The sequence below is a fragment of the Solea solea genome, chromosome 8, assembly GCF_958295425.1.
Source record: "Solea solea chromosome 8, fSolSol10.1, whole genome shotgun sequence".
Taxonomy (NCBI): domain Eukaryota; kingdom Metazoa; phylum Chordata; class Actinopteri; order Pleuronectiformes; family Soleidae; genus Solea; species Solea solea.
Genome location: NC_081141.1, coordinates 25,450,445 through 25,687,454, shown reverse-complemented (window position 1 = coordinate 25,687,454; position 237,010 = coordinate 25,450,445). Strand labels below are relative to the sequence as shown.

The following is a 237,010-nucleotide window of genomic DNA, read 5'->3' as shown; positions in this document are numbered from 1 at the left end:
ACTCCCCAGATGTCCTGCAGAGGTTTGACAGGAAAGAGTCAAAGCTAAACAAGCACGGGTTACCCCCAGTGTTTCTCGTTCACACTGAGCAACACGTGCTCCTCATTAACTGCACCAGAACATCACGTGCAAGACGATGATGTGGGCATAATGCAACTGTTGGCTCCCGGTAATGATGAGGTGATGACACACGTAACTGAGAAGGTGAGGGTGTGATGAAGAAGCAGATCTGCTCAATGTGAACATGCGTTAGCGGAGCAGCTGTGACGCCACTAGGGCGGAGTGTCATCATCGACTCATTATGTTATTATCAGCCCGGGGAGAAATTAAACCATTAAACATATCTGTGTATTTTGTAATGAATACTCTCTGTTATTAGATACTGATCTTGCAGGCCTCCACTCCACCCATAAGGACCTCGGCTCAATTTCTTTGGTCGACCCTCGTGCAATGACCGAACGGTGGCCGCGGGGGGAAAGCAGAGCTGTGTTTGGATGTTGAGACGTTTCATCCATCTGATGACAGTGAAAGACAAAACCACAGCACAGCAGCGAGAAAAATGCCACCAGGAGGTTGAAATGATTTTTTTCACCAAGTGCCAAGTGAGTCAAACATGAAAAAGAAAAACAAGAAATGTTATATAACTTTTTTTTTTATCTAAGTCATGATTGATGTACCTTTTTTTTTTTTTTACCCATTTCTGTTGACTTACCATTACCAAACCTGAGTGTCATTAATGTCACCAGTGTTCCAATGTCATATAATGTCAAGATAAAATTTACTTTTAGCACATTAGAGGCAAAATGCATTTAAATGTAATAAGAATAGAAACTTTAATGACATTTAATGACACTAACATATGGTATAAATAAGATAAAAATATATAACAGAAATGTCACGCACATTAACAGCCCAAATTAAACAGTATAAGGTGACCGTATGTCCAGTTCTTCATTATCAAGAGCATTTGTGTTTCGTTTCTCTTGTCTTGGGGCGTTGTGGGTGTGTGTGTGTAACTCCATGTTACCAACAGCTGCACACATGTGTGGGAGTGTCGCTACAGTAACGCAACATAAACAAATCACACCGGTTACGTCAGCTCGCAATATAAATCATGTCGTCATGGCTCCACCACTCACTGGGTGCCTGGATATTGGGGATTATACAACAGCAGCCTTGACGAAGTCTCCCAGCTGGAGAGAAATAACTAACTATGGAGTCATATTTCATCAGTAAAATCACTTTCTGTTTTCTTTCTGTTAAGATTACCGATGAATTATAAAAGTAAAACCTTCCTTTAACATATCCTGACTACACCCTGACCGTGACTCAGAGCGGCATCATACATTAGATGTACATCTGAGTCATGTGGTCTGTGATAGTAGTGATGTATATCTGGAAAGGTAAAAGGATATAGTTCACGCCGTGTTTCTGGACACCTAATGGAGTCTCGGTAGCCATAACAAAGTGAGCAACACATGGAGACGGAGCAAAACTGTACCTTTATGCAGAGATATTATGTTGGGAGTGAGCAATAGACTTTTTTCCTGTGTCCCTGAATATGATATCATCTTTACTCCTACTGGATAAACATGCTTTTTTCTTAGTGTGGTAGAGATGATGGATAAAGTGGTACAACGAGTCGCCTTTCAACAATTTGGGCAAGACAATTTGTGTGAATGGGCAAGAAAAACATGTGATTAAAAAAAGGCCCTGCACTCTATGAATGTGTGAGTGAATGCACAGTATAACTTTAGACCATTTATATGAATATATTATATTAGAAATATATTATATATAAAAAAAAACAAAAAACAAAGCTGGGCTCTTAAAATACATTTAAATGATAGTTTTAGTGTGAATGAATTGTTACTAAATCAAGTTCCTTACTTTTTTGAAACAAAAGAGAAACTGATCTGTGGTAAAAAGCTGTTTATAAGCCACACTAAAGCCTTAAACATGTCTGTCTGGACTTTAATATGCTTATTTTAACCATACAAAATGGCCAGAAAATCCGAATCAGAATAGCAGAATAAAACACCATGAACAACAGCGTTTGAACGTTACATGAATCTCCGCGAGTGGTTGGCCGATTTAGAACCAATAGAATGACGCTGTTATCCCCAGAATGAGATTGACAGCACTGTCAGCCAATCAGAATCAGCAGAACGCCAGCGGACAGGTACTGCTTCCCCCAAGGTCCTAATGTGCTTTATAGACGCCCGGAAGGATTTGAGTGTAACACACAAAGTCCGTCTGACTACATCCGGCGTTGTTTTTGCTGAAATATCAACTTTTCACGGAGAAACATCAAAGGTAAGAGTCATTTTGCAGTAGTTGTTCGGTAAAGCGTTGTCTGTTGTCTTTATTTTTTGGCTTTTACCTCTGTGGTGCTTTGAGTAGATATCCTCAGAAACCGCGCAGTCTCTGCTTCATTCAAGGTCTATGTTGTGTGTTCTGGATAATATGTCATAGTGTTAGATCCAGAAAAGTTGCCGTGTGAAGTTTGATATGTAGTAATTCATTTAGTCGTTATTTGAGCCGTGTTTGCCACATTAAATGTGTCACTGTTTAAATTGATGTGCAAAATCACTATATTCTTTCACGTTTAGTGGAGTATTCCACTATTATTCACTAAGTGCTTATCTGGGTCTCCCAGTTGGGGGAAGTTGGGGTTTAAAGGAGTAGTCTACATAGCTCCTGATGGCTGTGCCGGCTGTGTGTGTGCATGGCTATGACAGATGTGTGATACAAAATGCAGTGCACGTAAATGAAAGTGTGAGTGAATAAGTGGTAGGCAGCTTTGAGTGGTCATCAAGCCTAGAAAAGTGCAACATAAATACAGACCATAATAGCAAAGAAAAGGGCTTCCTATCTATTAATGGCTTCCTACTGTATACTGTCAGCTATTTTATCATTACAGTACGTTAAATATAATTTCCTGCTCAACATCTGTACTTGAAACAAGGGCATTAGACTGGTGTGGAAGCTTTGTGAGTGGCAGAGAAGTACAGTTGTTATGTATGTGTATATATATATATATATATGTACAGTGTGTAGATTAAAAACAAACCTTTACATCATGTTCTATAAAATATTAATTTCAAGTTTCTGTATGCAGTTTCCTCTTATCCCTGTGAAATCATAATCATCCAACATATTACATTTGAAGATATCAAAATAGTTATTGTTGAATTAAGAGAATCATTAACACTTTTTGTTGACAAACTTCAAGGAGGAAAAAAAAGAGAGAGATATTGAGTGCTGGTAGGGAGATCGTTTGGTTAGATCTATGTAAACTTGCTGTAGTTTTACATATTTAAGTAAAAAGTTCCTGATAGATATATGGTGCTGTAAAATGACATTTAATCCATGCAGAGTACTGACCAATTCGTATTCGTAAGGCGAACAGAAACTTAGATTTCTAAAGCATAGCCTCTAGATTTCACTTTTAACTAGCAGCATTATTATTATGCTCCTTTTGTGAAAGTGAGTCGACCAGCACAGCAGGGAGTTATCTGTTTCCAATTAAAAAAAAGTGGGCTCTTACCATTTATTGCAGAATGGAAAACAGATGTTGTCCAAACTCGGGCTGCACGATCCACAAAATAAAAAAAAATTGAAATAATGGTGATCGGCAAGCTGGTAGATGTTTATGGTAAATGTGACAAAAAGTGCGGAAATCACACACTTTGTGCAACATGAGAAACTGCTTCAAGATGAACTGTATGACTTGTTTCAAGGCCTGTGTTTAACAGAGAACACAAATTAGTCACAGAGCAGAGTTTCCTCGTTTATAATCAAAAGACATAAAACCCATTTAGCAAGCCAAACACAGTGGAAAGACTGATGAGGCCCCAGCATTCTGATGAAAACTGCCTCTGCAGATGTTTAGAGAAGTCTCTCACTTAAGCAAACACAAATCACATTAAACAAAAATAAATGCCAACATACAAAAGCCACCAGGCAGCATAGCACCAGGAATAATCAATAAAAAGCACATTGTTCAATTATCTGTTAATAAAACTGGACAAACTATTATTACTTAAGGATACTAGAGGATCATGTTAACAATGTTCCACATCTTAAGACAATGCATGCTTAGGCTGGAAAATTAAGTTTATGAAACAGCAACGCTCTGTTCTGGGTGTATCCTCATGAGTTACTGCACAGGCTGTCATCACTCTAGCAGTGGAGTCAAGATAAAGTTGAATTGGGAGTATCTCCTGACATTTGCACTGTTAATACTGTACAATGATGTACGTCACATTAGTTGTTCTTATATACTTTCCATATGCTTTTGCACATTGTGGCCAAAAAGGTGTCATGAACTTCATTTCTCTTTGTTACAAAGAATGTTGCTGTGAAATCGGAAAATGTCAGCGATTTATGACGAAGTAGCCGGAAGCGAAGAATTCTTCCTAAATGTCAAGAAAACAAGTGGTCAAATAAGTGCCGTTGTATTTACATTTCATTACAATCAGCTCTATGTCTAGTTCGTTCAGTATCAGCCGTTTATCGCAGATCGTCTGATGCATATTCAGCTTTAATTGATCTCTATGGGACCAACACAGGATAGGTTTTTTTCCCCCACTGTGGTGAGTGAGACACTGATTGGATAAATGCAGCAAAATCATCACTTCCAGGGTGTTTTTTATGATACAAACAGCGGTGTCTTTGCATTAAGGGCCGGTGGGGCCGTGCACCACCAGAGGGTGCTGTTGTGCAGGGGAGGATTATAAGCTTTTATGTTTTCCTGTGTCAAAAATGTCGTGGAGCACAAGTTAATAATTAATTCAACGTTGTCCCCAAAGAAATTTTCATTTGATGAGCGCAATTTCCACTGTAGACACATCGTGTAGTTGTTTGTGAATAGTTGCTTGTGCCGGATGCTGTGGTGTTGTGTATTACTGAACTGTTGTGCGTGCATGCGCGTGTACAGCGCACGCTTCTGTTTCGGCAGTGGGGCCAGAAGTTCAGGGACCCAGAGCGCTTCTCATTGGTTGATTTGAAGCAAGGGCAGCACTGGTTTGCGCACATGAAGGGCCGCAGAGCGTCATTCCTCTTCAAGAAGTAAGCGGTCAGTCTAATTTATTTTTATTCTAACTTGTAATTGATAATGTAGTTTACATATTGTTTGAATTATAGTGGAATTTCTATAATGCGTAACTAGCGATAGTGTGTGGTGGCTTTGTATACGAGGTGTGCGCCTTTCATGCCATGGGTCGTGCATTGTTGTTATTGTTGTCACATTGTTTTTTCGATCTTGAGATTTTGAACTCTGCCATTTGGTGGTGCTATTGATATGATATTATATGTCATCAGATTGGCATTGTTTGTGTGATGGCATTGTTCAGCTGCAATTTTGTGTCAAATGTGCTGTGGTCCCCTCTCTCACTTGCTACTGTGTTTTTGATGTGGGGGTATGAGAGTAATATGTGCTATTTCTGGATTGCATTATAAGAAACGCCACTGGATACAAATAAGAATTTATGTGGGTCTGAAATTAGCTTCCGCTGAATTTCGATGACTGATGTCAGCCTATGCTAATTTCCAAGATACCTTCTCTTAAAGATGAACATTTTATAATCATTTGCCATCGGATATTTAAAATTATTTGTCATTTTATTCTCGTAATTTTGTGTAATCTTACAAGTCAAAGCCTCAGTGAAAACCGTCACACATCTGCAACAACACATTAATGGTGATAAATGTTTGCAGTTCACTCTCTTGTGTTTCGGGGGGGGGGGGGGGGGGGGGTTCCGAGTACCCTCCCCCACACTCACCCCCTCACCCCCTTACCCCCTCACCCCGTCTGCCACACACAATCTCTTCTCACAGAGGATTCTTTGTGTAACAGGAAGCAGCGTGAAAAGAGGGAAGAAACAGCAGAGGAATGAGTTTGTTCCATTTTTCCTCTCTCTCTCTCTCTCTCTCTCTCTCTCGTCGATCCTGCCGAAACAGAAAATAATCCTTGGATGGAGAGCGATGTTTGTAAACCGTCTATTAATCCCTCAACATTACAGTCCATGTCTCTGTTTGTCTCTCCACCTCTTAGTCAGATTTTGATTTACCTTCTCATGCAACACAACCCCTGGGTTCTTTTTCAGAAGGAAAGAAAACATGACATTTTGAAGACTTATTAGCAATTATCCAGATTTACAGCAGTCACTCTTTCACTCGACACAATGTTGGCATTTATTTTCTTGTTTTCTATTCCGCGGTTGTTATTGACTCTCTTCCCTCTTGCTGTTTTTTACTCCACAATATCTGTGTCTCAGTGCTGGTTTTATAGAAAAGCTGGGTCTTTTCCCAGCTGCTTGGGAGGCGCACGGCCTGCAGTGATGTACTGAGAGCAGAGAGTGAGTGGCTGTGATCGCACTCCAAGGTTAAGTGTGATGGTTTAAGGCCAATGAGTCATAGACTCTGAAGTACATTACACATCGTGACAGACTATAAAGTGTTTATAAACACTTGTGAAGTATTAACATTTAACAGAGAAAAGTCATTTGACTTTTACAAGGATTCTTTTTTTTTTTTTTTGACCACACCTAAACCACAAAATGACTCAGCAGGACCAGGGAATTATTATGTAATGATTATTTTATTTTATTTTGTGGATATCATGCTACGTGTCCACAGCTTAATTAATAACAGTCACAGTACCACTCTATGGCTCCATCCACACTGTTTAAAGATAAATTCTGCTCCAGATACGACCACCGACCTTCTTACCCCTGCGTTACATCTGTTTAGAATCTGACAAATTGAGAAGTTTAAACAAACCGTTGACTCTGTTATTGTTTGAAAGATGACCTTTGCTAATCATGTCACAGCTAACCGCATCCATTTCCTGATTGGTTATCATTGACCTCTATGATAAAAAGTTTTATGGAATTAGATTTGTGTCAACAACACTTACACCATTACAACACAGCAAATAAAATATATATATATATATGTATTTTTTTTTGTATAACTTATTTTTTATTAATTTCATAAAATATTGTTTTAATCATTCAAAATAACATATTTTATTATTTGAAAATGCAATATTTTTTCCGCTCCCTCACTCGTTCTTTGCGCTCCCTCACTTGATGTATGCGCTCCCTCACTTGTTCTTTGCGCTCCCTCACTTTATGTTTGCGCTCCCTCACTTGATGTTTGCGCTCCCTCACCTGTTGTTTGCGCTCCCTCATTTGTTCTATATACAGTGACGCTATACAAATAAAATTGAATTGAATTGTTCTCTGTGCTCCCTGATTTGTTCTTTGCGGCGTGGTTTTTTGTTTGTGGGTGGGCCTTAGGAAGCTGCCTGCCTATTGGCTACTGAATTTTGGAGCGACAGCTCAATGGACCGTACATCGTCACGGGCTTGGAGTCGCTGTCCGTCTAGAACTCGTTCCCCGTCGACATCAGAAATTTCTTTTTTTGGTATCTATCGTTTATAATCTGACAAACTTTAGCTATTTAGAAGTACTTTGTCGGATGTTGTTGGGGAAATCTTTTGCTTCTTAAAAAGTGTTGTTTGCTTTGTGAGTAGTCTAATTCCATACAGTTTCACCTCATTGTTGGTCTCATACAGAAATCCTCTTACTGTTCACTATTGTTGTTTTTTGTCAGTAGTACTTACTTAAAGTAAGCAAACCGCGTCAGTGAAAATCTGCTTCCTAAGTGCATGCCCAGTAGAAATGCAAAAGCATGATTGTAGGCTGCACAGTGCCCATTTCTCCCTTCTTTCAACTTGAAAGGACTACAGTTGTTGCTGTTGATGCTTGTCTCTGTGTGAAACACATTAAACTGGCATTGTTTAAGTGTGTAATCGAATATAAAGCACAGCAGCTCTGATCCAGGATTTGTTCTGTGATCCGATCCTGTGTGGCTTTTTCAGATTTCAGCCATCACCGTCCAACACCAACATGTTCTGGGCAAAGTAACTGCTCTCTCTTTTATATAGCTGGACTGTAGAATACTCTCTTCATGCCCATTTCCTTTCATTCTCCTCACAGTTTCCCTTACACTGATACCCTAGCACTGAGACCAGACCAAGTGATGCCAGGCTACCTCACAGTCTCGTTTTTTCTATTCCACTAAGCCTGACACTGATCTTCCTAAGTAATTCATCTATAGGACTCGCAAGATGGATGAAAATTTGACATACTGTACATCTTGTCATCTTGAATACGATTGTTTTTCGTTCACTCATCACTCTTCTACCCACTGTTCTTGTCCTTGAAACCATTTTACAGTTTTTCTTTTCTTCTAATGTATCCCTGTTCTGAATCAGCCCGGCTGACCGCGCTGTCATTGCAACCATTTCTACAGTGATGACTTTGGCTGCTTTGTTGTTCAGGAACATATATGCTGCATCGTGAGAATGGCTTCCACATGTTGTACATAGGAGGACAAAGAAGAACAATGGAGGGGGAAAATCAGTTCCCAAATCTTACATTTTAATGCTATGGATTTATGACATTGTAACTGCAGAGGATGAACTGTCTCCAACTTAACGATTTCACTGGCAGCGCTTAACAATTTTTTTCTGTCCTTGGATATGCACGCACTGAGACAGCTGCTTCTGTTGTCTGAGTGCACTGTAGTCACACCTCATGCGATATGTGGTAATTATTTACGCGGTAAATATCACGTCAACACTGTATCATCAGGAAATGAGGCCAAATATAAGGTCACTTTAGCCCCTTTTCCACCTATGGTCCCAGCTCGCCTCGCCTCATAGTATAGTATGCATAGTATTGCTCACTTGGAACCTCGCCAGAGCAGGTACTTTGCTAGTGGACACACAAATTAATCGTGCTGTGCCGAGGCTAGTCAAGCCGGTGGAAACACGATATTTGTTTCATTCATTCTGTAACGTTCACAAACTAAATATATCATTATCATTTCAGTGGCTTTAACTGTGATACTTTGTGACACACCGCTGTATTTTCGTGTTTTATTATAATTTTATTCAATTAAATGTAATATTTACACATACAGCTAAACCAAATATAATATACACATAGCTACAGTAAAATACTGACTTTTACAGGAAAAATGCTGCTAAGGAACTTGGATTTACAACAAACGACTACCAATTTACAGTGATACAGAAGCCTGCTAAGAAAGTAAAATATCCAGGACACAGTGATTTACAGGGAATAATATAGACACAGCAATTTGCGGTGAAAGTAATGCCACTACTAGCCAGTATCTTACTGTCAAATATGTTACAGTGTGTAGTGTAATTTACAGGCACAATCACATCATAAATAAAAGGAATTCACTTGGAACCCCAGTGTGCCTGTTTTTCTTACAGCAGTGATTCAGCAACACCTTTTTCTTCTTACCCATTATTTTAATGCATGGAGGAAAAAAGAACAAACAAAAAAGCTGGCAGGCACTGAGGTGTAAACCTCTATATGTATGTATGTGCCGCTGGATGGAATATGTATTTATGCCAGGGCTATACTTCAAAGAATCTCAGGGGAATCGTAATTTTTTTTTAACATGTAACGACATGTGGAGTTTGCCTTGGTGCACGCACATTTCATATGATGAGAAAAAACAGCTTTCATGTTCTGTATGAAGGCGATCCAGATGCTGGAACCAAAACAATTTATACTGAACTGTCAACAGAGGCTGGTAAAGTTACTAGACCTCAAAGTGTTCTTGACAAAAAAAGGTTAGCCTCTATTTTACTGTGGCTAATGATGACCCTTTTAAATGAATCCATGATAAGGAGTCGATACTTGACGGGACGTAAATCCTCCGAACTGGACCGTGTTCATGTCATTTCCCCTTTGGGCAATAAAGTGCGTTGGCTACTGAACTTTAAGCTGTTTCTAATCTATTCTTTTGCCTTTCCCATGAGCAAGCAGTGCTGTGAAAACACTTGAGTCACTAGTCATGAAAGCCTGTGCATGCTCAAAGTCGATTACAGATGTTTTTTTAAGTAAGACGTCAACTCTTGAAAGATACATGGAGACAGGCAAAGACAAAGGACTGGTGATGTCATGTGCCTTTATTTATTATACCCCATACCCACAGGTCCAAATGCTTGTTTTGTTTTCACTCATTCACTCCCGAAGTGCCCTAGTAGTCCAGAATAAACCTGGGGTTAAAGCGGTCTAGGCTAGATTATACCCCGAGTATATTGTAGCCTAGGCCGCTTTAACCCCAGAGTATAAATTAGCCTTGGCCAGACTATTCCTCTCTCGTGTAAAGAGGTCTTGATTGTATTTACACGAGAATGACTAATTTGAAAAGTGAATTGGAAGCTAAGTGACTAAAATCTTGAAATAAGACCACAACCCTGAACACATAGACTTTACAAGCGGACAATCCACCACATCCATATCATTGGTTAGTAATTAGAGACTTGTTTTGGATAAATGCATGCAAAGTAGTTGATGACTTCTATATATCCTACATTTTGACTCTGGCCTAGAGTGGTATAGTCTGGTATCGTTTGTCCTAGGACATGTTCCTGTTTTTGTTTGTTAGTATACAGCCATTAACATTAATCTGACCCCATGGTTCTCAAACTTTGCTATGTGCAGCACCAGTGGTACATGAGTTTCCTCTGTTGGTAATTGGAGGAAAATCAGAAATACTGTTTGCATGTTCTCCCTGTGTGTGCATAGGTTTTCTCCGGGTTCTCCGGCTTCCTCCCACTGTACAAAAACATGCAATATGGGGATTAGGTAAATTGGACACTCTAAATTGACCATAGGTGTGAATGTGACCCTCCGGTAGAGGATAAAGCAGTAGATAATGGATGGATGACTTGACTGAGGAATTTTGACTGGAGTGTATAAGAAAGTAAAACAAAAATAAGTAATAAATAAGTAAAATTGAACAATACTAATAATTAAATTACATCTTAATCTAATTTCACTATACCAGTGTGTGAAGTGTCTGTGAGGAAGAGGTGGAAATGTACCTTAAACTACTGGAATCTCAGTGCATCAATCAAAACAACGTGCACCCGTGAGTCACTGTTTTCACTGCATTTACTGTTTGTAGAAATTATGTTTTCCTCTAATTTTCATCACCACTCAAGTCGTAATTCTTTCTGACTTTTTTCCACATTCAAGTGTAATGCAGGGCTGATTTGACATAATGAATGTTAAGCAGAATGATGTTTGACTGCATGACACAGCCAAAGCAGTTAACATGTCACAAACAGTAAGAAGTGCGAAATTAGTAAACAGTGAAAAGTCATTTCTGCCTTAAGGGAAATATATGCTAAGTGGCTCTGGTTATTGCACGGTCAGATTTAATTATTCTGAAGCCTTGAGGCAGTTTAAGTTCAACCCTTACACTTTTCAAAAGTGTACAGTCATATATCTGGTTTGTATTTGCAAATTTATGCCAGAAAAAAAACACATCACCACCAAGAGCTCACATTAACAATTCCTCTCCAAACGCAGGGAACTCTGGAAAACAGCCAGTCGCAATGTTGGCTGCTTTCCGATGTTGGATTATTCCACTATACTATACTTCACATACAGTATTCCCCTTTGAATGTAAAGAAACAGTGACTCAGCTGTGGTTAAATCGAAGTAAAACCCTACACTTTGACCACATGGGACATTTTGATTGATTTCCCACAGAGAGGGGGAGCCTTGCTCAGCAAGAGGTTGCAGGAGCTGGATCATGGTATCCGATCTGTAGCATAAGGCTGATTCAGCAGTGACTCAGGTCACGGCTGTTTAAGTCTTTTCTGATTCATTTTCTCTGAATTAACTCAGAGAGACTTGCTTTCATTACATAGATTACATAACTTAGAAGTCCCGCCGTTTAGTTCACCGCCTGAGCTGTGATGTCTGGACTTGTATAAGTAACATATGAAGATACATATATATATATATATATAACCCTCTTTGTGTTAACTACTGGAAAAGTAAGACCATATTACACTTACCGGCCACTTTATTAGGTACACGTTCAACTTCTCCTCAGGCGTCAATTTAATTCACTACCATCTTAAGTCATTAAGGACAAACATGTCCACTTCCCAAAAAACTGTTCTAAAACATTTCCGATTAATGTTTTTTTCCTGCATACATCTCTTAAACAACTTCAGCCCTGCTCTAAACTACCAAACATTCAGTCATTTTGAGGATTTTAACCCTTGAAATGCCACTTTGATTACTTGATGTCACTGTTGAACCTCATTATTTTGAGTTTCTTTGTGGCATTTAAAGGGTTAAAATCCAGAGACCAAGGGTTCACACAAATCATCCAAACACAGCAGCAAGTGCAGTGCCTTTAGATAGCGTGAATAGAACCTATACTGACAGAATGGTGAAGAATAGTGATTAAAGTGGCTTTAATGTTGATGCCAGCAGAGAATGACCAGACTGATAGAAAGACAACAGTATCACCGAATAACCACTATAACACAGATGGGCCACAGCATCAGAAGATGTCACCAGGTGCCACTCCTTTCACTTTAGACATACTAAATAAAATGTTATGGCAGACAGATATTCAGTCATGGCAACAACAGACAGAAGGTCTATGTTGATGTCAAATCCGTAATACATTTAATATGGAATCAATCAATGCAAACAAAAGAAAACGAAACCTGCACACAAGGGCGTCATTTTTCTTCTGTATAATTTGTCTCTTCCTTCTCTTATGAAGTGTCCTAAAAGTCCTTTGATGCCAACTAATGGATGATGGGTGGAGATTTTTAGTTTTTTAAGACTTGTTGGCGAAAACTGCGGTTTTCTAAACAAACGCTTCTCTGTTGCTCTGCTGCAAATGATTCCACTCAACACTGACCCAATTGTTGGACAGACCGGAGAGGGGGGGGCACATTTGGTACCACTTATTTTTGAGGGGTTCCATATGCTTCCTCAATCGTTTTAGGGCTTCAAGGGAGGACACCTGAGATTTGTCTTCATCTGATAATGTTCTGTGGGAACACTTATGTGATCGGCTTCAAGAACAGAGGAGCTCAAAGCAAACCTTTTTTTTACCAATACAGTCAAATCCATTGCTGCTGCGGTTGTGATGTGTGCAAACAAATAAAATTCACCAACCGCCAACAGGTCCTCGAGGTCTGTCCCTTCCCACTAATGGCCTCAGTCCGTCACCAAGGCAACTACACACTGTTAGTTTTGTAATGCAATGACAGATAAATAGTTTGGTCAGTTCTTTCTGTTGCCCACTTTTATTGTTGTGGTTTGCTCACATCCTGTGCGTTCTCGCTCTTTTTCAGATTCTCATGCAAGCTCACGACCCGCACGCTGGAGCTTGGACGTTACAAAGAGACTTGGCACGGTGAGATTTCTAAACATGAAGAGTCCCAGTCATCCGGGGCATCCTTTTTTTGCATATGACACAAACAGACAAACAAAAACTCAACTCTCTGCAGAAGTGGCACTAATCTGAAGGTTGATGTGAGTCATTGTGACGCAGAAACCAGGACAAATACTCATTACAATACTTACTCTTGTTGTTCTGGCGGGTTTGCTGAAAATACAGGAACATAGAATAGAAATGGATGATGGCCAAATGTAGTGGTTTAATGGAAAAGTAAAAAAAAGAAGAGAAGAAAGAACCAAAGCTATTAGCTGTACAGGGTCACAGGTAAGAGGTACAACCTGGACAGAGTAGACAGAAATATCTTAATTTAGACTTTCCAGTTTACCCTAACACAACATCTATGCATACGTAAATGAGATATAAAGCGCAAGGCATTGTGGGTACAACGCAACCAAAACAAATGCACATGTAGAACGACAGCCGGGAGAAACGATAGGATTTAATGCAGCTCCATGTTTTGCTCTTATGTGGAGGAAACAGAAGTTGTTTTGCATTAACCAACAGTTGAGGGAGTTTTCTTGTTCATTGTTTGTCTCGTCTTCTCCTTCGGTCATTCTTGATGCAGCGCTGCCTCAGGCGAGGAGGGGAATACGTTATTCAAAAGGTTCGGTTCGTTTCACTGAAGTGCGAAAGTGTGAAAGCAAACTCGGACCGGCTGAATGTTGCAACCCCCAATTGAAGTTAGGTGTGAAAAGGACTTTAAAATGCCATCCATCCTGTTTAAAATTATAAAATTGGAGTTTGTGAGAAAAGGGGGTTTCCTCGAGTTACATTTTAATGTAAAGCTTTGACTTGAATAATAAATAACCTCGGCACATATTGTCACACAAGTCAGTTTGAGGACATGTCCTCACTTCTTGCACTAAATATGCCCTGAAATTGCAATAATAATATGTGCAACTCCAAACCGCCTTTCTCTGAGGTTTCCTTACACGTTTTGCAGAGCCCCAGATGGCTCATTGTGTGCAGAATTATTTATTTAGTGTCACTACTGTGTGGCTCTTCGAGTGGTCCGCTCGGTCTCTAGCGGTCAAGTCAACAAGAGTGCGAGAACAGGAAACACATCGTTCATCATTAGAGGACTCGCTCTCTTACAGAGCATGGTCTGACCAAGGATGATAATTATTATAATGATAAAATGATACCATGATTCGCACAGTTGAGTATCACTAACTGTTCATTTCATACTCGTTCTTGCTCTGAGTAATAACTGACTGCATGTGAATGATGGGAAGTGAAGGCCAGTACCATACAATTAACCACACTGATGAATGCACACTCACATGAGGATACTGTAAACCAGAGATCTCAAAGTCAAGGCTGCACCTCGATTTTACACAGCTTATTATTGAGTTAAAATGAAAACTCACCTCCTCTTCCCAGAATAATTGTTCAGTGTTATTTTTTTTTAGTTGGTACGCAAGCTTCCCCTGGTGGTACTTAAGTTTTGTGTTTGTTAGTACCGTCATTAGCATTAATGTTTGTAATGGTGCTACTTTTAAAAACTTAGGACAGTGTCCTTTATTGCAACAATCTGATCATCTAACCCTGTGGTTTTCAATCTATGGTACGTGTACCACCAGGCGGGCCTTAGGCAGCTGCCTGCTGATTGGCTACCGTCTGTATGTATGTAACTTTTGTCAGATTATAAAAGTTGGATACCTACACTTATTTTGTCAGATGTCAACGGGGAAAACTTGGGGGAACAAGTTCTAGACGGACAACGACAGTGCTCCAAAACTCAGAAACCAAATTGTCATTTGCAATTTGTGTATTTTGATTTTGGGGTTCATTTCTGTTCATTCAATTCATAACGTTTTGCTTGCTCCGTGAAAAGTGTTGACACAAGTCTAATTCCATAGGTACTGGTAGTACCACTGGAATATTCAATATATTACTTTTAAATGTTGTGAAATATCATAAATAGTGACACTTCTATCACCAACAGCTACTGAATAGTTGTTTTTCCTGTTGTTCCACTTGACCAGACCATACATTCATCCGTCTCCAGGTCATTTGAGTTTGAGACACATGGTGTAAGTTATATATTATGACACATAAGTGTAGAATGTAACACCATTAATGCAATCGGTGTCATGTTAATCGATTAGAACGCTGTGAACTCGGCTGTCTGGAAACATACGTGAAAACAAATCCCCGCCGTGGGATTGACAATGTACATGGGATCAGGGAAATGATGACAAATGATGTGGGAATATAAAATGTGCAGCACCATGTGTTCTCAGCCCATGGTCCCACAGTATATGGTGTCATCTAAGATTCATTGCAAACACCATACGAGCATACTGTATACATTATATACTTGGCATGCAGCTGTACTCTTTATCAATGTCTTCCTCTGTTCTGTGCCTGTGTGTTTTGCCAACAATGTACTTTGCAAAACTCTGTGTGCTCGTAGCTTGTTGTCCTTATCCACTAGAAACATCTCTGGACGTATAATGAAATAGAATATTGGCTGATATTGAATTCATAAACACATTGTAAAAAGCCACATGAAAAGTACATCGTTTTATTACCTTTGTATTATCTTATAACTGCCCCAGTGGCATTTTTAGTGTTCCTGTGGAGCAGGACTTGACTCAGACATATTTCTCTCAGAGTGAAGTTGCAGTTTAGGAAAAAGGAAGTTATGTGAAACATATGGCAAGACTATTGGCCCTTCACTCACTGGAGAATGTTGTTTTTTGTGGTTAAACGAGAGAGGAAATTATTGTTATATATCTTTCTTTCTCAGCTCGTCTTCTCTTCTTTCGTCTGTTCAAATTGTGGCATTGTGGTGATTTCCTCCTCTGTTTGGTCTTTGTGAATGGAAACAGTGCAGCATTATTTGTATTCGATGTCCTGAATCTGAAAACAGGACAGGCAATACTATCACACCTAACAGAGGGAGTGTTTGTGTGTATACAGCAGCAGCAGTGCGGGGGCAGGCGGGTGGGGGGAAGAAGTTTTTATCCTTTATTAACTGTTGACTGTAAACTGCAAATCAGACTCTCAGTGACCCTGACAAATACAGGATCATCTCATGGAATATGGCACTTTTATCAGTCCGATTTGTGATCAAATCACAGTGTCATTGCTTTTGTAAAGTGTCCACGAAACACGAGGCTAATCGACAAACAAAAGATGGATTTGGAGAGTGATGGCAGGAAAATACTCCCCCACAGATAAGGTCAGCGCATCAGCTACATGACTGCAATAGCAGGGTGCAACACAGACACAGAGAGTGGGAAAGAGAAAGAGAAATAACATTTTTATTTAATATTTTTATGTTTTTTTTTATTTTACAGGACACTAGCAATCGAACCGTAGTCGCTGCATGCAGCTGCAACAATCAAAGGCCTTTCATCATCATCTTAAGTGTGAGTATACATTTCTTAAAAGGTTTTTATAAGAGGGTACGTGCAACCCCGACTACTCTCTACAAGACACAGAGGGGGAAGTGCAAGAGAAAAACGTGCAAATACTCCCATAATCTCACATCACATGGATAAGGGAGGAGTTTCGCTCCCGCAAAATCATGAGGGACTGCAATGTGATTCCCTCACTGTTTCATACATACATAGCATGTACAGTACATGTACAGTGTTTTACAAGCCTGTGTGGACACAGCTGAGGCCTCGGCTCAGAGCAGGAGGCAGTTTTATTAGTGATGTGAGAGTTTGACTGAACATGTCAAACATGTGCATTCAGTTACCTTTGTACAGAGTTGTACAAAGAGTCGTTAAACTCTAAATAATTAACTTCAAACCTTGTTTAAACAATTTAATTTTAACAGAAATACAGTGTATATCATGTATAATGTGATCGAATCTAGCAAAGTGCTGTAAAAGTAGAATTAGACAACATAAAAACATTTACTCCAGGTACCAATTTGTCATGACGTATCCACGTAATCCAAAATAATCTGAAATAAGCGTCATCTCTGTCCATGAAAAACATTTAAATGCACACAAGTAACGTCCAATTAAATTAAAATGGGTATATTTGACATCCCCAAAACACCAGAATAATAAGCCAGATAAATGTTCGTCTAGAGTGACATTTTGGTCACATCACACTCAAATTCACAAGCCTCCAGTTTGGGGGAAAGTGGGTGAGACATGTTCACATTAAATACCAAATGTTACCCCGAGGAAGTGACTCAGTCACGGTAATTGGAAGCAAACTTCAAAACAAATGCGCAGAGTTCAAAAAGAGAACCTCCCCTGCTTCCTCTGTGGATGTAACAACTCCTTCACACTCCTCAGGCGCAATGTGACTTTCATCCCAATCACACTCCATCTGACATGAAACATGAAAACGCAGTGTTTCTTTTCTTTTCTTTTCTTTTCTTTTCTTTTCTTTTCTTTTCTTTTCTTTTCTTTTCTTTTCTTTTCTTTTCTTTTCTTTTCCTGCTTTATGCTCCATTGAATACCTATTCTAATATCTATGTTACAAAATAACACAGTGTCATATTGTACTGCTGTGACCAACAGGAAAACATTGTTCTTACAAAGGGAAAATAATCAGTGAGTACTTCACTGTCTTTTCCCACGGAAGAGTTTTAGTGCCACATGTAAAAAATAGTCAGAATTCTGACTTTCTTTAATCTCAGAATGCCGACTTTAATCTCAGAATTCTCTCTTTAATCTTAGAATCTCACTTTTTCCTCAGAATTCTCACTTTTTCCTTTAATCTCAGAAATGTTATTTTAATCTCTAAATTCTGACTTTTTCTTTAATCTCAGAATTCTCACTTTAGTCTCATAATTCTGAATTTTTTCTCATAATTCTGAATTTTTTTTCTCATAATTCTGAATTTTTTCTCATAATTCTGACTTTAATCCCAGAATTCGGACTTTCATCTCGTGCTGTTTTTTTTTTTTTTTTTTTTTTTTTTTTTTTTTTTTTTAACATGTGGCCCTAACACTTTCATATCTTCCTACTAAGGGGAAAGAAAGGGGATAAAGTACTGTAAAGAAAGTTGAAAGTTGCAAACCGATGATATTCACAGACACATAAAGTGTTGGTGGAAGTGAAAGCAACAACAAGGATCCACCAAAAACAGAGGAGAAAAAAAAGAATATTCTCTAGAGGATACAAGACTGTCTCTCAACATGACCAAAAACAGCATCTGCAACAACAGTTTAAAGCATGTCGAGGGGGGAAAAAGACATTTCTGTAAGGTTTGCCTGTGTCGTGCAGTGGCGTCGTGACAAATGAGGGGACACTGAGAGGAATCCAGGTGACATTGTTTGGCTGACTGCCTTTTCTCTGCCCACCCAGGGGAGTAATTTCACACTGTTGAGAGGCTCCTGCACACATTTTTCAAACACAGAGAGGAAGCAGCTGGAGTGGATGGAAGAATTTGATTTCCCATGTGTGCAGCTGATGATAGGTCCGGTTTTTGAAAAGTTTTCATGGATTCCAGAAGTGGAGAGTTTTCTGGGAGTAAAAAAAAAAAAAAAGAAAAAAGCTTCACAAGGTGAAATGAACTCTCTCTGGGTAAAAAAGCTGACAAAAGTTTGCCGTGTTAGTCTAAAAATGGATCGCAAAAGAACTTGTCTTTTGATTGTATCCATTTGTGTTGCTCTTCTACTCCTGTTCTCTTTACTCAGACAATGTGAGGAGAGCGGGGAGGGATGAGAAAACACACAGGCAAAAAAAAGAGAAAGAGTCTCTGATATAAGGACGACACAGACCGTGCCTTTTTCTTAGCTCAAGTCTCATATGGATTATCTATAGTTGCGCTTCCATTTTTTGACAGGTCAATTGAGCAGCACTACCTTGTTTTCCACCCTAAGATAGACCACAAAGCAACGGGAAAATAGTTTGTCTGTTATCATCCGAGGCTGCGATAATCTACTGTGCTCAAATATAAAGAACTACTGTCACAGGGAAACAAAGACACAGCATGAGGACAAGAGGCAATCACAAGAATATAAAGCAGCTTTGAAAAAAAGAAAGAAAACCAGTTTTATAAACCAGTGAAAATCAAGCATGGGAGCAGGCATTTCCCACAATTGCATGTAATCCATAATAATCTGAAATGAGCATCATCTGTGTCCAATCATACAGTATTGTTTTAATTGTCAATAATTATTTTTAGCTACCTTGACACTGTTGCTCCCACGCTCATTTATATGTGTCACTATGTGAGGCAACACAGCAGAAGATGATGGTGGAGTAGCTTTAGTAAATGACTTCATTCTGTTCACCAGGGTCAAAGGTCAAACTCATGGTTTGACATAATCATAATGACTGAGGGGTAATTGGGGTCATTTTACTCTCAATAAACATGTCACATGTAGAATAGTGTGCTATCAATACTACTTTGAATTAACTGCGTTGCGTGTTTTAACTTAAAATGTAGACTTAAAATGTTTGTAAAGGAGGTTACATTACATTATTTATGTCTTATTTGTATGTTTTTGAACGTGGGTTCTGTCAAGCAATACTATCAGACCTGACTGAGGGAGTGTTTTAACATTTATCCCATCAAACTTTACTTACTTTACACAGGTGCTTCTTTTGGCTTGTTTCCACCGGCAACAATTACCAAGGAAATGTCTAAATTATCAATATTTAACAGAGGAGTCTGATGTATTTCAGTCCAGTGACTGTGTCAGACGTGCAGCTGCGCCCACATTGAGTAGGTACTATTTCTGTAGTGGAAAACCAACCTAAACCATGGCGTGCTCTGGCGAGTTAAGCAGGGACCATAGTGGAAAAGGGCCATTTGTGTTTGCAGCCGTCTTGGTTTACTTGACCTATATTGCTATTGCCTTCATCCTGACATGAAATTAATTACTTCCTGTGTGCAGTGTGGGAATGTGACACGAGATCTTAACACCGCTACACTGTGAAACTCAGATTATATTATATGCAGAATAAGTGCATGAAGCAAACGATCACATTTTTTGCTTATGGAGGAAAATAAAAACACTCCTGCAGACTAAAATTGCCTGGCATTTTCCTAGACTGGCTCCGTCTTTCGTCATCGTCTGCTTTTGTAATAATTTTATTGCGTCTGTCGTGCAATCCAGTCAAACACACACAGACAGACGGAACACACAAGAAAGTTTAAAGCCTGCTGTGAGCAAAGTTTGCTCCCAGTAAAACAAAATACGAGGCAGGTCAAAAGTCAAAGGCAGTCGGTATCATTCAGTGAAGGCGAAAGAGTGGGAGACTCGGGTCAATATTGACTTTATTCGTGTTTCTTACATTCCTCTGACTTGGTGACCTGAGAAAGACAATGCCAGAACTGCAGAGTCCCCTGGACCTTTTATGTTCCTGTATACACCGTCAACAGTATTTATGAGTAGAGGAAAGACTCGGGAGAGTTCTGTTAAAAAAAAAAAAGGTCAATATACGCTCCTAGAAAAAATATACACACATGCATACTTGTGTATATATATACGGAGGAGTATTAGGGCCAAAAATAAAATAAAACGGCATGAATTCTGCCTTTAATCTTAGAATTCTGACTTCCATCCATCCCTTTTGTACCACTTTATTCTCCAAAGGAGGGTTGTGGGGGGTGCTGTGCCAATCTCACCTGACATAGGCCAATAGGTGGATAATTCTGACTTTAATTTCCGAATTCTAACTTCTATCTCAGACTTTAATCTCAAAATTCAGATTTTAATCTCAGAATTCTGCCTTTTTCTTTAATCTAAGAATTCTGACTTTTTTCTCAGACTTCAATCTCAGAATTCTGACTTTAATCTAAGAATTCTAACTTTTTTTCCTCAGAATTCTGACTTTAATCTCAGAATTTATGCTTTTTTTTTTTTACATGTGGCGCTCGCTTCCATATATATTTGTATTTGTACACACAGAAACGTGTGTTTTTTTTTTCACCCATGCACAGCAACAGGCTTGAGTCATGCTTATCGAAACAGGGCCTTATTGAGCTATGATTGGCTGGTCACATTGACCACAGCACATCATCAATCACTGCCGACTCCAGGTGCCCCAGTTTTTTCCCCCCTCTGCTTATTAGTCTGTGAAGGGCCAATGCCATGATAGATATCACCATAGGGAGATCGTTTATCTGTGCAGGGGGGAGGGAGGCAGGCGCCACCCCACAATTTTAGTAGTAAGATGTAAAAAAACAACAAGGAGGTTTAGAATAACAGTACATGTTATACACTGGGGACTGTTGCCTTGCACTGAGAGTAAGATTGAGTTCATTGCATGAGAAACACACCATTCCACACTAAAGATTATTGGATCCAGCTCCTTTATGACCCATGAAAAGGACACTGCATTTAAAGACCCCTAAAGGAAGATAGATGCAGCGGAGTCATTCAGGACGAGATATCTCCTCTGCCTCATTTGTTGTTCAGCATGCAAGCGTACAGCAGCAGCTGCTGCTGTGGGTAATTAATAAAGTCTAAACACTAGGTGGAGCTGTCTGTACAGTTAATGGACTGACGACAGGGGCTATTTTTCTTAAAACTGCAGTGACAAGTGCATGTTTGAATAGATTACACCCTCCTTCTAAACTTAAACATTTTTAAACAACACGTTTTTATTTATTTATAGTATGAAATTAAAAATGACATATAAAGGCAACAAGCCATATGTAGGAATTAGACCATGGGGGAAAAAATAGTGTATAGAATTTCAACCCTGGAAAAATAAACGTATAAATGCCATTGCAGGACGTTACATTGCATATAAGAAAAATAGATCCTTGCCGTAACTCTGTCACTCAGGTTGTAGGTTAAATACTTCTTTTCAGAGCGTCTCTGCTGCCTTGTGCTTTTCTAAAAGCCCAGCTGCAGAATGTAATTAGGTGCAGTGTAAGGCAGAGAACAGCAGATAGCACCATTGGTCTCATCATAATCACTTGTGTGGCTTCGCCCTCGTCTGCATACAAATGGGATTTGAGCAGAGAGGCGGGTTGAAAAGGGTAGATACATGTGATCACTCTCTTCTCTGACCTCTTACACTTACAATATTGAATCTCCTGTTTCATATTTGCATATCTTTTTAGATAATACACAATTTGATACCTGTTTTCTTACAGGGATACAATTTAGAGCACATCAAAGACAGTCAAAAAATCAAAGTGGGCTCAGTGAATGACATCTGACTGAGGAAACACCCACTGTGCCTTTGCTTTGCATTGCATAGTGTTACACTGTGGTGACTCATTACATAAACACACGTGTGTTGTAACAATGTTGCAAGAAAGTCAGCGTGTGGCTGGTGGTTTTACATAAAAGATGCATAACCAACAGACCCCCCCCCCCCCCACATCACTTTTTTATCCACTGAGTTCAACAGAGTTTTGTCAGACATTTATGGCAAATAGCACAAACCGCTGCAAAATGTGCTCCCACAAACCTGTCGTCCGCGATGCGCTCGGTGTCAAAGGGTTAAATTAAAATTATTCAATATTTTTACCTTAATTACTCTCATGGTTGGAACCTTGACTTTATGGCAAAGTTATGTCTTTCCACATGTTTCAGTGAAATATCACCAAATGTGGCGCTATTTTTTATTGTTGCATTGATCATTTTAGATATTCTTTGGGCACAGACTTGGGAGTGAAATATTCTCTCTTGTTCATTCTGCAGTCCTGAAAAGTGTTACAGTTCTGTCAAGGACTATATCCTTGCTTTTATGTCGTCTCTCAGGTGAACGCACAACAGAGGATACAATTAATGAGCTTAGTTGAAAAGGGAGAAAAAAAAAAGTTGAAATGGACATCAATGAATAGGAAAGAGGGCATGAATAGCATCTTTAGATAGCAGTCGTTTATGTTTGAAAGTGGAAATCCTCTTCCAGTGGAGCTTGCAAATTGAACTGTGGACACAGAGAAAGGAGTGGATTCAAACATTTAAAGTATGGAAATTTTCCTCTCATGTGTCCAATAAATGTCCTGAGGTGCCTCGTCTTCTTCAAACCAAGCCATTTAAGAGAGTTTACAGGAAAGTAAAAGTTGACGACGATTTTTAGGAACAAACTTTGGCACCAGGCGGATTTCGGAATTTTTTTTGTTATCATTATTTTTAATCAGGCTGAATTAATTGCAGCCCTCACCACTGAAACAACCAAAAATAGAAATTAAACTATTAACCCCCCCCCCCCCTTTTTTTTTTTGAATGTGAAATATCATAAAAGACCTTGAATGATTTTAATACTCACTGGTAAAAAAGTGCCCAGAATATGAATCTGGATTGTTTTGTGATGTTAATTTGAACAACCTTCAATACCAGATTAATTTATACATCCTCATTTGTGGTAAAGTCTATAAGTCTACATTTATCGTACGATTAACCCTTTAACACAGAGCGCATCACTTACGACACAAGTACACTTTGCTTTACCATATAACGGTTTCTGAAAGCAGAGAAATTGCAAGTCAAAGCCAACATGTAGTTATTAAGGTAACTTTACTCACGCCGTTGCAGGAAACCACTGTACATAAGTTTCCATTTTTTGGCCTGTTTTGGACATTGAGACAAAGACTCAAACAAATTATTATTTTAAATATGTTTTATACTGTTCACATTTAAAATGTAATGCGCAAAATCTGATGTTCGTGTACAACTACTGTGTTTTTCTAAATAAAATGTTATAATTTTAAATTGTTAATACACTATATTAACATGCAGTAAATTATGAATAAATGCCAGATATTGAAAGTTATTCTGGAAAAATGGGCAAAAGCAACTAACTCACAGGACATTTTCTGGCCCTTTTATCATTAAAATAAGCAACAAATCCAGGTTTTAAATGTTTTTTTTGCACATTCCTCTTGCTTTGATCTTGAAGACTCTCTCTAAAACACACTTGTGGTTATTGACGTCATCATTTTTTCCTTTTCAATTTCTCGATACTTTCCACAAGACGCTTTTGTCTTGAGTTGAAGAGCTCCCTTTTCCTGTCTGATTCCTTCACCTTTTGCTGTGTTTGCTGAGGAAGGAGTGAAGTGATATTGAGGGAAGGCTCTTAACTCCTGCACCCTCCTCCTCCTCCTCCACCATCACCCCCTCCTCTGCTGCTGCTGCTGCTGCTGCTGCTTTCTGGCCCCTGCATTATTGAACATGCTGCAGCACGGCCACAGGGCAAGACTCCAGGTCACAACCACGGTCGTAGTGGACAAGCTATATTTAAAACAGGGTCAGGGCTTTTCTGAGACGAGCATGCAGCACACATTACATTACCATTTTATTCAAATAGTTTTTGAATAGATCCTCAATGCCTTTTGGATCCATTGATGTCAAAGGGTTCACAGGGGCCCTAATCCCCATCAACAAGAGTTAATGGGAAAACAAATTGCAACACACACACAGATTAATGATGTAGTGCACTTGTTTTTGTTTCTCTCTTGAGTCAGACGTCTGGACAAAGCCGTCACTTTTCCTTTTCCAACAAGAAACATGACTCCAATGATTCTGTTGATCTCTCTTTGTCTTGTATTTTGAGACATTCAACCCCAGAAACAAAACACCTGTTTTATCAGTGCTGCTGCAGGTCTAAACCATAGGCCCCTACAAGATGTGGATCATCAAGCATTTCCCCCTCTAAAGCCCCCCGAGGCATCGCTATCTTTCACACATGAGCAGACAAACCAATTCAATATCCTGCATTGTGCGGAGATCTCAAATATCTCAGCGAGACAATGTCATCGCGTTGCTCTTCCTCATGTGTGTGTGTGATCTCTCTCGCACCTCTGTCTTCCATCTGGTTGTTTTATCCAGCGAGGGATTTCAGTCTTTCCACACCATGACTTTCCAGTTGTGATGTGTGTGACGCCCCATAATTAAAGAACCTTAAGGTTGCTGAGGGATCACCAGGAATGCCAAGGCGATTAATCCCATACCTTCTCTAGGTCACAGGGAGAAAACAAGGGCAAGAATTTCTTCACTTCTAAAAAAGTGGCCTGAGATATTAGAAACAATTGTATCAGGGAACTTTTTTGTCAAAACTACAGACCTACATCAAGATTGGCAGGGCTCATTCCAAGGGGTAGGATTAACGGTTGTCTTTCAAATTGTGTCCTCTGCACGCAATAGGATAGCGATAGCGGCGTGTTGTGGAAAAGTTTGATGGAGAGATTCCTGTGTAAGCCAGCAGATGTTGCGGTAATGGAGCCCAAATACTGTTGACTGTTTTTGCACAAAGGCTATTGAGAGGATATATGAGAATTGCGGGCGTGCTTGTAAGCAAGGATCTTCCAAAAACAGAAGAAACCCCACAGTATTGCCGAGAGATTATTGCTGGAGTGTTGGAATTATATGTTGGAGTGGCGGTAGATAAATGGGTGGAGGATGAAAAGAACGAGGAATTCCACAGTAGGAACCACGACAGGTCGTTGAGATAAACGAGACCTTGAGCCTACTCCGTCAAAGGCACCCAGGGCCTTGAAAAAGTTCTGCCAAAACCCTGCAAGTCCTGGAAGAGCTAATATCCGACGCAGCATCACTGAGGTTAAGGCTCGTTGGTTCTGGCACAAATAGCCTTCGCGTGAGTTTGTTTACGGTGGATTGCAGGTTGCGAGTATGAGGCCCACGCACTTTGGGCACCTGCCTTCTCCAGCGACACCATTGGGGATGGAAACCTGCTGGTTCTGGTTGGGGTGCTTGCAGTGAGCTGCCGGAAGACTTGATTACAGTCAAGGTCCGCTTTAAACCACGCCAGCCTGCCTGGCACTGCTCTCATCCGCCAGTTGCAAGACAACTGCCGTTGAAGACTTGAAGGTTCCAAACCCTAGTAAGCCTGCTCAGTTTTGTGGCGCAGAGTTTGGATTTTGTAGCTCGCGAGCTAGCGAGGAGTTTCTAGACGGAAACCCTGTCTGCAAATTAAATTTGCTACCACTAGGGTGTGTCTAGATTTCTAGGCTAGAGAGACACACATTGAAAGTCTATAAAAGACTTAAGGGGGAGATCCAAGATGAGGACATTGAGCAGCAACAGCAGGAAAAGGACCACGATTAGAGTGATAAAGGATGAAGAATGATGGGTCAGATGAGACCGTGAAGACTTGGTCGTAATAATAATGAGGTGGACGGTGCAAGAAGGAAAGCAGGAAGACAGCATTATGAATAAAAAGGCTACAACATGATGATGATTGACTGAGGAGTTTGGTGCACTGCAGTGTCAACCAAGTAAGTGACAGCCAGAGAAATGAAGTGCGTGAATAAAACTATGATCCAAAGTGTGCAACAGAACAGTCTTCCTGACCAAATTTATGCAAGAGCTTCATATTATATATTTTACTTTAATTTTTCATTTAGAATTTGGATGATGCAAATGAAAACCTCCAATTACACCAGGTCCTTGTGTGTGTGTGACATTTGTGGAATGAAGACAAATGAATGTGCCATCTGCACAACCTGGATGACTGCAGGCACAACAGGTTTGTATTGTGTTCTGTCCTGGAAATGCTGGCTCTGAGACGACAGTGGGCTCACTTCTTTAGTATAGGAGAGCATATATATATAATGCATCTATATATGAGTCATTATCTCATCACTGCCACACACAGCTGCACAAAATGACGAGGGGTTGAGGAGGATGGTGCACTGGGAAACACTGAGCTGGAGAGTGCAGCTATTGAGTGAGATAAGTGAGTGGGTGTGTGTTTTTTGTGTGTGTGATGATAGCTGCTGCAGTGACTGAGCTGTTCACTGTGTCTTGATGACCAGCTGGACTCAGAGTTTAGATTCTATCTCTTCCCTTCCACATGTGCACACTCTGACATCTGTTTTACCTTCTGGTTTTGCATATCCTGTCTCCCATAAGTGAGGAAAAGGGAGCTCTTAAACTACCACATATTTATGCTGTTTATGTGTATATAACTGTCAGATTAGGAGGTTGGCAAAAGGTGTTAAAAAAAATTAAATAAAATGAACGATTTAAGTCTGAAGAACTTGGTAGCGCTTGATTACCCAAAATATCGGGATTTCAGGATCACAGATGCCGCGATGAGGCAGTGTCTTCAGAGTCTCGTTTGTTGACAAACAGTATTCATGTCTGGAGGCTAAGAGAATTTACCAATTATCAACACTGTTCTTTTCCTCTGCAGCACCGACCAAACAACAGAGCCCAGACAATGACGTCTTTGCTGCGGGTATAGTACTATGAAGCAGTGTGTGTGAGTGACAACACCAGCGTCACAAACTGCGGTGATATTAACGGTGTTTAAATACCATTTTTTTCAGATTCTTGGTCGACCCTTTAGCAGGAACACAGTTGATTTTTAAGAAATACGATAATATATAATAAGTAATATGAATATTTTGATCAAGTATAGGTCTTTCAAAAAAAGACAAACCACAGCCAAAGATGCAACATTTGCAACTTACGTGAGACAGAGACTCAATGATAGATAGATAAATATCAATATTGAAACGTTAACAGACAAAAACAATCATGTTTAACTATCCACAAATGTAGTTTGCAATTTGTTGTGTTTTATTCATTTATTCAGTTAGGAGTTAATATTACTATGATCACAGCACTGCGGTGCTCAATTTGATTTCAACACATGACTTGAGGATATTTGAGTCGACGCTTGTCACCGACAACCAAATATTTAAACATGTATTCAACATTTGCTGTGAGCAGCTCGATAATAGAGTGAAACATGAAGTGATGGCAGTTCACAACACACATACTGTATATAATTAGCAACTATATCACAGCATTAAACATGATGACAGAACATACAGTGAATACACAATAAGCATGTGAAATATATATAATATGGCAGAAGTGAAAACTGTTGGCAATAATTAGCAGCTGCTAACTATATTGTCTTCTGTGAATGTATATTATGCTCAATCATTGCATTGAAGTTTATGTGTCAATATAGAACTAATACTAGTGGAATTCCTAGGGGAGATTAACGGAGCCGGGGAGTGTGAAAAATGGGCCGCAACATTGATTTGGATCCTTTTTTTTTGCAAAGTCAGGTTGTAAATATGTTATCCAAATCCAAAAACACACACTTCTTTTTCTTAGCATTTAGAAAGTTGAAATAACTATAATCATAGCTGCCACTATAATACTTCCTGAAGAAAGGGAACCTTACTGAGAAAGGAAGACTTGAATCATAGCTGCAGTTTTTCCAGTATCCACAACTCACCATTATAAAAGGCTATACATTATAATTATAAATAAATGTCCTTTACATTCAAGCCACTGCCAAATGACTTTCAGAAGGAATTCTTCTGCTGAATAAAAACAACATATATATGGGGTAAATGCTTATTGCAAGTGGGTAGCAGAGTGGTGACGGTGGGGGACGTATAGACTGAGTAAATTGTTATTTACTCAGAATTCCTCCGTGTGGCAGAGGATCTACAGCGGAGCTTGAAGTTCCGTATCTGACACTGTGCTGTTGTGCTTTCATTCACTGATTGTGAGATGGCATGTTTTCACTCGGTACAAGCTGAGATACCGTTTTATCTACTTGTCTTTCTCTCTCTCGCTCTCTCTGTTTAGACTCATTGCCATGTTGTTGTTGTAGTTTCAGATTCAATTTGAGATTTCCATGAATTATTGGTATTGATGGCTTGTGCATGCTCAGAGATGAAGTTGTGCTGCCGGCTGTTTAGTTATGTGATGCTCACTTTCTGTACGTGGTGTGTTTATTCACTCACGCAGTTATCTGTGTATGTATGAAAATGAAGTTCACCTTGCAGCTTCTTGTGTTGGTTGTTTTCAATCTATTACCTTGAAGATTACAGCCTACGCAGCGTGATGATTTGAAAACTGATTCTGTCAAAGACATGTTTTCCCTTTGGTGGTTTTGGTTGACTGAATTTGAAGAATACCTTGCTGAAATTTTGTTATATTTCTCTCATATCAAGATGCTGACCATAATCAATAATATTGAGCAACTTCCGAGTTGTGAAGGTTATGCACTGAGATTCCTTGAACTATATGGATTCCTTTTTCTTTTAAGAATAAAAAAGACAAACAGTTATGTTTTATATCATCATAAAACAAATGATATCAGTATATTGTATATTAAGTGAGCAGAGAATGTACTCCACCTTTGTACAGCAGGTAGTATTTGGCACACATGTGAGAACGACTCGGGCTTACACAGCCCGGGGAGTGGTAATGCATATTAAAGAGTGAAGTAAACTGAACCGAAAATGTCTCAATAAAAAAAAAAAAAAGAGCTGCAGCAAGCATATAGAGGGACAGTGAATACCGACTGAAGCATGAAATAAAAATAGAAATTGCTCTAAAAAGAAGGACACGGGGAGGGAGGGGGGGCATCAAAAATACGACCGTGTAAGCATCCGTGGGTCTTTGTTTGTGTACCCGCGTGTCTGCGCCACCGCTTTAGAAGTAGAAATCTCCTGCAGGTCAGAAAACGCTTTGATACAGAAAGAATTAGTCGCTCATATGGAGCACAGGTGACAGATATGCATTATGCATGGGCGGGGAAGGGAAGGGAAGGCAGGATATAAAAAGAACACTAAGATATTCACAGTTACACACACGGTTGAACAGAACCGCACTGTAATGCAACTTTACTACACAAAACTGAGATGCATTAACATAAAAGAATGCATTAGAATACGCCGCATACATCACACTACATATACCGTGTGCATATAAAGGATTCACGGATATTTATAGAAGCTTTTGTGCGTGTGTGTGTGTGTGTGTACAGTACAGTCATCTCTCAAACTAACTCCTCCACACCTGACTTTGTGCTCCGGCATCAGAGGCAGAGTGAGAGATAAAGAGAGAGAGAATGTCCGGTGGCAGAGAACAGCTTTTCAAAAGCAACGTCTCACGTCTCCTCATCTGCTACAGTAAAAAAAATCTGCCTCAGTGATCAAAAATGATACACCTGATGTCAGCAGCAGTATGTCCGCTGCTTCTGTTTCCCAGAATCCCACAGAGAACTCATCGCAGGTTCACGTTTGTCCTCTTTTCTTTGGTGATTGATGGAGCAGGTACCCAGCGTTAGTTATCGTCACTTGGCACGAGTGTCGGTGATGTCTTTAATTAGCCGCGGAAGATTAATGATGCAGATTAAATGCCATTAGGAATATAAATGTACCACTTGGAATTATGCTAATTTTATGGAAATGGGGGTGATTTGGTCACTTGTTTGCTTATGTAACGCCATGTGTTTGATATAAAAACGATCAGACTACTTAACTTTGAGTGCAGCAAACTTCTCTGCCTGTTCTGTTCAGGACTTATCTTGAAATATCTTGTATTAATATGACTGATTACTGTTGTGCAGACCCACACAGAAGATTGAATGGCCATTTTCATCTTATATTTAAAACACTTAAGTCCCTTTTCCACCTGTGGTCCCAGCTCGCATCGCCACGCCACGGCACGGCACGGTACGGTTTAGGTTTGGGTTTAATTAAAACTATTTATTCAGTACTTCCTCCATGACCGGAACACATTTGAATAGAAATGAAAAAGTTTCCAAGTTCCACTTCTGTCTCCCCCTGCGTCAGTGGCTCATTTATCCAAATACTGTATGTGACAAAAATCATTGTAAGAGTCCTTTTCACATCAAAACCTCTTCTCTCTGGCAGTGAAATCGTTTCAATTATCTCGCTCTTTTATAGAGAAACGCAGACTGCCATTTTCGGGTCATTGTAAAGCAATATGGAAAGAAATAGGATTAGATGGGCGTTTATCGAGCAAAAACTCGCAGCGATTTCATTTTCCAAACACTGTTGCTGCAGTCGACGTCTGTGGTCGTAACAGAATGGCTCAATTCACTCAGTATCCATCTCTCCGATTGCATTTCAACGATCATATCACAGTGCCTGTGTGTGAGTCCGATCCACATTTTAGTGGTCTAATCAAATGTGGAGGATTTGATAAAAGTCCCTCTTGTAACTATACACACAAAGCAAATATTCAGTTTAAGTGAAGTGAGGAGCTCTACGAGAGACAGAGAGAGAGAGATGCGGGAACTTAACTGGTACTTAGAGTTCAAAGTGAGTGGCGTCGTGTGGGAAAATGTGTCAAAAAATCGAGCTTTACTACCGAAGAACTGGGGAGGCAGAGTTTGTCAAATGTGACAAATAAATTATCTTAATTACACGCATATATTTATCTTTATCTTGAGTGAATATCACGTTACTAAAGCAGATTTCACACTCAAAAAAAAAAGAGAAAAGTCAAGTACAAAGTTGAACTAAGAGGAAGCTGTCACTTCAGTCGTAGATGTTGCCATGCACTATGAGTGAGAACTGCCATAACAGATTTGTTTTTGTCTTTTTGCTAAGCCTTAACATTATCGACATGGACCAGCAGGGCAGCAAAGTCAAAAAAGCAGCGGAGCAGAGTTTCCATTTTTTTGACCTATCACCCGCTTCACTACGCTGAGTGAACTCACAAATGTGTTGTTTTTCTGTTCTAGTTGAAAACCCATGCAAAAGGCACAAGTGTGGAATCACGTTTACAAGAAACCACATGCAAAAACACTACAATCTGTAATAAACCCGAAAGTCAATCTATTAAATTAGATTTGAATCTATAAAATATTTAAAAAAAAAACAACCTTATACGTATGTGATGTGAATTTTTTAGTTTGGAGGTCAGGTCACGGATGGGTGAACATAATACAAGGGAGTGACACTGAAAACCACAGTTTTCATACTGTTAGTCGACCGTTTTATACCACCTATAAAACAAGCCTTTATTTAAGCTCCAGTGTGTAACTTCTGTCACCAAAACACTGCCACTTTCCTCCATCAACTGTGATGTAAAGATGCAGAAACACAGCTTTAAATAATGGCTACTGTCTAAAGCCATTGAGGGTGTATTTATATTGTTTTCATATTGGCAGCTATAATAATGAATGTCCGATTTGACGAACAATGTCTATAGGTGTTCTTTCATGAGATGCACCTATGTGTCATATTAGATGTTGGAGACAATAACAAACAACCTGAATGTCAGTATTAGTGCTTGTTACCATATCAACTTTATGTTGCTACTACATGTCAGTGTTGTGTTAATATAACCGCTCCTGACAGGTTTTTAAACTAAGGTTTAAAGGTTTTAAAGGCTTGTATCGCACATATATGTTAGTTATGGAGGTCTACTTACATATATTAACTTGTTTTCATGGTTAAAAACCTCCCAGTCGCTGCAAACGAGCCGATCAAAATATCTCCTCACTGACGCTCTCGTCAGCCGCGCTGTTTCAGACCAAAACCACACCCCCAGAACGTAGACTGTGTTGTGATTGGCCAGCCAACAAGAGCTTTCCCACTGTCCTGTGATTGGCCAGGTACCTGGAAGTGACGTAATTGGTAGGCCAGCTCTCAGATACACAGCTCCCCCTCTGGCACGGTGGATGCTCTGCATCTCAGCAGCTACAACGAGAGTAGTTCTTCTTCTTCTGCGGTTGAATGTACGCAACCGGATGTGCCCGCACCAGGAGGCGCTACGGTGGTGAGAGTAGTGGTGAGGATTTCTGATGACATCATCAGCATAGGGAAGTGCCAATCCGCTTCGCAGAGCCCAGGAAAACAATACAACACTATTTTCTCAGCAGTGGCTGAACTGTTTGTTCTGAAACGTTAGGGTTTCATAAACAAGGTAATGACGCAGATACCCACACAAACGCAGCGTTAATTGGAGCTTCCGGTCTATGTCGCCTTTAAACTTTTTAATCAAATGCAGGAAGTGGACTCCACCCCTGGCAGGTTGTACTCAATTCCCTTGTAAGTCGTTTTGGATATTGGAAATGGTTGAGCCCATTGTTGCAGTGTATGTGTGTAGAATGTTCAAAAAAACCCCAAAGGTTTTGAAAGTGTGGAAGCAAACTGGGACTGGCTGAATGTTGCAAACCCCCAATTGAAACGAGTCCCCAATCATATTAGAAAACGACCATAGATAGTGACTGGATAGTGGCCTGACAGCTATATGTAATATAGTCTATATATAATATACTGTCTCTAGTTCAGGTTGAGAGGAGTTACTGTGTGAACGCTGGCAGAGTGGAAATAGCTGACATGTGAAACCTATGAAGAAAGAGGCTTAGCTAATACTCGGAGGACTCTGCACAGATGAAAAAAAGACAACGCGCACACACACACACACACAGGCACACACAAACACACACAAATGAGTGGGCTTTTGTGAGTTGCTGCAGAAGTTAGCAAGTGCCTCCAAGTGCCTCATAATTAGCCTTTCAACAGGCCGGACATTGTTAATCTTAATCTGCCCGTTATCTGTAGTTCCAGATGAGAGGAATTAGTGGCCCTCACCCCGCCACTTGGCTTCTCTTCAGGCCTCGGCCATTCCTCCCCATTACGGCGTCTCAGGACCATGTGGCCTGGCGCGATACCGCGGCAGAGCGCGGCTAACTCATCAGCCCCTGTTGTCACTCCGCCTGATGAACGATACGCACCCTCAGTGGCACCAGCGACACTGATTTCGCTTCCTTTAAAAGGTTTGTTTAATCACATATGAATTTTAATGGAGTGTTTTTGTGATCTTCAAGTGTACATGGGCTTGAATGTTTTCTCACGCACACACACGAGGAAAAAAAAAGAGATCAGACATTACATTACACATTTACTCCAATTAAAATGACGCCCTCTGGGGGGGAAACAAGTGTTTTTGCATCACCAAACATTAAAACTGCTTTGTGATTCCCTGCGAGAACACAATGGTTACTTTTAAGGTCACACACAGACCTACAGACACACTCTGAATCAGCGCGCTGAAGCTCGGCCGTCGGTGAAATCTTTCATGAGATAGTTACATAGCAACGCATAGACATTCGCTTCACAGCACAGTGTAATCCCAGAACAGGCTCTGCCAAAAAACAAGAGATAAATAAGTAATGACGATGTGAGTGGAGAGAAAAACACAAGAATGGAAGACAATATGAGTGGGGAAAAAAAGAAGAAGAAGATGAAAGCACTTGTGCATCTCACTGATAAAAGGATTCATCCTCCTTTCTCTTTTCAATTAAAGATATTGCCCTGGTCTTGTCTCAGGAGGACAACATTTCAGCATGCCCCTACACTATCTGATTGTTATCTCACTAATGTTATTTTTATGCAAATGAAGTCCTTTCCTCATCTGCTTTTTCATGTCCTAATGAAATGTCGGGTATTGCTGCCGGTGTTGCCGTCGCTGGCTCAGAGCAGGAGGAGACACGTGTTGTACACTGGTGATGTCTCTTTAGACTCGTGAGGGAGCGAGTCGTCACCTCTGCAGAGCAGGGAGTTTCAAACTCAGGCACAGCAGAGGCCAACATTTCAAATCGGGTCCCAACTCAGTCAATATTTAGTGAGGAGCAGCAGTTTTATGACAAATGAATCACACAGAAATATGAATCTTGTCTTTTGTCTTTGCCGACAAAGAGCTGGTGCATTACTCAACATGACAAACATGGGCCAAAGGTCTCAGACTCAATCTCAAACCTTCACCTGTAGCTAGGATCATAGACAGAATATCATACTATTTATGATTGCTAGCTATTGTCATGAACAGTAAGCAATTTTTTTTTTTAAATGACCTATTATGGTTGAATGAATCACACTTTTAAAGGTATTTAACGTAAAATGATATATATACAGTATGTATTAGCAAGCATGTTTAGTGTTTTTATTACAGTGTTGACGTGTTGTTATTTAATTTTTGATTTCAATTTGCATCATAAACGTGTTTTTTTTTTATTATTGTGAACTGAAATTCTGTGAAATATTATCATTGATAGCATCATTGTGTTTTCATAATGGAATATTTTTCACACAACTGGCCCCCCATGACCAGACACTAGACACTCATTGGTTGAGAACCCTGCCATAGACTATATATATATAAAAATGGACGTAATCTTCCAATTACAATATGAGCGCGTCCATAATTTACAAACTTGACATCATATAACACCACACCTTTCACCCTATGTCAGCTGGGATTGGCACCAGCAACTCCCCTGACATGGAGGACATCATGTACCAGTGAAGAAAGCCTGAAACTAGTCCATAAACTAGATTAGACTAGAAATCCTTTACTGACATTATAAAGCAATAAAGAAGTAGACTCATCTACCCATAGACTTCCATTCAAATGAGTGAATTTGCAACCAGCAGAGTCGCCCCCTGGTGGCTAACTGCTACTTCTACCATACTTCCTTGGCTTAACATTTCAAACCAGAAGACTATGTCCATTTGTATGTGACTATGCACCTGCTATTGCAATGCAATGCAAAGCAATCTGGGAATTATAGTCCCAGTGGTGCACATACTCTACAGCAGACATAAGATATTATCATGTGGGCTGAATACCATTAGGCTTAAATTTGAGATATATGGAGCGGAGGATACATTTAAGGTAACGCTGTTTCCTTTTACATATTATATATAAAGAAAACAATAAGGGAATTGATTGTATGCCAAGCTCCATACATTTTGAACAGATGGTTTTATATTCAGAGATGCTGCCGTACAGTAAAGGGGTCTGGTCTTGCCACTAATCCTGAGATGGCCATTCTAAGCCGGTCACAGCAGCTGGATACACTCAGTCATAGTAAAACCTGCATTGATCCAATCATCCTTAAGGTCTGGAACAAAGAGAAATCACCTTGTTTTGAGACCTGGCTTGCAGAGTTTTCTAAGAATGTATTTATAGAGATTAGACATGAGATGATTGGAAAAGGGAGCAGGATTATGGCAAAACCTCCTTGAGTGTGTCATTGTGCTACAAAGGAATCCTCCAGATACCTTAATGACCTAGTTTTTACTGTGATAATGTGCTGTTTTAACATGCTTTCTGATTATGCACACGGTGGATCTATTCATTTTATTTCATTCTTATTTATTTTTTATTTTTTTCATATATATATAGATATATATATATATCTATATATATATATATGTATATATATATATATATATATATATATATATATATATATATATATAGTTTCTTGTTTGTTGACGTTGTTGCTGATCATTTTGTCAGCGGAGGTCAGGGAGTAGAGGCCACAGATACAGTTTTTGTTCTGTCTGAAAATACAAATACACAAATGATTGAAGAAGGGAAAGAAAGCACATAGCAATTCTATGCCACCATAAAATGTTTCTGGTTAATTCAATTCAGGAAAAGAATTCACACACACACAAACACCCCCCCCCCAAATCCTGCCCAACAATAAACGAGAGTGACATTTTGTGAATTTCACAACACCATTCACACATTGCCGGCACAGCTGCTGCAGGAAGCACTTTTGGATTGTTGTCATGTCCAAGGACACTTGAGCACACAGAAGCATGGGAATTGAGTTCCCAACCATCTTCTGTCCTTGCACTTACCCTACACCCCCCCGCTCTTCTTCTACACTCTTATCCACCTCAGCACTCTCACCCCTCTATCAGTCCACTGTTCCTATCTAGTAGAGTTCTTTCTAAGACTACTTCTATGTAGCTTATTCCTCTCTTGTAAGTCTGCTTAAATGCTAAAATGTAAATGTAAAGCTCACTTACTGTGGCAATTATTCCATTTTCTGTCATTTCCCTGAATGCTATTCTTCAGGAACACCTTGAGGAAGTTGCTCTAGATTTGTGAGGTTGAAGCCAATCCCAGCAGACAGTGAGCAAGAGGCAGGGTGCAGCCTGGACAGGTCATCACCCTATTACTTGGCCGACATACAGACACGGAACAACCATCGCATTCACACTCGCAGGCAATTAGATTCTAACCCCAGCCTCGGCCGGAGAGCACCTTCTTGTTGTGAAGCGACAGCGCTGACCACTGCACTGCTGTGTCGACTGAGGTTGCTACTTCATTTTAAACACAGCCTGACAACACCTCCAGCGCGGCACGGCGATAGATTTGTTAGCCACGAGAACAGATTCTCGCAGTCAACCCTGTCAGCGACATAATTGGATTCCTTCTTAATAATTCAGCTGATGTATTTGCTCTGAGCGCGTGCAATAAAAACAAAGCCATTAGACAAATACTTTCTTGCAAATATTAACTTACAGGAAATTAGTCATTTGTTTGGTACTATACTCGGCGAGGACTCCACAAGGACTCCATATTATTGTATGAACAAGTGTATAAACTTGTCCATACAAACTGTTAAAAAGAGCGCATTCATTGTTAATGTAAATGACAAAAAAAGAGGTCAGCAATGGAATAAATATTCAAAAATATGACGTTATAGTTGCTGCATGAAGACATTGCCTATTTACTTAGATGTAAGGACACAAACAACAATCGTGCGGTGACGCTTCTCTGTGGATATTTCTGAAAAACATACTTTTGTTCTTATTTCATTTGTGGCAGTGTGAGGGAGGGAGGGAGGGAGGGAGGGAAAGTCTGAACTGCAAACATGTTTTGCTCAAATGAGAGATTTGGGAAGGCGGCAATGTGTCGACGGCGTGAAGTCACACAGTGGCGTGTGAAACCAAGTGAGATGGGAAACGGAATGAGAGACGATAATTACAGTGGACTGACAAGGATAATTTTCCTAAATGAAAATGTATTTATTCATTGTTCTCTTTATTCTGTCTTAACCCTTTAACACCTAACCCTCAAAATGTCTGTCTGGACTTGCTTCTTTTTCCAGAATAACTTCCATTATCTGGCATTTATTTACAATTTACCGCATGTTCAACTAGTGTATTAACAATTTAAAATGTAGAAAAAGAAAAGATTGACAGATTTTTTCGTGTTTTGAACAGTATAAAACATATTTACAATAATAATAATAATAATGACGTTTAATGTGCAACTCCTCAGCTTTCAGAAACAGTTACGCTCGGTGTTAAACGATTATTAACGGCAAACTTTTTCCCTTTGATTGACATCACTATGCTGCTTTGTTGCACCTGACTGTACAGTGTTGTGTTTTATAGGACAGCGGGGCAGTAAAGATAAGGCAAAACCACTGTAAGCATCATTAAATGTTCCTTTAGTGTCCGTGTTATAAAACAAGAGAAATAATCTAAATGTCTCTGTAATTAAAATGTCATTAATGTGTAGACTTTCTTATCAGACCTCGCAGAAAGCTGTTAGTGCAGATCTACAGACAACACAGTACTGGTATGTTACCAGACTGCGCCATACGCTGCGCCCGCTCATACATCACTGATGTACTGTATGTGGCCACAGCACATAATTAGCCAATCCATTTGTGCACGATGGAGAAACGGCCTTGTGGAAATAGTTTTCTTGTGCAAATATCTCGTTAAAAAAAAGTAAATTAGGTTTCATGACCGGTGGCTTTGATAATTCATAACCCGTTCGCACCATATCACAGACATGTGGGTGTCGTGGGTGTGAGTGTGTGCTAGGCGAACACACAAACATGTGGGAATGCACATGCTAATGTGTCTTATCTCGAGACGCGTTCACTGGCATACTAATTATCAGTGTCACAAATGGAAATGCAGCCTGTCTTGTTATTTTCTGTGTATACATTTGCACATTAACAGATCTCCTGTTATCTCACTTTCCCAGGGATCCAGTTCACGACAGAACGTGCGGTCTAGAAATATTCTAGCGAGGAAGTTTATGACGTGTACTGTATCTGTGCGCTGTGATTGATTTGTGATTTGTCAATCACAGGCGCAGACACTCGGACACGAGCGACCGCTCAATTCTCACATTCACACTTACGGCAAATTCAGAGTAGCATGATGAGAGTATCCAGAGAAAACCCATAGTCACATGAGGAGAACATTGGTCAAACCGGCTTGTGAACCTGGATCTTTACGCTGTAGGGAAACAGTGCCAGCCACTACTCCGCCGTGTGGCCCCACTTGCAGACTTTGTATACGTAAATTCCTGAAGGACATTATTGTCACGTTGGAATTAGATTTGTGTCAATATTTTCAAGCAACACTTTTCACGTAGCAAGACACTTGTTCGTGGAGCCCATTGCCCAAGTTTTCCCCGTCAACATCTGACAAAATATTTGTGAATATTTAACGTTTGTCAGATTATAAACATTAGATATTTACAGTTATTTTTGTCGGATGTTGACAAGGAACGAGTTCCAGACAGACAGCGACTCCAAGCCTGTGTCGACTTCTGGTCCATTGAGCTGTTGCTCCAAAACTCAGTAGCCAATCAGCAGGCAGCTTCTTAAGGCCCGCCCACAAACCATGGCACAAAGAACAAATAAGGGAGCACAGAAAACAAGTGTATTTTCAAACAATAAAATACTGTACATGAATGATTAAATAAAAAAAAAAGTTGCTTCTTAAAAAGTTTTGACACAAATCGTTATTATATAGAACCTTTCATTCAGAGTAACTTAAAAGGACAGTAAATAAATAAATATTTTTTAAAAGCACAAAGGTGTTTGACAAATCTAGCAGAAGAAACAGAAATGAGTAATGATAAATAATTATTAATTACTGGCAACTAAAAATACTTATTAGTAATATAGTATACAGAACAACATTGCAGCAATGAAAGAAGATAAATTAAATTAATAGATAAGAAGGACAAATAATATGAGACAAGATGCTTATAGAAAAAGAAAACAACAGTTTGATTAAGAGTCAGAAAGCGCGAGCTAAAGCGATCAAATCATAACATAAAACCTAAAAATAAGAAATGCTTAAATGGTCAAATAAATAGACAGGGAAGAAAAGTCATGTGACGAATGTCCTTTCTGTTTGGCCTCTGTAAGGTCTAAGCTGATCATGCCAACAACCAGCGCTGACTGCAGGGCAGAGGTGGCTGAATGTGCGCAGCTACACCTGGGACTCGTGAGGTAAACAAGGGGCTGAGCAATGACTTGACAAAGCCACGGCCACTTCACCTGTACTCGTGTAGCCGAACAACTGGCTGCATCAGTCCTGAGGTTGTTGTTTGAGCCCCTAAGCCACGTAGGAGAGTTTGTGGTCAATGGTCTGACCCGAGCAGATAAGAACACAAGCGAGGACAGCTGCCAGGGACAGATGCCGCCATTTGGAGAGCAATAGTGAGTTCAAACCGCCCGTGTTATTGCGCTGAGTTGTCGAGGCAGCCCTCTCTGTTGGGATTCACAGCTCAGGAATCCACCATATACTGTTTTCATGCTCAAACAATGCACACTCACATACTTGCTGTACCCCAACAGGCTCCTTTATTAAAACACTATCTATTCCACACTATTTTTGACAAGTGTTGTGTTGTTCCTGTCAGTGCTTTCCCTCGTCTTGTGCTTATTCAACAGAGACTGTTTCCCCCAAAAAAAACAGACGCCATGTTGGTTCTATAACACACAAACGCCATCACGTCATGTCATCATGTAATGACTGTAAAACTGTCTTTGCATTAATAATGATGACATAACAATAGAATGTTATGTCACAACAGGCAGCGTTTTACATTAAAGACAAACAGGTTGTTACGAAACACATCAGAATGCACCGCGTGTGCTCTGTACTTTTATTATGCTCCTTCTTCCCGCCCGTCTGCCTCGTTCCGCTGCTCGGCTCTGCTATCATTCCTGCAGGAGTAATATTTTTACTTTTTTCCAAAATAACCCTTCAAATCAGAGTGACTCTGCAGTTGGCTCTGGCGGAGCGCCGCGCAGACCCTGCGAATGTTCCTTCCAGAGCTGATTTAACTGTCATATCACATCTGCATCAGCAGCATCGGTGCTGAATCTGATGTTGAAACCCCTCATTAGTGTATCAGTGCGCTCTGCTTGCTGATTGACCAAATTGATATTGCAGGCATCAGAACTATTTCCTCTTCCGAGTCACATCCTAGTCCCATATTCCCCTCTGCCATTCCCAGTTCATCTAGCTTTAAGGTTTAGGTTTTTGGTTCGGGTCGGATCTGATTGCTCGTGATTTGTGGCTGCTTTTGTATAGACCTTAAAACTTAAAGTGAAATTTAACCAAAAAATAATTCCAAAACAGCCAAGGATCAAATTTTCCTTTAAGATTGTACAAAAAACTGAGAAGGAAGCCTGAATTTGCTCAATTCACTCGTAAAAATAACAGCTTAATAAAGATCTCCACTTAATAGTGCTTTGAGATTATACTGGAGCTCTCTGACATTGCTTAAATAGCAAACATTGAGTACTTTTCTCATATTATATTCTCTATTTAATGTCAAATTTAGAATCTACGGAAATGCTCCCTGCATCCGAATTAAGTCAGATTCACCAATCAGTATTTTCTGTGAAATTAAAACTGCAGAGATGAGGTCATGTCTTTTTTCCCTCCGTCTTGATGAAGATTTTAAGTCACACTATGGAGCCACTTCCTGTGTTTTGGCATTCACTTTTAATGACATGCAGCATTCACTGGCAGAGATGAGAGAGCGGATTGGTTTGAAAGGCTCTCTGAAGTGTAGCGTGGCACCCGAATGCCTCATTGGGCTTTCATGCCAACTTAGTATGATCTGTGCCAACTCAAAATGTAAATCAAGAAGCTTATGCAAATAGGGAAGACTTCATATGTCTGTACAGACTAAACTTTTTTTATTTTATTTACTCATATGACTCTCATGGGAGGATGACTGCGTGAATATGCAGATTGTGTTGACACACTTTTGTATTTGATGATCTATCTATCTGTCTGTCTGTCTGTCTGTCTGTCTGTCTGTCTGTCTGTCTGTCTATCTCTATAACAGCTAGCTAACTACAAAGGTAGCTAAATATAGCATCTATTTATCTGGAAAAACATGAATATGCAGATTGTGTTGACACTTGTATTTGATGACAACTTTGCTATCTATCTATCTATTTATCTATCTATCTATCTATCTATCTATCTATCTATCTATCTATCTATCTATCTATCTATCTATCTATCTATCTATCTGATAACAGCTAGCTAACTACAAAGCTAGCTTAATATAGCATCTATTTATCTGGAAAAACATGAATATGCAGATTGTGTTGACACTTGTATTTGATGACAACTTTGCTATCTATTTATCTATCTATCTATCTATCTATCTATCTATCTGATAACAGCTAGCTAACTACAAAGCTAGCTTAATATAGCATCTATTTATCTGGAAAAACATGAATATGCAGATTGTGTTGACACACTTGTATTTGACGACAAGTTTGCTATCTATCTATCTATCTATCTATCTATCTATCTATCTATCTATCTATCTATCTGATAACAGCTAGCTAAGTACAAAGCTAGCTAAATATAGCATCTATCTGTCTGTCTATCTGATAGCAGCTAGCTAACAACAAATCTATCAATCACATGCATACTTGTTCTGTTACAGACTATTCTTCTTTTTTTGTTGAAGATTCATTTTGCAAAAACAGAAAAATCATTAAAAAAAAATTCTTCCTGTTTATACTGTTTATAAGGAGTGTGTGAATGGGCATGAAAGATATGTGACGTGTGAAAAACGTGCTACAAATAGATGCATTATACTGTTTAAATGTGTGAGTGAATGAATGGCAGTGTAAGTGTCGTGTAAAGCAGCTATATACTGTAAATACAGACCATTTGTTTACTGTACTGAATGAAATCTGCATTTTCTGCCCACAACATTGATGTTTAATAAGAAAATATAACCAGTTGTGGGTTAATAAGGGAGCAGATTTGTCCTATTTTATTTCAGTTTAAATGATGCATGGCCACGTAAGTGTTACAGAATATGCAGTATGCAATAAAAAAAAAAGCTAAGGCTACAGTCCTATCCCCATATCACCACAAATACAAATCACCAAACCACACACTATGAAAACCTGGAGGGATTTTGTTTGTGTTACCTTCTAATTGGGTCCACAGAGAGTCTACACAGAGCAGCCGTATATGATAAAGATGTAAACTAAATAACACAAGAGTGGCCATAAAATATTACCAAACTTGTCACATTTTATTAAAAAACTCTAAACCTCAATTCAAAACTCACTGGATCAACCTGTGTGGCCTTGAGAGTATTGTTTTTCTTCCCCCCGTCAGAGTGACAGGAAGACGGCAAGATGCGAGGAAAATAATGAGGCAGATTTTTTCCCACACATCTCTCAATACCGAGCTGCCAGTCCTCTACAGTTAAGAAAAAAAGAAAATCACAGGCAGAGGTCACCAAAATCTTTATTTTCCTGCTTTACACACCGACCATTACATCACAGCTCTACTGTATATCTTTAATACTGTCAAAATGTTATTTCTTTTATCTGAAGGACCAAAATAAAGTAATATAAATTGACTGTTACAAGTTGATGGAGCCATGAGAAATGTTAAAAAAGTGGCGCTGGACCCTCGAGGGACTTTTTGCCCCCGATTTGGAAGCTGTCACTGTGATCTCAGCGCTGCGGCCATTACTCACTGCATAGGTTAGAGCATATTTCTGCTTAAGCTCCGTGCGAGTCATTAAAGAGGTGACATTTCCGAGCCCCGGCTCCCACACCTCCTCTTGATGTGGCCTGCAGGCTCACAGGAACTTGGCTCATGTATCTTTCATAGTCTCTGCAGCAAAGTTCTGTACACCTCCATCATGGAGTCGCATTATCTCCGAGGGACTGGGACCTCGTCTCCAGGGTTCTCGTCCGTCTCATTCCATCTTGAAAGCAAGGAGACCTCCCTCTCCTCCCTCGTTCTGCCAGTCGTCATCTCCTTCAAAACTTTTGAAAACTTTGATTTCCCGACCTCTGGATTCTGTTCTTCACTTCAACATTGTAAAGGCAAACTTTGTGTGGCAGCTGATTGTTGCTGAGCTTGTCGGAAACTAAAGGTGAATGAATGATGAGGACAGGTGAATGACGAGGACAGGTGAGTGAATGATGACAGGTGAATGAATGATGAAGAAAGGTAAATGATAAGGACAGGTGAATGAGTGATGAGGACAGGTGATTGGCGATGACAGGTGAATTAATGTTGTGGACAGGTGAATGAATGATGAGGACAGGTGAATGAATGATGAGGACATGTGAATGACGAGGACAGGTGAATGAATGACGAGGACAGGTGAATGAATGATGAAGATAGGTAAATGATAAGGACAGGTGAATGAGTGATGAGGACAGGTGAATGACGATGACAGGTGAATTAATGTTGTGGACAGGTGAATGAATGATAAGGACAGGTGATTGACGAGGACAGGTGAGTGAATGATGACAGGTGAATGAATGGCGAGGACAGGTGAATGAATGATGAAGACAGGTAAAAGATAAGGACAGATGAATGTATTACGAGGACAGGTGAGTGATGAGGACAGGTGAATGAATGATGAGGACAGATGAATGAATTACGAGGACAGGTGAATGATGAGGACAGGTGAGTGATGAGGACAGGTGAATTGGCATTAATTAAGGTCCCGATTGAGTGAGAAAGTTAAAGCATTTAACCCATTTTCACCCATTTTGACTGATATTTTGATTTTGTCAGCACTTTAATTTGTAAAGGTTTGCCTTTAGTAACTGAGTAACTTTTACTCTGAGTACATTTAAAACAAGATAAATTTTTTTACTTTAACTTGAGTCCATATTCAGATCAGAACTTTTACTTGTACTTAAGTCCCATTTTATCAAAATAGTGATCATTTTACTTGAGTAGAATATTTCAGGACTCTTTCCACCTCAACAACAAGCTAATTACATTTATCCCGATTATCAGGTCTTTGTGTTTGTTTACAGGTTGATTATGTGTTATGATGATGACGCACATGGAGTGGCTGATGTTTCTTTGTAAGTGCAGCTGCACTGGGTTCCCTGATCTCGGAGATTGCATGTTTTTTTTACCGCTTTACTAGACTCTTTTGCGAATACTTGCGTCGCCAGTTCATTTGGCTAAAATTGGACTGATTAGTCACTATGGCTAAGCAGTCACACATTCTATCTCACAAAAAAAGAACCAAAAATACTATTAAGACTTTGCAAATTACTGGTTTACAATTACGTTCGAGGGACATTCAAGGTTTTTATGCAAAAAATCGAAAACTCTGAGGCTGAATAAAGCAGCACTTATTGACCAACTATTGAATAATAGATTATTTATCTTCTGATTAAATATTACCTCATTTTAAATAATCTGTAAATCCAAATTTAAAACAAATCACAACAACCAACTCCACAAGATAAGGTGGGGAAAATGTCGTCTAAATTGACTTGCACTATATGCACATTATATAAAATTATATGTAAATTCACCATCTAATCTAAAGTGCCTCTGAAGTGACCTTGTGATATTTATTCAAACATTATCATGTTTTTTTGTTCTTTTGTTCTCAGAATACAGAGTTGTTATTTTATCACTGTATTGAGACTCGCACAGGCTGCTGCTGCTGCTTGTGTGTGTGTGTGTGTGTGTGTGGGGAAGCATCCACGCTGACCTCAATACCAAATGACAAGAGTTACTTTAAGGCTTTTATGAGCTTTTTACTGGTAATTTCTGTCCCACTTAATGCTCTGCAGGTAGCATAACTGAACCCAAAATAACATAAGCATCACTCTCATTACAGGGGTGAACGGTGCACAAAAGGACTGGCCCAATTCTGCCACAAAAACTCCCCGAGGACCACACAAACAAGATAACAAGAGAGAGATATCACAGGACACGTGAGTCTCACTTTGCCCTCCATCGTCAAACGCAGCAGCGTGCGGACAAATTTAGTCCGTATGATCAGTGAGAAACAGGGGATGTTGCTGTAATGTTGAGGACATAGAATGCTCAGACTGATGCCGCGATTCCTCGCCTCAGCTATTTTGCGCTTCCACGATAGTACACGATAGCTCTGGCGAGGTGATACAATGCGTGACATCGCAAGACTGCCGGCCACTGATTGGTCAGAGAACCGTCACAGGAAGAGACAAACAATGCCGAACTGTAGATCAGTTAAAAAGACTTAACAATCCTAAAAATGTGAGTTAATCTCCAACAATTACCAGGGAAATGTCTAAAATCTCAATATATACAGTAACTGTTACCTCTTAGACACACAACACTGGATACATACTGTCCGTTTATGTAATTTGTTGTCATGTTCTAATTATTATTCAATCATTCAAATGTATACTTTTCTGTGGGACTATCTGATTGGGCTTTCCTTTCTTTGGGGTTCTTAATTTCTGTATCGTCTTAGGTGGAAAAGGGGCTTGAGACATAGTTAATGAGGTTAAGAGTAAAACATCTTTCGTAAATATCTTTGTGTGAAGTGGTGTCCCTGCAGTTGTGTGAGTGACCTGCTGGCAAAACAAAAGTATCTGACTTTGACAGTGTTGTTAACGTCCGTCTCTTTAATCACGGTGACCTTCTCGTCCCACTGTTAGGGGACGGCCATCAGCGCAGCACATGGCCGATCGCTGCGTGATGCCACTCCCTGTAGTGCGATTTCTCACACAGTAAAGAATTTATAATCTGTGACTAATGGCTTTATTAATGGCTGACTAATTATTTACTAATGGTTCCTGAGCTAATTGTTTGTAATGACGTTATATACAGAGCCACGTATCCATGGAGGACGGTGGAGCGGTTCCCTGTCAGAATTGTTACCGAATCAATTAATCAGAAGAATTCCGATGTGTGCACGCGAGTTATTGGTTTAACAAAGACACAAAGAGTGACGGTGGCTCCCTGTGTTCGTTTAGTAAAGTGCCTTTTTTCTCTTTTTCTAACGTGCTGGTCAGTGATGTGAGGCTGGGATTAAAATAGCTGCTTTAACCAAGTAAGCTGTTTCAGTATAAGACAGTCAAATTAGTTCCACTCGTGCTAAAATGAGCTCCGCTCACACCGAGCAGGAACCCGTAATCACTGGATTTACAAATGACAGTAAAACTATTATAGGATCAGTGACATGTTGTCCAGCACCTATCACTGATCACAGCTGAGCTTATCCATCCCTGACAATACATGAATCACTGCAGCTTGGATTAACAATCTCCACATTGAAATATAACGACATGGGAAACACAAATATTGGCCTGAAGTCCTTTTTATTCGGATTATTAATTTCAATGACACAAGAGGAATTTGCATGAGCTCCTTTTCTTGATGTTTTACAAAATATCAGCTCTTTATTTGGTATTTTTAGTCTGAAGCACTTTTGTTGCCACATTTTTATTTATTTATTTATCCATTCATGCACTTCATTCTCTTTTATGTCATTACATTTGATCTGTGCTATATAAATAAAAGTATCATCTATCATCATATTACCACACAGATCTTTATCATACTGAGGTTATCTCTCCACTTATGTATTAATATTCCTATATTAACTTGTTCAGAATAAGATTAGGTCAGAATATGAAGGAAACGTTAACCCTTTAACCCCTGCAGGAAGCCGGAGAATCTGCGTCTTTGTCGTTGTTTTATACTGTTAACAACGCAAAATGTGGTGGTCCGTGTACAACTACGGTGTTTTTCTAATTAAAACTTGAATTAAATTGTTAATACACTATTTTAACATGCAGTAAAAGTTATTCTGGAAAAAATGGGCAAAAGCACTTAACTCACAGGACATTTTTTTGTCCCTTTTACAGTTAAAATAAGGTGGTGTTAAAGGGTTAAGGTAATTTGAGCACATATTGCATATATCTCATATCTTCCTCACAGCAAATAAACAGCACGTGTATCATTTGAGAACAGGAGCTATTTACAAACTATTATTACACCTCGGCTTTTTCCCTTCACTGTGGGAGGAAGTGGCCTCCTACGGTTCCACTTCTATCCTGTCAGTCAGCGACATATTGGAAGCGCAGAGGATGATTTAATATGATCCAAGCCCCCGTCATTCCGGGTCACTTGATAGCGTTTTACAGCAGAGCGGGTGGATATGCTCCTGATGGGAACAAGATCTCTAATCTCGACATGTTTCTCCTAATAGCTTTTTGTGCATTCTATAAACGGGGCCCAGTCATGGGGGGATTCAGGATTATGTCGCTCTCTCTGTGAACATATTTTTTTTATCCTCGCTCTTTCGGAGCATAATTATAACACATGTGGTAATTATGATATACGTCAGGCTTATGCAACATGACGCTTGAAAGTTAAAATGATAAGAATGTGTTTGAAATGGATGCTGCTGAGACCAGGTACACAATTTTGTACTTTCTTTACCGCCGGGATAACAAAGCATAATCGTGTCTCATGCGAAAAAAAACAAGAAATCACACACAATTTTCTTTGAAACCGCCACCTTTTATTCTTTTATTGTTCTTTATCTTGCTGAAAGTCTCTCTCTTCAAGGCCTGTCGTCAAAGAACGTGTCACAGTGGTCCTCCGCCTAAGTATCAATGCTCTTTCAATCACAAAAGCTTCACACAAGAAAAAATATAAAAAGGAGAGAAACTGGAGAGAGAATACAGAGGTCAAGCAATAGAGAGAGAGAAGTCCAAACAGTTGAAAGACGTGTTGAAATGAGGATGCACAAACAGTGTGACTGCTGTTACACAAACACAACAACAGTTCCTTACTTACGACCAAATAAGGAAGCCAGGAAATGTTGTACATACAGTACATTTGACAGGATTGATGCTGCAGCTGTATACACACAAATGCTCCCTCAGTGAGGTTTGATAGTATATGCAGCACACAAATATTACATTCAACCAACTATTGCTACTGAAAGTCTCCTCTGTCTGTGCTTTTACATTCGTGTTAAAAGACTAAGGCAATAATTTGGTTTTCTTAATGTCGTGTTAAAAGTCCAATTTTAGTCAGACTAAGGCAATAATTTGGTTTTCTTAATGTCGTGTTAAAAGTCCAATTTTAGTTAGACTAAGGCAAAAATTTGGTTTTCTTAAGTCGTATTAAAAGTCCAATTTTAGTCAGACTCAGGCAATAATTTGGTTTTCTTTATGTCGTCTTAAAAGTCATATTTTAGTCAGACTCAGGCAATAATTTGGTTTTCTTTATGTCGTCTTAAAAGTCATATTTTAGTCAGACTAAGGCAATAATTTGGTTTTCTTAATGTCGTGTTAAAAGTCCAATTTTAGTCGGACTAAGGGAAACATTTGGTTTTCTTAATGTCGTGTTCAAAGTCCAATTTTAGTCAGACTAAAGCAATACTTTGGTTTTCTTAATGTCGTGTTAAAAGTCCAATTTTAGTCAGACTAAGGCAATAATTTGTTTTTCTTAATGTCGTGTTAAAAGTCAAATTTTAGTCAGGCTAAGGCAATAATTTTGTTTTCTTAATGTCGTGTTAAAAGTCCAATTTTAGTCAGACTAAGGCAATAATTTGGTTTTCTTAATGTCGATAAGATGAGGGACACTTTTTGCAATATATAATATAAACAGTACATACAATGTGTATTTCCTTTCGGAACAGAAAACAAAGCCCCCGTGTCATTTTTCACAGATGTTTTTATTTGTCAAACTGAAAGAGCTTTTGTCTTTTTTTAGACTGTACACTGTTTCTCCTCCTGCTCCTCCTCCTCCTCCTCCTCCTCAGGCCTCACCATCACAATAGGTACATTTTCTAGATAGTGATTGACACGCAGACTGTGGAGGTTAGAAATAATGAATGAATAAGTGAACCACAGACACAGAAGATACAAAGACGGGATGCGTTTCGCCACTTTGCGCCTCTTTTTAAACTGTGACATGAAAGTTTTATCATCCGTAAACACAACTGACTATATCTATTTAAGCAGACGTTACCGAGAGTGTTCAGTGAGTTGTTTTCCCTTAAGCAACGACTCGTCGGAAGTTAAGGCTTCTATTAAGCGGAGGTTGGAAGTGACGCTCCGTGCATTTAATCCAATGATGTTGAGGAAACAAATCAAAGGCTATTAGATCTTTTATGATGTTTAGCGCATAATGTGCCTGTGGACATCTTTGTACTGTTCGGTACTTTACGTTAAAACTCAAACGTCATGCAAACCTCCTCAAAGCTTTGTCGCAGGTGTGGACGAGTTAGTGCTGAAAACAAATAATCTCCGATTAGGGTGTTGATGCTTATTCTGTGTCCATTAAACGGTGGAATGACAGTGATTTTACACCAAAAAACAAGGTTCACATATCGGTAATCTACAGCAAAGTCTTTCCGTGTAATTTAATTTGCCAAACCAGAGTGCCATTGGCTAAGCTCAGTTATCCAGATACCACATTTTGTTTTCAGACTTCATGTTTACTTGTCAAGTACAACAACAACCATGTTGACGGCATGACAGCTGACAATGCCCCTGGATCACAACAATACAAACAAAACAAAAATTTGGACAGTGACACATTTTAAAAAAATTGCTTTCTGGCTGTGCTTGTCGTCAAGTCCGTCCCAAACGTCTGAACACATTTCTAATGAATAAATACAAAGAGAGGATGACAAAAACAAACGTGACACGCTTGCATTTCCAATCACGGTCAATTCTTTTCCTTTCTGTTAAATATCTTACATTTTCTTAAAGACTGCGCTGCAGTTTCCTCCCCACAATATGAAATGATTTGCTAAGTTAACCGACTGAAAGCCGACACTCGTGAAACATGAAGCGTAGCCGTAGACATTGGCTCCTTTCAGCTGTTATTGTAGCACTTGAAAGGTTTTTTTTTGGGGGGGGGGGGAGAACCCACTAGTCTAAGCCAGGCCTATTTTTTGAGGGTTTTAACTGCTGCGTTACCTCAGGTACTTGTTTACTTCCATTTACTGACGCAGCCAAGCATCGCTGTTCAATTTACTGCAGGAACAATGAGAGCAGCGTTATACAAAACTGTATTAAAATAACATTTTAACATGATTGGAATAATCCCCCGTTATCTATATATCTCTAAAATCTGTTAGCACCTTGAAACCATTTTGACTACATGTGAAAATACTCTATTTCACATGAAATTACATTATTATTTCAATCCAATTATAAAGATTAAACCCCCTGACCTAAAGAAAATGTGATCATGGAATAATGACACATATTATTTTACTGTATTAATCTTGGACATATGCTCTCTTTCATATATTAATAAATGTATTACGTGAAAGGGATTAAAGGAATTAAAAGACTTTTCAATATGTGAATTATATCCATATTTGTGTCATTAAATAAGCCATATCTATGGAAGAGTATTAGGGCCACATGTAAAAGAATTCAACAGAAAGAATAATGAATTCTGAATTCAGAATTCTGACTTTAATCTCTGACTCTTTTCTCTTTTTTTCTAGGAGTTATGACGTAATTTTAATCTAATAATTAATGCTATTTTTTTTCTTTCTTTCATTATTTATTTTTATTTTTTTTACATGTGGCCCTAATACTCTTCCATACATATCTATCTTAAAATAGATGTCAACAGGGTTACTGTGAGTGACACCTATCCTGATTCATCTTACATCTTCAAGAACAAAAAGTAGGACATCAAAAACACATTTGTTACCATCTGACAGCCGAGACAACAAAGTCTAAAAATTTAAATAAATACAAAAAGGAACGAGCAGAAACCATGAATCTTAACACAGAAAAGCAAAGTGAACGCAAAGCAAAAAAAAGGAGCGTAAAGACATTTTAACTAGAGACAGTTTATAAGCCTTAGAGTCAGTGCTGCAGTGCTGTGTCTTCCATGATCAGTCGTCTTCACTAAGCTTTTTTTGCAGTGTGTGTTAATGTTTCAGAACTATTTAGATATGCAGATAAAAATAGGTCCTCCCCCTCCCTCCCCCCCCAATTAAAGTCATTTGCTCTCAGGGCTAAGGGTTTTTGAATGATTTGTCATAATATACATGTATAATTCACGCACCATGCAATTTTCGTCCTTTTTCTTTTACATATAATACAGGAGCATTAATAGAGTTTTTGATTGATGTGATAATGCCAGTGTTCATTAGAGTAAAAGCATGGCTTCAGCAAAAATTAATTAATCCCAGTAAAAATATATTTGATTATGTGATAGTGTGTGTGTGTGTGTGTGTGTATGTGTGTGTGTGTATGTGTGTGTGTTCTCTACGTTGTGTTTTAAACAGTTCAGTTATGGTATGGCGTTGGTTAATTGTGTCCATTAAATCATGGCAGACAGATTTCACATCTTTTGTTAAAAAGTGACACTGTACAGTAGTTTCCATGGCAACAAGTTAAAACCACAATGAGACCTCCTTTTTCTGACTCCTTCTCCACCCCGCCCCCCGACCCCCAACCCTGCCATAGATATATATATTTTACAGAAGTTCATTCCAAACAGGATGGTGAATCTTCCAAAAATAAAAAATAAAAGTCAAAGATCACATTTTTAGAGTGGAAAATAAAAAGACAAAAGTGGATTAAGGGGCAGGTTTTTAAATCATTGTACAAAAGAAACAAACATCAACCCACCCACAACTGAACACTTATTCTTGAAAAATCCATTGGAAATTGATTTCTTTTTACAGGTTGCACAGTTTATTTTTAAAATACTGGGTGAGATTCTCCAGTATGGCAAGGGGACAGGGAACGATGGCAAATAAAGACGGGGAGGATAGGGACGTCACTCCTCCTCTGTGCATCCAAGTATTTCTGCACGCATGGTGATCCTGCCGTACCACGACCAGGGGAGGATCCGGACGAGCCGAGCGTAGATGGGCGGGTCTATCACATTCTTTCTGTGCGTGTCGTTGTCGAAGTTGCCCTGGAACACCTGCGAAAACACAACACCGGGGAGGGTTTTTTTTCTGGAAGCAAGATTCAAGCTCTTTACAGACCAAATACCAAATGAAACAAGGCAGAGATGGAAAACTTCAGCCCATTCATGCAACAAGCCTCTGTCTATGAACTGTGACTTTTTGGTCAAATTTTCGACTACATACTATACTATGACTTTTTTGACCCATTTTGGACGACATGACTTTATTGACCCATTTTGGATGACATACTATACTGTGACGTGTCATTTAGGAAAACATCTTAAGCCATGGATCTATGTGGTTAGTGTAGTGGTTAGCACTCATGCCTTCAGAACAAGAAACTCATGGTTTGATCCCTGGTGGGAACATTTCTGCATGAATTATACTATGACTTTTTTTCCCCATTTTGGACGAGTTGCTATACTATGACTTTTTTGAGTGATTTTGGACGACATACTAAACTATGACGTTTTTGACCGATTTTGGACGACGTCCTATACTATGACTTTTTTGACATATTTTGGACGACATGCTATACTATGACTTTTTTAACCCATTTTGGACGACATGCTATACTATGACTTTTTTGACCGATTTTTGACGACATACTATACTATGACTTTTTTGACCGATTTTGGACGAAGTGCTATACTATGACTTTTTTGACCAATTTTTGACGACATGCTATACTATGACTTTTTTAAACGATTTTGGAAGACATGCTATACTATGACTTTTTTGACCAATTTTCAACGACATGCTATACTATGACTTTTTTGACCGATTTTGAACGACATACTATACTATGACTTTTTTGACCGATTTTCAACTACATGCTATACTATGACTTTTTGACCGATTTTCAGCAACATGCTATACTATGACTTCTTTGACAGATTTTGAACGACATGCTATACTATGACTTTTTTGACCGATTTTCAACAACATGCTATACTATGACTTTTTTGACCGATTTTTGATGACATACTATACTGTGACGTGTTGGTGTTATTTAGGAAAACATCTTAAGAAGTGGTTTTATAAGGTTAGTGTAGTGGTTAGCACTCACGCCTTTTGAACAAGAAACTCACGGTTCGATCCCTTGTTGGAACATTTTTGCATGCACTTTGGACGACATGCTATACGATGACTTTTTTGAGCGATTTTGGACGACATACTATACTATGACTTTTTTGACCAATTTTGAACGACATGCTATACTATGACTTTTTTGACCAATTTTTGACGAAATGCTATACTATGACTTTTTTGACCGATTTTGAACAACATACTATACTATGACTTTTTGACCAATTTTGAACGACATACTATACTATGACTTTTTTGACAAATTTTCGACGACATGCTATACAATGACTTTTTTGACCGATTTTAGACGACATGCTATACTATGACTTTTTTGACCGATTTTGAACGACATGCTATACTATGACTTTTTTGACCAATTTTTGACGAAATGCTATACTATGACTTTTTTGACCGTTTTTTAACGACATGCTATACTATGACTTTTTTGACCGATTTTGGACGACATGCTATACTATGACTTTTTTGACCGATTTTGGACGACATGCTATACTATGACTTTTTTGACCGATTTTGAACGACATACTATACTATGAATTTTTGACCAATTTTGAACGACATGCTATACTATGACTTTTTTGACCGATTTTGAACGACATGCTATACTATGACTTTTTTGACCAATTTTTGACGAAATGCTATACTATGACTTTTTTAACCCATTTTGGACGACATGCTATACTATGACTTTTTTGACCGATTTTGGACGACATGCTATACTATGACTTTTTTGACCGATTTTGAACGACATGCTATACTATGACTTTTTTGACCAATTTTTGACGAAATGCTATACTATGACTTTTTTGACCGTTTTTTACCGACATGCTATACTATGACTTTTTTGACCGATTTTGGACGACATGCTATACTATGACTTTTTTGACCGATTTTGAACGACATACTATACTATGACTTTTTTGACAAATTTTCGACGACATGCTATACAATGACTTTTTTGACCGATTTTAGACGACATGCTATACTATGACTTTTTTGACCGATTTTGAACGACATGCTATACTATGACTTTTTTGACCAATTTTTGACGAAATGCTATACTATGACTTTTTTGACCGTTTTTTAACGACATGCTATACTATGACTTTTTTGACCGATTTTGGACGACATGCTATACTATGACTTTTTTGACCGATTTTGGACGACATGCTATACTATGACTTTTTTGACCGATTTTGAACGACATACTATACTATGAATTTTTGACCAATTTTGAACGACATGCTATACTATGACTTTTTTGACCGATTTTGAACGACATGCTATACTATGACTTTTTTGACCAATTTTTGACGAAATGCTATACTATGACTTTTTTGACCGTTTTTTAACGACATGCTATACTATGACTTTTTTAACCCATTTTGGACGACATGCTATACTATGACTTTTTTGACCGATTTTGGACGACATGCTATACTATGACTTTTTTGACCGATTTTCAACGACATGCTATACTATGACTTTTTTGACCAATTTTTGACGAAATGCTATACTATGACTTTTTTGACCGTTTTTTACCGACATGCTATACTATGACTTTTTTGACCGATTTTGGACGACATGCTATACTATGACTTTTTTGACCGATTTTGAACGACATACTATACTATGACTTTTTTGACAAATTTTCGACGACATGCTATACAATGACTTTTTTGACCGATTTTAGACGACATGCTATACTATGACTTTTTTGACCGATTTTGAACGACATGCTATACTATGACTTTTTTGACCAATTTTTGACGAAATGCTATACTATGACTTTTTTTGACCGATTTTGGACGACATGCTATACTATGACTTTTTTGACCGATTTTGGACGACATGCTATACTATGACTTTTTTGACCGATTTTGAACGACATACTATACTATGAATTGTTGACCAATTTTGAACGACATACTATACTATGACTTTTTTGACCGATTTTAGACGACATGCTATACTATGACTTTTTTGACCGATTTTGAACGACATACTATACTATGAATTTTTGACCAATTTTGAACGACATACTATACTATGACTTTTTTGACCGATTTTCAACAACATGCTATACTATGACTTTTTTGACCGATTTTTGATGACATACTATACTGTGACGTGTTGGTGTCATTTAGGAAAACCTCTTAAGACATGGGTCTATAAGGTTAGTGTAGTGGTTAGCACTCATTCCTTCTGAACAAGAAACTCACGGTTCGATCCCTTGTTGGAACATTTTTGCATGCACTTTGGACGACATGCTATACGATGACTTTTTTGAGCGATTTTGGACGACATACTATACTATGACTTTTTTGACCAATTTTGAACGACATGCTATACTATGACTTTTTTGACCAATTTTTGACGAAATGCTATACTATGACTTTTTTGACCGATTTTGAACGACATACTATACTATGACTTTTTGACCAATTTTGAACGACATACTATACTATGACTTTTTTGACAAATTTTCGACGACATGCTATACAATGACTTTTTTGACCGATTTTAGACGACATGCTATACTATGACTTTTTTGACCGATTTTGAACGACATGCTATACTATGACTTTTTTGACCAATTTTTGACGAAATGCTATACTATGACTTTTTTGACCGTTTTTTAACGACATGCTATACTATGACTTTTTTGACCGATTTTGGACGACATGCTATACTATGACTTTTTTGACCGATTTTGGACGACATGCTATACTATGACTTTTTTGACCGATTTTGAACGACATACTATACTATGAATTTTTGACCAATTTTGAACGACATACTATACTATGACTTTTTTGACCGATTTTAGACGACATGCTATACTATGACTTTTTTGACCGATTTTGAACGACATGCTATACTATGACTTTTTTGACCAATTTTTGACGAAATGCTATACTATGACTTTTTTGACCGTTTTCTACCGACATGCTATACTATGACTTTTTTGACCGATTTTGGACGACATGCTATACTATGACTTTTTTGACCGATTTTGAACGACATACTATACTATGATTTTTTGACAAATTTTCGACGACATGCTATACAATGACTTTTTTGACCGATTTTAGACGACATGCTATACTATGACTTTTTTGACCGATTTTGAACGACATGCTATACTATGACTTTTTTGACCAATTTTTGACGACATGCTATACTATGACTTTGCCGATTTTCAACGACATGCTATACTATAACTTTTTTGACCAATTTCTTACGAAATGCTATACTATGACTTTTTTGACCGATTTTCAACGACATGCTATACTATGACTTTTTTGACCGATTTTGGACGACATACTATACTGTGACGTGTTGGTGTCATTTAGGAAAACATCTTAAGCCATGGGTCTATAAGGTTAGTGTAGTGGTTAGGACTCACGCCTTCTGAACAAGAAACTCACGGTTCAATCCCTTGTTGGAACATTTTTGCATGCACTTTGGACGACATGCTATACTATGACTTTTTTGACCGATTTTAGACGACATGCTATACTATGACTTTTTTGACCGATTTTGAACGACATGCTATACTATGACTTTTTTGACCGTTTTTTAACGACATGCTATACTATGACTTTTTTGACCGATTTTGAACGACATGCTATACTATGACTTTTTTGACCGTTTTTTACCGACATGCTATACTATGACTTTTTTGACCGATTTTGGACGACATGCTATACTATGACTTTTTTGACCGATTTTGAACGACATACTACACTATGACTTTTTTGACCAATTTTCGACGACATGCAAAACTATGACTTTTTTGACATATTTTGGAAAACATGCTATACTATGACGTTTTTGACCCATTTTGGACGACATGCTATACTATGACTTTTTTGACTGATTTTGGACAACATGCTATACTATGACTTTTGACCGATTTTGGACGACATGCTATACTATGACTTTTTTGACTGATTTTAAACGACATCCTATACTATGACTTTTTTAAACGATTTTGGAAGACATGCTATACTATGACTTTTTTGACCGATTTTCAACGACATGCTATACTATGACTTTTTTGACCGATTTTGGACGACATGCTATACTATGACTTTTTTGACCGATTTTCAACGACATGCTATACTATGACTTTTTTGACGATTTTCAACGACATGCTATACTATGACTTTTTTGACCGATTTTGGACGACATGCTATACTATGACTTTTTTGACCATTTTTGGACGACATACTATACTATGACTTTTTTGACCAATTTTGGACGACATACTAAACTATGACTTTTTTGACCGATTTTGGACGACATGCTATACTATGACTTTTTTGACCGATTTTCAACGACATGCTATACTATGACTTTTTTGACCGATTTTGGACGACATGCTATGCCATGACTTTTTTGACCGATTTTCAACGACATGCTATACTATGACTTTTTTGACCAATTTTGGACGACATACTAAACTATGACTTTTTTGACCAATTTTCAACGACATGCTATACTATGACTTTTTTGACAATTTTTGGACGACATACTATACTATGACTTTTTTGACCGATTTTGGACGACATGCTATACTATGACTTTGCCGATTTTCAACGACATGCTATACTATAACTTTTTTGACCAATTTCTTACGAAATGCTATACTATGACTTTTTTGACCGATTTTCAACGACATGCTATACTATGACTTTTTTGACCGATTTTGGACGACATACTATACTGTGACGTGTTGGTGTCATTTAGGAGAACATCTTAAGCCATGGGTCTATAAGGTTAGTGTAGTGGTTAGGACTCACGCCTTCTGAACAAGAAACTCACGGTTCAATCCCTTGTTGGAACATTTTTGCATGCACTTTGGACGACATGCTATACTATGACTTTTTTGACCGATTTTAGACGACATGCTATACTATGACTTTTTTGACCGATTTTGAACGACATGCTATACTATGACTTTTTTGACCGTTTTTTAACGACATGCTATACTATGACTTTTGTGACCATTTTTGGACGACATACTATACTATGACTTTTTTGACCGTTTTTTAACGACATGCTATACTATGACTTTTGTGACCATTTTTGGACGACATACTATACTATGACTTTTTTGACCGATTTTCAACAACATGCTATACTATGACTTTTTTGACCGATTTTTGATGACATACTATACTGTGACGTGTTGGTGTCATTTAGGAAAACCTCTTAAGACATGGGTCTATAAGGTTAGTGTAGTGGTTAGCACTCACGCCTTCTGAACAAGAAACTCACGGTTCGATCCCTTGTTGGAACGTTTTTGCATGCACCTTGGACGACATGCTATACTATGACTTTTTTGACCGATTTTCGACGACATGCTATACTATGACTTTTTTGACCGATTTTGAACGACATACTATACTATGAATTTTTGACCAATTTTGAACGACATACTACACTATGACTTTTTTGACCAATTTTCGACGACATGCAAAACTATGACTTTTTTGACATATTTTGGACAACATGCTATACTATGACGTTTTTGACCCATTTTGGACGACATGCTATACTATGACTTTTTTGACTGATTTTGGACAACATGCTATACTATGACTTTTGACCGATTTTGGACGACATGCTATACTATGACTTTTTTGACTGATTTTAAACGACATCCTATACTATGACTTTTTTAAACGATTTTGGAAGACATGCTATACTATGACTTTTTTGACCGATTTTCAACGACATGCTATACTATGACTTATTTGACCGATCTTCAACGACATGCTATACTATGACTTTTTTGACAATTTTTGGACGACATACTATACTATGACTTTTTTGACCGATTTTGGACGACATGCTATACTATGACTTTGCCGATTTTCAACGACATGCTATACTATAACTTTTTTGACCAATTTTTTACGAAATGCTATACTATGACTTTTTTGACCGATTTTCAACGACATGCTATACTATGACTTTTTTGACCGATTTTGGACGACATACTATACTGTGACGTGTTGGTGTCATTTAGGAGAACATCTTAAGCCATGGGTCTATAAGGTTAGTGTAGTGGTTAGGACTCACGCCTTCTGAACAAGAAACTCACGGTTCAATCCCTTGTTGGAACATTTTTGCATGCACTTTGGACGACATGCTATACTATGACTTTTTTGACCGATTTTAGACGACATGCTATACTATGACTTTTTTGACCGATTTTGAACGACATGCTATACTATGACTTTTTTGACCGTTTTTTAACGACATGCTATACTATGACTTTTGTGACCATTTTTGGACGACATACTATACTATGACTTTTTTGACCGTTTTTTAACGACATGCTATACTATGACTTTTGTGACCATTTTTGGACGACATACTATACTATGACTTTTTTGACCGATTTTCAACAACATGCTATACTATGACTTTTTTGACCGATTTTTGATGACATACTATACTGTGACGTGTTGGTGTCATTTAGGAAAACCTCTTAAGACATGGGTCTATAAGGTTAGTGTAGTGGTTAGCACTCACGCCTTCTGAACAAGAAACTCACTGTTCGATCCCTTGTTGGAACGTTTTTGCATGCACCTTGGACGACATGCTATACTATGACTTTTTTGAGCGAGTTTAGACGACATGCTATACTATGACTTTTTTGACCGATTTTCGACGACATGCTATACTATGACTTTTTTGACCGATTTTGAACGACATACTATACTATGAATTTTTGACCAATTTTGAACGACATACTACACTATGACTTTTTTGACCAATTTTCGACGACATGCAAAACTATGACTTTTTTGACATATTTTGGACAACATGCTATACTATGACGTTTTTGACCCATTTTGGACGACATGCTATACTATGACTTTTTTGACTGATTTTGGACAACATGCTATACTATGACTTTTGACCGATTTTGGACGACATGCTATACTATGACTTTTTTGACTGATTTTAAACGACATCCTATACTATGACTTTTTTAAACGATTTTGGAAGACATGCTATACTATGACTTTTTTGACCGATTTTCAACGACATGCTATACTATGACTTTTTTGACCAATTTTGGACGACATGCTATACTATGACTTTTTTGACAATTTTTGGACGACATACTATACTATGACTTTTTTGACCGATTTTCAACGACATGCTATACTATGACTTTTTTGACAATTTTTGGACGACATACTATACTATGACTTTTTTGACCGATTTTGGACGACATACTATACTATGACTTTTTTGACCGTTTTTTAACGACATGCTATACTATGACTTTTGTGACCATTTTTGGACGACATACTATACTATGACTTTTTTGACCGATTTTCAACAACATGCTATACTATGACTTTTTTGACCGATTTTTGATGACATACTATACTGTGACGTGTTGGTGTCATTTAGGAAAACCTCTTAAGACATGGGTCTATAAGGTTAGTGTAGTGGTTAGCACTCACGCCTTCTGAACAAGAAACTCACGGTTCGATCCCTTGTTGGAACGTTTTTGCATGCACCTTGGACGACATGCTATACTATGACTTTTTTGAGCGAGTTTAGACGACATGCTATACTATGACTTTTTTGACCGATTTTCGACGACATGCTATACTATGACTTTTTTGACCGATTTTGAACGACATACTATACTATGAATTTTTGACCAATTTTGAACGACATACTACACTATGACTTTTTTGACCAATTTTCGACGACATGCAAAACTATGACTTTTTTGACATATTTTGGACAACATGCTATACTATGACGTTTTTGACCCATTTTGGACGACATGCTATACTATGACTTTTTTGACTGATTTTGGACAACATGCTATACTATGACTTTTGACCGATTTTGGACGACATGCTATACTATGACTTTTTTGACTGATTTTAAACGACATCCTATACTATGACTTTTTTAAACGATTTTGGAAGACATGCTATACTATGACTTTTTTGACCGATTTTCAACGACATGCTATACTATGACTTTTTTGACCGATTTTGGACGACATGCTATACTATGACTTTTTTGACAATTTTTGGACGACATACTATACTATGACTTTTTTGACCGATTTTGAACGACATGCTATACTATGACTTTTTTGACGATTTTCAACGACATGCTATACTATGACTTTTTTGACCGATTTTGGACGACATGCTATACTATGACTTTTTTGACCATTTTTGGACGACATACTATACTATGACTTTTTTGACCAATTTTGGACGACATACTAAACTATGACTTTTTTGACCGATTTTGGACGACATGCTATACTATGACTTTTTTGACCGATTTTCAACGACATGCTATACTATGACTTTTTTGACCGATTTTGGACGACATGCTATGCCATGACTTTTTTGACCGATTTTCAACGACATGCTATACTATGACTTTTTTGACCAATTTTGGACGACATACTAAACTATGACTTTTTTGACCGATTTTCGACGACATGCTATACTATGACTTTTTTGACCGATTTTGAACGACATACTATACTATGAATTTTTGACCAATTTTGAACGACATACTACACTATGACTTTTTTGACCAATTTTCGAAGACATGCAAAACTATGACTTTTTTGACATATTTTGGACAACATGCTATACTATGACGTTTTTGACCCATTTTGGACGACATGCTATACTATGACTTTTTTGACTGATTTTGGACAACATGCTATACTATGACTTTTGACCATTTTTGGACGACATACTATACTATGACTTTTTTGACCGATTTTCAACAACATGCTATACTATGACTTTTTTGACCGATTTTTGATGACATACTATACTGTGACGTGTTGGTGTCATTAAGGAAAACCTCTTAAGACATGGGTCTATAAGGTTAGTGTAGTGGTTAGCACTCACGCCTTCTGAACAAGAAACTCACGGTTCGATCCCTTGTTGGAACATTTTTGCATGCACTTTGGATTTTCAACGACATACTATACTATGACTTTCTTGACCAAATTTTGGACAACAAGCTATACTATGACTTTTTTGACAGATTTTGAACGACATGCTATACTATGACTTTTTTGACCAATTTTGAACGACATACTTTACTATGACTTTTTTGACCGATTTTGGACGACATGCTATGCTATGACTTTTTTGACCGATTTTGAAAGACATGCTATACTATGACTTTTTTGACCAATTTTAGACGACATACTATACTATGACTTTTTTGACCGATTTTCAACGACATGCTATAATATGACTTTTTTAAACAATTTTGGAAGACATGCTATACTATGACTTTTTTGCCGATTTTCAACGACATGCTAAACTATGACTTTTTTGACCGATTTTGAACGGCATGTTTATACCTTGACTTTTTTGCCGATTTTCAACGACATGCTATACTATGACTATTTTGACCAATTTTGGACGACATACTATACTATGACTTTTTTGACCGATTTTAGACGACATGCTATACTATGACTTTTTTGACCGATTTTGGACGACATGCTATACTATGACTTTTTTGACCGATTTTGGACGACATGCTATACTATGACTTTTTTGACATATTTTTGACAACATGCTATACTATGACGTTTTTGCCCCATTTTGGACGACATGCTATACTATGACTTTTTTGACCGATTTTGAACGACATGCTATAATATGACTTTTTTAAACAATTTTGGAAGACATGCTATACTATGACTTTTTTGCCGATTTTCAACGACATGCTAAACTATGACTTTTTTGACCAATTTTGAACGGCATGTTTATACCTTGACTTTTTTGCTGATTTTCAACGACATGCTATACTATGACTATTTTGACCAATTTTGGACGACATACTATACTATGACTTTTTTGACCGATTTTAGACGACATGCTATACTATGACTTTTTTGACCGATTTTGGACGACATGCTATACTATGACTTTTTTGACCGATTTTGGACGACATGCTATACTATGACTTTTTTGACATATTTTCAACGACATGCTATACTATGACTTTTTTGACCAATTTTCGACGACGTGCTATACTATGACTTTTTTGACATATTTTGGACAACATGCTATACTATGACGTTTTTGCCCCATTTTGGACGACATGCTATACTATGACTTTTTTGACCGATTTTGGACGACATGCTATGCCATGACTTTTTTGACCGATTTTCAACGTCATGCTATACTATGACTTTTTTGACCAATTTTGGACGACATACTAAACTATGACTTTTTTGACCGATTTTGGACGACATGCTATACTATGACTTTTTTGACAATTTTTGGACGACATACAATACTGTGACGTGTTGGTGTCATTTAGGAAAACATCTTAAGACATGGGTCTATAAGGTTAGTGTAGTGGTTAGCACTCACGCCTTCTGAACAAGAAACTCACGGTTCGATCCCTTGTTGGAACGTTTTTGCATGCACCTTGGACGACATGCTATACTATGACTTTTTTGAGCGAGTTTAGACGACATGCTATACTATGACTTTTTTGACCGATTTTCGACGACATGCTATACTATGACTTTTTTGACCGATTTTGAACGACATACTATACTATGAATTTTTGACCAATTTTGAACGACATACTACACTATGACTTTTTTGACCAATTTTCGACGACATGCAATACTATGACTTTTTTGACATATTTTGGAAAACATGCTATACTATGACGTTTTTGACCCATTTTGGACGACATGCTATACTATGACTTTTTTGACTGATTTTGGACAACATGCTATACTATGACTTTTGACCGATTTTGGACGACATGCTATACTATGACTTTTTTGACTGATTTTAAACGACATCCTATACTATGACTTTTTTAAACGATTTTGGAAGACATGCTATACTATGACTTTTTTGACCGATTTTCAACGACATGCTATACTATGACTTTTTTGACCGATTTTGGACGACATGCTATACTATGACTTTTTTGACAATTTTTGGACGACATACTATACTATGACTTTTTTGACCGATTTTGAACGACATGCTATACTATGACTTTTTTGACGATTTTCAACGACATGCTATACTATGACTTTTTTGACCGATTTTGGACGACATGCTATACTATGACTTTTTTGACCATTTTTGGACGACATACTATACTATGACTTTTTTGACCAATTTTGGACGACATACTAAACTATGACTTTTTTGACCGATTTTGGACGACATGCTATACTATGACTTTTTTGACCGATTTTCAACGACATGCTATACTATGACTTTTTTGACCGATTTTGGACGACATGCTATGCCATGACTTTTTTGACCGATTTTCAACGACATGCTATACTATGACTTTTTTGACCAATTTTGGACGACATACTAAACTATGACTTTTTTGACCGATTTTCGACGACATGCTATACTATGACTTTTTTGACCGATTTTGAACGACATACTATACTATGAATTTTTGACCAATTTTGAACGACATACTACACTATGACTTTTTTGACCAATTTTCGAAGACATGCAAAACTATGACTTTTTTGACATATTTTGGACAACATGCTATACTATGACGTTTTTGACCCATTTTGGACGACATGCTATACTATGACTTTTTTGACTGATTTTGGACAACATGCTATACTATGACTTTTGACCATTTTTGGACGACATACTATACTATGACTTTTTTGACCGATTTTCAACAACATGCTATACTATGACTTTTTTGACCGATTTTTGATGACATACTATACTGTGACGTGTTGGTGTCATTAAGGAAAACCTCTTAAGACATGGGTCTATAAGGTTAGTGTAGTGGTTAGCACTCACGCCTTCTGAACAAGAAACTCACGGTTCGATCCCTTGTTGGAACATTTTTGCATGCACTTTGGATTTTCAACGACATACTATACTATGACTTTCTTGACCAAATTTTGGACAACAAGCTATACTATGACTTTTTTGACAGATTTTGAACGACATGCTATACTATGACTTTTTTGACCAATTTTGAACGACATACTTTACTATGACTTTTTTGACCGATTTTGGACGACATGCTATGCTATGACTTTTTTGACCGATTTTGAAAGACATGCTATACTATGACTTTTTTGACCAATTTTAGACGACATACTATACTATGACTTTTTTGACCGATTTTCAACGACATGCTATAATATGACTTTTTTAAACAATTTTGGAAGACATGCTATACTATGACTTTTTTGCCGATTTTCAACGACATGCTAAACTATGACTTTTTTGACCGATTTTGAACGGCATGTTTATACCTTGACTTTTTTGCCGATTTTCAACGACATGCTATACTATGACTATTTTGACCAATTTTGGACGACATACTATACTATGACTTTTTTGACCGATTTTAGACGACATGCTATACTATGACTTTTTTGACCGATTTTGGACGACATGCTATACTATGACTTTTTTGACCGATTTTGGACGACATGCTATACTATGACTTTTTTGACATATTTTTGACAACATGCTATACTATGACGTTTTTGCCCCATTTTGGACGACATGCTATACTATGACTTTTTTGACCGATTTTGAACGACATGCTATAATATGACTTTTTTAAACAATTTTGGAAGACATGCTATACTATGACTTTTTTGCCGATTTTCAACGACATGCTAAACCATGACTTTTTTGACCAATTTTGAACGGCATGTTTATACCTTGACTTTTTTGCTGATTTTCAACGACATGCTATACTATGACTATTTTGACCAATTTTGGACGACATACTATACTATGACTTTTTTGACCGATTTTAGACGACATGCTATACTATGACTTTTTTGACCGATTTTGGACGACATGCTATACTATGACTTTTTTGACCGATTTTGGACGACATGCTATACTATGACTTTTTTGACATATTTTCAACGACATGCTATACTATGACTTTTTTGACCAATTTTCGACGACGTGCTATACTATGACTTTTTTGACATATTTTGGACAACATGCTATACTATGACGTTTTTGCCCCATTTTGGACGACATGCTATACTATGACTTTTTTGACCGATTTTGAACGACATGCTATACTATGACTTTTTTGACCGATTTTCAACGACATGCTATACTATGACTTTTTTGACCGATTTTCAACGACATGCTATACTATGACTTTTTTGACCAATTTTGGACGACATACTATACTATGACTTTTTTGAGCGATTTTAGACGACATGCTATACTATGACTTTTTTGACAAATTTTTTTAAGACATGCTATACTATGACTTTTTTGACCGATTTTGAACGACATACTATACTATGAATTTTTGACCAATTTTGAACGACATACTATACTATGACTTTTTTGACCACTTTTCGACGACATGCTATACTATGACTTTTTTGACATATTTTGGACAACATGCTATACTATGACGTTTTTGACCCATTTTGGATGACATGCTATACTATGACTTTTTTGACTGATTTTGAACGACATCCTATACTATGACTTTTTTAAACGATTTTGGAAGACATGCTATACTATGACTTTTTTAACAGATTTTCAACGACATGCTATACTATGACTTTTTTGACCGATTTTGGACGACATGCTATGCCATGACTTTTTTGACCGATTTTCAACGTCATGCTATACTATGACTTTTTTGACCAATTTTGGACGACATACTAAACTATGACTTTTTTGACCGATTTTGGACGACATGCTATACTATGACTTTTTTGACAATTTTTGGACGACATACAATACTGTGACGTGTTGGTGTCATTTAGGAAAACATCTTAAGACATGGGTCTATAAGGTTAGTGTAGTGGTTAGCACTCACGCCTTCTGAACAAGAAACTCACGGTTCAATCCCTTGTTGGAACATTTTTGCATACACTTTGGATTTTCAACGACATATGACTTTTTTGACCAATTTTTGGACAACAAGCTATACTATGACTTTTTTGACAGATTTTGAACGACATGCTATACTATGACTTTTTTGACCAATTTTGAACGACACACTAACATGACTTTTTTGACCGATTTTGGACGACATGCTATGCTATGACTTTTTTGACCGATTTTGAACGACATGCTATACTATGACTTTTTTGACCAATTTTAGACGACATACTATACTATGACTTTTTTGACCGATTTTCAACGACATGCTATACTATGACTTTTTTGACCGATTTTGAACGACATGCTATAATATGACTTTTTTAAACGATTTTGGAAGACATGCTATACTATGACTTTTTTGCCGATTTTCAACGACATGCTTAACTATGACTTTTTTGACCGATTTTGAACGGCATGCTATACCTTGACTTTTTTGCCGATTTTCAACAACATGCTATACTATGACTATTTTGACCAATTTTGGACGACATACTATACTATGACTTTTTTGACCGATTTTAGACGACATGCTATACTATGACTTTTTTGCCGATTTTGAACGACATGCTAAACTATGACTTTTTTGACCGATTTTGGACGACATGCTATACTATGACTTTTTTGACCGATTTTCAACGACATGCTATACTATGACTTTTTTGACCATTTTTGGACGACATACTATACTATGACTTTTTTGACCGATTTTGAACGACATGCTATACTATGACTTTTTTGACGATTTTCAACGACATGCTATACTATGATTTTTTTGACCAATTTTCGACGACATGCTATACTATGACTTTTTTGACCCATTTTGGATATATATATATACATATATGTATGTATACATTTTTGACCGATTTTGGACAACATGCTATACTATGACTTTTTTGTCAGATTTTGGACAACGTACTATACTATGACTTTTTTGACAGATTTTCAACGACATGCCATAATATAGTATGTCGTCCAAAATCGGTCAAAAATGTATACATACATATATGTATATATATATATATATATATATATATACATACATATATATGTATATATATATATATACATATACTATATGTATACATACATATATATATATATATATATATATATATATATATGTATACATATATATGTCTTTTCCTGTGACGGCACTCTGACCAATCAGTGGCCAGCAGTCTGGTGACGTCATGCATAGTTATGGCCTCAGCTTGCTTGGGACCTCGCCAGAAAAAAAAGCACCTGGTACCAGGTACTATGCTAGTGGAAACACAACTTAACCGTGCCATGCTGAGGTGGAAACATGCCACCTTCACAATTAGCAAAAGAAATTACTGCTCCTTTCTTTTTTGCTCATCGAGTGCCGTTAGGGCCATTGCAATCGTTACAAAACAAAAAAAGGCAGAAATAAAAGCCTGTAAGCCCATGTGTTATCATTTCTTCATGTTACATATTTGCGTTGTTGAGAGGTTTGAGCATACAGAGCCCTTTTCAAACATGTTCATTGGCATTTAAGAGCCTTTAAATAGACACCCAAACACCGGCTAAAGGATTAAACAGGCACCGCATACAAACAAACATAATTGTCATGCTGGGTCACGTTCTGTCTTTTTGATTATCAGCAGCTTTGTGTTGGTGTGGGGCTTAATAGACAGTAGAACGCAGTATATTAGGAAGAAATGTTTCTGCAGGGACTGTTTATTGAGGGATATGATCATTTAATTTAAACAGCCATGATTATGCCTGTGTAATTGCGATATAATGGGATTCACTGTTGTGTGTGTGTGGGGGGGGGAATCAGCGGGTTTAATCCGAGCAGGTGCTGGAGACAAGGGTCAACCCTTTTTTTTTATTGCTTCCCCTAATTCCACTTTAAATAATTACAAATGCTGGTTCAGTTAATGGACCGTCAAAGCGTTTTTTTTTAAGGGGTTTTATTAAATATTGACCTTGGTCCAAAAATCACGTTAAAAGTTTGATGAAAAACAGTGTGGACAAAACATTCATGATAATAAAATTTGCAGAAATGAATATCCTTAAAAGAGAAGCTCAGATAAGAGAAGTTTGTTGATGTACAGTAATGTGAAATTTGTATATTTTGATGACAGAAATACAACAAGAATCATTTTATTCTAACCTGAACCTTGAGCCTTGTGTACTTTGTCGTATTTATGACTAACCTTTCCAGAGGCTACCACAATTACCAGTGTGCATGAATTTATTTTTGTTGGACTGAACAAAATAAATTCACAAATTCAAATTTACAAACAGCAATCGATCGGAACTCCAGTTTTGCAGCACCATGATTTGATCAGCATCGTGTTGAGGTTTTGCAACCAGAAATTCACACACACGTCACGGTACTAGCTGTCAATCACTCAAATCTAGCGATTAAAATCATTAAATCCACAGAGAAATGTTTACTGATGGACGTGTAGAGGGAGGTTCCACTGAAAAAAAATATATATTATAAAGTTTCTTTGCTCCATATAGCAAAGAAATCATTAAAGCTGGATAATTTTGGTTTGTGGACAAAACAAGACATTTGAGAACATCATCATCATTTCCACTGATCAATGTTTTTTAACGTTTTCTGACATTACTCGATTAACTAAGAAAATAATGTTTAGTTGCAGCTCTACAACTAACATGAACTTACTCATTTTCATGTATCTAAACTGAACTTTTAACTACCTCTTTTGAAATGTGATCACTGAGTGCAACACATTGCTTCTCAATCCTGCTTCACAATAGCTGACATCAACACATCTTTTAACTACTTGTTGTTTTATTTGATTTGTAGTTGATGTAGTGAGCAAATGATCCCATCCTCTACCACAACAAACCAGGAAACAAAGAAGAAACGAAAAACAAACAAATCATTGTGTCAATGTGATGGTGGAAATAATATTTTTTTTTGAAAATGAAGGGGAAATTACACATAATTGAACTGTTTGTTTATTCAGATTTTAATTCAGGGGGAATCAGGCTGTTTGTAATTATTCACAAGTACAAACATAATTCCCTTTCTGGGCTTTCAGTAAACGTTGGCGCCTACTGCTGCTTAAATTATTATTATTGGAAAACCTCACGTAATTGTATACATGTTGATACAATAGTGTTCAGATTCTAATAAAAGCCAGACGTGAAGATACTCTTGTATCCAGTGGCGGCTGGAAATATTAGATGTAAGTGTCCCTGATTAATATGCAGTTAAATGACAAGATGTCAAACCTGCCTCTGCATGTGTGAGTGTGCATGTGTTTTCATTAGTACGTCTACCTTCACACATGTTCTTTCTTCAACATGTGCTGTATTCATTGCTTTTTGTGGTACTCCTACTGAGGACTCGAGTTAAAACAATGTGACAGGTGACTTCTTTCATTACTATCCCTTTTTCCCCCCAGTTGTCAACAAACACAGGCCACCTTTTCAGACAGCATTATTATTGTTATTATTATTTGGTTTTATCATTTTCCAACTGCAACCCCATACTGTCGCTGTCTCTCTGATCTACAATATAATGTATGATAGCAGTGAAAGTCAGACACAAGGTTTCATACACAGACAAGCAAACAGGATATCACATGACGTTACAGGTCTCATATCTTCGTGCTACTTGCTACCTGCAATATTTTGTAATTCGTTCAACTGTACTTGCTAATAAAAAAAGAAGCATATATCAATCTTTCTATTCATACATTCCTATTCTACCACTTATCTGTGGATAACTCAGGGTGGCAACCAATCAAAGTAGTCTTTTCTCTCCACAGCAAAGTTTTACAGATCCTCCTGATGACAAAAACCCAAAAAACAACCATTTCATATTGTTCTGTTTCTGTGTCTAACCAAATTAATTCTACCAGCGGGACTTCAAATGGAAGGCACAGGGAAAAAAAATCATCCTTATCACCTAATCTGCCAGCAAGATTCAGGAGGTAAATTAGTTCAGCAACTAGTATCCTTCATTTTAACAATCCTGAAAACGTGGGTTCATTTCCAACATTTAGCAAAGGAAATGTCTAAAATCCCATCATCTAACAGAGGAGTCTGGTGTATTTAGCGACAGCACTGCTGATAGCCTGCAAGCTGAATTCTAACCTTTTTTCGGCACAAGCTCGGCTCAGGTGGTTGTCTGATTCTCGTCACTACCACCTGGCTTTTCATCACCATCCATTTTGTATTTATTTCTCCTTAGCGCACACTTTCTCCTGCGTTCTGTGCTACACTCACTCGGCGCCGCTGCTTGTAAACTCTCAACTGCAGACGGGCGTTCGCCTCCACTAACGTAAAGGAGAGAGAAGGCAGCGGCAAGGCTGCGTTTAGAGTAAAATGCAGAAGAATCATTGTCATTTAGAAATGAGATCACGTGTAGTACTGAATCGAGATCACAATTATTTTTTAGCGATTTAGCGCGCAGCCCTTACTCATAATCGAGAGACTGAGATACAGTACTTACAGCTTAACCTTCATTTGGGGCCGAAAATCTGTCCGACCTCACAGGAAAAGAATGCACACTTTTCTGATTGCTTTTCAGATCTTAAACTTCCCACAATCATGCTGCATTACAATTCCCTGCAAATCACTCATATGCATAGTAAAGGTCACAGCCTGATGAAGCAAAAAAATACCATAACAATCAACTGAGAAGATTGTCGAGATTGTGCCGTGCAAAAGTACCACAACAAACTGAAAGCACCTGGCCTCCCTTGTTGCTGACATCAAATAATTAATAATAAATAATAAACTTGGGTTTTGAAACACAGCACAGAGAATATTCCCAACTTTCTACACGTGAAAATTTGAGCCATTGCTGTCTATACTTTGATCACTTTCCTAATCCCTTTTTTCCTTTCCTTTATTTGTCATTTTTATGGAAATTGTTCACATATCCACACATCCAGCCATTTTTATTGTAGACACATTGGCCCTGACAGCAGTGTCAGGTCCCCAGGGCAGTCCTTGGAGATATTCTTGACATATTTCAATCAGTTGCTAGCTTTTATGGCCTTCCTGTTCTGCCCCTTTCTATTGTGCTGTCATGTGCCCCCTGGTTGTCACGTTACAGTCGTGACAACACACCTGCAAGTGACTCTATTTTTCCAATGTCAAATGTTTATTGTGCTATTATAAAAAATATATATATATATATCCTAGAAGCAGGGCTGAAAATAAGAGGTGAGCAGCAGCAGCAGAAAACATGTTGCTTTAGTGATTTAACGTATATAAAAGTACTGGAAAAATGGAATATGGATAGGATTACGAGTCATTAAAAACAATAATTTAACATATCTTTAGCTGCTAATGAGCAAATACTAAACCAATTTGGTCAAATTCACCGTCAAAGTGGTCACAAATTATTTTTTTCCTAAAAATCTAGTAAAATCACTTTCACATTTAGAGCAACAAGAGCTTGGGTTGAAACAGTGGCTTCTGAAAATATTGGGTTTGACTAGCACCGCGATCAAATTAATCTCACTGTACTTTTTTTTTGTTGAAATAATGGATTTCACTTATGTTCCACTGCAGCAAAGCGAGACAATAAAGTAGAGTTAGAGCCAGTTGTAGCTGACGGTGCTCGCTATCGGGTCGCCACAACTGAAATATGTTAACAATGTGGCAGTTCTTCCACTCGGAGGCTGTTGGCTTAAGTTGAATTCTGCTGCCAAAGTCAGACTGCATCGCTGGTGGTTCTCAGAAATGAGACTTTGGGTCAAATGTGGGGTTAGGTCTTGCTTATGATCCAATAATCAAAACACAAAGCATTTTGGGGGACTTTTAAGTGTGTTTTTTTCACTCTGCCCTACAGAGTGAAAACTACAACTCCTGTTTCCAACTATTAATTTCCAGGCCGGTAGAGTCTTGTGCGCGCCTCTGGAAATACAACACTCCATACTCACCCATACTCCATTATTTAAACCTACTGTACAGGGCAGTGGAGCAGGTCGCTCAGATCTTTTTTTGCTCTTTGCCCTGTTGTTGCCTTAGCTGTCTTTGGTTAAAACTCAGCCGTGTCCTGATTGCGGGGTCAAATGCAGCAGGTCAGTGCCGAAGAGCCAGTTACACTCACTTCTTCTCCTAAGAGGCTGATGATATTTTATCTAATTATGTGTTTTTCTAATCTTGAAGTACATTAGAAAAGGCAAAGCCAATATTTTCTCTCCCGAAAAAGAAGACTATGACTATTTAGTGAGTCTTAACGTCAAGAGAACAGCATTCGAAACAATCCAACATTCAGTTACACTCTGACCTGGAGGAACTGAAGGCTCTAATGGCTAATTAACCCCGTGTCATAGGTGTAGGCACACTATTAAACATTAATCAATTACGTCTGTGCTTGACCAGCCCCATCAACTCGGCAAACATTGACACAGACAGTGTGGGAATGTAGCCAATATGTATAATCATGGGCCGCATCCCTTAGACTCTGTTGTTTCCTGTCAGTTAAAACTGTACTGCACAGGTATTTGGGGGGATTTCAGTGTAAAGAAAAAGCCAAAAATGGCAGTGACTTTTTTTGCAGAGCGACACTGTGGTGTGTGTGTTTGTGTCACCGTGTCCTGCTTTTGACAACATCTGTATTCTGACAGAGCCTCCTTTCTCAATCTAGATGTAACTGCCTGCAGCCTGTGCCACACAGGAGCTGGAGGGGGGAGCTGAGAAGAATACTTACAAGCCTCCAGCACAAGCACCAGTGCCCCGCCCAGGCACACACACACACACATGCACAAACGCACGCATACACAAACACAGGCATATAGCCCTGCCAAGTCAAGCACTGTGGCGTGTCAGGAGGACCCTCGGGAGTCCAGCAGCAAAATGTGTCCTCTAGCATTAATGGCGGCTTCAGCTGACTGAACGGGGAAAACACCTTGAAGAATCATACTTCTGAACACTGCCTTGGCTCTGCTGGGAAAAAAAAAAACTGATTGACATTTCAGAAGCCTTACTAAACATGCTGGCCCTCTAATACAGAGCGCACACACACAGCGGCTGTGCTGTCCTCCTCTGAATACTACACAGGGAGGGATACATGTGATTAAAGAAATTCCTTGTGTCCATTTTTTTTTAATCCATGTACGGCTGGTAGGTAAAAAGAATAAAGATAATAGGTTCCTGGGGTCTCACTGGCACTTTCTTCTCCTTCCCTTTGGAACGCGATGATCTCAGACGATGGTTGCCAGGCCTTTGGAAGGTAGCAGTGAGGTTGTTGCTTTGAGTAAAATTCAAGCTGAGCCTGTCCTGACCTGTATCCAAATATAATCACTGGTGTTGAAATGATAGAATTCCTTGAGTGATGAATTTGACTGCAAATATCTTTGACCGCCGGGTACTGCACTGGCGTAGGAACAAGGATATAGACATATTTGAATCTCTGCTTTATGGTTAGATTTTTTACACCGAGCCAAACAAAATAAAATTCTTATTTTTAACATGGTACTTCCAGTCACCACACGAAACCCACTCCCTTTTTATGAGAACGCCAGGTATCGAGGCTGATGCTTTTATGTGCACAGACTGCAGAGCACGGAACTGCAGTGCAACTGTGCAACTCAATATGACGGCATAATCAGACCCGGTATTAATATGCATCCCGAGTGATTTGATTGGGGCCAGATCATGCTAAGTGCAGGTCTGAAAGCTTCAAGTCTGTCTCAAATGTGTCCTCAGATCTGAAAAGGAGGTGGTTTGAAGATGCATGTGGTCACTTTCCCGAACTGCATGGTGGCAATCCATCCTCAGGATAATGTGACCTACATTAATCAATGCTCATATGTTTTTAGGTTAAAATCTTATTTCATGTTACAGCAGCGCGAGTAGTTTTGTTAATACTCGGTCTGAGCTACATTAGTCAGTTAGAAACCTCATGTTATGTGGTTGATTTACCTCATTTGAGTGTTGACTTGCATAAAAATAGACACACGCTTAAATGTCAGACATGATTTCACCACTTATATATGAAGAAAATAGTTGCTCCCTCAAAATAAAGTACTGGGTTGAGATCCTTCATTTGAGCGATCCACACCACGGAGTGAACCTCCCATTAGCCAACTGGCATTTTCTCGGTTGAGAAATCTTAAAAGGGCAGCGATATGAGACGATGATGTTTGAGAGACGCAGAGGAGTCGGATTTGAAGAGAAGCAGCAGACGTTTATGCAAACAATGGTGTTTTCTCAGTGAAGGGAAAACTGTTTTGAGCAACAGCAGGGCAGAGTTGAACTTGAGCAGCTGCTTAAAACTTTATAAAAAGGGCATGGTGTTGTGGGAGCACACTGCAAAAATCTGAACAAAAACTGAATAAATGAGGCTTTAGAAATGAAATCTTGTAGAAAAAATTAAAACAAACAAACAGGAAAGGAACAAATAAATTAGACTGTAGATTAAAACAAATGCTACACGGCAGACTATATTCCATATGCTAAGTGTAGTTCAAATCTCCGTAGCGTTTGCTTTTATGCAACATGCATATATGAATTGTATTAGCTCTCGGCTATTTGATTTCTCATATTGGACGCAGCACAAATAAATGAGTAAACAGAGGCTGCGCTTGTCTTTCAATAACACTGCAAAAGATAAAAGTAAACAGCATCTACAAAAAAAAAAAGCCAGCTATAACCTGGAGCCTGCAGCTCTTCCTGATATCAGCAGAGAGCCGGCTGCAGCCTTGCACTGTCACCGTTGTCGTGGGCGATTGGAATGGACATGTGTACTTGGTTGAAGGGCCGTAAAACAAGATTTACTGCGAAGGACAGCACTGGCCAAGCCAGGTTGACAGCACCAGTCTTATCTGATCCCCAACCAGAGACAGGCAATAGGACAGACCGAGCAAACCTCAGTTTGAGCCAAAGATAAGGGAAAGGGGCTGAAGGGAAGTGAGGAGAAACAGACAGGTCCCAAAATGGACAGTTTTCAAGCACAATTGGAGTCTCTTTTTCCTGCTTAAGGTTTCTCTCTCTCCTATGCATTTTTCTGTTGACAATATTTCTCCCTACACAGACTTGATGGTGTAATAAATAATTCAAAACATCAGTACTCAGATTACCCACAGGCATGCATTTTAGATTCAACAGTATTTTTTTTACACATACACATACAGTATGTGCTTTGTGTGCAAGGCAATAAAAGTGTGTCCTCTCACTAAATATGTTGACTTAACTCATCATACTCTTTTATGTGTGGAAGCAACTCACCTTGTCCTTTCCTTGTTTCTCGTCTTGATATATACTCCACCGCTCTCCGTCATTACTGTAAGCGATTTTGTACGAGCCAACAAATTGGACGTGGCCAAAGTCTTTAGCTCCCTGGGTGATGACGCCTGTGACCTTGGTTGGCACGAGCAGGTCCATCTGAGAGAGAACACGGGTCACAAAAGGAGAGAAAGAGTTAGAATGTGTTGATCACTCAAGAAAGTTAACTTCAAAATATGCTAGACAGCATTCTTTCCTCTTTTTTTTCCTCCTTTTGATGTCATTAGAGGATTTTACAGTATAAAGACATCAGGTGCAAGAAGTCAGTTTCAATTATTCACAGAGTATTGAACAACAAGGCTAAGTCCACAACCTCGCCTCAGCAAAACTGAAAATCACACACTGCAGCAGCTTCCGAGTCGGAGACTGCACCGCTGGGGGTTCATTTTTAATACGCTCTCATTTGTTGCAAACAATTTGCAGCTCGAGGACGTCAGGCAGTCAACGCAAAGCCGTTATTTCTACTGACAGTTTGGGGTTCAATCGTGCTTCGTTATTCAGGAAAGTGAGATTAACCCGGACCCCAAAGCGTATGATGACAAGATTAAGTATCGAAGCGTCACCAAAATGTATCTACAGGCAGATATGACTATACAGGTCAGACTTTATCTACGGATGATCCGAGCAACGTGGTAATTACGTTAGATGAATAATGTACAGATGTGCGAGAAAACAAGTTTATCCCATGGGGGAAGTCGACAGAAATAGAGAATATAGAGGACGTACTGACACAAACTGACGTTTCAATCACATGTTCCACATAAGCGTCAACAGATGTAATATTTCACTGTTAAAAAGTGCAGCAGTGGCCTCAGGTGCTCGCATTTCCATCATTAGCTTTGCATAACTGTCAAACACTGATTTCTGTTGCTACATTTGTTCATTTTTTGATGGTTTGATGTTTGAGGTTATTCTTGCATATACTGCCCGTTTCGAGCACCTCGGCATCACTTCAAAGGATGGATTGAAATCAGGGCTTTGATTAGGCCGTTCCATAAAACTTCCATTATTATCGAGATAATAAATATTCCGTCAAAATATCTCTGGTTGAACTTCAACTGTCAAACAAATGGCCTCTGAATTGTATAAGTGAATCAGAGGCTGTAAGCTGTTCTCCCTGTTCCTCAGACAGAAACACAGATCTAAATCATCGCAGTTCAAGTGGCAGAACTTTCTTTCACTTGTCCAGAACACATTATTCAAAAAAAAGGACTGCTGTCCAATGCCCATTGGCAAACTGTTGGCTTTTTCCTGGCACACTTATTTATGCACTTTCCTTTAGATGCATTTTTTTATTAGATCATCTCGTCTTTGATCGTCTCTGCTAGGGCAGCCAGTTCTAGTCACCGTGCAGATGTAGATGTAGTTTCCGTAAAGTTGGATTTTTAATTTAAAAATATTACTGAGATACTTTTTTTTGAAGGCCTTCAGAGAGCTCTTGAGATACTGGCATGATGTTATTGCCTTACTAAGAGAGAGAGAGAGAACATTACCACACCCTAAATGGCATAACAAAGATCATTTCGGCTGCTTTTTTCCATTACTAAGAATGTGCAATATAGAGTGTCTTATATCCTTTTTTTCAGCACAACCTATAGGCAATCTGATGAAAAAGTTATTTCATGTTCACCAACTATATGTAAACACACCTGAGCAAAATAATACTCAAAATGTTTAAAATCTGATTGAATTTGTGAAATACATCACAGTTGACTTCTGCACAATTATTGCTACTTTGTATCACCACTAAAACACATTTTTTAAATATGTGACCTATAAACACACACCCCCAGGATGTCCATATAAGGAGTTGTGTATTATTCCTACAGCTATTTACCATGGGTGCACCTGTGGCACTGATCCGCGTGAGAAATAAGGGTTTAATAAGACCTGCGCTCCTTTTGGGGCTTCTAATGAGGCGTACCTTACCTTACTTTCTACATGATTTATCAGAGAAAATAACTAAAAAGTATTAAGGTTGTGTCACGTTTGTGTAAATATATCACACATTTGCCCCAAAACTTTGAAATGACTGTCAATTATCTAAAGTAGATTGTTTGTAGAAGGCAGAGAGAGAGAGAGAGAGAGAAACACAAGCATACTGATTTATTTCTTCTGCTGAATATACACAGCGCTGAGGCAGCCATACATCAAACTAATTGGCCTGGTCATAGGCCAACATATACTATGTCACGCCGGCTCTGACAATGACAAAATAGAGTAGATTAAACAAATAAGACAACTGAACTAAATGAATGCATGAGATATGGCTCTATTTTCTCTCTCCAACACATTTTTATGACCTGCCATACATTACAAACTCTGAAATACTGTATTATACTTTTGTCATATGTGTCCAGAAGAGCATTTTAGCTCCATGTTCCATATAGACTATATAATGCATTCATGTGTGCTGTGCTTTAGTGTCTATTTTAATCTAAAAGGGAAAGGTTTACTGATGTTATAAATCAAGTGAGAAGTAGACTTACATTCTCAAAGGCTTTAATTCAAACTGGGTTCTTTATTAACCAGCAGCGATGCCCCCTAGTGGCTAATGTCCTACACCCTAGGCTTCACTCTTCAAACCATACTGAGTCACCTAATAACGAATGTCACATAGTCATTGACGCACACTGTCTGCTTCGTTTCAGAAAGTGCTCACGAGAAACAACAGTGGAAAGATTTAGAGATTTAGAGATTTCCTTAACGACACTAATGACAAAGTGAAACTGAAAGTAAGTGTTTTGTGTTTTCAAAGTCAGCAGTCGGAGTCAGCAGCATCTTGAAACTTCTGCTTTTATGTGCACTAAAGTGCCGGGCGCATCTCGAAACAGAAGTTGAAGCGCTTTAAAAGTAAAGCAGTAACGTGGATGTCGCCACAAGTTCTCAACTCTGCTATGTGTCTCTTCCCTGCCAACTACTTTCAGATTGAGGACAGTTCTCTGGGTATTAGTGTGGTCTTCTTCCATGCAGAACCCCTGCTGTGTTTCATAGACTCGGGTCCTAACACATGCAGATAAAGCAATGCCTTTGTTGAATACAAAAGAAGAGAAGAGTTTCTCTTAAAGGCATTCGAGTGGATAAACTCCGAGCTGTGAGATGTTAAGCCAACGGAAAAATAGGACAAAAGGCATTGACGTTTCCGTGCAGACGTATTTCAACCGTCAACAACGCTGTGGTTACAGGTGTGCAATTATGCAGATGCTACACAAACGGAGTGCACGCTTCATTTGTTTCGAATACACTATTCATGCAGTTTCTCCTCCATATGGAAGCTTCCTCTGCTTCCCGTTTTGTGTCAATGCCATGTCTGTTTGCGACCGCGACTTTGGCTTCGATGTTTATGAACATCTTTAAACAACAGCTCTGTTACGATGACAATAATGCCACAACACAGAGGGGGCAGATATAAAGAACGGCGCAGACCGCTGGGCTGATTTATGGGCCATGATGCCGCACACTGTGAGGCTTTGATTACGCTTCAGTTGCAGAGTGTTCAAGTAATCTAATTCAAGCCAAGCAGTCACGTCTGCCACCAAAAACGCAGGCACCCTTGAAGGGGGAACCTGTAATTCATGCCACAGGTAGCGGTCAAAAAATACGACCACCCCAGCTCCCAACACTTTGATGGCCCAAACTGAATTAGGGGAGATAGACAAGCTTGTTAATGCAAGGCCTCTCCTCCATCCCACCTTCTGTCCTTTTCTCCCCATCACATTCTCAGCTCCATTCTCTCCTCCATGAGCTGCTGACACAGTGAGTGTCTTAAAGCTGTATTGTGCAACTTTAACTTTAAATTTAAATCTAAACAAAAGTCTGTGACATTCAAACCATTATTACATGAGTTCATACAACGCTGATTAAGCCCACACAACTCGCTCTCTTTTACTTGTTTTATGTCAAGACAGAGGCAACGGCCATATTGTCGAAGTAAAGCAAAAGGGAATAAAGAAAATACAAAGAAGCTCCCATGAAATACTAAAGAAGTAAGATCCTAGTTGTTACGACCCAGCTCGTGAAGGGGGACTGAAGCAACATAAAAACCAGGTGTTTTTGGAAAATATGATTATTTATGGGCCGCACACTGTTCCTCTCACAGTCCAAAGACATGCAGATTTGGGGATTAGCTCTAAAATGACCATAGGTGTGATTGTGAATGGTTGTCTCTATATGTGTCCCTGTGATGGACTGCCGAACTGTCCAGGGTGTGACCCAGCCCTATGTCAGCTGAGATTGGCACAGCTGACCCCCCCCCCGCGACCCTCATGTGGAGGATAAAGCAGTAGAAGATTATTTTATTTAATAAAGTTAACAAAACATGCAGGGACAAAAGGTCCCGGATGACAAAATAAAACAAATAGTAACAAACCTTGAGTTAAAGAGCCGTGATTAGTTAGAACAATGCAAGTATCAGAGAAAAGTGCCAGCAACTGGCATACCACAAGTTGTCAACAATTGAATTGCCAGTAACACCAGTACACAGAGTTCAAAAACACAGGTTTTCAAAGATGGACAAAAGCGCAGTCAGCCCCAGCTGAAGTCAAACGTAGGTCGGCTGATTGCTGATTTGACTCGAGTACTACATCACTGACTTACGCATTGGTACATGTTTTAAATGAAAGTGTGAAAAGGGAAGAGCTGGTTTGTAAATCCCATGTTCATATTTATGTGAAATGGCTTTAGTAAAGACCTGAACAAATGTAGGAGGCAGTTTAAAACGAAGCCAAATGAGTCCCAGTTTCCTATTTTACATACTGTACACAGCATCCTACTGATATTCTCCCCTCCAGTTGTGCTCATTCAACATTTAATCCTTACACACTGTGCATGCCTTTGCGTGAAACATTCATTCTCCTCCTATACAGCAGGTATAGTGCAGAATTCAACGTTGCATGCGCACAACTCACAGGGCCATGAGGACAGTGCTACAGCCCATCAACCTCACAGCGGGACAGATATCATTAAAGCTTAACGCTGCCGTGAGAGCTTGCAAAACATCCCTTTTGACTTGGCTTTATCTCCTCGAGAAGTGTTGAAGAATCTATTCTTCTTCGTTTTTATCTATATTTACTACATTTATATTATATGCTATTGACCTAAGTTTGACTAAAACACTATTTTGATCAGGTTGTTAACAAAATATACCAATTATATTCATGAATAGGATATACATGGCAGTATCTTGTGGTCGTAGTTGAGAAAATAGAAGACTTCTCCTGTTGTTCATATAAATAATAGTTCCTGAGATATTGTTCAGCATTGCATGAAATGTCCAAACCATGTCCACACACACACGCACAGTCCAGTCAAGGCTCCAGGCCACCATTTAAAAGTGGATGTATGGGGTTTTAAAGAAATAGGACATTTAAGGAGATAATGGAGAGCAGAGAAACCCAACAATTCACACAATGAGCAAGCACTAGGCATCAGTGGAGAGAAGAAAACTCCATTTTAACAGGAAGAAATCGCTGACAGCACCAGACTCAAAGATGTGCGGCCATCTGCCTCGACAGGTTGGGGTGAAAGGAAAAAATGGGGGACAGAAAGGGGGGAAAGAAAGGACAAGAGGGAGACCAGGTAGAGACAGATGAGTGAGACCAGGAGCAGATATACAACAATTGTATTAAGTTATAAGTTTAGACAAGACAGTTCTGAGTCAGTGATGACATGTTTATACAACAACAATGTCATTTATACAAGCAGCAGCAGAGATTGTTGATAACAATTATACTGATATCAACTTTAATTACAGCATAATAATGAATCAAAACTGGACTAAAATAGCCATTCTCAAAACATAGTAGTTATTCAGATAGATATTATTTATTTCATTAAAAGGCAGAACAATAACGTGAACTTTGCACATTTAGGGTATAAAAACACTATATTATCCATAATAATTTGTGAGCCAATCCCACCTGACATAGGTGAAAAGGTCAGGGGTAAAGAGAAAGGCCCTCAGTCAAACTGGGATTGAAAGTGGTCACCTTCTTGGTGTGAGGCAACAATGCTAGCCCCTACTTCACTGTGTGGCCAGCTGACCCCCATATGTTTCACCAAGCTTAAGTCACACACAGTGTATTTTTGAGCGATTTCCTCAGAGCAAACACATTAAACTGTCCAGAGAGGATAACCAGAGTGAATGCTCACATCACTTTTTTTTGGTGTGGTGAAGTGGCCTGACTCTTATTCTCAATCCCATTTCCATTTACTTTCACACATTCTGCCCTGGTGCCAGATCATAGTATTACTTGCCACATGACAAAGCCCAATATTATGCGATTCTGCAACCCTACCATCTCCGGGAAAAAAAGCATCTCAGCCCCGACTGGCAAACACCAAATGACTAAAGAAACGGCAGAAGGAGCTGAAGGCTGCAGCCTATTTCCAGACCAAATGGGTGACTGAGTGCAACACTTCTCGACTGAGTGCAAAGAAAAAGCCTCTGTGTGTCACGACACCTTTCTAAGTATAAAAATGTGCCATTCCAGACACAGGCAGCCGAGCTGAGCCAATTTCTATATGATGAACCAGGGATCTGAGACTCACTGAGCTTGAAAGATTATTTTGCGACATGTATGTTTACATTTTTCATGTGTGTAGCATATTTAAAGCTGCACTCACAGCAGAAACTGGTAATGAAATATTGTTTATGCTGTCTTGATTAGCAAAGAAACACACTTCATAAACTCTTTTGGACAGAAAAAAATGCAAAATATATAGTCTAATTAAAATTACCTGCAGGTCGGAATGGACTAATTTAAAATATTCTGAGAAAATACAATTTGAAACCTTCGGGTAAGCAACTGAGCATGCAAAGTAAGAGTGAGACATTAATATTACACAAATTAATCCACACACCTCACAAACAAGGATTATTTTTTGCATACTGATGAAAAAGATATAATTTTAGAGAAAACATGTTTACGACCTAACAGCATGATAGAGATAATCATAGAGATAATGTTTTTGGCACTATAGAAATACAATTTAATTGAATTGGATAGATTTTTGAGTGCTTTATGTTATAAATGAAACTTGAAGCATAAGTTAAAACAGATAAAAACCACTGCTACTGATTGTCACTAGGGCTGAACGATTTTATATAAATATCTAATAACGGTTATTATCACTGAAATTGCGATTGTAATATTATTCAACATATGAGAGAGAAATATTCTCATTCATTTGACATTCAACATATTTAAATGATTACTGTTATGATTACTGTGTGATATTTGTCCAGATCTGTGAGAAACAAAGATGTTTTCTTCAGTCTATAGAACAATATTTAGTCTAAAATGGTTATTTGACACACATATTGGCTTTAAAAAATATTGTGCCCCCTGTAATTTCATTCTGATGAGTTGTTCAGCCCTAGTTATCACCACGGATTATAGCATATATCTCTACAATACGACAGAACAAAATCTAACACACAAAAAAAGTTGTAGTCATACATACATAACTCCTTCTTTAACATTATAGTGTTATAAAACTGGAGTGCATGAGTATCAGATGGTCCTTGAATGTGCAGAGCAGCTATGTTTAAATTTAATCGCAATGAAAAAAGACAATGAGAATGAGAGCGGTGAGTGATCCTCATTACACTAAGACCAAAATGAAAAGCCACAACACCCTACCTCTGTGGCGACCATTTTACAGCAGGTAGTCTGCAAACTTTAACTGAAAAGAGCAAGAGTAATAATCCACTGGCGAATGAGGCCGAACAAACCGTCTCCCTCCACTTGCTGGGCGTTAATTAAAGGGGCCATTAGCCTTTAAAACAGGGCAACTGCAATCCCACTTCGAAACATTGGGAGTGGATAAGTTGTGATAAAAAAAAGTTAGAGATACAGAAGCAAGGAGGTGCACTAACTGCCAGTGTCACACTGTGTTCATGCACACACACACACATACACACTGGTCTGCTAAGCTATTATTCCAGGGACACTGCATTCATTTAGAAGGCCTAAAGAAAGTGTTAGCCATGACCTTAACCCTTAGAACAGAGCATTCTAGCTGCTTTTTCCCATTACTATAGTTAAACGTACAGTATATACAAAGGCTATACGAATGTGCAACATAGAGTGTCTTATATTCTTTTTTTTCAGCACAACCTATAGGCAATCTTATGTAAAATTATTTTATAAACACACCTGAGCAAAAAGTACTCAAAATGTTGACATTTGGAAATACGTCACAGTTCAAAGTTCACACCGGGCTCGTTTTTATGAACAAAAAGAAAAGAAATAAAACGTCTATTTTTGTGACTTTTTGTGACACAATTATTGCTACTTTATATAGCTACTAAAAATGTGACTCTGACTCGACAACAACATTTTTTAAAGCCTGAGTATGTGACCTATAAACAGACACACACACACACAGGATGTCCATATAAGGCAGGGGTGTCCGAACTTTTTTTTAACGAGGGCTGTATTTGATAATGTGAAAATTTCCGGGGGGCAATGGTACTTTTTTTATCAGTAACATTTACCTATAAATGCACTGTTTTATAAAAATTTAATTCATCGTCACAATTAGCAATGTAACCATGACATGCCTGATATAAGTTGAGTTGTGTATTTTTTCCACTATTTACCAATTTGCCATGGGTGCACCTGCGGCACAGATCCGTGAGTACTAAGGGTTAACCATAACCAAACTGTAAATACTAGCCCTAAACTTAACAAGTTCCTTGAGGTTTTACTCAGGAGTGGTCCTGTGTTTATGCCAGAGGGAAAAAAAACTCCAAACACCTATATATATATATATAATATATATACAATATATATATATATATATAGGTTTTGCACATGACATGGTGATCACAGCAGGTATAAATGCCTGCTGGGAGTTCACACAGAGAAAAGCAGGTGTGCAGACCCACAGTGTGAAGAGTGACTCGGTTGCTGGGAGTTATTCGGGATGATAAAGGCAATGTCACAGATAGACGGCGTCACACTGCGTTACACCGGTCAGTGTAATGCTCACATTTTTAATGTTCTGCCATGTCTTTTGTTCCATGTACACACACACACACGGCATTTAAATGTGATTCAAACAGCCCGTCACGATGACTGAAGTCCTCCGAGCAACGTGACTTGTTTTGCCAGCGCGTTTACGAGACTCGACTGGTTGGCTAGTCGAGACACATCCTAAGTTGCAGCCAAATGATATTAATAAAAGAAAGGCACTGTCTGTGTAGTGACTGATAGTGAATTGCAAAAAGGTGACAGGCTCACAAATTTGTAAACAGTTTTCCGTGGCATGAACATTGCTATGCATTAAACATCCTCGCCTCGTCTCTGCACTCTGGTCTTCCCTTTTGCATGTAGCTGAAATGAAACTTCACAGCATAAATAGAAAGCCTGCATGTTGGCCACAGGATGAATTCTAATAACCTTGGTCACTTATTTAGATCCAACTTCAGGTCAGTATTTCACACTGCTCAAGTGAAAACTTGATTACTGGCACATTTCCAGTCATTCCTATATTCTTCCCAGCAATACTAAACTTTTAAAGCACAATCGTCGCACGGAATTCGCCGCCGCCGCAAAACAGATGGAGCCTCCGTTTCGGCGTGTCAAGTTAAGTTTAGCCTGTTGCAGGGAACAAGGAAGGGAATTGGCCGTGGCAAAAGGAACGAGAAGCAAATCGAGCATGGTGGTCTCGATCATTTAGAGCCATTACAGCGGGGAGCGGCATCTGTTGAACCATCGAGTTGCAACACCGCGTTATTATGAGTGAAGCGAGGTCTCACCACGCCACACAGGGGGGATTCTGCCTTCTGAAATATTCACCGCCACCAGACATGAGGCTGACACTGAGGGATTAAATGTAAAGTAGTAGCCGTCTCCCTGTGTGATCTGGTCTGGAATCAAATCTGTATTCCCGCTGGAGGCAAAAAAAAAAAAGGAATATGAAGCGCATGTTTAAAGTGAAATGTGTTCCTAATCTAACAAAGACAAAGCTGCTTCTTTAAGGTCCGACAAAATGTGCTAAACCGCTATAGCTGGTACACAACACTCCTCTTGTGGACTCACATGGTCTATACAATATTCATATCAAATTCTCACACATGTGGGCACACAAACCCACTTACTCTGCACAAAAAGCAGAGTGTGCTTCACACGCAACCATGAGATTACATAATAGATACCACTTAAGGACATACAGTAAGTGGCCTTTACGATTAAAATACTTAATATTTGGTTCTTTACAGAGCATTATGTTAACTTTGCAGCCATCCCTGAATTAATCTTAATATTCTATTGTGTCGTGGTGCTGCTCCAGTGCACTCTCATGCTCCCCTGGGTGCATAGACATAAAGATCTCCAACTTAAACATATGGGAAGCGGTTGAGAGTCTCGCCGCTTGTCAGTAAAGCGACAGTAAAGCCTTCGAGATAATGCATGCAGAACACACCGGACCCCAATCTCGGCTGCACTGATTTCGGGCTCTGGCACGTTCAATTCTGACAGTTCCTGCAGATCTAACATTACAGCTGGCACCGCCGCAGACTCATGAATCACTCATCCCGAGATAAAACGGATAAATGCATCCTGCTTTAGCTGAGAGGAAGAGAGAGACAGACACAGAGAGAGAGGAAGATGAGGATCAGGATGTGGTGTTGAAAGATAAGATGGCTGCCGTGAATAATGGAAACAATAGAGCTCCATTACACATATTTCCGAGCACTTCCCAACCTGTATATATATATATATATGTATATATATATATATATATGTATATATATATATATGTATATATATATATATGTATATATATATATATATATATATATATATATATATATATATGTATATATATATATATATATATATATATGTATATATGTATATATATATATAGTATATAATATACAGTAGTTGGAGGGATTGGACTATAAAAAAACGCCAACCTGAAAGGAAAACAGATGGATTTACCGTCCATTCTGTAACTTCATTTGGTAGTTAATTGCATCAGCATAGTAGCTGTGGGGGAAAATTGAATGAAACAGGCCAAAGAAAAGAACCATATTGGACGGGATTAAAATGAGGCTCTGGCGATGAAAGCCTTAATGAAATTTACATCAGCCATGTTTTCAAATTAGTGCAGATTCTCCCTAAGATAATCCTGGATTTCTTGTTGTCAAAGATAATTGAATGTGTTTTCTTTGAGGCGACGTTGTTTATTTACGTCAATTTTCATTTGAACAGTTTGTCACAAGACGGGACTCTTTAATGAGCTTTAAGATTTTCCAATATAGGGGGCCCCCATCTGACAGTCGTCTCCGTAGAGGACCGATAATAATCCGGCAACGATCCCCCTTAATGTGATTTTGTCCCTATTCTAAACCTCGCCAAGTCTTCAAATCATCGACACTGTAGAACGCGACATGGTGCAAATTTGATCTCGCCTTCCTCAGACTGGGTTGGCACATCTGCACACACACACACACACACACACACACATGCTGGCTGAGGAATTTGCAGTCATGGCTGCGTCTGTTGTTCTGGCTTTGTATCAACGGAGATTCAGTTGACAAAGTGATTAACATTTAAGAAGGTGAAACAATCAGAAATCTTGTTTAAATCATGAAAAAGGCTTCAAACCGATTAATCGATTAATTTAGTAATCGATTAATAATCCCGGGTTCGAGCCCCAGTTGGAACAAAGGCCTTTCTGCATGGAGTTTGCATGCTCTCCCCGTGTGTGCGTGGGTTTTCTGCGGGTTCTCCGGTTTCCCCCCACAGTCCAAAGACATACAGATTTGTAGATTAGGTAAATTGGACACTCTAAATTGACCGCAGGCGTGTGAGTAAGATGGCTCTTTGTCTCTGTGTGTGGCCCTGCGATGCAAAAAATGAAAATATGTACTTGAAATATGGACTTGAATTCAGTGTATTTATCTAATCACACCTTTTTTTGGACTTAGATACTAAAGATAATTAGACTTGTTTCAAGGTTGTTTTTCAAGTGCCATTTTCTTGCTGCACTGGCAGATAATTTTGCTTGAAACAAGTCATTTTCCCCTAATAGTGGTTATATTTTCTTGTTTTTTTAGAGGCATTCTTTACAGGGTGTGACCCCACCTATCGCCCTATGCCATCTGACTGGCACGACACCCCTGCGACCCTCATGTGAAGGATAAAGTGGTAGAAGATGGATCAATGGAAGATGGAACTACGGAGCCCTAGACATGACATGAGGAAAAAGGGACTCTAGTTCATGGGCACGAAATACTAATTAGTGTGCATGTTATTATTAAGTATAAGTATTCTGATGATGATTCTGATGTTATACTTATTTTGTGGCCACGATGTAGTATTTAATAACTAAAACAAGCTTTCTGGTTGTTCAGCTTCTTAAATGTGAAAAGTTTTTTCTTTGCTCAATATAACAACAAAATCATTAAAACTGAATCTTTAAGGTTTGTGGACAAAACAAGACATTGGAGATCATCAGCATGTCGAGGTTTGGTGTTAACACCAATCAACGTGTTTGAACATTTTCTGACACCAAACAAGTACTTGATCAATTGCCCTATACTGTAGTGCCACGTTTAGAATGCACGCTAAAGCTGGCGTTTCATACATTTTACACTTTTATTTTTTTTAGAATAACAGCCAAGGCTTTACGGTTAAGTGCTCCTCACTGATTGCAGTATATAGAAACCACCTGGAGACACTGTCCCTCTAACTTTAATTAGTTCGGCAAGAACACTTGGCTGCAGGTGCTGCTCATATTGATTCAGCTTTGGGCATATTATAGAGTAGCAGGACAAGTAATGATAAAACACTGAGTAGCTGGTAGACTAATATCTGCATTTAGAGAGAGCAACAAACTTTGAATAGTCCAATCTGCAGGGTCAGTGATTTTATCTATTTTCAACCAGATCAACAAAGAATTGTAGTATAATTGCTGGATTTATGATGATACCCTCTGTACACTCCCTTTCTATTCAGGCCTGTAAAGACGGTGTATTACTACGAGCAGGGATCAACCTTGAAGCAATATCTCACCCTTGAAAATGTCCCAGTTTTCCCATGCAAGTAATTTCAATAAAGTACCAGTATCTTGTTCTTGAAATAAAGACATTATAATTGCTATTCCAGAAGATCAAAATCCTTCTAAAGTCCTTACATGCAACAATGCTTTTTTTTTTCACTCTCTGAGGCAGCTTCTCTGCTGTATTTAGAAAGGACACACTTCTTCTTTGCTGCACATAACACTCCAGAAGTGATGATCGTTTCAATGGGACAAATTAAAGGCATTCTTCTTTGTGTGGAGGGATGAAACAAACACCCAGCTAATTCTATTGTGAGAAGAAATAAGAGAGTTTGTTGTCTGCAGTGCTGCATTTGAGGTGGCAATTAGATTAGGAAGCTGTGCTTAGCAAAAACCAGTGTAATGTTAATGCCAGTTTTGATTACAACAAATGCATGGTCACAGGCACTGAGCAGGAATCAGTCTTGCATTACATCCTCTTATTGCTCTTTGTAGCCTGGTTCTCCACATGAGACAACGCCGCTCTGTGTGAAGTGACAACAAGCGCACAAGCTCTGCAACTGGCTGGTACAGTGAGGTCATTTAAATTCTTTAGTACATTAAATTACACCCTTTGCATACAACGGAGGGATATTAGCGCCACATGTAAAAAAAAAAGGTCAGAATTTGTACTTTAATCTCTGTATTCTGACTTTAATCTCTGTATTCTGACTTTAATCTCAGAATTCTGACCTTTTTCTCAGAATTCTGACATTTTTTTCTCAGAATTCTTACCTTTTTTCCAAAGAATTCTGACTTTTTTTCTCAGAATTCTTAATATTTTTTTTAAAGAATTCTGACCTTTTTCTCAGAATTCTTACTTTTCTTCTCATGCTGTTTCTTCTTTTTTTTTTTTTTTACATGTGGCCATAATACTCTTCTGTAGCAAACAGTATTAATAGTCTAAAAAAATTGCAGTTATGCATCTTAAGGTTTCAAAATAAACAAACTAATGTCAGGTAAAAAAAAAAAACAGCAAATATCTGCAAGATATCACACGGCGCCCCCTAACACAATGTAGCATCTGTTTGATCTGCAATCGTTTCAAAAAGAAGCGAGGCGGGTGTAAGCAAAAGTAAAAGCTGTGACTAGAAAGTGAAATCCATTAACACCGCTCATTTATTTGACATTTGCTTTCTGCAAAATGAATTCCTGCTCTGCCTCTGCCTCTTAATCTGCCCGTGCCTTTTCCTCGACAGAGGGAAGCACTGATTTATGTTCCAGCGCCTCATGTCATTCATTTCTGTCACTTACTTCATCAGCGCTCGTTCGTAGACTGTCATACGGGCTCCACTGTTCTTTCTTTTTTTTTCCAATGAATTCAGAAAAGGGTTTACCAAACTGTTACCTGCTCCTGTTTGACTTTGACGTTGTTTAAAACATACACGTTTTATGGTAAATGCAGCCACCAGACACTTAATCTACAACGCAGGAAGGCAGAATTGGCAGGAAGTGAACCTGTTTTCCAGAGTCAATCACAATCTACCACCACATGCAGGCAGTTTATTATGACCCTGTCCTTATTTATTTTCTGGCCCTTTTTTGGTTAAAATAAGCACAAAAAACACATACAAAAGGGATCTAAAAAATGCCCTGGTGTAAAAAAAAAAAATCCTTTGGCACATATATATAACAATAGCATGTTTTTTTATACATATTGGTTATTATATTATGTTATATTTAACACTGTCTCAACAAATGTCTCTGGAGTGTCCAAACTAGTGTATATTCCTCTGGGTTTGGTCTTCATATTAGCCCTTATGGGTTTCTAACACACATTCATTGATACTTTTATGTTATTTTTCTTGTACTTGTCTGTGTTAAATTGGCCGGAGTGGTTCTGCTGCTGTAGCCAATCTGCTTTAAGGATGGACACGGTGTGAATTCAGCAAAGTTCTTCTGTATTACTTGGTTGTAAAGAGTGGTTATTTGAGTAAGTGTTGTTTCTTTATCATTTCAAACCCGTGCGGTCATTCTGTCGCTTGTTGTGCATGAAAATCCAACCACCACGCCACGTTCAAACACTTAAATCACGTTTTTCTTTCCCATTCCGATGCTCACTCGCTGCTATGTGATTAGATACGATTAGATATCTGTGTTAAAAGGTGGCCTGTGAGTGTACATTAAGAATGTATTATCAGTTGAGTTCATGTGTCTCTTGCTTTTGGAAAGCCCGTGGGTGCTGTGTGCCTCTTCAAATGTCAGAAGAAAAAAGGGTTTTAACACAAGTGATATTTTGTGCTATTTATCTCCCTCCACACTGAGCTCCTGCAGGACAAGCACCAACATCACAGAGCTCGACTCGTGCGGGCTCATTTCTAATGCTCCTACGGGACTCGAGCGAGTGAAAGATTACATTGAAAGCAGCACAGCGGAGAAGTGATGTGATCTAATCTGCTGTGTTCAAAACTCTGCATGGACAATGTTGTGTCTGTGTCACGAGCTAATGCTTTGTTTGTTTGTGTCTGAACGCAATTTTCTCACATTTCTATTCAACACACATGGTTTAGGGGCACGGGCTAAGGGTTCTTCACTGGTGTAGAAAGTGTGATTTAGTGTTCAAGTAATCTCCTTGCTGGGCTCCAGCCAAATGTAGGATAGTGGACAAATACATTTTGCCAAAGTCAGGAAAGAAACTAGTTCTGGCATAGGCTACAGTTTTCTATAAGGACTGCCAACTACGACCAAAAAACTACACTTATGAAGCAGTGGGATTTAACATGAAATATCAGAACTCATGTGGCCAATACTTTGAGTCTGTGGGGGTCGAGCAAAGTCGCCATAGCACGTCTCTTTTATGTGGCCATCTTGGTAATGATTCATTGTGAGAGAAGTACCATTTCCTATCGAGTATGCCATTACGTTACATATTAGCAATGAGGGGAAAAAAATACATGCAGGTAAACTGGCACTTGAGTAAAAACCCTGGTAGGTGCCTGTGGAGTGCTGTTGTGAGCGCTATTACAGCAATCACTATGATAGGTCACATTACTTAAGTCTCTCCACTTGTCTTTGTCTTGGTTTTCTTGTCTCCCACTGTGCTTTTCTCCCTGGCCCTGTGAGTTCCTGCAGAGAGGCACTTTTCCTCCCCGTGTGCACGCAGTGTCTTACTCGCTAGGCTGCCACAATTCCTCTCATCAGCATCTGTGTACGCAGACCTCCGCTCTCCCAAGAAGTGCTTCACGATAATTGTTATGTGCGGGCTCTGCTCTGCATTTGTACATTTAAACTTGAAAGTTTCTGCGATCTGGTAATTTTTTTTTACTGCCCTGCCTTCAATAAAAGCTAAATTCTGATCTTGCCTGAAGCCTGAGTGTTGTCTTCTGAATGTTCAACAACTCTTTTAAGACGTTGTTGGGTGAGTATGTCTATATAATGGAATGGAAACTTTGGTTTTTGCTTACCTTTGTACACGAGCAAAATAGTCATTTAATTATAAGCAAATCTCAATCTATGTTTTAGTATCCATTAATCCTGACTTCTACTTGAAAGCATTCACTGTAAAATGTCTGGTCAGCAAAAAAAAGAAACAACAAATCGTGCACTGATGTGTGACAATGACTGGTGGCTAAATTCAGTCCTACACCGATTGGATCTGAAGGGCTTCTTCATTTCTTTCAAAGTGTTCACACAATGGTTTTGGCTCACTGTGCATGATCAGAGGCTGGGGGTGATTATCAAGGTGCCACAGCCGTGCACCACATAAATGCATCACTTTAAGGAGATAATTGGCTGTGAAAGCTTTACAGATACATTCTCTAACAAATAAATCCCCTGGAACGGAATTGCTTTCATAACTTGTTTGGTAACCTTTGCAGGCCAAAAATAAATGTGAAAAGTTGCAAATGATGTGATGAATTGTCGTTGTCTCAGCGAGGCCATTCGGTGCAAAAATAGCACCTACTGTAGAACGGCACATTACATGTTAGGTTGTTACTTATTCTGCGCCACAGGAAAAGGAGAGGAGGCAGAGGAGGAGTGAGTCTACAGGCTGCATTTTAATGATTTAAATGGCTGGTCTGAAGTTAACTGAAGTCCAATTTTGTAAGTTTAACAACAACAAAAAATGTTTTAAAGGCCTGTGTTTAGTAACTTAATTAAGATGAAGAGATGCACTCACTCCATTACAACCTTGTTTATCGCTTTATAGCCGGAGGGGGGGGGGTGTACTCACCACATCATCACCCCTCCAAAAAAACTGAAACTTGCCGCAGTCCTGGAACAGCACAGACTATCTGCAGTGGACATGTTACATTAACTGTGAAATTGGGAAGTAGCGACTGTTTTTCCTGGCAATTTCTGTTTGCTATGTGGAAATGTTAATGTGCACAATTAACTAATCAGCTTATGCCAGCTGGAATGCTTGGCAGCCCGGTCTGTCAGATTCAGCTCCTCTCTTGAAAACAACTTGAAAGATTGTGGTAATTTCATGTCTTGCCGGGCTCGAGCAGCTTTAGCTTGGGTAGTAGTCGAGGAAGATATTCGGCTCGGGGTTTGTCTGCTTCGATGTCACAGTTTTTCGTTCGCTGAAACTTTAGAGGCGGTATATTTAAGGAATGTATTATGTTAATACGAAAAGTGATGATGATGCACCAGACATTGAGAAAACGAGGAAATAAAAAATTCAAAATTTGAATGCAGTAGCTGGTGTTTAAGCAGAGAGAGAGGCAGAAGGTAAGCTGATTTTTTTTTGTGTGAATACTTTGCACCTGGATCAACAACTTATGTTGCATTTCAACTAGCTCAACTTGACTTGACTAGACTTTTTAGTAGCTGCAATACTACTAAACGGCCACTGATTGGTCAGAGAGCCATCACAGGAAGAGGCACGAGCAAGACGTCTGTCACAAGAATCAAGCCGAACAATGCCAAACTGTAGATTAGTTAAAAAGACTAAAAAACCTGGAAAAAAAGTGGGTTAATCCCCAACAATTACCAGGTAAATGTCTAAAATCTCAATAAAAGTTAGCTAATACACTTTGTCAGTGTCACCTTGTTGTCTCCTATCATCATGTGACAATTGTCCGCTGCTGCTCTACAGCACAAACAATTTCACTCTCCATCTCAACCTTTTACTAACACGTGAAAATTACCCAAATTGGTTCAATGTTTGTAAAAAATGTTTTCAACTGGGATTGCAGTAAAAGTTAAATGTCTCAAATATCATCTTTGAATTCTGGGTTCTGAATTATTATATTCAAATGTTCCACCGCCCAGTATTTAAGCTTTTAATTGCTATGACGGATTGACGGATTATCTGGACGGATGCATCATTTATTAAAGCAATGTGCTAATTAATTATTGATAAAAAAAGAAAAGAAGAGAGAGAATAGTCAATGTCTTGTCAAACATGGAAAAGACTAATACAAATGGACATTCACTGCCGTCTCCCTCGTCTAATCCTATGCATTGAGGAATCCACTTTGACAATTGGGTGAAAGTATTTTTCACCGCTTTCATTCCACAGCAGTTGTCTTGATTATAAGAATCCTTAATTTGTCATTAGGGCTGATTAATTCCATTAATCTTAAATGCATAAAGTCATTCACTAATGCCACTAAAAAAAATCAATTATTCGCCATGGCAACCGGCCTAAAGAGGACAGTGAGTGTGGGAGTTTAACAAATGCATAAGAGGATCACAAGAATTGCCACTCTTGCCACTGTGTGCGCCTCTGCCAACAAGCAGCAAGCTGCAGGAATTACTGTCGCGAAACCCACCTTCACTTCCAGAGTCATGGTGTTCAATAACGTGTAATTGCGTCATATTTGCCCCCAGAGTTCTTTAAATATGTTGAAAAAATGTGACAGCATGACCTTCAGCCTTCCACCACCGACCTTTAGTCTGTTGACGGTGGTGTCAACAAACGTGAAACAGGACTCATATGTAACCATTTCCATGTGCTTCTCAAAAGCCAGATAAATCCAAGTGCAAAGAAATTGGCCTTTAAAGTGGAATCCATTGATTGTCTTGCTGGCTCTGTTAAGCACCCCCCCCCCCCCCCCTTCCTGTCGGATCAGCATGTAGCTATGGTTTTCCTTCAACCATAGCTTTTTGGCCATGATATGACCTGGCTAAGCTCCACCTGAAGCACAAAAAACCTTTCAGTGTGATAAAAATCATAACTGACTGAAGACACCGAGAGCTAATAACAGCCGACCAAGTTGGTCCAACGACAGAACAGTAGCTGTGTCACTGCTGGTGGTGGTGGGTGTGGAAACAAAAACCAGAAAACAAGGAGATGTCTCTCTTCAACTCCCTGAGAAAAGTGTTATCAGTTTTACCGGAAGAGTTATTTCTCACTCTGAAAGCAAAAAGTGTTACCACTGCCTTCTATTATAAAAGAAAAATAGAATCCAACATCCTCTACGTGCGGGCATACGTGATTGATACGAATGTTAAACTCCCTCAACTTACATTAAGCTGACATATCGTTAAGCAAAAAAGGCTGCTGAGTAAATGCTCACTTAGGGACATGTCTTGTCCCTTTCAGGAGACATTTTCAACCATCAGCAACTGTAATGAAAACAAATGGTTTGGCCGGTTACATAGACATAGAAAGCAGCTGGGTTACAGCCAGATATATCGGTGCTATAGACGCTGCCAACCGAGGCCACGTGGGCGTTGCATTCACAAAGACTGGCAGCGAGAACAAATAAAAGATGAATATCTATTACTGACTGATTCCGAGAATGATACTGAGAGCGTGCTAACAGATGTACATTTTTTTTTTATAAATGATCAATTCATTCACAATTCACGCTGTAATCATCATTGAGATCTTCCTATATTAAATAACTAAATCCTCTGGCATGTATTATGTAACTTCTTTATAACAGAGGCTTTTTTTTTGCCCCTGTGAAATATTTTTCACGGGTATTTTGGATCATTATCAGAGCAGTTTTATCAAATGTTGCAAAACCCTGCCAAGGTATTGTACAAATCAAATTAAACTCAAACTATTTAAGACCTCTTTAATACCATTTGGAATAAAGTTTTATGCCAATGGCACGAATATAACAATTTAAAGGACATAAGGGAGGATCAGGATGGATTCTAAGCCCTAGAAAATGATTATATACCAAGTTATGTTGCATGACAGACCAATATCAAATAACTCTTAAACAAATATTGCTTTCTTCTTTTCTTTTACACAATGATTTTCAACTCAGTCTTTGCAAAAGTTAACTATCTATTTTCAGGGGCATTAAAGGCTCCTGTAATTTCTGACTCTTGTACACAATCACTATTCCAGGGAAATACAAGCTAATCCTTGGTGGAAAAGTCAGCAACCTGCAAGAACAAGGCTATCTGTTGTTCTTTTATCTACTAATACACGACTCTAATCTACACATTAGCCACAGCATCTCTGATGTAGATCAGTCGACATCTTACCTGTAGCCACTGTGACTGGTCACTGTGTCCAGCCGTCCAAGCGTTGACCTTGCCTTGTTTGTCTAAACGGGCTTTCCCTGGTTCCCAGGTGAACATGTCCATGTTGAGCGTCCTGAAGATGCTGGAGGCCGTGACCTGGTAGTCCTGGATATGGCCGGACTTCATTCCCAGTGGCTCTGAACAACCTAGGAGCCATGAAAACAAATAGTTTACAAACGGCGGTGAAAATACAAACCCCAACAAATGAAGAAAGCACAGTGCTGTGCAAAAAGCCACCATTAAATTTGGAGTTATTTCTCAATGTCATTATGAGAATATGAACCAGATATGCGGTATTAATATAACAGACAATTGTTTTTCAGAAGCGACAGCAATACCCTGGCTCTTTCAAAATGTCATTGTCAATGGTGGCAGCAGATAATGTCTATTATACCAGGTTTAATCAAGACACACTACGGCAATAAATTCACATATTATATGAGTTTAAAACCCTTCAACACCAAGCGCTATCAGAAAAATTCCAACGGTTTCTGAAAGCTGAGAAGTTACACATCAAAGCAAACATGTGATTATTATGGTAAATTCCCTCGTGTTGTTTCAGGAAGCCGGCAAATCAGAGTCTTAGTCACCAGAGGGCACCAGGTTTTTGGACATTGAGACAAAGACTCAAACAAATGTTATTTTTAATGTGTTTTATGCGTTTAAATTTCAAATTTAACATGCAGAATCTGGTGTTCATGTCCAACTACAGTGTTGTTTTTAAATAAATCTTCATTTTGAATTGTTAATACACTATTTTAACATGCAGTAAATTGTAAATAACTGCAGGATATTGAAAGTTATTCTGGACAAAAGCACTTACTCACAGCACATTTTCTGGCCCTTTTTCTGGTTAAAATAAGCAAAAAAAAGTGCAGACAGACATTTTGAGGCTTAGGTGTTAAAGGGTTAAGACACAGGAACTTCGACTGCTAATATAGGACAATCTCTCAATCACACTATTGCATTCAAAATGCCAAAGGTCACAGAATGTGACATAGAATCATAATTTTGCATCTGCAGAGACAACAACAAAGCTAGACTTTGTCACATGTAGGTTTATTACAACCGCACAACTATTTGTACACCGTTGGATTAAGTTGGATGAAATAATCCCAGCTCACGCACCTGTTAGCTCGCAACCGAGCAGCTCCATGCGTAGGGTACAGTGCCTCCTGCAGACTTGGGGGTACATGCGCACATACTGGGCTTCAATGGGAGGGGTGAAGGAGTTGGCTGATGGAGTGTTGTTATCAACGTTGCCTCTGAAAATCTGTTGCAGGAGGTGGAATAACAGCAGATGGGGTGAGTATGATGGTACAGCAGATCAGTTTTGGTATAATGTGGCAGTCTATCTCGCGCTGTCTCTAGTGTCTACTCCACACTCGACAAATTGCTGTCATTCAAGGTCAATGATCTAGAATTACAAAGAAAAATAGATAATTTCTTGCACCATTTGAGCCAGTAATTTAGAATAACGGTGCTCTGTTTTAAATTAGTGCTCTGGTTATATTGCCAGATATTCTGAAGTGTATCATCCAAATGTCCTGAGTTAGCCTATAACAGAGTCTCGGATTTGAGAGACTGATGTAGAGCACATATAGGGTGCAGACAGTGGGGCAGAGAATAGAGAAAGCTAGAGATAGAGTGGTGTGTTCATTCGATAAGGGGAAATAGGAGCCGTCACTGGCCGGCAACAAGTCAAAGTGGAAGCAAACAAAATCTGCTATAATACAGGTGTTTGGCTCCTAAAACTTAGCCATTCAAAACTTGTGATGAAATATATCTCTTCTGACTTTGTCACCCCACAGAAAATTGTGTGACCACGTTGCCAAATTTTAATGATAGAAAAAGCTAAGTGTTAAAATGTAGCTGTGAAACACTGGAGGCACCTGGAGGAATCAAACCCACATAGGTTTGAGCAGGCACTGTATTGCATTCCATTCTTTGAACGTTTTGAGTCTTTACTTCACAGTTGTCATTTTTTTTCACAGGTTCTTAGACAATAATTTAACTTGCTTTTCACATCCTTAAATTTACACTCGGCCTCACACTTTTTTTTTTACTCTCTGTACAACAAATATTTTGAGTTATAGCTTAAAATTCAAGTCCAGGCCTAATATTCTGCGTAATAAATTTGAGTAGACATTTGAAAGTCAGGGTCATTCAGGGCTCGGCCAAATGGAAGACAGCCGTGGATTGCTGTCAGGAATGATAGAACACTGTGTGGCCTATTTGGTGGCTGTTCATCCCCAAATAGTATAAAAATTCAATCTCGAAGTCATAAAAGTGGAAGGGGTAAGGGGCAGCAAGATGGGCCCGGTGTGTGCTAGCTAATTAAAAAGCCATCTCATCATGTCCTCCACCCTGTCCTTGACTGAGTGCCTTGTCTCCAGTGTGTGCATGTGTACGAGTGTGTGTCTTTGTCTGTGTGTTAAGAGTGAGAAGCGAGAAGGGGTTAGAGTAGAGAGATGACAACGGTTGTGCCTGACTGTGTTTGTGCTCCCACGTGTGTGTCTCACCATATCGTCATCTTTGCCCTTGACTTTGTACGTTCTCCAGGTCTTTCCATCATCACTGTAGGCAACTTTGTAAGACTTGACGTACTCTGGGCTGCCGATGCGCTTTGCACCCTGGGTAATTAGGCCCGTGACCCTCATTCTCCGCTGCAGATTGATCTGTGGAGTCAAGAAAAAAAGAGTTAGGAAATTAGGAAATATTGTTTTTTCAGACACTGTGAATGTGGGAGTCAGTGCACAAGAAGTGTGTATATGCAAGTCATGGGAAACAATTCACTCCCTTGTCTCTTCTCTGTCAGGGCCATCCATCTTATTCTGAGAGTCTGTGATCAAATGGAACATTTAATCAATCCTCAAGCTCCAGATCAATTCTGTCAGCCTTGTGCAGACTGTCAATATGGAGCCAATGTAAAGTGGCTTGAAGAGCCAAGAGGAAAAGAAAGAGTTTAGAGAGAGGAAAGTGATGAATGTTCAACAGATCCTGCTTAGTGTACATCATAGGATAAATATTAACTAAGCACAATGGATGTTTCACACACTGGCATTAGGTTTGCTTTGGCAAGCTTTTTGACATATTTCTTAAAACTGCACCTATTCCACAGACTTTCTTCTCCAAAATTAGCAAAGTGTGTTTAACGAGGTTGACACTATGTAATCATCTTTTTTTTTTTGTTTACCTACCGGAATAGATGAACAGAATACTGGCAAAAGATCCTTCCATAAAGGCCAAGAAACTCTTGCAAAGTAATTAAATTGCAAAGGACAAGATGATCTCAGTGATTAGTTTCACCTTTTCAAAACAGATAATGTCCTTGTTGCAATGAAAATAAGGCAAAGGTGAAGAAAGAATGAAGCATTTTGAAGAATTCTTTAAAGAGACTCTCACAGAGTCTCAGCCACGACGGTACCCCACTGACAACTTAGTCAGCTGTGATGGACCGACTGTTTAATTTGAACTTTTGATGATTAGATCATTTATTTTTTAAGCAAGACTTTGTTTAACAGTCAGATTTTTGAACAGGGCTCAGCAGGGCATCCGTGGCGATAGCAACGTTTGCACAGTATTGTAAACAACCCTAGTTATCTTTGCAAACTAATGTGTGCAAACAACAGATTAGACATTTGCGATAACATCTTTTTGCTGACACTAACATGAAACAAAAGCCAGACACTGCATCATATTGAATAGCTCTGGAAGACTTAACCTGGGCAGTGCCGTTATCTTCACCAAGCACAAGAGAAGATGTGATTTAGTGGAGCGATTTGACCGTGGAGACTGGCAATTTACGGCCTTTTGTAGTCTGACAAAATATGATGAGGCAAACAAACAATCCTGGCAATTATTCAATCATCAAACTCAATTTCAGAGGGAAAAAAACACACTCTGACAACATATATATAAGCAGCACTGTCTATTTTTCCATAGCTGCAGAAGTGAAGGAAGCAGAAAACAAGCACATGGCCATTAACCTTAAATGGAAGAAGGGAATTTGAAAAGGAAATTCGGACCAAAATAGAACTAGACTCAACTGCAATTTTTCTGGACTATTTATATTTAAAATGTAGACAAAAAAAGTCAATAACCTTTGCAAACAAAAACTTTGCTTACAATGTGAACATGTATTCAGGCTGGTGTCGTCGGGGACTGGACCTCATTTTCCAGTGCAGACATGTCTTTATTTCTATAAAATTATACACTTTAAAACCAATATATTTGGCTGCAAACACTCCTACTGATAGACAGAGCCTTCTGCATTATACTCTCTTCCTGTGTTAATCAAAAAAAGAAAGGAAAATGAGTTGTGTCTCCTGAGTATACTAGTGATTACAATATTGAGTATTATGCATCCAGAATGAGAAAACAACTGTTTTTCACTGACCTTGTCAAAAACTATCGTTGCTGCCACCCATTTAAAGTGACAATTCAAAATTACACCCCTTTTTTTCTACATAAACCAACGTTTCAGGTTAATTATACATAAGGACCCCTGTAAGAGCCCCAGTAGAGCCACTCCATCTCATTCAAAGCACTTCTCCACTCTTCTCAGTTTTCTCCATAGAGATAGATTCTTCTCGCACTAATTAGGGGCCCTGTCACTAAAAGGCCACTGCCTGGGTAATTGGGATGATCCTTCACATTTTTTTAATGACCACTCAGAAATGCACCTCTGTCACTTCGGCCCTAATAGTGATGCATTTATTTGTTTGACTGAGGCATTGTTGGGAGCATCCTGAGTGTGCAGACCTTTTGTCCACGGAGCTTAATGTGTCAGGTTGAAGGAACCATATCTTCATTTGAGACACAATTAACGTGAATCGCAAATAAATCAAATAAATTTAGCAGGCCACATATTTATCAACCATTTACAACTATTCATAATTTGGTTTCATCATAAAATATGTTCCTAACTATAGTTCAAGACACCTGGGATAGTTTGTTTTTTGTGCACTTCCCAAATATACACTATGCATGCCTGCATGGACATTTTCCCATGTTATTTCTATATATTTGCCATTACAAAGCAAAAATCAGCAACTGTAATAGTGTTGATGTCACAAACTTGCTTCCAATCAGTTCAAACATTCCCCCAAAACTCCAGTACACAGGCGATAAAGGTCGATGCAGTTTAATGGGAATCTTGTGAAACTGTGAACACAGTAAGACGAGTATTTAGTATTAAACACTGGCAGTAAACATGAAGCTAATTTAGCGTCGTTAGCGATTAGCATTAGCGGTTAGCGTCCGCGAATAGCATTAGCGGTTAGCGTCCGCGAATAGCATTAGCGGTTAGCTACTGATAACCTATCATTACATATTTAAACAGTACTCACAGACGTTGCCTGAGCAGAGAGGGGGAAAGAATAGCTTTTCTATCATAATCATTATATAAGTATTGCTTTGTTGCAAACTCGGGACCATTGTTTGAAAGCGCAACTCCTTACGAACTGAGCTAATGGTGACGATGACTGGGGCCAAATTTCTGTTTGGGCATGCCTGCTCTAAAGAGTTAAAATTTAACACTAGTCAACTCATGTCAGTGTTGAATTTTTACAACACCAGTGTGTAGTGTTAAAAAATAACACCATTAATGTATTTTTTTTTAACTATATTAGAACTAAAGCACTATTGGGATTAAGTCATCTCAAATTCCACCTTCACAAACAACACATACTGTGTTTTTTGAATAGACACACTTATTTTAAACTATACACCAACTACAACAGCTGCGTTTGACTTTTTTGAGAACTCCATCCCAGCAATAAATCCAGTATGACAATATTGCACAATGTTTGTTTTGTCATATCCATCTCATTAGAAAACTGTTTGCCATAGGGTCTGTAAAAAACGAACTCCTTAATCAAAAGAACTGATAATGAATCTGCTCTCTCCTCGACACAGTATGCATCGAAGAGTGTCCACTCGTCATTACAAGTTGTTTTCCCCAAAATAATAATTCTGTTATATAAATATAGAAAGTTTTGAAATTGTGTTTATGCACACTCTCATTTTGTCTGAGATGTTTTCTTTTCAAAAGTGCTACAAATAACAGTGCTAAAAAAAAGAGACTTAACCGAAAGGCAAAGTTTATAGTCGAGTCTTACACTTTCACCCTTTCCTATTTCTAGACGTACATGTTGTTGTGTTTGTGGAACGATCTGTGGTAAAATGCATGAACCTATAAAAAAATCTGTATCACTCTCTAAATAATAAAAAAAAATGAACGTCTACATCAAACGATTTCTATTCCCGAGCTCCATTTGCAGCAGCAGAAAGAAGAAATACGGCTTGTTTGCAGGGGCACAACTCAAGGTGTTTTCTGTCTGAAAAATATTCATAACTCTGAGAAATTGCTCGGCATTAACCACTGACAACATCCTGGAATTGACTTTCCTGTTGCAATTCAGACACTACTTTCAGGAAACACATTTTTGAAAGCTGAAGGCTATCGACAAACACAACTTGCAGGGGTTTTATATCTAGCGCGAAAAAAAAAGACATTGTTTTGCTCTTTGCATTTACATTTTTATCAAATTTATAGTGCTGTTTTATAAGGAATCCATGTCAGAAGCAATTTGACTTGTGATGACTGTCCTTGAAAGTAGTAAGGAGCCCTGTGGCACTGTGATTCAAACACACACATATTAATTTTATATTTACTTGGAGGGGTGACGGTAGCTCAGTGGTAGAGCGAGTCGTCTTTCAACTGGAAGGTCGGTCCTCGAGTCTACATGCCGATGTGTCCTTGGACAAGACACTAACCCTACCTTGCTCCTGACGGCTATGCTGGCACCATGCAAATGTGTATGAAACGTGTGTGCTGTATGAATGTGTGAGTGAATGGGTATGAATGGGTGGTCTTTGGCTGTAAGTGGTCACCAAGGCTAGAAAGGTCCTATGTAAATATGGACAGTTTTATTTATACAGCCCAACATCAGAAACACAAAGCCACAAAGGGCTAAGGCGAGTCCAAGGAGAGACACCCTCTCTCCTTAGACCCTCACATGGGAGTGAGGAAAAACTCTACAAAAACCTTTGTGTGGGGGGAAAAATAGGCCTCAGGAAGAACTACAGTAGAGGGATCCCTCTCCCAGGACGGACTAAAGAGTCTCAAAGTAATCTACTTATTGCACATAATCAGTGATTTCAATTCATTGATTTATTGATAGTTGATTTACAGTACATGGTTTTGGCGTCCTTTGTTGGCCACTGTCATTTTATAGTCAAAAAGTGTATGCAGGGCTGAATAAAATATTTTACTGTGATTTATTTTTTCAATATACAGCATTTGGGATTTGCAATATAACTTTATAATATTATATATTATAGTATTTAGACTTAATGATAATAAATGTTTTTAACTTTTTAAAATGGGCACATATATTATATTATGATAAGAAAATATTGTTTTTCAGCGCGTCACAATAATGCAAGTGATTAAAGCAATATATATAGAGACTGATATACATGACATTATGGTAACAGTAAGTTTTATAGCTGTCAATGTTGTAGCTACTTGGTCAAGTTTGAGCCTGATAAGGATTCAGAAAAATCTCTAAACTGTTGACTGCCATTATGCTGTGTTTCTGTCTGGTTCACAGCTGCTAGCAGACTAGAACATTTCATAGGGTTGCACTCTCCAAAGCACCACAGACAGACATGGAATTGGAGCCTATGCTAGTTTTATTTATTGATAAATCACACATGCCCGGCAGATGTGAGCACAAAAATGGAAAACTGAATCTGGTTATTATGTAATTAACTCATTTTGCCTCACATTAAATTATGTATAGACCCCTCACAACCTTCATAAATGATCTGGCTTGTTTCATCCTTACACCACAGCTGGCTGGAGCTTAACTTTCCTGATATTGGTCAGACCAGTTACATATTTCCCTTGAGAGTTCAATGCAATTTTGTGTGCAAGCTCATAGTGGCAAAGGCTGAGGAAAACTGATATTGTCACAGTACATAATGTGGACGTGTGACACACATGAACACATGAACTGATGTATAAACACAAAGAGATTTAAATAGTGTTTTGTGTGTTTTAGTCTTTGCAACGCTGTGATGAATTATTCAAAGTTGGCTGATTCATGTGTTAAGGTTTATTGGGGAAAAACAATGCTAAAACTGACTGACATCTAACGTGACATGTTGCACCAGAGGAAACCAGAAATAGACGGGGAAAAAACATCCTCATCCCTATTCTGATAGGGTTGTCATCTGTCAGTGTAACCTGTTTGACTTGGCAGACGCGCAAACGCAGTCACGCCGCATCACTTTGCGCTACAAAAGCACATGTCTATGCCTCCTTAGGATAATCCCAGTACACTGACATGACTGTAAACCTCTGAACTCACGTCCCAATTATCCGGGCCTTGTGTAGAAACACACGGCGCCTGCAGCATCCTGTGCAACATCCCACGTGGCATCATTAAAGTCAAACAATGTTTTATGTTCCATTTCTTCACCCTCTCCATGTGCCAGGCTTCTCTTCTTTCACTCACATCGACTGTTTCTTTGACTTTCGCTCTCTTTTCCCACATTTTTTTTCCCTCTCCCAAATCTATTTGTGCCCTGTCATCCTAGTTACTATTCTCTTGTTAGGTACAGTTTCGGTTTCTCCACCACGCTGTCAAAGTGTAGTATGTTTCTCTTTTTTTATTCTCACTGCATATCATAGCGTTTTTGAAAGCAGCTTGTTTCAAAGGTTGCTGTCAGCATTTGTGTTATCACAGATGTGAGTGACGAGTGTGAGAAATGTAACATTATTTTGCGCAATAATGAATTTAAGTAGCTTAATTATTAATTACCATAATTCTTTTTTTATCTGGGATACTGTGAAACACGCAGCCGACGGAGCCTTGGAAGAGACATTGAGGGCAAATTTATGCGACAGAAGTTTTATATGCCACAGCTGTTTGAGTGCGGGTCTGTGTTCACGCAGTCGAGCCAGATCATTTCAGGTGAGGGAGAACATTTTCATTTAAATCCGTGTCTGATACAATGAAACCTGGCATTGAAATGTTGCGTACAGAAGACGGAAGTTTGGCATCTATCTATAAATTCCAGGAACGTCTGTCTGTCCGTCCGTCCGTGTGCTTGTGTGCCTGTGACTCGCATATTTCTCGAACCAATGATCCGACTGACTTCAAACTTGACAGGTGCCTTGACCAAGAATAAGTGCAGTATCAAGTTTGACGCGGTTTGGATAAGTAATGCAAAAGATATCGGCCCCGCTCTACTGTAGCCACTCCCCCTCTCACTCACACAGCACTGTGAGTGAGAGGGGGAGTGGCTACAGTAGAGCAGTGCAGCTAAGGCAGATGACGAACGCAGTGAACCTTTGCTGTGTAATAGTAACAATGAGCACTCAAACACACCAAACCAACAATTACTAAAAACACACACAAAAACACATTTTGCACGGGGCACTGCACTAGTGTGGAATAATTAGGGACTTTTTAGCACTTTAGGCTCACAGCATGTTTTAGAATTGATTGTAAGATCTTAATGATCACTTCAGGACCTGACCTTTAATTATTGTTATATTTGAGCTGTCAAAAGGTCTTCTATACTCAAAACCTGAATAAATATGTAAGCCTTTTGCAGTTGCGCGCCTGAGGCTTTCAGAAAACAAAATTTAATTGGCAGAGCCATTTGTGATTTTATTTTCCCTTTAACTGTCTCCAACCTATAATGATTTCATGAGTTCTGTTTTATTGTTGTTGCCTCGCAGAAGCACCAAGTACCTTGATTATCCTCTATCAAGATTTTTTTTTTAAAGTATTGTCTTTTCACAGTCAACAGTTTATAACTACATCCATAACTATTTGTCAAATAAATGAAAACAATGGAAGCTGAAGTGCCCAAATTTAGGTGTTTTTTTGTTATTAATATTCTTATTTTGTTTGTAAACGTGAATGATTTAACATTATTTGTATGCCCTAGTGTCTGAGTGAGGGAGCGTTTGTATACCAGCAAAACACAACAACATTTATGTACTCAAACTCCTGAACAGCTGTTTTTTTTTGAGCAGCAGAATTCACTTCTAAAACTTTTCACAGGCGCCTCTTTGTGCTTTCAGTCACACTCCACACTTTACTAGTGCAACAGTTGCTATTGTGTCAATCTGTCTTGACATGAAACAAATCACTTCCTGTGTGCAGCAATGGGAATGTTGGCAAGATCTAAACTCTGCTACACTGACAAACACAGAGAGAGTCGTGTGGAGGTTTGTTTTAGTCAAACAAAACTATTTAAAGCTACAAAACAATGGATTTATTTCTAATTAAGAGTGTGTCTTTGTGTGTCCCGTGTCCCGTGACAGTGCTTTACCTGGATCCATGGCCATCTGTCATTTTCGGCAGCGGTCCAGGCGTTGACCAGGCCCTTCTTGTTGAGGCGTGAAAAGTAAGGGTACCACTTCTGCAAGCCGAAGAGAGCGCGGTGGGTAGAAGAGGCCGTTATCTGTTGGTTGGAGATTATCCCGCCCTCCATGCCCAGCGGTCCAGAGCATTCTGAGGGAAGAGAGGGAGAGAGAGAGTGATACAGATGACCCTTCATACAGTCCCAGCACTCGAACGCATGCAACTCAGTCCACGTACTGCATACAGATTTTCTAAAATGCCACATTTTGTACCGTCCTTTTGTCCTCCACATCTTCTTTCATTTTTCCTCTTCAGTATCTCTACATCTTTGTTTGTCTTTCTCTCTCTCTGACACAAAAGCCTCAGTCTCCTCTACTTGCACTACAACTAGGCAGTCATTAGAGCTGCACATTTCTTTCCACGCTGTTTGCTATGACCTCCAATGGAAACCTTTCCTTTGAGGGGATCATTGATTGAAAACCAGTGCTTCTATTATGGCAACGTGCTTTTGACTCACAGTTGTCGAAAGAATACGAATCCCCTCATTTGAGGGACCATCATGTGACACCCCTCATCGGAAAAGGAGTCCTCAAGGCTCCTTCCATGGAGCTGTGGCAACTTCTTTTTCTACAGAAAATGCTTTAAAACTGCTATAAAAATGTCCAAAACACTGTCCTTTCTTCTTTGTGCAGCTTGCTTTCCTCTCTTAATCCTAATTAGTTATGTCCAGGAACATCGTAGGTATTTAAATAGGCACACCTGTGGTGACATGGACTCAGGAGAGGACGTATAATTCTGCAAAACAAACAATTGTTTGTGCTCTAGTTTTTAAAATGCCTTTTGAAAGAAAATCATGTGATACGAGGAAACACAGAGCAGAGGAAAAGGACACATGTCCGCAATGGTGTGTTAGTGTTGATAAGTGAGAGTTGCCAGTTCTTCCCAAATGGAAACACACAAAACGGATTCTGAGAGATTTAGCCTGCATCTGAAGTTCATGCAAACTTGCACACACTTAACCTGCACAAAGGTATAATCACTCAGGTCTCAGCAATGCCAAGAAAACCACCTTCAAACGTGACTGCAGGTCTTCACAAAATCCCCGGCTAAGTTGTTCCACAGTTGTGAAAATTGGAATGAAATTGTCTCTCCGCAGGATATACATTAAATTCAAAGCTTAATTTGCAATAGGCAACTTGTTCACTTGAGAAAGCTCAAAAAGAGGTTTTTCCATGCTGTGAGGGGGTGACACAAGGCTGGTTTGAATTCCACTCAACACTCAGGAAGCAAACGCCCCCACATTATTACATTTTCTTCTCCCTACAGTGTCTCTGGAACGTAAACAGCTTCACAGCGCGGCCTCTCAGTCAAGCTTATAGATGGCAGAACAATGCAACCTGGGTATTTTAGAATACACATAGTGTAGTAATTAAGCATGGTTTAAGCTGTGTAGATTATACAGTAGCATGCACTTTCGCTGCACGATGGTGTTTTTTCCACTTATTTTTGGTCTGATCAAAATAAAATCAGCACCCACCATCTAAAAACAAAAACATAACAAAGAAACTTCTCAATGAAGGACAGCTAACACTGCCTACATTGTTTGGCAGGTCTGATGAATGTCATCTTTTTATTTCTTATTGCAACCCCCTCTAATGTCACGGCAATGTTCAGAGCAGGTATACTAAAAAAAAGTAGTACATAACATTCAAATGTATTCTCTGCAGCAATAGCTGCAAAAAACAGAGATAAACTTAACTGCAGCAATAAAACTAGAGCACACATGCAATTTATAAAGCTTATTCTTCTGTAATAATGGTGCATCTGATGTAAAGTTTAACCAGCCAGTTTGTTTTTTCCCTATTAGAGAATGTCTGGTTGAAAAACGATAGGGGAACTTTCAAAATACCTCCGAAAAAAAGAAATTTGAACATATCAAATGAGATCAGCCGCAGGCACTGCCTGCTCATGTTGGATGAACTGTAAATGTCCATGTAAAGCAGCCTTGAGGGGGAGCCTGCGGCGGTGGTCATCAGAGGGCTGCGATGCCATCTCTTACCATTAAAGCGAAGAAAAAAAAAGAACAAAGCGTTTCAGACGCAGCACTGGCACACAAACAGACAAGGCGTGCACACGTGTCTGAGAGACAATGGAACAAACTGGCAGCACTGAGGGCGGCGAGATGACTTCCACCACACGAGAGTTCGCAAAAGAAAGGAACAATGAAAACAACCCGAGCAAGAACCTATCCAGCTGGTAAAACAGTGGGGTTGAGGGAGCCAGGGAGACAGTGAGTAATGTCTGGGGACAGTGCAGTGGGAAGTGAGCGAAGAGTGCACTGTGTGTGTTTGTGTGAGCTGACAGAGACGTGTTTGTATATTCCAATATGCTAAATCACTCTTGCTTCGCTGGTTTTTCCTTGTGTGTGTGTGTGTGACTCACCACTTCCAGACTGATGAGAGGATGGTGTAGGTGGCTGTGGCAGCCTACTGCTGAAGCTTAAAAAAGAGGCTTGGGGATAAACCGCTTTTTGACCTGGGATGTGGTAAACCAGTCTAAGCCAAAGGATTGGGGTGTGAAATTAGAACTCTCTAAAATGATATGTGCTGGCGAAGCGGAGACCCCAGCTGCATTTGCATTTTTGGCTCTTTCGTCCTTGTTATTTAGAGACAATGGATATGTGTGTGTTTAAATGGCTTTCCCTGCTGGACACTGAAAGAGCAGTACATGAGGAGGTTTGTCAGTCTTGTCAAGTGTCTAAAACTTAAAAAACGTATGAATGCACAAATTGACAAAATTGGACATAAACACACATTTCATAAATCATACATACAATGATTACATTGAATGCATTTTGAATTCTAAGGGTATGTTTGCTGAATATGGGTCGACCCTGTATTCCCAATAGAAATAAAAGAAGATGACAAACTGATTATACCATATTTCTATATAAAAATTTTCATTCATCATTTTATCTTCAAAAATGAATAGATTCATTCAGGTTTTCTTCATATTTACGTAATGGGACATGTACTCTGATGTCTGCGAGGAGGCACGCAGTTTATGTAGATAGATAAACAAATGTTGCCTCAATTGGTGGCCACTTTGCCTCCACTTTACTCTGCAGACTCAATCGCCTCATTCATTTTTGGGTTGTCCAAATAGAGAACTACTAATAATTACGATTTCAGTTTCTATTTCGGGGCCTGGAGAAGATTGGCTCCACTTCCCTCTGACATTACTCTGCATGTGCGTGTGTGTGTGGTCACAGTGGTGCCAGCTGCAGTGTCCGACAGGCAGTCCAGGAGGAGAAAAATAGATACTGGAGTTGTGAAGTTAAGATTCTCCATTTGGCTGCATCAATTTTCCACACGTAAACGACCGAAACAATTCGTTTCACAATTAAATTTTAGTTTAAATTCTTGTCACGGGAACACAGCAACGTATTTGTCCATAGTAATTGTTGGTACTTCTTGGGTAGCTCTCACGTCACATATTCTATGCGGATGTTGTGCCAGAACATTGTTGAAAAGCCATGGTACTTCTCACCTTGTGGCAGTGACGGACCACTTTTAATGAGCTGCCTGCCAGTCGCCCGTCAGAGCAGCAGAGGCAGTCAGGCCCTGGGCCCTGGCCTACTGGCCTCTGAGCATACATCAGCCCCTGCGACAGCACATATCACTAACACCAGCACTGCGGTGATGTGACAGCTAAATCCATCTCCCATAAGCCCTTCCTACAGCCTAAACAAATTCCCACTGAAATTTATGCCGGCACACAAATCCTAATGAGCATGTGGTGGAAAAAGGAGTGGATGAGGAAAAAAAATAAAATGTCACAAAACACAATGTCAGACTTTCCACCTGCAACAAATGAGCCTGAATTAAATGCAGTTGTATAATATGCAGGTGTATAATTTGTCTTCCATATGCGTGTAAGCAAGAATAAGCACCTGGTTTTCACATGTGCAAGAACGTAAATATTTAAATACTGTAATTAAGATTACCAAACCTACTATTACACATGCATAATCTCATATTGTACGGCTGATACCGAATAACCGGGTTCTTAAAAGGGCATTAGGCCTCAATAATTGCTTAATATAGAGTTAAACCACAGCAATTTTCTGGCATCAGTTCATTGGGTTCACGGCAGTCACAACCATTAACTGCCAGGAAATGCAACGGAAAGATGGAAGGGCTTTTTACGCAAGACAGAGAATCCTGTTAGAGGACCTAAAGGTCCAGTATGTAAGGCTGGTTCCACACTGGATGCGTGTGCAGTGTGTGTGACGGCAGCAGCAGCAGCAGCAGCGCCGCTCTGCTGCGTCTGTGTGTCGTTCAAACGAGGCGAGCGTCTTCTCCTCACCTGCTGCGATGTAAGCTTTACAAAGAGTTTGCCTTTGGAGATCATAAAACATACTTTTAAATACTCTAAATAGTTCTCTGCATCTGTTGGTCCTTTCACAATAATTCTTTTAAAAAATTAAAAATGAATGGAATCAGGTAACTGACAAGTTAAGAGTGCTTTTACTTTAAAATCAAAACAGAACATGTGTTTTTGGAAGAAACGCAAGCCTGACCGAGGGCTTTACCACTCCAAACCGTACCGTACTGTACCAAACCGAACTTTACCATGATGAAAACACGGCTTATTTAACCTATATTCACATCTGAAAGTGTCGAAAGGCAGTTTCAGCAGAGAGGCTGAGGCATTTATCATTTATATGACATAATAATTCTTCTTCTTCTTGCTTTCCTTGGGATCATTACAATCAATACTGAAAACTCTGTAACTATTTCCGATAATCACGGAACAGGCAGGCAACGGCCAGACCCCAAGCACCGATTTTTTTCCCCCCACAATAGTCAGCGCGCTAATATCAGGTAGAGTGCAATATGGCAAGAAAACATATGACTTGCTGCTTAATCTGCAAAAAAGCCAATATGTGTGTGGGCAAAGTCGTGCACAGACGTCGGCTGCGTGGGCTGAAGGAACCAGTCGGAGGACGAGATGAGTTCCTACGCAGAAGAACGATCCAGGCGTTCCACGGTACATTCTCTGAGCTCTTGTGAAACTCTCTAATGAGACTGCGACACATTCAATAACTGATGAATTTCAGTATGGAAATTAAGAAGGTGTATTTGTTAAGAACAAGAATGTGATTCCACACACTGCAGGTATTCTCAAGTCAGCGGCACCTTTTTTTTTGTGAACTATAAGATGAAGAAATAATTGGAGAACCTCTGATCTGGTGTCAAATAATCACTCTGCTATTGTATGCAATGGTTTTGATACACAAATATTATGGTTGGCTGCGTTTGCTAATGGGCACCTTAACATTATGAACAATGTCAACAGCTGTTAGAGGAATAAACATGATGAGCGTGGAGCTCTCGCCCCGAATCTCTGCACTTTGTATGCATGTGTGTGTTTGTGCAGGAAATTAAAATGCTGATGTAACTTAAGCATTTTTATTTCATTCCACTTTACACATGAAAGCGCACGCCACACATCACGTATTATTAATAATGTGTGTTTTAACAGCATGGGGAAATTCCAAACCCAGTTTCTCGGTCATTTCTTTGACAAACAGCAGCCTTGTCAGAGAACATATACAGCTCAGTCGAAAGGAATCAGGACTGTGTTGTGTTCGGCTTCACCCCGGTGCACTTGATTTGAAATGAAACAAACCCGTATAAAAAAAAAAAGAAAAGAAAAAGAAACGAAGTTATAGTGGCAGCGACTTTTAGCTTCAAGGGTGTTTGAGAGTGTAGGACCTTTGCCTCGTTTTTATACCCTTGGGTGACAAGTGTAAAATTAACATTTCTGCACAGTTCCGATGTGGCTCCATCAAAGCATCACATTATTACAACGCACGCAAGAGTAAGACATTTTAATCCATGGTCACTGTTTCGGTACCAATCTAATTTGCCCGAGCGTACTGATCCAAAAAGTACTCAATTTTGAGAATAACATGATGAAATATGGTCCGCGTAATACACCGTACAAATATTACATTTATTGCAGGGGTGAATTAGCGTGACCGTCGTAAATGTATTGTCAACCTTTTGCACGAGTTTAAATGGGAAGACATTGGGCTTCCTGAAGTGCACGGTGCAAATGCTTTCAGGGTGTGTCCAAATGCAATAAGCCAACGATCTTGAAAGGCGGTAAGAGTGCCATCTCCCAGTGCTTTTAAGAGCAAAGTGCTCGTGCACCTCGCGGTGGATTGAGATCATACAGTTGCAATTTCCAGGTAGCAAGACGACTTCTCCGCAGAGGAAATGGTTTCACTTAGAAGCACAGGTGGAGCATGTTGGCTACAACAATCTTTTTTGCATTGCTATTGCGTTAATGCATTCCGCCCCACAGAGTTCAGACTCAAACAGTAGCATGTTGGGTTGGGGTGCGAACTGTGCACTTGGTATTTCACCGACAGAACGGACAAAAGACGACAGCGTTTCAAAATATCACATAAATGCAAATAAATAAATGTTTCCTCCTGTTTCACCAACTCAATCAGCCATGTTGTTGTTCTTCTTGGTGACTCACCAATTCCACCTTTCCCGTTCTACCTTATGTAATAAAAACAACAACCACAATGTCTCTCTCATTCCAATGCAGACCTTGTTCTAAATATTAATATCTAATCTTCCACAAAAAGTCCCCGCTGCATCCATAAAACATACAACTCATTAATTTGCAAGAAGCAGTGCAGGGGGTGGAGGGGGTGGAGCTTAAAGTCCAGCAATACCACATGATATGAAATGATAGATTTATCTTAATCCTAATATCTTCCTTCCCTGAGCATTCAACGTCTGCACAATAATGTAATAAACTCATAAAGCCTTTTAGTGCTCTCTAGCATATTAAAAGTAGAAAGCCTCTTTTTTTCTGTTTCCAAAAAAAAACCACTTGGTAAAAATGATGAAAAAAATAAAGAAGAGAGAAAATATGGCTTGTCTGCGTAAACATCTGTTATGTTCGTGTCGCAACATGGTCCTTGACCGCCAGCAGTCAAGTCTGTATTTCCACATTTCCAAGATGTCAAAGGCTTGGTAATACACAATATGGACGGATGCAACTTGACACTACAGAGGTGTAAAAAATAACACTACATATTTATCTGTGCAGTGTTGATGACTGCACAGGATTTGACTCCATCTTAGTTGGTTTTTCACCACAACGGAATAAATCATCCATGCAGTAGTGTGTAAAAGTTCAACAACACTTACCAGAGTTATATTAGCCTCCAGTGTTAATCTTCAATAACTCAATGCAGTGTTAAAGAGTGATTGAGTGACAGTGGATTTGTTACCACAGTAAACGATCAACACTGCTGGGAGTCATATTTACTCTCTGCAGAGTTATTTAAGTTTAGTTAACACTAAATAGTGTTAACCAGTGTTAATTTTACTCTGGAAAAAGTTGATTTAGGACCAAATTGACACAGTGTTAAATTTAACTCTATAAGTGTTGATTTTACGCCGCAACATGTGCTGTGTAGGGATTCATTAAATCCTGACATTGATATTTGAATATATGCTATTTCCTGTATCCTCTGCTGTCATCGCAGGAGAACATTGTCCGTGTCCTCGATCGTCACCTCAAAACAACACGACATCACTGTTCTCTGATACTCTGATACTTAAAAAAAATGTCTGCAGCATTTCTAGGCTGGATATGTTGAACTTTGGTACTGGTACGTTGACTGAAATATCCCTGAATGAATCTTGAATATTAAATAGAAAAGAATCACAAGCGCAACGGTACCTTGTGTATCAGAATCAAACTGACTGAAGAGATCAGCAGTGATACGAAGCCCTACTTGTATGAGAGATGATCAGCTTATAGCCCATAATGTATCTAAGGATACAATTGTGAAATACAAGAGTTTGCTTTATTCAATCTAGTAAAAACTTTAATACTGCAGTGCAGACAGAGCCCATCTTCTACCCATCGGACTTCATAAGCCAGGATGTAATGTACAGTTTTCTTAGAGTCTTTAATTTATAACATTTGGATTATGTTACAAACAAGATAAGATCAATTGTGGATTACACATATCTCCCAAAAGAACCTATAACAGTAAAAAAAGACATAAATAAGTAAATAAATGTCATCAAGACTTAATAAACTTGTACAACCCCTGCAAAGTTGTTTTTTTTTTTACCCTCAAGAGGTTAATGCACTGTCAACCGAAGCATGGCTAGATGTTATTTATGGTAATTACCTGCAAACTGTCTCTAATCGATGAGATTGCTTGGCTCATTCTCATCTATTGTGCAATTATCTGCAGCAATTGGTGCGCTGCTCAGAAATCAGCAGTGAGTTGGAAAAAAAAAAGAAAAACACAACATGAACACTTACTGTATTGACAGTTTCTCCCCATGTACTCCCCTGGACATTCACAGGAATAGTTGGCGACCCGATCCTTGCAAATACCCCCATTCTTGCATGGATCCCTCTCACATTCATTAATATCTGGAAGACAGGAAGAAAGAAAGGCAGAAAAAAAGAGGCAATCATTTATTTGAAACTTTGGTAGAAGTTTGGTAACTAGAAAGACCTCATCCTCATTAGATTTCATTAGCAGTGGGCATATATTGAATTTTCCCCGTGAAGCTCTGATAAAGACACTGGATTGTTGAAAATAATAAATCAGTTAGTTGCAACACAGGTTCACAGTGTTAGGAACAATTAGTGTACTTTTCTTGCAGAAATGAAGAGACCTATCTTATTTGCTGGTGTGAAAAGTGTTTGTTGCACAACTCTACAAGGGGCTTTTTGTGGATACTGGCCACTTTCCAGAAATGTTAACGTACTGTTGAATTAACATTGTGTTTCTATGAGCGAGAAAGCTTCCACAGTCTGAAAATTAATGTCACTTATTATGAGGTTGCACAACTCTGGCTGCTTAACAGTCAATTGTCCCTGAAATGCATTTAGACTGTATGTCAAAGGGGGCTACTATGGTGTTAAAATATGCACAGTCATTCCCCCCCAACTCCCCAAAAAAATGCACCTAATTACACGAAACCTAAAGCAGAAGCAAAAATCTTTAATACAAATTATTCATGAATCAGAGAGGCCTTTGAGGAGGGAGTTTTTTTGTGCTGATACGGTGCTTTCTATAAGGCTACATAAGCAGAGGTGACTTTTTTTGAACCTCTTTACTCCTCACACAGCACGGGAGGAAGCCGTAAACAGCTTGCTTTGCATTTATTTCATTTGATACTTTTACGGCGGCAGATTGTGCAACTCCACTCGCCTGCATCTGTATTGTAAGTTGACACCAAACACTTCAGTGTCACAAAATTCTCTTGACAACATTACAAAAGCCGCTTTTTCCCAGCTCGGCACGGCACGGCACGGCACGGCTTAGGTTGGTTTTCCACTACAAAATAGTCCCTACTCAACGTGGGCGGAGTCATCACAGCACGGCTGCATGAAACTGACACACACAAACGAGTGACTAGTGACTTGTAAAGCAGCTGATTTCATTTTTAAGTCTTTTTAACTGATCTATACAGTTCGGCATTGTTTGGCTTGATTCTTGTGGTGGCCCGGCAGACTGACGAAGTCACGCTTAGTACCACCTCGCCAATATTATGCAGTCAGTGTCCCTGTCTTCTATCTATCTAGAATTACATCAGTATTATATCAGCATTTGTCTTCTGTCCTCTGGGGATGAGTCAGTTAAGGTTTGCCTCATGGAGACTCAACTTATATGTGATGATGCTATTTATTTCAGACCGAGAACATTAACCCTTTAACACCTGAGCCTCAAAATGTCTGTCTGGACTTATTTTAACCATAAAAGGGCCAGAAAATGTCCTGTGAGTAAGTGCTTTTGACTAACTTTCAATAGCTGGCAGTTATTTAGAAATTCACTGTATGTTAAAATAGTACATTAACAATTTAATATGACGAAAAAACAAGTTTTATTGAGAAAAAACACTGTAGTTGTACATGAAAACCAGATTTTGCGTGTTAAATTTGACATTTGAACAAATAACATTTGTTTGAGTCTTTGTTAAAATGTGCAAAAATGGAAACTATGTACATGTGCTTTTCTACGCATAGTACCACCTCAGCTCGCTTGGAACCATCGCCAGAGCAGGTACCAAAAAAAGTACCAGGCATGAGGTACTATCGCGAGTGGAAATGCAAAATAACCGCGCCGCACTGTGACGAGTCGAGGCAAGGCGAGCTGGTGGAAACACGACAAACGACAAAGAGCAGATCAAATCATTTTGGTAATATGATAAAGTGTCATTGACTCTACAACCCCCCCTTTGCTCTGTAACTGCTCTCTGAAATAATGCTTTCTCTGATTAATTCATCTAAGAGCATTAGAGATCCCCCCCCCATGACTCCATCCATCACACCAATTTGCATGCCGTTGCATTGTAGATACAGGCAGGACACAACTGTGAACTGTAGAATTATTTTAATGCATTTCTAAAAATTTTCCAAACTTGCCTTTGGCAGCAGTGAGACTTTTAATCCTATAAAACACACCACGAGTCACCCGTGACTCACAGGTATACTTTGGCTTGATGAATATGTAACTAGGGTTGAGATTTAAAGAGCTTAAGAAACTGAAACATGATTAAAGTAAAGTCGGTGACGGTGCTTCATCTCTGCGAAGTTTTATCTATTAGAATCTCTGAAAGCCGCTAAGGCACATCAGTAACATCTCAAAATGTGTTTTCGGCGAATCTCATGATTCAGAGAAATACAGTCATGGTCTATCGAATAATGGTCACAGAGGAGCCGTGACTGGAAGCAGTAACATTTTTAAACTGCAGAACGTCTATAAATAACTGAATGAAAAGAGAGAGAGATAGAAGAGGGATAGAGGCATAAAGAAGACTGTTTTGTGAAAAATGCAACCAATAAGGCAAAGATGCCAAACTGGCAGCCCACAACTTAATCTCATGTTATCATCAACATGTATATATATATATATATATATATATATATATATATATATATATATATATATATATATATATATATATATATACATATATATTATAGATGTCAGTGTTATTATTTACTTAATTTTAGATTCAATTCTCTGCTTTTGACAGTAATAGATTTATTTTGCATATCAAAACAAGCACTTTTAAGTTGGAATTCTGTGAAATATCATCATAAACATCTTAACTGCAATATCATGAGGAAATACTGCGTTACAAGTTTACTTTGAAAGTCTGTATCAGTGTGTTTTGATGCAACTTAACAGCGGAAAAGTAAAAATGGAAAAACGGAGACAAAGTTTAGTTAGATAAAGCATTTAACAGATAGCATTTAAAGGATTATTAGCACCGGTCAACAGTGGTAACAAGGTACATGTTGTTTTGTGTCTTTATTTAATGGTGAGCTTTGTGTCTGCTAGCTTACTCAGTGGTGGAGATCCACCTGCTATCACTGCTATGTTATTAGCCACGGAAATGCTAATGTTGTGTTTTTTCTGTCTAATTTTTGTCTCTGTAGGTCTTACGATGGTCTTTCAAGATCAATTTTTGACCATCAGTAATAGCTCCCCCTTTCTTTGTTTAACTGTCTGTGCATGCGGCTAACCCTCTCTTTTTTTTCTTCACTTTGTTGCCCAAGACATTTTCAACGCCATTTAAAACAAAGTCATTAAAGCGCCAATATTATGCAGTCAGTGTCCCTGTCTTCTATCTATCTAGAATTACATCAGTATTATATCAGAATTTGTCTTCTGTCCTCTGGGGATCAGTCAGTTAAGGTTTGCCTCATGGAGACTCAACTTATATGTGATGATGCTATTTTTTTCAGACTGAGAACATTAACCCTTTAACACCTGAGCCTCAGAATGTCTGTCTGGACTTATTTTAACCATAAAAGGGCCAGAAAATGTCCTGTGAGTAAGTGCTTTTGACTCACTTTCAATAGCTGGCAGTTATTTAGAAATTCACTGCATGTTAAAATACTATATTAACAATTTAATATGACGAAAAAACAAGTTTTATTGAGAAAAAACACTGTAGTGGTATATGAAAAGCAGATTTTGTGTGTTGAATTTGACAATTGAACACTATAAAACACATTTTAAATAACATTTGTTTGAGTCTTTGTTTAAATGTGCAAAAATGGAAACTATGTACAGTACATGTGCTTTTGTCACTCCCTCCTCTGATTTGCTGGCTTCCTACAACAGCGTGAGTGAAATTGCCGTAATAACCACATGACGTGCTTTGACGTGGAACTTCTCAGCTTTCAGAAATAGTTGGAATTTTTTCCAGTAGCATAAACCGTCACGTAATTACGGCAATGCAAAGTGCACTTGTGCAAAAACGGGTCGTCTGCGATACGCTCGGTGTTAAAGGGTCAAAGAGACTTTGGGATACAGCATTTCTGGAACAGTACTACCGTATCAATCATATTTTAAGTTATAATTGAAGCAAGAAATCATGTCCTTATTCATAATGCTGGATGAAGAGAGAACCTCTGTCCACCTTCTAAAGAATAAACATTAAAAATTAACAAGCTCCATTCTTACCATGTTCACACAAACATATACGACACAGGAGATGCACTGTATGCCTTCAAACTAAAGGTTAGAAGAGAGTCAGAGTCGGGGGGGGGCAAACATATTTAATGGCCTTCACTGCAACTGTGCCTTAACAAGCTATAGTAGAATCTGAGATAATTATAAAACAACCACCACATCTAATGGCCGACAAGAAAACTATACAGAAAACAACCTCATTAACACAAAGTAAAGAAACAAGCACTTAAATCATAATAAATAAATAAAAAAAACAACAATGTGGTTTTGAGAGGCTTCTGTAATCAAGAGGGAATTCTTTAAAACACTTACTGTATAGTTTGAGGGGCTGTGCAATTCTCTTAAAACCATTAATGCTGAAAAATGACAACTGTGCTCTGCCCTATTAAAGTAACGGACAGTCCATTCAACAATTCAGCTTTTTAATGGCTGCACCCTTCAACTACTGCTGTACTAACACAAGCAGGTACAAATGAAAGGTTCATATACTGTAAGAAAAGAAAAGTGGAATGCTGATGAAACTCATGATATAAGCTGCGTTATAATTCAATGAGTGAAGTATCCAAAGAAATGATTGACAATGTAACTTCTTGCGTCAAGCTTTAATTGGACATTTACTGCGTTATAAATTCAAAACAAGCCGCAGAAACCATTCGAAATATTAACGACTCCATCTCAACGCAAGGTTCTTAAAGATATTAATTTTTGTAATTGGCATGGAATATATAGCAATTAAAATATAAATAAATTAATGATTAAATTGCAGATTGCTGATTGATCTCTTTCAAACTGCGATTTTTCAATTTAAAAGAAAAAAAATAAATAAGTTGATTGTTCAGCCCCATGGAGCAATAATGCCGCTCCTTAATTCTTTAAACCTTTTAGTTTGTATGCCGCTCTGTTTCCACCAGTAGTTTCAAATAAGATGGTGAGCCTAATGGGTAAGGCATTCAAAAAGCCTGGAGCAAAACATGCTACAGCGAGAAGGAAACACAGCCAGCTCATCTTGCAATTTCCCTCCCTTTTACGAGAGGCTATTAGCCCCTGGGATATCAGTGTTGGGGAAAGTGGGACTTTAAAGTGTTGTGTTGCCAGTAAATCAGGTGGGAGAATAGCAGATTACTTCTGGGAATGCTGTTAATCAACTTGGTAAAAAAAAACTGGAGAAGAAGGGAGAGGAGACGCTTGGGGAAGAGAAAGAGAGGCTGAACAAAAGATGGAGAGAAATAGTGGCCTTGTTACAGGAATGCATCCAAGGTGTCTCCCTTTACTCCTAACACCGCCAACGCTCTGCATTTAAATAAGTCTTAAACGTGGTAAAACAACATTTTGCAAATGCTCAGTTTAATGAGCATGGCGCTAGCTTGGGTTATGACTATTTAACAAGACACCCCGAGTGCACATTTCAATGTACTCCCCAATAATGCGGCTTAAGCGACGCTTGTAATGGCACGCATTCCAGAACAACATGGGGATGAGATGAGATGAGATGAGATGAGGTTATATGTAGTGGCCCTCCACTGAGTTGCGATATCAATTTCACACAGCACATGCTAATTGGTAAAATGCAAAGCGAGCTATTAACATTTATATACAATGTATTGATGGTAAATGTGAACGACATGACATAAACTAATACAATTGGATGCAATCCCAACAGAAAAAGGTACTTAAGTGTGACTATTGTAGAGAATAATGGCCCTTTATGGTCCCCGCCTCCCTCGCCTACCTACTCAACGTGGGTGGAGTCATCACTGCACGGCTGCATGGTATTGACTTAAAACTAATCTGTTATACTTGTTATGTTGCCATTTATTTATGTACATTTTTGCCCGTGTGTAGCTGCACCTCAACCAGCAGGATAACAAAACTGTGAACTCGACAGTGGAAGAAGTGTTTGCCCGAACTAAGACTCTCAACCCAAAAAAATGTATTCCTTCAGTCTGGCCACACTCTAATCACGCCCTCATCGCTCCACTGGAACTTCTCGCCCCTTGGTTTTGCTCCTTTATTGCTCTCCAAAATGTGTCTCAGTTGGACAATAATGAGAGCAATGAATGGCGCTATGTGTCAGGAACTGATACTCACACTGTGAGCACTAAATTGGCTGTGCTGTGTCCAGGGAACTGGAACAAGGTCTGCAAAGGGAGGGTGGTGGGGGTCACCTATGCCCTCTACACCGGAGCTACACTGACCTCTACAGAGTCTGAGCCTGCTAGAGCCACACAAGCACACGGAACAATGAGTCTGCTTTCCACTTCATTCACTATTAGACATGTTGGAGGGGTAAAGTGAAGATGTAGTACGACATAAAATTAGGAGGGGGGAGAAACAAGTCCGCCAAGTATGAAGCTTTTAATGCCTGCGCGAACCTTGGGAAGTGAAACCAACCAAAGCTACAAAGAAAACCATTTTGCAGTGAGAAAGTATCGGTCACTTGAATTCTTCGCATTGAAATCTTAAAAGTCTTTGGAACATGACTTCACCTTGACCTGAGAGTGATGTATTTGAGCAGTGTAATAAATCAAGAGATATGAGTGGACGCCGCACTGCTAATGGTGCAGTTTAGGAACGGAACAAGTTAGCATTTGAGGTTAACATTGATCAGGTTTTTCATGTTGTTTAACTGTTAATGTGTTAAATATAAACTGCAAATTGATACTTTCTGCATGTTCTCCCCGTGTGTGTGTGTGTGTGTTTTTGCCGGCTTTCCTCCCACAGTCCAAGGACATGCAGATTTGGGGATTAGACACATTGGACACTTGACCGTGACAGTGGACGATTGTTTTGTCTCTATGTGTGCCTGTGATAGACTGGTGACCTGTCCAGGATGCACCCCACCGTTAGCCCTACGTATGTCAGATGGGATTGGCACCAGCGACCCTCATGTGGAGGATAAAGTGGTACAAGATGAATTGATTTTCAAGTATTTCTTGAACCTTGTTCTCATTTAGTCATAATCGCCTATTATGCGTACAAGGGCTGCACAATAAATCTTTAAAAAAATGGCAATCTCGATTCACAACTAATCCTATTTTCCTCAAACGCAGCCTTGTCGCTGTCTTCTCTCTACAGCGCCAAAATGGATGGTGATAAAACTGTAATCTACAGTTCAGTATTGTTCGATTCTTGTGTATAACAAAAATAACAATAATAACAAGAAGCCCATTATCCAGGGCCATGATTTGTGAAAAAATTGTGCCAGAGAATGGTGATCTCAATTCTAAGTGATTCACATTTTTCCCAGAATGGTGCAGCCCTAGTGCGTGTCGTATTGTGCAAATGTGAAATTGTACACATAAAAAAAACACATATAGCATATATCATACAATTGAATTCATAAAATAACAATTTTATGAATGAAATGAAAAAACTCAGCCAAATTTGGCTCAACGACAACAGCAGCAGCAGCAGCAGCATGAATTACACAAATCATTGAAATAAATGCCTGCTTATAGCTTTTAATCCCCTCACACTCGTGTCCCCGTCCCTGCACACCCACTCCCTTCATTATATTACTTACACGCCGATGTTGGCTAAAACTGGTTAAACACTTCTCTTCCCTCCGCCAAGAAACTGTAATCCACACAATTGGTGGTTTGTCAAGACTTTGCTTTTCCGAGAGAGGCTACGTCACCGTCGCGTTTCATCGCTTCATCTGGACTTACATTGGCACTCATGCACAGTTTCCCCAAAGGAACTTTTTTGTGTCTCATCTGACGAGGTTTTTGATGTCACAGAACCCACAGAAAAACACTCTTGGTCAGCTGACTGATCCTCTTGACCCTCCTCTATCCCTGATTGACAGAAATGAAGTGGACGACCAGTTGTTTATTCCTGCAACATAATTAACCCCTGTGACCTTGAGCACTCCTATCTCCTTGATCACAGCCCTCCTCCTCCTCCTCCTCCTCCTCCTCCTCTCCGTAAACTGTTTCCCCTGAGACACTTGTGAATTATGCAGGTCCAGCAGCAGATACTGGGAAAAGAAAGACTGAAATGTTTGGAACAAAACAGCCTGTGATTACTCAAGTATCAACTCAGAAGGAAGTTAAAGGAGCAGGAAAATACATATAAGCACCAGCCTAATATGCTACATAATATACCCACACACGCTAGGACAGAAATTGAGTTGCAGTTTTGATAAGAACTTATTTTCTCTCCTCTTCTTCCCTCTGTGATCAGTGCACTCAATAATCCTCTGACGCGATTCTTTATCGTATTAGTTTCTTCATTGAGTATGACTTTCCCCTCGCTCATCTTTTGGTTGCCTCGGTGTAAAACATCCGCTCTTGAAAGAGGCGGAGATAAAAGGAGCCATCTGCTCATATCCCAGGGGGAGGAAAAAGAAAGCAGGACATCTTGGCACGTTGTGTGTACAGAGTGAGGGTTTATTAGGGTTTTATTACAAGTAAAAGAAAAGTACAAGACTTTTTTTTTTTTACCGTTTTTATGCCCGCAATTAATGTCTCTTTCTCCTGTATATGCATGATCTGTGTGATATTAATGACATTTAGTTCGCACGCACGTGGAAACAGATGCATCAGACGTGCGCGCGACAAGAGCGACAATGTTGCCACACAACAGAGGCATGTTGCAACTGAGGTGGCATCTGTTGCAATGCAGAGAAAACATCTCAACTTTGTCCAAACACAACAACCACTTTAAAAAGACGCTCAGTGTTGGTCCCCTCTACCGCCAAAGCTTTTTTCTTTTTCTACATTTTCTTATTTATTAATTCAGCAAAGGTTTTGGTTGATTAGTGACGATAGACGTTTCATGTCGACGACCCCCCCCCCCAAAACTACAGAAATCCAAGAAGCGGCAGCCACATCCTGAAAGTCATACAGTATCTCTGGCTCGGGGGGGTTGTGTTTGACAGGTGCCGGCGCATTAAAATGCGTCTCGTCCGCACTACACAAGGCCAAGACAAGCCCCGTCTCTCCAAGTCGAGGCGGAGACGGAAGACAGAACAAGGAAGTGCCTGTCTCCACTGTCAACCCTTCAAGACAATCTATCATTGCCTTACCCACTGAAATGACTTTCACCAGAAAACCAGCCTGCTGCTCTCTGATGAAATCACACAGCCAGATTTAACATCAGCTGGTGTGTTCTTGAAACGCATTACAGCGCGATTTATTCGAGACTCGGTCAAATTTGTCTCGCCTCAGCACGAGTATCGATTTCATTGATCTCCTTTACAGAATTTCTCGAATCTCATCTCAGATGGAGGTGAGTTTTCACGGCCGTACACGCCGCCGCATGTTTCAAGGGACACGATGACGCATGAAGCCGTGAATGCAGGATTAAGAATAGTGTATTCCAAGGACATGCTTTTTTGAAGTGGGATTAGCTGCACTAAGAAGTTATTCACAGCCGCACTCCACAGGCCTTTGAAAAGGTATCTTAGGATGCATTGCGGAGATGTTGGAGTATCTGAGAAGCAAAACACTCATCACTTTTGAAGACATGCAGGCTGGGGGAGGGACATGGAGAATATGAAGAGCCCTTATTCCTTGTAGGAAAGCCTCAAGTGTCACTTTAAGTCTACAGATGGAGCCTCCGCAGTTGGTATGTGAGGGGAATACTGATCCAACTCCAGACAACAGAGTCGGGGGTTTTTAAGCTCTGTAACATCACAAAGGGACTCTTAGTTTTCCCTGATATAATTTGAACAATTATTTAATTGCTTGCAAGTGGAGATGATGGTTAAAGAGCAAGTGAGGGTTTAAGGGAGGGAAAATTAGGTCTAAATGTTAATTCTCCCTCCCTTAAATAATAAAAATAACAAATATGGATGTAATATGATGATGTTACTAACAGATTTCAATGTATTCAGGCAACCAATGTCGCCAAAGTTATAGAATTAGTATGACAGCCAATTAAATACAATTGAAGTACAGCTGTGTTTTGTGAGAAATATCATTTGTTTTGTAGTATTTCGAGTCATGTGGCCTTGGACAAAAATAAATTTTTAACCTGAAGCTGACACAATGTGTTCGCGAAAGTGATGATGACAAAACACATCAAAACACATGTTGATCATCTGACAGAGAGAGGATTTGTCAGAGAGAGAAGGTGAGATGTGAAACACAAAAACTAGATTGAGCAGCTAATGCAAAGATGGTTTATAGAAAGAAACACTGATGAAACTAGAAGAAAAGCAGAAGAGAACTGGTTTAAAAATGTGACAAATTAGACTCTTAGTTGGTCGATCAACCCTAAAAGAAATGTGTTCTCGGGATGGTACAATATCACTTCTTTGTGTCTGTACCGATATCACAAACTTGAACACCAATTCTGATATTAGTCCGATGCACTAATTTTAGACCATTTAGAATCAGAATCGATATTTATTGCCAAGTACATTTACCCTATGTACTTGGTGTTTTGGTGCATTTAGATTAGAATTTTAAACAGAAAAAGATATAAAAATATGTACAGTAACACAAACACTAAATATGTTCACATTTATGAACTATGAAACTGTTAACAATACATTTGTGCCACCGAGTCGTTTCAAAGACTGCGTGACAAATTATTGTTCTCCCAAAAAAGAAGAAATAAACAGCCCACATAGGATTTGTATTTAGATTTTGACAGTCTGTGCATAGTGAAGCATGCGATATATAGGATTTCATTGTCATGCATCCACCAAATTTTCTAGTAATCCATAGTTTTTGGTGCATTTCAATATAGCAAAATAAATAGCAAACCCTTTGCAGAGCCAAAAAGAGTGTGTGTTTCAAAGTAACATGTACACAACATGTCATCACTGACTCAGAACTGTTGTGTCTAAAGTTATAACTTGATACAACTGTATATCTGCTCCTGGTCTCTTTCTTCTGTCTCTATCTCACCTCCCTCTTGTCCTTTCTCTCCCCCCTTTCTGTCCCCAATTTTTTCTTTCACCCCAACCTGTCTAGGCAACCTCTGGTTCTGTCAGAGATTTCTCCTTCTGTTAAAAGGGAGTTGTTTTCTCTCCACTGATGCCTTGTGCTCGGTCATTGTGTGAACCGTTGGGTTTCTCTGCTCTCGATGATGATGTCTATGTACAGTGCCTTGAGAATGATGTACGTTGTGATTTGGCGCTATACAAATAAATTGGAATTGAACTGAATATTGATGCTTGAGGAAATGAGAGGCAATCATCAAAGTCAAATGATCTCATACAGACCTGGGATGTCTGTGCTTAACATCATTGAAATTCATCCAGTGGTTTCAAATCTTTTCAAGTATACAGCACAATTATCTACTTCACCGTGGTGTCAAATAGAAGTCTGTGAGTCATCAAAGTTATCTGCACATAATTTAATGGCAAATTTAAGGATTAAGTTGATTTAAAAAGAAAGAAGAAGAAAAATAATAAAAGATGAAGAAACAGTTGCATCATGACTGAACATCAAATATATTAAAATCACATCTACTGAAAGTAAACGTCCCGATAAAGGTCAGATTCCGAACCGAGTCGTGCTGAGTTTAATATTGATAGGACTGCAGAATTAAGATGCATCAGTGGTTTCACCACGATAGTAATTTCACACAGATTGTATTAATTATCTTCCATGCCAACCTCCTCCCCGAGTTTTCCGTGTCTAACAAATTAAACAGAAGATCCCTTGAATCCCTGAAGAGATATTATGCCATGACAACAATTCCCCCTCCGATATCATTGATGCAGAGTCATATTTAGGAATAAAAACAAAGTACCATACCACAAAGTACATCATAGTGCTGGGGTATTTTGAAAATCCAACATATACCATAACCATAAAGACAGCATGATATTCAGAAGATCAGGTCCAATCTAAATTTGATCCGTCTAGGGTCCTTTAATCCCCTGTTTCCTCAGTCCCACTGCATGAATTCAGTTTGAAGTAAAAGAACAGTGATACTAATTTGGCCACACTGGCCATCCTGAATTACTGCGGCTCTGTGTAGCCAAGCTGAACATTTATCAGTGTACTGTTTTGGCTTGCAGTGTCAGCCAAAAAGCCCTGGGCAGGACTGAGTCTAGCTCTTTTTTTCCCACCACCTGGGATTTGGAAAAGCATCTCTATTTATGCCCTGGCCATCTGCCAACAGGTCCGTCTTTTACTGCACAGGCCAGGAGGTGACAGTGCAGCTCAAGTGACCGAGTGGGGCCTTACACAATTAGGCCCTGGTAACAGCGCGCTACCTGCAGCTCCTCCACCAGGATAAACCAAGTGGCTGGGTGCTCAGGGAGTGAAGAAGGAGGAGGGGAAATGGAGTTAAGAGAATAAAACACCTGAGTGCACCAATGCAAGTCGTTTACTTAAAGGAATACGTCACTGATTTGCATCTAGGTTTGTATTACTAGAATAGGGCTCGTATTTTGGAAAAATTGTGCTCCCCAAACTCAGTTTCCCCTGAGTCGAAAAATATCATCATTCTTTTTTTTTGTTACGTGCCCACCAGCAACCTTTGGTCCGAGCCTTGGTCCGAGGCAAATTGCAACACTAATTCTGCACTTTTTAGACTCACTCGTAGGGGGACGGGACCTCATTCCCAGAATGTAAACAGTGTCCGCCATCTTTGCTAACATTAGTTAGAGTTAAAGTGTGTCAGCAGTGAAGAAAGTAATGGATTTTAAAAACTTTACATTAAATATATGCCAAGAGAGCCTTAGCTAACCTTGGCTGTTTTGCTTTTTCAGGTTGAGACAGTTTTGAGAAGGGTAGTCTGGCTTTTTAGGTTTAGTAACGTTCGATATTTACAACCAAGAGTTGCAGCTGCAGCAGCTGTGTGTCCAGCTGAATTATTGGGTGGTTGGTGGTGGCGAGCACAACAACGACATATCAAAAAATAATAAATAGTATAATAGTTTTTATGCCTGCAATTAAAAATAAACACTACAACTTCAATTTGACATGTTTCCTTCATCTCTGATGACATATCATGGTCATTTTATTACTTAATATAATACATCTCGTACATTGAGTGCTATTTTTGAGTGCCATGACCTAGAGGTTCTGTTAGTAAGCCTGCAACATCAAGACACACGTCTGACAGATTAATAATTTATACCATAGCTTCAACTTCCTGAAGGCATTCTCTACAAATATTATTGGTTTAACAGCCCAGTTGCATTATATACGGAGAAGAAGGAAAAAAAAAAAAAAAAGACTGTCTCATCTGTAATTCTGCTAGCAAAGCACCACCTAGCCAGAGAAGAAAGGTCGTCTTACTCAAAGTACGATTTTACAGCAGTTTTTATTTGGCAGGATTTGCAGGACCGAGCTCTTCCTGAAGATATACGGAGAAGGTGACATCACGTTATTTTATTTTTTTTTATAAGGGATTGGCCAGAGCTCTACCGGATGAAGCTATGAGCTTGCGTTATGACACTAATGCCAACAAGATCTTTGATTTTTTGTTTTGTTTTGTTTTCCCTGAGAAAAAAAAGAGGTCAGTTATGATCCGTCAAGCAAACAGCTGCAACTAGAGGGCTAAATAAAACATAATAATATGTCAGCAGCACAGGGAAAGTGATTCAAAATCCCCTTTGACAAAGGTGAGGAAAGGTCAGCTCCTCCCGGTACTGAGAAACAGACAGCAGGATATCTGAGAAAATACGCATTTGAAGTGAAACACTGATCTTTGACCGAATCTCTTTTTTATGTGGACGTAAACACACACACATGCAGCCTTTATGTTGTCTCTTCTGTCAAGTAAGGAAGGAAATCATTACGGCACATTTGACCCGGTGAACAGTGGGAGGCTCCGCAGCTACCCTTGTCACTGCCTCTTTAAGGCCAAAGACAGATGAAAGAGAAAAGCGCCACCATGGGGCCGACGGTGGCTGTCAGTGTTAGAGCGAGTAATATCTCACCTGGAAGATTGTGGGTTAGATTCCCGGCTGTGCTAGTCTACATGCTGCTCGTGGTGGCAGTGTGTGAATGGGTTTGACATGTGTGACAAAAGGTGCTGTGAATAGAAACGCTGTATCAATGTGTGGGTGAAAGGAGAAAAAAAAAAACTGTAGTGCAAACCAGCAAGACAGACCATTTACCACTTAACTTGCATTTGAACTTGCACTTCATCAGTAGGATACTGACTTTTTCCTTCCACTGTATTCAGCAAAGGGTTTTCACATCTACAATACACACTTCTATATAAAAGGGTAAGAATTGAGACATATGACAAGGAATCCTTTGACAAAAGACTAGTTGTATTATTTTTTTTTATTGAATTAAGTGACTATATTAGAAAAATCCATGCAAATAAATCCCAATCACAAATGTTGCTTGACCCGATGTGGTCAATTCTGCACAGAAAGTGCAGTACAGCTACTTGTTTCATGTCCAAGTACCTCTGCTCTTTGTGAAAAATGAACTAAATCGATTCATCCATCCATCTTATACTGCTTTATCCTCCACATGAGGGTCGGATGCTGTACCAATCTCAGCTGACATTGGGTGATAGGCGGGCGTCACACCCTGGACAGTTCGCCAGTCCGTCCCTGGGCCACATAGAGACAAACAACCATTCACTATCACACGCATGGTCAATTCCGGGTGTCCAATTTACCTAATCCCCATATTCCATAAGCCGGAGAACCTGCAGAAAACCCACGCACACACGGGGGGAACATGCAAACCTCATGCAGACAGGCCCTTGTTCCAACCGGGTTGCAAACCCGGGTCTTCTTGCTGCAAAGGCAAGAGTGCTAAGCACTTCACCAAACATGTGGCCCCAAAAAATTGATAATTAAAAGATCATTTAGGCCATCTTATGCCACTACAGTCCCACATTTTTGATTTATTGAGGAATTAGCAGGTTCATTTCTGTTGACTCTGCTCTCTGAGAAGATTGGCTGATCCCAACGTATGGATACAGGAAAGCAAACATGCCAAGATAAAAGTGCTGCTTACATCAAGCCAATCCTCCAGATGCTCCCACAATCACTGCCAGTTTCACAAAACATTAACAATGAATCAAAGTGCAAAGGCTGCACGCGCCAACAACAGTGGCAACGGAGTGAAAAGGGTGGTCACTCCTCATCCGTGACCGGTGACTGCAGGTCCATCTGGATATTCATTAAGAATACTGTTAACACCGGAGCTCACGCCTGCAGCTACACGGACGAGGTGTGATCGCGGATGAGACGAGAGCAAAATGACAATGATGCAAATCTCTGGTAAGAAAAGAAAATAAATAAAAAATGGCACCGACATTAGAAATAATTATGCATCTGTCAAGTGAGCTAATGCTGGCAGCATTCTGCAAAGACCAGACATCTGCTTCCACTTCATCATATTTTTTCACACAAGTCCCAAGAACAGCCTGCTCACCGAGAGCCAATCAGCCACCCTGTCAAACAGCTGCAGCACTGAGTGAGTCGAAGACAGAGGGAGCTGAAGACGCCTGAAGGCTCACACTCACCTACAACCGGGTAATCCTGCTCTTTTTGAATGATCGGTGACATTTAGGTCAACGAGGTATGCATTATAGACCGTCTGCAGCCATGTCACAGACAGACTGACTGTGGAAAAAGTACATTTTCTGCAGTACCTGCAACAATTTGGTAGTTTTTCCATTTTTAATCATACAAGTAATTTTAAGATTTTTAAAATGTAAAATCAAGCCAAAAGTACTTTTATTTTGAAAGTCAGATGCCGCCTGCATCAGCAAAGGATGGGGAAAAAAAAGCATCTTGTGCATTCACTGCATGGCTCTGTTGCATTGCTACTGTATGTGCAGTGAATGTAGAACACTGGTATAAAAGTATACTGTAGAATACTTTTGATCTCTTAGAGCAGGGGTGTCAAACGTACGGCCTGCGAGCCAGAATCAGCCCACCAGGGGGTCAAATCCTATATTTGAAAATACTATATTTTTCAGTTTCAGATACTTGAGGCTCAAAGTTTTCGTGCCATTGTGGATCCACTATGATCTGTAAATGGTAATACACATGTGTACATAGTAAACAATATTAATTAATATTGTTGAAATTGCATTTATTTTTCTCACAGAAATTTCAGGTTGTTTTTTTGTAAAAAAGACACAAAGGGAAGGATTTGGAGTCCTTGTTGTTTAAAGGTTATTAAGCTATTATTTCACTGGTCCGGCCCACTTGGGATGAATGTCTTAGAGGCTTTGTTATATTTTGCACTCTGTCTTTTTTCTGTCGGCCGAGGTACAATGAAATTTGCATTAAGTGAAAATGAAGCATGTCAGTATGAGAGCCAGTGTTTTTAATGACAGTTACGGGTCGGGTGCGTTATTGTTTTCGACATAATGATGGTTAACGAGTCGGTTCTGTTACGGAGAAAATACCCTGGTACACGGCACCCTTCAGGGAAACCCAGTCCTCGCGTTGTACGGAACAACAGATAAAAGAAAAGAAAACTGTGCGTAGAGACAGTTTTATGAAGCTATGGCTATAAAGACTGGCTGAACTTCCCGAAAGCGAGAGAAAGCGGACGCGTCCGTGAAAACCGGAGGCCAAACTTTAAGTCAATAAAACTCAATAGACACCTGTTAAATCTATATGGTGAACAAACAGGCTCCTTTTTTTATTCCAACAGTCTTTGAAACCTTTCTCAAAGAGAGGTTAAGCGCTCTTTGACCAAAAGGTAGCCTGGTAAAAGACGGTTCTCTTTCTCCTGCCGTCTTCTCGTCCCTGGGACAGCACCAAAACATAATCTAGTGCAGGTAATGAACTGACTCTGGCTTAATTCCACAAACACACTTCAAATAACCCGAATTATCCCTTGAGGGTATTTATCGAATGAGTCACTCTTCTGTGCCTCCATTAAGAATTTTAATATGATTTTTTGTGTGTGTACCATACAAGTGGAGATATTTTGTGCTAAAAACGTGTCCAAATAAGGTAATTTTACAAAAATCAAACAAACTGTTTGGAAGGTGTTTATGGCTGAGGCGAATGGAATTGAAACTATTACACATATTGGCAGGAGCCTTTATGGACAAAACAGAGACAAAGATAGCTTTTTTTTTTTAATCATTTAGTCGATACAAAGCGTGTTTGTGTATAAGTCGTCCTGTGATGTTATGAGGGAACACATAAAAGCCATCTTGAGACCTGACCAGTTCATAACTGAACCAACCACATGAGGAGGTGCACTGCTTTTTCCACTCCACACACACACACACACACACACACACAAAAAAACAAAAAAACGTGTGGTGCTTTGAAGGAAGAAAGACTAAATGTGCAGTGAGCAATAACAGCATGACTGCTGGCCCTCAAGCTCATCCATCTTTCCATTTTGATCTGCAGATTCTCCTGAGAGGCAGAAAAGCGCGCACACACATACTCAGTCTCTCCTTGGGTTGGTGATCACTGGCGTCTGTCGGTTTGGCTGCGTGATTGTGGCTTCTTTGGATGCCTGATGGATGACGGACCCCCCCCCCCCCCCCCCTTCCCCCTTCCCCCTTGTAGTTTTCTAGCCACAGACTTAGAGCGGTGGGTGAGCTGTGGAATTATGAAGTGTTATGCTGAGAAGGTGCCTGGAAGTGGCCGCCTTCATAGCTGCAGGATCACAGCGACGGACGGCGCAGTGCAGCGAGCACTGAGCCTGCCGGCGTTCTAAACACTTCAGGTGGTGAAGTTTATTCCTGTGAATCTTTACTTACAGGATAAACACTGTGAGCTGTTTCACAAACGAAATGTCAGCTGTCTCGCTTGTAAGCGCATGCCTCCAGTCGCCGCTTTCATTTTCCAGTTTACATAGCGTCACCCTGAACAATACTGCTAATACTGAAGAAACGTCAGTGGTCAATGCAAAACTGAACCAAGCAGGTGAAGATGAAACATCTACGTACATAGAGACTGTGACTATTGAAGTGTCTGACTTAGATGAACACATTAACACAGCTAATTCTTATTTTTGTACATCCTGTTATAATGCTGGGAAGACGTGCAGTAGCTGAGAATGGAGTCCGGGAATCCAAGCAAGCAACAGCAAGCAAAGGACCAAAGAAGTTCAGTTGAAGGCCATCACACACACACAAATGAATAAGAATCCAAATAAAAGCCAAAGGGAGTTAATGAAGGGATGCTTGGATCTGATGGGAGAGAAACCAGGTGTTTCCTGTTTCAGGAGTGTGTTGCCATTGTCAAATTAGTTATTAGTTATAGTAAAAAAAAGAGCATGAGAACATCAGCCTATCACTACCTGTTGTTATTTAAAGAAGGAAGGAAGGCCCGGTAAACGACACTATTAATCATAGTGCACGACAAATACTACTCTAAATTTAGTTATTCTGCAAAACAAACCAGCAATGGATATACAAAAAAATAACACTGATGTGCAGATTATCATAAATTCAGTAAAAAAAAAAAACCCTCCAGGCTCTTTTTCACCTCAAAGACTGTGAGGACAGATTTAAGAAGCAATCTCAGGCATTATGTTTATTTTCAATATACTGTAGGTTCACCTTCTGTGAACCGAAGATAACTGCTGCATGTTCAAAATTAAAAAGTGTCTCCTTTAACAAACTTTTTTTTCCCCCTGCTAACTTTCGGTCGTGCTTCAATCTGTCCTAATCCACTTAACTAATCCTGCCCCCGAAACTTAATTTCTTTTCAAACTCAATGTGAATCCCGCCCCCAAAACAAGATTTAGCTTAACTGCATATATGATTTAAGACATGTGCATTTCAGGATTCGGAGAAAAAAAACCTTCCCCTCAGGCGACAAACCAAATAGTGAGAGCACTTTGCGGAGCTCCAATCCTGAGATTGAAGAAGCTTAATTTGTGGATGCAGTGGCAATGCGTAAAAACCATTAGCTGGAAATATGAGTCCATTCCCCAGTACTGTTACCACTCTGCAAAACAACGTTCACTGTGAACAGACGGAGCAAACAAATGCTCGCTTAGGTCCATATTTTGGGAATCTGTTCACTGTCAGAGGAGCAGCTTGAGGAGTGATAGTGCTAACAATGCTAATACTGCAGATGGGATGTTAACTTCCAGTATACTATAATATGCATTATATACAAACATATTCAGCATGTGCGTACATGGTGTTTGCGCGTGTGTGTGTGTGTGTGCACGTTTATGTAGTGCAGTACCCGCATCTCTGGCTCCAACTGACTCAGCATCACACATTGCCTTGTGGACTCTCTCTCTCTGTTGGCACGACTGTCTTTAGGCATGTGGAAGGAATATATACATATGTCACACTTTCACCACAATGCACACACTGGTTCCCCTTCAGTAAGTCACCTGCCAAATTTTGAAGCCAGTTAACCCTCTTAAGACCATCAGGATATTGAGGCTGCCTGGATTTAGATTGATTTTATGGCTGTAGAGTGAGTGCTTCTGCTTCCTTTCTGCTCCTTTTTCCAGACGACTTCCACTTGCGATATCTGGCAGTTAGACGACTGTTCCGTGGAAATCCTGAGGTTCTAAAGCTCCGTTTCTCTGCTATCCGGTATCCTTCCATCCATCCATCCATCCATCCGTCTTCTACCACGTTAGGGTTGGGGCGAAAGGTGGCGTAGCCCTGGACGGATCGCCGGTCCATAGTTTCTGAACTCTCAAGATATAACAAACGGTCTAGGAGTTATAATAATGAGAAGAACGCATGCCCAATCCGGTCGGCGATGGTAGCGGAAGGGTTAAGTGAAACTGTCGGGCAGTTCTGTGAAGGACTCCTGCCTTTGATTACTTACAGACAGACTGTCCTTGAATTAATAGAGGGATGAAATCTAACCACAGGAATGGAAGGCGAGACGCTATAACATCATAACATCCTGTAGATCTGCGGCTACAAAGTCATATCCTGTGATGCATTGGCAGGTTTTTGGCGAAGGGTGTCATTTTTCGCTTGAAGAGGTGCGGGGCGACCACTCGGTAAAGTGCTTATGAAAGCGGAAAGAGAAACAGCTGTGAGAGACAGAAGAGACCTCGGAGTGTATTGTTTTCATCGAAGCAGTGGTGTGTTATATGCGAGCACTTTGCTCCTCAACAGTAAATTAATCACAAGTTTGAAAAATTAGTCAGATGCCTATGAACTTGATATTTCTTAGAGAAGAGAAGGAGAACCAAAAAGTAAATATCAGTGTCACAGGACGCCTCCTTTGCGAACTGCAAACTACACTAAACAGGTCACTAATGTGCTCCTAAATGTGGTTCCAGAGTAAGCACAGAGCAAGTCCTTAAGGAGTCTGTTTCTTTCTGTTGTGCTGATGAAAGGCGGCCTGTGATCTGCCTCAGGCGAATTGTCCAACAGTAATGGCTCCTTGTGGCTTTACATCAGTCCACAGCCATAAACACTGCTGATTATTCCGCGGCGATAGGCTGCGGAGGCAGCGGGGGTTTATACCGCGTGATGGCAACTGTCAATACGTGATCAAATGAAAGGGCAGCGCTTTGAAAAAAAAAAGAAAAAAAAAATCTCACACATCCTACATTTAGCCTCAATCAGTCTCGCCCTGCCGCTGTGCTCCGGGAACAAAAGCAACGGCACCTATTGATCGGAAAGGCAGGATGAAATATGTTCAAAGACATCGTGAGCCACGGAAGAGGCGGAAAGAGACCGGGCTTGGAAATTAACATGAGCCATTTAAGAGACACTCCGGCCAAATGAAATCATAGCTTATGGATATATGTGTTTGCACAAATAACCGTGAACACACCGGGTGCAATTTATCAAATTTATTGCTTTTAATTTTCTCATTGATTTGCAGCAACACAGCAACCACTGTGGGATGCAGCTAACGGCTGAATACACAACTCTGTACTGTGCAGGCTGTGTTGTGTCACTGTCAGAGAGACAAACGTGACATTTCAGTACCTGAGGGTACAAACATACTAAAAAGATAAGTCTGTTGATGCACACGGACAGCTCTATACGATGAAACACTAGTCAGGTGTTTTGTTACCCCTGGACTACTCCGTTCATCAATGGATTGTCGTCTGGCGGTGACGACACCCCGCACAAGACAATCCAGACTCTTTTCATGTGTCGCTCCACGCTGGTGGAATGACCTACCGAGCGCTACCAGAACACCTGACTATCTTCAAGAAGCTCTTGAAAACCCAGCTCTTCCAAGAGCATCTTCTGTCCTAGCACTTACCCAACCCCCTACCCCCTACCCCTGCACCTGGATCACCCTCTATCAGTCCACTGTAGTGGAGTTCTTTCCAAGACTACTTCCATGTAGCTTATTCCTCTCTTGAAAGTCGCTTTGGATAATTTGAGAAAAATCTGTTGTCTGGCTATATCGAAAATGTCTATAATACTACAGAAGACTAAAGCAGTCTATTTGTCATACAACAATAAATAAGACAGTAAATAAGACAATAAGACAATAAATAAGACAGTAAATGTGATGAATAAATGTCTCATTTTGGACGACATACTAACCTATGACTTTTTTTGTCATACGACAAAACATAAATATATATAATATTATATATATACATATATATTATATATATATACATATATATTATACAAATAAATAAGACAGTAAAGAAGACAATAAGACAATAAATAACTGAGTGTGTGTGTGTGTGTGTGTGTATAAGACGCCGACTTTCTTGGTGAATATATATACACGATGCAATCACAACATGTATAATGGCAACAAGTAACAGAGAAAGGTGTCTTTGACAGCCCAAGATAAAAGACTGTAAAGAAGTGGGTGCTGCAGAACGTTCTGATCAAGTTGCACTCTACAAAGAGAATTTTCCGGTTTTTGACACAGAAACAAAACGTCTGAAACTGGACACAGTTTGATGACACGTGCAAAAACTGCAGCCAGCAGCGTGCCTGTCTATTCCCGCTTAGCGTCAGTCCAAGATCAGTTTGGAACACCAATAAAACGGTCCCAACAAGACGTGAGTACACGGTGGAACAGCGGAATGATCCAGGCCACGTTGGATACGGAGATTTTCCAATGATGCTGTTCTCATGACAACAACACAGGTGGACTTAAAAGACAATGCTGTTTAAAGAAAGACATTAAAGTCCAATTCAAAGCAGAAGAAGAAGAAAACACCACAAGTCGGACATGTTCTTCAGTGTCCTTGATAAAGTGAGGAGTTGTGACCCAAAAAAATGATGACTGAGGCACAATCACTTCCAATCTCCACCACCCCTGTGACAATCCATTACCATGTTTGGCTACTCGCCCAATAATGTGGCACTTGTTCTCTTGTCATCACAGGGACGTGACACGGTGCCACCCAGAAGATGAATGACTTAGAGATAATGAGGCCTCTAATAATAAAAGCAGTCACACTTCACCCAGGGGGTGGCGGCGGTGGTTGTACCAGGAACTACAGATTTATATAGAAAAGTGTATGAAGCAGTTTCAGTAACAAATGAGCTGTTGCCAGAGCATCATAAATGGAAAATGTAACTTGAAGAAGTGAGATGTCAACGTGTATACAGTTGCCCGTAAGTGTTACAATAGATACAGATTACATTAAGTTCTAAAAAGAGAAGAAGAATTATTCATTAAAACGCTGCACAAGCGTCACCATTTATGCGCGTTTCATAAAAACCATTTGAGAAGCGGGACGGTGTCGAACACGTATTTGTGCAAAACGTTTCAAAAGGTGTGACATTGGATTGATAAAGCGTGACAACAGTAAGAGCGAGGTTAAGAACTTCATGCAGAACTGGATAAAGTGGTATTTTTGATACATCAGCGATCCAGTCTGTTCCAACAGCTGTAAGCCTTTAAAAAAAAACAGTATTTATAAAGTTATAGTATCAACAGAGGCGACATAGCTGTTATTCCACAAGTATAATATTTTATATGTCCGTATTACATAATTGGAAGAATTATCCATGTACATATTCCTCTCCATATCCCCTCATCTCTGTCTCGCTCTCTTTCTCTGTCACTCTCTCCGATTCAACTGTAATGTCCGTGAGGGGAAATTGGCAGACATTACCGTGTATTCAGACCATATCAAATCCGTTTCTCACCACCCTAAGGGCTTAATAGGAGACAATAACTGAATTATGACAAGAATTTCCAGTCAGCTGTGCCCACATTTCTGGCTGAAGACACGCAGTGAAATAATCGTGACGTATAGTGACGTTTTCTTTTATTTCTGATACTGATTGTAGCACATTTCCTATTTTCTATTTTCATGTTCAACCTTGGTTGAACCGTCATAGGTTGTGTTTTTTTTTTTATTGGTTAAAGTTTAGGTTAACGTCTCTCTCTCGCACTCTCTCTTTCAAAACACCGAGTTCATACCATGATACATAAAATCCATTACTCACAAGCACACAGGTTATAATGCAATGCTCAGTCAAGCACACACACACACACACATGGCAGCCACAAGCCTTGGCCTATATATCATACAGCAGGATTAGAAAGATTTAGGACTACAAAGCTACAGCAATTCCCCTATTCCTGATGTATTCTCATGAGATGTGTACAAAAAATACAGGAGAGAAATACAGGGGTTTTAATTAGGAATGGGAATCGGTATCGGTCAGTATCATTTAGAGCTGAAACATTGACTGGATTAATCGATTATGAAATTAAATGAAACTGAATTTTATGAAACTATTTTGATAATAATTAATCGATTTGAAGCTTTTTTTCATTATTAAAAATCATTAAAAAACAGAATCATTTCCGGGTTTAATGTTTTCTGACATTTTATGGACCAAGCGATTACTCGAGAAAATAATCGACAGATTATACTGGTCAGAATCTCTGGATCATAATCCGGTACAATCCCAGAGTTCTGCATGTCGCACGCTTCACTATGCACAGACTGTACAAATGTAAATAAAAATCAGCAAAAGCGTTTTAGCGGAGTCATGTTTGGGCTGTTTATTTCTCTTTTTTGGGAGAACGATATTTGTTAGACAGTTGGAGAATCATGACTCAGCACAAATGTGTCGTTAACAGCTTCATCATTCCATGAATGGTCTAAAATTAATGATATCGGTGTCGGTAGAGTTTGTGATATCGGTATCAGACACAAAAAAGCGGTATTGTCTCATCCAAAAATGAATTAGCCTTTAGTACTAACTAGGTTTCACCTCACTTTCAGTAAACAAGAGACTTTTACCTCGCAAGTAATATCGACACAAACCAAGCCTCGAAAGCCTCTTGCCTTTTCTGTGAGACTGACTTCAAAACTGCTGAGAACAGTAACTATTTACACTTGACTACTTAAAAGTGAAACAGCTGCATGCTGCACAAACAAACAAAGCCAAACACATATAGGTTGAGTTCTCCAGATATCAAACGGCTCCCCCCGGCTGCGAACGGTTATCAAATCAAACAACTCAGCTGCTTACGACGTTTCAAGAGAAATGACGGCGAAATCAATGGAGGATTTTATTGTTTTAAGAAAAAGCAAATGGCACCGGCACTGTTTTTTTGTCAACAACATTAAAACACACTAGTAACACAGCTAAAAATAAAAATACGAAACACCTTGATTCCACGATCAGGCCTTAGAGTTCAGAGTCAGTTTAAAGGCAGAGCATAAATTGTACTGAGGGTTGATAACAATGCTCCTGGACTATCCTATGTATTATCTGCGAGGCAGCAAAAACCTATCTGACACTAACCTTTATTAAGAGCAAGCTCAACAAAAGAAAGCTACTTCAGCAATTCCTTTCTCTACTAGAGCCACCACGATTTTGCTGAACACGTCCTTTAAACACTAATTTACTTCCCGTCTCATGTTCAACATTAATTCACGTTCAAGGTCGTTTCTCACTCGTTCCAGAAATCAGAAAAACATACCAGAGACATATCTGAAATCAAATAGGTGCAAAGGCATTTCACAACCTTACAAACGCAATTGTTAACTCGGACTGCGCACAGTCATGATAGAGCCATCACGTCCCCCCGCGTGTCTAGCACATTTACGTTGGGTGCTAATTGCATAATGCAAAATGGATGCCAAGATTCCAAATGGCCGACATCCTGTTGAGTTGAGGCCATGGTCACAGTCGACTTTTTTGTCTGTCTTGGTCTAAAACGTCTCCCCACCAAGTTTCGGGAAATGCGGTGGAACTCACTGCATGCTGAAGTCATACGGCACTTCCTGTTTTGTGGCGAATGGTCGAAATTCGTCAAAATGCAGAGTGTTGCCATGGCCATGCAGTTTGGAATACGCAAAACCTTTCGACAACTTTTCACCTTTGATGTGTCTAGTACAAATTGCCGTGTTTTTTTTTTATGTCAGTGTGCCAAACGCTAGAACAAGTTCGCTCATTCACACATGGTGCAAATCGCCAAAATGGACACCAAGATTCCAAATGGCCGACTTCCTTTTGAATTGAGGCCATGATTGCGATCGACTTTTTTGTTCGTCTTGGTCTAAAACATCTTCCCACCAAGTTTCGGGAAATTCGGTGGAACTCAATTTTGCCTCTGTTTTTACCTGCATTATGCCAATATCGCATTTTCGCCAGGCCTGACCTCCATGCAAAGTTTCAAGAGTTTTTATGCACGCTTAATCCCCTACAAAATACCCGCAAAGCCACGGATAGAATAATAATCTGAAGGATAATAAACAGGTTGATCACATAAATTCATACCAGGAGCCGTTTCGGCCCCTGCCATTCGTGGCTCGGGCCCATGCATTCCCAAACATATTTACAGAGAGAGAGAGACAAAGAAAGAGTGTTTCAACTTACTGTGTTGGCAGTGAACTCCACTGAAGCCTGGTGGACACTTGCAGACGTAGCCTATGAAAGTGTCGCCCCTGTAGGTCTCACTGATCTCACATGTTCCCCTGTTGTGGCAAGGGTTTGGATGGCAAGGCCCTGTGGACAAGGGAAGAACAAACATGTTTTTTTTTACATTATTAATACAGCGTGTGAGCCACTGATTATGGGTAGTACCCTTTTACTTCCGAAATTAATGTGTAAACAAGGACATGGTGTTCTAAATAATACATTCAGGCTGGTGTAGCACGCTGCCTTCTCTGAGTGCGTGCATGACTAAAATGGCTATCACTGAGCCAACAGTGATGAAACCCAGAAAAAAAAACCTTGAGCAGCTGGTAACTTAAAGTAAACAAATCACTGTGGTGAATTTGCTCCAAATTTAGAGCGAAATAGCTTGAAGGAATATAACACATTACACTGGTTTTGACCAGGTGAGAGTTCCACAGGGGAAAGAAAACGGAGGATGACAGGCGAGCGAGGACAGGCTGGATTTCGGTGAGTGCTGCTGGTCTCTGTGGTCTGGAGGGCAGCCCAAGGCAGCGTCTAAAACATCGCTGAACACGTCCCCTCCAGGACGGCAACACTTCATTCTCTCGGCGTACTCAGCTGCCTATACTAAAATGTATTCATGCCGTCAGACTGTGAGTGGGGGGGACCAACTTGCAGGGGTCTTCTACAAAACTGGATTCATCACTTTTACCCCTGCAATTAAAAGCCTATAATGACTATTGTCCTGTCCTTACAAAGGCTTGTACTCCTCTCACAGACCAGATCATCATCAGCCCGTCGTCATTATCACTAATCTGGACAGCCACCAGTTTAATTATTGCCAAAACAGATCTGAGGATGAAAGCCGTCTTCATAGACTCTGTCCCAGCTGGAAGATCCAAACACATGCCAGGATGCTATTAGTCGACTTTAGCGCTGTAATCCAAACATAAACCAGGAGACAAAATCGGCCTGTTACCAACAAACTGTCACACGACCTTGATTCTTATCCTAAACAAAGGTACGCTGTGGGAATATGTTCTTGGTACTCTCCTCTTCGTCATGACTGCATCCTGACTGTTAATAAAAACAGGACAATGAAATACACCAACGAGGCCAAATGGAAAAGATTCACAGGGGGAACTCAGGGAGCAAGAGCAAAGAGATTCTGGGTTTATTTGAACATGGGCCGACGATCACAGAGAAAGGAAAAACAGGAAGTATAACTACAAGGTACACATGAGGAAGAGCTACAAAATAAAACCAAAATAAAACAGGAAACGAACAAGTTTCTGAAGGTGCAGTGCAAGCAAAACCTAAAGGAAAAACGAGAAAAATGAATCAACAATCACTGTCACAAAAAGTCCCACTGAATAAATATAGTGCACAGTGTTTAAAGGTCATGACAATAACATACAATACTGTGTTGTATCATGTATATTAAAGCTCAACATTATAGTTTATTATTGTGTAGTTCCCCTTAGAGCAAGACATCCGAGATACAGAGGAGCCCAAAAAAGGAAGACAGAAATGATCGTGACAAAAACAGCTTGACTGCAATCTTCTATAATAATAATAATGATGATCTTTGTAGGTGGCTACAAGTTCCCATGTCAAACCCTAGGAGTGTAAAGAGAAGGACGTCACCTTCAGAGCATAAATGCTGCTTATACATCGCTATAATCTTCTTGTATCTAGTTCTGAAGACAAACATGGAGAGGTAATCCATTTTTTCCCCCAGTAGGGTGTCAATTAAACTGCCTTAATTGTCCCAAAGAACATGATTTTGGCTGCACCACCTGTGCAGATGGTTTTAGGTATGGAGGAGCAGGTATATTATGGTATCATCCTATCCGCCGTCTGTCCAGAAGATCTAATCTGCCATATGTCTAGAGGGTGAGCTGGAGTGTGGGTGTAATAAAAAATCCAGAGGAAATCTAAGACTTAGTCTTTTCAAAAAAAATCCCCCAACATGTGTAAGGGCGATGCCTCTGTAGTGTGCAGCTGCTGGCAGCAGCAGGAGAGGTCTTTCTCAGGACAAGAACTACGCGTGATGTCTTCCACAACACATCTTCTCCGGGGTCAACTGAGGCTGAAGATGTGTTGTAGTGTGGCACGCAGCTCGGCTTTCACTGGCCTCAAGCCGTGCTGTGCTGGCACCATTTAGAACCCGCAACCTCTTCCAGGTGGAGTGTGCTCAGCAGACGTTTGGCATCATTGGGTTTTCTGATCCTTTTTTCCAGTTACCTCCTACAGGCCTCCTTTGCTCCTCTGATATTCAATTGCAGCTGTTACAGCTCTTTACCGCCTTTCTGTTTTCTGCCATGAATGCCCCCTCTCCTTGTTCAGGATTGCTTTGATGTCATGGGATATTTTTTATTTTTACAAAAATAGTGGATCATTTGGACCAGAATACAGATGTTCACACACAAATTCTACATCTTCTTCCCCATTTTGCTGGCGAAAAACATGCCATTCAGTGCATTTAAAGCTGTCTCGCAAAGGAACACACGTCTTTTTTTAAAAGCCATAATTGCAAACAAGGCATTCCAGGTGTTTTCATCTGTGTGAGAAAAGCTTTTTCTGCTGACTTTCCTTTTAAATAAGGAAAAAAAACAGACACACACTCACACACACACACACAAAAGGAAAAGAAAATAACCCAAAAGCACAACATGGGGACTTGAAGATGAGTTGTAGCGCAGTGACAGTGGAGAGTCTTGCCCACTGTCACATAATTGATTTATTCTTGAATAAGTGAAGTTGCCGTTTACAGGAGTGGCAGTTACAAATAGACCGAACAATGCACAAACGCTCTCACACATCATGGTGAATAAAAAAATACATTCATTAACCTGGTTAACTTGGATTTAACCCTTAGAACACAGAGAATTTTGGCTGCATTTGTTATATAGAGGTTACAGAATGTGCAATACAGAGTGTCTTATATCCTTTTTTTCAGGACAACCTATAGGCAAACTATATAAACACATCTGAGCAAACAGCACTCAAAATTGTTAACCCTTTAGCAGGCAAAGAACTATATTTGGTAACTTCCGAAACAGTTCTGAGGCTGTTCCAAAAGGCAAAAAGATGTTGGTTAATCAATGGTAATCTCAGAAACTAATTATGGTAAGGTGATGGAATCAATCAGCTTTTTCAGTCAGGACTGGGGAACACTGTTCTAAAAATGTTCTTAAATAATGATATTGTATATTCTCATACAGTATATACTCTTTTCAGAGGGCAGGAACCTTCATGGACCTTGATTTTCTACAAGAAAATTATACATTTTTGAAAACAATCCAATCATTTCCAAGTATTTGAATTTGTGGCCTGTAAAAAGGGTTCAAATCGGATTGAATTTGTGAAATTTGGAAGAAAAAAACCTTTTGTGACTTCTGCAATTACTGTAACTTTCTAATCCTGCTCCAATGGTCGGAGCCGCTCAGTATACAGAAAGGCCGTTTATTTAACCAGATAAAAGACCCACTGAGATCAAGACCTCTTCCACAAGGGTGACCTGACCATAGTTCATAAGAACAGGGCTATAACAGTTACAAAACAAACAGTGAAATATAAAAGTGTAAGTACATTCCCGTTGTCGGTCTTTTAAGATTGTGAAACAGTGAAATAAACGTTGGTAATATTCAGTTCAGTTTTTCCCCCGTTCCTTGCAAATACTAATTTGCAAGGAAATTTATGTTCATCAAGTCCACCGAGTACATGTGATGATCTCGCTGTGTACGCAGCCTCTCTCATTCATTATCACCACTGTTTACACTTCAATGTTCAGGAGTATATAGCAAAGGTCTGCAGCTGCTGGTAAATGTTGTGTTTACCAATTTACTGAACAAAAAAAAGGGGTAAAATAATCTTTCTAACTGTTTATTAAGGACTTTCTATGGACCTGTCTGTATTTAAGTCTGTATTACACATAATAAGTAATAGGGCTGCCACGATTATTCAATTAATTAATTAAAACAAGCTTTATGATTTTCCAGATTCTCAAATGTGAATATTGTCCGGTTTATTTGCTCCATATAAGAAATAAATCATTAAAACTGGGACAAATCAAGACATTTGAGAACTTCATAATGTCCAGGTTTTTAACATTTTTCAACATTTATCAACAGATTATTACGAAAAGAATTGTTAGCTGCAGTGTTTTCTTTACTTTAGACCTGTTCATGGTTTTTTAACTGGATTTAGTCTTTCTTTTTGGTGCAGCTGTGTCTGAGTAGAGGTTGTAACCTCTGGAGTTGCTGGTGGAGAAGAATTCTCTGCTCAACTAACAACTTCTGTGTCCCCAAAGGTTCCTGCGTGGTCAGTGTCACGGGTCACAAGAAAACAGGTGCTTTTCCCCTATCAGCTGCCTTTGTATCCGGTGACCACTCTTCTCTATACAGTGCTCAAGATCAGGCTCAGAAAATAGCAAATGTGTGGGGCACCATGGCCTTGAGTATGCTCCTGAGATATGAACACCTCTGTAAAACAAGAGAGTTAGAACTTCTGCAAAGTGTGATTTGACAACAGCCAGCAAGGCATCAGTAAACATATGCCACTCCTGCCCCTTTTCCTCCTACACATGCCCACAGCATCGTTTGCCAGAGCTGCAAGCCAAGATCTACACGAACACAACACTGAGCAGCTTATATATTTAACACCTCCACTTGAACAAAACCAAAGCCCAAATAAAAGAGATATCACTGCTATAACAGTCACTGCGAAAGTGGCCCCCGCTCAGTGTATAGGACAATCATGCGACATGCGATAACACTGCTGAATATTATGATGGCGATATCGCTTAGATACATTAAGAGATACAAACAAAAGCGTCTTTGCTTTGTGTGTGTATACATATATATATATGTATATATGTATATATATATATATACATATACATACATATACACACATATGGAAGATTATTAGGGCCACATGCAAAAAAATATAAAAAAAATGAAAGAAAGAAAAAACATCATGAATTCTGAGATTGAACTCGGAATTCTGACTTTAATCTCAGAATTCTGACTTTTTTCTCAGAATTCTGACTTTTCCTTTAATCTCATAATTCTGACTTTAATCTGAGAATTCTGACTTTTTCTTTAATCTCAGAATTCTGACTTGTTCTTTAATCTCAGAATTCTGACTTTTTCTTTAATCTCAGAATTCTGACTTGTTCTTTAATCTCAGAATTCTGACTTTTTCTTTAATCTCAGAATTCTGACTTGTTCTTTAATCTCAGAATTCTGACTTTTTCTTTAATCTCAGAATTCTGACTTGTTCTTTAATCCCAGAATTCTGACTTTTTCTTTAATCTCAGAATTCTGACTTTTTCTAATTCATGCTGGTTTTTTTTGTTTTTTTATACTAATAATCTTCAGTAGATATAGAGTAAACAAATAAGATGGAGACAGATTATAAATATAACACAAACAGAGAAAATTAAACTTGATTTAAAAAAAAAAAGTTATTTATAAGAGTTATTTATATGATATTTTATGCAGGAAGTTGATGCCTGCCGGAAGCAAAAGTCATGTATATATCGCACATGTTGATATGGATGGCGATAGATTTACGATCTATAGTGCAGCCCTTGCTTTTTACCATGGTTGGAGGATGGATTTGACTACTGCTGACAATACATGACACGTCTATTTAACTGCTATGCATAGTTACATTCTAAGTGGTCGTACAAGAACCCTAGCACTTTCTTCACAGAAGACACAAGGTATTTCTTCAACATTTTATATTACATTTGTCCTGGAAATCATGAAAAATAGCCCTGAAAACCTATTTCACAGGGGGCAAAGAAAACAAAGTAAAAAAAAGTTAATTTCCTGCACTGTTTTGGACTCAGAATAACAAAGTTCCTTTGAAACCATAAATCAATACATAGTTTTTTTCCATGAAAATCTTGAGTCCTGCTGGGCAGAAGATTACAGACGATCAATATTTACACAGGTGGCGTTGTTTTTTTTTTTTATCATCGTTATGTCGTGCAATCAGTTTCAACATCATAATGATTGGTTAAAGCCAAACAGTTGTCAATTTCAGCTTTAATTGGTGTGCCCTCAACATGGTGTCCACAAAACTGGAAAATCTGCCTTGGACTCACCCACAGCTTGAGGCCCAATAAATAACCCAGCTTTTGCCTACAGTTATTGGTTTCATAATTCAAGGGCCTGCCAAAAAAAAGGCAATCTCATCTTTTAAACATCAAGTTGTGCAAGCCGAAACCAAGGCTATCAAAAAAAACTGTGGATTGGGATAGAATGGGTAAACTTTTTTTTTAAGAATTTATCTCAGCATGTGTTGAACATGAAAGGCCCTGTGAGAAAAGCACACCATGTAATAATTTATAAAAGTCTAAAGAAGAACCTGGAGAATCAAAACAACTTGCTTCCATGTGTGAGTCATTTTCAAAGCTTCCCAGTCTCTTTAAACTATTTATTTTCCTCATGTTTTTAATGCACTATTTCTACACTGACAGATTAGCTGTGCTCCGACAGGCCTTTTAGGTCATTTAAGTGATGAGCACCAAAAAAGACGAGCACGGCCTCTTTGGTCAGTTTGACAAATGAACGAGAGCGAAGAGCACACAAATTCACCCAATTCCATTTAACAATTTCAGCTCACCGCTTCAGACTCGACCTGATCTAGTGTTTGGAACACAGAGTATTTCGGCTGCTTTTTTCCAATTCTATGTTTAAACGTATAGTATGTACTAGAGATGCACCGAAAATTCGGCCACCGAAACATTTGGGCCGAAAATGGCCAACAATTTTAAACACTGAAACAAAACTACCGAAGCAGGACGTCGTGATGACGCATGCAAAAACTGCGGCTAGCGCGTGCCTGTCTATTTCCGCTTTAAGTCTGTCCAAGATCAGTTTGGAACACCAATAAAACTGTTCCAATAAGACGTGAGTACACGTTAGAACAGCAGCTATTAAATGCTGGAAACTCTCTTTGTTAATCGTCAAGTATTTTGATAATCGGTTTCTTGGTGCTAATCGAAGCTTTTATCATGATTGAAACGAGATTGCTGATTGTTGCACAGCGTCTTCGTTTCTTTGGTCCATATAACAAAGAAATCATTGAAATGAAATCAGTCTGGTTTGTGGACAAAACATTTGAGAACGTCATCATTTCCAGATTTTACGAACGCTGATCAACGCTTTCTGATATTTTATAGACCAAACGATTACTCGATTAGTGGAGAAAATAATCGACAGATTAATCGATGATGAAAATAATCGTCCGTTTCAGCTCTAGTTCAATGTTCACTCGGCTCGTTTTTAGAAACAAAAAGAGAAGAAAAACGCCATATTTTGTGTCTTCTGTGCAATTATCGCTACTTTATATCACTACTAAAAATGCGATATAAAATGAATCATAACTTTGACTGACTCAACAAACCCCGTTTTTTAAAGCCTGAATATGTGACCTATAAACACACACACACACACACACCCAGGACGTCCATAGAAGGAGTATCTGTGCCACGCTTGAGCACTAACGCAGTAAAGAAAATGAATAAACACCATCATTATTATTTTTCCCCTCGTTGGAATGAGTAAGTCTCTGCAAGTAAATTACAAACAAAGGTATAATGCTATTGTGCCATTTCAAAGGCGGGACTTGAATGGGTAACAATGAGCGGTGGTTAATAAGTTGAATAGAGAAGGTCTAATAGCTCGCTCACAAAGGGCCCGTTCTCCCTGTGAGAGATGAGGAGGAGGTGGTGACAGGTCTCAGGGCTGTTTTGACGTGACGATCTATAGTTTCACCAAAGCATTCTGACACACTCCCTAATGGAAAGTGGAAAAAAAAAAAAACACACAAGGGGGAATTGAGTCTGTGAGAGAGCTACGGGGGAGAGTGCGCTCCGTATGACGTCTGCGTTCATGTGGGGTGGGAGGGATATTATTTATTTATTTATTGACTTTTTAAGATATGAAAGGCTCTGCGACGTTTACAAAACAATAATAATGAAGAGAAAAAAATAATTATGCAGCGATATTGATTTACTGATACTGTGATTTATGAAGCCGGATGATGCTTTTGAAGCACCAACTTCAAAGTGATGGAAATGCTGCATACTTGATGTGTGTGTGTATGTGTTGTTGTTGTTTTTTAAAAAAAGGGCCACAGTTGAAGCCTGAAACACATTCAGATTCAGATGCCACAGACACAGTTAGCATACACAATAATAAGAGCTGGAAACACATAAACAAATCATGCATATTAATCCAAGGATGACTGTATAGCAGAGGAAGTTTTTGAGAACCTGAACATACCCCAAAACTCACGTTTTCTGCGACTGCATCAGAACTGGTGAAAATTTACGCCTGAAAGTGGTTTCAGACGTATGTGCGTCAAAAAATTGGAAGTGGGAGGGGCTAAAAACAGACGCCAAAAACTTCTATTAGGTCACCTGATGTCGGGTTTAACGTATATGAACGAAACTTGGTACACGCGTTCATTAGGTCGGGACTGTCAAAAAAGTCGATGGCGACTTTCCCGTGAATCCTACAGGAAGGCCGCCATTTTGGATTGAACGCCAACTCGGAGGCGATTTGTGAGTGAAGTCAAGGACTCTGTAATTCAATGCCATTTAAACAATATTGGATTGAATTCAGTGTGTAACTTTTTATCAAATGCATTTTTATGCTCATTTTCGTAGCGGTTTTGAGCTTCCTATAAGGGAAGGATGAACAGGAACGCCCTCGGTATTAAAAGCCGATTGGAACAATCCATGGTACACGGATTCACTTTCACCGCAACGCAATGCCCTGCTCTGCCTGTCCAGGCAGGAAGTCCCTTTCACTGAGTAATGTGTAGAAACGGTAGAAACACAGTCAGAAAAAGAAATTTAAAATGTGATCTCCGCCAAAACTGATTAAAACTCAATGACATGTCGGTTCCGGCTCTGGACAGGACAGAGTCTGGGTCTGGATCTGGTCCGCCTTCATATATTGGGAAATAAAGGGGGTAAATAAATCCGCCCTCACTTTCTGCAGCAAACTGTTGACCGTTTCAAGAAAACATGGCTGAATAACAGGAATGACAGGTCATGCTGTGAGCAGCAGGGAGGAATGGACCAAACACATCGGAAAAAAATCAAAACCCAAACAAGCAATCTTTTGTGGGAAAACAAAGGAATGTACGTTTCGTGTCATGTGAGGCGATCACTTTCACCCCATGTTGTGTGATGTGTGTCTGTCTGGAGGAAACGCTGGCAGCTTGCTCGTGTGAATGTCAGCTGCTGCTGCTGCTGCTGCTGCTGCTGCTGCTGCTGTACAAGCCAGCGCTCACTCAGTGATTGATGTGAGCCTCTGTTGTGTCCGGTATATGAGTGCTGTGATTTCTTTCTTTTTTTGGTTTTTGGCAGCAAAGAAAGGCCAATCAATCAGTCATGAAAACCTGACCAGTGGTTTAACGCGGGGAAAAAACACCCCTTTGTTTCCACGCAGATCAGTGACACAAGAACAAAGCTCCAACACATTAAACGCTCGCACATCTCAGCTGATACATAAATGTACATGAAACGCTAATTATAGTAAGAAGGTGGGTCATTTGCTGTGTTCTGTATCTTAAAACTGTAATGCAGAACTTTGAACCCTCTTATGACCATCATGATATTCAGGATTTATTTAGATTTTATGGCTGTAGAATTATCAAAAAATCACTTTTACTTTCGATATCTGGCAGTTACGGTACTGAGAAGCTGACGTCGGTGGTGAATCTTCGTGGAGGTAATGACACATCCTGTATGTGACGACAGGATTGGTAACAGAAGGGTTAAACATAATGTCTGTTACATTCAAACAAATCACAAAGTTACGCGTGCGCTGCAGCTTTGAACACAGCTGCTTACAAATACCACTGTTTATAGAATAGAATAGTTTACAATGCACCGCTGAAGCTGAGCGGCTTGTAAGTGTTAAGTTTTGAGACTCTCTTGACTCGGTGAGAGGGTGATAATTAAATACTGAGGCCCTTGTTCACACTGTTTTTCTATTACACACACTCAAGAGCTAATGTTCCTCTGAAAAACAGCGTGAGTGCCGTATACGTAACGGCCGATTGTGAGAACATTTAAAAGCAGGATAGAGTTTGGTGTTGACTCAGTGTGACTAGTTTACACATGCGTCACGTGGAGGTCAAACGAAGCCTTCTTCACTGTGCCATAATAAATATGTGCAGTCAAGTGGGTCATGTTGTAAAGCCGGATGAGTTTAACTGGAGTACAATAGCTTTCTTTAATCAGATAGCTTTACCATAAACAAGCATCGGATTTCATCTTCTGTTGGTGGCTCCAATCCAGTTACAACCACGCCAATATTAAAAAAAAAAGTCTTTGAATGGAATTCAGGAGAAAAAAACAGACCATTCAATGATCTCTCAGCTCTGAAGTTGAACAGTGACACACAGACAGGCCCATTATCACCGATCTACGCATGAAGAATTCTCCCGTCTGCATTTTTTGAATCTCTTAACAACTCCTCGTCTGATTGACTCCAACCTGAAGGAAGTGAAGTGTCGACTGGTAACTTTTTTTTTTGTGGATGAGCGATTTTCACTTTAATCTGCACTTGCTGTAACCATGGTGATCCTGTTCGTTTTGATGATGTCACAGCTTCACTGGCAAAAATAAAAAAACGGATAAAATGATAAAAACCGACCCCCGGGAAAGATGAATTTACATTCACCCTCCTCGAGCGCGCACCTGACCACACGTGTCCTAATTGTGTCAAATCTATTTTCATCCGCCCGCTCCTTCTGTGACGGCTTCACCGGATCACGGGGTCACTGCACCCATCATTCACCTCGACTGATGAAAGCTGGCACCGCACCGCCAATATAACATCAGTCCGCTCGGTGGGAGCCGCGCTTTCAGAGCTTCGTCCTTGGCCTCCTATCCTCCTGTGCCCTTCCTCCTCCTCCTCCTCCTCCTCCTCCTGCTGCCATTTCCAGCCCATCAACATTTGAAAATGTCAGACAAAATGCACTTAAGAGTTAAAGTAGAAGGAATGGTGCAGAAACAAAATGGCTTGGGGTATGTCAAAGAAAGAACAAAGGGAGAGGAGAGGTCACACTGGAAATATCATTCCGGGAGAATCCTGAGAAATAAGTGGAGGTTGCAAATGTCAAAGCTGTGTCTTCCTGGATCTAAAAAGAATAATTTTACCATCTAGTACGGACAGAAGTGGGTGAATATTGTTCAGTGTTCTGCTAAGATCTACAGCAAGTGCTGCTAAAACTACAAAGCTTTCACTTTAACACTACAGTACAGGGTTTGTTGACTCACCTGGTTAAAATGAATTATCATCACACCCCTGGCATTTAAAAAAAATTTTTTTTGTTTTTAAACTCTGGCAAGAAGAGCTCTTCCCCTCATGGAGCCGCTCAAAGGAACCAAAAACCCTGCATTCCACTGTGAAAAAACAACAACAGCTGCTTTAGCAATGAAGGGGTACAGTGTGAATCTGATGAAGTGTTGTTGGGCCAAACTTCATGGAATAAAAATACATCCCGGCCTGTGAAAAACATTTTACACCGACACCGACAGCTGTGACAAAGCAACAGCTGCTTTTTATGATATTCCGAGCAGGCGAAAAAGTAACTTGAGGTGTTTATTTACCATTTCATGTACGGTAACACAGACAGACACAGATATGTGACATAAACAATACAAGGACAATACATCCAACCATGTACAGAAAGAAAGAGAAAAATTACAAAAAAAGCCTTTTTTTTTTACACACAGCAACTCAATATAGAGGAATATTATTCTACTTAAGGAACCGTCTTATGTAACTAATGCTTTTATCTGCTGGTGCTCAAAATCCCAAGAGTGCTGAGCAAGTGACAGTCTGTGATGACTGGTTATTAAAGAGGGGAACGTTATTCTCTCTTCATCCAGATGTGTGAGAGACACACAGATTATACTACACTGTACAAAGAACTGGTCACCATTGCACGGAAGAGTATAAGGGCCACATTCTGAGATTAAAGTCAGAATTTGGAGATTAAAGTCAGAATTCTGAGAAAAAAGTCATAATTCTGAGATTAAAGAAAAAATCAGAATTCCGAAATTAAAGAAAAAAGTCAGAATTCTGAGATTAAAATCAGATTCTGAAATAAAAGAAAAAGTCAGAATTTTGAGATTAAAGTAAAATATCCGAAATTAAAGAAAATGTCAGAATTCTGAGATTAAAGGAAAAAGTCAGAATTCTGAGATTAAAGAAAAAAATCTGAATTCTGAGATTGAAGTAAAAAGTAGTTTTTGTAAAAAAAAATGTAAATAAATGAATCATGTGTTCTATTTTTTCTAAATGTAAAGGAAAAAAAATCCCACTTTATATATAATATAATATATCGTTAATATAATATTGTCAATTTCTCTATTTTCTTCACTGTGGCAGCAAGCATTAATAATCTGCTAAGGTTAGCACACGGGCCATACATTCTATTCTCTCTCCGTACTGTAAATCTCCAACCTACTACTGGTTGGCAAACGTTCAAACAAAACACAGAGCTACAATAAATTCAAATCATGAGCGTATATACAGAGATATACAAACGAGAGCTAAAGAAAATGCAGGCCAAATGCGGTGATGGATGGTCCCGGCTAACGGCCCAGACAAAGAACGCAGAGGTACAAAGATTAAAGATACTGTACGCAGACTGTGAAGGAGCAGCTGATATGCTAAACGGCCTCAAACCTGTCACGAGTAATTTGGCCTTACACATCACCCTGTCCTACTTTCTCTTTAAGTCCAGTTCCAGGTCAACGGTCACGAGTTGCACATAATTCAGGTCATTTGCAGAGCCAGTGATTATTTCTTGATGTGTTTTCTGGCATTCCCTCTCTCTCTCTAAGATTGTAAAGATTGATTTCAGACATTACTAAATGTGTAAGAATGTTAAGGATAAAATAATTGCAAAATATACTTCATTTATTTAGAATGTAGAGTTTTCACTTGTTACTTGTTTGTTTATTCATGTGATAAATCAAATGAAAGACTTGATTTAATTATCTTTTAGTCACATTGTGTGAATGCGCACATGTAAACAAGTATTTCCTTATTTTATTTTCCTTTTAGAGGCTAAGATTAAACTGTGCCAATAAGAAACATGACATGAGGGGGGAAAAAACTCCACAAATGACTATTTCAGGCGCACAAATCAATATTTTATGGCCACAAAATAGTTTATTTTTCTTCCCCTCCCCCTCATTTCTCGGGCTCTGTAGTGGGGAAACAATTTATTTTTTCGAAATTATTTTCCTCAATTACTAAATAAATAAATAAATGATTCTTGTTAAAACGATTTGATCTCAAATCCTAATAATAATATTGCACATATTCATATTCGCTAAAGAGGCAGACAGAGACGATTAAATGCTGAGGGTGAACTATGAACTATAGGTTTGTATTCAGTTGCCGTATCCCCCCCGCCCCCCCCCCCCCCCCCCAAGATGTGAAGTGACATTTTAATTACAGCGTTGATGAAGATAAATCAGGTTCTTATTTACCGTTGTCCTCTGTGGACTTGCTTTTGTAATAAAACTCCAATTACATTAGGGTTTTTTTATGCCACACAATATGACTATAAATGAGTTTCTATGTGGAATTTTCTGGACGACACACTCTTCACAGAGTGCACGTATACTTTACATTCAGATATTAATGGCGTCCCTTTAAGGATTGTGCTCTACATGAAAGACGGGGAGGGTTTTTTGAGACGCTCTCCCCTTGTGTCAACGCTCGCACGGGAAAGTCATTTTCAAAAGCAGCCCCGGAAATTATGCTAAATACTCAGGTATGCACGATGTGTCACCATGAAAAGCCATCAAGCGAAAGCAATCATTTCACCGAATTGACTGTGAAGTTCAGAAAACTATTTCAAAAAATCTGTACCAGAGAGAAAAAGGACAGAGAGAGAGAGAGAGAGAGAGAGAGAGAGAATTCTTCTCAGACACACTATTAGACGAGGTTAAAATAGAGCCGCCTATGAAATGAACTACCAGACGATATAATCATAAGTGCTGCTGACCAAGCATGGTCAGTGAATCAATGCAGGAATTAGAATCAGTTATAATAACGAGAGGAAAAGGGCTTTAGAAATCAAAATAGCTTTTTCTCTCCAAATTAGAGAATAACTGATTATCACCGACACCACAAACTGCAATTTTAGACCTTTAGACGTTGAACTATGAAGCCGTTAATGACACATTTATGCTGAGTCATTTCAAAAGCATCACCCCCCCCCCCCCCCAAGTGTGAAATAAAATATTCTGGATTGTATCAGCATATTATCTCCAAATTAGTGCTGGATAGGATTGGATATTTGTAAATGAAAAACATGACTTCTTCCGCTGTTCTTGTTCTGCGCTGATGATAAAAAGGGGTGTTACGCTAAAAAAATGCTTTAACATTTAACATAACACCAGCAAATTATAACATAATGGGCCGTTACGCTAGAACCCCGACAATAAAGAAAAACACGACGCAAATGAGGGTTTTTTAACTAAAAAAAAAATTACTGTATCAGACATATCGGTAAAGTAATACACACACACACACTCATACAAGCGTTCACAGACGAAGAGGGGGCTACCAAGCATAACAATTTCCCACCTGCTGAAGTTGGTTCCTCACCATCTGCTGCCGTTGAGACACAGATCAGAGAAAGGTAGAAGGGGGAGGGGGAAAAAAACATTTATATTAGTTTTATCATAACAATGTAGCAGTATTCAGTGCACCAGCTGTTTGCAACACTGCTGATCCGACTAAATTATTTATTGCACTGCACACTTCCATATGTGCAGTCAGATTTTCACATGTTATCAGTAAGAGTAAAAGCCAGAGACACCTGCTACCTGTGTGGAGTAAAAAATAAGCCCTGCCAACAGGAATAGCTGCTATAACTCCCACCAGGAAACAAAACCTGCCACTGTGTCAGAGCCCCCACCTCCCATTCACACACACACACACACACACACTGCTACTGTACTGCGTCCTGGTCGGTGGCCTCTGACTAATATGTGTTCATCATTCTGAACCAGTGCAGGATTAAAGCCTGTGGCATCCATCCTTGGTGCCTGAGCCCCATCTGAGCTCCGTGGATATGATTTGGCTTGTCTAGCATCATTACCACAGCCCTCCGTCTCCATCATCACTTGTAGATTGCTTCCCAAATAATATATATAAAAAAAAAGGAAAAGTGTCTGGAAGCTGGACACAGCTATCGCAGCGAAATACAAAAGGAGATCAAGTGAAAAAACAATTGTTTTATTGTTTATGAGATGTTTTTTCAAACCCTGAATGCACAGGGATCTGGGACCTGGCATTATAAATGCATGTTATTGATCAATAGCTAATGATACTGCCTACAATTGACCACGCTTGGGTAATTAAAAGTATGACTCAATGTCATGTGCATGTTTTCTATCCACAGCGTTGAATACTGATGAGGTATAAGCATACGCAGAGGGCTGAGGTCGCGTAGATCACGCAGGCGGTTTGAGATGCCAACATTTTAATTTCATTTTATTCATAGAAAACTAATTACGTCTGAGGTCCAATCTTTGCTCAACAAAACATGCACGGAGTAGGTTTTTTCTCTTCTTCACAAACCAAATGTGGGTGTTCTGTCAGGCTGAGTTCCCAATGGTGGTGTTTTTTTTTTATGTAAAAATACAATTAATCTTTGCACGTGTTCTCTGGGGCGTTTTTATAAAAACATAATGTAATGTTGTGTTCCTTTTACCTACTGCATGTATATGAAGACTTGTTGAGAAATTGTTCACCACCTTTGTGATAAAAAGAGAAAGAATTGAGTCAGAAAGAGTCAAAGCCAATGCACTTCCCCACTTCCTCTAATCTGTTTGGCAGCAGAAGTTCTGCTTTGTGTTATGCACACGGACCAGTGTAATCCCAAAACCAAGCTCATTCCTCGCTTCACTTATTTTAGTTTTTTCTCCTATTTTACCATAGGGGTCAAGATGCACACACACACACACACACACGTGGGATTCCGCACGTCTATCGCGCATTCACACAATGACACACTCATAAGAGAAAAGAGCGAGGAAGAAAAAAACAACAACAAAAAAAACATGCCTCCAGATGCTGACAAGTATTCACCACCCACACATAAACACACATGCGAAGAAGGGAGATATACATAAAAGGAAGTGATTATTTCTGTTTACCCAAGTGTTAGAATAATGACATATACAAGTGCATACATGTTATGTGTTCAATTCACTGGGCTGGCAACATTTATTTCTTGCCTCGGTTGTTGATTATTACCTATAATCCATGCAATTGATATTATGAACAGCTGTGAGGGTATTTCATGTCATCGCCTGTAAAAATTATATAGCGAGATAAGCGAAATAGCATGTGAGCTTATTACAGCAAAGACGATCAAAGAGGAATTTGTGACGCATGGTTAGTTTTGAGAACATCATGATTTCCAGGTTTGATAAACACAGATGTATGAATGTGAATATTTTCTATTCTCAGAATTTGAATATTTTCTATTCTCAGAATGTGAATATTTTCTAATCTCTGAATGCCAACATTTTCCAATCTTGTCATGCGAAAAATTTTCTAATCTCAGAGTGTGAATGTGAACTTTTTCTAATCTCGGAATGTGACCGTTTTCTAATCCAGGAATGTGAATACTGTCTAATCTCTGAACGCGAACGTTTTCTGATGTCAGAATGTGAATATTTTCGAATCTCGGCATGCGAAAATGTTCTAATCTCGGAATGTGAACATTTTCTAATCTCAGAATGTGAACGTGTTCTAATCTCAGAATGTGAATATTTTGTAATCTCTGAATGTGAACTTGTTCTAATCTCAGAATGGGAATATTTTCTAATCTCTGAATGTGATTTCCAGATTTATTAAACACTGATCGGCATTTTTCAACATTTTCCTACACTTTATAGACAAAAGAATACTCGATTAATCGAGAAAATACTCGACTGATTACTCGATTGTAAAAAGAATCGTTAGTTGCCGCTCTACTTGTGAATTATCTTGGGCAAAGCATCAACACTGGATTCTCAGTGATGGTTTTTAGGACCAAGAAACATCTGAATTTGCCCAAACAAATCCAGATCTTAGTCAAGGAACAGACATGCATAGTTTTTGCAGCAGTCATGTCTTTTTACGCTGCTAAATGACCTATTTTATTGAGTGTTTATTTCGGTTTTATCACATATACATTAAAAGCTCTTGTTTTTCAGATACCAGCAACATAACGATCAAACACGTGTCCCCTAATTTCTTCGTTTGAGCAGTAAACCGTCGCTACACTGTACATAAAATCCTGCTAATGTAACAGATCTGACAAAGTTCCCTCCCCATAAAAGTTGCCATCAAAGCTAAACCAGAGCCCTACTGTCTCCTGCAGTGGGACCATAAACAGATCTGTAACTACGCTTGAAACAATCGTGATTTAGTGCTCTGTGTTCTGTGCCACGCTGAGTCTGAGAGAAGGAGAGAGAGATTACATCAACACTAAACACTGTGCAGCTGAGTTCAGTGTGATCAAAAACCAAGAATACGTACATCATGATACCATACGCCCAAGTTTCCCCTCATTCATTTGAGCAGCACCACCGTGAGGAGGGACTGTTTACTTTAGAGCACCTTCCTTTGTTAATTCAATGATCAATATTTGCCCTGGTTGATAGATTATCATATTGCACAAGGAAGGACAACGATACAACACCAAATTCATATTCTGACCCACGCCTACAGTAGCTGTGAGGATGCACAGCAGCAAACAACTTAAGTTTATCGTCTAAATTATTTAGTAACACGAGTATTCTGCTTAACCCCAAGCAAGAGCTGTGCTTATATAATGCAGTGAATGATTTAAATAGGAGATCGGTGGTAGAAGTGTAAATTATTATGGTTATTTTAAATGATATTACTCTTTAAAGCCTCAAAATATTTTTTTTGGCTGATTTTAACCATAAAATCCATCCAATTCCAAAATGAATTTCAATATCTGGCAGTTATTTACAATTTACTGCATGTTCAAATAGTATATTAACAATTTATAATGGAGAACAAAACAATTATTGCGAAAAAACACTAGTTTGTTTGAGTTTTTGTCTCAACGTCCAAGAAAACAGGCCAAAAAATGTACAGGTGTTTTTTCTGGCAACAAAGACACTGATTTGCCGGCTTCCTGCAACAAATTACCGTAATAACCACACGTTGGCTTTGACGTGCAACTTCTCAGCTGTCAGAAACCACCGGACATTTTTCCGACTGCACAAACCGTTGCGTTATTACGGTGACGCAAAGTTGTAAATAGGTAAATATAGTCTATCTCGCATGTAATGTGTAATTTCTTGAGCGACGGTAAAATCACTTCACAGAGCAATTTGTAAAGCAAATACTTGACATTTGAATGCAGAGAGACTGCGCTAACACATTTGTTAAAAAAAAATAACATGGAAGGAGGTGAAGATGACTTATTTAAATGGCTCCTTCTCCTCCTCCTCCTCCTCCTCCTTCACAGGAGAAGGTCCTCTCTGTTGCATGATAAGCCTCCATCCTGGGACATATTGGTTTAACCTGACTGACAGCCAAGAGACAGTAATAACCATCCATAATCTAAATGGGAACCAGCCTGCCTGTCCAGCACAGGTCTGATATGACCTCAAGGTGTTGAGCAGAGATAGAGGGAACAGTGTGTAGTTAGAACAAGTGCAAAAACCCATACGGAACACACCTACACTGCAAGCACACGTGCACACACACACACACATGCAAACACTGGGGCAGATGTGGCTCAGTGGTAGTGGGAGTTGTCCTCTAACTGGAAGGTAGGGGGCTCGATTTATTTCATCCTCTCTCTCTCTGCACACCCGTGTGTCTGTGCGGAAGACACTTAACCTCAAATTGCTTCTGGCAGCTGTGCCAACAGCATGTGAATGGGTGTGATTGACGTGTGGGGGGGAAAGAAATGATGCATATGGATGTGCTATATGAATGTGTGTGCGTGAATGAATGGATGAATTACAGCTGAAAACAATTGCTCGGTTAATACGATTTCTGATTGTTTCAGGTTCTTAAATGTGAATATTTTCTGCGTTTCTTTGCTCCACGGAACAAAGAAATCATTACATAAGTGAATCATTTTGGTTTGTGAACCAAACAAGACATTGGAGAACATCATCACTTCCAGGTTTGCGTCTCATACTTGTTACATACTGTCCTTTATAGTGCTTTTTAGAGACTGAATGGAAAGCAACGTTTCAATCATCCATTTATGAAGTCGATGATACGTAGCCTTCGCATTATACGCCACTGATGATTGTTTCAATGTGATCACAGTTGCACAAGCTGAGACACACAAAAACTTGCCTCTGAGACCTTGTGTTCTCTATCGTCTTGCAGACTTTCACAGTAAAAGTGTAGCGTCTGTTGTGGTTTGTGTTCAGCTTCTTTCTTTTGTGTGGCAACGTTAAAACTCGACCCTACTCCAATTCAAAACAGATCTGTGTCGCAGCGAACGACGTCAACGTGAATACACACAAAAACGACTTTTCTCTCAATGAAAGTTGTCAAGATGCCCAAAGTTTTGTTGAGTTTTTCTTCCCTTGTTACCTGCTAATAACAAATATTGAGTGGAAGGCAGTTGACACTGCAGAGGTTTTAATACCACATTTACACGGATGTGTACGACACCTACAGTGTGTCACATATTTAAGAATTAGCATCCATTAGTCTAATGTGATGAGGTAAATGCGCCTGGGTCACTTTCAGTGGGATGAGGTTAATTAGAATTGTTGTTTTGCTTGCTTGTTTCCTTTAGCATTAGCATTAACCCTGATCCCCCTGTAAGGGTTTTGAGGGGTTTGATGCATCAACAACATGAGTCCACGTGTGCCCAGGGTCAAAACCATGATTGCAAAAGTAGTGATTATGACAGCTCGTTACAAAGTGGTGGGAGTTTGTTCATGGATTTGATGTTGTTTTTGATGACAGTGACCCACTGTTTTTTTTTGTTATTGTTGCTGTGTTGATAAAATGATAATGAATACACTTCATTTAAACCAAAGTTTGACATTTTCTGTTTTCTTTTTTTCAGTGTACACTAACAAGGTAATGTTGTCTTACTAATTAGTTATTTGCAATGTGTTTTTCTGATAATCATGTGATATAGAAGGGATAAGAAATGGCCATGATATTAAACAATAAAATGCACTTGTCTAATAGTCTAATGGCGTGTTTTCACCGGCTCGACACTGTTAAGTTGCGGTTCCACTAGCCTTGTACCTGGTACCAGGTACTTTTTTTTAGTACCTGCTCTGGTGAGGTTCCAAGCCAGCTGAGGCGTGACGACACCAGACTGCCGGCCACTGATTGGTCAGAGTGCCGTCACAGGAAGAGACGTCCGACACAAGAATCAAGCCGAACAATGCCGAACTGTAGATCAGTTAAAAAGACTTAACAATCCTAAAAAAAAACCTGGGTTAATCGCCAACATTTACCAGGAAAATCAAAATATCTAACAGAGGAGTCTGGTGTATTTAGCGACAGCACTGTTGATTGCGAGCGGCATCATAAACCCTGCCGCTGTATTTCAGTCATGTTCATGTTAATGAACTGATTCTAATGATCCAGTTACTCTGAAAACAACTGCTTTACAAGTCACTAGTCACTCGTTTGCGTGTGTCGCGTGTAAAGCGAAGTCCCGGCAGTTTCATGCAGCCGTGCAGCGATGACTCCGCCCACGTTGAGTAGGTCCGAGATGGGGCCACAGACTATACCTATCATTATTAGCTGGAGAGTGACACCCTGTGATTTGATGGCTCTGTAAACCGTCTCGCTCTCACCTTCAGGGCCAGGCGACATATGACCAAGTCAAAAACAATCCAGATAATGGATCGTATTTCCCATTTAGCTGTGTAGCATTAGGAGTGACAGTTGGCTGTCACTGTTAATTCTGGCAGCTCAGACAGCACTCTCTGGGGCTGACAAATCCAGTTGGTGTCTGTCAAGTGTCTCTGGCTATGAATCTCAAGCAGCGGAAACTTTGGCTGGGAGTTTTCCGGCTACTTTTCCCCCCCGCTACCATGTGGAAGCGCGTACGCGTTACAAGCGTTTTTAATGATACGGTAGCTTGGAAAGAAAAAAAAAATGAAGAGACAGAATCCAAGAAATCATCGCAAGCACCAGTTTAATTTGCCACAGGACTGCATTTAATTACTGTGATTCAAGTCACAGTTTAAAATGTTCCATGTGTTTTCAGCCATAAATGGGAGGCATTAACTACCACTATCAACTCGCCAGGCAGCTGCAGAGAAGGAACGGCATCAGTTGTAACAGACAAAATGAAATGGTAATTTTGGGTAAATGCTATCATTAATAATTAAAAAAAAACACAAATAGTCAAGCGTCTTTCTTTCTTGGAGCAAAACATGAGCAATCTGTGTAATTGTGCCACACATTAGCGGCACATGCACTATATCACCTTCGCGTTATACTTCACACATCACCTTGAGCAGATGCTCACCACACAAAAAAAACACCCGTAAAAAGTGATTGCTGCATCATCGCGTTGGCTTATTAGCATTAAATAATTGTGCTGTGGAGTGGGTGGCTAACTGTGAAATTACCCACAAACACAATACCAGCAATCGTTACGGCAGCGTCGTTGATGTTCTCCTTACTAATGACCAGGAAGTGGAAATGGAGGCATAGGCCTTTTTATCAAGTGCAGTGGTAAACGCTATCTCTCTCTGTAAGTTAATAACCTATCAATCCTCATGTTCCTCGTTTGTCAGCGGAGACATTAGTGTCGAGTACGCGCTGAACGAGACTTAAAATAAGCATAACTGCGATGTGGTTACGCAGTATATGCTCTGTTTTTTGTCCGTTTTCCAATATAATAACACACAACCAGAGCAGTATATTAAGGGACCATTTTGGGCTGCTCTATCAAAAAGTGAAGTGTTATATGTTTCCTAATATTAGGTTATTAAATTTTTAAAATTGGAGGCAGTAGAACGAGTTTAATAGTCTTCAGTGTAGGAGAGGAAATCTAGTTTCTATAGGGCGGCAAATAACAAATAAACACGATATGACTTGAGGCATGAAGGTAATAAATAAAACAAGTGTGAAGTATGAACCCTCTTTGCAGAAGGAAAATGAATCTGCCTATTTGTACACATATATCAAACTAAACACTGGAATATATGACACAGACATTAGTTTTGGTTGTACTTGTGACAACATATTCACAATATTTAAACGATGACAGCTTTTGTAGGGGTATATAGTGTTATTCCATCACAGCAAAACAACTTTGGGTGTCCCCGACTCAAATAACATAAATAGAGCTGCAACTAACGACTATTTTCATAATCGATTAATCTTGTCCATTATTTCCTCGATTAAAAAACGCCGATCAGTGTTCGTCAAACCTGGAAATGATGATGTTCTCGAATGTCTTGTTTTGTCCACAAACCAAATTGATTAACTTTTCATGATTTATTTCTTATATGGAAGCAAATATTTACATTTAAGGAGCCGAAACAATCAAAAATCGTGTTTTAATTATGAAAAAAGCTTCAAAACTTCAAAATTCATTTAGTAATCGATTAATAATCGATTCATCGAGTCATTGTTTCAGCCCTAAACATAAACCATAAAAGCATGTAAAATCCACAACATCACATCACTATACAAGGTAGATTATTGTGTGTGTGTTTCGTTCAGTAAATCATCTTATTGCTTAGAAAACAAAAAGAAACATGTGGATCAAATGTCGTTAAACACTGCAGGCATATCTAAGACATGTATACACGTGTGCTATCGACACAAAGTCAATGTGTTTTCTGTTCATTAGTGTACAAAACCAAGCATACGCCATGTTCTCAATAGTAGCTATGGCCAAACATTGATTGCAGATACACTATAGGAGGCAACATTCAGAATAAACAAACAAAAAAACATCGATATAAAAACCAATGAAGGGATATTCAAGTTGTGGACACACGGATCCATCTGGAAATGAAAACTTGTGTGCGTCATCCAGTCGAGAAATCTTTTCATTTGTAGATAAATAATTTCCATTCTCCCAGAAATAACTCCAAACTGCTTGCTGCTCTGTTTAATGAGCAACAACCACGTGACCCCGGAAATGAGGCTGATATGCACATGCAGCGTTGCATATGCAAGGGTTCCCTTCTCCAGCAGGGAGACGCTTCTATTTCTATAGCATGATTTAATGTCACAGTTCTAGCTTTGCATTTCCACTGCACAGCAGACGTTACCTTGTAGCCCACACATCTACAGTTATAGATATATTGTAAGCATATGAAAATACTGGCATTGCATCAGTGAGGGAAGGAAGAACCGACAACATCACCTCAGTCCTTTTCTTTATGCCAATCCAACACAGATTTAACAAAAAATAGAAGATTCCGACACTGTCACAATTACCGACTCCCTCATGTATATCAGTCAAATTCAGCTGAAATGCATAAACAAAAGCAAAAATGGAGCTTTGGAGTGCTCCGGCACACTGACCCCATTATGTAGCACAAGCACCAAAATGTTATGGTAATTTTCCGCCTCTTTTGGGTCGCAGACCACCGTTTACTTGAACGATGAGAGGGAAATTGAAAAGCTTAACTCCCGTTGTCTGTGTACAGGCTTTGACTGACAGTGAGCGAGTGAGAATTCACAAACTACTTTTCGTTCTCCCGTCACGCGTAAAAAACAAGGACGTGCACCGACGCATGATACCGCGTCAAACTGTCAGAATAAACACCTTTCCTGCCTTTTAATTGGATGCACCTGAATCAAACACCTACCCGAGCTACCACCGGTATTCAAGGATCAAGTTCTCACACGATTATCTGACACTCACAGTGTGACGCATATTGAATTCCCTTCTGAAAGTATACTTTACATAATAAAGTGATGGCACGGCTCACAAAGCTTTAAGTTAGCTGTTTAAATAGAAATAAAACTATGGGGGGGGGGGGGTTATTTACGAGACACGGTTTTGCAAATTAAATGTGTTGTTGTTAAAATGTCATCATGAATATTCGAGCAATATGCATCCTCGCTTTATATTCAACATATATCAACAGAGAGAAATGGTTCATGCAGAGGTTTGGCTCACGCACAATGTTATGTACAGAAAAGGAAAGCCATAAAGGGCTTTGTTGTTGTGACTACTGTAGGGCTGCAACGATTATTCGATTAATCAATTACAAATTAATTGTCAACTCTTCTGATAATCGATTAATCGGTTCTAGAGGGGGTTTTTTTTATACAAGCTTTCTGATTTTTCAGCTTCTTCTATGTGAATATTTTCTGGTTTCTTTTCTCCATTTGACAAAAAAAAAAAAAAATCATTAAAACTGAAAAGACATTTGAGAACATCATGATTTCCAGGTCTGAAAAACACTGATGTATGAATGTGAATACTTTCTAATCTCTGAATGTGAATACTTTCTAATCTCTGAATGTGAACGTTTTCTAATCTTGGATTGTGAACATTTTCTAATCTTGGAATGTGGACGTTTTCTAATCTTGGATTGTGAAAATTTTCTAATCTTGGAATGTGAACGTTTTCTAATCTTGGATTGTGAACATTTTCTTATCTTGGAATGTGAACGTTTTCTAATCTTGGATTGTGAACATTTTCTAATCTCAGAATGTGAATACTTTCTAATCTTTGAATGTGAAAGTTTTCTAATCTCTGAATGTAAACGTTTTCTAATCTTGGATTGTGAACATTTTCTAAACTTGGAATGTGAACGTTTTCTAATCTTGGATTGTGAACATTTTCTAATCTTGGAATGTGAACGTTTTCTACTCTTGGAATGTGAATGTTTTCTAATCTTGGATTGTGAACATTTTCTAATCTTGGAATGTGAACGTTTTCTAATCTTGGAATGTGAACGTTTTCTAATCTTGGATTGTGAACATTTTCTAATCTCAGAATGGGAATCTGAATGTTTCTAATCTCGGAATGTGAACATTTTCTAATTGAAAGTTTTATGGACAAAAGAATACTCGAACAATCGAGAAAATAATCAACAGATTACTCGACTCTAAAAATAGTTGCAGCTCTCGCTGTAATCAGCAAAAAACGTATACCTCACTGTACATATAATGCACCTATTTAAAACTCGAGTTTTAAAACTGAAACCTGGAACATAAAGAAAGCTTCTTCCATGGTGCGTCTCCTTCTCCACCAAATGACAAAGAACCCAAACTTGAAAGCGTAAACTGAAGCGCTGTTTCCTCACAACAGAGCGTCTATAGTGTAATTTGTTCACATCAAAGACGAGAGGAGAAAACACAGACTCATCCCAATGTATTCCACATTGTTAGTGTAGAAAGGGAGGAGGGGTGCAACGCTGCCTTCTCCTAATTGGATGTAATAGCTAGAGGGAATAAACTCACTCTGGCCTCTGGAAAGGGGGAAAAAAAGCGAGAAGAGAGAGAAAAGATGTTTAGAGAGGTATAAAATCGCTAAACATCCGTGGAAGAGTAGAAGGAGAAGCGGCAGACGAATGCACAGCATATACTGTTCGGAGGCAGCTTTATAGAGGAATGTGGGCTGGAATTAAGAGAGTGCCAGAGAGGAAGATTTTGAAATGCGTGTCCCACAGATGAAATTGGTCGCGATAACAGGGAGCATGATAGTGATGTCATGTCTGCGAAAGATTTATGGAGGACCACGTCCACGAGAGAACAGGTCAAGGTCTTTAGTTCGGGGGGCATTTGAAGATCAAAGGAACCTTAGGCGCTCCGGTGAAGTCTGTCAATTGCTTGAGAGCAGAGCTTTTAAAATCCAGCCCTCAATGAGCTGAAGAGAGGTCTGTCAGTGGAACAGAAGCAGAATGAACTTCACAATATTAGACTTTTAAAAGGCGTCCAACCAGGAATTTTCCTCATTTCTAAAAAGTTCAGAGCAGCATTTACAGCAGCACTTTCAGCCTGAAGACCTTTAATCTCAGTGGGACTCCCTGTGATTAGTGATGTTACTCAAAAGTGTGTTTTTTGTTGTTGCTGATGTTACAGCTGCAGCACGGGGGGCAAGAAACACTTATCACTGTTAAACTGCTTAAAGAGCAGTTTTTTTAAGCAGGGAAATCCACTCCAACCTGTATGAAGATGTCTGGCTTTACTAGCGCAATGTTGCTGTTGCCTCTGTCTCTCTCTCACTTCCTGAGTGCAGCACATTCACATGTCTGGACAACACATTTGACAATGGTTTGCATGTAACAGACATCTGATTGCACACTACATTTTTAACTTTTGAGTCACTGACCATAGAAGTGTCCCCTTCATGTATAACCAACATTGTTGGGGAAAAAGAGATGAAAAAAAAACACCTACACTCAAAAGGTTTGCAGTTCGTCATGATTTAGATGACAGTAATAGAGTGGGAAACTGGGATGTGGGATCTGCCAGTAAGCTTTGCACAAAGACTGGAGATGTAGGAGTTTATGACACATAGAACAATCTTTTGTTTCTTCTCCATCGTGGTCCCAAACACTCTGGAATACAACGCACGCTTTGTGAATGCTTAAGCAAAAACCTACAGCAGTTATGGCCCAGGATCAGCACCAGTAATCAGTATGTTGTGGTTGAGCTTTGGTCACTGTGAGGTTAGAGGCTTCACTCGAAAGCAATCTTCACCTCAAAGCACACACACACACACACACACACAGAAACTCATCTCTTTTGAGACCTTGTCAAAAAGAAATATGTGTGTGTTGCCACAAAAGCCACCAACCAAAGCACTCAAAGGGGGTGGAAATCTTTCTTCCCAGCCAGAGGTATCCTGGCCTCTCAGGTCCGAGTAAACTCAAACTGCTCTCTCACAGAAAGGATTTCCATCATTTAAAGACCAGCTCCACAGCTCCTCGCACTTCTTACTCAGTGCAAACTAAATTTACTTTTCAGACAGTCTCTGCTGAGATATACAGCATTCCCGCAGGACTCACATTCACACAGATAAGACCATCGAGCTGAGAGTGCACGGTGTGGTTAAGACCTGTACTGTACTCGATGGGAGAGAATTAAATAAAATAACACTGGCATCACAGTGGGGGGGGCTTTCAATAAAAAAGGGAAAAAAGAAGAAAAGAAAATGGCTGGCTAACTTCTTTCTTGTCTCTAGCGTAAAGGTCTCTATCCTTGTTAGTAACAAGCTGGTGCCCCATTCTGTCCTCTATTGCTCTCATTACTGTTCATCCTGTCTCAACTCTAAGTCATGCAGAGGTGCACAGAGGGATTTTTTTCTTTCCTTCTGAGGGAAAGATCGATACTTCTCCTCATAATGGGCCAGGGGCAGCGATAATGCACCAAACCCAGGGCAAGGAGGGGTTCACAGGACACTGCAGCAGCAAGGGGTCCAAGGACTGTTGAAACAGGTTAGTATGGACGGTGTGAAGCAAATCAAAATGTGTCACAGTTCACTTAGATGCACACGTACGGTATATGTGAAATAAAATAATACACACGAGGGGCAATTGAAATGCTGCCATAACAAGTCATGACACAACATGATTAGATTCAATAGCACCGTTCAATAAGTGATACGAGGTTAATTATTCACTGCCTGCACCACATGCACTGCTAAATACATGTAGTATTAAAACACTGCTTTTGACTCTCGCTGGTGCAAATGAGACAGGTAATCTTAATCTACCGTGACACCAGAGGCTCCATCGATTTATGGAATTATTCGGCAGGTAAGAGCAAACCCTTGGGGAAGTCATTTGCATTGCGTATACTGTACATCTCATTGTGCATGTGATTATAAAGCTGCGATGTCTCTGCACTGTCGTCTCCATGATTCTGTACTCAACACTGACCATTTTATCACTTTAAATCTGAGGGAACGCGGCACATTTGGGGGACTTTTCTTTAATCCAGTTGATCAAGGACAACAAGCTGTCTGACATCAACTATTACCGTGACATACGTGATATGATATGTAAAGCACTGACCACAGTGCAGGTTTTATTAGGTGCATCAAATTTATGCAGTAGGAAATCATGTAAATTCAAATTACACTGTATAAAATCTATATAAAGGCTGGTTTTCCCCCCACAGCATCTTGTGAACGTGGTGCCCTGCTGTTAGTGGCACATTTTTGTTTGCTGTGAGATTCACCTCGAGACCCCTGCCATCGCTCCAGCTATAGCAAACTCACAGGCAGCTCACACATCAAAGTTAGGTTTATTTATTGCACAAAGCCAGTTTTACAATTTAAAAAAAGGGGCTTTAGATGTTTTTGTTTTGTCTTTTCTGAGCACAAACTCAAGAGAACGCAGGCCTTGACACTCGGATATTCATTTTTAAGGCAGATGGTATCGCTCGGTACAGAGACAGTTAAATGTGAAATCAATTCTCAGTCTTAACAACTGCGTTTCATTTTGAATAAACATTTTTCTTCTGCTCAACTGTCTCAACAAGAAAAGAAAAGTAAAGAAAGAAACACTGGCTGAAGGTCCTGAAGCTTTTTAGCACCACTGATTAATGAGCTCCACACATCTAACATGTCACACTTTTTTTTTTTAATCTACCAACAGGCTAAATATAATGGTACGTTAATCAACGATGAATGCAATAGATTCACAGTTTGTTAACACCATCACCATCCCTGAAAGTGATGAGAGTGAGTCACACACACACACACACACACACACACAGCCTTCAGATCTCAATCGTGAACTTTTACGTTAAATAAAAAAAGAATCCTCCTCAGACTCTTGTAGCATGTCCCAATAATCTTTAACTTGTCTCCTCTGTTGGTTGCAAGCTGCTTCTGTCTATACACCCCCATAGCAGAATTATGTTCGTGGACTTGTAAATCACCATGTCACAGAGAAACAGTATAACATTAAGGCATTGTGATGGATGGTGTTAATTAGTGTAATTCATAAACATCTTATTTAAGGCTCCAGCTAATTAAGTGCCAGCAAAAGCTCATTTGAATTAGTAATTCACAACATAATTTGCATTAGTCCCATTACACGAGCAGGGTAATGGCATTTTCGGTTTGTTTTTAACGTGACATTTCATTGTGAATGGTTCTATTTACCAAACATGTGCCTATGATGTTAGCAGAACAGCTGTTATAATACATGAGTAATATTTAAGCTTGTGAATCTTTCCACTGATAAGTACGGAAGAGTGATAGGGCCACATTTACAAAAAAGAAAAAGAAAACAGCATCAATTCTGAGATTAAAGTCAGAAATTCTGAGATTAAAGTCCGAATTCTGAGATTAAAGTCAGAATTCCGACTTTTTCTTTAATCTCAGAATTCTGACTTTTTTCTTCAGAATTCTGACTTTTTTCTTCAGAATTCTGAGATTAAAGTCAGAATTCTGAGATTAAAGAAAATGTCAGAATTCCAATTTTTTTCCTCAGAATTCTGAGATTAAATGTCACAATTCTGTCTTTAATCTGAAAATTATGACATGTCACAATTCTAACTTTAATCTCATGATTCTGTCTTTAATCTCAGAATTCTGACTTTATTCATGCTGTTTTATTTTATTATTTTTACATTTTTAATACTCTTCCGTAGATAAGTACTGCTAGACTTTACACCATAGGTCTAAAAATTGGTGTGACATTGCACATCAAGCTAATTTGTGCTAAGGTGTGGAGGGAGTGGTATCTGTGTGGGAGACGTGATTGACGCCTCCTTTCTCCAAACATCAACTGGGCAGCTGGCGTCACAGCTTTTGACTCCGTTCACAACATGCCTCCATCTCCGTCTTCTCTGCCCCCTCCACACCACCCACCCACCCACCCATCCACACAACACGCTCATTACAGATGCCCTACTTTACTCACGAGCCAGGGAAAAAAACCTTGCTATAGCCTCATTACAAACTCCGGTAACTCCCATCTTTAGTACCTTTCCCCCCCCCCGACAAGATCTCCCACATTCATGCTCGTATCCCAGAGGCGACATAAAGAGATTCATCAAACACGTATAAAGAAGTGAAGCTCACAGCTCATCTGAATCTGAACATTAACCATGGAAGAGCGAGACGTCTATGATGGAGAGTGCCAATGCAGATTAATAGGGGATGAGAAAATGCATTTTAGTCGAAAAAAACTGTCACTGTGATTAATGCATATTCAGAAGCACATGAAGGCATTTCTGTGACCCTGTTCGTTAAATGTTTGCCTCATTAGCCCTCTTGTTGTCACAATGTTATTTCCGTGTGGCATTTTAAATAAAAAGGGAAACGACGCCACACAGAATGTGACTCAGAATGCGACTGAGCAACATAGGGTTCACAAAGGACTCACTAGTTTGGAAAATTCAAATGCTTAGTCTTTTTCTGCCGTGTTTTTAAAAGCGTGCAGAAGAGATAAAGTGACGCACACAAAACCGGGGGAAAAAAATCATTTCACTGAATGGTTCCATTGTTTGGCCTCACAGTAAAAGAAACATGTAAAAAATACAAAAACAATCATCAATCAAAACCACAATAGTGTGAAGATGAGAAAGGCAGTGGGAGCACTTTGTCTATGTTGAAATTGACTAAACAGAACAAAAGCTTTCCAAGTCAGAGCTGCTTTTTTTTATCTCTATATTTCCCTCGTTTGAATATTAACAAAAAACAACATTTAAAAATAACACTTTAGCGGGGGCCTACTTTGTGTTGTTTGATTTTATGGCTTTATCAGCTGAGCCAACTGTCTGCGGCTGCCATCTATATACTGAACAGACGACTATGAGACGAGTATTGATCCTCTCCAGAAAGTGAATAGGTGTTCCTGAACAAAATGTCAAACGGTTTCTTAAAAATGACTTCTGAATACATACCACAATACTTAAAAAAAGCTCAAAACAGTCTAATGTGGACAGGTACTGTCAAAGACCCGCGCGACCCTGATGGATTTAACAGCCAGGCGGCAGAGCGTCTGCTCTTTTCTACAGAACCAATCCCCGCGGGCATTTACAGTGACAACCTAGCTCATGTAACAGACAGGAAACACGCCACACGCTGATAGGCTCCCGCTCTCTGTTAAAGCGTGATATGAAAGATGTGCACTTCATGGCTGTGACTTAATGATGAAATTGTCACTCTCATGCATGCAGCTGTGTTCCTGACATTCTGCCACTCACCCCACGTAATTAGAGGATCAGTGTGGCGAAGAAAGGAAAAAAACCTTAATGGTTGGATCTGTTATGACAGATCTAGTGGGCCATCAGGTCAACGAGACTCCCCCCCACGCTAAAAGAAACACTTTTTTTATATATAAGAATACCAAACACAACAACAAAGTGGAAGGTGAGCAGAATCACAACAGAATATGTGTCATTAACCTTGTTCCAGGTTGCAGGATCCAGATCCAGTATCGAGGCTATAATTATTAGGGTCCGAGCACAAGGTGCGTATTATGTGTGAAAGTCATTCGGTGAAAGAGCGTGGAAAATTGGAATTGGGCGGGGGCTTTCCTAAGGTGACTTTTTGTCATGTTTCACGTACATGAACGAAAGTTGGTACACATGTCAATCATGTCAGGCCGGTCCAAAAAGTCGATGACAACTTTGCCCTTCTTGGGTTGAACAGCCATTTGTTTGGCGATGTCGGCCATTTTTATTATTATCATTCATATCATATTACATCATCACCATTATTATGATGCTATAATTACAGTTGATCAACAATCTCTACTGCTGCTTGTATTGATGTCAGTTCTATAAACTGTCTCTACCTCACCTCCCTCTTTCACCCCAACCTGTCTCGGCAGATGGCTGCTCATCTTTGAGTCTGGTTCTGTCCGGGTCTTGTTGTTTTTTTCTCTCCACTGATGCCTCTAGTGCTTGCTCATTGTGTGAACTGTTGGTTTTCTCTGCTCTCGATGATGTTGTCTATGTACAGTGCCTTGAGATAATGTATGTTGTGATTCGGTGCTATACAAATAAAATGCAATTGAATTGAATGTGCATAGGGCTCACGATGAAATCTTCCTCAATATTAGTATAACAAAGGTTGAGTATACTGGCCATGATATTTATGCTTTGTACAAACACATTTTGAGACACTGGTGTGAATGTGTTCACTCAGATGTGTGAAATATTCCTCTATTTAAACCTAAGGCTTTTGGCTTATTTTAACCATAAAAGGGCCAGAATATGTCATTTAACTAAGCATTTTTGCCCATTTTTCCAGAATAACTTTCAATATCTGGCAGTTATTTACAATTTACTGCATGTTAAAATAGTGTATTAACAATTTAAAATGAAGAAAAAACATTGTAGTTTTTGTTTGTTTAAATCTTTGTCTAAATGTCCAAAAACAGGCCAAAAAATTGGAAACTTGGAAACTAGGTACAGGCGTTTTTCTAACTCTCGCCTCTCTGGTGACAAAGACGCGGATTCGTCGGCTTCCTGCAACAGAGTGGGTGAAATTACCGTAATAACCACATGATGTGAAACTTCTCAGCTTTCAGAAAATGTTGTAATGTTTTGCGTAATTACTGTAATCCAAATGTGTCCCATATGGTCCAGCCCTACTTGTGTGTGGATGAGAGTGGAAATGGAAGAGTGGGGAACATGTAAGCTGTAGAGGTGATGGAAGCTGATGAGTCCAAGTACCTGCGATCGACTGTGCTAAAATTGGAGGCTTTCAGGGGAGAGTACAGGTAGTGTGGCAACTGGCAACTGTGATTTTGTACGGATTGGAGAGAAAGACAGTAACACAGAGACGGAAGAAGAAGTGGGAGGCGGTGGAGCTGAAGATGCTAAGGTGTGCGATCGGAGAGTGCAAAGGATCAGGTCAAAGCACACGAGAGGGACAGTGAGGCACATTTGAAAAGGTTTGGTAATAGTCTGAGCGAGGCAATCACAGGGTGGTTTTGGACAGGTTTGGAGAGGACACGCAGAGTCTGTTGGAAGGAAGAGTGTTGAGGCTGGAGCTGGAGCTGCCAGGCACAAGAAAAATGAGGGAGGCCAAAGACAAGGAACCTCGATGTCCTGGGAGAGGACATGAAAGTGTCAGGTGTGACGGGGAGAGAGAGATGCAGAGGATAGGGTGAAAGTGAGGCAAGAAATCCACCGTGGTGACTCTTAATTGGTAAGAGCCACAAAAAGCATAAATATTGGAATTAAAGCATAAATATTTCTTGGGAAAAGGAGAATGAGGACATCATGTTGGCATCATGTGGTTTGCTCACAGCCACAACATAATTATGAGCAGTCAATTTGAATTATCACTCTGAAAATCTATTATTTGCATATTATATACTTCACGCTGGTTATGGCTTACTATGCTAACATAATTCTTTATTACAGTGTAATATTTTCCCTTATTTTCCATGTTTTTTGTGTTTTCCATGACTGGAAAAAATGGTCAAAAGTATTCCAGACTTATAGGACTCATAGGAACCCTGAGCAGTGCAGCAATAATCTCTTCTTCTCGCTGATCCAATTCCTCAGAGACCCTCACAGTGAGGACAGTGAGCTCATGGTTATCAATGTTAACACACTTCTCGTCACGATTCCTCTCACACTGGGGGCTTCAAAAAAAAACGAGTGCCGGCATTAGTCCTCTCCTCCAGAACCTGCACATTATGGAAGCATGTGGCTACGTGTGCACAATCCAGCTCTAACAAACACTGAATCACGTTTGAATTTCCCCCAAAACTTAAAACACAGCACAACTTATGTTAGAAGAACATAAAAAGTACAAGTGTTACAAATCATCCTGTGATCCTTGGTCCACTCTGCCTCCAACTGTGCTTAACACCCGCTGGCTTATGCTATATGCATTGTGTGTGTACTGGAAAGGGCAGGGCCTTGACGGATTGAATTTTTGCATCACGCTTACCCGCGCGCTCAGTGGATTTCCTGTAGCCAGGCATTACTTACTCAAAGAGCCTTGGTGCTGAGCAAGGTTTACTGTACATTTGCTTCATCAGTGATAACACGGCACAATTACAGGGGATGAGTGGACATCGTTGGGTTACACTCAAGCTTATGTTTAGAGTTTCAGTTCCAGGGCTGCGACTCATGATTCATTTTCATAATTTATGAATCTGTTGATTAGTTTCTCGATTGAGTTTGAGTTGTTATGTCCGAAAAATGCTGACACATGTTCTCAAACGTCTTGTTTTGTCCACAAACAAACTTTTTACTATCCTTCAACTAGCTCCTTTTTATTCCACCCTGTGTTGTGTTATATTTGTATTTTTTTTTTTGTTCATTTTAAAGTTAAAACAGGGATTTGACTCTATGGCTTTTTCCTATTTTATTCCACCCTGTGTTGTACTTTACTGTTGTATTTGCATCTTTTGTTTTTATCTCAAAGTTAAAACAGAGCTTTGACTTTTTTGACTTTAGACTTCTCCCTTCCACTCCCCGCTGCGTTGTGTATTATTGTTGTATTTTCCTTTTATTGTGAAGCACTTTGAGCTGCAATCCCTGTATGAAAGGAGCTTTACAAATAAAGTTAATAAAGTAAGAAGCAGGAAAATCAATTAACAAAATAGATGACAATGAATTTAGTAATCAATCGATAATAATAATCGATTGCATCCGTACTCAGTTCATTTGAGTTGTAGGAGAAAGGTTGCCCCGGGGAATGTAAACAAACAACCGCACGTAATCTTTTCAGATCATGAAATATTCTGTATGAACTAAAAGAAAAAAAATTAAAAATGGCACATTTTCAACCAAATATTCCAAAATTTGGTCAAGGATAATGTGCTTTTATGTGCTTCCAAATACTGAGCGTGAGTTCACAGAGATGAAGAGATGAAGAGATTCCAGTGCAGTGTAATGCAGAAGCTGGAGTGATGTTTCATTCACAAGATATGAAAATTTCATCTACTTTTTGCTGAATCTCCAACTCCCCCACCTTCCTCAAGCATAAAACCTTTTTATGAGATATTTTTGGGCAAATTAAAGATGTGGATGAAAACAGGCTGACGGAAACCCATCACATGAAACATTATGTCCAGTATTCATGCACATACTCGGGGAACAATAGCCGTATTTTTGACATGAATCCAAATCCACTCGCAGCTGCAGCAGCCACAGTTTGATGTGTTGTAATTATAACTTCTAGAAATAATGTGTGTGTGAGAGAGAGAGAGGGCGGTAGCAATATTTCCCACAAAGTTTCCTCCACAGTGCACTGAACCTAGGTTAAAAACACCACAGTGATTTATACTGAACTTCTTCAACTGCTAATTTAACTTGTCCCATCCTTCACTGCTTTAAACACCAGATACCGTAACAAGATTTACAACCGGTGCTTGCACAGCGTGCTTAAGCGGGCTCGTGCCTGCATCTGCAGCGATGCCCACCTAAACAGAACAGCTGCGACAAGTTAGAAAGATCACGCTGATAAATATTTAATGTGCCTGAATCGGCGGTGAATCATCGACAGGAGCGTATTTTCAAACTACCTACGTCAAAAGCTGAAAAGGAATACGTGGTGGGAATGATTCATATCGGTAAATGTCGAAGGCTCATGTTCATGAACTTCATGTTACGGTAAATATCAAATAATAATACATGTATAAATGATGTTGTTTCATGTGGAATAAAACAGCAAGTTCATGCTGAGGCTGGCACCAGCCACCTGCCGACACATGGGGAGTGATATCAGTTGACAGCCCAGTTCATGCAAATGCTAGATTCACTGGTCGTGATTGATGACTTTAATGAAACGGTGACATTTGTAATCCCACGTCGTGCCGTTATCAGCGTCGCAGTGGCTGTTATCATGTCTGCTTTTTTATCCTGGGCTTGACGGTGCATTACTGAGGAAATGAATGTCCTCAATGAATGTCTATCCAAATACATCATTTGTCATTTTATATCGTATTGTTTCATCTTTGAGGGTCAATTATTCATAAACAATCCCTCTTTTAGAAATTATTTTAAAGGAGACATATTATACCCTATTTCCCAAGTTAAAATAGTTCCCTGGTGTCCTAATGAACATGTCAGTGACATGCTTTGGTCAAAATACCATAAGGATGAAGCACCATAGCAGTTCAATAACCCTGCTAAACCCGCCCCTTTCAGAACGCTCGGTTTTGTGCATGGTCCCTTTATATGCAAATGAGACACAGGCAAACACACACCCACTTCTTCCAGGTGGTTTCTGATTTGTCGCTGTTACTGCGCTCCGCGTTGACATAATACCGCTCTTCCTCCCTCGCCTGCACTCTCGCAGGGACAAGGTGGAGCTAAGGTGGAGCTAAGGTGGAGCTCTCGAAGTAAACTTACTGGTGGGTGGTAACATTCGCGGTGAAATGCGCATGCTGCCGTCATAAGCACAGGGAATTCAACATCGAGTGTTTTATCGCCTCTACTTACACTAAGGGGGACCACGAAAAAAGGACTGAGTATTCTTTTTCCACACTTTGGCGACTGGTAGGGCCTCCAGAGTCCCAAATATAAGTATTGAAATGGTTAAAAAGTTGATTTTGCATAATATGTCCCCTTTAACAAAGATAGTTAGGTCACAAAAATCAAGCGCCATATCTTCTGTTTTTTTATTTAAATAAATGGAAGGAAATAAGCAGAAAAACACAAATTGAACACTGCCTCTCGCTGAACCACATCACCGCCTGCTGGCATTACGTTAAAGTCAACTTCCTCCCGTCACCGAGCCGGCAGTCACGCTGCTCTTTGTCACTCCCGGTCTTTTCAGCGCACGTTTGAAATAAAATGACTAAGGGCTGCTCGCCACCCTGTCACTTGTCATCTCTGCCTCAGCCTCTGAGGACTTGATTGCACAGATTCCACTTCAGTCGGCCTCTGATTGCCCTTAAACTCAATCATTTTGAAAACGTATAGTAATAATCAGCACCTAGGAATTCCTAACAAAAAAAAAGAAATGGTTTCAAAGTTGTTGCAACACATGCCCTATTTATAAGTGCTGATGATGACCCATGATTACACAGCGGAGGAGATGATCCATTTTCAGCTTTATAAAAGGCCTGTACTTTGAAGTTTCAAGGTGAGTGGTTGCTTTTTATTGCACTTCATATTAAAGGGGATTTTCATCCTGGCTGTCGCGACACACCTTAAGGGTAATCTAAAACATCTGGACTGGTGATATTCCACTTTAAAGAATTGCACTTCACTTCTCAGTAGATAGCCTATATTTCATGCCATTACCTCGAGTGACCTGTCGGAGAAGTACAAGGGGAATATTCCAGTGTGGAGTAAATTTGAAGTGAGGCGCATGCTTTAACATATTAATAACATCATTCTTACTGATATATTCCTTATGTGTGTGAATAAAATACTGCTGTTTTTTGTTTGTTGGCTAATGAATGAGGCATGGCTGAACAGAAACACCGTGCACAAGAGCCAGAATTGATACCTGATTGATACTTGATACTTATTAACAAATAAATACACACATGTTTACAAGGTAAAGCACATGGGCTGTAAAAGACACTGACATAATCAAATATACGACGAAATGTTGTAAATGTTAATGCCCTCGTTTGGTCTTCCTGAACATAAACAGGCTCCGTCAAGCAAAACTATCAGACCTGACCGAGGTAGTGTGTTTGTGTGTATATCCAGCCCGTCCACAAGAGGCGTTTATCCTGTCAAAATGCTGCTCGACTGGAATTTGTGATATATTCAAGATTCAAGATTCAAGTTATGTATTTGCCGTATGCACAGTACACTGAGCAAATGAAATTCTTACTTTCTTACTACTTCCTCAAATAGAAATAAATAAATAATCATGTACATCAGGTGGCTTAATTGGGCAGTACTGTCTCAATGGTAGATAAATTGTAAAACACATATGCTACACACAATCTAAATACAACTACTAAACAACTACAACTACTTCCTCGCATTGTGCAAACTCACCATATTTGTTTATGAGTCACACTTTTGTTTTAACTAACTGATAAGTCTGGGAATGAGATAAAATGCACAGACAAAAATGGTCTCATCAACATCACTAAGAGGGGAGATAATAAAATCTGTGTGACAGATGGACGGAGAAAGAATAATAAATGACGTACGGCACCTGGCTCGATTAAGTTTTACATCCGACTATTAATAGTCAGCCGCCAACCACTTTTTAATTATTTCAAAGAATGTGCATCTGTTTTTGCATCATTTACAGTACACTCGTGCAAAAAAAGGGTTAATGACTCAACTCGACTTAGCTGCGGCTTATGATTAAAGTATGAATGAGTAGCCAACATCTCCTCAGGGCTTGTTGGAAGTAAAATAAAAATAAAGTTAAGCCACCTGCGCCCATCTGATCTCAAATAAGTAGATTTGGCTTATTGAAAATTCAGCTGTGTTCCAGTGGAGGGACTTTATCAGAGCGAAGCAAAGCTCCCGTGCTTTAAGTCCTCAATCTTACTTTGACTGAGACTTAACTTCAGCCCTGCAACAACAACAAGGAGAAATCATGTGAGCTTTTCATGTATTTCACAAATGAACTGAGTGAGCCTGGGTGGCCTCTGCGTATACAGTCCACCTGCAATGCTATAAAACTGACATCATTATGCAGACAAAGTCATTGAGGAGTAGGGGGGAAAAAAAAGGACAATTTAAATCACAAGCACATACTTGAACACTAAAAACAGCAATTTTATGTCCTCACAGAAAGCAGATGTTACCACACAGAAATGAATCGGGAGCCAAATATTCAAACATTCTGAGGTCTACGTATCATTCACCCTCTCATGCACAAACTTCCACAACTGAATCCAAAAATAACTTTATTCTTTACTCTTATCGATCTCCCGTGGAAGGGTGGGCCCGTCACTCTCGGCGAACACTAATAAAGAATGACTGATGCTGTTCTGACACGTTCCGGGTCAGAGTGGGCGGGTCCGAGACGGTCCAGAACAAACGCCTGCATTTGGAAATCCGCCCTGACGCTGCTTCTCAGGGTGGATTTGCATTCCTGTCTCCTGACTACCCTCACACAAGGACACACACACACACACACACTGGTTTCCATCACTTCAGAGGACATCGCATTGACTTAAGAGTACATTCATTCAACCATTATTAGTACTGGCCTAATCCTAACCTGGACCTAACTAGAGCTGCAAATACCGATTACTTTCATAATCGATTAATCTGTCGATTATTTGCAAGATCAATCATAAAATGATGATTAAAAATAATGTTCTCGAACGTCTTCTTTTGTCCACAAACTAAAATGATTCACTAAAATGAAGAAAATATTCACATTTAAGAAGTTGAAACAATCAGAAATATTGTTTTAATCATGAAAAACCACTTCAAACCGATTAATCGATTATCAAAAATATTTGACGATTAATTGTTACAGGTCTAGACCTAACCATCTCTTCACCTCGATGTGTCCCCATAATGTGAGTGTGTAAACACATTTAGGGTCCCCACAACATAAGGAATACCAGGTACACACACACACACACATCCTCACAGACTGACGTACTTTTCATCTACAGAGCCATTTTTTCAAAAGCAAGACTTAAAAAAAAAAAGCTTATTTATCATTTGATAAATTTTGTGATACCTTGTCAAAAAAATATTTAAGGAGAGCTATAAAACTTTATTATCTGATTTCTTCCCTTTGTTTTTTCGGGCCACACGTAATGTGTGCTCGCGCCACGTGAGTCATTAATTGTGGGATTAATTTAAAACCAGCAGGAAGTCGTCTATTCACACCATAAATGGATGAGCTTCTGCGTGTTCTTAGCTAGAAAGTGAAGTACACTCAACATGACATGACAACTACCACCGACACATAAATATGATATTGTTGTGTTTCAGACAGTTTTCTTTCTCTTTCTTCTCTCTTTTCTCTGGCACAGTTACAGTCAGATTGCTTTAGCCGAATAGAACGCTAACAAGATCACTGTGTGAGCCAGACTTTATAACATTCCATTCTTTTAGTAAATGACGGGCTTTTAATGTGCCTGGAAAAAAAAAAGTTCCTTTCAAGAGTTTTGTGAATAAAAACATCAGACATCCATTCAAAGATGAGAGAAGAAGAAGAAGAAGAAAAAAACTGTGTGTGAAAAGTGACTATTTTTATCGCCAATTTGTCACGGCATTCCAGCGATGAGGCGTTCACACTCTGTTGGTTTCCATGCACAGTTAAGTCGAGCTGAGTCTGGAGCTTGACTGCACCATTCAATAGGACCAATCTCCACGTCCTAGTACACAAGCACCAGCAGAGAATCCATGTGTTGAATGACGTGTGTCGCCTCCGCTACAATAGGTGGCAATAATGCCTTCTTTGAGGCGGTTCCCAGTTGTCGGCCGCCATTTAAGAGTCTTTCTACCATCCATGGACTTTAAAATAATGACTTTTTTAAGCTGACGGAGCATAAAATTGGTCACCATGACCAGCAAACGTAATAGTGGACTCCACCATGTTTTTTTGGCCACTGTAAAGAAGAAGAAGTCTTATTTATTGCCTCATGGGAGGTTCTAGGCCTTTTATTTGTTGTGTCTTTCATTTATTCTCCTGTACAGCGCTTTGGTCCACTGTGGGATGGGATGATACCACTCTTTTGTCTCTAACGATATCAATGTTAGTCTGATACAGTCATTTTAGACCATCTATGAACTATGAAGCTGTTACAGTAACAACACCATTATTCTCATGTCCTGACACTCTCTCTTTTAGCCACTAAATAATCCATCCGTTTGTTGTAAATGAACTGTGTTACAAATATTGTTCTCCCAAAAAAAGAAGACATGAACAGCCCAAACATGACTCAGCTAAAATACTTTTTCTGGTTTTATTTTACATGTTTACAGTCTGTGCATAGTGACACAGGGGTTTACATTTTTATCTGTCCGATATCCAATCCAGTGATTTCTACCAGTATTGGACCAATACCGCTTCTAATCCAGAGTTATTTTAGAGTGCTTTACAAGAAAAGATTCTTCTATTATTTCCAGGTTTAACCCAGGGAGTGTGCAGAGCCTCCAGGCCGGCTCGGGTCAAACCCTGGTCCAACTAAATGTATATGTGCAGTGGTGAATTGGCTCTTTTTTTCCAGTCGAATGTAAAACAGTTTGTTTCACAAGCCGGTGAACAAATGTCCAGATGATTAACCTTGATGTAGACTGTATATCGTTCATAGCCTCAAGGCCTGTACATTCTCTGCGAGAACAGAGAAATGTGTTCTTTTTCTCTAGGTGGCAAGAACAAGAACAAAGTTAGTTTTGGCGAGGAGCTCCTGAGGAAGTCCTCATTTCTGCGTAAACCACGGCCACTTTAAATTTCTGGCCGATACGTCACAAACACAAACAAGTGCGTGAGACAATAAAGGATGATTATGTTTCTGTTAGCTTAATAAAACCTTCTTTTTTTGTGCTGCCCATCCTGAGATATCAGGATATCTCTCAGAGATATCCCAAGCTCTTTCCTCAGCATGTGTCCTTGTATCCTGTATAACTGTCACTCTGGCGCCCTCCCAATAAGTCAAACATGAAACGTGGGAAGGACAACAGAGGTCTGACCAAAGTAAAGACAAATAACACTATCCATTAACTTGTCAGCAGAGAAGACAAATAAACTGTCCTTCGACTATTAATGGGATTAAGGGCGTTCAAAATGAAAAGCCCCGATCGAGTGCCACGCAGTGTAATTAAATGTAACTCAACGGCAGAAGAGAATTGTCTGTCAATCTGCAGGAGAAAGCCAAGTGGAAATACTCTCGTTGTGGTTGGTTGTCCAAAGCCTTGCTTTGATGTCATTGGTTATCATATCATGGCTGCCAATCTGACAGAGGTCTGACCTCTCCTCACTGATTGAAGACTGTGCCATTTAAAACCAAAGTGAAGGGCACCGCGGAGACAGGTTGCAAGCCATCATTGTTAAAAGTCAACCATAACCTTCAATGGCCATTGAATATAATGAGATTTGAGATCGCTATCCTCTTGATGGATTTAGTTTCAGCCTTTAAATACATCAACAATTAGTGATACACATATATTATAATGATATAAAGTCTAAGGTAAGATATGCGAAGCAATATTAAGTTGCATCGCACCAACAGATGCATTCCTGTTCCAGCCAAGTCCATTGTTTCTCCAAATTTAACAGATGGCCTTCCTGCCACAGCGAGACAGAAACCCTCCACAGCCTGTCAGCAAACAGTTTTGGAGTCAAAAACTCTACATAGAGGTTTCGCTTTTTGACAAACTTGTCCAATATTTGAGCAGGGGGAAAAAAAAGGAGCAGCAACCCAGTAACACTATTCACCAGGACTCACCAACAGCCAAACAACCACATCTCTCACCTCTCCAGATGGCCGTCTATTTGCCACAAAGGCCGTAATTGCATAACCATTACAACGAGACAGACCAAAATTAAGACGCATAAAATTCATTAGAGCTGTCGCTCTGTAAACAAGGCACAAAAGAGCCCACGAGTGCAGTCATGTGCTTTGTCCAGGCGGACAGGCACCATCTCGAAACAATGCGTGGGAGTCAGCACCAGTAACCAACCAGAGGAAGTGATGTATTGCACACTGACTTGGAACAATGCAGTCTGTTCTACCTGAAGGGGAATATTTCTACCCCATCAATTTGTCTCAGTGGAGAGAGAGAGAGGCGTCTTGTGACAGCTTCAGTGTAGTGTCTTGTCTCTGGAGTCGCCTGCTACCGTCAGAACACAGAGGCTCAGTAGCATTTTGCAGCATTTGAAATGATGTCTAATGATCACACGCATCGGTCCACGCTCATGATGATAAATGTCAAGATATTTAAAGTCAGAGAGTGGAAGTTGAAGACAGAGTGAAACAAAACACACAAACATATTCTGTATATTCAACCTTTAGCAGAGTGACATTGAAGAAAATTGCATCATGATGATGAATTATTGCCCAGCCCCAAATCACAGTCAGAGCTATTCCTCTTCCATTGGTTTGCAGCAGGGAGTTTAAATGCTTTGGAGCCATTTTCAGCCCGACTCTGACTCTGGTTATGTGTCTTTACAAATCCCTGAATCAAACTAATGAAGTCATGCTGCTATAGGTGACACACACACACACACACACAGATCAAATAGTGCTGAAATGAGACTCTGCCTCCTCCTAACACCAAACCACAGATGACTTAACAGCAGTCCTCGGTTTCAAAACAGATGGCTGAAGATCCCATTACAATACCGCACATTTAAATGTGATATGATTAATTAGTCGACTGCAGCTCAGGATGTATTTTTAAACTCACTGAGCCCTGAAACAAGTCGACCCACAGCAGCACCGCGGCTCCCTGCGTTTCCTCTTTATTCATCATTCCAGCCTACCGGGGGAGTTTTATGTCTTGTAAGGGCTGACTCTGAGATGACACCGTGAGGCTTAGGGAGTCTTTCAAACTCTGCTTAAGGCACACGCTGCTGCAGACTGAGGTCTGTCTGACATGTGTGACTCCTGAGGCAAAGCATGTTGCTAAATGAACAGAGACAGGGAAGATGGCATGACCCACTTCCATAAGGGCTCCACTGCTTTCTTTCTTTCTTTCTTTACACAATCCCCACAGGTACTGTGTTCTGCACAGTTGGCGAGAAAATGCACAGTGCACTGCTGGAAAAGCTGGAACATCCCCATCACCAGATGAACTGGAAGGGCAAAAATGATCCAAGTATGCGTTCACTGAATTCATGGTGAAAATTCAATCTTCAGCAGGCACCAGCACTCTGACAGTTTCTGGAAAGACTACATGAGACTTGCATTGATCCTTTTTGTGATGTCATCCCAGTCAATACTGATACCACAGTGCAAGTAACGCAGATGTCTCTCAAGCATATCTGCTTAGCGATTACATCAGGGGTCTGTCTGAAGCGCACTGTCTGCTAATTCACTTAGTTATCGAGGGTTTCAGGCTCCATCAACAGACGCGCAGTGGATTCCTTTTCTAATGGAATCGTCACAGCGAGGAGATTACCAGTGTGAGGGCGCGCGGCGGCGCACGTTTGCACCTCAAACGTGAGCTCCTGTGCGCATGGAGCGAAAATATGTCCGTCGTTATTACGGCGCAATTACGCACGGATAAAAACATATATTCACACGTTTTACACTCACTCAAACAAGTGTCTTTATGACCATAAACACACGCCAAAACAACCAGCCGTGATATGTTTATTTGCACAGTTCTTCAGAACCTGTCACTTCTTCTTTTTTTTTTTTTCCCCCCCACCCCTCCACCACCACTCACCTTCCACACGCTGCGGGACAGCGGCGCTCACGCACAGGGCGATGGAAAGGAGCAGCGGTCCCATCATCATGATCGGGTCCGACTTCCAAGGTTACGGAGACGCAAAAGCCAAAAGTTGTCCACCCCGCTTCGCTGTGTGGCTGCGCTGCAGGACTGACCGACCCGAGAGCTGTGGTTCTATGTCCTTCCCTGGTTTAACGTCCTCCTCCTGATGTGCGATAAACTCAGGCAGAGAGCGAGAGAACACTCGCCTCCTGGATTGTGACGCGCAGGAACAAGTGAGCGATGCCTGCAAGGTCTCTCTCTCTCTCTCTCTCTCTCTCTCTCTCCCTCCCTCCCTCTCTTTCCCAATGCTGTTTCTGCTGCTGCTGCTGGTGTTGATGATGATGGTGAATGTGTTTTGCCCGCTCCTACCGCAATGGTGAGATGTGGTGGAGAGAGCGACGTTGCAATCTCAATGCTCCAACATTGACAATTACTGTCAAGCCTCCCGGAATTAGAGACGCCATTATTTCCTGCACGCACTTCCAAAATAAAACACGATTTATGTATTTATTTAAAAAAAAATCTATTTACATTCAACATTTGATTATTCGGTGTGTTTTTCACTCTAAGTATTAGAGTATTAATAACAGCCTTGATGACCATGCCTAAGGTTTTGTTTTGAGTCGAGCTCCAGTTGAGTAATTAACTGTTTCAAATTCCATTTTCTTTTGAGCCCCACATTTAAACAGTGTAACTATATGTGAAGCACGTTTTTCTAGCACACATCTATCATACCTATTCACACACTGCCATCACAGCTGCAAGAAGCAATTTGGGTTAAGTGTCTGGCTCAGGCTCGGACCCCAGTCTTCTCTGAGAATGTGTACGTCACTGTCTGTTATTATAAACCAACTCTTCTTCCCCCCTTCCCGCTGATTTGGACCTTAAGCCCTGCCAAACACCAGAGGATAATTGGCCAGATCACTGTTCCTGGCTCTTCCGACAATCGCGAGTGTCTTGTGATTTTAGGCTGATTTTATCTGGCCAAATTATCCTGCAGTGTGAGGGGGTTAGCAGACGTGATTTTAACCTTAATCGGATGCAGCAGAGTGTTCCTGATTTCAAATCTTAAGTATCAATCGTGTTTGAAATGTACAAATAAAAAACAGCGATTGGGGCGAGAGCAGAACCCGTAACTCTTTTGCCTCAGTCATCAAATCCTGTGACGTGAATCCTACAAACGTGCTAACATTTATATACATTGTGATGCAAACATCTGACACTGAGGAATTATATAATACGATGCATCTGATCCACGCTATTGTTCGCGTTGTTTGTTGGCTGTAAATGAGTGAAGTCGTGTGTAGTTGCCAGTTGATTTTAATGACGTGACCACATAATTATCCCATTACATGAATAGCACAAGTCATGTGACGTGACAAATTGCTTCGTGCTGGTGTAAAAGCACCATAACGGCGTTATGTAAACTGCTTGGATTTCCATTTAGTGCCATCAATTCAGACACCGCTGTCACAGCAGGGATGAAAATCCACATAAAAGACTATGTATCTCTCACATTTTCCAGATTAGATTCTCCCAAGACTAGATTACTTCACACATGTTGGTTGTTCAACTTCCATGTGATATTTCAGTTAGTTGGTGACTGGGATTGAATGAATCAATGGTTAAGGGACTGACCTTATAGCAAGTGAGGGTCAGCACATTTGTACTCCATTTGTTTTGAAGATTATAATATTTATGACTGCACTCAAAATGTTAAAGACGCTGCTCCGAACAATGTTTTTGCAAATACATCTCGGGTGACATTTTGTATAGGTCACAAATGTATATCTTTTAACAATTACTGACCTTAAACTGTGGAAAAAATGTATTTTTTTCTCCCCCCTGACAAATGTTATGCACTGCTTTTCATCTCCGCACATTGTAGTGAGAATTTCCCACAACTAAAGAAAGAAAGAAAGAAAGAAAGAAAGAAAGAAAGAGGGCAAAGCTCAGACTTAAAGCTGATGTCATCATCCCACATCCCATAGTTATCAGTTTGACCTTGAGGTGTGTCCGAGCTCCTCATCATGAATCATGAACCATATCAAGTGTCCTGAGGTCTAATGTAGATAGAGACCTATAAGTGCATGCACTCGGTCAAGACTAATAAATCATCCTCAGTAGCCACTGTAAAGTCCGCTATCGTGGTTACAACGTGTCGCCCTCTATTTCTGTCATCGGAGAACCTCCCATGGTTTCTGCTTATCAGGCTGAGGTAAATGTGGTTTCTCATATTGTCACTAAGAAACGATTATTAAGGAGAATAAAGTGCCATAAAAATGTCTCCAATAGCACAACGTGCAACTTATCTGCCCCGTGAGGAGAGAGATCCATAACTAAGTGCTCTTTAGATTTCATTACATTGTGTTTGTAGTTAGATGATGGAAAACATTAAGTGTCCATTTGCAGTCACATAACTCCGAAAGTTAGTTAAAAGGTTCAGTTTTTAACATTTAGTGGCAGAGTAATGCAAAGATCACCGTAGTTACCTCACACACACTTGGGGACAGGAAGAGTGGAAGAGACGTCCTTTTTGTTGCAACCTGGAGTCTCACCATTAGATGTCGCTAATTCTTACACACCGGACTTCTTATATGTGCCAGAGAGAGAAAGAGAGGAATCAAACAGCAGAGGTACAATTAGAGGATTCGCTGGTAAATCTGGACACTAAATACGGGCTCCTTGACCTTATGCAACTCTCACCGCCAGCCTACACGTCGAACACAGCTTGAACAAACTGTGCTGCGTAAATCCCCCACGCAAGTGCATCTAAACCTCGTCTCAGCCAGGCTTTCGTCAAACCTCGACTCCCCTCGCCTCCTTTGCCCTTGTCTTTTCCTTCCCTTGGCTTGCCGAGAGGCCTGGCTCAGACCAGTGAATCCTCTTCAACTTACATCCATCCTCATTTAGACCGTGGGGACCCATTTAGGATGAGCAACGGGCTGGAAAACACAGTGACCTTCTCATATTTGACTCATTTACTGCTGTTTTTATTTCAGCCACTAAAAGAGAGCGCCGTGTTTTTATTTCTCGCAGAAGTTACAGAGTTGGAGGGGAATGTCTGACGTTTTTCACTTCGAGTTAAAAAAAAAAGAAAGTCCACACCTTTAAGGGCATAGAGATTTATCCTTTTATCCAGATGGATTGGGGAGGCTAAAGCACATTTAGGACACAGAAATAATCTTAAATTGAAATATAATGCATGGAGAATCTGTGAATTCAGCCTACCTGGAATGAAGCTTTATTATCTTTCATGCCCTCAGCATTTTCATATCCACAATTTTAATGAGGTTAAGCTCTTTAAAATAGACGATAAGGTTTTTTTTTTTTTCTTTTCTCGCCTGTCCATGTTCCTATCAGTATGTTCTCTCTACTTTTCCCCAATTCTTGTGTCTCTCACAGAGGGAGAGGAGCTTTCTCCCTCTCTCATCTCCAGGTTCCTGTGCTCTCCCCCCCCCCCCCGGCATCTGCACTCGCTACCAGTCGACCAAAGGCCCACAGCGTAGAAAGACAAAGACAGCACAAGACGCAGTAAAGGGAAAGCAGTGGCGATGGTGGTTTTTTTTTGAAGGGTGATAGAAGAGGTGAAGGGGAGGGCAGATGGAAATAGTGAGGTATAGAAAAACGGGATGGATGAAGGATGTGGGAGAGACGGAGAGAGAGAGAGAGAGGAAAGAAAGCAACATTAAATTAGATGCTCTTGGAGAAGAGACAGTGAATTAATTCCAAAGAGAATATTGCATTGTGTTGTCTTTCTCTCTCCTCTCTCAGCATAGAGACATAGAACAGAGTTATGTTCCCACAGCAGACATCTCTATTGCTCTACTCCTGTACCACTCTTTGTCATTCTACTTTTATTTATTTTTTTAGAGTGTTAACAGATGACGATTGAGCAATAGTTATGAAGCCAAAGTTAACTTTAATACTTTTACTATTTCCTCCCTCTTTTTCTCAATAGGTTTTCTGGAATAAATGAACATGAACGACGGCGCGTCGACTCCAAAAAAGACTTTCCATGACTCGCCCCCTCTGTGTTGCCATAAAAACAATGCTCTCCATCCCATCTGTTTTCACTACGTGGTGGTTGCCCAAAACACTGCCCTCGGCACCCACTTTCACAAACATCTACTTCTTATTCAAACTGCAGTTGAGAATCACAATATTTGACTGCGCTTGCTTGTTCTTCAGCTTTGTGTATCTCACGTTTCACTGAATGAATGAACGGCACTGTCTTACTGTATACTGTTTATTCACAGAGACACTTTTTTAAAAACGTTAACATCTGACAGTACGGACTCAACAAGGGGTTGCACTTAAAATCTGAACGTGTGTTTGAACCATGTGTTTTTACTGGTGATTTGGTTTCGTTTGATTGACAGTTTGAGGCATTTGTTGCCCAGTTCCCCCCGGAGTGTGTGGCACGGCACGGTTTAGGTTGGTTTTCCTCTACAAAATAGTACCTACTCAACGTGGGCGGAGTCATCACTGCACGGCTGCATGAAACTGCAGTGACTTCGTTTTCACACACAAACGAGTAACTAGTGACTTGTAAAGCAGTTGTTTTCAGTGTAACTGAATCATTAGAATCAGTTCATTTAAATGATTTGTTCAGTGCTTCCTCCACGACTGGAGCACAGACTCCGTCTGACACAGTCACTGGACTGAATATACCAGACTCCTCTGTTAAATACTGAGATTTTAGGCATTTCCCTGGTAATTGTTGGAGATTAAGCCACATTCTTGGGATTGTTAAGTCTTTTTTAACTGATCTACAGTTCGGCATTGTTCGGCTTGATTCTTGTGTCGGACGTCTCTTGAAGATACCGTGACATTCCGTGGGAGTAAACACTGCAGTTCCGACCTTTAAGTACAGACACAGGTCGGTGACGGATAGGAATTTCATTCCGGAGAACTGAAGTCATCAAATTCAGGATGTGAAAAACAAATGTTTCGAACAAACATTCAATTATTCTCCGTCAAGCCCAGCGAGACTCTTTTCAACTCAAACTCCACAGATTCCTCCAATCGACAGGTCTAAGCAGGATGTGAGCTTCTCGCTGAGCTTTGTTTGGCTTTTAATTACAGAGAGCTTTGTTTATTCACACATTCAAGGCTTAGTGTTTGATTTGCGTGTGTTTCCAGGTGTCCCATAAGTCAAGGCACATTTCAGATTGTGTTCATGTCACATAATTGGTGAGATCAAGAAGAGAATTTCAGTCCAACACTTGGAGTTGGTATTTTTTTGTGCACTTGCTGCATGAGGCTCAGGACTTAAGATCTATTTAGAGATGGCTTTCAATACTTTAACTCCAGTTATGACACATCCTTGTAGTCATTGTACAACATAGAGTAGCTAATAAGACAAATACAGGGTTCAGTTTCTCATTTTCCAAACCACAGTATCTCTTAAGTGAAGGAAAAATCCTTTGTGAAGGATGTTATTTCAGAGTTGGAACCGCATGTTGAAGATAATTAATCATGTTTTTTGTTTGTTTTGATTCGTATTTCCAGCATTCAACTTGCTGGCAGGTGGATGGGATCAACAGCCACTGAGATTGTGCACCACAGAGATTTGGACACGTTTCAGGGCCTAAACACTTACTGTACACTAGCCAGTGCTTTTGGTGCACGTTCTCATACAGAGCTGGAAAGAAGCTGGGCTATTCCTATTCTCAGCGTCATCAGCAATGATCAAGAATGTTGAAAAGTTCGCTTTTTTCAGCAGCTGGCCTGTATTTGCCCTCTGCACGAACCTCAGTCTAGACAAAACCTCTTAAAATCCGTTCAGCCAAGACCAAACAAATTGGATAGAAACTTGAGTCACAAGAATGTCGGGCTTTGATTTTGAATTTCCCTAATGTGAGTTAGTAACTAGTGGTTTGCTGCAAACCGCGTGTCTTTAAACAACACTGACTCACTCGCTCTCTTTTTTGTTTTTAGAAAAGTATTACGTTATTTCTAGACAAAGCAATAGAATCAAGCGAGAGGATCATCGGTCTGTGCCCCAACTGCCCGAAAGTAAACTGCATCAGTGAGGGATAGTGGAAAAAGAGTTTCAGGTGAGGAGACTTCACGCTTCAGGGAACCGCTTATATAACCAGTTACTGCGGCTACTTAAGGCCTGTGATTCAGTAGAAGCATAGAAAGTATTTACTGACACCCACAGGGTCTCATATAGTGTATAATCAAGCAGCATCACAAGAAGGAGCTTTGTTTGTGTGGATTTTTTCTGCTTGTGCTTTGTTTGTGTAATTAAATTCCACAACGAGACCACATTGACGGCGACAAATCACTGTTGTTGTCGTTGTGGACGTGCAGCCAAGAACCCTTCAAACAAACATGGTAAACAGACGAAATGTGTCTAGGTAAAGGCGCATTTACCTGCAAGATTTAATCCGTTTATCTTACACGTACGTCGTAGTTAACTGGATACAATGAGTGGAAAAATAAAGTGATAAAGCAGCGTGTGAAATTATTCAAGGAAAAAGTTTGACAGTCTGGAAAACACACTTATTCACGCTCCCGCTGAGAGATGTATGATGGGATTGAGATTACTCAGGGTGAGTTGTGGCAAAAAACTGTTATTTCACCCCTCAGTTTGCAAATGTAATAACACTTATTTTCTTATTTTGCTTTAAAAAAAAGATTTTCTGTTTATGTAAGACATAAACAGAAAATAGAGAGTAATTCAAGCTGTCAATGAGGTAAACTCATACACAGTCAACATGTAAATGAGCTGATTTCACCAGTATATTGAGGAAATACAATGAAATGTGTTAAATGTGAATAACTTTGTGTATATTATTGTAATTTTGTTTTGTATACAATCTAAACTAAACTAAATTACCTTATTTACAGCAGAATACTTGTCCGACTTGAAATAGTTGGATAAAAACAGATTTTGCCAGTAACTTTAATTAGGGCTCAAGTGTAAGGGTAGGTCACTCTAAATACTTGAGTCTTTAACCCTCTGAAAAATGTGTTATTTTAAAAATAAATACATTTATACAAATGTACTATCTGATGTATATACTGTATATACATATATATGTATATATACATATATGTATATATATATATATATATATATATATATATATATACATATAAGTGGAATACAATCTCAACAGTCACCACCAACATTGAGAATGGAATTCACGTTCATCTCATTCATTCCAACAGATTTTCCTCTTATCGCATTATTCTTCACCTGAGTTTCAGTCCAACCTTGAGTCCAGGTAACTATCTGTGCAAATGTTGTATTAAAAGTAACTGCAGGCTTTGCGTGATCGCCAGTGTTCACGGGAGTGTGTGGCAGACAGACGAGCCAAAAACAATGCCTCTGGTCATGACTGTCTCCGGCACAGAAGAGTAAACACACTGTAGTTGGAGGTAATGAGCTAGTTGCTCTGCGGCGCTTTCTTTTTTTTTTTGTGTTGAAGCAGAAAATGAAGTGAACACCTGGGTTCCAGTTGTGAGCACCTCAAGTCGCCGACTTCAAACGGTGTTTTAAACCTTTGACTTAAAGCGTGAGTAAATGCCTCTGTGCCGCTGAGCGCGCGTGAAGCTGCATCTTTATATCCCCCCCCCCCCCCCCCCTCGCTGTCAAGAGACAGCTTCGTGTAAGTTGCGCTGAGAGGATAAACAACAGCTTTGCAGGTTTTATAAAGTGAATTACTGACGAGCTTCAAGGACACATGAACTGAACGGTATCGGCACAAAATGTCACGGATTAATGATCCATTTCGACTAACTGTACAGTTCAATTATTCAGTCCTTTTTTTATTCCCAAACACAAGCAGATCAGGTTTACTTGTAACTCTTGACACAACTCTTTGTATAATGCTGGTTATTCACTATTATTTTAGTCTAATATTTAATACTCTGACAACCTGTCTGGGAATGTCTACCTTGCCTCTCACCCAGTCTCCCCCGAAGGCCCCTTAAATGATTTGAGCAACCTAATGACTATTCTACTCTTTACTAAATGACTATGCGAGGCCACATATTTACTGGTGAATGCCTGTCTTTAAAAACTCCAAGGTTACATTCTCGTCTACATGTTCACATAAACTGAGAAACCCTCCTCAGAAATGTGCGTAACCGACCGAAACGTGACCGATTGCTGTGTTTGTTTCTTAATCACCCGTTTATCTTTCAGGTTTACCCACGCAGCGCTTCTGCCTGAATCAGCTAATCGATAACACAACGCGCCGACATTATATCTGCGGCTTTATTTCTCAACGACAGAGAAAATATAGGCATCGAAAGGACGGATCCCTGCATCGCCATCGGCTGCTTCAGCAAAAAAACTATTAATTGTTCAACATGTTAAGAGGAGGTAGGATGGCGACAGACACACCAGCGTTATTAGTCCCTGGGTTTACGATCAATACTTCTATCAATATGTTTGAACTCGTGTGTCTCTTTTTTTTAAATCATATTGACCTTTTAGGTAACACTAGCATGCTCTGACATTATATAGGTTTACAGGATGGATCCCAGCATCACTATTGACTGCCATGGGAAAAAAATAGAAAGCTTAAATAATTCCTATAGGTTAAGTGAAGCTATAGGGTGTCCACTGACACGACGTCGCTCCTGGGTCACAATCATTATATCGACCCCCGCTTGTGGATACTGTCCTCCTCCTCTTCTTCCCAGCTATTGACTCCCCACTATCACATGGTCTAAAAAGGCTGAAAACTGGAGTATGACACAGTGGCTGCCAAGGAATATTTGCATCCATTCTCACCCAGTCAGGCATGTAACAGCAACATTTATGCACCTCCAGCAGAATGTGTAAATAATTCAGGGGTTAGGCGAGGGATTGTCTCGTCTGCGACTGTGTCAGTCTGCCGTATATTCCATATTATGTGTCATTTGGACTTCCCTCCTCTTTGCTAAGCAGCACAGTAACCTCCACAGTGTTTAATTTCCATTTCAGGTGCGAACTTCGAGCTTGCGTTTCAACTGAGTATGGAATTAGATTTGTGTCAATGTTTTCAAACCACACTTTTTAAGAAGCGCATAAAATATTGATTTAATCATTCAACAATATTGGATTATATTGTTTGAAAATACACTTGTTCTTTATGCTCCCTGATTTGTTCTTTGCACGCCCTGATTTGTTCTTTGCACTCCCTTATTTGTTCTTTGCACTCCCTCGCTTGTTCTTTGCGCTCCCTCGCTTGTTCTTTGCACTCCCTCGCTTGTTCTTTGCGCTCCCTCATTTGTTCTTTGCACTCCCTCGCTTGTACTTTGCGCACTCATTTGTTCTTTGCACTCCCTCATTTGTTCTTTGCACTCCCTCGCTTGTTCTTTGCGCTCCCTCGCTTGTTCTTTGCACTCCCTCCCTTGTTCTTTGCACTCCCTCGCTTGTTCTTTGCGCTCCCTCGCTTGTTCTTTGCGCTCCCTCATTTGTTCTTTGCACTCCCTTGCTTGTTCTTTGCGCTCCCTCGCTTGTTCTTTGCGCTCCCTCACTTGTTCTTTGCACTCCCTCGCTTGTTCTTTGCACTCTCTCACTTGTTCTTTGCGCTCCCTCATTTGTTCTTTGCACTCTCTCGCTTGTTCTTTGCGCTCCCTCATTTGTTCTTTGCACTCCCTCGCTTGTTCTTTGCGCTCCCACACTTGTTCTTTGCGCTCTCTCACTTGTTCTTTGCGCTCCCTCATTTCTTCTTTGCGCCCCCTCACTTGTTCTTTGCACTCCCTCATTTGGGCCAGTTATTTCCTAATGGAAACATAAAAAATATGTACCGTACCAAACCGAACCACTCCACTAGGTGGAAACACGCCATATCTGTTGCCAAAAGTGTATTTTCCTGTGTACAACTAATACACGTATGGCATCAGTGAACCTGACCTCAGAGTACATGTACTTACTTTAAAAGTTCTAAAGAAATAAGTGATGAAGTTAAATCAAGAGCAGAGCAGACTCGCAATCAGGCAAAATAACCCGATGGCTTTGAAATTAACACAACAGCTCTGCATTTTTAATCAAATTAAAAATGGCTTGGAATTAAAACGTGTACCCGGGCCCCGAATGATCATTTTGCAACACTCACACTTTATCTACTGTGAATCAAGGCTGGCCCATCAGTGTAACAGAACACGAGCGAGTAAAAGGTCTCTCCTGAGGCCACCCACGTTGGTTTCCATAGAAACTATGCATCTCGGGGGGGGGGCGTGGATGAGATAAACAGACAAACAAATACATATTTGTAGTTGTGTTCTGCATCTTTAACACAGTTAATTACACACATGTGGATTAAAAGTGCACGGTTGATATTCACTCATTTGCATATTTCATCTGTGAAAACTGTCATCGGTGAGAAAAGGTGTGAACACAATTACAAGCACACAGAGACACAAATGTAATCAGCGCATCTCCTTGTGTGTCAGGTCCAGATCAATAAATGATAAGTTGCTTTAATAAGGTGCTTTGATCTGAATCAGATGTCAGGAGTGTGATAAGAGAGCGTGTCTCTGAAACCCCAGCTCAGATAATGCATTTGCTGTATATAAAGCCTGACGGATTCAGATAAAGGATAAAAACGAAGCCGAAAGTCGACCTAAAGTCAAAACAACATTTTGAATTATTTTCACAAATTATCATTTCTCTATCAGATTACCTCTTAAGTCTGATAAATTGTAAAGGAGAGGGAAAATAGGCCACGTATCGATTATTTTATTTAAGTGGAAGAATTCAAAGGTCAGGTTTGCCGAACAACTACAGGGTCTTGTTTGCAGCTCACGCTGTTTGACTTGAGGAATCAAAGTCATTTAAAGCTTGCAGTTAAACACGAAGCTGGTATTCAAACCGTGTATTCAGCTATTTCAGCTACACCTCCAGGCGTAGACAATCCCCAAGAAGATGATGATTTAATAGTTGATTTTATTTCTTTCCATCGCCATTTCAACTCCATATGACTTTGTCGTTTAGATCAGGTTTCCTTCTTCATAAAAACAACAGATGATCAGTTGATGTTGGTGTAGAAAGAAACTCGAGAGAGACGGTGTTTCAGCTGAATCTTAGAACACCTCGGACCTCCGTGAGCGGACCACAGATTTTAAAAGGTTATCTGACATCATCATCATCTCCTGTTTTCTAGGGGCCACGTGACTGAAGTCAACTTATTCTATACGTTCTCATGACCGCAAATGTTCGATGCACAATAACAGGTTTGACACCGGTGCCGTTTAATCCAAACTGGAAGCATCTGTCCAGGAGTCTACAGTCTTCCATTGCAAACATGTTGGTACAGTTATGTGTGAGAACCCAGGAACTTCCTGTTTGCTTCTCAATGCAATGAAATCTTTAACATCCATTTTCTACTGCTTTATCCTCCACAGGAGGGTTGCTGTGCCAATCTCACCTGACATAGGGCGATAGACAGTTATAGAGCCACAAATAGAGACAAACAACCATTTAATCATTCACTCTCACACCTACGGTCAATTTAGAGTGTCCAATTTACCTAATCCCCAGATACTGCATGTTTTTGGACTGTGGGAGGATGCCAGAAAACCCTTGTTTTCTTGCTGCAAAGGCAAGAGCCCTAACCACTACAAGACAGAAGTCTGCCGTATTAATGTGTTAATCTAAGTCAGATACTTCAACGTCATTGTGTAAGAAAATTACAAACCATCTCAGAGTGAGGTCTGATGCCTCATAGTTGTTTACCTTGTTGTGACATAAGAACTACAACTCAAAACATGCCATATGTTTTCATGTAATGCTGCGACAAAACAAACGCGAAAAGCAAACCGTGACCCAGTTCCGTTTCTCCGTGGGGTTTTTTCTTTTGGCACGCCAAGACAGAAAAGAACAGCATCAAACGCGTACAGTTGAGCTAGAACAATAACATGACATGCACTCATGTATGCACAGTGACCAACACAATGAGAACAACTGACCTGAAGCAAACACCATGCAGGTCAAACATGTGTTTGGACGTTTTTCTTTGGTTTCTTGTTTTCTGCTGCCAGTGCTCTCATGAACACGAGACTTTGGGGAGTTGCTCTTCCCCAAATGGTGCATGTGTGTTTTTTTTTCATAGTTTTTTTGGACCATCTACGAGGAATGGCAGCTGTTTCCCATTCTAGTGTTGAGTCTGTTTGCTTTTGAGAATTCACAAGGTTTTTGTTTTCGCCGTCAGATGTGGTCACTGACATTTGAGTGTTTAAGTGTGTGTTAAAGGACATAATTACACGGTAAAGATAAGGGGAGGGGGAGGAGGAGGAGGAGGGGTCGTAGTGTGTGTGTGTGTGTGTGTTGTGATTTCTCTGTTTAATACAATGCTACTACACATTCGGGTGCTTTTAATAGCGTTTTTTTTTTGTCAGCCGCTAATTTCTTGACAGATTGACACAACCGTTTGTTAAAAAGTACAAGTGAGCGGTTATAATTGGAATAAACACTGCAGAACAAAACGGTAGATGGGGATTAAAGGAAGGCAGCTCTGACAATAACAATTTCGACAGCGGAGCATTTCCCCATCACAGACTTACACGCTATAGTCTAAATTTGTCGAAAATGAATTTCATCACTGTCATCGCAACTGATGAGTAACTCCTCTCTTAACCAGTTGCCTCCGGACCTTTTTCTTTGTACAATCAAAATGTTGGCACCGACGTTTCGAGACGAGCAAACGAGTCTGATGCTTGTTTACAAAATCCGCTCCTCTCATCTTCCTTGAGCAGATGTGTGTCTGTCTGTCTGTCTGTCTGTCTGACTGACTGCCTGCCGCTCTCTTCCTTCCGCTTCACTCGCAGAACACACACACGTACACTCAGTGTACGTGTGTGTGTTATCTGTCACAGTGTATCATTGTATCATCTCTCTGTGTGTTAGGGGGGTTTGTCTCACAGGATATTGTTGCAGTTTAAACCTGCATCAGCTGGCGTTCCATCACCCTGTCACAGGGTCAAACATCGCAGTTTCTGCATAATCCAAGACCGGGGACACGCGGCGCTTCAGTGGTCGACTGCAGAGAATGACAACCGACCCGCTTGACATTCGTTGGGGGGAAAACGATACACTCCCCCACGAAAGCCAATAAACAGCGTGTACTGTACGACAGCATGAGAGGAAATGATGTTCCTTACGGGCAGTGATGTCACTCTGCATTTGTCACTGAAAAGGGGGAAAATGGAAGACTGTAAATGCAATTAACCCTTTTACAAGTTTCATTTACGCAAGACAAGAGCCAGTGGTGTCTGCACACAGCACATCAACGAGGGCACCGGCTGCCTGATGGACTGCACATCAGTCATCTCTCTAAGCTGCCGTCATGTTTAGTGTGGCACCTAAAGGTCACCTGATAATAACAAAAGTAACTTTTTTCTTTTTCTTCTGTGAAAGGTCAGACTCAACAATCAGAGACAAAAAAACAGTGACCTTACCTATACAGTTAAAGAGAAACACCATTAAAGTCTGTTTACTTTGTCTTTAAGATTATTGACGCACATGCAATTTATTTATTATTAAACATCCCTGAGTTATGCAAAATATACACATATATATACATTTATATACATTCATGTATATATACAGTATTTATATACTGAGATTTTTTTCTCAGAATTCTGACCTTTTCTTTTATCTCAGAATTTTGAATTTTTCTTTAAAATCCGAATTCTGAGATTAATTCTGATTTTTTTTCCAGAATTCTGACTTTAATTCATGCAGTTTTATTTATTTTTCTTTCTTTCTTTCTTCCCTTTTTTTTACATGTGGCCCTAATACTCTTCCATAATAAAGGTATATATAACTTGAAATATAATTATTCAAAGAAATCAACCAAAAGATGCATCAGGCTCAGCCACACACAACAAAAAAAAAAAATTTATTTGAAATACATTCGGGAAATAAACTTTTTTTGGGGGTGTATGTGTCATGAGAGACTGAAACGAACGAGCCGCCATGCTTCGGTCTCTCATGACTTAAACACATTCATGTATCCGTCTTAATCAAAAAGCCGCCATCAGATCTGGCAGCGATGTGTGCACGTCACTTCGAGGCGGCTCATCTCGGGGGGGGGATGAAGTGGCACTCAATCAGGAGCGCGCCACTTCAGAAAGAGTGGAAACTGATATTTTCCTTGCTCACTCCATCTTTAGTATGGGTGGCTCATTTCCAGGGGTTCTGCATGCATTATGTCACATCACCGCAGAGCATGTTGGAATACCCAGTCCTCATTTTCTGCCTGCACCACAACCTGATTAAGCCACCAGCTCTATTCATGTGGTGTCTGTGACTCATGGCTTAGTTTTTTTCCTCTTCTTTCTCTTCTTTGCCCAAGAACAAGAGCACTGGATGAAAGCTGCCACACAGAAATTGAAAAGTAGCCAGGCAATTCCGTTTTTTTACCACTTAAGCTTATCAATATGTGGTTCATATTGTCTTACTGAGGCACTGGGCACATTTTTTTTTTTTTTTCCTAATTGCATTTTACTATTGCCAGGTGCCAGTCATGCCTTGTGGGGGCTTGTTTCCAATAGCACTCCTTGGATTAGAGGAACTTGGTTTAAATTAACACTTGAGCAAGACACCCTGAGAGGAAGTGCTCCCACCAAGGCTTAACTCAGGACTCGAGAGTTCACAAAGTGCATACCGGCTTACCTAAGACAACTTTCTTTGTACCTAATAGGGTGGTAAAAAATAGCGTTGTGTCAAAATGGAAATGGAAATTGAGATTATTGTTTAAAATCCACTGCATTAAATATTATATGGTTGAAAAATTGGTAATTGGATAAGCAAACATGCCAGGGTTTCAGTCGATATCATATTTAGCTGCAGGGTGACTGTATCTGTATTTTGCCAAGGTTGAACCGATGTATGGTCGGAATACTCTTACTTTTATATATCTTTTCATTCAAAGCCAATGTCACAACTCATTTATTCAAGGTCATCGCATGATTTACACCCACGCTGTCAGTTCTGAAACACACAACGCTGAAACGCTGATATGAAGCAGTGCTCTAAAGACATCCCAACATTCCTAAATACAGGACAATAATTACACTTTGTTTTATTTTACACATGCAATTATCTTGAGTCTCATGTTTTCTTCTTTATACTTCACCTTTATTTTACCGGGATAATCCCATCGAGATTGCAAATCTCTTTTTTTACCAAGGGGCATCCTGGCCACCTGAAGGCAGTAGCAGACCAATGCTTTAGATTCCAAGTCCATCAGAGTGAATTTCAAATTACCCAGAGAAACCAGATGTTGGGAGTTTGAGGGTGTTCTGTAGAGTGTTCCAGTCAGAGTTGTGCAGTAATGTAAGAAGGCATCGATTCTCCGTGATGTCAAGGAAGCAGTGGGTTCTCTTACTCTGTACAGTACATGTGCTCCAGGATACTGCTGCAGGGGTTTGTTTATGAACTCTATAGCATATGCGTTGTCTCTGGGAATGCAAGTGAATATTTTCCACTGGAAGAATGGGAACTCTATATTAGCATGCAAATTAGTAACATATTGGCCCTAAATGAGTCATTATTACGTACTTATTAATGCCCTATTCTGCATGGCCATAAGGTGGTAGTATCACAAGAATAGTTATTTTCCCTTAATAAATATGGTCTGTTTTCACATAACAAAACACACAACTACAAGTGTTAATAGCGTCCAAATAACTCTAAATTAAGTCTTTGTTACTTCGAATATGAGCCACATACTAAAGTGACATCTTGAACACCTCTAATTCACTCGTAGTTGAACAGTTATTAACCAACTCATGTTCCCTAATCTAAAGTTGCCTCCTTTTCCATATTCTTGTGATACTACCACCTTATAAAGGCCATGCAGAATAGGGCATTCATAAGTAATAATGACTAATTAAGAGCCAATATGTTACTAATTTGCATGCTAATAAACAACTAATTAATGGTGAATATGTGGGGCGGGTATTCTCAAAACACGTGTTACGTGTGTGCGTGTAGGTATAGAGCCAAATGTGTGATGACTCATATTATAGCTCATGGTTTATTAAGCACAACACACAGAGTTAAGGTCACTGTGTTGTGTTGACGAGGAAAGCAATTAGGCAATTTTTCCTTTACATTTTTTGTGCTTTAAGGACACAAGTAGCCATGCTTATGGCCACCTTCACCCATGGCACGGCACACTTCTCACATCTCCTAACACAGCTTCTCCCTCCAGAGACGTCGCAAGCTGTCGTCGGGTGTCGTTTATGTGCGCATTGTCCTCGTACAGTAAATGTGTGCCACGATGCAGGCTGGGTGTTTACGTCAATTAAATATAGAGTGAGAAAAAGCATGAAAGTGGTGTTTGGTAACACACATACGATGTTTGCTCTTTACACTAATCTGTGCATTTGTATAAGAGCAGGAGTTAAGTGTGTAATTGATTCTTTTTAACCTATGCCTCATTTACTGTTTGCCATTGTCAAAGCAGAGCATTCACCACCATCAGAATGGGTCCTCTGCCCTCCATAATAGTCTAATCCGTTTCCTTTAAATTAGTCTACTTGAATGGAAAAAGATATATTATTATAACCATGGTTTTCCGGTCATTTTTTAAGGGGGTTAACGAGCATAAAAACTCTTGAAATTGTGCATGGAGGTCAGGCCAGTGAAAAATGCGACAGTGGCATAGGGCACAAACCCGTTCGTAGCCGCAGGGCTCTATGGCGCCCCCAGAAGTTGGGTCATGGTCAGACAAAAGGCTTTGGTGAGTGTCGGGGTTATTCCAAAGTTTGATTTTGTTTTTTTATCGCGTCTAAGTCGCACATAGTTGTTCCGATTTTAACCAACCTTGGTACACTTGTTGCTCTCATCATTTCAAATACATTTCTAATGTACTTCCATTAGCTCCGCCCACCCAGAAGTCAGCCATTTTGGAAAAACAAAAATGGCTAGTCAAGACAAGTTGATAATTAAAAGGCATCAATAGGTGTTCTCTACGTCTAAAGGTGTGGGCTCAGCGCTCACCGACAAAGTTGACGTTAAAATGGCAGGAAAACTACTATTTTGACGAAATAAATGATATGGATAATACTTACACTTACTTTCTTCAGCCGTTATCTTCACCCGTAGAAACTCTAATCCCAATCTACCCTTTACCTTTTGAGTTAAGACGCTCACAGACGGACAAACACGGTGATAACACAATCTCCTATAGGTGGAAGTGTAACTATTTGAAGTGCTCGTCACGCACAGCCTTAATCTATAACCGTCATTGACTATGCTCTAATTAAGATTTATCAAATGATTAGTCTGATTGGTTATTGGTCCATTTCCGCGAGAGGGAACCGAGTGATATCGTGGCACTAAGTGGAGGCACTGAAAGAAAATGTGATGTTGGGAGTAGGACACAGCTGAGCCTTTTAAAACCACAGAGGTCAGTGGAGCAATGTATTTCCTGCTCAGCAGATTTAGTGTGCCATTGCTCTTTAAGATGCTTGCAGACTTGCCACCGTGAACCTTTAGACCTTAGGAAGGATGGATCTCTGCAGTGAATGGCCCCTGCTGCTTGGTACTTAATCACAGTCAATTTAATGTTTCCATTGAGGCTGCATGGCCTATGCGAGTATTTTAGCTCATATCACGACCGCTACATCTACTGCTAAAATTGTATCACATCTGCTTTTGTTTTTTTTTTTTCCTCCCTTGTACGCGGTAAAGCATAGAGCTTTAGGGTTTGCAGCAACAACAATTCAAAACTGTCACCGTACTGGTCTACCATTCTATTTCTTTTCCTTTTAGTGTTGATTTTATCAACGCCCTGTACAATACGGTATAATGAAATCCAACATTGCCTCTCGTGGAAATATCACTGTCCCTCAAAAGCACCAGTGTACTGTATAATGCAGTACATCACGGAAAGCCAATATGCTGAGTCCAAGAAACCCGCTTCTGCATCCCCGTTGCCTTTTCTGCTGACTCCTACACTTTTATCGGCATGTAATATTTACCCAAGACATGGACCCCTCACCAAACAGACAAGAAAACGCTGGCCTCTTACTTCTGATTCCTGTGTTTCCCGTTGGATCGGAGCTTGATTAATATCGCTTCCCCGTTGAAAAACCTATCCATAACGTTGTCTTTGATGATAAATGGGAGCTGTGTAAATAGGAGATGTGGGATATGTAAATGACTGTGTCTTTGCTGTGCTGCCTGGTCCCCAGTCAGATATCACACGGGAGAATTCTCCATCTCCTGGATACAGAAGAGAGGGAGCTTGATGTGGAAGGGGCTTTGTGCTCATGCAAGCATGCTACATTGGGAATTAGCTTTTTGTTTTTTTTACTGTAAAATTAACTCAATATAAGATGTGCAGACATGGAAGGAGAGAATTCATTCCATGGATTTGGTATGGAAGGCGACTGGTTATTTGATGATCCATCCATCCATGTTTTACCAATTTATCCTGTGCCAATCTCGGCTGACATAGGGCGAATGGCGGGATATACCCTGGACAGTTCGCCAGTCCATCACAGGGCCTTAGAGTGTCCCAATTTATCTAATCCCAATATGGCATGTTTTTGGAGAACAAAAAAAACACACACACATGAGGAGAACATGCAAACTCCATGCAGAAAGGCCCTTGTTCTGACTTCTTGCTGCAAAGGCAAGAGTGCTAACCACTAAACCAACCGTGTGACGCCCAAAAGACTGATCATATAATCCTATATTGTCAGATTAACTGCAAAATTGTGTTCAGAGATATCAATGGCAAAGGGACGCCAGGGGAACAGTGATAACAAAAATAACATTTGACAATGGAATAAATACAATTCTCAAGCTGCTAACAAGTGAACCGACTACATGATCCTACTTAAATCACAACAGCGATCAAATGCTCCCATATATTTACATCTAGCGTTATTAAAAATGAAAAAAAAAATAAAATAGAAACATTTAATGCATTAAAGCAATTAACACAGCTGTGTTTTGTTGGTGGAGCACTCAAGTTGTTTTGCCAATAACAATTCACACAAAGGAAACCATTTTGTTTGTTTTAATTCACCATGCAATTTATGTCATCATTTGAAGTCAATTTACACTTTCAATTTCCTGTAAAGTCTGCGTCTTCAGTTCAATTCAAATGGCGGACATAAAAGCACACACGTGGAGCCGCCGAAACAGGAACGTGTCATTATTTAAATGTGTTGTCCTTGAGACCTCACGGGCATCTAAACTGGTGTTTCCCATACACACAGTTTGTTTTTTTTCCACAGTTAAACACTTGTCTGAAACACACTGTCTGAACACGACCACTCCGAGATCATGTTGTTTTTAACGTTCGCCCCGCGACGCCGCGCGGCTTCCTCTCAGCTGGTCTGTGACCTCCAACATCACTGCCAAGCACATCCATTTCGGTAATAACACACACTTGGCCGATCACGCCTGAAGTGAGACAATAAGCACAGTGTCCGGAGCACTGAGCGTGACGCCTCGGAGCCAGCGTCTGTCCAAGCGCCCGCCAACCCCTCCCCCCCCCGCCCGAGATAGTTTACAGTCACTGCAGGGACAGCGAGAGAAAAAAGCTATGGACTTATTGATTCCTAAAGGGAGATTTACAGGAATTCACAGCCCCCTTCAGAGGAGAGAACAGTCCCCAGGATATGAGAGGACATTTATCTGATATGAGACAAAAGCAAGTTAAAACTTTGATTAACTATGGGCTGTTTTAATATCAAGATAAAAGAAAATGTGGGAAATGAGCCCAGTTTATGAAACTGATAAATCCTCTGGGTGGAAAGAAAAGTGATGCTTTTTAAATATTTCATGTGTGATACAATAAGTGTGTTTTTTTTGTAATGTAAATGAGCAGAGAAAATGCACTGGATATCAAAAATTCAAACCAGTATGATTTCAAATATGAAAAGTAATTAGTTGCAGTTACTTCTCCAAAAAAGTAACTGAATTAACTATGTTACAAATTATAAAAGTAACTTGTTACTAGGGAAAGTAACTATTGCATTACTTTCAAGTACATTTTAAATGCTCAAAGAATTTGGACCCCACCAAATGCCACCATGCCACTTTTAATCTCATACACCTGCGACTTATTTCTCGAAATATTACCCCCCTCCTCCTTATTTTTTCATACTTGGCCCTAATCCGCCGTCGTACTGATGCGGTTCTCATGCGGAACAACAGTAAAGAGGTTTAGAGATCTAGTTGGTTTGATGAAAACAGCTTCAATGAGCTAATATTAAAGTAACGGTAGCGGTAACGGCATGATTGATACAGTAATTAATGAGATTATTCTTTATTATTATTATTATTATTATTATTTCTTACGGCGTTACTCCCATCACTGAATATGAACTGGCCAAAAATGTAAACAGAAAGGAGAAAAGAAATGGGACAGTTACATTTAGAACGAACATCATTTTTGATGTCAGCTGCTCAAAGCGCTCACACGCTTGGCGCTGACAGTAGCTGAGTGAGTTTGGCTTATTTAAAATAAGCTTTCTATCGTCTACCTGGCAGAGGGATAGTCACTCATTTCCAAGGAGCCATCTTGCCAAATGCCCTTCATTTATTTCCTCGGTGTGAGAGCTGTGTTGTCTCGTGTCGTCGGAGCCATGACAAGCATAAACCAATAAACCTCGAAAACTTCATCTCTCCTTCGCTGATGAAGAGACAGACCTGTCTCCCTCTTTTATTCCATACGTGAGCAGATTTATCACGGCCACCTTAAAGGGGTGTGGGGGTGGGTGGGAGGGGTCACTTCCAGGCTGGCACCGGTAAATCAAACTCAAATGTATCTGTGGGTTCAACGTCTTTCCTGCACCGAGAGAAGAAGAAAGGCTGAGTGTAGAAACATCAGCATGACATTTCAGCGGCGTTTCGCTTTTCGGCGACATCTCCGAGCACGAGAGGACGTCTGTCACTCAGTCAGCGAGCGAAAAGTGAAGAACTAAATCGACTGCTTGTTGTCTTGTTGTTTTGAAAAATAAGAATCCATACGCCGTGCTTCATATAGAACACAGTGCTGCAGTGAAGTGCATAATGCAGGAGCAGTTCTTTTTTTTTTTCTTCCTCTTCCCTCACTTGACACCGCATCAAGGCCGCGATCCCGACCACATATTCCTCCCTTTTTTTCAGCGCGAGACATAAGTGCTACAGTGTCAGCCTCAAGGCAGGGAAAACATGTCAGGCTGATGAATAAAAATGATTCTGCAAATGAATTCCATCTGTCAAAGAGTCTTAGTGCATGAAAGGATGAGGATAAATGAAAACAAGTGTTAATTAATGCCGCTTAAATATGTTAAATCACTTTTTAATTTAGATCCTCGGGGTTAGCACATGACAAACTATTTTGAAGACGTTAGATCTTAGGATACTTACAGAGATACATACTGTACTTGTATATGAGTGTTCATAAAAGCATGAATAACACGCTTTCCTCAGTTTATATACCTGTCATAAACACTGAAGATGACAAGACTTTATATGACATTTATTAGCATCAGAAAAACTACATGTATGGCAATTAAAATCATAATTAATAACGAAGAACCTAGTAAGACTTGATTGGTGTGACAGTGATTAAAGGACGTAACCGACTCAAAACAGGTTCTGCACGTCCAAATGATCCTCTGGGAAAATTGAATTTAGACTCGGTGCATGCAGATTTGTACCGTGCTTTGTTTGTGATGTGATTCTCTGCCATCTGTGAATCTTAAATTATTGTTTGTTTGGTTTTTTTTGGTCACTGACGTTTAGTGCCATGCCGAGGCCAGAGACACTGACAGTAAAGTAAAGTCGCCAAAACACAACATGATTCAGTGATGACTGGCTCAAACAAGCAAGCACTGCGAGGAAAAAAAACCACTCTTATCACGTCTGAGCAGATTTCCAATACCCCGATGCCTAATACAGCATTAGTGCGCCTGCATTGTTTTGCCAGTGTGAATTACATTATATTACAGAGAATGAATTCAACACAGTCAACTACAGTTCCTCAGACAGTCTGACTCAGCCGCAATAAATCATCGGATACACTGTTGCACACAGGGCGCTCGTAAAACACAATAACAGAGCTGGCGTCCACATTCTCCACTACTGGCAAATAAATGCATTGGCGATATTTATTACACGTGCTGACACAAACCCTGAATCACCACCATGTATGAGCAACGTATGGAAGTAGAAAAATATCACAGTACATGTGCATGTTGATGAAGCAAATAAAGCTAATTTATAAGTTATTGCAGGACAATAAAGGCGGGTATTGTTTGCAAACATAGTGTTTTGCTTTTATCATTTGCCTAAACCTGTGAGATAAAGATATGATAGTGTATTTGTCACGACTCGGCACGGTTTACATTGGTTTTCCACTACAAAATTAGTACCTACTCAACGTGGGCGGAGTCCTCACTTGCGCGGCTGCATGAAACTGCCGTGATTTTCAGTGTAACTGAATCATTAGAATCAGTTAAAGAGACCATAGCATGATCCTAGCTCACTTATATGTGAGTTATGGAAGTCTACTTACAAACATTAACTTGCTTTTATGGTCAAAAACCTCATAGTTGTTGCAAACTAGCCTGTCAACTTCTCCTGTCAGTCTTGCCTCAAAACAGCGTTGCTGTGTGACCGCTAAACCACACCCCCCCGCAAGCATGTCAGAAATAGCCCCGCCCCCTCCCAGGGAGGCTGTGCGTTCATGCTAACGCAGTGTTAGCAATTAGCTGCAGTGTAGCAGTAGCTTCGTCGCTGTCCCTCGTCGTTGCTCCTAAATACACCAGACTCTGTTAAATATTGAGATTTTAGACATTTACCTGGTAATTGTTGGAGATTAACTCACGTTTTTTAGGATTGTTAAGTCTTTTTAACGGACGTCTCTTCCTGTGACGGCACTCTGACCAATCAGAGTCGAGTCGAGTGGAGCTAGTGGAAACGCGCCATTGGTTATGTGTTGACCGTTCATCTGTTAATTCACGTCAGCGCTGTTTTTCCTTCATATGATTGTCTGTGTGTGAATGTGCAATTATGTGGTTTTGTAATTGATATGGATTTACACTAAGAGGAGAGCACATTAATGCAGCGGTGGGATATTTAAGCTTTATTGATATTTCTTGCAAGCGATGTTTACAATGCATTCGGCACAATACTGAAATTACACCCACAGATTTCAGACATCTTCACATAGCAGGCCTGATCATTTATGTTGGAAATCTACATAGGGAATTTAATAAATAAAACCATCATGACCTCATTGAGACCAATAATGTAAAAGCTAAGAGCTGGCAATGAAATGTCAATTTTATAATAAAAAAAATACACCCTGGGCTTAGATTTAGATTAAAATATGATGCGTGCCCTTCAACTAACCGTGGAAATTAAATTAATAAATTTAAATTGAGTGACAATGTCCACAGATACTTTTAACACTATGAAAAGCTCACAGAGAATCCTGTAAAATGTAGGCAGAAGCACAGCAGCTCCAGAGTTCTACAAAAGCATGAGAGCTATAGTTGGGTGAAAAGTTTCAGAGGTGGATTCTACTGCCAAACATAAACCTGGACCGTTTTTTACGACGATCATATTCAGTCTGACCGGGTACAGGGTTGAATTACCTGTAAAAATAAACCTTTCTACGGCAAAACAGCAAAGAGAAGAGACATTTTACAACAATCGTTCGGCTTAGCGGTTTCTGTTGTTGTTATTTTTTGGCTTCTATTTCTCTGATGCTTTGGTGCAGAGTGCTTTCACATAATACATCTTCGGAATCTGTGGAGGCTCTGCTTTAATTTGAGACGTATGTCGTTGGTTCTGAATAAAGTGCCATGGCGGGAGAGTCTAAAATGTGGCAAGTGGGTTGCCACAGCAGTGCTGTATGAGGTTATTAGTTGTTATTTGAGTTGTGTTTGGCACAGGTAAAAACAAAGGTTAAGCCCAGATTCTGCAGTTTAACGTCACTATGTTCTTTCGTGATTGGGGGAGTCTTGGACTTAAAGGATTTTGGCTTTTCACGAAAAAAACCCCCACATGCTATGACAGCAGCATGCAGAGAATATGTCTAGTATAAAACATAAAATGAAATGCAGGGAGAAGGGGTGGGACCTTTGAACATGAAGCATTTAGATGAAGTTATTGTTTGATCTTTTGTTTATTGTTTCCATTTTTTGTTTGTTGTTGTTTAAATAAATAATAATACAAAAATAAAAATCTTCAGATTAATTAAAGTAACCACTTCCTTTATCACTGGGCGACAAGATTTAAACAATACTGACATTAGTTTGACTATAAGAGACATTCATAAAAGCACTATAGTTGTATAGTACACACACAGTTGTAAAATGTTAAACATAAATGATTTTCCAGGTCTACAGTTAAGAGGGTGGTATTTCTAAGCAAGTTAATGAGTATATATTGAACGAGTGACTTAATGATATGTCAGTTATTGTGACTTATCTAAACAATGTTTTTGTTTACATTTAGGATTTAAATGACAGCTTTTGACATTAAACTAACTCAGTAAGTAATGTTACCAAGGCACTGCTACTACTGAAACTGCTGATTGTGCAAGTAAAAGCACAAAATCAGCAGGGGAAAACTACAGTGACTTCCAGCTGTTTTTTTCTTTTTTCTTTTTCCTCCAAACACTGGCATGAAACTGTTCTTTTAACCTCAGGGGGTATCTTTACCTGAAGCCTCTTCCTCCTCCACTTTCTGTTCCAACCCTCCCCAGGAGAAGGACACCCCACAGTGTGGAAAACCACTGGAACAAAGAATGTTTGGCTGCTGCATGAAACATAAAATGTCACCACCACTGCTTCCGTTTTACTGAAGAAATTCTTTTTTTCCAAAAGTCTTTTTTTTTCTAAAAAAGTGGTAAATTATATCCCTAAAGGCAATCAAGACACTGAGAAAAAAACATTTTAAAGTGAACGATCTCCTCCCCATCTTTGCTACAGGGGTTCCGTATCTTTATATTTAACGTCATGATCATAAACCAAACAAACAATCAACATTAATGTGGCACATCCAACGAGTGCTCTGACATTACTTTGGCACCTGGGCCCCTTTTATTGCAAAACACCTGAAAAGCTTTAAAATGGAAATTGAATTCACTCCCCTGGAGATTTTTGATGAAAGGATCTTAGCAGGAAATCAAAGTGCTTATCAAATACACAGTGTGGCTGGCAGCTGCTCGGTTCGTGATGACCTCATAGATTCACCATTGCTCAACACTTGGCTGGAAACGGGAGATGATGATAAATGGGCAGATGGGCATGGAGGCAGTGTGCCGCGGTGTCACAGAGGCAGGAAACAGAGTTAATGTTGAAGAAAAGTGCCATAAGCAAAGGAAGAAATCCACTCTGCCGACGGGAACCAACAATGAGTATAAAGGAAAGAGTATGAGTGACAGAAAAGACATTTCTTTGGTATCAGCGCCACAAATGAACAAACATACAGGGGGAGCTCAAGTGTTCTCTGAAAATCAAATTAATTGGCAATTTCGATGACACAATCTGTGTTAAACGTGCACGTCGTCCTGCAGATGTAACAAAATACAATTGCCTGCAGCAAAAAAACAGCCCAATCAAAATAAACCAACTTTAATAAGTCGGAGAGAGTGATGGGAAAGGACTGCTGGTTATGTGACATTACAGACTTTAAGATTTTTAATTGGAGGTTAAGTAAAAAAAAACTAAAAAACTCCAACCTACAAAAAATCAAGGTCACATCACATATTTTGTTTTCCTTCTCAATCTCTCTCTCTCCTTTTAAAAAAAAATAAAAAATAACTCAGTTCACACCAAAGAGTTTTTAGGTTGTTGACTGACTTTCTAAATCACAGAAGTGAAACTTCAGCACATCTTAATCAGGAAGTATAGTGCATAGTGTTCCGGCAATGCTACATAAGCTGCATCAAAGGGGCGTATTGACGCCGCTGTCAAAACAGAAATCTATAGTGTAATTGTCTGTGTAATATGCAGTGAGCGCCGTCTATTTCTTCAAGGGCACAAACAACGGGTATAGCAACAACACACAAAGTGATTGTGAGCGACTGTCTGGCTCTCGATCACCGCTAATGTCTCCTTTTCAGAATCTTCAGACAATCCTTCTGACACTACTTCAGCTTTCACTGATGAGACTCCTTCATGCTTTTCACATCGCCAGGTAAAAATAAAAAGGAACGCTGTCATGCTGGAAAACACCGTTTCCTTGACGACAGAAATTCATCAACTACCGCAGAACTATTCAGACACTTTTTGCATATGGGGGTGAAAAAGAAGGGAAGTTCCATTACGCATCTGCTGTTGTTCACGAGGGAATTAAATAGAGATGAATGATCTTTCAAGGAGATAGAATGTAAATCAATCAGCTAATGCAAGTGCACACACACACACACACACACATGCAAGTTTTGCATTATTTGTGTGGACACTCATAGACCTTAACCCATCCATCCATCCATTTTCCAGAGACAAACAACCATTCTCACAGTCAATTTAGAGTGTCCACTTTACCTAATCCCCATATTGCATGTTTTTGGACTGCCGGAGAAAACCCACGCACACACGGGGAGAACATGCAAACTCCAGGCAGAGTCTCGAACTCCATGCCGGGTCTTCTTGCGGCAAAGGCAAGAGGGCTAACCACTACACCAACTGTGTGGCCATAGACCTTAACCATCACAACTAAACGTCTTACCCAATTCTTCATCCTCAAAAAGCCCTTTGCCCCTGTTAGACCATAGGCCACCGAGGATAGTCCTCCATTGGACTCGTCTCTGGGCCTCTCCAGCTGTTTTTAGGCCTTCCTCTCTCTTTTGTTTGGCCTGTGGATTCCAGGTTAGGGCCTGGTGTGTAATGCTGGATGGCGGCTTCCTAAGTTTCTTCTTGAGGATCTGGCTTCCAACTGGGTTTTGTCCTGCTCTGTTTTACAGCGCATGGTTGCTGATCTTGTCTGACCACTTGGTCCCGGCAAGGTCACAATGTCCTCAGAAAGATAGGTTTGCTTGACAATTGGTCAACTGAACTGGACTCAACACACATACACACATAGCAAAGGCATAATCTTAACTATATATGGTTATGGTCAAAACCTTACCCTAACATAACCACAATTCCAGTCTTAACCATTTCCTCAGAAATGAGGTACAAAGTACAAACACAGAAAACACAAAGGGCTAAACAAACCCAAACAAACAAAAAAAAATTAAAAGGCTCTAGACTTTTCCCATAAAGTGCTTCTGCTGTCCTCAAGAGGAGGCATTATTCTATTGAAAGCACACACTTTATATGTAAATGCCAGAAGTGATGATTGTATTATTCTAATCAAATTGCCGTTTAATATTTCATAAGTCGTGGGTGGAAGCCAGAAAACAAACGGTGGCTGTTGTGTTCAGGCTAATGCCATAAAGCCCGCTGTGACTGCAAACGACTGCCGTTGTTTGTTGTGGAGGTGTGGAGAAAATGCTATAAGCCATTTTTTGATGTGACGTTTTTTGGCGCCAGATAAGTGACAGTTACACTCCTAAATTAGCATGTTTATTGCTTGCTGTTGCCCCACCATGCCTGTTTGCATATCAAGCTCTTAAGTCCACCCGCCCTCTGTCTGTCTGTTTGGTTTTTGAAGTTGAGGGATTGTTAGGCACACGTTAAGTGGAACTATCCCTGCTCCCAGAGCGACTATTGTTCAGCCGAGTTTCACATTATGCACCGCACTCGTTGCCGGCACATATTGCATGTGCTCTCTTGGCCTCATTACAGCCGTTTAAAACATTTACAAAAGTGTGTGACACTGTAATAAAATAACGAAAACAAGAATGAATATAAATAAATGAATAAAATGGGGCCCTTTAGTTCAACCAACTTAGAACAACACGTTTCTTAACATTTAAGCATTTAGTAGGCACTTTTACAAGAGGAATAAGCTACATAGAAGTAGTCTTGGAAATAGGAACAGTGGACCGATAGAGGGAGAGAGTGCCGAGGTGGATCCAAGTGCAGAAGGAGATCGTGCAGGGGAGGGGGGGAGGGTAAGTGCTAAGACAGAAGATGCTCTTGGAAGAGCTGAGTTTTCAAGAGCATCTTGAAACGCTACCAGAAAGCTGCTGTTCTGGTAGCGCTCACCGGCGTGGAATGACACATAAAAAGAGTCTGGATTGTCTTGTGTGGGGTGTTGGCACCGCCACACAACAATCCTTTGATGAACGGAGTAGTCGAGGGGTAACATGAGCCTTTAGGAGTGCATTTAAGTAGGTGGGAGCAGACCCAGGAAGCCCTTTGTAGGCTAGCATCAGTGATTTGAATTTGATGCGGGCAGCTAAGGGTGAGCCAGCGGAGCTCAATGAACAGACTGATTGAAGACCAGGCGTGCCGCCGCGTTCTGGACCATCTGTAGTGGTTTCACAGCACAGGTCGGGAGGCCTGTTAGCAGGGCCTTGCAGTAGTCAAGGCTGGAGATGACCAGAGCCTGTACTGGAGCTGGGTAGCATGTTGCGTCAGGTACGGTCTGATTTTTCCTATATTTTTTTACTTGATTTGACCCAACAATAGCATTTATTAAAATCCATTTTAACTGAACAAACACCGTTTATCCACAGCCAATCTTTGTTGCTCTGTGATGTTTACTAGTCCATGTGGTACTGCAGTTTTATGCTGTTGATGTCGATGTGAAATGGAAGGTCCATGAAATGAGGCGAAATGGCCAAGGGCCAGCTCAGGTTGAACGGTTTGGAAATTAAGAAAGAAAGAAAGAAAGAAAGGAAAGAAAGGTTGAGATGATTTGGTCACATGCGGAGGAGGGATAGTGATTATGTTGGACAAAGGATACTGAAGATGGAGCTGCCGGGATGTTGTGAAGGAGGACATGAGGACAGTCGGTGTAACAGAAGAGGACACGAGGGAGAGAACAAGATAGAGGCAGATTATCTGTGGCAACCCCTAAAGGGAAAAGAAGAAGAATTGAGGTATTTTTCACTGTTCTAGACCTGTTCATACACTTAATAGAGTAAAAGGTTTATAATGACACAGCTTTTAACATTGCTAAGCAATCAGCTATTAACATAAATTACACTGAATGTAACATATTAGAGTAATATTAAAGTATTAACTACAGTGGATATGTTATTTGCACACAATTATCCGCAACACACACAGCGACTTGAGTTGTTTTGCTTTGAATTTTTTAAAACCCCTGCCGACTGGTGTTTTACCTCAGGTCATCAAGGTCTCTGTTCCCCATGTTCTGTGCTCCTGTTGCAACGCCATTCCCTCATTGGGATTGTAAGAAAATGAGACGGAAAGAGGAGTTAAAGACGCTGCCAGGTCCCCCACGTATACGGAAATTAGGTCACGGTGTACAGAGAGATGAGAGATTTCTGTGTACAATATAGTGCAGTAATTTATGCAGGTTTCCAGGGGTATCACTCCCTGCAGACTTGGGTGTTCTATCTAAAGATCTCCACATGCATCTTTATTTTTGGCAAAAGCTGTGATACCATTAATTAGAACAGAGACACAATGCTTTCTCACAACTTCTGTATAAAAGATGTTTTTTTTTTTGTCTTGAGGTCTAACTTGCTGAGGCAAAGCTGAGCCCCTGTTACAAAGAACAATGACATGCTCACACTAACAGTGTCCTTGTTTTTTTTTGTTTTGGTTTTGCTGGACTATTCTTCAGTGAGTGCCCAGGTGGCGCCGGCAATGTAGCAAACAGGGTCAGTTACTGGCTCTAACAAGGTTGGCTGTGTCCACCTCAGGGGAGCTAATGGTTGCTTAGGGTCGAGTAAATCACAATCATAAATTGGGAGGAAACAACGAAGGAACATGCGACAAGCACAACTCCCAATTTGTCCCAATTACTGCAGAACAGAGAGAGAGAGAGAGATCCTAACCAAAATCTTGCACACAGCGTCTACAGCTTCACTGGCATTAATAAAACATCAATTAAGTTATATAACACAGCCGTGTTTGTACAGGGACGCGTTTACAGAGCTAACACTAAGCTACTGTGTCCGCAAGTAAGTGCAGATAGTGCTGAGAGTTAAGCTGCATGTCGTGCTGAGAGCTAAGCAAATGTGACTTAAAACAACTTTCAAACAGAAGAAAATCCAACATAGTTTGTTTTTTTTATGGAGTAACATGCAGAAATGTGCACTGTAAATTCAATTAGCATCCAAGAGAAAATGGCAGGAGTCTGTTGTGTGGGTGCTGATTTTATTTATCCACTGGACAATGTATCTCACAAACCACATTTTGATAAGAAATTGTCTTGACCTCGTCTGAAATGGGAGGCAGATTGTAAACGCAGGTGGATTTTTAACAGATCCTCACACTACAGACCGTCTAGACAAGTTTTTTTTTCACTTTCATTTCTGTTTTTCTCCCCACTTATTATATATATATATATATATATATATATATATATATACATAAAATTTTTAAAAAAAGAGTATGATGGAATAATACTCAGGAGGAGCATGTAACTTTGCAAACTCAAACTGAAGTACAACTTCAGCGTGAAAGCCTGCGAAAGGGAGAAAACACAAATGCGGCACAGTCAGACCAAACACAAAACCTCCATGGCTGCGGTTTTGTAAATTTCCAATATAAATGATTCCTAAAAGGTATCCAAGTTTCATTTTAAATCAAGCACACCTTTCACTGTAGACTGTGGACACAGTCTGCCAAACTTTGCAAAGCAAACGGCTACTTCTGTCTTAATGTCTGGGCTTTACTTTCAAAGTGGATGAAATCTTTGGTCCCAAGCATTTCTGTGTGTGTTTAAAGTTATGATATGTGACCCTAACATATCTAAAAATGACAAGACTAATGTCATATGTACATTTGGCACTGTGTTTAGCACTGTTGCCTCACAGCAAGACAGTAGTAAGACAATAGAAATCTTTATTTCTATTGTCTCATTGTGTCACCTGCTTTGCAGAGCGGCTGCGATGTTTTACATCGGGATTGCCTTTGTAAAGCTGCCATGAATAATACACTTATAAACACTCTTGACCCTCATCTGTACTAAATACAATGCCAGGACTCTGCAGTGTGAAGCCCAGGATGCAGTGGTCCAGCAAATATTTGACAAGAAAAGCCTTGTTGACAAAAATGAATCAAAACAGGGAACAGAAACACTAGAGTGCTTTTTGCTCTGAAATAGGACATGTTGTGTTTGTGACAAATGTGACAGAAAAAAAAGTCACGGACGGGCTGCGCGGTGGAGCAGAGAGCCGCCGCTGCGACGGCGGTCACAGCTGAAGTGAATCATAGAGGGGGGAGGGGTGGATGGTTCTGTAGTTTGCTTGGTCAGTGTCACAGGTTTTTTAAAAAAACAGCTGATTGTTGTGTGACGTGTTTAAATAGCTGGAATGACGAAGCCAATTTGGGAAAAACACACTGAGAGGATCAGTCACTTCATCAGGAAGTGAGATGAAGCTCATGATCTCTCATGAAAGAGAGCATTCCGGTGTTGCATGATGGTTTATTTGTTTGTAGCCTTGACGTCGAGCAGTACACAGTGGACAATGAGTTGTTGGTGAACCTCTAACCAAACAAAGATTTAGGGAAGTGCCACTGCAGATGCAGTTACACTGTCGATGATAAAATAGCCATTCAAATCCGGTAACTTCATGTCTTGTTTCACCAGTGTTATTTTCTATGATGCACAGTGCAATAACTCACAAAGTGTAAATACTTAAACTGATTATTTCAGGACACAGTGCTCCATCACTGAGTTTTTTTCCCCCCTTGCCAAAGTCTGAAAAGAACTTGCGCTGTGTTCTCATAAATATTGTAATGGCGATGTGGGGGGAAAAGAATGATGTGAAAAGCACAACTATACCTAAGCCCTCCAGAAAACCGAGAAAAACCCTGAACCACGGCAAGAAACTAAAAGAAAAAAACTAGAGGCCAGTCCTCTTGTGTGCACCGAGTTTCTGAGAATGTAAATGTGAAGCCACTGTGTGAAAAATGAAGGTGGAAAACCAATCTTAAAATAAAAAGTTTTTTAACACATTAGCTTACAAGCATGTTAGTAAACAGTTATTTACTCATTTAGGAACATCTAATTAAACTCAGCCAGACCAAAAACAAAATCACTGTGTGGCAGTGGGTCATGTTCTGTGCTGTGGGGTTTATTACTAACAGCAAGGCTCTCACATTTACCAAGACATACACAGTCACCTCATTAGGAAAGTAAAGCTCAGCCTCTCTGTCTGGGACCTTCCCGAAAATGAAAAGCAAAGTCACGCGGTCAAGCAGCGCGACAAAACCAATTTCAAGTTCCATAATGGCCTTCCTTGATATTTTCCGTGCCTTTGCTGGCTCTCTATGCCACAACACAGAGCTGCCATTTTGATGCTACTGTTTTATGTCTGCCGCGTCAAAGCAGTTTTGTACTCCAATACTGTCGAGAGGTTTCTGACCCATAACGACAGCTCCAGCGGCTCATAACTCACATCAGAGCACATCGGTAATGAATGCTGTCTGCCAGTGAGTGAACCCCCAATGCAGATCCCCTCAGTAGTTTAACTGACAGGGTTTTCGACAGAGATATGGAGTGGAGAAGCAGTGGTAAAACGGAGAATCCAGGTCCCCACTCAGCAGAAAAATACTGGACTTAAATGAACCCTTAGAACACGGAGCATTTTGGCTGCTTTTTTACATTACTATGTTAAAACGTACAGTATATACAAAAAAAACAAACATATGCTGTGTTCTTTATAATGTATGAACAAATATAAATCCATCCTTTAAACTGGAGTGGTGTTGAAATAAGACACGCGGGGATACTCATTGCAGTTTAGCTATAGAATAAATTCCCAATGCATAGACGAATGAACTCAATGGGAAAAGAAATGCATCAACATATTGCTGACTTTGTTAAAATGAATCCCTTCAACTGTGCAGTTATCTGGAGAGACTCATACTCTCTCACACATACATATGCAGATGTGCACCATTCATTTATGCACGTCCAGTGTATGAAGGAAGCACTTATGCAAAAGTAACGTGTTACATACAGCAGACAGAAAACCAGCATAATGAGGCTTTAAAAGGTAGAGACGAGAAAACCGAAACACAATTTCAACTTTATTCCTTATTTCCTCAGCATATTCCTATGTGCATTCTGACGGCATGGTTGAAAGTATTTAAAATATCCATCCATCCATCTTATACCGCTCTATCCTCCACATGAGGGGTTTCTGTGCCAATCTCAGCTGACATAGGGCAATAGTAGTACACCCTGTCCATCACAGGGCTACATAGAGAAATCCTGCAAATGAACAACTAGAACAAGGAAATACGATGATGATGTAAAACTGAAATGCTATAATAGTGTTTTTATTAACATTGTACATGTACAAATGAAAATGGTCTACATTTGTCTCCAGACTTTCACACAGGACTGAGGCAGAAAAGGCTCCGCTGTCGCGTATGCTTCTGCAACGCTGTCAATCAAAAACTGCTTCAGACAGTTCCTCCAATCGTCAACCAGAAGCCCAGTGTCCGCACCCGCCCACTGCTGCACTAACTCCCAGAGAAGCCGAGCTTCCGTGGAAGTGACATTTTTGCCCCATTTGTCCAATCACTGTCAAGCTCACCGCAGTGAAAAAACAACAACTATTCTGTGTCGTCCCATAGAGAACAGTTGAAGCTGAGCCTCAAGTGGTTTTAATGCAGAGGCTGCTACGGGAATACGAAACATACATAAGACGATCCGTCATCCGTGATAAACAGGCCATTCTGAACAAACTAGTGGCACGTTCTAAATACAACACAGTACATATTTGACGACACATTAAAGGAAGCTGAGTTTCCCTTGCTGTCTTAGAGCAATCTTTATTTTTACAGCAACACAAAGTGCTTTATATTTAAGCATAAACCAACCGACGGCCCACCCAGTCACACATTTACCCAGCCACATGCAGTCCTGACTGCACACCTTGATCGATACATCTAATACAAAGGAGCTGAGTAAAGTTGCCTTTGAATTCTGAAATAAGGTCTTTCCCTTCAGCTTTCACTCCTTCCCAGTTTAAGGCAGCATAATCTCTTGCTGGTTGAAATTCGTAACAGCGGCTATCATCCCAGAGTGCCTCCTTCACTCTCTCACACTCGCTCTCCTCTCTCTCCCTCTCTTCCAGCTGAGGGTGAGTAATGTGGTGACAGGGAAGGATTCCTCCCCGCTGCGGTACAGACGCAAGTACGGCTAAAAGAAGCTTATGCACATTTTAGGTGCAGCAAAATACTTTGAAAGTGGGGCAGAAAGCTTGTGATGTGAACACAGGTTGATATCAGTATAAGTACCTCAGAAGTAATCCAACTCCAAAACATTTCTACTGGCATAAAAAAAAACATGATTATGTAAGGCAACAGTCATAGAACGTTTACTCTGCTTATGATATACAACGTCAGATTAGGATAACGTGCAATAAAGCGCGGTGCGATGCAAGTTATGTCGCGCACACAAATATCACAATGGCTATAAAACGTAATCCCGACTGCAGCCGAATCCCGGCGTAATCCCACTTTAAAATAGATTAGTGTATGTATGAGATGTATGCTGTATCAGGAGTGTCCCACACCTACTGTACGATGACTCAATGTCTGTCTCTCGCACACACACACACACACACACACACAGTTTACTAGATGTGATGCCACCACACCATTACTCAATCTCCTCAAGCAAAACATGTGTTCCAGGCCATCCGCGCTCGACATTGCTTATAATCTTTCAACTCTGGAAAAAACACAAGAAAAAAATCAACACCCACAACTAGATGACTTATTACTCGAGCTTGGTGTGTGTGATGAATTGTTGCCTCCGCGCATTTTTGCATTTGTAGCCTAATAAGAAATGCCTGAAACATCATCCCGCAATGAGTTATACGCTCTTTAGATTCTGAGGCTGCAATTCACACATCTGCCCCCTCCCTTTTTTTTTTTATAAATGAAGGCAGCATAATCTAGTTTGATGATCCAGCACGAGAAGGAGGAGAATAATGGCCATTTGATGAAATTTCTGGTGACATTTGAATATCTGTATCAGTACAAACGCCCTGGAAGTGAAATAATGGAAGACCTTATGGAATAAGGGCATTTAGAGAGGAATCCTTAGGGAACGAGGGAAGGGTTTTTTTCCCAGTTAATTTATCTCTGGTAGAATTCCTGGAGGTCTTATGGCGCTCTTGTAAATCATCTTTTCCATTCCGGTGATGGATGGGCACTGGGGCTCTGAAAGTTAACCTCTGATGCTTTGGGAGTTGTATGTTAGGAAATGTGATTTTAACCAATTCTACAGAGAAACGGCCCGATGCTCATATTTCCTCATTGGTCCCCAGCGCATAACAAGAATCACATTTGTCCGCTTGTAAATAAAAAAACACACAAGAAGGTCTCAGAGATCCCTACATAGAATCCATCCAAACATCTTGTTTTGCCGGTTATCTGGGAAGCGGTGTCCACGTTTACTGTCTGCACTCGATGTGACTGAGCTGCATTAGGGATAAAAATTAATCTTTAAGCTTGTATATGAATGGCCCATCCTTAATCAAAAAAACTTAATTAACGTATAATTTGAGAACTTCTCTCATTCTCAGTGAAAGCGTGAGGATTGCAGTGGTGTCGGAGGTCTGCTACGGCTCTCACTGTTTATATCACATTTCATGTCAGCGCTTTGGTGATTATTTTGTTTGGATTTTTAATTAAAATCCAACTGAAAATAACAAATACTACATTAAACACGTCTTACTTAAGAAAATTAAAGTTTATTCACATAGAAATTGCTCACTGTGTTCCTCACTGTAAATAAAGCATCCCCTTTCCAATGGGATGGGTTCCAATGTTAAATTTTGTTTGCATGAGATATATTTTAAATGTACCTCCAGACAATGACACGATGACCCCAATGTGGATGAATTCAAGTCCATCCAGATTCAACAGAGCAGAAACTTTAATTATATACTCCGTCAAAAACATAGACCATACTAGAAATTAGATGCAGTCTTCCGGTTCTCTCGAGGACGACAATGCAGAAGTAAAAATATGTTGAATAGCCACCAAATGGAAGTCTAAGGACAAATCTCACTCACAAGATGAAGAGTTAAGAGAGAATTTTGTTGTCCTTTTTGCCGATTTGCACCCAATGTAAATGAGAGAACTCAATGGCCACGGCAACACTCAGCATTTTGGCGAATTTGACCATTCACCTCAAATATGGAAACAGGAAGTGCCCTCTATCTTCGGCATAAATTGACTTCTACAGAATTTCCCGAAACTTGGTGGGAAGATGTTTTAGACCAAGACCACAAAAAAAGTCAACAGTAACCATGGCCTCAACTCAACAGGAAGTCGGTAATGTTCAATTTTGGCGACCATTTTGGCGATTTGCACCCCTATGTAAATGAGCAAACTCGTCTGAGTGCGTTTTGTCATAACGACATAAAAAAACTATTTGTACTACACACATCAAAGGTGAAAAGTTGTCTCAAGATTTTATGGATTCAAAATGGCCTGGCCACAGCAACACTCTGCATTTTGGCGAATTTCGACCATTTGCCACAAAACGGGAAGTGCCCTCTAACTTCGGCACACATTGCGTTCCACAGAATTCCCCGAAACTTGGTGGGAAGATGTTATAGACCGAGAGGAACAAAAAAGTCAACAGTAACCATGGCCTCAACTCAACAGGAAGTTGGCCATTTTGAATTTTTGGCATCCATTTTGGCAACATGCACCCCACGTAAAAGAGCGAACTCGTCAGAGCGTGTTTGTCGTACCGACAAAACGCACCAATTTGTTACGGAAGACTGTTGAGTGACGTCTTGACAATATATATATATATATATATATACACATGTACTGTATGTACACAAAATATACAAACAAATACATTCAATAACAGAGTGGCAGTTTCAATTGCTCCGTAATGGGCTTACACTTTCCACGCTGCTGCAGTAATCACACTGGTAATTAGCACCTGACTGTCTTTCAGTAGTCTATACGGTCTCTGTGGTCCTTTGAAGAAATATCACTCTCCATGTGTAAACTTTTTTCTGTATCAGTCATAAGACGTGACGTCATTTCACGTGTTAAATTTAAACCTAATTCAAATACTAACAAAATCTAACGAGTCCAAATGCTTTGTCAACAGGGGAAGGGGAATACATAAAAAAAAAGGATAACTGTTGGGTTCAGCACAGCCTTATTTAATATTCACACATTAGTGTTTAATGACACCTGGAAGCAGCCCAATATATCTTCGGGTCTTTTGCAGTTGGCCACTGAGCGGCTCTGCTTTAGAAGTTGGAGGTTAAGTGCACTGCTCAAGGGTATCTCTGGGGAAGCTGGTGGAGCCAGGGGAGGACATCATTTATTCACTTTACAAAGCTGGTCAAGGATTGAAACAGAAGCAGCAAGTTAGGAGAATTTACTCTACCAACAGAAAATATAAGCGTACACATGTGTGTGTGTGTGTGTGTGTGTGTGTGTTCTTCCTCGTAAAACACAGGGTTGAAACAAGTGGAGTCCTGTGAGATTTGTCCTCATGACAAATTTGCATTCTTGTTATTATTATTTCTACAGTTACTGTATCACCTTGTTTTCAGGTTAAGAAAACAGGTTTGCATGAATGTGATCAGGTCAAAACTGATAATGAGTCACACTTCCTTCTGCGTTGTCCTCATTATGATGAATTAAGGACATATTTAGTGAGTTGAAATGTCTCAATGTACAAATGAGCCGGTGCAGTGACGACAACATCGTGGAATTCATGTTTCAGTCTACGTATTGTATATTTGTGTTTAAAGTCTGGAAATAAAATGTCAGGAAGGTTTATTTTGGTCTGTATGTCTAAATAACAGTCATTTTAAGCCCATTTGAGCGAGGCATTTTCTCTATGCGGGATACAAACAAAAATAAAAATACTATTATTATTGGAAAAAACCTTTACCCTTTAACCAGCTCTGCATTAAAACATGTCCTTCGGACACCTCCACCGAGTTTATTTCGTGTGCAAGTGTTGATGTTGTGCTCATCCATCACAAGATCTGTCAAAATTGGCATTTTTATCTATAGCTTCTGTCTCCGCACACCTGGCTCTCATGAGCCCGCGTCCGTCACAATAACTCATTCATTGACAATCTTCTTTTTCTGGGAACACAGTCCAATATTTAGAGGTGATGGCATTCATCCAGAGTGGAAAGGGACACAATTCCTCTCCGCAAACAGTCTAGCTTTCTTTCATCCACCCAGGTTTATTTTCCGTGTCACCGCTTCCGTTGCGACACTCGTGAACTCATCCCGGTCTTTTAATGTCATCCCTGACAGACGCGAGATCCTAGAATACAACGCACGACTCCACAGATCAGCACCACCATGATTAAGAAAGCTAAATAAAAAAAAACCCACTACGGGCCACTGCTTTCTGTTACATGATAGACACGTCACCACAAACTCAGCTCCCACTTTGAATCAAACACAATCTGGTCACATTTAAAAATTGAGCGAGGCGACACGTTATATGCGAAGTTAAGGTTCAAAAACTGGAAGTACAATCTACAAACCTCATTCTGTCATATGTCCCACTAAATATTCTCTGCGATTCTGCATTTTTTTCCCCTCCTCATTACAGGCAGATAGTGAATAATAACTTCAAGAATAGAGAGGGGAAAATGAAATTCCTATTAACTCTAATTACTTGTCCCATTTATCCTTGGGAATGACATAAAGATTAATGAAGCGCTCCACTATTTTCGGCAAGCTTATTTAAATGACTGATTTTCACCCTCCTTATATCATTTCATCCATCTTCACAGAAGACAAGTAGGTTTACTTAAAAAAACACATAATTGTTATAATTCAAGATCTCTCTTCTTCTCACTGTTTTTTTGTTAACCATGCTCTGTAAATAGCTTCCAAAGGAAAAGTGACTTGGGCTTAAATGGCCGTAAACTGCCTGCTGTTGTTGGGAAACGTCCAAAGGCCTCTTCCAAAATTTGAATTGGCACAATGGTTTTTGGCCACTTAACTTTTACGATGAGAAGAATTTTGCACAGCCCTGTCCAAGCTCGTGTCACGGAGGGCGGAACAAACGACAGAAAGCAAATTCTAAATTAAAAAAGAGACGCCAATAAACACAGAACAAGCAGGCTTATTTAAATTCAAACGAACGCTTTGGGCAAACTGTACGCATGGAGTTCTTCTTTACTTTGTGTGAAATAACCGACGTCAGCTGAGCACCAAGCTAAACAAACTAAAGAGAACAAATCGCAGTGAAAGCCTATGTTGGAACACGTTTTCTTCCTATTAATTGTCACTGTGTGTTGCTCTTCCTCTCTTATCTTGTCTCGGGTCTCACCGCTGCACAGTTTCATGCGCTTGTGCCTTCTTGCTGGCAACTTTTACAAACAAAAAAAAAAAGGCCAATCTTTATCTTGTGTGTAGCGATGGCGCGCAGTTGAGCGGGGCCAGAGATAGAAGGGGGGGTAGAAGTGCCAACTGCGAACCTCCCACACGATAATATTGTCATGTTGGATTAGCCATCACACTGCTGGCACTGCCGTGTATCTCCTTGAACCCAAAACCCCGCTGAAGAGCCGCCAACTGCTAATGGTGTTTGTCTACTGAGGGGTTTTTGGCTTCATGCGGCGCAGTGTGATATCACACTCGCTCCTGCCTATTAAAGCCCTTCATTTTCAAGTACGTTTGCCAGTGTGCTCTTATGTGATCTATGCAGTGCGCCGCACTCAACGACTCCTTTCTCGTTGGTCTCCGTGACAGATCGCCTCGGTGTGTGTGCATTTAGTCATTTTGCAGGGGAAAAAAAGCCACTTTGCAATGTCCCTGGAGCCACTCTTATTAATCCAGTGCCTTACTCAAGACATGAGTAAACCACTTTATATATATATATATATATATATGTCACACCAGCTATTTTTCAGTTGCATCGCAGACCACAAGGCTGCATCAGCACCATGCTCTGTTCTCTGGATACACCTGACAAGCTCTCGCTTTAAACTCCTTGTTCTTTCCGCCATTGTTGTTGTTCTGCGTTTGTCCTTTTTCCCCGAAAGTAAACCAACAACCGCAGAGGAGAGGGAATCATCGAGTGACACGCCCAGTGAATCCGAACACCGCTTTCACGCAGCTTCCCTCGGGGTGGCACTACACGAGTGTGAAACCTCACACACACACACGCTCGACATTCATGACTTGAGGGGACATTGCATTGACTTACATTCATTTTCTGGAGACTTACTCTAACCTTAACCACAATTACTACTGGCCTAATCCTAACCCTGACCTCAACCTAACCTTAAAACATATCTTCACCTTAAAATGTAGTCATTTTCGTTATGGGGACTTGCTTTTTGTCCCCACAAGGAATCTTTGCATGGGTGAAGGGAAGCAAACAAAGTAAAAATTGCATTGTTTTTACAGTGTACATATATATATATAAATGAATATTGAGATTTTTATCATCTGAAAAAAAAAGAAGTGTGGATACAGCAGACTAGATTATTCTAATGGTGTCTTCACAGGTCTTCACACCGGTCCTCAGATCACTACACTGGCTTCCCATGAGCCAAAAGATATAGATTACAAAATCTTACTCTGGGTCTCCAAAGCCCTGAAAATACATCCTAGACTTATGAGTTTCCTATGAAGCATCCAGAGCCCTAAGACCACCAGGAACAGGTTTACTGTGTGTGTGTGTGTTTCCCAGATGCAGAACCAAACAAAGTGAAGCAGCATTCTGATGTTCTGCTCCTCACCTGTGGGACAAACGTCCTGAACACCTGAGGTCTGCTCAGGACTGTCAATGGTTTGAATTTGTGAAAAACGCTCTATTTCAACACCCACACACCCAGGATGTCCATATAAGGAGTTATGTATTATTCTCACGGCAAATTACCATGGGTGCACCTGAGAGTTACGGTGTGATTGTGTCATCTATGAGGATAAGGAAGATAAAACAATGTCGTCCCCCCCCCCCCCCCCCACCCGTATGTCACATGTTAATCTCTGTGGTGGTCTTTTCTTCATGCCTGTCATTTTGGACGCACATGAGACCACCAGGTCTGCACAGGTGGGCTTTTTCTTCACAGTGTGATCGATCGGCGGTTACAATTACTTATAAACGTGTTATTTATTTGACAGAACTACACACTTGTATAAAGCAGTTGAAATAATTGCAGTTATTATATCACTTCTTTTTATTGTTCAATTAAAGTTATTACTAGCGATTAAGGCACCGTTACAAGAAGAATATAGATGTGTGGGAGACGCTGGTTGTGCTTCAACAAAGTTAGTATAAACCGACTGTAATTAGTGTATAATTCATTTAACTTCCATTTTTGATTTTTCTGCAGAATCCACACAATCCTGAATAATTTCACCGCACAAAAGATTAATATGTCTTTGGAAATGTAATTATTGGCGTAAGGCCATTATTTAAATGCAGTGTAAACTCCCCTACTGTTTAACCACGTTCTCTGTTCACCAATGTGAAATGATCTGAAACTAAAATTCATTTGCTTTGATATATCGACGACACCGAATGTATGAAGCTGTTCAATTTCTGTTTGACGAGCAGCAGAGAAGTTTTTTATTTGTTGTTGTTTTTAATCTGAATTCAAAGAGAGAGTGAGAGGTGCAAAACACGGCCTAATTAAATGACATTAATTAAGTTTAAGCGAGGTCATTATGATGACATACAGTAAGTACTTTTATCTGCTTCCCCTGATCTTACTCCATGACGGTAACTTTGTTTTCCCTCCCTTCACCAATCAATTTCAGAAATGATTAAGCCTTTAAATTCCAACAGTTTCTGAAAGTTGAGAGGTTGCACGTCAAAGGCAACGTGTGGTTATTGCGGTAATTTCACTCGCACTGTTGCAGGAAGCTGGAGAATCTGCGTCTTTGTCGCCAGAGAGGAGAGATTGGGAAAAACACCTGTAGCTACATAGTTTCCATTTTTTGGCTTGTTTTTGCACATTGAGAGACCAAAGAAAATATGTCCCATACTGTTCCAATTTCAAATTGAACTCGTATAATCTGTGTTTTTCTTCATTGTATATTGTTAAAACACTATTTCAACATGCAGTAAATTGTAAATAACTGCCAGATATTGGAAGTTATTCAGGAAAAAAGGAAAAAAGCACTTTTACAGGACAGTCTATGGTTAAATTAAGCAAAAAACAGTCCAGACGGACATTTTGAAGCTTAGGTGTTAAAGGGTTAATGCAACAGGTAAAATGGCAGTACAGTACAACCCATTATCTACAAACTGAGAGTAATTCTCTGTTATTTTGAAGCTGTGAGAGCATATTTTCTATTTTATTTATTTTTATTGAGAAGAAGACAAGACTTCTGCAAAAACTGAATACATTAAATCAACTGAGTAAATGTGCTAAATGCAATGATTATTGATAATGAAGGTGAATGTTTTAAAGAAAAAAATGAATGAAATTAAAGAAAGAAAGCGAAGAAAAACACTGATGTGAGCTGAATGCTAATCTTTTCTTCCACAGCATTTCTTTAAAAAAAAGAAGAAGGAAAGAAACAAACTTGGACCATGTGTTAAACCTGTCTATTAACATAACCACTGCAAATGTTCTGGGGGTTTTTTTGCACTAAAAGATCATTTTCACGTGCACCAACGTCTTGCATAATTCACAGCGTCAGCTCTTACTTTAGTTTGCCGTTTCCATGGCTGCGGCCGTCCGTCCTAGCAAATAACAACAAGAGTGACACTTAATCATTGATCATTTGTAAAAAAAAACAAAAACGTATGTGACAATTTAACAATGGGAATAGTTAATGATGCTCGCGTCGCTGTTGACCTTATTTTTACAGCATTAAGAGTCCGCGGACCATTCATCAAATCCAAATTATGCTAATACCAGAGAAAAACTGATCTCAGAAATGTCACCGCTGCATCTATTCATTTCTCAGGTGTGCAGCCATTTATATTCCATCACAAGCAAATACATAAATGCTGTCTATTCCTCCATAAATGAATTATTTTGACCTTCATAAAAAAATTAGATTTTAGATGCAAATCACCGCAGGAGTGTTGGAGGGAAAAATCGATCAATATCTCAGACGTGGAACCAGTGACAAATGTGTTTACCGAGAATCAATACGCCTCTGAAGGAGTTTGTATACAGGGCGAGTATTTCTATAAACTACTCTTATATACTTCCATGTAATTGCTTGATAATGAACATGACGATTATAAAATTACCTGAAGAAACAACACGATGGAAAGCAAAGTCAAGGAAACACATGCACGCTACAATTAATCGACGTATTGAACACTTTCACATCGCCGACATACCAAACAGCCCCGAGTCAATAATCTGCCCGCGTGAGCGCAATTCACTCTAAGGGATTGCAGACTTATGAAATCTGCGCGCCTCCTCTCATGGCGTTGACACACACACACACACAAAACACAATATCATCAAGCGTCCCCCGAAGACGCACAAAATCCATCACTGCTCAGAGTGGAGTGGCAATTTCATGTCCAGCGACAACTGTTGCATCTTATCACGAGCACAAAGATAACCAGGGAGGGGAGAGATTGGCTAGTCTGTCACTGCAGGCCACACGGGGACCATCTGAATGTACCGGAGCCCCTGCTGGGTAATCAGCCGGCATGAATACATGAATATTTCAGTTCCTCCTTCTTCTGCTCACTCTCTCTTCCTCTGACACACACAGAGGTTTGTACAGCGATTCTTCACAGGACTCTACGTTGACCATCGTTCATTCGGACAGTCGAACCAAAACCAAAACCGAAAAGATAAGATAAGGGAAATTTACAAAAAAAAAATTTAAGAAAAAAAACACACTAAAAAAAACTTAACCAAAACTAGACAATGCTCAACTATCACCTTAACCCAGAGGCAGGCGTCAAACTGGCGGTCCGCGGGTCACATGCGGGCCCCCCAATCGATTACGTGTGGCCCAACACATAAACACAGAATATAATATAAGATATGTTTGTTAGTAATGTTTTTTATAAGAGTAATAATAACACATTCTGCCATAATGATCACATTATTAAAATGTATCACATACAAGATTCCATTACATATATAAATAAGCTTGTTTGGTGTTTTAATTACAGTTAAACACCAAACAAGCACTTTGTTTCAGCTGTTGTTGTTTTGAAAGGGCTTTATAATTAAAGTTGTATCGGATTGGATTGTTTTATAAGTCTCTGTTTTTGATATTAATAGACTTAATTTGCTTCATAAACGTGTTTTTATTGTGAAGTACATGGCATTCCATCATCAAAACCAGCACTTTTACTTTGAAATTCGGCAAAGTATCATCATGGACATCTTAATTGTGATATCATGATGGAATATTGTGTTTTAATTTTAAGCTTGTGCTACTGAAGAGTTTTTTCTAGACCGGCCCCCTCTTGACCAGACTTGGAAATTAGGTTCTGCCTCATCAGGACCAGGTTTCGGTCTCCGTAAGGACTACTAGTCCTGAAGACTAAAGCGGTAACAAACACACCAGAGAAACAGCATCTTTCACACAAAAATGAGGGATTTTTTTTTTAAAAAAACAGCAACAAACAAACAAGCAAAAAACTGTGGTTGTTCTGCTCTGTGGTGTTTGTTTGTTTGTTTGTTTTCTATATGACAGCAGCCAGAAGATGAAGAAGAAAAGTAATGAAATGTTACCCGGGTCCTTGCGTTCCCTTCAAAGGCCTGTAAAACCCAGAGTCCTCTGACCCTGGAGCGATGCTCGATTAAACACATTTAAAAAAAACGCATTCAATCCTGGATTAAATGTGTTTCCTTTTTTTTGCCCAGTATAAGAAATTCACATGGAAGAGAGTGGGAAAAAAAAGCACCCGTCACTCTCAGGATAACTGCCGAGTGGCCGAAGCAATATAAAACAGAGCTGCATGACCGAATCATTTGGACACAGAGACACAGAGGACGGGAGGACAAGCTGACAGTGAGTGGCAGAGCTCCTCAGATGTTGCCCTCCGCACAAACGCACCCAGAATGTGTTTTTTGTTGTTACTGAGTTGTCAAGGTGCATGTAAGCCTTGGCAACAGTGACTTCACTCCACTGAGTTTCCATTGGGTGTGTTGACAGATAAATGAATATAGTTCCACTGATGTGCTTATAATAGCAATGTCTCGGTTAATGCAGTACTGTGGTTATTCTGCTCCGTCTCTGCTCACCTTAAACTTGTAATTGAAAAAGTTTTTCACGCCGCTGACAAGCCACCGACACACACACACACACACACACACACACACACACACAGTAGCACCTGTTTTCTTCCAATAACTCGACTTTGCTTTAAAGAAAAATCGGAGGAATTATGTTCTTAAATCAAAGTGATTTGATTTGCCTAGAAATGAATCTGTCAGGCTGCTCGTTTTTCTAAAGGTCTACACAAACAAATCATTTACTTTATTATTATTCATTTCAGCGAGGCCACTGTATTAGCACTGGGGTGTTTGCCAATGCAAAATGATTTGGCACAAAAAAGGAAAGGACAGAGAGAGAGAGAGAGAGAGAGAGAGAGAGAGAGAGAGAGAGAGGAAAAAGCAACCAAAATAAATTTAACCTGGCTCAAGTTTCCACTCTTGCGTTCAAATATCATCCAGGATTTCATATATTTTACACAATATTCTACAAGATTATGCAGCATCTGATTAGTCTTTAATCTCTCTAATCATATTTTCTATTTTTTTTGGTTATCGTAAAAACCTAAAACAAAGCAACACAGTCAAAAAAAGAGACAACACTCTCCTTTCCCTCTGCCGTCTGTATGTTACCATTTAAAAAAACAACAAAAAACACAGGAAACAAGTAGCACAGTGAAAACGACAGGGTGCGGTCCAACTTTTGACTTTAGTTGACAATTGTCTTTGGTCCGACAGCACATCGTCCTCTATATTGTGTTGTATTGAGTCTTCAAAGCGCCGTATCAGCATGAAAATATTCTATATTTATTTTGTTACGTTTGCTCAGAAGTGGAAAGAGTACTGAAATATTCTACTCAAGTAAAAAGTACCACTATTTTGATAAAATTGTACTTAAGTCCAAGACAAATTACTGGTCGTAAAATGTAAGTAAAAAAAGTAGCTTGTTTAAAATGCACTAAAGTTACTTTGTAACAAGTTAAAGTGCTGGCAAAATAAAATATGTAAACACATGCTGTATCAGTCAAAATGGGTCAAAGGTCACAAAATTAGCGTCAATTCCTCTGCATGCGTGCTTTTTCTTTTCTTCAACTTTTCTTTACTCAGTAAGGGATGTGATTGACAACATACTGAAGTAAAAGCAAACTCATACATTTAAGATATATATATTACTATAGAGTCAATGTAATTCAGTCGGTTTTTGGTTTATGTCAAGAACAGGAAGCTGCTCCTCTGCAGCAAATCTCCTCTTCTATGTGTGTCAGCATGTTTGCATAAATCCTAAAGCATTCAGACTGTGAGCAGACAAAAGTCTAATCTACCACTGGACATGTCTTGGATTTAACTCTGACCTTTTGTTTCCTCTAATCTCCCTCCATCCCATTTCTTTCAGGGAATGGTATTAACCTTTATTTGATCAGGTAATCCGATTATAGTTTCGATCATTTCCTTCATCATTGTGATTCGGAGGATATAAATACATATATAGAAGTAAAAATGTTGGCTAAGTCGTGATAAAACCATAATGACTGAACACTTTTGAGTCCAAATAGACTGTGACAAAATATGAAGACTTTAATCAGCTGAAGCTGTTCAGCACGTACTAAAAGCTTTACTTCTCTCCTGACAGTAAACTTCAGCGTCTTACACTGTCTGCTGCAGCTGAGTGGCGCCTCGCAGCCGCGCTGCCTACCAATTACACCAGTCACTTGCATGAACAGGGTGCACGGTGACAACCTATAATTATCATCTTTTTTTTTTTTCCCGAGGAGATTAATTCTTTCAGCCCCAATGTGTCTAATCAAGATGGACTCTGCGTGTGCTGACAAAATCAGTGGGTGCGAGACAGCGAGAGGGCAGAGCACGGGTTAGCAAATCCCTCCAACCCCTCAGCGGGGGGACACTCGTTCAAGACTGTGTCTTTTAATTAGTCTCAAAAACCTGTGCGCGTCGGAAAAATAATGAGCGAGTGTGTGCACGTGACACGGGGGCACGGAAATGTATTGAGCAGAGAACGGTGTGGCCGCGCGGGAGGATTCCTGCTCTGCATGCACAAACGCCCGAGAGCTGCGGCGACCTCGGCTCGCCGTCTCTTAAGGCTTTTAAGCGCTCATCAAGTTGGACTTTGGAGGAGTGGACGGCGGCCGATGTTATTACCTCAGCGTGGAGAAAGGTCAGGTTGCCACTTTTGCTGGTAATCATGACCATACAGTTATCAAGAGTGACATTTTTCTTTTTCTGCTTTTAGTTTTTTGGATGAAAAACATCACATAATGGATCCGTGGAAATGATTCTGTGTTTTTTTGTTTTTTTTCCCTCGATTAAAATAATAGTAACAATGCATTTGGGGTTTTTCCCATTTAGAATTCTGCATTAGCTTAATATAATTGCGGTCTTGGGGAAATGGAAATGTGTTTGAACAGCAACAATGTTTCCTCTGAAACACTTAAAACAATAATACTATATTATAGCACAGTTATTGTAATATCTTTGTACCCAAGATTGTGGATGTCGAGTAAGCTGCAAACAATAAATTAGTCTTTAATTACCCTTCTGACAAGTAATGTCAAAAACAATGTTTTGACTTGCTATTATTATTTCCTCATCTATCATGTGTTTACACACAGAATTATGGTTTATTAATGGCTAGGGATGAGCGGTGTCACAAGTCACTAGTCACTCGTTTGTGTGTGTGTGTGTGTGTGTGTGTGTGTGTGGCAGTTTCATGCAGCCGTGCAGTGATGACTCCGCCCACGTTGAGTAGCGGAAAACCAACCTGAACCGTGCCGAGGCGAGGCGAGCTGGGACCATGGGTGGAAAAGGGGCTGTAGAGACAAATAACCACTCACTCTCACGTCAATACAGAGCAGTGGTGTCAAACTCACTCTAGGTCAGGGGCCAAATACGGACTAATGTGATCTCAAGTGGGCCAAGCCGGTGGTAAAATACTGTCACAATAACCTATAAACAACAAGAACTCCAAAAAATTGTATCAACAACCTGAGATTTCTTCAGAAAAATAAGTGCAGTGTTTTCATCCTGCAGGTTGGATTGAACCCTCTGGAGGGCTGGTTCTGGCCCGTGGGCCGTATGTTTGACACCCCTGATTAAGAGTGTCCAATTTACCTAATCCCCATATTTATAGATAGCAGTGAACGTGACTTATTTCAAGATTTCTTTCAAAAAGAAAAGAAAAGAAGCAAAAAAAACAAACAATGTGATTTAACTGATGTCAGTATTGGACACAAACACCAGTATCGTGCCACACCAGTGATGACAGCGACTAACGGAGTGATTATGTGGGTTTAATCAAACCCAACAGTTAATCAAAGGTCACGGTGACCGTTCAAAGTGAGTTATCAAGTGTGCAGCCGCAGGTTTAAGCTTCGTCTCGTCACAGACTTATGGTCACGCACGAGTACGTTTGTGTGGATGGAGGAGAAACATTCTCTTCCATGATTAAAGAGAATTTGATGCTGAGATATGTGATTATACTGAGCACTCGTGTTTATTTATGTATACTTGGGTTATGAGATTAATCTCACAACCTAAGACTTTTTCATACAATGTATCCTCCGTCACGTGGCTGAGGGTAAAACCCTCTGTAGTAACATTTTATTCACTGTTTTATTGTTTATTGTTGAAACATTTTCATTTAAGGGTCCACAAGGCGTACTTTAGGTTAACCTTAAAATGACTGGACTAGCTGAGACATGAGATTATTATTATTGTTATTATTATTTAATTGACGTCCGTGTTATTTTTACACTATTCTCTTTGCCTTCACCTTCAATTCTTTTTTTTTACCTCTTTAATTATTCATGAAATGTGCATAATTTACTATACACTAGTTTATGCATGACTTGTTGCCCGGGCGGGGGGCTGTTTGTTTGTTTAGTTTGGCGATTGTTTGGGTTTTTGGCTGTAAAAAAAAAAAAAAAATTGATTCAATTCAATTCAATTCAATTCAATTCAATAAAAAAAAATGTAAGTTACGAAACAGAGATACAACGTTAACAGACTGTGTCTGTCAGATAATTCTGCCCAAGCTCTGCAGTGCCACATCATACTGTATGTGTGTATATTTTCTCGTCTTTCTTTTTGTAATTATCGCTTGTTTTTGTTTTTTTCCGCCCTAGGCCGCCTCGCCTCGCCACAGCTTCGGTGTTTTTTGTGTTCTCCAAACCACTTCTCGAGCAAGATAACTAGCCCCCTGCCACTCGCTCTGTCTGCCTTTCATTTTTTCTTGGACAATAATACTAAAGCGATGTATTTTACAGTTGTGCCTCTGCATGCTCTGGGGGCCTCATCTCAAGAAAACCTTAAGAATAACGAATGAAAGAGTCTCCTCCTGCCTCGCTCCGACACAAGGAATTGTAAAATATCATTATTATATATTTAAACAAATTAACGCAGTGAATAGTCGTGATCCATTAGTGACCGATACACACAATAAAATGAACTATAGGTTAAGTGGAGGACGTCATTAAGCAGTCCATGGAGTGGTGAGACACCTCCAGCGTTGGAGCTGAATGTCGGCAAGACCAAGGAGATGGTTTTACCTTCTCCAGTAGACGGAGGGAGCTGGCTGCAGCTTTGAAGGAGTAAAAATACCTTCTCCTCCATCAGAGGATGTACCTACTTCTCCGTCAGTAATAAGATCCGACTTGACCTTCTTTTACACCTTCATTGAATCCGTCATATCATTCTCTACGGTCTGCTGCTTCCACTCCATCACCCTGCAGGAGAAGAACCGACTACACAGTACAGTCAGGGTGTGTTCCAGGATCATTGGGCTTCCCACCACAGTTTCACAGTTTACGAACAGCAGGTTCGCGGCACGGCTGCCCGGATGCTCAACGACTCCTCCCGCTCGCTTTTTCCTGCGTTGGAGAGACTGACGTCTGGCCGCAGGCTACGGTGTCCTGCCTGCAGGGCCCAGAGGACGAGAACGACCTTTGTTCCTCAGGCTTTAATACACAAACCTCGGTGCAATAATGTATATACTGTATGTTGTATAGTCCATCACACACGTAAACTGTTCCACTACACTTTTCCTCGATGTCCTATATTGTATCCCTCAATGTGCCGCTCTTTGCCCTTGAGTTGCACCTCTAGGATAAATAAAGTTTTCTGAATCTGAATCCTTACTTTGAATAAAAACACACATTTCTATATGGATTTAAAGACTGTTGGACACGTCGGCGCTTACTCAACAAAAAGATTGAATGCCCGTCTCGTTGTTTTAAGATATTTTAATGCCGTGCACTTCAGACATTACAAATTCTCTTTGGTTACAGCTCGTTCCGTGACCTCTGACATACATTAGTTTCGAGAGTGAAATGTTTTGCATTTATTTTAATTCTCAAAAAGAACCCAACGGCATCCGCAGTTACTCAGCTAAATTAGTGGATGAGA

The 237,010-nt window shown here is 39.7% G+C and overlaps 1 protein-coding gene and 1 long non-coding RNA gene across 5 annotated transcripts; one reads left to right on the top strand and one right to left on the bottom strand.

Moving 5' to 3' along the window:
* The first annotated feature begins 2,206 nt into the window (after positions 1 to 2,206).
* Positions 2,207 to 89,325, top strand: LOC131463885 (uncharacterized). 2 transcript variants are annotated; one of them, XR_009241123.1, is made up of 6 exons: positions 2,207 to 2,316; positions 13,232 to 13,293; positions 16,647 to 16,718; positions 33,547 to 33,761; positions 45,713 to 45,809; positions 89,153 to 89,325. It is a non-coding gene; the product is annotated as an uncharacterized LOC131463885 (long non-coding RNA). The 2 variants fall into 2 exon arrangements; XR_009241124.1 differs by lacking the exon at positions 89,153 to 89,325 and adding an exon at positions 74,441 to 74,952.
* LOC131463884 (EGF-like repeat and discoidin I-like domain-containing protein 3) lies at positions 49,537 to 186,817 on the bottom strand. 3 transcript variants are annotated; one of them, XM_058635983.1, is made up of 10 exons: positions 186,402 to 186,817; positions 156,819 to 156,842; positions 142,144 to 142,272; positions 116,334 to 116,447; positions 107,929 to 108,110; positions 100,092 to 100,247; positions 98,698 to 98,842; positions 97,531 to 97,715; positions 77,023 to 77,178; positions 49,537 to 52,788 (listed from the first exon to the last, which is right to left on the bottom strand). In XM_058635983.1, the coding sequence occupies exons 1-10, from the start codon at positions 186,469 to 186,471 to the stop codon at positions 52,639 to 52,641; spliced, it is 1,311 nt and encodes a 436-aa protein (XP_058491966.1). In that variant the 5' UTR covers positions 186,472 to 186,817; the 3' UTR covers positions 49,537 to 52,638. The 3 variants fall into 3 exon arrangements, with proteins under 3 accessions (XP_058491966.1, XP_058491964.1, XP_058491967.1); XM_058635981.1 differs by having other exon boundaries at positions 156,819 to 156,845; positions 186,402 to 186,816; XM_058635984.1 differs by lacking the exon at positions 156,819 to 156,842 and having other exon boundaries at positions 186,402 to 186,815.
* Between the last annotated feature and the right edge of the window lie 50,193 nt (positions 186,818 to 237,010).

Coding starts and splice junctions, on each gene's coding strand:
- LOC131463884 (XM_058635981.1), bottom strand. CDS start 186,471: ATGATGATGGGACCGCTGCTCCTTTCCATCGCCCTGTGCGTGAGCGCC. Junction 116,448..142,143: donor TGGAGTTCACTGCCAACACA/GTAAGTTGAAAC, acceptor CCTGTCTTCCAG/ATATTAATGAATGTGAGAGG. Junction 52,789..77,022: donor AGAAACAAGGAAAGGACAAG/GTGAGTTGCTTC, acceptor GTGTTTTCGCAG/GTGTTCCAGGGCAACTTCGA.